This window comes from Microtus pennsylvanicus, chromosome 2 (assembly GCF_037038515.1).
Source record: "Microtus pennsylvanicus isolate mMicPen1 chromosome 2, mMicPen1.hap1, whole genome shotgun sequence".
NCBI classification, from domain to species: Eukaryota; Metazoa; Chordata; class Mammalia; order Rodentia; family Cricetidae; genus Microtus; species Microtus pennsylvanicus.
This window is the reverse complement of record NC_134580.1, coordinates 81,229,457-81,492,241: the sequence shown is the minus strand read 5'-3', so window position 1 is coordinate 81,492,241 and position 262,785 is coordinate 81,229,457. Positions and strand designations below refer to the sequence as shown.

At 40.4% G+C, this 262,785-nt stretch overlaps 7 protein-coding genes and 4 pseudogenes across 12 annotated transcripts; 10 read left to right on the top strand and 1 right to left on the bottom strand.

Annotated features, from left to right (window-relative positions):
• The first annotated feature begins 6,226 nt into the window (after positions 1–6,226).
• On the top strand, positions 6,227–7,189 carry LOC142844900 (olfactory receptor 4F3/4F16/4F29-like; annotated as a pseudogene).
• A 13,116-nt stretch (positions 7,190–20,305) lies between these two features.
• LOC142844899 (olfactory receptor 4F3/4F16/4F29-like) lies at positions 20,306–23,314 on the top strand. 2 transcript variants are annotated; one of them, XM_075963680.1, is made up of 2 exons: positions 20,306–20,323; positions 22,394–23,314. In XM_075963680.1, the coding sequence occupies exons 1-2, from the start codon at positions 20,306–20,308 to the stop codon at positions 23,312–23,314; spliced, it is 939 nt and encodes a 312-aa protein (XP_075819795.1). The 2 variants fall into 2 exon arrangements, with proteins under 2 accessions (XP_075819795.1, XP_075819794.1); XM_075963679.1 differs by lacking the exon at positions 20,306–20,323 and having other exon boundaries at positions 22,376–23,314.
• A 3,871-nt stretch (positions 23,315–27,185) lies between these two features.
• Positions 27,186–28,785, top strand: LOC142843721 (alpha-enolase pseudogene; annotated as a pseudogene).
• An 8,606-nt stretch (positions 28,786–37,391) lies between these two features.
• On the top strand, positions 37,392–38,363 carry LOC142844898 (olfactory receptor 4F21-like). The gene has a single exon (XM_075963677.1). The coding sequence runs from the start codon at positions 37,392–37,394 to the stop codon at positions 38,361–38,363; it is 972 nt and encodes a 323-aa protein (XP_075819792.1).
• Positions 38,364–49,520: 11,157 nt separating this feature from the next.
• On the top strand, positions 49,521–50,459 carry LOC142844897 (olfactory receptor 4F6-like). Its single transcript, XM_075963676.1, has one exon. The coding sequence runs from the start codon at positions 49,521–49,523 to the stop codon at positions 50,457–50,459; it is 939 nt and encodes a 312-aa protein (XP_075819791.1).
• Positions 50,460–62,769: 12,310 nt separating this feature from the next.
• On the top strand, positions 62,770–63,711 carry LOC142845224 (olfactory receptor 4F21-like). The gene has a single exon (XM_075963973.1). It carries the CDS (start codon positions 62,770–62,772, stop codon positions 63,709–63,711), a length of 942 nt encoding a protein of 313 aa, XP_075820088.1.
• Positions 63,712–87,357: 23,646 nt separating this feature from the next.
• Depdc7 (DEP domain containing 7) lies at positions 87,358–109,386 on the top strand. The gene is made up of 9 exons (XM_075961600.1): positions 87,358–87,528; positions 100,885–101,263; positions 102,914–103,041; positions 103,767–103,956; positions 106,639–106,850; positions 107,635–107,777; positions 107,924–108,049; positions 108,136–108,214; positions 109,095–109,386. The coding sequence occupies exons 1-9, from the start codon at positions 87,405–87,407 to the stop codon at positions 109,286–109,288; spliced, it is 1,575 nt and encodes a 524-aa protein (XP_075817715.1). The 5' UTR covers positions 87,358–87,404; the 3' UTR covers positions 109,289–109,386.
• Positions 109,387–117,604: 8,218 nt separating this feature from the next.
• Tcp11l1 (t-complex 11 like 1) lies at positions 117,605–156,753 on the top strand. 5 transcript variants are annotated; one of them, XM_075961594.1, is made up of 10 exons: positions 117,605–117,736; positions 124,077–124,263; positions 134,307–134,439; positions 135,540–135,660; positions 136,404–136,624; positions 141,710–141,846; positions 144,153–144,349; positions 150,424–150,605; positions 152,940–153,112; positions 155,988–156,280. In XM_075961594.1, the coding sequence occupies exons 2-10, from the start codon at positions 124,101–124,103 to the stop codon at positions 156,188–156,190; spliced, it is 1,530 nt and encodes a 509-aa protein (XP_075817709.1). In that variant the 5' UTR covers positions 117,605–117,736; positions 124,077–124,100; the 3' UTR covers positions 156,191–156,280. The 5 variants fall into 5 exon arrangements, with proteins under 5 accessions (XP_075817709.1, XP_075817714.1, XP_075817712.1 ...); XM_075961597.1 differs by having other exon boundaries at positions 117,624–117,736; positions 124,082–124,263; XM_075961595.1 differs by lacking the exon at positions 117,605–117,736 and adding an exon at positions 117,769–119,135 and having other exon boundaries at positions 155,988–156,753.
• Positions 156,754–160,405: 3,652 nt separating this feature from the next.
• On the bottom strand, positions 160,406–246,923 carry Cstf3 (cleavage stimulation factor subunit 3). Its single transcript, XM_075961593.1, has 21 exons — positions 246,698–246,923; positions 227,957–228,058; positions 227,743–227,838; positions 189,816–189,848; positions 187,788–187,885; positions 186,982–187,048; positions 186,813–186,847; positions 186,605–186,731; positions 185,287–185,364; positions 183,941–184,103; positions 181,800–181,909; positions 181,002–181,118; positions 180,621–180,695; positions 171,835–171,978; positions 170,601–170,703; positions 166,570–166,639; positions 165,153–165,348; positions 162,311–162,464; positions 161,619–161,713; positions 161,432–161,492; positions 160,406–161,096 (listed from the first exon to the last, which is right to left on the bottom strand). The coding sequence occupies exons 1-21, from the start codon at positions 246,722–246,724 to the stop codon at positions 160,894–160,896; spliced, it is 2,154 nt and encodes a 717-aa protein (XP_075817708.1). The 5' UTR covers positions 246,725–246,923; the 3' UTR covers positions 160,406–160,893.
• LOC142844896 (nuclear autoantigenic sperm protein pseudogene) lies at positions 218,412–219,182 on the top strand (annotated as a pseudogene).
• Positions 246,924–253,689: 6,766 nt separating the features above from the next.
• LOC142844895 (zona pellucida sperm-binding protein 4-like) lies at positions 253,690–255,361 on the top strand (annotated as a pseudogene).
• The last annotated feature ends 7,424 nt before the right edge of the window (positions 255,362–262,785 follow it).

The window sequence follows — 262,785 nt, the reverse complement described above, 5'->3', positions numbered from 1 at the left end:
TCTCTCTCTCTCTGTGTGTGTGTGTGTGTGTGTGTGTGTGCATACAACTTGCAGTATATTTTCCATAACCCAGAAGAAAACATAAACCTGTATTGTGAATGTATTCACATATATTGGTGGCCTAACTTGGAACTGACCATCCACTGAAAAAAATCTAATACAGAAATCTTTCACTTATATGGTTTTAACTCCATATTACAATGGGGACTGGAAACATGAGACTTAGACTTTAGGGATTGTATTTATATTCTTTTAATAATCTCTGATAAGTGGTTTACATGTGCTGTAAATAAATAATGATACATATAAAATGTGTCACATCAAGGTATATCGCCAATTAAAGTAAAACTATTTTAGTTCTTAAGTAGAGAATACAATATAGTACAAATCCTGATGGAGGATAAGATGATCGGAGGGAAACTGTGCTATTAGAAGAAATCTCATGATAACATGCAGACAGTTATCTTGCAAAGATATAATTACTCATTATATGGCCCAATGCTTCCTTAATTTGATATTATTTTCCCAACTCTGCTCATCCCTCAGATTTAAGAAAACGGAGGGTACAAGTATTTCACCCCTCCAGTTACACCCAGTTTCGGTTTCTCTCCTATTTGGGGATATATTAAGCACCTGTCCAAGCCCTTGACACAGTATGCCATTCCTAGGCGCAGCCATTTCCATTATAATTCACAGTACCTAAACTCTTACTGTGCTGTGATACTTATTGAAAAATAAATCTATTTTTGTCTACATTCATGTTTATTTACCTGTACAACAGTTTATAAGATGTTTTTCTGCTGTCTGTTCTTTGTATAAACTGTAAGTCTTCTTATATAGTCTCAACATACTTTTTAGGGGGTTGTTACGTGTGTGGAACATAGTTTCTTTGTTATTCTTAGTTGACAGAAATTTGAGTTATTTCATTTACTTTTGAGATTTATTTACTGCACTTGATTTCTGTCCAGCTCAATCTATGCACACATCTATAATTATAGGTCACAGTTTTACAGAAAATGAAGACTTCTCGAAAATTCTTCTTTGTTTTAAACTACACTTTAATTAGTACTTTAGTTTGATTTAACTTGGTGATGATAGTTAAACATTGAGCAAATATTTATCAATTATTAAGGAATAATATCAATGAGATTTTTTTTGCTTTGAACAAGATCTCACTATGTAGCTCTAAATGTTCTGAAAGTCACTATGTAAGGCTGGCTTCAAACTCACAGAGATCCACCTGCCTCTGTCTTCTGATTGCTGAGATTAAAGGTGTGTGCCACCATGTTAACTTTCAAATTCACGTAGGTTAATGTTACCATAACAATCCTGGTTTTCTTTTATTCTTCCTTTTAATATCATACTATGAGCTATAGAAATTCTTTGGTCACATAGACCAAACCAAATACTCTAGAGAAAAGAATTTTATAACCACATGATGCTTTTAAATTGCTATGTTTTTTGAGTATATCTTAGTCTGTGGCCTCTTGAGGTACATATAATTAGCTTCTTATCTCCCTAATGGAAGATTCCATGTAGCATTTTATGTTAGGGCACACAGAGAAGCCTGACTCTGCTAAGATGATGTTGTTATCATTCAGGTAAAATGCATGGCTGAAAATAAACTTAACAATGCTTGGGTGGCTAATTCCCAGATGCTGGTTTGTGCTTGGAATTACTATGGATAAGAGTCACATCCTAAAGGGCTTGAGGAAGATGAGCAAAGTAGAGAGCAGTCAGGAAAAGAAATTGAACGCACAGGAGGATAGCTGATAAACAGCAACTGAAGTATTGGCAAAGGCTAAGTAACCGACTGCCTATGAGCTAGACCCACATTGTAAATGGCCTTGAGAAGCCAAACAACCTTGTAACATTTTCTACTAAGTTTGTGTAGCAATATAATGAATCATTCTTTATTCACCAATAATTAATTGAATGCATGATACAATACACCCTACGATCTAATGAGATATTAAAGATGCTTGTAAGTAAAAAGGAAAGATTTGTAATTTTCTCCTCACTGACTTTTAAAAATAGTTTGAGTGTGAACAAGTCACCTTCTACCAAACATTATGTGATTGTTCTGTAAAACAGAAGTAAATTTGGTCAAGATTTTCATGCTTTTCAGGTTGGAAGAGTGTTACGAAAACCTGACCAGAAGTAAATTTTAACATGTGACTAAAAGCCTCAATGTTGCAAACAGATGTTGTGATAAAATGTCATTTTAATTTTAGAACAAAATGGTACTTAAAATATAAAAAGTTGAATTTATTTTCTTGCTTTCAGCTCTGGTATAAAATATAAAGTTGGAATGTTTGTATTAATTTGATTATGATCCGTGATCTGATCAGAAAGACTTTAAAGATGTTGAAGTGACTTTTACCTAATTATATTTTTGAAAAGAATACAGAATTATTTATATCTTACAAACTATTTAATAGATATAGTTATGTTTAAATTAGAAGCATCCAAATTTGGGTAGGAATCCTTAAGTTGAGGAAATGATTTGAAATAATAAGCATAGTGAAAATACAGACAGATTCAACTGAGATAAGTTCATAATTTAAATATTTATGCCTAGTTTATAGTAAGCTTCCTCATTTTTCTATTCCTAATTATATACCAACTTTTCAAATTTTATAGTCTTTCTATGTGCATTCTTCAACAAAGAAAACACAAGTTTTGGGGCACAGTACCTTTTCTAATAGTAGTCAGCACATAGCTGATTAATCAGAGATCCTGAATCAAAAGCTCAGATGTTGTCTGCTGTGCTGTTTCTTCTCTAAATAAAATGAAACCACCAAATAATAAGATAAATCTTTTCATAGAGTTATGATAAAAGGATTATTACAATATTTTTTGTTTTTATGTATGTCCATTTGTAATCCATGTGTCTATAAGTGTTCAGTGGACAGAGGTTGTTCATCATAATATTAATTTTTAGGAATAATACAAAAAATGGGAAAATATATTGACTTAATGTTTCCTTCTGGATATATACCCTTAAGGTGAGAATTTCTATATTCTTTTCTTTTTTATTTATTTTTTCTGTTTATTTATTTATTAAAGATTTCTGTCTATTCCCCGCCACCACCTCCCATTTTCTTCCCCCTCCCCCAATCAAGTTCCCCTCTTTTGTCAGCCCATAGAGCTATCAGGGTTCCCTGCCCTGTGGGAAGTCCAAGGACCACCCACCTCCATCCAGGTCTAGTAAGGTAAGCACCCAAACTGCCTAGGCACCCACAAAGCCAGTACGTGCAGTAGGATCAAAACCCATTGCCATTGTTCTTGAGTTCTCAGTAGTCCTAAGTGTCCACTATGTTCAGCGAGTCCAGTTTTATCCCAGGCTTTTTCAGATCCAGGCCAACTGGCCTTGGTGAGTTCCCGATAGAACATCCCCATTGTCTCAGTGTGTGGGTGCACCTCTCGCGGTCCTGAGTTCCATTCTCGTACTGTCTCTCTTTCTGCTTCTGATTTGGACCTTGAGATTTCTGTCCAGTGCTCCAAAGTGGGTCTCTGTCTCTGTCTCCTTTCATCGCCTGATGAAGGTTAATATTCAGGAGGATGCCTATATATTTTTCTTTGGGTTCTCCTTATTTAGCTTCTCTAGGATCACTAATTATAGGCTCAATGTCCTTTGTTTATGGCTAGAAACCAAATATGAGTGAGTACATCCCATGTTCCTCTTTTTGGGTCTGGCTTACCTCACTCAGGATAGTGTTTTCTATTTCCATCCACTTGTATGCAAAATTCAAGAAGTCCTTGTTTTTTACTGCTGAGTAGTACTCTAATATGTATACATTCCATACTTTGTTCATCCATTCTTCCATTGAAGGGCATCTAGGTTGTTTCCAGGTTCTGACTATTACAAACAATGCTGCTATGAACATAGTAGAGCATACACTTTTGTTGTATGATAAGGCCTCTCTTAGATATATTCCGAAGAGTGGTATTGCTGGGTCCAGGGGTAGGTTGATCCCGAATTTCCTGAGAAACCGCCACACTGCTTTTCAAAGTGGTTGCACAAGTTTGCATTCCCACCAGCAATGGATGAGTGTACCACTTTCTCCACAACCTCTCCAGCAAAGGCTATCATTGGTGTTTTTTATTTTAGCCATTCTGACAGGTGTAAGATGGTATCTTAAAGTTGTCTTGATTTGCATTTCCCTGATCACTAAGGAAGTAGAACATGACCTTAAGTGTCTTTTGGCCATTTGAACTTCTTCTGTTGAGAATTCTCTGTTCAGCTCAGTGCCCCATTTTATAATTGTGTTGATTAGATTTTTACGGTCTAGTTTCTGGAGTTCTTTATATATTTTGGAGATCAGACCTTTGTCAGTTGCGGGGTTGGTGAAGATCTTCTCCCAGTCAGTGGGTTGCCTTTGTGTCTTAGTGACAGTGTCCTTTGCTTTACAGAAACTTCTCAGTCTCAGGAGGTCCCATTTATTCAATGAGGCCCTTAATGTCAGTGCTGCTGGGGTTATACGTAGGAAGTGGTCTCCTATGCCCATGTGTTGTAGAGTACTTCCCACTTTCTCTTCTATCAGGTTCAGTGTGTTCGGACTGATATTGAGGTCTTTAATCCATTTAGACTTGAGTTTTGTGCATGGTGATAGATATGGATCTAGTTTCATTCTTGTACAGGTTGACATCCAGTTTTGCCAGCACAATTTGTTGAAGATGCTCTCTTTTTTCCATTGTATACTTTTAGCTTCTTTATTGAAAATCAGGTGTTCATATGTTTGTGGGTTAATGTCAGGGTCTTCTATTTGATTCCATTGGTCTACTTCTCTGTTTTTATGCCAATACCAAGCTGTTTTTAATACTGTAGCTCTGTAATAGAGTTTGAAGTCAGGGATGGTAATGCCTCCAGAAGTTCCTTTATTGTATAAGATTGTTTTGGCTATCCTGGTTCTTTTTATTTTTCCATATAAAGTTGATTATTGTCTTCTCCAGCTCTGTGAAGAATTTTGATGGGAGTTTGATGGGGATTGCTTTTGGTAGAATTTCCATTTTTACTATGTTGATCCTCCCAATCCAAGAGCAGGGGAGATCCTTACATTTTCTGGTGTCCACTCAATTTCTTTCTTCAAAGACTTAAAGTTCTTGTTATATAGATCTTTCACTTCCTTGGTCAGAGTTACCCCAAGATATTTTATGTTATTTGTGGCTATTGTGAAAGGTGATGCTTCTCTGATTTCCCTCTCTGTTTCCTTATCCTTAGTGTATAGGAAGGCCACTGATTTTTTGGAGTTGATCTTGTATCCTGCCACATTACTTAAGGTGTTTATCAGCTGTAGGAGTTCTTTGGTAGAGTTTTTGGGGTCGCTTATGTATACTATCATATCATCTGCAAATAACGAAAGCTTAACTTCTTCCTTTCCAATACGAATCCCCTTGATCCCCTTATGTTGTCTTATTGCTATTGCTAGAACTTCAAGTCCTATATTGAAGAGGTATGGAGAGAGTGGAGAATTTCTATATTGTATGGTACTTCTCGTTTAATCATTTGCATCTTTTGTGTTCTTTTTTCTACCTTATTTGTCACCACACTTCTCTTTTTGTATTATACTATTACGTATAAAACCAATATAAGGATAAAATTTGTTAGACAAGCACACCTATACTGTGCTGCAAATCTAGTCTCTAGTTTTTGAAAACTTCCCATACTTTTTCCTTTATGGATGTGTTAATTTAAATTGTCATCAACAGTTTATAAAAATATTCTCTTTATAAACATTCATTTAAAAATTACATGTATGTGTCTTTATTATTAATTTTATGATTCATGCTTGAGAAAATCTCATGAAACTAAGAGGTGTCATTAGATTCCCTGGAGCTAGAACTATAGACTATTGTAAGCTACTTGGTATGGATGCTAAGAAAAGAGCAGGGGTCTTTTGAAAGAGTAGCAACTGCTCTTAATGAATGAGCCAGTTCACCTGGCCCTAGTATCCTCATTTAAAGCCCACCAAACCTTACTGTCTTTGAGTTTTTGATGAAAACTTTTGTTACAGGAGTTAAATCCTATTTCCAACTAATTTATAAATTTCAGATTATTGGTTGTGTATAGAACTTACTTGTCTCACACTACTCACTTTAAAGTTAGTTTCAATGTTGCAATAAAATAGATTTTCATTACTAGGAGATTCTTCTATTCTATTTATAAAATTATAATTTATAGTTTCTCACATTTCTTCCTTCAGGTAGCACTGCCAACAGAGCAATGGAAGGAAAGAATCAGTCTGTGGCGTCAGAGTTTGTGTTCCTGGGACTCACCAACTCTTGGGACATCCAATTATTCTTTTTTGTGTTCTCTTCCATGTTTTATGTAGCAAGTATGACAGGAAACTCCCTCATTGTGTTCACTGTCGCATCTGACGCTCACTTACATTCTCCTATGTACTTTCTGTTGGCTAACCTCTCCTTCATTGACTTGGGTGTTTCTTCTGTTGTGTCCCCCTAGATGATTTTTGATCTGTTGAGAAAGCATAAAGTCATCACTTTTAGAGGATGCATCACCCAAATATTCTTCATTCACTTTGTTAGTGGTATAGAAATGGTTTTACTCATAGCCATGGCTTTTGACAGATACGTGGCCATATGTAAACCTCTCCATTATCTGACCATTATGAGTTCAAAGATGTGCATCTTGTTTTCAGTGTCCTCTTGGGTGGTTGGATTTATGCATTCTCTCATTCAATTGGCTTTTGTAGTAAACTTACCATTTTGTGGACCAAATGTTTTGGACAGCTTCTATTGTGACTTTCCTGGGTTCATCAAACTTGCCTGTGTAGATACATACAGACTGAAATTACTGGTCTCTGTCAACACTGGATTCATGTCTGTAGGTTTCTTCTTCATACTGATCATTTCCTATATTGTCATCATATTTACTGTTCAGAAACATTCTTCAAGTGGCTCCTCTAAGGCCCTGTCTACACTTTCAGCTCATGTGACTGTGATGGTCTTATTCTTTGGCCCTGTGATGTTCATCTACACATGGCCTTCTTCTTTCACACACTTGGATAAGTTTCTGTCCATATTTGATGCAGTTGTCACTCCCTTTCTGAACTCTGTGATCTATACATTCAGGAATCAAGAAATGAAAATGGCAATGATGAGAGTATTTAAACAGATAGTGGTTTATAGACAAATAATTAAACACGTGTACACTGATCATTCTTAACTGAGTACAAATGTTCATTGTTAATATCTGAGAAAAATATTTCCTTGCAAATTTGGTCTGTTTATTCATATAAATTAACCATGGGGGTTTGGAGGACTATAGACAGAGAGGAGACAGTAGTAGTAAGGTCCAGGGGGAGAGGATCTCTTTTTGGATGGAGTAATGGTAGAAGTATAAAGCAACTGGTGGCTGCTCCCTGTTTCTCTGGTCTTTCATATTCTAACCTGATAACTGACTCCTGATTATTTTATTTAAAGATATTAATTAGATTAATGCTTTGGAGGAGGGCAGGCTGCAATTGGGATTTATTGCATGAGAAAAAATAAATAAAAGAAGAAAAATGTTTAAAATTCTCAACATCTTTAGCAACTAGGGAACTACAAATTAGAACTAATGGGATTCTATCTCGCTCCGATTCTAATATCTAACAAAATTCATTTCAAACTAAAATCAATCAGAAGAGATGGAGAAGGACACTTTATACTCATAACAGGAACAATTCATCAATATGGCGTCTCAATCCTGAATATCTATGCCCCTAATACAAGAGCACCCATACATGTAAAAGAAACATTACTAAAATTTAATCACACATCAAATCCCACACATTAATAGTAGCAGATTTCAACACTCCTCTCCCACCAATGGACAGGTCAACCAAACAGAAACTTAACAGAGAAATAAGAGAACTAGCAGATGTAATGAATTAAATGGACATAACTGACATCTATAGAACATTCCACCCAAACAGGAAAGAATATACCTTCTTCTCAGCACCTCATGGAACCTTCTCTAAAATTGATCAAATATGGTAACAAAGCAAAATCACAGATAAAAAAATTGGAGTAACCCACTGTGTTGAAATAGGAGCGGCAGGCTGTGTCCCCGGCACCCAGCTGCCCCCACTGCTAGCTTTACCCGAAATAACTACAGGGAAACTGTATTCTTTTAAACACCGCTTGGCCCATTATATATCTGCCTGGAGTGGGAGAACCATGGCGACTCTCTGACTCAGCTTCTTTCTCCCAGCCTTCCATTCTGTTTACTCCACCCACCTAAGGGTGGGCCTATCAAATGGGCCTAGCAGTTTCTTTATTGCTTAACCAATGAAATCAACAGATTGATATATGACACTCCCACATCACTTCCCCTTTTTCTGTTTAAACAAAAAAAGGAAGGCTTTAACTTTAACATAGTAAAATTACATATAACAAAACAGTTATCAGGCAAGAATCACAGTTACAATATTTATATCTATTTTATCTTTTATCATAACAATGGAAAACTATAACTCCCTATCCATTCTTCAACTCCATCAAAGACTCCAGAAGGATATAATATTACCTAAGTAAACAAGAACTAAGAAACTTTAAATGGTAGAAATGACAAAGACATCTCGCTACCTGGACAGTCACCCAAAGTTCTTTTGTACCGTTGGGGCATCCATCTTCAGCCTTCAGGCCCATAGTATCCAGCAGACATTTTCATCAAGCAGGAAATTCCAAATACAGTTTAATCACTTTATGCTGTATCCTGCAGAATGTCTCGCAGACTCTTTCATGAATCAGGAACCACAAAAGATCATCTCATCTTTAGGCAAGTTCATCAGTCCTCTCTGTGGGTTCTTTGTGTCCAGTTTATGCATCAGTCCAGGCAAGAGCAGTTTTTTGCCCAAATGGCTATCAAGCTCCGTAACGAGCCTCTTCAATGTCCATCTTCCTCTTGAAGTAGATTGGTGCCGCCAGGAGCAGACATGTCTCATTGTCATGAAAAGTCCTAAGTTATTAAAATATTTTAAATGCCATATTCTGTAGCCTCTGAGTGATATGAAGAATGCTTATCTGAAATATATCTCTATATATTTAGAAAATCTAACTAACATGACTACAAACTTGACTATTATTTATGACTATCCATCAACAACCTATATTTCCTAATTATACATTACATTTTAAAAATGAACTACACAATCACAACACCTTATTCAAGATCAGAAATACATATACATATAACAAAATTGACCTTAAAATCCACACCAATGCAAATTCTTCATACCTATATCATTTCCCCCCTTTAAATGTAAAAGAACATTTATAAACAATATTTTGGGAACATGGGCGCAGTTTTTTCTCTCCAAACTGCTTCCTGCTGAATGGGGGCGTCGTTAATTAGGTCTTTCATGGTATAACCTGTGTGCTAGTTTCATCTCAGTTGGCAGTTGAGCGAAGCAATTTTCTGAAGATGTTCACAACAACCTTTCAGGAGGGCGTGGTCTATCATACCAAATTGGAATAGAAGAAATCCACAGGGTCTGGTCCTCTGTGAAAACAAAAGAAGACCCTCTCCAAAGCATCATATTCTTAGACCCAAATTTTGAAACCGTAATACCCTTATATCCATTCTGGTTCAGCTTGGCAGCCCATATAATGAAATGTCTCTCTGTACTTAGCTCCTTCACAGTCAAAAATTTTAAAGAAAACACAATGTACATAATCCAGACTCTCTGTGAATTTCCTGTTATTACGTGGCTTGTTTTTCTTTATTTCTTTTAATCTCTTAACTATCTGTAGTCTGTCTCTTTAAAGACTTTACCTTTTTTTTAAAAAACTATTAACTTTATTCTCTATATTCTTTTTCTTCTCTCTCTCAAGTCTACGTACATTCATCCAACAGTGTGGTCTTTTATGTCTGAATCTGTTTTATTGTGAATCTGTAACATTTTTTTACTATCCAGGAGCATTTTTTAGAATGTTAAGCAGTTCTTAAAACTTAAGTTGCACCAAGTAGGGGTAATACAGTACTGCCTGTTTACTGCCAAGCCTAAACCTTAACTGCGCTATTATTATGGTAATTACGGCAGTTCCTGCCTGAGGTCAGCACAGTTCAGCTTGGAGCAGCCACTCCTGCCTCAGATCCATTTGGTGCCCCTGAGCTGAGCACAGTTCCAGGCACACAGCAAGTCCACATTGGCACCACAGTCAGCAGTTTAACTCTGAGACTGAGCGTGCAGCACAGAAACTCTTTTCATCCAAGTTACAGCCAAATCTGACATGCAGAACACTGTGCAGTCTGAAAACATCTCTCTATATGTTGGCAGGAATCCGCCATGTTCTCCCACCTGCCTAAGCCTGATTCTGCCATCTGCCCTGGTGCAAGCGGGGAGTACTGAGAGCCATCAGCATGGTCTCAGAGCACTCTCATTCCGATCCCAAGAGGGAACAGAAACATCCAGTCCCATAAAATCCATTGAAATGCTTTAAAGCCAGAGTTCACGCTTGCAGCACAGCCCCAGGAAGCCGCTCTTTAAAATGATGCAGCGTTTTTTCTGCTGTTGATGCCAAATCAGGATATCTCTCTACAGCACGCCACCAACAAACAGCAAAAATCTGTGTTAAACTCTCTCTCCCTTATTTTTAAGCCTTCTCAGGTTTTACGTGGAGTTCATTAGCACGTTGGGTGCCACTCTGTTGAAATAGGAGCAGCAGGCTGTGTCCCCGGCACCTGGCTGCCCCCACTGCTAGCTTTACCCGAAATAATTACATGGAAACTGTATTCTTTTAAACACCTTGCTTGGCCCATTATATATCTGCCTGGAGTGGGAGAACCATGGCGACTCTCTGACTCAGCTTCTTTCTCCCAGCCTTCCTTTCTGCTTACTCCACCCACCTAAGGGTGGGCCTATCAAAGGGGCCTGGCAGTTTCTTTATTGCTTAACCAATGAAATCAACAGATTGATATATGACACTCCCACATCACCACTGTGTCTTATTGAATCACCAAGGACTAAAGTTAAAATTCAACAACAGTACTACTTCCAGAAAGCCTACAAACTCATGGAAATTGAACAATCAACTAATGAACCACCCTTGGGTCAAGGAAGAAATAAAGAAATTGTATTCTTCCTTGAATTCAATTAAAACGACAGCACAACATATCCAAACCTATGGAACACTATGAAAGCAGTGCTAAGAGGAAAGTTCATAGCACTAAGTTCCCATATAAAAAAATTGGAGCAGGTTCACATTAGCAACCTAACAGCACACCTGAAAGCTCTAGAAAAAAAGAATCAGACTCACCTAGGAGGCATAGAAGATAGGAAATAATCAAAGTGAGGGCTGAAATCAACAAAATAGAAACATAGAAAACCATACAAAGAATCAACGGAAGAAAGAGCTGGATCTTTGAGAAAATCAATAAAATTGACAAACGCTTATCCAAAATAATCAAAAGGCAGAGAGAGAACATCCAAATTAACAAAATCAGAAATGAAAAGGGGAACATAACAACAGACACCGAGGAAATACAAAAAACCATTAGCTCTTACTACAAAAACCTTTACTCTACAAAATTGGAAAATGTAAAAGAAATGGACAATTTTTAAGATAGATACCATATACCAAAATTAAATCAAGAACAGGTGAGCAATTTAAATAGTCTTATAAACCACAAGGAGATAGAAGCTGTTATCAAAAACCTCCCAACCAAAAAAAGCCAGAGCCAGATGATTTTAGTGCTGGATTCTACCAGAACTTTCAAGAAGAGCTAATACCTATACTCCTCAAAGTGTTCCACATAATAGAAACAGAGGGTCATTACCAAACTCTTTTTATGAGGCTACAGTTACTCTGATACGAAACCTGCACAAAGACTCAACCAAGAAAGAGAATTACATATCAGTCTCACTCATGAACATCGAAGCAAAAATTCTCAATAAAATACTGGCAAATCGAATCCAAGAACACATCAATAAAAATCTTCTGTCATGATCAAGTAGGCTTTATTCCAGAGATGCAGGGCTGGTTCAACATATGAAAATCTATCAATGTAATCCATCATATAAACAAACTAAAAGAAAAAAAGACATATGATCATTTCTTTAGATGCTGAAAAAGGATTTGATAAAATTCAACACCCCTACATAATAAAGGTCTTGGAGAGATTAGGGATACAAGGATCATATCTAAATATAATAAAAGCAATATACAGCAAGCTGACAGCTAACATAAAATTAAATAGAGAGAAACTCAAAGGCATTCCACTAAAATCAGGAACAAGACAAGGCTATCCACTCTCTCCGTATCTCTTCAACATAATTCTTGAAGTTTCCGATAGCAATAAGATCACAGAAGGAGATCAAGGGGATTCAAATTGGAGAGGAAGAAGTCAAACTTTTGTTATTTGCAGATGATATGATAGTGTACATAAGTGACCTCAAAAACTCTACCAGCGAACTCCTACAGCTGATAAATACCTTCACTGATGTGGCAGGATACGTGATCAGCTTAAATAAATCAGTAGCCCTCCTATACACAAAGGATAAAGAATCAGAGAGGGAAATCAGAGCTTGAAGTATTGAAATACAGAGCCACAGTATTAAAAACAGCTTGGTATTGGCATAAAAACAGAGACATTGAACAATGGAATTGAATTGAAGTCCTGGATATTAATCCACACACATATGGAACACCTGATTTATGACAAAGATGCTAAAATTATACTATGAAAAAAAAGCATCTTTAACAAAAGGTTCTGGCATAACTGGATGTCAACCTGTAGAAGAATGAAAATAGATCCATATCTATCACCATGTACAAAACTCAAGTCCAAATGAATTAAGGACCTCAATTTAAATATGACCACACTGAACCTGATAGAGGAGAAAGTGGGAAGTAGCCTTCATTGCATGGGCACAGGAGATCACTTCCTAAATATAACCGCAGTAGCACAGATAATAAGATCAACAATAAATAAATGGGACCTCCTGAAACTGAGAAGCCTCTGTAAAGGAAAATACACAGGCAATCAGACAAAAAGACAGCCTACTAAATGGGAAAAATATTCACCAACTCCACATCAGACAAAGGACTGGTCTCCAAAATATATAAAGAACTCAAGAAATTAGGCATTAAAATTCTAAATAACCCAATTAAAAATGGTGTATTGAACTAAACAGAGAATTCTCAACAGAAGAATTTCAAATAATCAGAAGATACTTAAAGACATGTTCAACTTCCTTAGCTATCAGGGAAATGCAAATCAAAACAACTCTGAGATACCATCTTATATCTGTCAGAATGGCTAAGATCAAAACCACTAATGATAGCTTATGCTGTAGAGGATGTGGAGCAAGGGGAACACTCATCCATTGCTGGTGGGAATGCAAACTTGTGCAACCATTTTGGAAAACAGTGTGCCGGTCTCTCAGAAAGCTGAAAATCAACCTACCTCAGGATCCAGCAATACCACTCTTGGGAATATACCCAAGAGATGCCCAATCACACTACAAATCATTTGTTCAACTATGTTCATAGCAGCATAATTTGTAATAGCCAGAACCTGGAAACAATCTAGATGCCCTTCAACTGAAAAATAGATAAAGAAAGTGTGGCACATCTACACATTAGGGTACTACTCAGCAGTAAAAAACAATGACATCTTGAATTTTCATGCAAATGGATGGAATTAGAAAACACTCTTCTGAGTGAGGTAACCTAGACCCCCCAAAATGAGTAAGGTATGTACTCACTCATAAGTGGCTCCTAGCCATAAACAAAGGATATTGAGCCTATAGTTCACGATTCTAGAGAAGCTAAGTAATAACGTGAACCCAAAGAAACACACACACACACACACACACACACACACATATATCCCCCTGGAAATTGGAAAGAGACTAGATCATCTGACATAATTTGGGAGCATGGGGCAGAGGATAGAAGGAGGGGAGAATGGGAGGGTTGAGGAGAACTTGAGGGAATGGGATAGTCGAGATGGAGGAAGGACAGATATGAGAGCAAGGGAAGAGATATCTTTATTGAGGAAGCCCTTATGACGTTAGCAATAAACCTGGATCTAGAAAAATACACATGAATCCACAAGGTTGACCCCAGCTAAGACCCTAAGCAATAGTGGAGAGGGTGACTGAACTGGCCTTGCCCTGTAGTCTGACTGATGATTATTTTAAATATTACCATAGAAACTTCGTTCAACAACAAATGGAAACAAGGAAAGACCCACATTGGAGCACTGGACTGAGCTCCTGAGATCCAGTTGAAGAGTGGAAAGGGTGAGAATATAAACAAGGAAGTCAAGACCATGAGGGGTTCATCCACTGAGACAGTTTGTCTGAGCTAAAGGGAGCTCACCAACTCCAATTGGACTAGGAGTGAACGGGCATGGGAAAAAACTAGTCCCTCTGAATGTGGTTGAAAGTTGGGGAAGACTGTGGGGTCACTGATAGTGACACTGGGATTTGTCTCTACTGAATGTACTGGCATTTTGGGATCCTATTCTCTTTGGATGTATACCTTGCTCAACCTAGATGTAGTAGGGAGGGCCTTGAAGTTTCCCCATTGTGGGGTGCATTGCCCTCTCTTTGGATTAGAGGAAGTGGGGTAGGATGGTGAGTGGAGAGACTGGGAGGAGGGGGGAGTGGGAATTTGGATTGGTATTTTTTAAAGTAATAAAATAAAATAATAAAAAAAATTGTTCCCACCATCAGTGCAGAAGTGTTCCCTTTCCCCCACAACCTCCTTCTGCATTGCTTGTGGGAATGAAAGCTGGTACAACCCCTTTGGATGTCAGTGTGGTGATTTGTCATAAAATTAGGAAACATCCTTCCTCAAGACCCAGTAATACCACTTTTGAGTATCTATCCAAAGGATGCTCAATCATGCCACAAGGACATGTGCTCAACTATGTTCATAGCAGCTTTGTTTGCCATAGCCAGAACTTGGAAAAAAACAAAATGCCCCTGGACTGAAGAATGGATAAGGAAAATGTGGTACATTTACACAATGGAGTACTACACAGCAGAGAAAAATAATGACCTTGAATTTTGCAGGAAAATGGATGGAGCTAGAAAACACTATTTTGAGTGAGGTAACCCAGTCACAGAAAGACCATTATCATATGTACTCATTCATATGTGGTTTTAAAACATAAAACAAAGAAAGCCAGCCTACAAACCACAATCTCAGATAACTTAGAAAAATGATGACTTAGACTAAGAGAGACTTACACATATCTAATCTACATGGGAAGTAGAAAACAGAAACAGACAAGATCTCCTGGGTAAATTGGGAGCTGGACCTTGGGGGAGGATTGAAGCAGGGAGGGGAAAGGGAGGGAAGGGAGGAGAGAAAAATGTAGAGCTCAATAAACATTAATAAAAAAGAAAACAAAGAATTGTTGGTTAGAAAAGTGAAATCCTTAATCATTACTGTTGAGGTGATAGGTGGAGCCACTATGGAAATCAGTGTGGAGGCATCTAAAATATACTGACTAATATTCATAGCACTGAACGGTACTATGAACATTACTGGAGGAGAAAAGTATTAATCAATTTCACCCAGCCACAAACCCTGTAAGTTACAATAGAAACATATCTGCATGATACATGCATTCGTGCAATAGTGACACAAATGCCATGGAACTAACAAACTGTTGTTTGATTGGATTCAAGACATATACAATGATATGAACGCCATATTTGAGACTGCTAATTATGTCAAGAACATGAGACTACATAGGCAAGAGACACTATATAAAATATACTACAATTATTCTGCTAACAAAATGACTCTAAATAACATTACTATACCCATAGATTAGGCAGTTACTCAGTTCTCATCAATGAAAATTCTTGCAGTAGAGGGTAGTTAACACAGAGGCCCACAACTTGTCACCAGGAATAGGATGAGAGACTTCAGACCACTTATCTTTAAATGTGATGACTGTATTACTGCTCCTCCCTCAAGGTTCAGAAATCTATATGGAAGAATAGATAGAAAGATCATAAGAGCCAAAGGTGGTGGATCTTAAACTTTAAGGAAACAACATGGATGTTGGGCAAATGAACTGTCAGAGACTATAATTGCATGCACAATATCCAGCAAGTCCAAAACAGAAAATACCCTATCATGAAGAAAGGGAAATAGGCATAAGTTTCTACTCCAAGAAGCTATTTACAATTGAATGATGTTGGCAAAGTGAAAGTCAGTTTCTTTCAGTGGAGTGACACTGGGTATATGACCCCAGAGAAAGCTATATGCTCAAGAAATACTTGATCAACACAAAACAGACTCTATGATTTTGTTTTTGTTTGTTTGGGTGTTTATTAAAGCTTTTATTTGTTTTTGTGGTTTTTTTTCAGAGAGGGTAAGAATATGAATTTGGAAGAGTAGGGATGTGTTGTGGGGAGGAGTTGAATTTAGGGGAAGGAATATAATCAAATTACATTGTATTAAATTTTTTTCTTTTTATTTTTTATTGAAAAAAAAATCCTGCCTCCTCCCAGCCTTCCATTTCCCTCCCCCTCCTCCCACTCCTCTTCCCCTCCCCCCATTTCTCTTTCCCCCCTCTCCAGTCCAAAGAGCAGTCAGGGTTCCCTGCCCTGTGGAAAGTCCAAGGTCCTCACCCCTCCATCCTGGTCTAGGAAGGTAAACATCCAAACTGGCTAGGCTCCCACAAATCCAGTACATGAAGTAGGATCAAAACCCAGTGCCATTGTCCTTGGCTTCTCATCAGCCCTCATTGTCCGCCATGTTCAGAGATTCCGGTTTTATCTCATGCTTTTTCAGTCCCAGTCCAGCTGGCCTTGGTGAGCTCCCAATAGATTAGCTCCACTGTCTCAGTGGGTGTGGGCACCCCTCACAGTCCTGCCTTCCTTGTATGAAAATATTCAAAAAATTAAGAGAAGAAAAATTTAAAATAGAACTATCATATTACCAGCTATACCAACCATGGTCACATAATAAAGGACCCTGTCTTACTTAATTTTCCATTTATATGAGATAAAACACCATGACCAAAGCAACTGCAAGAAGGAAGAGATTATTTAGATTTATAGTTACATAGACCTAAGCATCTATGATTTCAGAGCAGGAGCATGGTGACAGGAACCAAGAACTTATATACTTGTTATAAACACAAAACAGACTGCACTGGGAGTGCTGCGAGGCTTTGAACCCTCAGAGCCCATCACAGTCACCTACTTCTACCAGGTACTGTGTAGCTCCTAAACCTACCCAAACAGTGCCACCAGCTGGGGACCAAATATTCAAACATTTGAGCATATGGGATATATTCTTATTTGAATGACCACAGGAAATATTCTACTGCAAAGATATTTTTATATTCATGTTTTTGCTTTTCTATTTACAATAGCTAGAGAAAGGAATAAGTCACAGATAATACACACAAAGAAATTTTATTGAGCACAAAACAATGAGTTATGATGTTTAAAATTTTTATAATAAGTATTAGTTTTGTAAAGAAAGATTGTATGGAGTTTGAGTCATCTGTGAGGGGTCAGTTCTCTTCTTCCACATGTTAGCTCCAGAGATTGCACTCAGGTCCTCAAGCATGATAGTAAGTGCCTTTACTCATTGAGCCAACACATTGGTCCAGTATATTTGTAATCCTTTGATTATTTATGTTTAACATTGAGAAAATATTTACCTTGAAGAACGAAGTAATTGCAATAAATAATTAACAGTTATTGGATCTAGGTAGCTTAATGAGACCAAAACAATTCCACTTTCTCTCTATATCTGAGTTTCAGAGTTCTTTGGACACACTGACCAAAACAAATAATTCTCTGGAGAAAAGTTCTGTAACCATGAGCTCCTTCAAAGCTGTCATGCTTTTCCATTGTCCTTGGTCAGAGACTCAAAAGGTGTATATAATTAGCTTCATATATTCCTAATGGAGGATTCTATGTGGCACTTTATCTGAGAGGACACAGGGAAACCTGGCTCTACAAGATGTTGTTATCATTCAGGTAAAATGGAGAGATGGAAATAAACTTATCAGTGTATAAGTGGATTATTCACAGATTTTAGTTTGTGATTAGTGTTGCTGTGGATCTGAGTTGCATCCTAAAGTACTTGAGGAAGTCTAGGGCAAAGTAGAGTACAGGGAAGAAAAGGAATTGAACAACACAGAAGGATGATTGTAACAGTATTCACTGTGTGAAAAGGCTTTGAATTTGATTGGAAAGAGATCAAGGAGGGGTAAATGAAGTGATTTGGAGGGAGAAAAGTGGAGGGAGAAATGATGTAATGAGATTACAGCATAATCACAAAAATAAGAGAAAAATGTCTAGAAAATGTTAGAAAAACCAAAACAATTGACTGCATTTGAGCTAGAATCACATTATATATAGGGGAATATAAATAGGACTAGAAAATGCCAAAAACATTGTAATGTTTTGTGTGAAACTTCTGCATTAATCTGTTATTCTATGCTCAGAAATGATAAAATGATATAATCTCCTACTGAATGACAAATAGCTTGTTAACACATACAAATAAAATGGAAGGATTTGTTGCCTTTTCTTTCAGTTTTTTCCAAAAAGAGGAAAATAAGCATACCATTTTTTATAATATAGTAGCAAATTTTATTAGTAAGTTTGCAAGATGAAAGTGCCTCATGTATTCCTGAATAGGAAATAGTGCTTACCATGTAGAAAATAAGACCCAGTGCTGAAATCATACTATCCCATATAATTTTATTTTTTTCATCATGATAGGTGCAATTTCAGAACACAGTGATTCCTGAGGTGCCAGGAACTATATTTATTTCTTGCTTCATTTTAAAGAACGTAAATTATACTGATAATTTTGTTTCTAAACTATAAGTATAGTGGAGAAGGTTTAAAAATTTTGCCAAACAGATTCAGTAGAATGTGAAAAAAAATCATTAATACAAAGGCATTGCAAAAGCTATTTAGACAAGTGTAATCATTGTAGTTTTGGACTTTCTGTTTATTATCATTTATTTATCCAGCATTCTCTATTCAGTTTTAATAATATCATTTTTCTTCAGTTTTCTCTGTTACTTCAGAACTCTGCCTACACTATCTCAATAAACTATACACCTACATATAGAGTTGTTAATCGATAAATAACATCTTTTCGCATTCTACAGTAAAATATAATGACATTTTGAAATTTTCAGGCAAATGGATGGATCTAGAAAAACCATACTGAATTAGGTAACCCAGACTCAGAAAGACAAGTATAATACACTCACTCATAGTGACTTTCAAACATAAAGAAAAAAATCAGCCTACAGTTCACAATGTCATAGATGCTAGTCAACAAAGAAAATCCTACGAGAGCTTTACGAGGCTTTACTTAGGAGAAAAAAATCAAGATCTCCTGAGTAAATTGGGAGCATGGGAGTCACAGAGAAGATAGAAAGGGAGAGAAGAGGAAGGAAGGGGAGTGAAGAATATGTGTATCTCAGTAAAAGGAATAAAAAAGAACATCTTTTAGCAAATATTTGCTTCTTTATTTTTACAGTTTTTCTGATTTTAAGGTTTGGGACGAGAAGACAGGTAAAAAGATGTAAGACTAAGCCTCATAGGCTGGTGTCTAATGGAGGAGGGTTTAATGAATTATATTTTTGATGAGTAGTAAATACAGACCAACTGTTCTTTGAGAGCAAGTGAACTAAGAATACATTCATTTATTTGCCAGACTATAAACACGAACATTAAAGTATTGTTAAATAAGTGTGCTACTATGTTTTCAATCTGTATTTTTGGTGCTTACTGCTAATGAACATTCACTTTTTAAATTGGTTTATCTGACGTGTTGGGTCCTATTATTGACAAGTGATAGTAACAAAATGATAACATTTATTGAAGACTCACATTTGTATACTTACTTATGGAGTATATGGTTAGGATATTCATTTTAGGCTGGAAGTTAAATATAAATCAATATTTTTATTTGTTCAGTAGGTAAGTAAAACCAATTCACAGATTTTTATACAATTAGCATGGTATTAAACTACCAGTAAAGTATGGCATTAATCTTGGTTTTTGAACCAAACCCTTATCTTAACTAGTATCTATGTTAATTCTTTAAATAGAACAAAACCCTAAATTATAATGTGACAACCCATTTTACAGAGATATGAACATATAGTTACTATTACATTATGTCATCTTGCCAAGGATTCAGTTCATTTGGAATTACTTCAGGGCAGTGACTTCTGTTATTCCCAGTACTTCAAAAACTGATTGTCTCCATGAATGTAGTTTGGATGCTTATCTTGTCACAATGTCAATTGCTAGAAAAATTTCTTGTTTCAAAGAATAAAATTATGTATCAATCTAACTCTGTTTGGTGAGTTAGTCTCATGTCCAGTTAGCTCAATTAAAGTATAGTATTTTAATGTTAATTTGTAAGCAAGACATGGCAAAGGGACACATTTCATAATCTTGATGTTAACTATTTTGCAGTGAAGTTAGAAGTTAGGGAATATATGTCAGAATAAGGTCTGTAGCCTTTGCTATAGATATCAATATGGATAGTTAAAAATGATGAGTAGCTTTTTATTCTGTAATTGAACTGATAACATATTAGTCTTCAAATGAAAGTGTAAAGACCTTGGGGATGAATTTTGATTTTAGTATTTACTAATCTTCCACCTCACGTGGAATAGCTGTGAACTCACTCTAGTTTGCAAGTAGAGGGATATTGAATTTATAAATAGCTCAACATGACCGCATGACTGGCAGCAGCTTCTCTGCATGACTACAAATTCATATTATATGAGCATAATAGGAAACCTTTCTTCCTCTAGTTTTATGAAGGCACAATTAACAAATAGATTTTGTAATATTTATATTGTATAGCGAGATGTTTTATATATGTGAATATATAAAATACAAAATAATATAAAAATCTTAAAATACATGTGCATGTTGTGAGCTAACCAGCTTAGTTGCCACCCATACTGATTAGAAAATGAATGGCGAAGTTCTGCACTTACCAATTTTCATGTAAGTACTACTGTTAGTGACAGTCACCTCACTGTGCCATGAATCTCCAGAAGCTACCCATCCTGTCTAATAGTGCATTTCCCTTTTTACAAATATCTCCATTTTCCCCTTTCTATCCCATCCCATTTGCTCATGATCTGTTGTTATATTTTCTGCTTCTATGAGTTTAGAGTCCCTAGAGTCCATGCCGACTGATACATTTCAGCATTAAACTCTCCATGTTTCTTTAATTCAGTTAGCCCATTGACCTCTAGTCTTATTGTGGTAAAAGAAAAATAGGATTTCTTTGTTTGAAGGAGAACAAAGAATAGTCCATGTGTGTTAGAGTGTCTTTTCATGTGTGTGTTATCCACTCATCTATTATTTATCACATCTTATTTACACATATTGCTTGTCATTTGTGAATGTTACATTTTCTGGATATATATTCTTCACATTAGAATTGCTATATCATATAATATATCTATATTTATTTTAAAAATTAAATTTACTATTATTATTATTACTATTATATTGTATTGTGATTTTATATATATGAGTATGGTCAGTGTATACTGGATGTGTGTGTATACATGTATGTGCATATAAAATAATACAGACTCGTGTACATTGGAGGTCAGAAGACAATGTTCTGGGTCCTGCTTTCTCATTCTCTACTTGATTCCTTTGAAACGGTCTCTCATGCAGAGCCTGGATCTAGTCTGGCAGTCCCCAAGCTCAAGTGAAGTGATCATTTATTTCCAGCTTTCACAACACTGTAGGTACAGACACACACAGTCACAATTAGCTTCTTGTTTGGATGCTGGGATCTGAATACAGGTTATCACAATTACACAGTGAATGCCCTTACCAGTCAAGGTATCTCTCTAGCTTAATATTTCCAGTTTTTAGTCGTTACCATTGCTCTTCAACTGTTTTATTCTCGGCCTACACCTCTTTATCATTTACGGTGTTGAGAAGCTAATATAGGTCCTTATTCATCTGTAATTTTATTTCATTGGGCTACAAACCCAGTCTATATTTTTAACTTTTTGAAGGACCTCCACAAATTATTTGTCTTCCTAAATAAATAGACTAATTCATATTCACATCAATTTTTTTTAAAAACAACCAATATTTGTTTTCTTTAAAAAAATTAAAGCTTTTGAAATATAAATACAATTACCTCATTTCCATTTCCTTTTCTTCCCCAACACTTCCCAAGCACCTTCCCTTGCTATCTTTGGAAACTGTGAGGTGATATTTTGTTATGGTTTGAAGTCATGATCTCCTGATGACTAGTGATGCCCAGCACTGGTTTATATATAAATGCAGGATTTTACCTTAATACAATTATAATTTATCATTTCTCCTGTTTCTTCTCTCAGGTAGCACTGACAAAAAGGTCAATGGAAGGAGTGAATCAGTCCGTGGTGTCAGAGTTTGTGTTCCTGGGACTCACCAATTCTTGGAGTATTCAACTATTGCTCTTTGTGTTCTCCTCCATGTTTTATGTAGCAAGCATGACAGGAAACTCCCTCATCGTGTTTGCTGTGGCTTCTGACCCTCACCTACACTCTCCCATGTACTTCCTGTTGGCTAACCTCTCCTTCATCGACTTGGGTGTTTCTTCTGTTGTGTCCCCCAAGATGATTTATGACTTATTCAGAAAACACAGAGTCATCTCCTTTAGAGGCTGTGTCACTCAAATCTTCTTCATTCATGTCATTGGTGGTGTGGAGATGGTGCTGCTCATAGCCATGGCTTTTGACAGATATGTGGCCATATGTAAGCCTCTCCATTACTTGACCATTATGAGCCCGAGGATGTGCATCTTGTTTTTAGTGGCTGCCTGGGTGGTTGGCCTTATTCACTCTCTGGTTCAACTGGCTTTTGTAGTAGACTTACCTTTCTGTGGGCCAAATGTGTTGGACAGCTTCTACTGTGACCTTCCTCAATTTATCAAACTTGCCTGCATAGACACTTACCAACTGGAATTCATGGTCACAGCCAACAGTGGATTCATCTCTGTGGGCTCCTTCATCATACTGATCATTTCCTATATTGTCATCATAATCACTGTACAAAAACACTCATCAAGTTCTTCCTCTAAGGCTCTGTCCACACTTTCAGCTCATATCTCTGTGGTTGTCTTATTCTTTGGTCCGTTGATATTCTTCTATACCTGGCCTTCTCCTTCAATACACCTGGACAAATTTCTGGCAATTTTTGATGCAGTTGTTACTCCTTTTCTGAATCCTGTGATATACACACTCAGAAATCAGGAAATGAAGGTATCAATGAAGAGAGTATGCAAACAGCTAGTTACTTATAGGAAAACTTCTTAAATTGATGAGCTGAGGACTTCAATGAATGTAGAAGGTTACGGTCCATCAACCTCAGAAAAATATTTGCACACACACACACACACACACACATATATATATATTACACATACACAAATTATGTATATATCTTTATCTTTCTCTATATGTTTACATATTCTTCTGATTAGTCTGGATTAATAATCTCTACTGAAAACAGAGAATCACATTTATTTATAAAGCAAAGATTATAATAATCTTGAACTTACATTCCTAAGGAATAGTGTTTACTTCGACGTAACTGATACTGAAGGCCTTTAGAAAAAGGAAAATTTCTCTCTTACTTCTTTTACACTTGTTTTATTTCTTGAGTATTTCATGTATGAATATTGGCTTCAAAAATTTCCATTCTTCTTTCTCTCCCCTCCTTTTATTTCTGGCCGCTCTTATTTCTTAACTCATTATGACTTCTTAAATTTAAAATATATTCAAATATATATGTTAAAACAATAAGATATAAATAAGATACTGAATCCATTGTGTTGCCCATGTGCATATGTGTTTACTATACATTGTCTCCAATGCAGGAATTTCTGGACAGTTTGCTTATAAAAGCTTATTATACTGAGTCATTTGTCTGTCTTTTGTAGTTAGTTATGTTACTCATTTGGATTTTTTCTGCTGTGGAAGAAAATTCAAATCAGGAGAACACACACAGGGGTGTAATAGATGCTTGTTTTGTGTAGAAGAGTTGAAAACCATTTTGGAATACCAGCAAGGAATTAAGTAAACATGGTTTTTCTGTCAGGTTAACATTATTCTTTTCAAATACTCATATTTCTATTCCTTTATATTTATTACTTTTTTCTTAGTATATTTCTATGTTACAGTAAAACTCAAGAGTAAATTGTATAATATTTGAAAGGAGCAACTGAAGCAACATATATGTTTACTTTGTGAGTTCGTAAACAGGTACTAAGATACTGCATGTGTTGCTACAAGTACTCTGTGATATGGAAGTAAAACCATCCCTGAAGATATTCTGCACTTTTATAGATCTCAAAGTTCAGTTCCTCCAGGTCCCAGTCATTTGCAGGTCATCGCCAATGTAATGACAGTCACCCGGCACATACACGCACCTGCATCATCAAATTTGGTGCACTCAGACAGACACAGCAGAGTTAATCCTTGCTCTTCACTACATGACATTTTCATTTCCATTGTTCTCATTCACTGGCTTGAGGTACAGCATGAGGTTAATTGGGATCAGACTTAACTGCAGTACTGAATGACTTCCATGTTCATAAAGTCTTGTTCACATAAGTAGCCACTGTACGTCCTTATGTTCTTTGTCCTTTACTGAGAAACCTGTGAGTGGTTGGTGTCAACCCTATGATTTCTTAATCAAAAAACATTTTCTAAATTTCCATGTTATTCAAATGATATTTCATCAAGCACAGGACACTTTCATAGCAGATGAAATGTGATAATGAGCTCACAACACATGAAACTCACTAGTCTACCCACATGCTTCATTCCTTATAAGCCAGCGATGGAAAACTTGGGCTAGGAATTGGGCTAATGGTTGTGGCTCCTATGTGGTAGGCACAGAAGTAGCTGTGCCAATCTTGCTAACAGTTCCCAGTTGTTCACTCTGTTCTGTAGTCGTACATTTTACTTGTAGTTTTTTAAGCCTCTATTTTTTTTTTAGCCCTGTTGCCCTTTTATGGTAAGAACTCACTATTCTAGACATCTCTGATTCTTTTATTATCCTTTATTAGTTCTTATATCCCTGCTCAAACTCTAAATATCTTTGCTTACATAAATTCTCTTCCATTATCAGAGTTTGTTATATTTTGTTTCCTGGATCTTGATTTATTCCCTGTTACATCTGTGAAAAAATAAACAGGAAATTGAATTACATTAATTTGCAATGGCAAATATATATAAATGCAAAATACAAGAAAGTTCTGAAAGAACACAAACGACACAATGGTTATCCCAAAAGGAATAGGTAGGGGTTTGTTTTGCCTGAGTTGTGAGATGCCCCCAGCATGACCACCAAGAATCAATGAAATTAAGAGCCTGCATAATACTTATACAAATATTATAGGACAGACCATTTGTATTGGATAGCCAATTAATGTGTTCTTCCTTGGCGAAGATTATTTCTCCTAAAGTCAGCATTCCTAAGCTGTCTGTAGTTCTCTGTGCAGAAATGAGACTCTTGGGCTTTCCCTCATCCATTTTACCATGGATGTTGGCCCTGTACACATCATGTTTAGACAATCATGCTGAGACTTTATGATTACAACTTCTGACATTACTAGAGGTCACAATCTCCTAGCAAACTCCCTGCCCTCTGACTTTTACAATCTTTCTGACCTCTTCTACAATTACTCCTGAACCTGAAGCGTGGGAGTTGTTTTGTTTCAATAATGGTCTTTATCCATTTCAAAGAGGAGCTTCCTTGATGAGGATGATAAGGACATCACTTATCTGTGTGTATAAGGACAAATATTTAGAATGCAGTTAGAGATAACGCTGGCTTAATAAAGTGGCAGTTGTTGGTTTTTCCTCAAGATACATGAATTTCCTTCCCTGAGTAGCAGGCAAGGTTTCCAATTTCACACATAATTATCATTTTGTTGTACAATTCTTTTATTTGTTTGTTATTTGTTCATTTCTTTAGGTTTTTTAAGACAGGGATTTGTAGTGTAACTTTGGCTGTCCTAGAACTCACTCTGTAGACCAGGCTGGCTTGGTGTTCTCAGAGATTTGCCTGCCTCTGCTTTCTGTGTGCTGAGATTAAAGATGTGTGTTGCAACCATCTTGCTTGAGCAAGTTTTAAGAAGTTATGCATTTTTCCTTCTTTAATTTTTTTAATTTAATTTTTTATTCCATCCATAGTTCTCACCTCAAATATCCCTGTCAGATCAAACCCCATCCACTCCTCCCAATGTGTAAGGGTTCCCATGGGAAATTAACAAAGTCTGGCACATTAAGTTGGGGCAGGACTAAGCCCCTCCCCCACACCCTGCATTAAGGCTGAGCATAGCATCCCACCATAGGGAATGTGCTCTAATAAGCTTGCTCATGCACCAGGGATAGATCCTGATCCTACTGCCAGGTGCCTCACATATAGTCCAATTTTCACCCCTGTCTCTGATGTAGGGAGGGCCTAGTTTGATCCCATGTCAGTTACACAGCTTTTGGTCCGGGGTTCATGAATTTCCACGGGCATGGTCGAGATGTCTGTAGATTTCTCTATCATGATCTTGACCTCTCTTGCCCATATATTCCCTCATCCCTCTCTTCAATTGGATTCTCAGAGTTTGGCCTGGTGCGTGGCTGTAGATCTCTCCATCTGGTTCCATCAGTTGCTGGATTGTTGGCGCTTGTTTTTCCTGGCTACCCAGAACTGAAATAATCACACAGAAACTGTCTCATTTAAATCACTGCTTGATCCATTAACTCTAGCTTCTTATTGGCTAAGTCTTAAAACTTAATATAACCCATTGTGTATCGCCACATGGCTGTCGATTACTCAAATGATTCTGGCATTGTCTGTTCCTTGTGGGGCTACATAGCATCTTTGAGAAGCCTCCTTCTTTCTCTCAGCATTCAGTTTAGTTCTCCCTGATATCTTCTTAAATTTCTTTCTTAGAGACTTAAAGTTCTTATCATACAGGCCTTTCACGTATTTACCTAGAGTTAAGCAAAGATATTTTATGTTATTTGTGGGTATTTTAAAGGCTGATGTTTCTCTGATTTCTTTCCTGGCCCATTTATCATTTGTATGTAGTATGGATTCTGATTTTTTTTTTAGAGGTAATCTTGTATCCCTCCACATTACTGAAGTATCAACTATAGGAGTTTCCAGCAGCTCAGCTCCCGGGTCGCAGGCACGACTCTCCTGAATGCTCTCCAGGGTGTGTGCAGGAACCTCTGCGTTCTTCCTCTATGGCACGCCGACTGCCAGAAACAAGTCATGTCTATTCTCAAGGTCCACGCCCGAGAGATCTTTGACTCCCATGGGAGTCCCACTGTTGAGGTTGATCTCTACACCTCAAAAGGTCTCTTCCGGGCTGCAGTGCCCAGCGGTGCCTCCACTGGCATCTATGAGGCCCTGGAACTCCGTGACAATGCTAAGACCCGCTACTTGGGGAAGGGTGTCTCAAAGGCTGTTGAGCACATCAATAAAACTATCGCACCTGCACTGGTTAGCAAGAAACTGAATGTGGGGGAGCAGGAGAAGATCGACAAGCTGATGATCGAGATGGACGGCACCGAGAATAAATCCAAATTCGGTGCCAATGCCATCCTGGGAGTGTCCCTGGCTGTCTGCAAAGCTGGTGCTGCAGTAAAGGAGGTGCCCCTCTACCGCCACATCGCTGACTTGGCTGGCAATGCTGAAGTCATCCTGCCAGTCCCAGCTTTCAATGTCATCAACGGCGGGTCTCACGCTGGCAACAAGCTCGCCATGCAGGAGTTCATGATCCTCCCTGTGGGGGCGTCCAGTTTCCGCGAAGCCATGCGCATTGGGGCAGAGGTTTATCACAACCTGAAGATTGTCATCAAGGAGAAATATGGTAAGGATGCCACCAATGTGGGTGACGAGGGCGGGTTTGCGCCTAACATCCTGGAGAACAAAGAAGCTCTGGAACTGCTGAAGAACGCAATTGGAAAGGCTGGCTACACTGAACAGGTTGTCATCTGCATGGACGTGGCCGCCTCTGAGTTCTTCAGGTACGGGAAGTACGACCTGGACTTCAAGTCTCCTGATGACGCCAGCATCACCCCTGACCAGCTGGCTGACCTGTACAAGTCCTTCATCCGGGAGTATCCAGTGGTGTCCATCGAGGACCCTTTTGACCAGGATGACTGGGAAACCTGGAAGAAGTTCACTGCCAGCTCAGGCATCCAGGTGGTTGGGGACGATCTCACAGTGACCAACCCTAAGAGGGTTGCCAAGGCTGTCAGTGAGAAGTCCTGCAAGTGCCTCCTGCTCAAAGTGAACCAGATTGGCTCCGTGACTGAGTCTCTGTAGGCGTGTAAGCTGGCCCTGTCCAATGGTTGGGGCGTCATGGTGTCCCATCGCTCTGGGGAGACCGAGGATACTTTCATCGCTGACCTGGTAGTGGGGCTCTGCACTGGGCAGATCAAGACTGGTGCCCCTTGCCGATCCGAGCGCCTGGCCAAGTACAACCAGATTCTTAGAATCGAGGAAGAGCTGGGCAGCAAGGCCAAGTTTGCCGGCAGGTGCTTCAGGAACCCCCTGGCTAAGTAAAGTGGATACAGATCCCTGGAGCCACCAGCTGCTTAGTCCCCGTCCCTGATGTCATCAAGGCAGCTCAAGGCCGGCCCAGTGCTTGCCCCTCCCATGCCACTGCTTCCTTAGACTTCTTCAGTACGCCAGACCACCTGGAGCCCTGCTGGAAACCCCAGCTTTGTAATCATGTGACTGGTCCGAATCATTGTCACCTCACTTCCAAGCTAGTGTCTGGAGCCCAGTGTAATCTCTAGGGTGGCCACAGGAAAGACCCCTGCCCCAGCGGTTCTACATGCAGAATAAAAGCCTCAGTGACCTATAAAAACAAAAAAAGGAGTTTCCAGATAGAGTTTTTTGGGTCACTTACATAAACTTATCCTATCTCATCATAGAAAAAGTTTGACTTCTTCCTTTTTAATTTTTATCCTCTTGAATCTCCTTTTGCTGTTTTTGCTCTAGCTAGAACTTCAAGTACTATATTGAATAGAAATGGAGAGCCTTTTCATGTGCCTGATTTTAATGGAATCACTTTGAGTTTCTTTCCATTTAATTTTTCTGTTAATTTTTTGGGTTTTAAATATTGCTTTCATAATGTTTAGATATATTTCTTGTATTCCTGATCTCTCCAAGATCGCTACTATAAGGGGTGTTGAATTTTGTCAAAGGCATTTTTGGCGTCTAATGAGATGATCTTGTGTTTTTTTTTTCTTTCAGTTTCTTGATATGGTTGATTATGTTGATAGATTTTCAGATATTGAGCCAATCCTGCATATCTGGGATGAAGTCTACTTGGTCATTGTGGTCTTTTTTGATGCAGTTTTGGATTCTGTTTGTCTGTTTACTAAGTATTTTTGCATCAATATTTTTTTTAATTTATTTATTTATTAAGGATTTCTGCCTCCTCCCCTCAACCGCCTCCCATTTCCCTCCCCCTCCCCCGATCAAGTCCCCCTCCCTCATCTGCTCGAAAAGCAATCAGGGTTCCCTGACCTGTGGGAAGCCCAAGGACCGCCCACCTCTATCCAGGTCTCCTAAGGTGAGCATCCAAACTGCCCAGGCTCCCCCAAAGCCAGTACGTGCAGTAGGATCAAAAACCCACTGCGATTGTTCTTGAGTTCTCAGTATTCCTCATTGTCCGCTATGTTCAGCTAGTCCGGATTTATCCCATGCTTTTTCAGACCCAGGCCAGCTGCTATATTTGTAAGTGAGAGTGGGCTCTAGTTCTCTATTTTAGGTGCATCTTTGTGTGGTTTGGTTTTAGCAGTAGTAGTGTTTGGGGATGCTTCTTCTGTTCCTATTCCATGGAACAATTTGAAGACTTTTGAAATTAGTCCTTACTCAAAATTTTGGTATAATTCTGTGTTGAAGTCATCTGGTCCTGGGCTTTTTGTGGATGGGAGACTTTTAATGGCTATTTCTATTTCCTTTGGGTTATAGGTTTATTTAAATTGTTTTTCTTGTCTCGATTTAATTTTGGTATACGGAACTTATCATTTTTTAACCCTTTCTTTTAAATTTTCCAATTTTGTTGAGTACAGATTTTTGAAGTGTGATCTGATGAGTCTGAATTTTCTCAGTGTCTGATGTTATGCCCCTCTTCATTTCTGATTTTGTTAATATGTATATTCTTTTTCTGACTTTTCATTAGTTTAGATGAGAGTTTGTCTATTTTATTGACTTTAAAGTGTTTCTTTATTTTGTTGAAACAAGGAGCCAACTCTTTGTTTCATTGAATCTTTATATTGTTCTCTTTGCTTTTATTTTATTGATTTTTGCCTTCAATTTGACTCATAACATCTCACAGTTCCCTTGTTTTTTTTTGTTAATTGTCAGTCTGGCAGACATGTGTATTAGTAAGATGGGGTGTTGAAATCTCCCATTATTAGCTTGTATGGGTTAATGTGCAAATTAAGCTTTTGTAATACTTCTTTTACAAATGTGGGTGCCCTTGTTTCGGTGGCATAAATATTTAGGATTGAGACTTCATCTTAATGGATTTTTCCTGTAATAAATATTAAGTGTCCTTCTTCATTGCTTTTGATTGATCTTAATTTGAAGTCTATCTTGAGATACATTAGCATAGCTGTACCAGCTCGCTTCTTAGGGTCTTTTGCTTGGAAAGTCTTTTTCTAATGCTTTACTCATAGGAAATATGTGTTTTTTCAGTTGAGATGTGTTTCTTGTAAATAGCAGAAGGTTGGGTTCTATTTTCATATCCATTCTGTTAGTCTGTATCTTTTTATAAACAAGTTGAGTCCATTCATATTAAGGAATATTAATCACCAGTGATTGTTAATTCCTTTTACCTTTGGCGGCGGTATGTGCGTGTTTCTCTTCTTTAGGATTTGCTGTTGCCTGTGCTTTCATGGGTAAAGCTAACTTCCTTGGGTTGGAATTTTTCCCTCTAGTACTTTATGTAGGACTGGATTTGTGGATGTGTATTGTTTAAATCTTGTTTTGTCATAGACTATCTTGTTTTCTCCATCTATGGTGATTGAAAGTTTTGCAGGGTATAGTAGTCTGGTTTGGCATCCATGGTTTTTAGTGTCTGTATAATACGTGTCAGGACATTCTAGCTTTCAGAGTCTACATTGATAAGTCAGGTGTTATTTTGATGGGTCTGCCTTTATATATTACTTAGCCTTTCCTTTACAGTTGTTTCTTTATTTTATATATTTTATGTTTTGATTTTTATGTGATGAATGAATTTTTTGGATCCATTCTATTTAGTGTTCTGTATGTTTTTTGTATTTTCATAGGTATTTCCTTCTTGTTGTTGGTACAGTTTTTTTCTATGATTTTGTTGAATATATTTTCTGTGACTTTGAGCTGCTATTCTTCTCCTTCTATAGCTATTATTCTTGTGTTTGGTCTTTTAATGATGTCCCAAAATTCCTGGATTTTTGTGTTATGACATTGTTTCCCTTAATGTTTTCTTTGACTGATAATTGTATTTCTTTTGCTTTTTCTGGCTTTGGATGTCTAGGTTTTCCTTTGTAGGACTACAAGGTTCTGGTGGTACCAGATTGCTCTTTAGGTTGTTGAATATATTCTTGCATTGGTGTTTACCCTTCTCTTAGTCCAATTTGTACAGGCAGTGTCTTTGACTCTTAGTTCAATTTTTGCAGTTGGTGTCTGTGTCTCAGTCATCCTGTCTTGGGCCAATCTGTGCAGCTACTGTTTGTTTTAGGGAGTGGCTCTTGGTTCACTCTGTGTAGTTGCAGTCTGTTTGCTGCTGGTCACTCACTTATGGTCAGTTCTGTGCAATAACAGTCTGTATCTCAGGGGGCTTCTGAGGTCACAGGAGATGAGTAGGCTTGTGATTGAAATGGAACACATAGATTGCAGGACCTGATAGGTAGTGCTTGGGTACCCTGCCTATAGGAGGTTTGCCCTTGTAGCTGAGGTGTGTGTATGGGAAGTGCCCATGTTTTGCCTAGGGCATAGATACTGGGCTGACCAGCTGAAATGTTGGTCACTCACCTCTTGGTTTGTTCTATGCAGTTGTAGTCCATGCCTCATGATGTTGCTGAAGTTGCCTGGGATTTGTGGGTTTGGAGATGAAGTATTACTTGTCAATGCTATGCATTTTATGGTTGCTCTGGAGCAGGAAAGTAATATGTAAATTTTGTAGAATAGAAGATTAAATTGGAGTATAGAGTGTCACAGATTCCTTATCCTGAACACACACACACAAACACACACATACACACGAACAATTTTAGACGGCTTTTCTAAGGAAAAGAAAGAAGGAGATGACATCTATATCTACAAGACATCAGGACAATTTTTCAGGAGAGTCTTCTCCCTAAGGTGATTCTAATTTGTGGCAAATTGACATTAAAACCAATCATAATGTACATATTCTCTCTGTCTCTCTGTCTCTCTGTCTCTCTCTGTCTCTCTGTCTGTCTGTCTGTCTGTCTCTCTCTCTCTCTCTCTTTCTCTCTCTCTCTCTCTCTCTCTCTCTCTCTCTGTGTGTGTGTGTGTGTGTGTGTGTGTGTGTGTGTGTGTGTGTGTGTGTGCATATACAATGCAGTATTTTCCCCATTGTGGAGAAGAAAACATAAACCTGTATTGTGAATGTATACACATACATTGCTGGCCTAACTTGGAAGAGACTGTCCACTGAAAAATATCTAATAAAGAAATCTGCCAATTATGTGGATGCAATTTGGACTCTAATTTAGAGTGGGGACTGGAAACATGAGATTTAGAATTTAGGGATTGTTTTGGTGTTCTTTTAACAATCTCTGATAAGTGATTTTCATACATTGTAAACAAATAATGATACATATAAAATGTATCATGTCAAGATAGATGGTTATTTAAGTGAAACTTTTTTCAGTTTTTAAATAGATAATACTATGTAATACAAATCCTGATGAAGGATAAGATGATCTTACGGAAACTGTGTTATTAGAACAAATCTTATGAAAACATCTGGCAATGACATAACTACTCATTATATGGCCCAATGCTTTCCTAATTTGATATGATTTTCCCAACTCTGTTCATCTCTCAGATTTAAGAAGACAAAAGTTACAAATATTTCACCGCTCCAGTTACACCCATTTTCCTTTTCTCTCGTATTTGTGGATTTATTGAGCAGCAGTCCACACCCTTGATACGAGTACGCCATTCTTTGTTGCAGCCATTTCCTTACAAGTTGTAGAAAATCAAATCACAGTATAGTTCACTGTTCCTACACCCTTACTGTGCTGTGGTACTCATTGGAAATAAATCTATTTTTGTCTACATTCATGTTTATTTACTTGTAAAACAGTTTATTAGATGATGTTCTACCGTCTGTTCTTTGTATAAACTGTGAAACTCTTCTTATATAGTAGCAACATTCTTTCAGGGGGTTGTAGGAATTGACATGTGTGGAGCATTGTTTCTTTGTTATTCTTAGTTAATAGATATTGTGACATTGTAGTTATAGGTCACAGTTTTACTGAAAATGTGGACTTCACACAAATTCTTCTTCTTAAACTACACTATAATTAAAATATTTGTTTGATTTAACTCTGTGATGTTAGGTATACTTTGAGAGAATATTTATCTATTATTAAAGAATAATAGCAGTGAAAATTTTCTACACTGAGCAGGATCCCACTATGTAGCTCTAAATGTTTTGAAAGTCACTATTTAAGGCTGGATTAAAACACACTGAGATCTACCTGATTCTGCCTTATGATTTCTGAGATTAAAGATGTTTGCCACCCTGTTAACTTGTAAACTTTCAAATTCATGTAGTTTAATGATACCATAATAACCCTGGTTTCTTTTGTTCTTCTGCTTAATATTATACTGTGAGCTACAGAAATTCTGTGGTCAAATAGACCAAAACACAATACTCTAGAGAAAAGGATTCTATAACCACATGATGCTTTTAAATTGCTATGTTTTTAGAGTATGCCTTGTCTGTGGCCTCTTGAGGTACATATAATTAGCTTCTTATCTCCCTAATGGAAGATTCCATGTGGCATTTTATGTGAGGGCACATAGAGAATCTTGACTCTGCTAAGATGATGTTGTTATCATTCAGGTAAAATGCATGGCTGGAATTAAACTTAGCAATGTGTGGGTGGCTAATTCTTAGATGCAAATTTGTGCTTGGAATTACTGTGAACAAGAGTCACATCCTAAAGGGCTTGAGGAAGACCAGCAAAGTAGAGAGAAGTAAGGAAAAGGAATTTAACGCACATGAGGATAGCTGATTAACAGCAACTGAAATATTGGCAAAGGCTAAGTTACCGACTGCCTATGAGCTAAAACCACATTGTAAATGGCCTTGAGAAGTCAAACAACCTTGTAACATTTTCTACTAACTTTATGTAGAAATATAATTAATCATTCTTTGTCCGCTTATAACTGGTTGAATGAATGATATAATACCTACAAACTGGTAACTAATGAAATACCAATGATACTTATAATCATTTGCGGTTTTCTGTTTTCTTACTTTTAAAAATAGGTTGAGTGTGAACAACTCACCTTCTACAAAATGTTTGATGGATGGTCTGTAAAACAGATGCAAATTTGTGAGAGATTTTCATGCTTCTCAGATTGGAAGAGTGTTATGAAAACCTGACCAGAAGTAAATTTTAACATGACAGCAAAAGCCTCAATGTTGAAAATATATGTTGTGACAAAATGTCATTTTAATTTCAGAACAAAATGGTATTTAAAATATAAAAGGTTTAATTATTTTCTCGCTTTCATCTGTGGTATAAAATATAAAGTTTGAATGTTTGAATTAATTTCATTCTGATCAGTGTTCTTATTAGGAAGACTAAAGATGTATGAGGTGACTTTTACCTAATTATGTATTTGAATAAGATACAGAGCTATTTATATCTCCCAAACTATTAAATAAATGTAGTCATGTCTTAAATTAGGCCAACCATATTTGAAAAACTTTTTTCAGTTTTTAAATAGATAATACTATGTAATACAAATCTTGATGAAGTATAAGATGATCTTACGGAAACTGTGTTATTAGAAAAAATCTCATGCTTTAGGTTTCTTTGGATTTAGGAATGCTTTGAAAATATAAGCATAGTGAAAATACAGACAGATTCAACTGTGGGGAATAAGTTCATAATTTAAATATTTTTGCCTATTTTACAGTAAGCTTTCTCAATTTTCTATCCCTATTATACACCAACTTTTCAAATTTCATAGTCTTCCTATGAACATTCTACATGACCTAGATTTAGATTTTTTCTTCATTCTTATTTATCCCTTTATTACTGCTTTTTGAAGAGTGAGAATAATTTAGTGTTTGGAAGAAAATTACCCCAGGGAAGACAATTTTTTAAATCTCAGCAGTACTTTAGGGGAGGAAGGAGAGAGAGGGGCAGAAGAAAGATAGAGACTGAGAAAGAAGGTAAGAATGTGAAGGAGAGAAAAAGAGAGAGAGAGAATTAGTTAAGGTGACATGGAAATCAAGTACACGAAGGGAAAAGAACTTTAAAGAAAGAGTAAGGAAGCCCTGAGAACCAGAGGAAGTATGCTTAAGACAGGCTTAGGGCAGAGTTAGAATTCCTAAAGAAAAGATTACAGTCCATTTTCTTTATCATTTCATAATTCTATCCAATCTTTAATATTATATAATCATGTCTATTTTGTAGTTTTAAAAAACATAGAGAATTTTCAAATTTCATCAAATATGTATTTATTTTTTCCTCATTTTCTAGGTTTTCAGAGTCTAAACTTTGGTATGCACTAATGAGAAGACAGATGTAAATTGAGCTGTATAGAGGTTGCTGTTTGAGAAATGAACCAATGAATTCAATTTTTATTGAGTACTAAACATATATATGATGTTATATGAGAGCAAATGCACCAATTTCACATTTGATACGTTGTGTTGTATTCTTGTTGAAATGATGTGAATAATGTAATGTATTCATTAATGGGAGACGAGTAGTACATTTTGAAACATATTTGGTCATGGTAGTGTGATGCCCTCTGCTTATTCATATTCATTAATGTTTTTGAGTAATCTCATGAATTGGTCACTGCTATGAGCAAGAGGAAGAAATGCATTTTTATGTTAGCATTAATTAAATATCCACAAATGTAGCTCTTATCTATTGTGGACATAATAAGATATTTATGGCTGCCTCACTCTGTCCTGCCCACTCCTTACTGAATGCATGAATGTGATCTGTGTTTCATTGCTATAACTTCACTGAAGTAACCATTTTAATTTGTTTAACAAAAAGAAAACTCAAGGTTTAGTGCTCAGCATCTTTTCAAATGGTAGACAGCACATAGCTGATTAATCACAGTTCCTGAATATAAAGAAAAGATGATGTCTGCTATGCTGTTCCTTCTCTAAATAAAATAAAACTACAAATAATACAAATCATTTCACAAAATTATGATAAAAGGATTATTACATTTTTTGTTTTTATATATGTGCCTTTACAATTCACGTGTCTATAAATATTAAATGAACAGAGGTTGTTCATCATAATATTAATTTTTAAGAGTAATAGTACAACAAAATGGGAAACATATTCATATAATGTTTTCTTCTGTTTATATACCCTTAAGGTGAGAATTTTTATATTATATGGTATTTCTCTTTTAATCATTTGCATCTCTTCTCTTGTCTTCTTTTTTATACTTTATACGCCAACCCACTTCTCTTTTTGTATTATACTATTAAGGATAAAGCCAATATAAAGAAATAAATTGTTAGACAAGCACACCTATACTGTGCTGCAAATTTATACTGTAATTCAGTTTTTGAAAACTTTCCATACTTTTTTCCTTAATGAATGTGTTAATTTAAATGTCATCAACAGTTTGTAAAAATATTCTCTTTTTAAAGGTTCATTTAAAAATAACTTGTATGTGTCTTTGTGATTAAGTTCATGTTTCATGTTTGTGGAAATTTATGGAAACCAAGAGGTGTCATTTGACTTTGGGGAGCTAGAACTCTGGGCTATTTTAAGCTACTTGAATGGAGGCTAAGAACAAAACTAAGGTCTTTTGAAATAATAGCAAGTGCTCTTAACTGATGAGTTATCTCTCCAAGCCCTAATATCCCCTTTTAAAACCCATCAAACCTTATTGTCTTTTGAGTTTTGATAAAAACTTTTGCTACAGGTGTTAAGTCATAATTCAAACTAATTTATAAATTTCAGATTATTGATTGTGTATAGAACTTCCTTCTCTCACACTACTTACATTAAAGTCAGTTTCAATGCTGCAGTAAAATAGATTTTCATAAGTAGGAGTTTCTCCTATTCTATTTATAAAATTATAATTTTACATTTCCTCCTTCAGGTAGTACTGCAAACAAAGCCAATGGAAGGAAAGAATCAGTCTGTGGTGTTAGAATTTGTGTTCCTGGGACTCACCAAATCTTGGGACATCCAATTATTCCTTTTTGTGTTCTTCTCCATTTTTTATGTCACAAGCATGACAGGAAACTCCTTCATCGTGTTTGCTGTGGCTTCTGACCCTCACTTACACTCTCCCATGTACTTTCTGTTGGCTAACCTCTCCTTCATCGACCTGGGTGTTTCTTCTGTTGTGTCCCCCAAGATGATTTATGATCTGTTGAGAAAGCATAAAGTCATCACTTTTAGAGGGTGCATCACCCAAATATTCTTCATTCACTTCGTTAGTGGTGTGGAGGTGATTTTACTCATAGCCATGGCTTTTGACAGATATGTTGCCATATGTAAACCTCTCCATTATCTGACCATTATGAGCCCAAAGATATGCATCTTGTTTTCAGTGGCCTCCTGGGTGGCTGGCTTTATCCATTCTCTCATTCAATTGGCTTTTGTAGTAAACTTACCATTTTGTGGACCAAATGTTTTGGACAGCTTCTATTGTGACTTTCCTGTGTTCATCAAACTTGCCTGTGTAGATACATACAGTACATACAGACTGAAATTACTAGTCTCTGTCAACACTGGATTTATGTCTGTAGGTTCCTTCTTCATACTGATCATTTCCTATATTTTCATCATATTTATTGTTCAGAAACATTCTTCAAGTGGCTCCTCTAAGGCCCTGTCTACACTTTCAGCTCATGTGACTGTGGTGGTCTTATTCTTTGGCCCTGTGATGTTCATCTACACACGGCCTTCTTCTTTCACACACTTGGATAAATTTCTGTCCATATTTGAGGCAGTTGTCACTCCCATTCTGAACCCTGTGATCTACACATTCAGGAATCAAGAAATGAAAAAGGCAATGATGAGAGTATTTAAACATATAGTGGGCTGTAGACAAATAATTAAACGCTTGCACTCTGATCATTCTTAATTGCATATAAATGTTCATTGTTAACCAGTATTAAAGAAAAATATTTTTTTGAAAATATTGGTATTCTTAGTCACATTCATATATATTCTACTTTGTCTTATACTTAGTAATCATGGCAATATATCATTTACTTAAATAGTAAAAATGTAACAAATCTAAATTCATATGAAATAATATTTTCTTGAAGAAAGCTCTTAGACACAGCAGAGGGGATGTTGTTTTGAAGTCTGCAGGTAAAGGAATATTTTCGCTCTACTTTTCCAAGGATTATTCTCTTTAATTATGTTTCTTTGTATTCTATATGTGCAAGTGCCTCAAATACTTGTAAGCAGAATTCAAGAAATACCAAATATTATTTGTTAGGACTCATTTAGCTTCATTCATATTTACAAGGGTGGTCCAACATGCTTAAAGTCAATAAATGTGTTTTATCACATGAATAGTCTCAAAGTCAGAGACTGCATGATCACATCTGAAAATGTAGAAAAACAACCTTTAATCCAGTTTGTGATTTCATGATTACAGTCATGAATGAGCTATCATTAGAAGGGAGCTATCTCAAGACAATAAAACTATACTCTATAAATCAACAACTAACAACATGGCAAATGAAGAAAAAGTTTTGTGACACTTTATTTAAAATCAGAAGATAGATATCCTGCTGTTATTCAATAATAGGATTTGATTCTTAACTAGAGCAATAAGACAACAGAAAGTATTAAAATGGTATTGAAACTCTGAAACTGTCAGTGGAGAAAGTACATATGTTTATTAGGTACTTTTGTTGCTGTGACAAATACCATGAACAAAAGCATCTAATGGAAGGGTTTATATTGACTTATGTTTTCAAAGGGAAAGCCCACAATGAAAAGGAAAGCATTGCAGCAGGTGTTGTAGGAGGAAGCATGCTAATCTAGCTACCAATCACACACAGATAGTAGAGAATGAACTAGAAGTGAAATTATAATCTTTCATGACCCCTTGGAAATGCAGCTCCCCAGCAAAATTTGTGTTCTATGAGTTCCATAACCCTCCAAAACAACATTGCTAATACACCAAGTGCTCAAATACACGAGCCTATGAGAGGCACTTCTATTCAAACCCCTATAGTAGTCCACAATGAGAGACAGACTTCCTAAATCGTACCCTGGTTGCTCGAGAAATAAAGCCAACAGTCGGCAAATGAACTTTTTGGAATTTAAAAGCTTCTGTTCAGCAGATAAAATTGTTAATTGAGTGAAGAGGTAGTCTACTACATGGGAGAAAATCTTCCCAACATATATGTCTGACAGAATATTTCTATCTAGACTACATGCAGAACTAAAATCTGTATGAATAAACAACTTAATAAAAATGGGCTACGGAGCTAAACAAAGTTCTCAGAAGAAAAGTTTCAAAAGTTTATGAATATTTTGGATGATATGGAGCCTGACTGTCCTTCTTCTATCACCAGGCTTGGCTCCTAGTGGTGATACTGGGATACTAACCCAGCCACAAAACCTTAGACCCACAACCTTTCCTGCCTGGCACAATGGTGGATCAGAGCTAGTGGTAGTGGCCATCCAATTCTGAGGCCTAAGTCACAAGAGAAAGCACTTCCCTGACACTGCCTGGATGGCCATGAATTGGAACCTGGATGGCTCCAAACTCTGGAAAGAATCAAACATAACTGGGAAAAAGTCAGTAAAATGATTTCTAATATTATTCCGCTATATGCAAAGGTTGGTGTCTAGCCCATTGTCACCAGGGAGGCTTTCTCCAGCAGATGATGGGAGCAAATGCAGAGACCAAGAGCCTGGTGGAGATTGCGAAACTTGCAGAAGAAGAGGATGAATGACTGTAGGATTCAGAGGACACCAGGAGCACAAGACCCATAGAATGAACATAGCAGGGCTCACACAGGCTCACAGATAATAAGTCAACAACCATGGATCCTGGAAATGTTTGCACCCTGTGCATACAAGCTCTGGTTGTTTAACTGGAGGTGTTTATGGGACACATAAAAGTCAGGTTGGGTTATCTCTTTCTCTTTTGCCTCTTTGGGGGATCCTTTTAACCCCTCCTTTTTTGTCTCCAGCCATGCTATGAGGGTTTATGCCTAGTCTTATTGTTTCTTGTTATTCCGCATTATGATATCTTGTTATGATATCCCTGGGAAGCAAGCTCATTGTTGAATAGAAACAGAGTAGTGGATCTGGGGGAAGGCAGGGGAGGTAGGAGCATTTGGAGATTGTTGTGTGATATTTTGATTGTGTTCCCACAAATGAACCTTCCTTCAATTCAGAGGGTGGTGCTCACCAATAGCAGATCTAAATTAACCCTAGGGGTTTGGAGGACTATAGACAGAGAGAAGACTAGAAGTAGCAAGGTCCAGGAGGAGAGGATCTCTTTTTGGATGGAGGAATGGTAGAGGTATGAAGCAACTGGTGGCTGCTCCCTTCTTCTCTGGTCTTTAAGGTTCTAACCACAATACCTACTCCTGGGATTGAAAGAGACAAATTAGATTAATGCATTGGAGGAGGGCAGGCTGCAAATGGGATTTATTGCATGAGAAAAGAATAAATAAATGGAAGAAACACTTATTTATTTATTTATTACTTTATAAATAATAGGAATCAACATTTCCACTTCCTCCTCTCCTCCCACTTCCCTCCCACTTCCCTACTCACCCTTCTTCCCTTGCCCTCCAGTCCTAAGAGAGGGCAGGGTACCTTGTCCTGTGGGAAGTCCAAGTCCCTCCCTCCTCTATCCAGGCTTAGAAAGGTATGCATCCAAATAGAATAGGATCCCACAAAGCCAGTACATTCAGTAGAGACAAATCCCAGTGCCATTATCATTGGCTTCTCAGTCTGCCCCAATGTCAGCAACATTCGAGGCTCCAGTTTGATCCCATGCTCATTCAGTTCATGTCCAGCTGGCTTTCGTGAGCTCCCCTTAGCTCAGGCACACGGTCTCAGTGGGTGGTCCCGACTTCCTTGCTCATCTTCTCCCTCCTTCTGGTCTTCAACTGGACCTTGGGTGCTCAGTCCAGTGCTCCCATGTGTGCCTCTGTCTGTATCTCCATCTGTCACCAGATGAAGTTTCTATGGTGATATTCAAGATAATTATATGGAGTCTGGTTTTATCCCAGGCTTTATCAGACCCAGGCCAGCTGGCCTTGGTGAGTTCCCAATAGAACATCCCCATTGTCTCAGTGTGTGGGTGCACCCCTTGAGGTCCTGAGTTCCTTGCTCGTGCTCTTTCTCCTTCTGCTCCTGATTTGGACCTTGAGATTTCTGTCCGGTGCTCCAATGTGGGTCTCTGTCTCTGTCTCCTTTCATCGCCTGATGAAGGTTAATATTCAGGAGGATGCCTATATGTTTTTCTTTGCGTTCTCCTTATTTAGCTTCTCTAGGATCACTAATTATAGGCTCAATGTCCTTTATTTATGGCTAGAAACCAAATATGAGTGAGTACATCCCATGCTCCATTTTTTGGGTCTGGCTTACCTCACTCAGGATAGTGTTTTCTATTTCCATCCATTTGCATGCAAAATTCAAAGCGAACAATGAGGACTACTGAGAACTCAAGAACAATGGCAATGGGTTTCTGATCCTACTGCACACACTGGCTTTGTGGGAGCCTAGGCAGTTTGGATGCTCAACTTACTAGACCTGGATGGAGGTGGGGGTTCCTTGGACTTCCCACAGGGCAGGGAACCCTGATTGCTCTTTGGGCTGAGGAGGGGGGAACTTAATTGGGGGAGGGGGCGGGAAATGGGAGGCGGTGGCAGGGAAGAGACAGAAATCTTTAATAAATAAATTTAAAAAAAAGATAATTATATGGAACTGGCCTTATGCACAAGGCCAGATCAGGCACCCTCTCCTCCACTACCCAGGGTCCTAGCTGGGGACATCCCTATGGGATCTGGGACCCCCTCTATAGTCAAGCCTCTGGCCAACCCCACAATGCCTCTCTTAATTAAGATATCTTCTTCCCTGCTCCCATACCTGTCCTTCCTCCATCTTAACCATCCCATTCTCCCAAGCTCTCCCTAACTCCCTTCTTCTCCCTTCTCTCACCTATCTCCCCTTCTTCCATCCCCCAGCCCCATACTCCCAACTTTTGTCTGGCAATCTTGTCTGCTTCCAATTTCCAAGAGGATCTATATATTTTTTGGGTGGGAAGAGTTCATCTTATTTTTTATGTTCTCTAAGATCGTGAATGATAGGCGCAATGTTCTTTGTTTATGGCTAGAATCCACTAATGAGCGAGTACATACCATAATCATATTTTTGGGTCTGGGTTATCTCACTCAGAAGAGTGTTTTCTCCTTCAATCCATTTGCATGCAAAATTCAAGATATCGTTGTTTTTTACTGCTGAGTAGTACTCTAATGTGTAGATTTGACATACTTTATCCATTCTTCCATTGAGGGGCATCTAAGTTGCTTCCAGGTTCTGGCTATTACAAATAATGCTGTTATGAACATTATTGAACATTATTGCTTTTGTATTATGATTGGGTATCTCTTGTGTATATTCACAATAGTGGTATTGCTGGATCCTGAGGTACGTTGATTGCCAATTTTCTGAGAAACCACCATGCTGATAGGGAACCTGAAATGACCCTATCCTAGAGCAATACTGACGAATATCTTGCATATCATCGTAGAACCTTCATCTGGTGATGGATGGAGATAGAGACAGAGACCCACACTGGAGCACTGGACTGAACTCCCAAGGTCCCAATGAGGAGCAGAAGGAGGGAGAGCATGAGCAAAGAAGTCGGGACCACGAGGGGTGCACCCACCCACTGAGACAGTGGAGCTGATCTATTCGGAGCTCACCAAGGCCAGCTGGACTGTGACTGAAAAAGCATGGGATAAAACTGGACTCTCTGAACATGGCGAACAATGAGGGCTGATGAGACGCAAAGGACAATGGCACGGGGTTTTGATCCTACTTGATGTGCTGGCTTTGTGGGAGCCTAGCCAGTTTGGATGTTCACCTTCCTAGATATGGACGGAGGGGGGAGGACCTAGGACTTACCACAGGGCAGTGAACCCTGACTGCTCTTTGGACTGGAGAGGGAGGGGGAAAGGAGAGGGGGAGGGGGAGAAGGGTGGGAGGAGGGGGAGAAGGGTGGGAGGAGGGGGAGGGAAATGGGAGGCTGGGAGGAGGTGGAAACTTGGTTTTTTTTTCTCCTTTTCTCAATAAAAAAAAAAAGTAGTTGCAATTTCACCCTGCCACAAATCCTTTAAATTACAATAGCAACATATCTGCATGTTATACCCATTGGCGCAATAGTGACACGAATGCCGTGGAACTGACAAACATAGTGTGATTGGATTCAAGACCTATTCAATGATATGAACCCCATATTTGAGACTGCTAATTATTTCAAGACCCATAGAATACATGGGCCAGAGACGCTATAGAAAATATACTACAATTATTCTACTAACCAAACGACTTTAAATAATGTATTATTATACCCATATATTAGTGAATCACTCAACTCTCATCAAGAAAATTCTTGCAGTAGTGGGTAGTTAACACAGAGACTCACAGCTGGACAGGTGAGAGACTTCAGACCTCCTATCATTAAATGAGATGACTATAGTACTGCTCTCCCCTCATGCTAGAGATCTATATGGAAGAGGAGATAAAAAGACTCTAAGAGCCAAAGGTGTTCAATGACTTTAAGGAAACAGCATGGATGTTGGGCATATGAACTGTCAGAGACTGTAATTGCAAGCCCAATATCCACCAGGCTATTCAAACCAGAAAATAGCCTCTCAAGAAGAAGGTAAAATGGGCGTAAGTTTCTATCCTGAAGAAACTATTTGCAATTAATGTTGGGACAGGGAAAATCAGTTTCACTGATTGACACTGGGTATATGACCCCAGAGAAGGCTAAATGCTCAAGAAATACTTGTTCAACATAAAACAGAAAAAAAATTTGTTGTTTGTTTTGGTGTTTATGAAAACTTTTATTTTTTTTGATTTTGTTAGTTTTTTTTAAAGATAGGGTAAGAATATAAATTTAGAAGAGTAGGGCTGGGGTGTGTGGAGAAGTTGAATTTATGGGAAAGAATGTGATTAAAATATATCGTATTAAAAGTTTAAAACATAAATTAAGAGAAGAAAACATTAAAATAAAGTTATCATATTACCAGCTATACCAGTCATGGCTACATACATAAAGGACCCTGTCTTACTTACTTTTCCATTTATATGAGATAAAACACAATGACCAAAACACCTTCTAGAAGAAATAGTTTATTTAGATTTATAGTTACAGAGAGCTAAGCATCCATGATGGCGGAGGAGAAGCATGATGACAGGAACTAATAACTTACATCCTTGTTGTAAACACAAAACGGACCACACTGGGAGTGCTGCGAGGCTTTGAACCCTCAGAGCCCATCACAGTCACTTACTTAGCAGGTAGTGGATAGCTCCTAAACCTACTCAAACAGTGCCACCAACTGGGGACCAAATATTCGAACATTTGAGCATATGGGAAATACTTTATTCGAATGACCACAGACAATATTTTGCTGCAAGGATATTTGCATATTCATGTTTTTGCTATTCTATTTACAATAGCTAGAGAAAGGAATATGTCACAGATCACCTAATGAATAGATACTACACACAAAGAAATTTTATTCAGCCCAAAACAATGAGTTATGCTGTTTAAAATTTTTATAATTAGTATTAGTTTTGTAAAGAAATATTGTGTGGAGATAGAGTCAACTGTTATTAGTCCATTCTCTTCTTCCACATGTTAGCTGCAGAGATTGAACTCAGGTCCTCAAGCATGATAGTAAGTGCCGTTTTCATTGAGCCAACTCATTTGGCCAGGATATTTCTAATACTTTGTTTATTTCTGTTTAATATTGAGAAGATATTTACCTTGAAGAAAGAAGTAATTGCAATGAGTAATTATCAATTATCGGATCCAAATAGCTTAAGGAGACCAAAACAATTCCACTTTCTCCATAGTATCTGAGTTTCAGAGTTCTTTGGACACACTGACCAAAACAAATAATTCTCTTGAGAAAAATTCTGTAACCATGAGCTCCTTCAAGATGTCATGCTTTTCCTCTATCTCTTGCTCAGATACTCTCAAGATGTATACAATTAACTTCATATATTCCTAATGGAGGATTCTATGTGGCACCTTACCTGAGAGGACACAGGGAAACCTGGCTCTACAAGATGTTGTTATCATTCAGGTAAAATGGAGAGATGGAAATAAACTCAACAGTGTATAAGTTGATCATACACAGATGTTAGTTTGTGAAGTTTGTGGTTAGTATTGCTGTGTACCTGAGTTGTATCCTAAAGTACTTGAGGAAATCTAGGGCAAAGTAGAGCACAGACAAGAAGAAAAATTGAATAACACAAAAGAATGATTGTAACAGAATTCACTGTGTGAAAAGGCTTTGAATTCGATTGGAAAGTGATCAAGGAGGGGTATGTGGAGTGATTCGTAGGGAAGAAAGTGAAGGGAGAAATTATGTAATGAGATTACATCATAATCACAAAAGTAAGGGGAAAATGTCTATAAAAATATTAGAAAAAGCAAAACAACAGACTCAATGAATTAGTAGCTACATGTTTTTCAATAACATTGGTCAAAATGATATATAAATTGTACTGTGTAATAAAATATCAATGTTGGTTTTCTTTAAAAATATTTTACTTTGGTTTCCTTTAGTTTTTCATGAAATACTTACTAAAACAACTAGTATTTTTCTCTTTGATGCAATGGGATTTTGAAGTACAATTCCCATGGTAAATGACCTGGAGACTTAGGTCACCAACCATCAGTTGGTCACAAAATGCTTTTGTCAGCTTGTAGCTAGTTAGAGCATTGGTAAGAAGTATTAAACACACAATATCCAAAAGGAAGACACATTCTAAACGATAAAGTAATAGTGGCAAAACTGCTGTCTAGTATTTGAGGACACCTGGTAAGTAGACTTTAATACCCTACCAGCATTAGCAGTAACTTTCTGTGTACAGCTAATACACAACATCTCTGTAACATGCAGAGTGTTCCATCTTCAATACTATTTTTCTTTCAGATATACTTATTGGGCATCCATTCATGCTGGGATTCCCAAAACAAATTTAGAAGTTGTATTGCGTAACCCTATGTTTCATTTCAATTTTTGGAACAAATTGGAGGTTAACAAGATGTTGAAAATAGTCTTATAAAGGATAAAGAAGATGAAAGCAGGAAAAGGGCCAATACACTGATTCTAAGGACTTGACCATCTCACCCAGAGATAGAAAATCTAAACATGGAGGCTGTTAGGGGTTTCAAACAGCAGATAGGTATTAGAAGACTCAGGAAATATTCATTCATGTGCTACCTTTGATTTTTTTCAGTTTGCTTGTTGTGTGTCTGAGCCTGGTTCCTCTGTCATAGTCTTGGTAGGTCAGTTTGAACATAGCAACAAAATGAGCCATTAAATTTTACTCCAATTTCTTCCATTGTAACCTATATAGTGTTAACTTGCTTTTTTTCTACCTTGTCTACTGTTATCTTTCTTGGTCCATGTCTCTTCTCCCTCATTTCTTCTCCTTTAGCATCAATCAAACAGCTGATCAATGTTAAAATAACTAGCAATGAACTGCTCCCACATGTGAGATTTTTATTGCTGATGAATCTGATGTTGAGAAAACTCTTGTAGAGTGACATATATTTAGGTGAAAATAATTTTTCAATAATTTTAAATACTTATTGTAACATTAAATGCTAGTTTGGATAAATTTGAAACCACTCTATTGAATTTATAGATCTGTTCTTCCTGAATCTAGTATTTTGTATTTACAACTCCACCTTTGGTTAATGTTGATACAAGATTCTTTTAGATTGTTTAAACAACACAGAAATAGAGAATTTATGTAGGGACAGCCACTTACAATTCTATCATTTAGTCCTCACCATTACTGGTGTTATTTGGTGTGTCTTAAAGAATGTTTAAGTTTAAAATGTTCACAAATAGTCATATTACTGTTTTTATACTTTTTCTTGTTTTTTTAGGTAAGTATAAATCTCTCTAGACTTGCCTGTGTAAACCTATTCTGGTGATTTTTAATGTGTCATAATATTTCATTGTATGCTTATATTAAAATTAATAATTCATTCTTTACACTTTTAGACTATAGTCTCTGTGTGAATATATTTGTCACACATTTAATATTCAGTCTTGTAATAATGACTATATTTTAAAATCTATTAAACAGCAATTTGTAGTACATATACAAGGTACAAAATGAGATTTTTATTTAAAGCCTTAAAATGTTCAGGCTCTTTTGCTGATCCATCTCTTCTGCCTTTACAAATCTCTCCTTTTCTCTCCATACTGATTGGCAGAACAGAAAGATTATGACTGGTGATGGATATAGAGAACTATTTGACTTCTTAACTGTGTGTGTTGATCTCATTGTGAGTTTTATGTGCAAGTGGTACTGTTTTTTCCATTCAGACACCTTCCTTGGCAACATGTTGCAATATTATGAGTGTTTATATTCTGAATAAATGATGACTATATTTTTATACTTATGAGTACAATATCATCAGTGAAAAAATGCAAACACTTGGAAGCTATAAACAAGAAAGATAAGAAATAAACCATTTTACGAAAACTCTGTTAGAGCTTGTTTTCTTCAAATCATCCACACAGTAAAATATACTGAATATGTATATATTTTGTATTCCAGAATATCAATATTTTAAATTTGTAGATAGCATTTAATTCCTTTAGAATTTTGATTAGAGGTCCTTTACAAAAGACGTCTCCTCCAGTTGAGCACAGTGTTCTAGTGTACCTGTTCAGTCCTGCTCTATTTCATCTGGTATTTAGAATATAATTTCTCCACTTGTGCCCATACAGCACAGGCTCCTTGCCTCACCACCTCATTGTTTCTCTTTGGTTATGGTACTTATGAGATATTTATAAAGAACAGTGTGTCCAGCCTGACTGCCTCAAGTTGCTCTGAGTTGTAATAAGTTGTAATTTCATTCTTAGAGCAACTTAAGGCAAGGAACCAGGTATGGAGTGAGTGATGACATGAAAATGACCGTACTAAAGAGGCTGAAGGAGAGTTTGCTCGTGTCTGTAAAGTGGGGAATTCAGATGTAGGATAATCAGTTACCCCTTGCTTTGTAACATGCTGACTCACTGAATCTTGATCTTACTATTCCAGGTAAACTGGAGGCTGGTACTCCCAGAACATGCTGTTTCCTTCACTGATATGAGTATGTACCACTTACTCAGCTTTTAAACAGGTGCTAAGTATCTGAACTTAGGTCCTCATGCATACACAGCTAGCACCTTACTTAGTGAGTCATCCCAGCAGCCCTTTTTCTGTTTTATATGTTAATCATCAATTGAGGTCAACTAATGATTATGATAGAAAGCAAATATGGCTTGCACGTTTTATTTGTTACATTTTGGTATGAATAATTCATCCACTCCCTAACCCCATATATTTCTCCGCTGTGCTATGACAGATTATATGATGTTCTTTCTAATTTTGTATATGACCATTTGAAAGTATTAATTATGGTGAAGCTACTGCTTATTAAACTTCACAAACTTATTGTTGGTTTCAGAAAAAAGTTCTAAACATAGATCCAAAATTATGTCTGGCTTGTCCTCCATTCTGATCTCCATCACTCTTCTTGCCTATTCGTCTTCCTGTCTTGGATTCTTTGTGTGAACTAGTTCCAAAGACTATCTCTCATTCTCTTGAGTAGTAACAAGGCTATTATCAATGAGTCATGACCACTATGATAAGTCACATACCTGGGGTACTACACTGTTGTCTTTCTTAAATGTGTTGTCAGTACATGTTGCAATGTATTTAGATCCTGATAAACTAATAATCTATTTTTCACATGATTTTGACTTAGGTCTTGACTTATAGTAAATAACTACAAACTATTAGTTGAACAGATAAATGAGTTAAGGAAATTTTCAAATTACTTTCTAATGACTATAAAATTGTTTGGTTTTAATTCATTCAGAAATATTCTTAATTGTTTTTTCAACTATTTATTTATAATGAATTTTTTTTAAAAAAAAATCCTTTGTTTTCAGTCCCTTAGGTAACAGAAAAAAGAAAAGAAAAAAGAAAGAAAGAAAAGTAAATGTTTAAAACAAATTACACAGAGTTGTCTGAGTTTGTATTTCTGGGACTTTCAACATCTAGACCAATACAGCATTTCTTTCTTGCCTTCTCTATGGTGTTTTACGTAGCCATTGTGCTGGGAAACACCCTTGTTGTGCTTACAGTGACCTTTGACCCACATTTACATTTCCCTATGTACTTTCTTTTGGGAAACCTCTCATTTATTGATTTATGTCTTTCCACCTTAACTGTACCAAAAATGATTTCTGACCTCTCCTCTGGGCACAATACCATCTCATTTCAGGGTTGTGTCTTCCAGATATTTGTCCTTCATGTCCTGGGGGGATCTGAGATGGTACTGCTGATAGCCATGGCCTGGGACAGATATGTGGCCATATGCAAGCCCCTCCACTACCTGACCATCATGAGCCCATGGACGTGCCGTTTGCTCTTGTCTGGTGCTTGGGTTATTGGGTTACTGCATTCTGTTGCCCAATTAGCTTTTGTTGCTCATTTGAATTTTTGTGGTCCTAATAAGATAGATAGCTTTTACTGTGATCTTCCTCAGTTCATCAAACTGGCATGCGCAGAGCCCCACAAAATGCAGTTCATGGTTACTGCCAACAGTGGGTTTATTTCTGTAGGAACCTTCTTCTTATTGATTATTTCCTACATTGTAATCCTTTTCACTGTAAGAAAACATTCAACAGGTGACTTGTCCAAGGCCCTCTCTACTCTTTCTGCTCACATCTCTGTGGTGATTTTGTTCTTTGGACCATGCATCATTGTGTACATGTGGCCATTTCCTACTTTCCCTGTGGATAAGTTTCTTGCCATTCTGGACTTCATGATTACGCCCATCCTGATCCCTGCCATTTACACACTGAGGAATAAAGACATGAAGGTGGCAATGAGGAGAATGATTACTCAACTGCTCAAGATGATCAAAATGTCTTGATCTACAGAAGTACAAAATGCATCTTCTAATTGCCCTCCTATAAGCATAGCTGAAGACTTCTTGGTTGAGAATATTTATTTTCCTTTATCCAACAGTTTAAAAAATGTTGGATACTTTATTTCAAGTTGACTAACATTAATGACATCTTAAGTGGAGTTTATAATTGTTTTGTACTGACTATACTCTTATTATCCATAGAAAAGCTAAAAAGCTAAAATTTCTATCCACATTATTTATTTGCAAAGCTATTTTTATAAGTTGATATCTTCCTGTATCTTATTATACTTATATTTTGGCAATCAAAGCATGTTCATTTTATATGCTGATTGAGAAATAGTTACAATTTTTTTCTTACATCATACTATAAATTTGAAAGGTAGTGAGTTGAATAAATTTTGAAAATATCTTAATTTCTAAGAAATTGAGCTTTTGCTGGACTTCACAGCCTATGTTAATAAAACACCTTTCAGTAACTAAACTTAAGACCTCTAGTCTGTTATATACTCAAACTTTTTAACCTGGCTTTAAGAGAACATTGTAAGAACCATTTTTAGTTGCCTTGTAAATGACTTTTACAACCTAATCGAAAATCTTAAACTGTGTGCTTTCCCAAGCCTCCGGACCAGATACATGTATCATTTGATAAAACCAACAAATACAGAAGTGGAAAATAACTTCATAAAATCAATAATAAATCATAATGTGACCACTTTTGGTTATTGGTTGGTAAACAATGATGTTTTGTTTTCTGGGTGAGCTAGGATCAATTGGAGTCAGTGACTTTATTCCTTGTAACACTCTGTTAAAAAGTACTGTAAACTGCCCAATTGCTTTGCCACGTAATTGATTCTCTGCCATTCATGAATACACAGTGAAGTCTTTATTAGATATGACAATGACATCACACACAGATAGGCATCATTCGCATACATGGCTGAATAAACATACTGGTACACATAGGGGTAGACACACAGACACAGTTGTTGTACCCAGAATCGGGTCTCCCCAAGACCACCAAGGGACCAAATCCGCTGCAAAAAGCAAAGAGTCTATTTTTATTACTATACCAGCATGCTGGGGCCTGATCATTCTTCCCAAAGGCAAGATGGCAATGACCCTGAGAGGATTGTAGCTTTTTTTTAAGCCTTACTGAGGGGAGTGTTGGAGGAAGTTGGGAAATTTTAGATATTATTGGCTTAAGCAATCTTAATCACATTAGTGCAACTTAATTGGCTAGGGCTAGTCAGGGGTTAATCAAGGCTGCAGATTTCCATTTTGGGGCTGGAATTTCCAGGCCCTGTCTTGAACTGCTGTAGAGGGTAGTTCAGTACTGTCCTGTTCTAGTACTGTGTGCACCAGGCCTCCTCCTTGCTGTTAGCAGTGTTATAGATAGATCTTTATTTATGCATGGCTTTTCATCAGAAACTTCTTACTCATTCTCAGGAAATTGCAACTGAAGCCTGATCACTGACAGAAAACTGGGCAGCCTGTTATGGCATTTGCTCGGTCCATTCAACAGGGACAGACAGCCACAAGAAAGCCTTTACACAGGCACAGAATCAGGCTCAAATGACAGACAGACAGAGGACAGAAGACTCAGAGAACAGGCAGTAGAGAAATCAGCTCTGGACCTACTTTTGGTTAAATGATTCCAAAGGAAGTGCTTTTATATTGTTCCTCAATATAAGACAGATGCATTTTCAATAACTCAAATTTAATCACTTATACTTTACAACCCCCACACTGAAGACACCACTGGCCTCCAATAGTCCCTCCATGAGGCCCCTTCCACCATCCTTTATGTGGGTGATGTCAGTTCTGTGCAGGTTTTCTGCAGATAACCACAGCTGCAGTGAGTTAGTGAGTGCAACAGCTGTGCTATGTTCAGAAGATGCCAGTCTCTTTGCTGTACACCTTCCAATCTTCTCTCTTCACTTCTTGTGTCCTCTCTTCTGCCTTTCTCCCTGATCTTTGAAGAGAGACATATGGGTGTTACATAGAGGACTGAGCATTCTAATGCCACTTGTTCGTAGCACGTTAGCCAACTCTATGTTTCTGTGTTAACGTTCGCTGACCCTTATATCCCTCCCCAGAAAACTACAATAAGAAGCTTCTCTGATGAAGGCAGACTGCCACATTAATCTTATATGGTGAATCATAGCTTGAGTATCTTCTCTTAATTGTGATATCTGGTCATAAATTCTTTAAATTCAAAATTTTTTTTCAAATATTTAACTTTGGTTTAATGTTTTCTAGTTGTTTGTCATTTACTTTAATCTGAGTTTTTAAATTTGCTTTTCTGGGGTCTAGAGAGATGGTTGAATGATAAAGAGAACTTGCTGTTCTTACAAACAACAAACAACTGGTTCAATTCCCAGCATCAAGTGGTTCATAGCTGTATGTAACTCCAGCTCAAGGTATACTACTGTTTCTTATGGTTCATGTGAGCTCTGGCTTGTATGTGAACAAAGGCATATCCACATACACATAAATAGATAAATCGTGAGACATGATTGCTCCTGGCAGTACTGATCTATTCCTGAAAGAGTGTAAGGCACTGAAGACACTCCTCTTGGAGCTTATTTTCTGATTGACAAAACTGGCCTTTGAGCAAAGAACTGCCCCTGCCTCAACTACTGACAAAATGCATTATGCCCAACTATATAAGCAAGATACAAGCAAAAATGACTGCCAAACATTGCCAAGACAGGAGTCTACCAGGCACCAGAAGATCCTTTGGGCTAAGGATTCTGTAGGAAGACAAGCCTACCTTGACCTGAGCAGCTAGGCTGTTGATTCTGGTAATTCTGTCCACTGTCTGGAGATCTTCAGTTTAGATGAAAGGCAGTTTTTCCCAGTGGTTGGAACTTGGCAGTTGAAGTGAATTGTGGATGGATGTTGTTTTGTGTTCATCTGTCTTCTGTCTTCTTTGGAAGAAATAGAGTACTGCTGCTAGGAGCCAACCTGTCTTTTTTTGTTATGAAAAGTTTTTTAATAATTAAATATTTAAATGCCATATTCCCTAAAATAAATAAATAAATAAATTTGTCAGGCAGTATATACCCATTGGTGCAACAGTGGCATAGTTGGTATGGGAGTTAAGCACATTCTGTCTCTATCTGCTCCATGGTAATAAATACGTTCTAAAGTTTAAATGACAAGGCATTATCACTTTTTCTCAGCTACAACTTAAACTCTCATATTGTTATTTCTCAGACTGTGTTCTCTTGGACACTGTGTTAACCATTCTATGTTCACCTATGCATTGGAACAGTATTGGCGAGAGACATATCTGATTATGTAATATCTCCCCTATGACAAACAATGGATTGATATAATTAGAGGGCATTTTTAATAATTGTTAAAATACAACTAGGAAATTATCTTTATCCTATTTCAATTATGATGCATATGCAATTTTATTGCATATGATAAATTACTCTTCTATTAATTTCTCATCACTTAGAGCTATGCATAGATTTGCACAATCCAATTTTCAGAATGTCAAAAAATAAAATTCTGAGAAAAATGAGACCCACCTGAATTATAAAAAACAGAAGTTCAGAGTTATGCACATAGTGGAAACATGTCAATGCTACCCTGGCTGTCATTAGCCATATATATTTAACTTGTGATAATCACTTAGTACTGGAATTCACATTTTAGTTCAATTTGCAACATTATACATAGAAAAATTAATGTTGTTCTCTCTTTACAGAGACATTTTTAACCATCATCATTGTGTTTTGAAATAACATTTTTTTATTGCATTTTCCTATCCTAAGTCAAATCTAAGTTTGATGAAGCGTAAGAGTCACATGAGGGCTATATTTAGAGTGAGTATGAGATTTCCCCTGGGAAAATGCTAGGGAAAGTCTTTCAAAGCTTGGGTTCTATTTAAAACCTGCAAAGATTTTCCACAAAGAGGTTTCATAATACATTGTTCTACACCAATGAAGAATCCTCATTAAAGTTCCTAAGTGTAGTAAATGAGCTCACCATCATTTTGGGGTAAAGGCACAAGCTAAAATAACTATTGTCAGATAAGAAAAAACTGATTTTACAGGCAATTCCTGTAGGTAAGTTCATGAAAAACTCTTTTTGATTTAGGGATATCACTTTCCATCTAATTAGGTAATTTCAGAATATTTTTCCCTGTGGCATTTTTTTTACTTTCAAATATAGATCTTCGAGTTCTAAATGTATTATTCATGTGAGTATCAACCACAAATATTATAGATTTTCTCTCAGTGACTCATTTACTGCAATTTCACATACATACATACATACATACATACACACACACAAACACACACACATTCACACACACGCACATAAACACACAGAGAAACCTACAGTCTTACATGTGTTTCTCATGAATTTAACTTGGAGTGCAAAGTCTTTCAAATGAATTGCAAGATCCTTTAATCTTAATATTTTCTATATAGTTTTAATTTTTCCTTTTTTATCACATAATCAAAGCAGTAAATTCAGGTATGCTAACTATTGACATCAACAGGGTAGCCTACACTCCACACTGACGACAAAAATGTTTAAATGCTTTTAATAATAATGTGCACTTCTGTACAACCTCTGTTAATTGTGCATGTGTGTGTCTTCTGAGTCTTCTGTCATCTTTATGACTTAATTTTCTCAAAGTCAAAATTTTTATTAGAAGCCAGATAATACTTAGTATATATATTATAGATCTGCCACTTTCTACTTATATCGAATGAACAAAGAAAAATAGGAAAATAAATTTTAAAAACAACAATTTAAAGTCTAGAGACTATTTTATCTGATACCCATTGAGATTAACATAGATAATACATTTGTGCTTACCTGAGCTTTAAAATAAACATGGAACTTAGTTTTTAATAAAAATTGTCATAGGGGAAAAGTAGCTTGAATGTCCCTCCCAGAATAAAATATTAGGTTTACTCTGTAACTCTATAAATGAAACATTTTTTCTACTTACTATAGATTCAACAATGTACAAACCTATTTTATACAATTAATATCTATTTGACCAGCCAGTATACTTGAGTAATTAGTCTATTTCCGATTACTTTATACTTTCAGAAATACAGTGCTGTAAAATACTGTAAAAATAAATTCTGACATTGGCCATCTCATTTCCTTTAAATATAGACACGTGGAATAGAATAGCAGGGTCAGAGTTAAAAAGGTTTGGTCTTCAGTGATCCCTCTGCCCTGTGGAGTCACTGTGACTCATGTTCCTATCACTGAAGCTGAGAAGTATTTCAGACCACAGCAGCCACGGGATTATCATAGTCTCAGGGAGTATCATAACACAATCTGGAAAAGTTTCTGAAACTGTTGTAGCCTTAAAAATAAATCTTAACCTAAAATTTTAAAATAATTTCCACATCTGGAGAGATGACTCAGTGGTGACTCAGAGATGACTTCTGGTGTGGAAGAGGACAAGAATATGCATCCAAAGTCCTTTCTCTCCTATCCCGTGTGCATCTCTGTATACATGTAGCATACACACAGTCAAACACACAGAAACTCATATGTGTGTGTGTGTGTGTGTGTGTGTGTGTGTCTATCTTTATTGGTATATGTCTAATATGTAAAGTGTCATGAATAAGAAACTTGTAATTGCCCAAAGATTTTTTTAAGACATTTAATAAGATCATCAGAAATCGATGCTCTCAATATTGGCCTGCATTAATAACAACCAGTGATAGCTAGTTATTCATGTTCCAACAAATTTGTAGTAAATGACTTAGCATATTAAATTGAACTCATACCTATCTAATTTTCACTGTGCTCATTCCAGTTTTAATTTTAATTTTAGTTTAATTTGATCAGAGCTTAATTTATATAATTCTAAGATCTCTAGGTCTCAAAAACAATGTGAATTTTCTGATAAGATCACAGGACCCTTTCCCTGAACATGTGTTACATATATACAGTGGTTGGATAGATATTTTACAAATTATTTTTTTATAATTTTCAGTTATCTTTCCCATTACCATGGTTGAATCTCACATTTTGTTCAATTTTCTTTTTTTTATTGATAAAAGGAGAATAAAGAAAAGAAAGAAAAAAAACCAAATTTCCACCTCCTCCCAGCCTCCCATTTCCCTCCCCCTCCTCCCATTCTTCTCCCCCTCCTCCCACCCCTCTCCCTTTCCCCCCACTTTTCTCCCCCTCCCTCTCCAGTCCAAAGAGCAGTCAGGGTTCCCTGCCCTGTGGTAAGTCCTAGGTCCTCCCCCCTCCATCCATATCTAGGAAGGTGAACATCCAAACTGGCTAGGCTCCCACCAAGCCAGTACATTGCGTTGGATCAAAACCGCGTGCCATTGTCCTTGGCGTCTCATCAGCCCTCATTGTTCGTCATGTTCAGAGAGTCCAGTTTTATCCCATGCTTTTTTTGGTAACAGTCCAGCTGGCCTTGGTGAGCTCCCAGTAGATCAGCTCCACTGTCTCAGTGGGTGGGTGCACCCCTCGTGGTCCCGACTTCTTTGCTCATGCTCTCCCTCCTTCTGCTCCTCCTTGGGACCTTGGGAGCTCTATCCAGTGTTCGAGTGTGGGTCTCTGTCTCTATCTCCATCTATCGCCAGATGAAAGTTCTAGGATGATATGCATGATATTCGTCAGTATTGCTCTAGGATAGGGTCATTTCAGGTTCCCTATCCTCAGCTGCCCAAGGAACTAACTGGGGGCCTCAGCTTGGGCACCTGGGAGCCCCTCTAGGGTCAAGTCTCCTGCCCATCCTAAAGTGGGTTCTTTAACTAAGAAATGGGGTTCCGTGCTCCCCTATCCAACCTTCCTTTATCCGGATCCTCCTGTTTCCCCAAGTCCCCCCTCCTTTCCTTTTACCTTTTCTCTCCCCATCTCCCCTTACCCCCATCCCACCCCACCCCCAACATCCCACTTTTCTCCCCAGCAATTTTGTCTACTTCCCTTATCCAAGAGGATAACTATATGTTTTTCCTTGGGTTCACCTTCTTACTTAGCTTCTTTAGATTCGCCTATTGTAGACTCCGTGACCCCTATTTATGGCTAGAAACCAATTATGAGTGAGTACATCCCATGTTCATCTTTTTGGGTCTGGGATACCTCACTCAGGATAGTGTTTTCTATTTCCATCCATTTGCATGCTTTATATGGAAAAACAAAAAACCCAGGATAGCCAAAACAATCCTATACAATAAAGGATCTTCTGGAGGAATTACCATCCCTGACTTCAAACTCTATTACAGAGCTACAGTGATGACAACAGTGTGGTACTGGCATAAAAACAGAGAAGTCGACCAATGGAATCGTATAGAAGACCCGGATTTAATCCCACAAACCTATGAACACCTCATTTTCGATAAAGGAGCTAAAAGTATACAATGGAAGAAAGAAAGCATCTTCAACAAATGGTGCTGGCACAACTGGATGTCAACCTGTAGAAGAATGAAAATAGACCCATATCTATCACCGTGCACAAAACTCAAGTCCAAATGGATTAAAGACCTCAATATCAGCCCGAAAACACTGAACCTGATAGAAGAGAAAGTGGGAAATACCCTACAACAGATGGGCACAGGTGATCGCTTCTTAGGTATAACCCCAGAAGCACAGACATTAAGGGCAACATTGAATAAATGGGACCTACTAAAACTGAGAAGCTTCTGTAAAGCAAAGGACACTGTCACTAAGACACAAAGGCAACCTACTAACTGGGAGAAGATCTTCACCAACCCCACAACAGACAAAGGTCTGATCTCCAAAATATATAGAGAACTCAAGAAACTAGACTTTAAAAGGCTAATTAACCCAATTAAAAAATGGGGCACTGAACTGAACAGAGAATTCTCAACAGAAGAAGTTCAAATGGCCAAAAGACACTTAAGGTCGTGCTCAACTTCCTTAGCAATCAGGGAAATGCAAATCAAAACAACTTTGAGATATCATCTTACACCTGTCAGAATGGCTAAAGTCAAAAACACCAAGGATAGCCTTTGCTGGAGAGGCTGTGGAGGAAGGGGTACCCTCATCCATTGCTGGTGGGAATGCAATCTTGTGCAACCACTGTGGAAGTCAGTGTTTCGGTTTCTCAGGAAAACCTACCCCTGGACCCAGCAATACCACTCTTGGGAATTTACCCAAGAGATGTTCTATCACATGTCAAAAGCATTTGTTCAACTATGTTCATAGCAGTATTATTTGTAATAGCCAGAACCTGGAAACAACCTAGATGCCCTTCAATGGAAGAATGGATGAAGAAAGTATGGAATATATACACATTAGAGTACTACGCTGCGGTAAAAAACAATGACTGTTCAATTTTTAAATATATTTCCGAAGGTTAAATTTTTCAAGTAAATGCATAAACTGTCATTTATTTTCAGAAATTTCATCCTTTTTTTCTGTTTTAATTATATTGTATGTGCTTTTAAGGGACAGTGATAGGTTATATATTTTCCTTTACTTGACTTTAATTTGTTGAGGCAAACACTTTTCTGATCCTCAAATGATTCTTTCTTTGCTACTTTCTTCAAAGGATTATTGCTGAATTAAAAAAAAAACATCTCTACTTACAAAATGTTATTAGACCATAGTGCTGCAAGGATTCCTTCCCTAAAATTTCATGTATAGTTCAAGTATACAAGATTAATATATGGTAATCTTGTTACAGTATTTGAAAAATAATCCTTATTTGTTCATGGTTGGACTGCTATCCAACAATGGTAGAACTCTTGCATCACTTGTTCAAGACTCTATGTTCAATTTATACTCTGTAAAAATAATAAATCTATCAGTTAAATAGTTAATTAATAAAATTTCTGGAAGTCATATCTGAAATCCCATTGTGCTTATAGCTTTTCAGAGTACTATGTGATATATTCGGCTACTTAATTCATCAAGACCCTCAGTTGGAGAGGTAAGCATTGCTATTGGATGCTGATTGGAAACAAAGAAGAACATTGAGGAAAATAATGCAATCACTTTACATTTTTGATGTGGGAAAATATGAATCATGAATATGATGTGGGAAAATAGGAAACCAAAAGAATCATCAACAGGTACAATAACTGAACCGCTGAAATTGATTGATAGTATAACCTGTGCACCTGGAAAATATACGTGAAGAGAAGTCTGTGGTGTGACTATTCTATGTGTCTGGGAGAATGGTAACAATACACATTAACAGATTTGGTTAGCCTATGGGAATATAAATTCATGTTTTACAGATTAACTTGAAACTCTAGAAAGACTTCTTTTCAATATGGCATATTAACTTTGGACGTTGTACTCTGGGATCCAAAATTAAAACTAATGGTAAATAATTTAATAGTAAGATACTAATTAAACTGAGTATCATGATGCTGAAATAAAACAAAACAAGATGGGTCTAGTGTGAGTGAGTCACGCCAAATATTAGGAGTTGAAATAGGAGAAACCATCACTTTATATAAATAAAAACATGGAGAAAGGTTGAAGACAATTTTTCAGAAAACTGCTTGAGAAAATGCCAGACTGAATGTAGTTGCAGTCATCAGAAGGACTTGTTTGCAACGAATCATAAAGAGCAGAGTTCAGTGTTCTCACATCACTAGAAGAAATCTGGAAAAGGACTGATGGCTTTGGTGAAGTTGGTCAACATGCGCACTGAGTGCTGGGCTTTGTTCAAGTTTCCACTGTGCTGCATGTAAGACATGGGCTTTATGCATCATAGCTGCAGCACTCTTAAAAACAACAATAGCATGAACTACAGAAATGAAACAAGGAGCAAAGATACATTTTGTCCATAGGAAGGTCTTTTTCCCTATTTAGAGGAAATGGCTTTCTGGAAAATTACTGATTTGGAATTACATGCCCAAATTTCAATGAAAAATAGAAATTTCACTACATGTTCAAAAATAAACCCAGACTTCCTGTTCCTGGTGTGAGATAAAGCTGTAATCTTTAAAAAGTGGAGTTGGAGATCATTAAAGGACAGGAGAGCAAGTGGTTATGAGAGCTTCATGAAGCCAAGAAGCCAAAGCATTAGAAATATACAAAAACAAATTAATAAAATCAGAACTGAATCCTGGAGAGAAATACAGTAAAGCAGTGAGTAAAAATTTATTGCTATAGAAAATATCCAGAATAGTTTCTTTCAAGGAACATGGTGTCCATGGCAATTATATGATAAGACTGACTGAATGGACACCAAGGATTGCTGAGAAATGTCTGGCAATAGAAAAGAATAGTTACAGTGGACATCACTTCAGAGATTTTTATCTTAATGAGCTTATAATAGCTATAGGATACATAAGCTGGAAGGTGTTTGATTGGAAGGAGTTTGGGATATATTTAAAAGTACCAATCATAATAGCATATTTCTGTAGTCAAAAGAAATGAATATGTTTTCCAAATTTCTAAATGTAAATCCTGAACCTGATACTTTATAGTTCTGTAAATGTGGAGTTTATTTTTTAACATATAAATCTAGAACAAGAATAAAGAATGTATACAGGATTTCACATGGTTTAAGATTTAATGGACTTGCTAAGCATATCTGCACAAGAGAAGTACATAATAAATGTTATATATTGATATATAATTAGACAACTAATAACGTGTACTTTTACATTCACTAAATTTGATGTCTAAGCAGGACCATGATAAAAGTGTCACAAACTAATTTTTTTTTAATCATCTCAATTTGGGTAGTAACATTCATAAAAACTGTATAGAAAAAGGAAAACATACACATGTAAGACATGAATTATTTAAAAATAACCTACAAGAAACATTAATGCAAATATCACATTGGTGTAGGCATATCTTTAGGTAAGATTCCAAAACTACACTACAGTGAAAACAAAAATGATAAATCAGATCTATATAACAAAACAAAAATAAAACTAACCAAAAGGAAGGAATAAAATAGAATAATACGAACATTCATCAGTAATATTAAGAAAGTCAAAATGGTATAAATTCTCCCCTGGGGAAAAAAAACTATTCAATTTGAAAGTCACGGGGCAATGAGAATGAATGTCACTTCAAAAGAAAACAAATACAGATGCCCAAATGACATGTAGAAAAATATTCACTATTGGGGATATTGAGATGGTTCAATAGAAAAGACCATCTGCTGCTTTTAAAGGGGACCCATGTTAAATTCCTATTACCTACAAAGTAATTCATAGCCTGGAATAACTCAGGTATCAGAGGATCAAATGCCGTCTTCTAACTTCATTGGGAATTGCACATACGTGGAGCGATATAGATATGCAGACAAAATAGTCATATGCATAAAAGCAAAAAATAAATATTTTAAATCCTTTGTTAATACCATAAGTCATGAGTGAAACACAAATCAATACTACAATGCAATAACAGTATCATCCACTATCAAATCAAAATTATCCAGTGTTAATCAAGAATAAAGTAAAAGTTTAGTTTTATGCACTTGTGATGAGAATGTTCATGTAGCAGTTGTATTGAATCATAGACATTTCTCAAAAAGATAAAATAGAGCTGCCATATTTATCTACTATTTTACCTTGGGTTGTGTCTTAAGCAAACAAATTGAGCATACCGAATAGATACCTGATTTTACATATTTATGACTCTACTATTTACAATACCTTACACATAGAAATAACTATCATACAATTAAATAATAGTCATACAGAAAGGAATTGTGTCATTTGCAACATGATAGAAAAAAGTGCAAGGCACTGTTTAAAGGAACTGTCAGAGAGAGAAAACATGTCCAACTTCTCATCATTGGTAGAAAATGTTAAAGAAAAAGTAAGACTGTAGAAAAGTAACTAATAGTGATTTGTGAGTGAGAAAATGGGAGAGTTGAAAGACTGAAATGTACAAATGAAATATGTATAAAAATAGCTTTGTACCTCGACCTCCCTTTCACCAGTGAAACAAATTCATGAAAAAAAAAATTTGCAAAATATTACAAGAACACATTCTATGGATATATTTCTGTCATTTGAAGTGAATAGACACCTGAAAACATTTAGAAAAGAGTTCAGGGAACACATTTAGAAATGCTACAAAGCAAACCTACTATAAGAGAATGTCTGGCTGGAGAATAAATAGGAGAAAACCCATTTGCCTCCCTTTATCATATTTATGCTTGTGTTTCCTTAGGGGCACTACCATGAAAGCTTTATTATTTTTTTAGATGCTTATTCTTTTGCTATCCAACTCAAAGTTTTTTCTCCTGATTTTGATATTCAGAGAATCAAGGAGCTTCATAAGTTGGACATATCCTTTAGTAGCTAAGCTACAAATTTTCATCATATGCCTAGCATCAAGTGATTTGAAACTTCCCATGCCAATGGATCAACTAAATGACTCCATAGTTTCTGAGTTTGTGCTTCTAGGACTCTCTGGTTCTTGGAAAACTAGAGTTTTTTTCATGCTGACGTTCTCTACACTCTACTTAGGAATCATTGTTGGAAATCTCTTCATTGTCATTTTGGTCTTTGCTGACTCTTATTTACATTCACCTATGTACTTCCTGTTGGCCAACCTGTCTTTGAATGATGTGTGGGTTTCCTCAACCACCGTTCCAAAGATGATTTTAGATCTTCTGAAAGAACGTAAAATAATTTCTTTCTACAGTTGCATGACTCAGATCTTTTTTATCCACATTATGGGAGCAGGGGAGATGGTGCTGCTCATAGCCATGGCAATTGACAGGTACACAGCCATCTGTAAGCCTCTGCGCTACTTGAGCATCATGAGCCCTAAAATATGCATTTCATTTGTAATTGCTGCCTGGGTCACTGGTGTGGTCCATGCTCTGGTCCAGTTCTCTTTTGTTATAAACCTGCCTTTTTGTGGTCCTAACAAAGTAGACAGCTTTTACTGTGACTTCCCTCGAATCATACAACTTGCATGTACTGATGGAGACAAGTTTGAGTTTGTTGTTGCTGCCAACAGTGGCTTCATGAGCATGGGAACCTTCTTCCTGCTTCTCCTCTCCTATGTCTTCATTTTGGTCACCGTCTGGAAAAGGTCTTCAGGGGATTTGTCAAAGGCACTTGTCACTCTGTCAGCACACATCACTGTGGTTGTTCTTTCTTTTACTCCATGTATGTTTCTCTATGTGTGGCCTTTCCCTACATCATCAATTGATAAATACCTATTTATTGTTGACTTTGCTATCGCACCTGCCCTGAATCCTGTCATCTATACACTGAGGAACAAAGATATATTGGTATCAATCCAAAGATTATACAAAAGAGTTGGTTATGACAATTTTTGCTGAGTTAATCTGGTGTGGGAGCTCTAAAAGCATATGAACAACTGTATAATGTAAGTATCCACTAAGGCATATGTTCCATTACCTTGTAAGCAACACACATCCATTACCACAGACCATTAATGCCTTGCTCCTTTTTCTTTGAAAAATTAGAATACATAAGTATTCTAAAAATGCCGTATGGATAGATAAATTTTTAGTCTGTTCAAACAATCTATAGTGATAAAAAATTAACACCAAATTTGTTTGTGTAAATAAATTAATAATCACAATGAGTAGTTCTCTATAAAGGACTAGTGTTTCTGTAATTTAGTTTGTGTTGTCTCAAAAATGCATACAGAGTTTAAATTTGAAAGTGAATAATTTATTCAGAAGTGTGTCAGAGTCATCAGTGGGAAAGTGAGACATTAGTAGCTTCTACTAGCTCTGCCCTAAAGGTGACTATATAGATGATGCAATTTAGAATTATTTAAATTTAAGATAGAGTATCCAGTGTAGTTCTTTATTTTATAAATGCACATTATTTCTTTGATATGTCCAAACTGCCTCCTAGAAAATTTTCTCTGTGTGCTTTATAAAATCTGGAAAAATGGTCAAGCAGAGTGGATGATTAATACACTAAAAGAATCTAACAATCAAGTAAATTGAAGGTTACAGCTAAAGGCTAAGTATCTTATAAAACTACCCCTTAAATATTTTCAGTTTTATCATGCGACAATAAGTGATACACAGGCATGGAAAATTCTATCCTCTGAAAAATCTGTTATTTCATCCTTTTTTGAGTCTCTAAAGTACTGATGTTGGTGTTCTTTCATTCATATACACAGCCCAGCAAAGAAATGGCCAGTAAAGTAGTCTAAGGAGCAGGGTTAGATACCATCCTTATAAACTGATATCATCTGACTTCTCCAGAGACAAGAATAGACATCTGAGTTGAAATTAAAGTTCTAGGTAAACACAAAATAGTGTCATTATACACACATGAACAAATAAAATAATTCACAGAGTAAAAGAGTAACAAGGGGAACGAGGCATATCTGAGAAAAGGCCACTGGGATTGATCTTCATTTAAGGGTATAAAAGCTATTATCACTGCAAACAATACAGCATGAGTCTGAATGAAGAGGATTTCATCTTACTGGGTAAAGCAAGGATTCTGTTTTGGGTTGTTTCTGTTTTTGTTACTGTTGCTTTTTTTCACTGAATTTTTTAAATTCTATTAAGACTTTTTTCATATCGTTTTCCATCCATCTACTCCCTCCAGTTCTTCTCCACCTCCGCCGCATCTTTCTCATATTAGAAAATGAACAGTCACCTAAAGGATGATAATAAGATAAGATTAAAAAAACATACAAATTGGAATAGGGAAAAACAAACGGAAAAAGAACCCAAGAACAGACATGCAGAGACCACTGATATGTACATTCAAGATTCCCATAAGAGCAGAAATCAGAAAACTATAATATATTCATAAAACCTATAGTGCAAAAAATGGCTGAATAAATAAGTAAAACATAACAGTATAGATCTTTTAAAAAATCACTGAAATGACAAAAGACCTCCAATGATGCAGGTAAGTTCCTTTTCTGTTGACCATTGATTGTGGGGCATGTGACCTATTCTAAAGATAGCATGTTTCTCTAGTGAGACTCCTTTGGAGAAAGGTAATTTTCATTTACAAGTGTTTATCAGTTGGCGATAGCTTCAGGGATAATGATAATGCCTGTGTTCTCTTACAGGCCCCATATAGGCTGCAGATTTCTGATGGGAGAAAAGGCAGTCTAAACCACAAAAAAAGCAGTTCTGGTTAATATGTGATCTGTACTTTGTGCCTACAGCCTCTCTTCCAACATCTGAAATTGTCTTTCTTAATTTTCTGGCTTCAAATACACCACCTGCCAGCTTTGCTGTGTTCGAACTGTCTCTGTTCTGTACTAAAGTTCTGAGGAAAGAAGGAAAAATAATACATGCCCATATTAAAGACTATTAGACATAAAGCAAAGAATAACTAACCTATATCCAAAACCCCATAGAAGCTAGGAAACAAGAAGTGCCCTAAGAGAGGCATACATAGATCCCCTGGGAAGGGGAATTAGACAAGATCTCCTGAAAAAATTGGGAGTGTGTGTGTTTGGGAGGAAGCCCAGAGGGAAAGGGAGGGGAGAAAGGTAGTGAAGAAGAGAGCATGAGGAAATGGGATGTTTGAGATGGGAGAGAAACAGAGAGGAAGAGCAAGGAAAAAGATATCTTGACAGATGCATCCATTATGGGGCTAGTGAGAAGACAGGCAGTAGGGAAATTCTCAGGAATTCACCCACTAAGACCCTAAGCCAGTAATGGAAAGGGTGCCTGAACTGGTCTCCCCTGTAATCAGAACCTTTCTCCAGTAGCTAACGGAAGCAGATGCCGACATCCACAGCTAAATACTGGATCAAGCTTCTGAAGACCAGTCCATGAGAGGGAGGAGCAAAGGGGTCATGACCATAGTGGGAATAACCACAGAATCAGCTGATCTGAGCTAGTGATTGCTCATTGACTCTGGACTTAACAGCATGGAAACTTGTATAGGACCAAATTAGGCCCAATGAATGTGGTGACATTGTGTGGCTTGGGAAGTCTGTATGGCCACTGGCAGTGGGACCAGGATTTAACCTTAAGGCTTGAACTGGCATTTTGGAATCCATTATCTTTGGAGGGATACCTTTCAGGCTAGATATACTGGGAAGAGAGCCTTGTTCCTGCCTCAAAGTGATGTGTCAGACTTTGTTGACTCCACTTGGGAAACCTTACCCTCACTGAGAGGTAGATAGGGAGCTGGGGTCCTGGGATGGTGAGGAGAGCAGATGGAGGGGAGGGAGTGGGAACTGGCTTAGTTATGTAAAATGAGAAAAGATTCTTTTTTATTTATTTATTTTTATAGTTTTTATTGAGCAGTGTGTTTTTCTCCTTCCCCCCTACCTTTCTCCCGTTTCCCCTTCTCCTCTCTCCCATGACTCCCATGTTCCAAATTTACTAAGAAGATATTTTCTTTTTCACTTTTTTATGTAGATCCATGTATGTCTCTCTTAAGGTCCTCTTTGTTGTCTAGTTTCTCTGGAGTTGTGGCCTGTAGGCCTATATATGTATATTTTTTTGCTTTATGTCTAAAAGCTACTTATGAGTGAATATATATTACATTTGTCTTTGGAAGGCAAAGGGATGGATCTAGACAAAAACCATATTGAATGAGGTAATTCAGACTCAAAAAAGACTGTGGTTTGTTTTTTTTTAATAAATTTAATGATAAAAAATACTCTTTAAGGCCATGGACTGCAAAGATGACTTGGTAGTTAAGGAAACCTCAGCACCCAGAATTCACACTGAGTTACTCACAAACACTTTATTTCCAGCTTTAGGGAAATACTTAGGACACCTGCAAACACACACACATACGCACACATACACACATATACACATGTCCATACACACAGATATACACAATACATATACACAAATACACACGTCCATACACATAGACATATACACACATACATACATACATATATACATATCCAGAGACACAGACATACACACACACATATACACATTTATACAAATATATATATACACATATACACGTGGACATACACACTGACACATACATTAAAAATTAAATTAATCTGAAATCCATGTTCTGCCAAGATGATTGCTTGACTTGAACTGCTGTGCGTCTAGAGAGCTATGATGTTAGCAGTCTAGAGCCTACTGTGCTATCATTAGTCCACGTAAGAGCCATTCCTTGACTACCTCAGTTATCTGCCTAAATTCCAGTCATGTGAGTACGAGGTAATTATTTTTAAAATGTACAAAAATATCTTTAACATTTACTATGACAAAATTAAAAGACAATGGATTAGTTAAGGAGTAGAAATATGACCCACCTGATGTTCCCACTAATGTATTTTAACTCTGTCTTGATTATTTGATGGGTCTGCCTTTATATATTACTTAGTTTTTTTTTTCCTTTACAGTTTTTCGTATTCTTTATTCTATATATTTTATGTTTTGATTTTTATGTGATGAAGAAATTTTTTTGGGTCCAATCTATTTAGTGTTCTGTATGTTTCTTGTATTTTCATAGGTATTTCCTTCTTCTTGTTGGTACAGTTTTCTTCTATGAGTTTGTTGAACATATTTTCTGTGCCTTTGAGCTCCTATTCTTCTCCTTTTTCTATCCACATTATTCTTGTGTTTGGTCTTTTCATTGTGTCCCAAATTTCTTGGATTTTTGTGTTATAGCATTGTTACCTCTAATGTTTTCTTTGACTGATAATTCTATTTCTTCTGCTTTTTCTGGCTTTGGATGTCTAGGTTTTTCTATAGTAGGACTATAAGGTTCTGGTGGTACCAGATTGCTCTTTAGGTTGTTGAATATATTCTTGCATTGGTGTTTACCCTTCTGTTAGTCCAATTTGTACAGGCAGTGTCTTTGACTCTTAGTTCAATTTTTGCAGTTGGTGTCTGTGTCTCAGTTATCCTGTCTTGGCCAATCTGTGCAGTTACTGTTTGTTTTAGGGAGTGGCCCTTGGTTCACTCTGTGTAGTTGCAGTCTGTTTGCTGCTGGTCACTCACTTCTGTTCAGTTCTGTGCAATCACAGTCTGTATCTCAGGGGGCTTCTGAGGTCACAGGAGATGAGTAGGCTTGTGATTGAAATGGAACATGTAGATTGCCGGACCTGATCGGTGGTGCTTGGGAACCCTGCCTATAGGAGGTTTGCCCTTGTAGCTGAGGTGTGTGTATGGGAAGTGCCCATGTTTTGCCTAGGGCATAGATACTGGGCTGACCAGCTGAAATGCTGGTCACTCATCTCTTGGTTTGTTCTATGCAGTTATAGTCCATGTCTCATGATGTTGCTGAAGTCGCCTGGGATTTGTGGGTTTGGAGATGAAATGTTACTTGTCAATGCTATGCATTTTATGGTTGCTCTGGAAAATAATATGTAAATTTTGTAGAATAAAAGATTAAATTGCAGTATAGAGTGTCACAGTGTTCTTATCCTGAACATACCCACACACACACACACACTCACACTCACACACACTCACACACACACACACACACACACACACACACACAAACAAACAATTTTAGACAGCTTTTCTAAGTAAAAGAAACGAGGATATGACATGACGTCTATATATACAAAACCTCGGGACAATTTTTCAGGAGAGTTTTCTCCCTACTTAGGTGATTCTAATTTGTGGCCAATTGACATTAAAACCAATCATAATGTACATATTCTCTCTCTCTCTCTCTCTCTCTCTCTCTCTCTCTCTCTCTCTCTCTCTCTCTGTGTGTGTGTGTGTGTGTGTGTGTGTGTGTGTGTGTGTGTGTACATACAATTTGCAGTATTTTCCCTATTATGGAGAAGAAAACATAAACCTGTATTGTGAATGTATACACATACATTGCTGGCCTAACTTGGAAGAGACTGTCCACTGAAAAATATCTAATACAGAAATCTTCCAATTATGTGGGTGCAATTTGGACTCTAATTTAGAGTGGGGACTGGAAACATGCGATTTAGAATTTAGGAATTGTTTTGGTGTTCTTTTAACAATCTCTGGTAAGTGGCTTTCATACATTGTATAATAATGATACATATAAAATGTATCATGTCAAGATAGATGGTTTTTTAAGTGAAACTTTTTTCAGTTTTTAAGTAGAGAATACTATGTAATACAAATCCTGATGAAGGATAAGATGATCTGAGGGAAATCATGTTATTAGAACAAATCTTATGAAAACACACAGACAGTTATCTGGCAATGACATAACTACTCATTATTTGTCCCAATGCTTTTCTAATTTGATATTATTTTCCCAACTCTGTTCATCTCTTAGATATAAGAAAACAAAAAGTACAAATATTTCACCGCTCCAGTTACACCCGGTTTCCTTTTCTTTACTATTTGTGGATATCTTAAACACCAGTCCACACCCTTGACATGAGTATGCCATTCCTAGGTGCAGCCATTTCCTTACAAGTTGTAGAAAATTAAATCACAGTATAATTCACTGTTCCTACACCCTTACTGTGCTGTGGTACTTACTGGAAAATAAATCTATTTTTGTCCACATTCATGTTTATTTACTTGTACAACAGTTTATTAAATGATGTACTGCTGTCAGCTCTTTGTATAAACTGTGTAACTTTTCGTACATAGTCTCAACATTCTTTCAGGGCGTTGTAGGAATTGACATGGGTGGAGCATTGTTTCTTTGTTATTCTTAGTTGATAGATATTTTGGACATCATAGTTATAGGTCACAGTTTTACTGAAAATGAGGACTTCACACAAATTTTTCTTCTTAAACTACACTATAATTAAAATATTAGTTTCATTTAACTCTGTGATGATAGTTAAACTTTGAGAGAATATTTATCTATTATTCAGGAATAATAGCAGTGATATACTTTTGCATTGAGCAGGATCTCACTATGTAGCTCTAAATGTTTTGAAAGTCACTATTTAAGGCTGGATTCAAACTCACAGTGATCCACCTGCCGCTGCCTTCTGATTGCTGAGATTAAAGGTGTGTGCCACCATGTTAACTGTTAAACTTTCAAATGCATGTAGTTAAATGATACCATAATAACCCTGGTTTCTTTTGTTCTTCTCCTTAATATCATACTGTGAGCTACAGAAATTGTTTGGTCACACAGACCAAATCCAAATACTGTAGAGAAAAGAATTCTATAATTAAATGATGCTTCTAAATTGCTATGTTTTTGTAATGTCCCTTCGTCAGTGACCTCTTGAGGTGTATATAATGAGTTTCTTAGCTCCCTAATGGAAGATTCCATGTAGCATTTTATGTGAGGGCACACAGAGAAGCTTGACTCTGCTAAGATGATGTTGTTATCATTCAGGTAAAATGCATGGCCAGAAATAAATTTAGCAATGCTTGGGTGGCTAATTCCCAGATGCTAGTTTGTGCTGGGAATTACTGTGGATAAGAGTCACATCCTAAAGGGCTTGAGGAAGACAAGTAAAGTAGAGAGCAGTCAGGAAAAGGAATTGAACACACAGGAGGATAGCTGATAAACAGTAACTGAAGTATTGGCAAAGGCTAAGTAACTGGCTGCCTATGAGCTAGAACCACATTGTAAATGACCTTGAGAAGTCAAACAACCTTGTAACATCTTCTTCTAAGTTTATGTAAAAATATAATTAATCAATTTTTGCTCATCAATAATTGATTTAATGAATGATATAATATCCTACAAATGGGTAACTAATAAAAACATTAATAATTATAGATAAACGCAAGGAGATTTGTAGTTTTCTTCTCACTGGCTTTTTGAAATAGGTTGAGTGTGAACAACTCACCTTCTAAAAAATGTTTGGTGGATGTTCTCTAAAACAGAAGGAAATTTTGTAAGAGATTTTCATACTTTTCAGGTTGGAAGAGTGTTAAAAAAACCTGACCAGAAGTAAATTTTAACATGAGACCAAAGGCCTCAATGTTGAAAACAGATGTTGTGATACAATGTCATTTTAATTTCAGAACTAAGTGGCATTTAAAATATAAAAAGTTGAAATTATTTTCTTGTTTTCATCTGTGGTGTAAAATATAATGTTGGTATGTTTGAATTAATTTGATTCTGATCAGTGTTTTTATCAGGAAGACTAAAGATGTATGAGGTGACTTTTACCTAATTATGTATTCGAATAAGATACAGAAATACTTATTTCTCCCAAACTATTAAATAAATGTAGCAATGTTCTTAAATTAGGGGCAACTATATTTGGTTAGGTTTACTGGGATTTAAGAAATGCTTTGAAAAAATAAGCATAGTGAAAATACAACAGGTTCAACTGAGGGGGATAAGTTCATAATATAAATATTTATGCCTAATTTACAGTAAGCTTTCTCATTTTTCTATTCTGATTATATACCAACTTTTTAAACTTCATAGTCTGTCTATGAGCATTCTACCTGATGTAGATTTAGATTTTTCCTTCATTCTTATTTATCTCTTTATTACCACTTTTTAAAGCCTGAGAATAATTTTTTAGTGTTTAGAAGAAAATTACCCAAGGGAAGACAATTTTTAAATCTCAGAAGTACTTTATGGGAGGAAGGAGAGAGAGGGACTGAAGAAAGATAGAGACTGAGAAAGAAGGTAAGAATGTGAAGGAGAGACAAAGAGAGAGAGAGAATTAGTTAAGGTGACATGGAAATCAAGTACACGAAGGGAAAAGAACTTTAAAAAAAGAGTAATGAAGCCCTGAGAACCAGAGGAAGTATGCTTAAGACTGGCTTAGGCCAGAGTCAGAATGCTTAAAGAAAAGATTACAGTTCATTTTCTTTATCATTTCATAATTCTATCCAATCTTTAATATTATATAATCATGTATATTTTGTAGTTTTAAAAACATAAATGGAGAATTTTCAGTTTTCACCAAATATGTATTTTTCCTCATTTTCTAGGCTTTCAGAGTCTAGGCTTTGTTATGCACTAATGAGAAGTCATACATAAATTGAGCTGTATAGAGGTTGGTGTTTGAAAAATGAGCCAATTAATTAGTTTTTTTAGTACTAAACATATATATGATGTTTTATGAGAGCAAATGCACCAATTTCACATTTGAAATGTGTTATGGTGTTGTTGAAATGATGTGAATAATGTAATGTGTTAGTTAATGGGAGATGGGTAATGCTTTTGGAACATATTTGGGCACGGTAGTGTGATGCCCTCTGCTTATTCATATTCATTAATAATTTTGAGTAATCTCATGAATTGGTCACTGCTATGAGCAAGAGGAAGAAATGCATGATATTGTTAGCATTAATTAAACATCCACAAATGGAGCTCTTATCTATTGTAGACATGATTGTGTTTATGGCTGCCTCACTCTGTCCTGCCCACACTTTACTGAATGCATGAATGTGATCTGTGTTTCATTGCTATAACTTCACTGAAGTAACCATTTTAATTTGTTTAACAAAAAAACCCTCAAGTTTGAGTGCTCAGCATCTTTTCTAATGGTAGACAGCACATAGCTGATTAATAAAGGTTCCTGAATCTAAAGAAAAGATGATGTCTGCTATGCTGTTCCTTCTCTAAATAAAATAATACTACAAAATAATATAAATCTTTTCATAAGATTATGATAAAAGGATTCTTACATTTTTTGTTTTTATATATGTGCCTTTATAATTCACGTGTCTCTAAATTTTAAATGAACAGAGGTTGTTCATCATAATATTAATTTTTTAAAAATAATAGTACAATAAAAGGGGAAACATATTCATATAATGTTTCTTCTGCTTATATACCCTTAAGGTGAGAAATTTTATATTATATGGTATTTCTCTTTTAATCATTTGCATCTCTTCTCTTGTCTTCTTTTTTATACTTTATACCCCACCCCACTTCTTTTTTGTATTATACTATTAAGGATAAAGCCAATATAAAGAAATAAATTGTTAGACAAGCACACCTATACTGTGCTGCAAATCTAAACTGTACTTCAGTTTTTGAAAACTTTTCATACTTTTTTTAATGAATGTGTTAATTTAAATGTCATCAACAGTTTGTAAAAATATTCTCTTTTTAAAGGTTCATTTAAAAATTACTTGTATGTGTCTTTGTGATTAGGTTCATGTTTCATGTTTGTGGAAATTTATGGAAACCAAGAGGTGTCATTTGACTTTGGGGAGCTAGAACTCTAGGCTATTTTAAGCTACTTGAATGGAGGCTAAGAACAAAACTAGGGTCTTTTGAAATAATAGCAAGTGCTCTTAACTGATGAGTTATGTCTCCAAGCCCTAATATCCTCTTTTAAAACCCACTAAACCTTATTGTCTTTTGAGTTTTTGATATAACTTTTGCTACAGGTGTTAAGTCATAATTCAAACTAATTTATAAATTTCAGATTATTGATTGTTTATAGAACTTCCTTCTCTCAAACTATTTACCTTAAAGTCAGTTTCAATGCTGCAGTAAAATAGATTTTCATAACATGGAGTTTCTCTTATTCTATTTATAAAATTATAATTTACAGTTTCTCACAATTTCTCCTTCAGGTAGTACTACAAACAAAGGCAATGGAAAGAAAGAATCAGTCTGTGGTGTCAGAGTTTGTGTTCCTGGGACTCACCAACTCTTGGGGCATTCAATTATTCCTCTTTGTGTTCTCTTCCGTGTTTGATGTAGCAAGTAAGACAGGAAACTCCTTCATCGTGTTCACTGTGGCATCTGACCCTCACTTACATTCTCCTATGTACTTTCTGTTGGCTAACCTTTCCTTCATTGACTTGGGTGTTTCTTCTGTTGTGTCCCCCAAGATGATTTATGATCTCTTGAGAAAGCATAAAGTCATCACTTTTGGAGGATGCATCACCCAAATATTCTTCATTCACTTTGTTAGTAGTATAGAAATGGTTTTACTCATAGCCATGGCTTTTGACAGATATGTGGCGATATGTAAGCCTCTCCATTATCTGACCATTATGAGTTCAAAGATATGCATCTTGTTTTCAGTGTCCTCTTGGGTGGTTGGATTTATGCATTCTCTCATTCAATTGGCTTTTGTAGTAAACTTACCATTTTGTGGACCAAATGTTTTGGCTAGCTTCTATTGTGACTTTCCTGGATTCATCAAACTTGCCTGTGTAGATACATACAAACTGAAATTATTGGTCTCTGTCAAAACTGGATTCATGTCTGTAGGTTTCTTCTTCAAACTGATCATTTCCTATATTGTCATCATATTTACTGTTCAGAAACATTCTTCAAGTGGCTCCTCTAAGGCCCTGTCTACACTTTCAGCTCATGTGACTGTGGTGGTCTTATTCTTTGGCCCTGTGATGTTCATCTACACACGGCCTTCTTCTTTCACACTCTTGGATAAATTTCTGTCCATATTTGAGGCAGTTGTCACCCCCATTCTGAACCCTGTGATCTACACATTCAGGAATCAAGAAATAAAAAAGGCAATGATGAGAGTATTTAAACATATAGTGGGCTGTAGACAAATAATTAAACCCTTGCACTCTGATCATTCTTAATTGCATATAAATGTTCATTGTTAACCAGTATTAAAGAAAAATATTTCCTTGAAAATTTTGGTATGTTTAGTCACTTTCATATATATTCTACTCTGTTTTATGCTTAGTAAGAAGGACAATATATTATTTACTTAAATAGTGAAAATATAACAAATCTAAATTCATATGAAATAATATTTTCCTCAGAAAGCTCTTAGACATAGTAGAGGCGATGTTGCTTTAAGGTCTTCAGGTAAAGGAATATTTTCATTCTACTTTTCCAAGAATTATGCTCTTTTATTATGTTTCTTTGTATTCTGTATGTGCAAGTGCCTTAAATACTTGTAAGCAGAATTCAAGAAATAGCAAATATTATTTGTTAGGACTCATTTAGCTTCATTCGTATTTACAAGAGTGGTCCAACATGCTTAAAGTCAATAAATGTGTTTTATCACATGAATAGTCTCAAAGTCAGAAACTGCTTGATCACATCTGAAAGTAAGCCATCCCCAATTAAATGTTTGCCTTTGTAAGAGTTGCTGTAGTCATAGTGTCTCTTCACAGCAAAAGAAACCTTAAACAGATGCTATAGAAATGGCTCGGCCATTAAGAGTACCTGTTCTTGAAGGGCACCTAGGTTTGATTCCCAGCACCACCTGGCAGCTCATAGGTATTTACAACTCCAGTTCTAGGGGGTCTGACATCCTCTTATGACCAACACAGGCACCAGGCATGCAAGGTGTACGTATACACACAGATGAACATAGAAATGATATTTAAAAAGTAAACAGTTACCTGCCAAAGCACTGACCCTGTAAATACCTGCTCTGCTCTACTAGCTCTGAAATTGCTATCCATTCTAGTGTTGTCCACACACTACTTTAGAAATGATCGTTCGTGGGCTGGCAAGAGAACTATTTGCTTAAGAGCACTTGATCTTCCCTGTCTCTTTCAGGCGACTCACAAGCACCCTTAACTCCAGCTCCAGATGATCTAACATCCTCTTCTGGCCAACAGCACCAGGCACACATATGCTGTACACACGTACATGCAGGCAATACACTAAAAAACAAAAGTTATGCACATGAATTTAATACCAGCACTTGGGAAAATCTCTGAATTTCAGGCCAGCCTAGTTTACAAAGCATGTTCCAGGACAGACAGTTACACAGAATCCTGAAAGAAAAGAAAGTTACTCAAATGGTCTGTATTGCTAAGCTAAAGGGTAGCTCTCACACTGTGTTGCTTCATTATTGTCTTGTTTTACCTTCTTGGTAAAATGTATTTCACATCTGAATTAGGGGTTTCTGTTGCTGTGAAGAGACACCATTACCACGGCAACTCTTAAGAAGGAAAACATTTAATTGGAATGGCTTACTTACAGTTTGGAGGTTCCGTCCATTTTTATGATGGGAAGCATGGTAGCATGCAGGCAGACGTTGTGCTGAAGAAGTTGCTGAGAGTTCTACATCTTGCATGCCGCAGGAATTGGTCTGAGACACTGAGCACTATCTTACACATCTATAAGACTTGAAAGCCTGCCTCCACAGTGACAAGGCCACACCTTACATTAGTGCCACTCCTTTTGGGGGCCATTGTTTTCAGACCACCTCAGCTTCTCAGAGAAGTTATCTGGTATCAGTTATTGGACCCTGTCCTTGAGATAGTTTTTCTAGGCCTGGGAAGTAGCTGAGCAGGTAAAACATACTCCTTGCAATCTGATGACCCGAATTTGAGCCCTGGAACCCATGTAAAACTGTAAGGAGAGCTGGGTTCTACAGAACTGTCCTCTGTTCTTCACATGTGCTCGTTGGCATGCTTGGATCTTCACCATCATACACAAGATTTAATCAAAAATAATACTTCTAGGGCTGGAGAGATGGCTCAGTGGTTAAGAGCACTGCCTGCTCTTCCAAAGGTCCTGAGTTCAATTCCCAGCAACCACATGGTGGCTCACAACCATCTGTAATGAGATCTGGTACCCTCTTCTGGCCTGTATACTTAATAAATAAATAAATCTTTAAAAAAAATAATAATACTTCTACATTCTTTGTCTTCCAAGTAGAAATATATATATATATATATATATATATATATATATATATATATATATATATATATTTCTAGACAGGGTTTCTCTGTTTTTTTTTTTTTTTTTTTTGGTTTTTCGAGACAGGGTTTCTCTGTGGCTTTGGAGCCTGTCCTGGAACTAGCTCTTGTAGACCAGGCTGGTCTCGAACTCACAGAGATCCACCTGCCTCTGCCTCCCGAGTGCTGGGATTAAATCTCTGTATTTTTTTTTGTGTGTGTCTGTCCTGGAACTAGCTCTTGTAGACCAGGTTGGTCTCGAACTCACAGAGATCCGTCTGCCTCTGCCTCCCAAGTGCTAGGATTAAAGGCGTGCGCCACCACCGCCCGGCCTAGAAATATTTTAAAAGAAAAAAAAGTCTATTCTTTGTTGCTAATGAAAGAAAAAGTTGGTGGTGTATTCTTTGTTGCTGATGAAAGAAAAAGTTGGTGTGGAAAAGAGTAATCTTTTCCTCTATGAAGTTGATAAAGGCCTAAAATGTGCCTTCAAGTCCCAGTATGGGGGAAGTCACAAGGCTTGGCATTATGGATTCCTCTCTTCCACTGTTCAGCTTTAAGTAAATCATTTTCAAAAAGAAGCATGTTAATCAAAATGAGAAGTATATTCCATAAGGTAAAGCTGAGCGAGGTTAGTGATAATTTTTAGTTGTGTATGGATCTTCATCTGTCTGTGCTCAGTGGTTTCAAATGAAAGACGGTACACTTATCTATTGGTCTGTTAAACCTTATCTATTTCCTGAGGTTACTCCGGAGTCAAGAATTTACCTTGTTATGTATTTTACACATAGCTGTGATGGTATGGAGATTATTTAGTTTGGCTTCTAGACGTATTTAGGACATGGAAACAACAAAACTCAGTTAACTTCCCCCTGCCCTCTCACAACACTTCATTGCTTTTGACCACCACCTCTTTTTTTTCAGATGTGTATGAGGGTTTTGTTTGCACGTATGTATGCGTATTTTGTGCAAGATGCCCAAGGAGGCCAGAAGAGCTCTGGATCCCCTGGAACTGGAGTTATAAACTGCCATGTATGTGGTCTATCCGGTTTATAACTGGAGTTACCAGCTACCATGTACGTAGGTGCTGGGAACTGAAACCAGGCAGCATATGATCTTAATCACCGAGCCACCTCTCCAGCCCCCTCCCACCTCTTTTAATACATTTTTAAAGTAGCATACTGTCGTGGAATATTTTTTAAATGTGCTGATGCTGTGGAACATTTGTTCAATGGCACAAAGATATGTTGCATTCTTTTATGTTGCATTTGTTTAACTCTGTGAAGCATTGGCACTTTGTCTAAAACACCTGGTTGGTCTAATAAAGAGCCGAATGGCCAATAGGCAGGCCTGGCAGACACAGAGAATAAATAGGAAGGAGGTGAAATCGGGGAGAGAAAAAAAGGATCAAAGAGCAAGAACAGTCGCTATCTACATGATATATTTTTCTGTGACTTTATTTTCAATGCATTCATTTACTTACTGATGCTGACAGTCCTCACCCTTTCCTGAGGCTTGTGACTGGTTTGTTCACTATACTGCCTGGCTTACTATGGTGAATTATCCATCTTCGCTCCATAGCACTGAGATTCTGATGGCCACTTCTCCAGGATGTGCAGCTGCTGCTGCAGAGGCACAGCAATTCTCTGTGTTCACTTACCTGGGTAACAGACTCGCCTAATTAATGTTCATCAGTGAGACCCAGTGACGCCAATTTTTCTACAAGCTAAACAAATCAAGGTTCATTTAAGGGAAGTTTTTGAAGTCACTGGTATTAGTTTTGATCCCAAGAGGCCTCTTCCCAGTGTTCTAGAAACTGCCCTGCTCACAGGCTGTATCTTGAATCTCCTCCCAGTTCTTCTTGCCGGTTCTCGCCTCTCTTGTGTTGCATGTGAGGTCAGTTCCTGTAGTTATACTTTTCATTAGCCACCAGCTCACAAATAACAGATCTTGTTTCTACCTATTGTTATGACTTAAACTAACCCCTTTATACTAAATCTATGTTCTGCCTTGTGGCATTATCTGTCTTCCATCACTGACTGGCGACTCCACCTGTCTTCATCCTAGAGCCCTCTCTCTCCCAAGAAGTCCCGCCTAACCTCTTGCTGCCTAGCTATTGGCCATTTCATTCTTTATTAAAACGGTCACAGTGACACATCCTCACACGGTGTAAAGGAATATTCTGCGACAAGTTCCTTCCAAGAAGGTTAGAAATGCTCTTCTGATCTGCTTCTCCCTTTAAAAGGATCAAGGAAAGACACGCCTACCTAGCTAGGAACTAAGTGATGGGTGGAGGAGGAGCTGGCCACAGGTCCTCTAGTCTTGCTTTGCTGGCATGGGATCCCTGCTTCAAGGGAGCAGAAATGGCCAGGGCCCCAGGCCTCTCTCAGCATGGAGTAAAGTAGAATGAGCAGGGGTTCAGTAGAAGGAAATACCCACCTCAGCCATCCTGACCTGGAGCTTAGCTACAACAAGCAGCTGGGAAACACTGAGAGTCCACTCCTTCAAGCAATGAAGCTCTTCAGTTGGAAACCGGAATACAGAAGGAGCTCTGGTGTGGAGCCTCTGCCTCCTGAGAGCCAAGGGAAAGTTTGACTTACTTGTTTCAGTAAATGTATCATTTGTTGCTCACCATTATGACAATCTTCGAAGGTTTTAATGGTCAGGTATATTTCTTAGCATTTATTTTTAGTTAAGTGTATGTGGGAGTGTCTCTGTGTGGATTTGTGCACATAGATGTCGGAGATCTAGGAGGCCTGACCCTGGAGTTAGGAGTTTTGAACTGTCTGACATTGTGCTGGAAACTGAACTTGGGTCTGAACTTGTACCCTGGCTGTGCTGGAAGTCACTCAAACTCAGAGATCTGTGGCCTCTGCCTCCAGAGAGCTAGGATTAAAGGTGTGCGCCACTACTGCCTGACACATCTTAGTTTTTATATGCATTGGTTACAGTGTTTTTAAGGCATAAGGCAAAAAGATAATATGTACCATTAAACATACAATAAGTTATTTTTAGTATATTCATAAGGTTTTGCAACCATCACCACTAAATCCAGAAAGCCTCATCAGTCTAGAAAGAAATCCCTTATTATTATTCATTAATCTATTTCTCTCCCGTCAATCCCTAGGAACCAGTTCTCTGCCTTCTCTATAGTCTGTATGTTCTAGAAGATTATACTGATGGCATTACATAGAAGTATGTCCTTTTATGTTTGAGTTCTTTCACTTGACATAACATTTTCAAGATTCATTCATGTGGTATTTTGTATTCTCCATTCAATTCTTGGGCTAAATATTCCTGTGTAGATATGCCACATTTATTTATTCATCAGTTCATGAACATTTGAATTGCTTCTGCTTTTAGCTATTACAAACAGTGCCACCTTCTTTCCATTCATTATCTTGAGCATACACCTTGGTCTGCAATGTCTGAGCCATATTGGTAAATGTAACTGTTCTGAGGAACTCCCAAACTGTTTTACAAAGTGCTTCACTGAGCCTAGCACAATGGTACACATCTGTAACCCCAGCCAGTACTTAGGAGGCTGAGACAGGAACATTTTTAATGGAGGCATTCAGAGCTACATAGCATGACCCTGTCTCACAAAACAAAAGAAGACAAAACAAGACAAGGAACTAGGGAAACAGCTCAATGATTAAAGTGCTTGCTGCACATGCAAAAGGACCAGACCATAGTTTGTACCCCAGGAACTTGTGGAGACGCCAGGAGGGTATGGTGGCTTGCCTGTAATTCCACCCCCAAAAAGTATAGATGTGTGATCCCCTGAACAAGGTGACTGAGCAGATTTGACCTGGCCAAGGCTCTAGATGTAACCATCATACTACTTCAGTAAAAAAGGTGGGAGATAACAAAGGAAGAGTCCCAGCATCAATCCCAGGTCCCAAGTATGTGTGTGTCCACACACATTTGAAAAGGCATGCATATGAAAACAAGGAGAAAAATTAAAAGAGTATGACTTTAGTACTTCATATTGCCACCAGCAATGTTTTAGGGGCTCAATTTTCTCCACATTCTTAGAAACAAGTATTGCTTTATTGCTTTTTTTTCTTTAAAAAAAAAAGTAAATATATTTATAGGTTTTTTTTTCCTTCCTTCCTTCCTTCTTTCCTTCCTTTATTTTCTTTTCTTTTGAGATAAGGTCTCAGTATTTAGCCCCAGTGGGCCTAACACTCACCAGGCAAACCAGGTTGGCCTCAAACTCAGAGATCCACCTGCCTCTGCCTCTGAAATGCTGGAATTAAAGATGCACCACCACACCCAGCATAAATAGACATTTAAAATTGGTTCGTTTTTCTTAATCTTGGGGATCTAGCCTATATGTCACTGCAATACCTACTTCTGAATGCTTTCTCTTAAATCATCTGTTGAATAACAGAAATAAGGAGTTTTCCAAAACTGCCGTCTCGGTGGATCTCTGTCTGCAGAGTGAGATCCTGTCTCAAAACAAAAATCAAACAGAAAGAAAGAAAAGAAAAATACTGTCATCTCTTCCAAACATAAGACAATGCTATAGTAATCAAAGTATTAGGAACAGACCAATGGATCCAAATAGCCCAGAAATAAACCTTTGATTAATGATTTGGGACAGGAATGCCAAAGCTCCACTACAGGTGAATCTCTGTGCGTTCAAGACCAGCCTGGTTTACAGAGCTACACAGAAAAATCCTGTCTTAAAAAAGAAAACAAAAACAAAAAAAAAAACAGCCAGGTGGTGGTGGTACACCCTCTAATCCTAGCAGAGGCAGGTGGATCTCTGTGAGTTCAAGGCCAGCCTGGTCTACAAGAGCTAGCTCCAGTACAGGCTACAAAGCTACAGAGAAACCCCATCTCAAAATACCAAAGCAAACAAACAAACAAACAAACAAAAAAGTCATGGGAAGCCAGGCAACATGACATACATCTTTAATCCCAGCACTTGGTAGATGGAGATAAACAAATCTCTGTGAGTTTAAGGACAGCCTGATTGTCTTAGTTAGGGTTTCTATTGCTGTGAAGAGACACCATGACCACAGTAATTCTTATAAAGGAAAGCAGTTAATTGTGGTTTGCTTACAGTTCAGAGGTTTAGTTCACTATCATGGTAGGCAGATGGTGTGAGATTCCCCTCTGTATGTTATGAATATATTGTATTACCATTGGCTGGAGCTCCAGTGGTGCAATTGGCTAGCACATGGTACTTATTACCATTGGTTAGTAAAGAAGTTTCTTTGGCCTATGGCAGGGCAAAATAAAGCCAGTCGGGAAATCCAAACAGAGACATAGAGAGAGAGGAGGTGGAGTCTAGGAGACACCACGAAGCTGCCAAAGGAGAGTGACACCAGAACCTTACTGGTAGGCCACAGCCTCAGGGTGATACATAGATTCATAGAAAGGAATTAATTTAAGATGTAAGAGCTAGCTAGAAATATGCCTGAGCCATTAGCCAAACAGTATTGTAATTAATATAGTTTCTGTGTGATTACTTGGGTCTGGGCAGCCAGGAAACCAATGCACAATCTCCTTTTACAGGCAGACATGCTACTGGAAAGGTAGTTGAGTGTCCTACATCTTGCAGGCTGAAGAAGTAGCTGAGAAACTTCCAAGTCTGTCTCCGCAGTGATACACTTCCTCCAATAAGGCCACACCTTCTAATAGTGCCACTCCCTTTGGGGGCCATTTTCTTTCAAACCACCACACTGATCTACATAAAGAGTTTAGATCTACATAGAGGTAGGTCCCCATAGACAGCCAGAGCTGTGTAGTGGGACCCTACCTCAAACAAAGAAATAAAAGCATAGGCAAGTTATCCTCAGTTACACAGAGCATTGGAGGCCAGTCTGGGCTGCATGAGATAGGGTGTCAAACACAAACAAAAGCAAACAGCAGACAAGAGGAACATCAGAGTAAACAACAGCAAAGCCAACCCTGTGGGGAGAGTTATAAGCTATGAAATACAGGTGTGAAATAAGGAGCTACAGATATTAGCTCAATCAATTACCTGTGCTTTAATCCCTAGCACTCAGTAGGAAGCTTAACGATCAGAAATTCAAAGTCATCCCTGAGAATACAGTGAGTTCCAAGCCAGCCTGGGCTATGTGAAACTCTGTCTACAAATAAATAAATAAACAAGTGGTGAAAATAATTGCAGATCACAAATCTAATAAAGGGTTAATATTAAAAAGAAATATAACAGGAACATATGTTGTGAGATAGTCTTCTTGTACACTGTGAAAATGTGACACTCTGATTGGTTTAGTAGAAACATAGGCAGGATTTGGGGGTAGAGAGAAATGCTGAGAAGGCCAAGTCATCAGCCAGACACAGAACAAACAGGATGGGCACTATGGGATGAGATGATAAAATACAAGGCAAAAGTTATAAGAGCTAGTTAGAAACAAGCCTAAGCTATTGGCTGAGCCTTGATAATTAGTAATAATTCTCTATGTCATGGGAGCCGATGGTCCTGAAAAAATGTCTGACTATAAACCCAGACTGGAAAAATGGCTTAATTGTTAAGAGCACTGGTTGCTCTTCCAGAGAACCAGGGTTCAATGTCCAGAACCTACATGGTAGCTCACAACCATCTGTAACTTCAGTTCCAGAGGATCCAACACCTTCTGACCTCTGGTTCACAGACATACATGAAGGCAAAAACATCCATACACACACAAAAATTCAATTAAAATTTTTCAAAAGTGAGCTAATTCAAAAATGAGCAAAAGTTACCACAAATGTTTCTCACAAAAGACACAGAAATGGCCAGTAAGCATATGAACTAATTCTCAACATCATGTCTGCAATCCCAGAATGCAAGAAGTTTCAGCAAGAAGATCCCATGTTTGAAGCCAGTTGTGCTACGTGGCAAGATCCTACCTTAAAACAAAACCAAAACAAGACCGGAGATGTAACTTGGTGGCAGAATGCTTGCTTAGCTTGTAGAAGGCTCTAAGTTCCAGCTCCAGCACTGGGAGGAAATGAAAGATTCTCAGAACCACTAAATCATTAAAGACATGGAAATTTTAAAATATCAATCGTGTAGAAAAGTTTGAACTCTGGAACATTGCTTGTGGAGATGTAAAATGACGTGACCATTACTGGAAAAAAAAAGAGAAGTTCTTAAAAAACAAAACTAAACAAGATTACAATGTGCTAGGATGTCTTGCTTCTGGGTACATAGCCAATGATCTGAAGAAGGCTCTCTGAATGTGTATATTTGAGGGAATGGAACTCAGCCTCATACACACCAAGCAAGTGTTCTGTCACGGAACTCTTTATCCAGCTCCAAAAAATGGAATCTTCAAGAGATATTTACACACCCATGTTCAGGGGACCATTATACACAAGCATCAAGAAGTGGAAATAGCCAGACGGTGGTGGTGGTGCATGCCTTTAATCCTGGCACTCGGGAGGCAGAGGCAGGCCAGGGCTACACAAAGAAACACTGTCTCAACAAACAAACAAAAAGATGGGGAAACAGTTGGAATGCCCACTGATAGATGAATGGATAAGGAATATGTGACACATGGATGACAAAAAAAGAAGCAATGAAACCCCAGCCCCCAAATAAGCATTTTTCAGACACAGCAGGTAGATGCGCATATGAAGTTACAGTGACTATGCCACATATAAAACCTACCCAAGCTCAAGCCAACAAAAATCCCTGCATGGAGGAGGGAAATGTGGGCACAGTCCCACCTCTAGCTGAGATGCTATTGGTGTTTGAGAGCTCCTGGGAGAGAGCTTTCTTAAAGGTATACCCCTGCTGTATGACCCACACTCTAGGGCAGACCCTATCCCAACACAAACTGAGCTTGATAGATTTAAGAGACAGAGAGCAAGTGCACCCACAAGAGCATGCATTCAAGCATACACAAAGTTGGGTGGGTGGGGAGATGGAGGTGGATCTGGGATGGAGCATAGGAATGAATAGAACATGTGATATAATGGAGTATTATTCTGTCTTAAAAGAAAAAAAGGTTCTTGTCTTAGGGTTTCTGTTGCTGTGATGAGGCACCGTGAACAAAAGCAACTTGAGGAGGAAAGAGTTTATTTCATCCTAAATCCCATCACCCAAAAGAAATCAAGGCAGGAGCCATGAGACAGGAGCTAGTGCAGAGGCTACGGAGTGCTCAAGAGACTGTGGAAGAGTGTTCAAGGTGGCAAGCACCAGTAGTCCCAGCTAGTCAGGAGACTGAGGCAGGAGGATTGCTTAAACCCAGGAATTCAAGGCCAATTTACACCTGCCCCTTAATCCCAGCACTCAGGAGACAGGCAGATCTCTGTGAGTTGGAGGCTCACCTGGTCTACATGAAATTTCTAAGCCATCCAGAGCTACATTATGAGACCCAGTCAATAAAGCAAATAAAGTAGCTGGGAGATAGCGGTGCTAATCCCAGCATTTGGGAGGCAGAGGCACGTGGACCTCTGAGTTCAAGGTCAGTCTAGTCTACAAAGTGAGTTCCAGGACAGCCAGAGCTGTTACACAGAAACAACAGCAACAAAACCAACAACAACGAACCAGAAAACCTTTATGTTGAAAAAGAAATGATAATATAATAAAACCTGCCTGAGGCTAGAGGTGTGGCTCAGTGGCATATAACTGTTAGCATGTGAGTTCCAGGGCTGGAGCCCTAGCTTTGCAAAAACTACAGAAGAACCCCCTCCCCCGCCATCATCATCATCACCGGTTTACATTGCTGGAGATATTTTTTGGGGGGGTGGTATTTATTTTTATTACATTCCAAATGCAGTTCCCTCTCCTTCCGGCCCCTCCCCTTCAAGATTCCTTTTTTTATATTTGTGCCAGAACAGAATAGATTATGAATCATAAAGTTTCTGTTCTGTTTTCTACCTCCTGACTGGTTCAGGCAAGTTTGTTCTTAGACCAGTTTATAGCAAGTGAAGTTCTTCCCATGGGCTAGACAATACCGATTGGCTTGAGAAAGAGCTAATGATGAAAGTGATTTTCAAGTATTCTGTACAAGGAATAAAAACACTGTTCATGAGCCAGCCCTGGGTGGATTGTACCTATAATCCTAGCACTTGGGAGGCTGCGGCAGAGCTGTCATAGGTTTGAAGCTAGCTTAAGCTCCACACACAGTGAGTGCCGAGCCACTGTGGGTTACAGAGCAAAACCCTACCTCAGAAAAAAATCTACAAGTGGAGGCTGAATAATTATGCGTTTAATAACTACTACAAATGGAGGGGGAAGTCTGTGAAGGTGGGAAGAAGGGTAGGTCTCCCTGAGTACATACAATATAGAAAAAAAACCCCGCCAGTATTCTAATTAGGAGTGACAAGACAACATAAACTCGTGGGGACAAAATGCCTCTGAATGACATAAAATACCAAAAATCATCATTAGGCTAGCCTGCCTTTTTCAAAAGATCCAATATTAATATTTGTCAAGATTTGTTTTTCCAGGGTACCTCAGTTAGAACTTACTGTACAGCCATGACCATGAAGATTTGAGTTCACAGAGGTCAGAAGAGGGCATCAGAAACCCTGGAGCTGGAATTACTGACAAGTGGTTGTGAGCCGGTATATGGGTACTGGGAACCGAACTCTAATCCTGTGTTAGTGCAGCAAGAGCTCTTCTTACTGACTGAGTCATCTTTCTAGCCCCCTAAAGAGGGAGGGAGCTAAGGAAAGGGCGAGCAACGTAGGCGCAAGCCTTTATTCCCAGCACTCGGGAGACGCAGGCAGCCAGAAATTCTCAAGTTCGTGGCCAGTTTGGTCTACAGAACGTATTCAGTCAGTTAGGGCATAAAGACCCTGTCTTTCTTCAAAAGAAGAAAGGAAAGGAAAAAATAAAAATAAATGGGCATGCATCCGTCAGCTGGGTTAATGATCTACACCATTCAGCCTTCGGGACTTACCCCAGCATTGGGCCTCTGGTTTCCCTGCCTCAACTACCCAAGAAACCAAGGTGCTTCCAACAGCCCTCTCCCTTCTCCTCCTCCTCCAGCTTGCTCTCCCACTCTCCCCTTCCCGCAGCATGCCCCATGCTCACCACCCGGGGTTAATTTAGAATCATCACAGATTTCCTTGGCAGGCAGCCCCGTGATCTTTCGTAGCAGCGGTCCTCTGACCTCTGGACATTGCTCTCCTGGGCCAGATAAGGCTGTTTGCTCCTTTAGAGGGACGGGATCTATGGGGGAAAAAAAAACTCGAAGCATTTATTATCGTGACACACTTGGAAGCATTTATGACCCAAATACTAAACGCTGAACGTTGATTCAGGTAATCCTCATTAAAAGGCCCAGCCAACCTGGTCCTAAAACTCGCAGGTGAGGGCACTGAGACCTGGAGCAGTGGGGCTTTGGCTGGGGCGAGGGTAGACTCCCGAGGGCTCTAGCCTCGGGCTACTGCCGAGGAACCCTCGAAAGGCCGCGCCTGGAGAAGAACTTTTTACCTGGGCACTACCCACCTTGAGTGGCCTGAGGCGTTTTAGAGCGCCAGGACCTCAGCCTTGGAGCGGACCGGCAAGACACGTGACCCTTCGGGGGCGGAGCCCCTGGAGCCCCGCCCCCAGCCTGGCCAGTTAACCCGAGGCTCGAGCGCGGGCGCGCAGTATGCGGAGCGGCGGCGGCGGAGCGGACGGCGGTGTTTCTCCCGCCGCGGTCATGGCCACGGTTCGGGAGAAGGCGGCGGCGTTGGACTTGTCGGCTCTGCACAGCCCCGCGCAGAGGCCTCCGGGTGGGTCGGAGGGCAGCGCGGGGCGGGCGCGGGCTGTGGGCGGGCGGCGCGCACCGCGGGCTGGGCGACCGCGAGGATCCGCTTTCTCCCACGGGTGGGCAGCGAGCCACCGACCCCGCCGCAGCCAGATCCCGGCATTTTAGGAACTTTCCCGAACTTAGTTCGTAGTGGGGCCCCGGGTGAGGCTCCACAGCCTGACTTGTGACAAGCGCGGAGTTTTGAATCGCTTCCTGTCCAGCGTCTGGAGCACGAACTCTGACTTCATGGTAGGACCAGAGGTCGGTGGCTCCCCAGATTCGGAAGATGAAATATATATATATGTGTGTGTGTGTGTGTCTGTGAATTTAACCCTTTTTGAACAAGCAGTGTTTCCGTGAATCCGTTTTATCCCTTCTCTTTTCCTTCTTTGATAGTTACATGACTTTGGGAGGGAGAGATTTTATTGAATCACTGAGGGCGGGTTTAAGGTCTTTGAACCGAATCAGCTAATCTGTTCTAAAATTCCAACCCTATCATATCTCATTCTGCACATGGGGTGAGTCGGGTGACTTGGGATGTTTGGCTTCGTCTGGATGAAGTGCCACTTTCCCCCTTTCTGAAGCTGGAGAAATTGGCTCTCTACCAAAGCTTTTCATTTGTAAAATGCCCGTTTGTGAAACAGTGATTCCTTCCTCTTGGTCAGATGAGTGTATCTCAGTGGCCCCACTATTGTGTTTGACTTACTGATTAATGCTTCATTAATTAGTAACATTAACATTTGGACCAATTTTGCTAGAGAACTACTTGTCTTTGGTGCTTTCTCAGTACAGATTATAAAACGGTCCGTATACGCCAGCTGTAGTGGCTGGTGCAAGCCCTTAGTCCCAGCACTGGAGAGGCAGAGGCAGGCAGTTCTCTGAATTCCAAGTCAGCCTGGTCAACACAGCAAGTTACAAGATGAGACTGTCTCAAAAATCAAAGCAAACGAAAAACTGAACATATTCTGCTTTCATCGAAAAGGCTTCGATCATTCCGACACTTGAAGTGATATCTTTAAAATTAGATCGTAATCCTGTCACTTGAAATGTTATCTTTAGGCCCTCTGGTAAATGACATTTCCAAATTTACCAACTTAAACGCAACAGTCTTTTCTCTCAGCGGCAGTGTCAGTTCTGGACTTTGGACACTTGTGAACACCTTTTTAGATGGTGAGAGGGAATAAAAGTTAAAACTCTGTAGAAGACTCACAGAGGGAAGAATGGACCTGTGGGCCAGCACATTTTTATTAAAGGAAAAGGCTGCTTCCTGTCCTCTGCACAAGGTACAGTGTGCTGAGGGTCTGCTGCGGGCTCTCATTGGCCTTCCAGCCACAACTCCTGTTTGTTAATGTTTATTCCTCATCACCTTGAGTTGCTTTGTCCCAGTCCTCATGAGCAAGGTAATGGGAGCCCAGGGTTTTGGTTCCTTGCCATTCCTGTGCTGTGTGCTCTGGCAGGCAGCTTTGTACTTTTCCCTCTCCAGGGCTTAGTAACTCTTTCATACCATCAGCGGGCTATAAGCACAAGCAGGAACTTGACTGATGAGGAAGAAAAAGAGTTTTATGCTAATCTGCGGCCAGAACTTAAGACACCTGTCTTAATACAGACCCAGAAGAAAGCGGTGTGTTATCTTGTTATCCCTTTATACTGTAACCCAAGTCTTCGAATTTGCCTGGTGTCACTTTTCCAGGGAGCTCAGAACACTCCCCATATGCTTTCTCATTAATCTCTGAATTAAGTGGGGGCCGGTCCCTGCTTTTGGTGATGCTTGTCTTAGGCCATGTTAAAAGCATTCTTGTCAGCAGACTTGTTTTCTACCAGCAGCCAGCCTTTCCCAAGGCAGCTCAGAGTCAGCCTCTCTCTGATGCCGAATAGGAAAACAAACTTGGGACTGTCAAAGGCAATATCCAGTAAAAGTGTTGCAGTATCAGTTTCTGCACTATAGGAAAGTTTCCCACTTGGCCTCAGCTCCCTGGGTGTAATAGAAGCCTCTATACTCTTTGTTTTCGTGACGTTCCACTAAGCATTTCTCTGAGTAATATTTATTTATTTATTTATTTATTGGTTTTTTCGAGACAGGGTTTCTCTGTGGTTTTGGAGCCTGTCCTGGAACTAGCTCTTGTAGACCAGGCTAGTCTCAAACTCACAGAGATCCGCCTGCCTCTGCCTCCCAAGTGCTGGGATTAAAGGCGTGCGCCACCACCGCCCGGCTTTCTCTGAGTAATCTTAAACATACTTTTTAGATATTTTTATTTTATGTGTTATCAGTGTTTTTCTCGCATGTATGTTTGTGTACCACAGATGTGACTGGTGCCTTCAGAGATCGAAAGAGGGCATTGGATCACCTGGAACAGGTGTTGCAGACAGCTGGGAGCTGCCATGTGGGTGCTAGGAATTGAACCAGGATCCTCTGGGAGAGCAGTCAGTGCTCTTAACCCCTGAGCCATCTCTCCAGCCTTGAGTAATTTTTTTTTGGATTAATTTATTTCACTTTTTTAAGTGTATACGTGTTTTGCCTGCCTATCTGTATGTACTCCATGTGTGTGCCTGGTGCACAGGATCCTCGGGAACTGGAGTTACAGATGGTTGTAGCCACCATGTGGGTGCCAGGAACTGAAACTGGGTTCTCTGCAAGAGCAGCAAGTGTCCTTAACCATCGAGCATCTCTCTAGCCTGAGTAATGTTTTTAGAACTGCTATCAAGGGGTTGGAGAGGTGACTCAGCCGTGAAGAGGACTTAGCTTGACTCAGCGCCCTCATAAAGTGTTACAGCTGTCTGGAGCTCCAGCTCCACGGACTCCGACCTCCTCTTCTGGCCTCTGCTGGCACCAAGCATGCATGTGGTGCTCAGACATATATTAAGGCAAATACTTATGCACATAAAATAATGAAACAAAATTGAAAAAAGAAAACTACTATGGGAAATAATTTTTCTGTGCTGGGGATCAAACTCAGGCCTTTATCCATGCTAGACAAATGTTCTTTTACTGAATGGCACCCAAATTTTCAATGTTGTTGTTGTTGAACTGTTTATGTGTGTGTGATGAGCACAGAGACCAGAGGAGGGCCCCAGATCTTCTGGATCTGAATTTATAGGTGGTTGTGAGCTGCCAGCTGTGGGTATTAGCAGCTGGATTCAGGTCCTGAAAGAGCAGCAAGTGTTCTTAACGTCTGAGCCATCTCTCCAGTCTTCCAGCTTTTTCTTTCTTTATGGAGACAGGGTTTTCTGTTGTAGCTCAATCTTGCCTCCAGCTGGCCATCCTCTTCCCCCAGCCTTCTGAGCTTGCGGAGATTACAGGCATGTGCTGCCATGTGTGGTGGATGGTATTTCTTAAAATTCTCTTAACTCCTAAATAGTGTAATGGTGGTGCAAAGGTTCATTCTTAGCCCTGGTTTTATCATCTTTTGAATGGTCTTTGACTGGACTTTCTTTTGGAACTTGACATCACTCTCCACATGGAATATCTTCCGTGAATATGGTCCTTCTGAGCAAGCAAATAAATAATAGATGACTGTTAACTAAAAAGCTCCTCATTTACCCAGATTTCTTTAGTGTGTTCTTTGTCCCTTTTCTCTTCAATGAGCCTATGCAGGATATTATAGTCATTTTGCATTAAGTTGTCTTGTCTCCTTGGGCTCCTCTAGACACTGATAGTTTCCCAGTCTCTGCCAGCATCCCTCGCTTGAACTGGCCATCTGGTTATTGTTGTACACAGCCACATTAACATATGTGATTGCAACAGAAGAGGTAGGTAGTTTGCCCAGGGTCATATTTTAGTAAAGGGTGGACCCAAGAGTGACACACAGGTCACTGGGACTCCCCAATCCTCGCTGCCTTACTCTGCATCTGTAGCAGGTGACTGTGTCATACACAGTCACCGGTTCCCACACCTGAACAGTGTGTCATCGGCCCAGGCTCTGCTGACCCCGTCTGTGTTGCAGGAGCCATCCTGTGGATTGTAGGACTTTAGCAACGTTTCTAGATGTCAGTAGCCCCTTCCATCCCATTGTGATAAATGAAAAATGCCTCCTAAGATGAGGGTGTAAAATAATCCACCGAGAACCCATTGGGTTAACCTTTACAAATGGCTTTTAGTAGTTAGCAGTCATCAACAAGTAACAAGTGTTCATCAACCAGTGTGGAAGCAATGTTGGGTGAGACAGCCCAAAAACCTGCTAAGTAATTTAACCTCTATAAGGAAACTTGAAACATATGCACTAGCTCTATTTCTTAAAGCTTAAGAGGAAAAAAAAAAGAGTCATTTCAACGACTTTAAAAGTTGAGTCCAAAGCTTTGAAATGAAAATGTAGTCGCACATCTATTTAGAAGTAATTCATTTTTCACGGGCGCCGGCAGTGACAGAGACACCACCCAGCATCATCCCAGCACGTAGGAGGCCAAGGCAAGCGATTTCCACGAGTTCCAGGGCAGCAGAAACTAAACAAAGAAATAGCATGTTTTCCGCAGTTCCGTGTGCATGTCTGTTTTAGAATGTGCGTGTTGATCTGCTGAGGAGTCTGCGTGATGGGAGTTGCTTTCCCTTAACCAAGCTTTCCCAGTAAGGTGACCTGATGTGTTCATGGTTGGTCCGAGTGTTCCCTGTAACCTTTGAGTAGATGTTCTGTCCCACCATCGCTGATGTATGAGTTGGCTTTAAAGGAATTATTGACTAATAACTGTATTAATTACTGTGTATTATTAAAAATGGTGATGATCAGTGTTTCAAATAAAGGTCAGAATTACCTTGAATATGTAACGCATTGTTAATAAACTTTTGAGGCAAGACAAGAGCTCACATATCCATGAAAGACAAGTCTTGCCAAAGAGCTATTCTTGTTTTCCAGCAAATAAAAAAATGGTGTACTTGCCTAGATTTAATCTAGCACTTACGATTGCAACCCGGGCGTGGTAGTTCATGCCTGCACTTCACTCTAGAGGGGGACCCAGGAAGATCAGGAATTCGAGCTTGCCCCAGCTATATAGGAAGGTTGAGGCCAACCTGGGCTTCATAAACCAGCATCTCAGCAAAACAAGAAAAGGAGACTAAAATGCTGGAGACATAGTTTAAAGTGGTTTCTGAGCCTCTGCTTAGGCCACATCTGAGGTTTGTACCCATGCTTCAGTGTGTTCCCGTGTTTTATTTCTTTCCTATGGAACTGTCATTCTGTTTGATATTCAGTGTTTGAATCTAAATTAAGGAAATGCAACTTCTATCTTTTAAATTCTTTTTTTTTCTTTTTCTGTTTTGTTTTTTTCAAGGCAGGATTGATTTCCTTGTGTAGCTTTGGAACCTGCCCTGGAACTTGCTTCATAGACCAGGCTGGCCTTGAACTCACAGAGATCCACCTGCTTCTGTCTCAAGTGCTGGGATTAAAGTTCTTTAAATTCTTACAGTTAGCAGAGTAGACCTGAAACCAAGCTTAAATGCATTATTCAGCTATTGAGTTGGTTGGTGAAGGGTCTCACCTACAGAGCTTAAATCTCTTGACCAGAGCTACTGAAGCCTGTTTTTAGATTCTTAGATTCTTTTGGTCATGATGTTTTAAAATTTTTAAGTTAATTTTTATTTTGTATGTATGGGTGTTTTACCTGCATGTAAGCCTGCATCATGTGTGTGTGTGAGTCCGTAAAGGATGTCGGGTCTCCTGGAGCTGGAGTTGTGGATGGTTGTGAGCTGCCCTGGAGGTGCTGCCTCTTGAACCCAGGACCTCTGGAGGAGCAACCAGTGCACTTAACCACTGAGCCATCTCTCCAGCCCCAGTCATGATGTTTTAGAACACAACTGACCAAATGTTAAAAAGCTTCAAGATTTTTACTGAAGAAAGCTTCAATAAAAGTAGAATTTTATTTATTTTCATTTCGTTTGAGACAGGATCCCACTGTAGCTCTGGCTCTCCTGGAGCTTAGAGATCAGCCTGCCTCAGCCTACCGAGGACTAGGATCAAAGGTGTTCACAGTGCCTAACTCAAGATGTAAAACCAAACAAAAACACTGGGAGGCAGAGGCAGGTGGAGCTCTTTGAGTTTGAGGCCAGCCTCATTCGGTCTACAAAGAGTTCCACGATAGCCAGGGCTACATAGAGAAAGAAATCCTGTCTCAAAAAAAAAAAAGTGTGTAGAATTTTTGTGAGTTGTCCAACTCCTGTGTAGCGAGGCCTGAGGAAAGCTTCGTTGTAACTGTTCAACTTACAAAACCATCCCTGTGTGTGTTCTCGTCCCTTGACTCTGCTAGACATTACAGCGAGTCAGTTTTACTCTGCCGACATCCATGTCAGGTGTGGGTGGGTGACAAGCCCTTTCCTACCCGGCACTGGGGGATCTCTAGTCCACGGGGGAAGCCACCACTTAAGAAAACTGGTTATCCTGGTATGAGTTTTGGCACAATGACTTGTCAGGTCCAAGGTACATTATGTATCGCTGTATCTGTATGAACTCGAGCCTGGGGTCTGTGGGTGGCGATGCTCGAGGGGAAATATCCCGGAACGCGGCGTTTGGGAATTGATGGTCAGTGAGAACAGAGGACTTGAGAGGACGGACTCTGATCATGCGTGGAGGACTCTGGGAACATTATGTGGCACACAGGTGCCAACTGCCCTGCTCTAACCTGTTCTTTAATCTTTCCTGCAGTCTTATCCAACCTGTAAAACTTCCTGATTTCCCACACGTTAGTAGCAGGCTAATATGGGGAAGCTTATTCCTTGCTTCTTACTTAACTCCCGGGCAAGCATTAGCTTTCTCCATGCTGTCCGGCCGTACACCCCTCTCTGTCGGCATCCTTCAATTGTTTTATTAATTTAAAACTAGTGCCTCCAACTTACTTTTTAGGATTTGGGTACTAACCTACTTTGTGGCTCAAATGTTTTAACTTCTTTTTTTTTTTTTTTTTTTTTTTTTTGGTTTTTCGAGACAGGGTTTCTCTGTGGCTTTGGAGCCTGTCCTGGAACTAGCTCTGTAGACCAGGCTGGCCTCGAACTCACAGAGATCCGCCTGCCTCTGCCTCCCAAGTGCTGGGATTAAAGGCGTGCGCCACCACCGCCCGGCATGTTTTAACTTCTGTGTTCTGAACGCTAGCACTAGCCCAGCAGGGTGAGAGAACAGTACTTTTACACCAGTTACTTGGGTCACAGGGATCTCTTGAACACTGGAGTACTGGACCAACCTGGGAAATATATTGAGAGTTTGTCTTTAAAAAGGAAAGAAAATTACTGGCCCTAAAGTCTGTTTCACTTAACACGAAAGACAATCTGATCTCTCTAGGTTTGCCTAACTTGCTTTCCTGTCTTATGCCTCTGTATAGTATATATTATAGAATTCACAATACTCTTTATTTTAGGAGTACTGGTTACCAAGTGTTTGTAAATACTTCTTAAAACCATTGGATTTTTCTTCCAATCTCTTGGTTCTCTCATTGTTTTCTTTATTTGGAATCTCCAAAGAAAGATTTTTTTTTTTTTTGGTTTGGTTTGGTTTTTCAAGACAGGGTTTTTTCTGTGTTGCTTTGGAGCCTGTCTTGGAACTAGCTTTTGTAGACCAGGCTGGCCTTGAACTCACAGAGACCTGCCTCTGCCTCCCAAGTGCTGGGATTAAAGTGGTGGGATTACACCACCACTGCCCAGCGAAAGATGAATTCTAATCCTGTCTAGTAACTGGCTTCTCTTGACACAGTCAAGAGCCCAGGTTGTCCGTAAACCCTAGGCACGTCCAAGGTTGACCTTGGTTTTGATCCTGTCAGTCTGTGGACTGACAGGCCACTGTGTGACACCAATGCATTAGGATTACTTCCAGGGGTGTGGGTGGATCACGTGAAGGAGCTAGGATGGAAGCAGCTGCAGCCCCCAGAAGTCCACCGCAGCTCACAAAAGCTGAAGTCTGGAGCTCACTGTACACTTGACCCAGCTTAGATGGTCTCTGCCTCCTTATAAAACTGAGGGGACGGAAGAAGAACCTGGTGGGTCTGACCAGGTTCCGGGACTTCCCGAAGCCCCTGACTTGTGTACTTCCTCAGTCCTTTTTTGTTTGTTTTGCTTTTTGAGACAGGGTTTCTCTGTGTAGCCTTGGCTTTCCTGGAACTCGTTCTGAAGACTAGGCTGGCTTCAGACTCAGAGTGCTAGGATTATAGCCGCGCCGGCCAGCTACTTCCTCAGTTTTAAGGAGCCCTTCTCAACCTGCAAGTTTCAGCCCCTTTGGCAACTTGCCTCCAAAAAATTCACGTTACAATTCGTAACTGGAGCAAAATTACACTTGTAAAGCAGCAGCAAAAATAATTGGAGTCAGCACAGCATGAGGCTAGGAAGGTGAGAAGCACTAGAACTGAAGGGCTCTGGGCGTAGGTCTGCACCAACAGGCTGCTGGGCAGCCAGCACCCCGCCAACTGAGCCGCGGTCCCATAACCTAATAACTCATTTATAATAAGTAGTAAGTATTAGGAAAAGCTGGGATGAGTTTAGTACACTGAACCTGAGTTTTCTGATAATAGGATGATTAGTAACTTTCACAGAGACGTGGGTCAGGGTTAAATTAGAGAAGACAGTTTGTCATTGTACGTATTCAAATGGTAGGTAGTATTGATAATGGTGCAGTGAAGACTGAAACCCACCTGCAGTCTCAGACCCTGAGAGGCAGAGGCAGGAGGACCATCAGTTCAAGGCCATCAGCTCTACTGCACAGAGCCAGGCCAGCCTGGGCTACAGAAGACTTTGATTAAAGGAGTGTGTCAGTCTAAATCTGACTTCTGAGTCTGTGTTGGCAAATAGAATGGTAGCGACTTAGTTAAGACCTACCTTTGCTAGCTGCAGCCTAGCCACTCCCACCCGGCCAAGGGCTGACCCGCAGTGGGCTGACTTCAAGGCCAAGGCTGACTTCTAGACAAAACAGTGGTAGTTAGTTGAAATATCAGTGGATTCAGGTGCAGTCCCTAAACTGCTAGAAAAACAATAAAGCTCCAGCACCCTCCAAGAATTACTTAAATAGTAAAAACTAAATTAAATCAAAAATTCAAGCAATAAATGAAACAATGAACTGAACAGATAGGATATATGGCCATCCATATATGAAAAAAATGTTCAAAATCCTTAGCCATCAAGGAAATGCAAATTAAAACTACACCGAGACACTGTCTCACCAGTCAGAATAGCTGCTACCATAAAGAAAATAAACAAGCCAAGTGTGGTTGTGTGCACCTCTAATCCCAGTACTTGGTAGTCTGAAGTTTTAAAAAGGTTGTGGGCTGGCCTGGGTGACAGTGAGTTCCAGTCCAGACCCTGTCTCAATGAACTAGAAGAGACAGGGGAAAGGGGGTGGGGGGAGGGAGGGAGACACACAGACACAGAAAACACATGAACAGGATCACATGGAAGGATTTAGAATGGGAGTTAGGAACTCTGCACACTGATGCCTGCTACTGGGAATGTAATTAGTGTTAATACGGGCCAAGCGGTGGTGGCACATGCCTTTAATCCTTCCCAGCACTCCGGAGGCAGAGGAAGGTGGATCTCTGTGAGTTCGAGGCCAGCCTGGTCTATACGAGCTAGTTCCAGATGGGTTCCAAAGCTACAGAGAAACCCTGTCTCAAAAAAAAAAAATTAGTGTTAATACAACCACTGAAAAATCAAGACTGAGGTTCCTCAAAATACAAGAGTAAAAACCTCCATGAATGTAAAACTTGGATCCTATGATCTACTATGCCGTCCCCAGGTATCTGTCTGAAGATACCTCAGTCAGTACGTAACAGGTGTCAGATTCGTGACTGCTGTAGCGCTGCTCACAATGGCCAAGCCATGGAACCAGAGCAGCTGTTCATCAAGACCGGACAGATGGTGGGAGGTGGTGGCGCACGCCTTTGATCACAACACTCAGAGGTAGGCGGATCTCCCGAGTGTGAGGTCTGCCTGGTCAATAGAGTTAGTTCCTGGACAGCCAGGGCCACATAGGGAGACCCTGCCCACCCACCCCGTCTCCCCCAAAAGAAGGAAGGGGCTGACAGGAGCAACTATTGGCTGCTAACAATTTTTGCTCATGTGGCTGTGGATAGTGCAACTAATGCTGGGGTCTGGGTACCAATTCTGAGATTCCCCTGCCTCTGCCTCCAGAGTGCTGGCATTAAAGGCATGCACCACCATGCCTGGCTATCTTCATTCTTAAAATACAATTTTGAAAATAGAAAATAATCTCAGTGATTGTTTTGAACTAACATAATAACGGGTAGGTAATAAATTACTTGTCTTTTGGTATTGAAAACCTGCAAATAAACAACAGGGATTTTTATGTGTGTGATTAATTTTCACAGTAAGAACTGTTACAGTTGCTAGCAGTTACCCTAGGGTAGATTTGATGGCAAAGCGAATGCTGAGCTTGCACTGTGGCACTCAAGTCAATCCCAGTGCAGAAGAAACAGTGGGAAAAGCACTGTCTCCCTAGAGTTACGAGGAGTTTTAAGGAGAGAGATGGCTCAGCCAGTAAAGCTGCTTGCCGCAAGCCGACGGCCTGAGTTCTAGCCCAGGAACCACACTTTGAGAAGAGAGCCAAGAGTTTTAAGGTTGTCTTCCTCCCTCCATATACAAGCCTTGGCATGCACATGCCCACACACAAAATGTTAAGAACAAAACAAAACTTTAGCAAAGTTTTAACGTTCTTCAAGAGCTTGCCTTCTGTTTTCATCCCGTGTTAAAAACGTAGAAGAGGGGCTGGAGCAATGACTGCCCAGTCGTGAGGACTGCACTCTGGATCCCAGCAGGCACACGGCAAGCTGGGCATCCTGTACCCTGCCTCTGTGCCTCTGCATGCACACACACACACACACACACACACACACACACACACACACGTTTCCTTCCTCTCCAGGCAGTGGTTCCTTTAATGGTCAGTCTCCTCATTCCTTTTAAATTCTGAAAGGAAGTAGCAGTAACTCTGCTGCTTCTCTGCCAAGAGAACCTGACATAAATGAAGCAGTATATTTAAGAGAAGCAGGGCTGAATTAGGACTGCGGAATCCTCCAAGAGAGCACACTGACTGTGTAGAGAAGGGCGTGGGGGGAGAGGGGAAGAGTGCTAACAACTGAGTGACTAGGATCAGGTCCGTCGGCTTACTAAAACCCAAGGCCATTTTCTTTCCCTTCAGCTTTCCTTTTCTTCTGTGTGCCTCTGCCAAATAATATTTTATTTAAGGAAAAATATCATGGGAAATTTTCTCAAAATTTAGTTTACTTTGTGTGTGTGTGTGTGTGTGTGTGTGTGTGTGTGTGTGTGTGTGTGTGTATGGAGGTCAGAGGACAGTTTGTGGTAGTCATTCTGTTCTTCTACCACGTGGGTTCTGGGGACTCAGTACTCGGGCTTGGAGAAACAACCTTTACCTGCTGAGTCATCTTGCTGGCTTGGAAAATTTTTTCTTTTACAATAAAAACAAAACTTTAAAAAAATAAATTTGTGCATGTGGAGGGCGGAGGACAGCCCTCCAGAGTCAGTTTTCTTGTTCCACCGTGCTGGTTCCAGGTTTCAGCTCTGGCTACTACTTCAGCAGCCACTGTCTCTACCCTCTGAGCCATCTCACCAGTCCAATAGGAAAGCTTTCAAAGCTAGTTTTTCCTTTTTGTGTTGGGCAAACATCTTGCTTTGTTTCTGTGTTCACCCTTATCTTTTTTTTCTCCCATGTAATTTTTTTTGTTTTTACATCCTAACCAAAGTTCCCCCCTTCCCGCTTCCCAGGTCGTCCGCCTCCCCCTTATCTTTTGCAGTAGTTAATAAACTCCTATTGTTACTTTCCTGTGCTTACTAAGTATTTAAGTTAGAAGCCTGCTAAACAGGAAGCTTTAGAAATATTAGTTTGTTCTTGCAGTGTGTGTGTGTGTGTGTGTGCGCGCGCGCATAACCATGAGTCAATTTCAGAATGATTCAGTATGCTTAGAAGTGGAACGTGACCTGTGAATAAATTTTGCATCCCAAACTCGAGGTTTGCTGTTGAAGACTGGATAATTGGATAGAAGACTGGATAATTGGATAGTCTTGCGTGTGCTGGTGGTACCTCTGCCCTCCTTGATCTCACTTCCTGCTAGCTGAGTGTATGCCCCTGGGCCTTGGATTTTCTGTTCTCTGTTCTTTGCCCTGGTGTCTGTACAGCTCACTTCCTGGTTTTACTCCAGTCCATATTAGACATAACAGTTGGAAAAGTGACCCTGGTTTTTCAGCCTTGGTCTTTGTGAATTTTGTGTCTACAGAGTTGGGAACTGAACCCAGGGTCTTTCACATGCTAGGCAAACTCTACTACTGAGCTAAATCCTCAACCCTAGAAGAGTCTTCCTGACACTCTATTTAAAATAGTGTTTTCAGCTAGCTGGTGGTGAAAATTAAAATTAAATACCTTTAGTCCTAGACTTGGGAGGCTGAGGCAGGCTGATCTCTGCGTGCAAGGTGACCCTGACCTACAGAGTGAGTTCCAGGACAGCCAGCACTGTATAGTGAGACCATGTTGATAAACAAAACAAAAGTTTCTCATGGGAAAGAAATGGCTCAGTGGCTAAGAGCTTTTCCAGAGGACTCAGATTCAGTCCCGGCAACCACATGCAGCTGCCAGTCACCTGTAACTGCAGTTCCAGAGGATCAGCACCCACGTCTAGCCTCCTCAGACACTAGCAGAACACTCGTGCACAAAATCAAACAGAAGTAGCAGTCTCAGGCCATCACGCCAGCTCAGCATGTAGAGGCACTGCTGCCAAGCCAGATGGCGTGAGTTCGATCTCCAGGGCCCACGTAGTGGAAGGAGAGAACGTGATCCGGTACATTGTTCTCTGACCTCCTCATGAGTGCGGTGACACACATGTGTCCACTTGCAACCCCCACACACGTGTGTGCACACACACAATCAATACACCTAACAAAATAGCATTCTCTTACTCAGCTGTTGCTGCTCTCCATCCACATCTGTGTGTCTGTCTCTTTCTTTCTTGACCTGGTCTCACTATGAAGCCCAGGTTGGCCCCAAACTTTTGATCCTTCTGCCACAGCCTCAGCTGAGTGTCGGTGTCACAGGTGAGCTCCACGCCCAAAAGCTATTTTCTTTTCAGCACTGACTGATTGAGCACATACAGAATGTTTGGATCCGCCCATGGTGTCTTTAAATATGAAGACAGACTTTACTTTTCTAACTACCGTAGGACAGCATAGGTGTATAGCAGACACTCAATTTATAAATAAATTGCCACTGATGACAACATTTCGATAACCTGCCTTTCTAATTCACCTTGTTATGGCTTTTGGAAATTGCTGCCTTCTTCCTGGGAGCTGCTTAGACCTCATCGTAAATAAACAAGCGCTAATGCGCCGCTTCTCGGATTATTTCTCTCCTTTTAGGTTTCAGTGTGGCCCAAAAGCCATTTGGAGCCACGTATGTGTGGAGTAGCATTATAAATACCCTGCAAACCCAAGTGGAAGTGAAGAGACGGCGGCACCACTTAAAGCGGCACAATGACTGCTTCGTCGGCTCAGAAGCTGTGGACGTCATTTACTCTCACTTAACTCAAAATAAGTTCTTTGGTGATGTCGATATTCCTCGGGCCAAAGTGGTGAGAGTATGCCAGGCTCTCATGGACTACAAAGTATTTGAAGCCATTCCAACCAGGGTCTTCGGAAAGGACAGAAAGCCTGCATTTGAGGACAGCAGTTGCAGCCTTTACAGGTTCACAACAATCCCTACCCAGAGCCACGAGAACAGCGCATACTCACCTTCCAGGTGAGCCCTGGGGTCAGGTTAGCATGGGCGTATTAGTGGAGTTTTTCCTACTTTTTTAAAATATCATAAGTGATAGTTTTGGCTAAAATCCAAATCCTGGTAAATTTAATAAAAGATAGCAAAATGTTGGATGTAGCAGGCGTATCCTAGACCTGATTTGTTCAGACCGGTATTCTGCAGGAACAGTCACCAAACTTTGCTTTCCTGTCTTAAGTTAGAGTAACAGTGTAAAAAAATGGAAATTCATGTACAAAGTGGGGTGAGAACAGAGAGAAAGGAAAGGCAGGCAGAGACACCCCGCTCTCTTAGGGCATCACCAGGATCCGAGAGTGGCGGGTATGGCGTGTGAATGCTGAAGGAGGGCTACAATACCCACAGCCTGGTGTGACATATCACAGCCTTGTTCATTCTTGAGACAAGGTCTCCCTGAATGTCTCAGGCATTAATGGATTCCTAGGCTCAAGCCATCCATCTACCCTACAGGTGTGTGCCGCTGACCTGGAATGGTAAGGAACTTGGGACTTGGTCATATAGGTGTTGGGAAGGCCACAAAAGATGTTCTGCAGGATCGGACTGTGTTTTAGAAAGGTTATTAGGTGCCAGAAACGGTGCTGGGTAGCTGGTGAGAACCAGGTAAGCAGTGTTGAAGGCTAGGGAAGACGGGGCTAATGACATGTGGGGGAGGAGAGAGGGGGTCCAGTGAGACAGGGTGGGGACCAGTGACCGGAAGGTAGGTGAGGAGCGCATAATGAGTCTGTGGAGTAAACTGTAGAGACCGTCTTCTGGTGCTCTGGTTCAGCTCTGGCCTGGATCAGGGGCTTAGGGTATTGGCTGTCAAATATTTTTGACTCTCTCAATAGAATTTACATCCGTAGACACAGCAGAGGAAATAAGAGGGTAAAGTAGAATTTGGTCCACACTCTCAAGTGCATCTCCATGCTTCGTTTGAAACCACCGAGACCCAAAATGTCTAATAATTTGCAAGTATGGCGATTTCAAAAAGAACATTTAGTGCATGAATATCATACAGCACTGCCACAGTCTTCAGCACTGGTAATGAAGCATATTAATGTTTCTGTGACAAAGGAATATTCATACCAATGGTGAGACAGTTTCAAGATTTTTGTTTTTGCTTTTGTTTTTCTTTGGTGTTTGTTGAGACAGGGTCTCCCTGTGGAGCCCAAGCTGACACATAGCTTGCTATAACCAGCAAGCCAAGCTCACAATAAACTCAATTCTCTTGCTTCTGCCTCTGGAATTGAAAGTTTTACCATCGGGCCTGGCTCATTTTTCTTAGGCTTTAAAATTGGTGATAATATTGCGGTCACTGAGTTACATCTAAAGAAAGGTCCACAGGCGAGTCTATTTAGAGTATCTGCAGTAGAGCAGAGTGTACCTGTCGTATTCCCTGGATCTGGGGTGTGGACGCCAGAGGACAGGAGTGTAAGCCAGCTCCAGCTCATAGTGAGTTTGATATCACTTGGACTGCAAGAGACCCTGACCCCAAACAAGCAGAGAGACTGAGTGTATGTTTGGGTTGAGTAAGACTTTGAGAAGAATTTGCATTTGTCCTGTTCTGGTTTTGAAACGTGAGCTCTCTAGACACCTGCGGCATTCTAATCATTTTGTGACATACTAACCTTATTTTAGGTACTCAGATACATTATTTAAGTCACCTGATATCAAGTCGGACAGTTTGGAGGACCTGTGGGAAAATCTGAGTTTAAAGCCTGCCAACTCCCCTCGTATAAATACCTCTACCAGGCTGCCTCCTCAAGGTAAACCAATGATGCAAAGAGAGACACAGTTGTTGACTGTGTTTTCCCCCAGCCTTTATTTGAATTTTAATATTGAAGCAGAGAAAGCGTACGCTGTGCTAAAGCTGGTTATGTTCAGTGTCAACAGAAGTCTATTATCTTGAACAACACATCAGTGTTACAGCTCTTGAACACTGACTTTTGTCCATCAGCTGGCAGAGGTTCAGCGCTGAAATGTTTTGCATGCAGATTCTTACTCAATATATTCTCTCAAATAGTGCTTTTCCTACGATTTTATTAGGTTGCACGAAAAATTAAAAATCATATTTAAAGTATCAACAGAATTCTTATGTTCTTCCTTGTGGCCATGGAATGCAGCCTGATGATTTTGATTTCCACCCCTCCTCCCCCATCCTGGTTGTGTGGAAAACCCGAGTGGAGTATTCTGCAGCCAGGAGATTCAAATGAGCCTTGAGATTGAATGAACCATTCTTTCTTCTGAAGCCCTTATTAACATTGTTGTATGGCTTGATCTCTCTTCTCTGACATATTGCTTTATATAGTACAAAGAATGACAAGAATCCCTGTGGTCCACAGCCTGTTCTCCTACACTTTAAACAAATCTTGGATTGTATTGATCTAAGAAAGCCCTCTATGATAAGGATGGCCTGGTCCCCCCTTCTGCCACATACCGCGGTGATCACGGAGTAACTCGATCATTTCTTCCCACTTTGTCCTCCGTGTAGTTATTAACGAGGTATGGAAAGAGGAGACAATTGGACGTCTTCTACAACTTGTCGACCTTCCCTTTCTGGACTCCTTACTCAAGCAGCAAGAGGATGTACCTAAAGTCCCTCAGCCTAAGAGACAACCTGACATGGTCAACACCAGTAACTATCTGGACCGAGGGATTCTCAGGGCCTATGGTGACTCTCAGTATGTGTAAATAACATAATTATTTCAATATTTACGTGTTTGCCCAGTGTGCACAGAGCTCTGGCTGGGTTCCAGCCTCGCACTGGTTAAAATTAGGTGTAGTGGCAAACACCTGTTATCCTAGCGCTTAGGCGGTAGAGGGAGAAGGGTCAGCACTTTAAGGTTACCTTCAGCTACACAGCTAGTTTGAGATCAGCTTGGGTTACATGATACCTCCCAACACCAAGCAGCTCTGTCAGTCAGGGCCTCATACATACTGAGACTATGTCTCAAAGAAACGGTGTGTGTAAACTGGGCAGTGGTGGTGCACACTTGGGAGGCAGAGGCAGGTGAATCTCTGAGTTCAAGACCAGCCTGGTCTACAGAGTGAGTTCCAGGACAGGCTACAAAGCTCAAAGAACCAAAAAAAAAAAGTGTGTGTATAAATCTTAAGGTCTGAAGTGTTAGGGTGAAGAGCAGACTGTTTTAGCTTAAGAGTTCCATGTTCCTCATAACTTGAAATATTCTTCTCCTGAGTAAAATTATAAAAGGTTAAAATAGCTTCTGTAATTTTAGTTGATTTAATCTTTAATTATTTTGCCTCAGTAGATAGTGTTCAAATCCAGTTAAGGAGTATTAAAGAGCTGGGTGTGGTAGCCAACCCCAGCACTCAGGAGGCAGAGGCAGCCAGATTTCTGTGTCTAAGATCAGCCACAGAGTGAGTTCCATGACAACCAGGGCTACATAGAGAGACCCTGTCTAAAAAAGCAAAAAATTAAAATTTAAGGCTTAAAGCTTTATATGAAAGTGTTGATCTGAACTGTTAAATTCTGCATATAGAATAGGAAGTTCATTCTATATGTTTACATTTCTATAACCTAAAGTAATGTGGAAAAATATATATAATTTTATTGTTTTGTTTTTCAAGACAGGGTTTCTTTGGCTGTCCTAGAACTAGCTTGTTGACCAGACTGGCCTTGATCTCAGAGATCTGCCTGTGTCTGCCTCCTGAGTGTTGGAATTAAAGGAATGCATTCTAACCACTTGGTGGAATTTTTTTTTTTTGGTTTGGTTTTGGTTTTTTGAGACAGGGTTTCTTGTGTAGCCCTGGCTGTCCTGGAAGTAGCTCTGTAGCTCAGGCTGGCCTCAAACTTTGAGAGATACACCTGCCTCTGCCTCCCAAGTGCTGGGATTAAAGGCATGCACCACCACCACCCGAGAAATATTTTTGTAATTACCTAAATAGTCAGAATTTCTGCTAGAAATAACCTTAACGATAATCTAGCTTCACCTTTTTATAAACCCTGGCTGTCTCAAGTCTGTGGCAGTAGAAGATTTATAACAAATTTATTGAAACACATTTTCTGATGTAGATCACTTGGTAGAAGAGTGTTTGCATCCCAAATATGAAGCCCTGGATTTAATCTCCAACATCACAAAGGCCCTGTAGTCAGGCATCAGGAACATCGAAAGTTCACGGTCATCCTCCCCTGCACAGGGAACTGAAGACTAGCCTGGGCCACAGAGACCTAATCTCAGCAAGAACAGTTTACTCACAAAATACTCAGTTCAGTATTTTGAAATGTCATCTTTTATCTTATTGTATTTTGTCCTAGCTAAAGCTAGAAATAACATATCATACAGGTTACATGAAGTTAGCAACATTGTCTGGTAGAATTACAGCTTTCCTTTCTTTCTTTCTTTCTTTCTTTCTTTCTTTCTTTCTTTCTTTCTTTCTTTCTTTCTTTCTTTCTTTCTTTCGCTTTTTTGAAACTGAGTTTCTCTATGTAACAGTCCTAGCTGTCCTGGACCAGGCTGGCCTCTGCCTCCACCTCCCAAGTGCTGAGATTAAAGGCATGCACCACCACTGTCCAGCTAGAATTACAGTTTTAAGAGTCAGTCTAGCCGGGTGGTGGTGGCGCACGCCTTTAATCCCAGCACTCGGGAGGCAGAGGTAGGTGGATCTCTGAGTTTGAGGCCAGCCTGGTCTACAAAGGGAGTTCCAGGACAGGCTCCAAAGCTACAGAGAAACCCTGTCTCAAAAAACCAAAACCAAAAAAAAAAAAAAAGTCAGTCTGAAAACAGATGTGGGTGATATCACACATCTGTAAACTTAGCACTAGGGAGAATCAGGATTGGGCACTGTCAGATTTTCTTTGGGGACGGTTAGTCCACAATAATGACACAGATTTATTAATTACAAAAGCTTGACCTTAACTTAGGCTTGCTCCCAACTAGGTCTTACAACTTACATTAGCCTGCTTCTATTAATCTGCATTCTGCCACGTGGCCTTTTACCTCTCCTCATTCTATATGTCCGCCTCCCTCCATATCTCGCTGGTGTCTCCTACCATGCTATATTCTGAGTTCCTCTCTCTGCCTGGAAGTCCTGCCTGTTCTCTCCTGCCTAATTTTTGTCCATTCAGCTCTATGTTAAACCAATCAGGTGCCTTAGGCGGACAAATATCCCACAACAACTGGGAGTCCAGGTCAGGCTTTGATGACCTTCACATACGGCAGTAGATGACATTTTTACACATGAGGAAAATGCAACTTAGCTAATTTCTTTGACCCATCATACACAATTTAGATCTATAATAAATGATTTTACTGTATTTGAGGCATGAAATAACTTGGGAATTAGATGCTGTGTGTCTGTCTGTTCCCTTTGTGTTTTCAAATAGCCCTTCTCCCTTGCTCTAGGGCAGATGAGTGGGTCTCTGCGGCCATTGACTGCTTGGAGTATCTTCCCGACCAGATGGTTGTGGACATAAGCAGAAATTTTCCCGAGCAACCAGACAGAACAGACTTAGTGAAGGAACTTTTGTTCAACGCTCTCAGCAAATATTATAGTACCAGGGAGCCCCTGCTAAACCACCTGGGTGATGTTCACAATGGAATAGCGGAACTCCTAGGTAAGTGAGCTCTTCCGCACTGGTACCAGACAGAGTTCATCTTTGGAGGGAAAAAAGTTAATTGTCCTCAAAGTGAACCAAAATAATGCTCGGTAAAGCTGGGGGGGGGGGGAGGGATCTATCTGGTCTAGTCAGTAGAAAGTATATTTATTTTAGCACATCTAGGATTCCCTTGAGACCTGAGCAGCTCTGGAGTTAAGTAGGAGCATTGCTGTCAGTGTTGCAGGCTTAGGCAGGAGTGGCGGTTCCCTGCTTTAGAGTAGTCGCCAGGCAGCGTGACCCTGCAGCCCCCTCAGAAGGGCAGCACTCTGCTCCCCGATCTACGTGATCACACCGTTTCACGTGGATTTTGAAAATAAATTGAGAGAACCTCTTCTCTTTCTCTCAGGTACAGTTATCAGCATTATATACACAGTATACTTCCATAGTGTGTTAGTAGGAAACAGTAAGAATTTATGAAGCCCAGAGTTATTTAACACCCTAAGACAGTATATGGCAAGGGCCTACAATATCAGTTGCTGATTTGAGTTGCTGTCTTTATGATGTTGGTCATCCATTGTAATTTTATTTATTTGTGAGTGTGTGTGCACATGTGTGCGTGCATGCCATTGCTATTGCACGTATGTGGAGGTTAGCGAACAACTTGCTGGAGTTGGTCCTGTCCTGTTTTTATTCCCGCTTTGTCTTTGAAGAGGTGTACTACTTAGCATAAAGTGTAACAAGTTTTGTTCATTTTAATATAGTTTTATTTGATCAATTAAGCATTTTTTTCTTTTGGCTAAAGTAAATGGGAAGACAGAAATAGCATTAGAAGCTACTCAGCTGTTTCTGAAGCTTCTGGATTCCCAAAATAGAGAAGAATTTAGAAGACTGCTTTACTTCATGGCTGTGGCAGCACATCCTTCTGAATTTAAATTACAGGAAGAAGTAAGTCTGTTGCTAAATGTTAATCAACTCAGTGTCTGCAGCATCCAGCGTGCTGTAGTGGACGGCAGCTGTTCATGCTTGACATCTGCTTCACACTGACCTTAGCCTTTTCAATGTGTACCATAGGGCATTTTTTATTCTTGCAGAGTGACAACCGGATGGTTGTGAAAAGGGTATTCTCAAAAGCTATTGTCAACAATAAAAACTTATCCAAAGGTAAAACCGATCTTCTTGTACTCTTCTTAATGGATCACCAAAAAGATGTTTTCAAGGTAAGACTCTAACAATAATCAGTCATGTTTATTTGTAACAGATTTAAGTGCACTTTGAATAATGTCCTGTGTTCCTTCTTTCTAAGATTCCTGGGACTCTACATAAAATTGTTAGTGTTAAACTTCTGGCCATACAAAAAGGAAGCGATCCTAATAAAGACACAGGTAATTTAAGAGAATTAGCTGCATGGTCTTTTTTTAAAGGCATGAACTCATTGTATTCCAGGCTGGCCACGACTATGTAATCAAAAATGACCTTGACGTCCTGGTCCTCTTGCCTCCACCTTCCAAGTACTGGGATTACAGGTGTTTGAAGCCACTCCCAGTTTAATGTTTCATATCTTTGAAAGACAAGTCCATAGTGCTGGTTTGAAAGTATTTTGCTATGATTAGTTTGAACTAAATAATTTGAAACATTCCCCTCAGTTTTTTAGGCTTAGCAGAGTTCTTCCTGGGTTAAAACAACTTCAGATTCTCTTTTCTTGTGTGTTTTAAAACCTTTAAAAGTCACATTTGTTTAATCTCTCTCTCTCTCTCTCTCTCTCTCTCTCTCTCTCTCTCTCTCTCTCTCTCTCTCTCTCTCTGTGTGTGTGTGGGGGGGGGGGGGGGGTCAGAAGACAACTTTCAGGAGTTGATTCTCTGCTTCCAGCAGAAGGATCACAAGGATTGAACTCAGGCTCAGAGGGACGTGCCTTTCCCATGAGCCCTCTCATTGGCTAGGTTAAAACGTCTTGATTGACAGTCAGTGTTGGTGCCACCTTTAATCCCAGCACTTGGGAGGCAGCCACAGGTGGGTCTCAGTGAGTTCAAAGCCAATCCGGTCTACAAGAGATAGTTCCAGGACAGCCAGGGCTACAAACCCTGTCTTAAAAACAAAAACAAAATAACAACAACAAAAAACTTGATCAGGGGTGTCCTTATCATCTTCTTTAACGCATTTTATAGAATGTCAAAGTGGGGAGAAAAAACTACTGCATGATTTTTTTCCTAGTTAAATGTGGGGAATAGAGTCATTAACTGGAACTTTTTGCATTTAAATCTTAAGGCTATATTTATTGCCAGAGAATTGAGGAACGTGACTATGCTAGCAGTACACAGAAGAAAACCAAAGACGAACTCTTGAACTTACTAAAGACTATTAATGAGGACTCACAACTCTCTGCCAAGGAGAGAAAGAAGCTGCTAGGCCAGTTCCGCAAGTGTCATCCAGATATCTTCATTGAGTATTTTGGAGACTGAGTTTCTAATGTCTGTATATATATTCACTGTTTATTTTAAGAGCAAAAAGTTTGGATGTCTATATATAAAGTTGTACTTAATAAAAATTTTATACCCTATATGTCAAAAACCATTGCTCAGCTGGTGTATTAATGCTAAGGACTAGGTGAGTTGGTTTATGATTGTGTTCATTTTATATAGAAAATCATAGGCATTTAGAGGATATAGGAGTAATATATTTATGTAAGAAAGTACTGGGACTGGAGAAATGACTCAGCAGTTAAGAGTTAAGAGCACTTGTTGACCTGGGTTAGGTTCCTGCAACTACATCGTGGCTTACAACCATATGTAACTCCAGTCTCAGGGGATCCAACGCCCTCTTCTGACCTGTGGGCAATGTACACAATGTACACATCTGTATACTCATTCATATACAATAAATACACCTAATAATAAAAGTACTTAACAGGAAGTCTACATATTTAGTAAGGATATGTTTTTGGTTTTCGTTAGCTTTGTTTTCATTTTTTTGAGATAGAATATGGTGGTAGAAAATGGCCCCCAAAGGGAGTGGCACTATTCAGAAGTGTGGCTTTATGAAGAAGGTATGCCCTGTGGAAGCAGGCTTTGACGTCTCAAGGCTCAAGCTTTGTTCAGTGTGATACTCAGTCCACTTCCTGTTGCCTGCAAATTGTAGGACTCTCAGCTACTTCTCCAGCACCACGTCTCCCTGCACACATAGGTGGGACTCCTATGTCCCACCATGATGTTATGGGCTTAACCTCTGAACTGTCAGCAAGACATCCCAATTAAATGTGTTCTTTTTAAGAGTTGCTGTGGCTCAGTGGGTAAAGACACCTGCCACCAAGCCTAAGGAACTGAGTTCTATTGTATGATGTTTTGTTCTTTTTGCTTTTTGAGGGGCCTGCCACCCAGCTCCCAAATAAATCACACACAGAGGCTTATTCTTAGTTATACCTGGCCTTCGCTTGACTTGTTTCTAGACAGCTTTTCTTAACTTAAATAATTAACCTGACTACCTTTTGCCTCTGGGCTTTTATCTTTCTCTATTTCGGTATCCCTTTCTGTACTTCTGTTTCATGATTTGCTGTGTGGCAGGCCCCTGGTGTCCTCCTCTCCTTGGTCTCCCGTAGCTCCTGTTTATACCCTCTGCCTGCTAACTCTGACTATCCTTGCTCCTGCCTCGCTATTGGTCACTCAGCTCTTTATTAGGACCATCAGGTGTTTTAGACAGGCGCAGGAACACAGCTTCACAGAGTTAAACAAATGCAGCAGAAACAATAGTCACACACCTGAAAATAATATTCCCCAACAGAGTTTGATCCTTGGGACCCACATAGTAGAAGGAGAGAACCAATTTCCATAAATTTCCCTCTGACCACATATGTGCCGTGGCACAGGTGCCCACACACATAACACACATACCCACCCACACATACAAAGTCAGTATAATAGGAAAATTTTTTAAAGTGGTAGGGAAGACTTTTAGAATGCCCCAATCCTCTGGCATACCATGAGTGATTTCTTATTTTTTTGACATAACTAATATCAGCTACCCTTCAAACAGAAGGCTGAGAGCTAAAATATATATGGTACCAGTTATCTTAGAAAAGCCAGGTCTTTGGCACATTTAATAAAAAGGCAGCTTTAAAAGAGGTGAAAAGAGATGATGGCTTAAGCGGGAGAGGAGGTTTGCGGAAGGAGCCTACACTGGTGAGGTCCACATAGTCATCAGAGCAGCTGTACACTGTCTGAGCTGCAGTCTTTGTTCTGCACATAACTAAAGCACGACTCTTTGGCTACCAGAACTAACACTTCAGGAAAAGACAGGAACATTCAGTTTCTAACTGCTACCATTGCTCGTGTCTTTTGTTGTTCTTTTAAGATAGGGTGTGTAGCCCTGGCTATCCGGGAACTCACTCTGTAGACCAGGCTGGCCTCGAACTCAGAGATCCCATCTGCGGCTGCCTCCCAAGTGCTGGTATTAAAGACTTTCACCACCATGTCTGGCTTGTTCTTGTGGTTTTTTGTTTGTTGTCTGCTTGCTTATTCTGTGTGCATGTCTATGTACAATGTGTGTGTGTGGTACCTACCAAGGTCATAAGAGGGACTCAAATCCCCCGGAACTGGAGTTATATGCAGTTGTGAACTGCCATGCGGTAGCTAGACATCAAACCCAGGTCTTGTAGAAGAACAACCAGTGCTCTTAACTGCTGATCCATGGCTCCAGCACCTGGTAGAATCAACATTCTAACAGAATGTTAATTTCATAGAAAACATCAAATAAAATCACAGCTTAAAGCCAGCTGTGATGGCCATTGTAATCCCAATACTTGAGAGGCTGAAGCAAGAAGATTGAGTTGCAGGTTAGCCCGAACTACACTGCATGATCTTGTCTGGGGTGGGGATGAGGTAGCTTGCCACAAAGTACTTAAAAGTACTTCTTTCTTCTCTCTTCTTCTTCTTCTTCTTCTTCTTCTTCTTTCTTCTTCTTCTTCTTCTTCTTCTTCTTCTTCTTCTTCTCTTCCTCCTCCTCCTCCTCCTCCTCCTCTCCTCCTCCTCCTCCTCTCCTCCTCCTCCTCCTCCTCTTCTTCCTTTCTCCTCCTTCCTCCTCCTCCTTTCTCCTCCTCCTCCTCACAATTTCTTTATTGAATATTTGGGAATTTCACATCATGCATCTCCTAATTCTGCTCACCTCCCAGGCCCAGGCCCTCTGTATTCTCCCCTTATCCCTTCAGTGCCCCGGAAAAGAAAACACAGAACAAAGACAAAACAAGCAAACAAAAAGAAAAAAACTACTTCACTCCCGCATCTTTCTGCCCCTCCAACACCTCTTCACATCCTGGTGGCATTGGAGCCTCAGTGTAGCACAACTTTTGTGAAGTTGATTGCAATTAAGTCTGGTTCAAGACCGCTGGTCTCTGGTTCACCATCATCACTGGATCCTCACTGAAACTCCTCTCGGATGTCCCATGGCCACCCCGGTCATGGAGATCCTGCAGGTATCTTTCCAAAGGACCAGTCCCTTTATGAGCTCCAGCAGGTCCTAGATGGGGTAGATGTAAGAGTAGGCCAACCCCAAGCCTGGCTGTGGGCCTGCGTGATAGTCAGGTTGGTTAGTCTAGGCCACTGGAACCACTTCCCTCAGCAAGGGGCAGACCCAACTAGCTCCTCTACACCCATGCCATAGGGTCAGTTTTCCCTCACCTATGGTGAGGGATGGGCCAGCTATCCCAGGACCAGCAAAGGGCAGGTCAGCTCAGCATGGCCCTCTGATTTCATCTCACATGGTTCCCGTGTTCCCCTGAGGTGAGATGGGACATCAACACAGACCCCAGCTGATGCAGAGCCACAGATCCAGACTTGGTCCTAGGCAGCAGCTTGGGCTCCGATGACATTCTGACTCTGAGAGGAAGCACAGTCCCTAGATACCAACATGGCCACTGATTGCAGCCCTGACACCAAACTTCCATGTAATCTTTAGTGGCAACGTGGGCCTTGGACTTCAACACAGACCCTGACTGCAGTAGAACCATGAACCCAGACATGGTCCTCGACAGCCCAGGTCTGGATATCACCATGGCCCCAGGTGACAGCATAGGCCATCCAGACTAGATGGCAGTGTGGCCCCTGGACTCCAACCTGGTCCCAGGTGGTGACCCAGACCCTGGGAATCTGTATGGCACTTGTGGCAACCAGAGCCATGTATGTCAGCACACCCTGGCTACAGCCTGGGTCTGGATGTCACCAGGCGGTGGTGCAGGCCACCCAGATCAGCATGGCACCAACATGGCCCCAGGTGGCAGCTGAGATCCCAGGAATCCATATAGCCTTCATGGCAACAGGAGTCACAAACATCAGCACAGACCTTGGCTGCAGTAAGGCCACATACCTCAAACTTAATAAGAATTTAAAAAATATTGTGTTTGCTTATGCATGTGTGTGCGTGCGTGCGTGCACTCAAGTATTCATGTCAAGATCAGTACAACTTGGAAGAGGAGTTTTCTTCCATCATGTGAGCCTGGGGTCAGATTCAGGCTATCAGATTCGGCAGCAATCACCTTTACCTTTGAACCAGCTGGTCCAAGAATAGGCTATTTGGGGGCTGGTGAGATGTCTTAGTAGTTAAGAGCACTGACTGCTTCCAGAGGTCTTGAGTTCAATTGCCATCAACCACCTGGTGGCTCATAACCATCTCTAGTGGGATCTGATGCCAGATTCTGGCACAAAGTCGTACATGCAGATAGAGCACTCATGTACATAAAATAGATCTTTAATAAGGAAAAGGATATTTTAAGGGATAGTCACACTGAACCCCGAGTTTGTGTTTGTGTTAATTAAATAAAATCAAGCCTCTCTGATCTAGCAGATTTTCACCCCCACACTTGATTTCTAAGTCTTTGTTGGTAAATAGAACAACAGAGACGGTTTTAACCTACATATCAAGACTGAGGCAGAGCCAGGCTGCAGGACTGGAAGACCCTCCAGGCCATGGCCTGGGTGGCTATTAGGGTGCTGTGGGCCCAAGGGGCCATAGACGATAATTAAAATATCAGTAGATTCATGTGCAGCCACTAAACCTACAGAAAAACATCAGTAAATCATCATTTTCTAAAGACATCATAAACTTCAAGCCCTAGGGCCAGTGCGACTCTTGGGGAACTTCGCTGGCTTACTAGAACCGTCCTTACTGTCAACTGGGTGCTCTCAGTCATTCAGCCTCGAAGCCTTCTACAGGGCCTATCCCCACGTGTGTGCTCAATGCTTAGGTGACTGTGAGCTTGGCCTCTACTCTGCAGAGGAGACTGAGGCCAAGTGCCTCATCCAAAGGCAGCCTCCTGTAGAGACAGGAGACAGGCTTTATGCAAAAGTCATCCTGACTGGCCAAATTCTACCCAGGCAAATCTAAGTCACAAGGGAGCAGCACCAAGACAGAAACAGGGAGCAGGTAGAGAGATCCTGCAGGGGGCTTTCCTGTGGGTAAGTTGCTACAGTCAGCCCCCTGCAGTCCCTTTCTCCTTCCAGACCGCAGCCTGGCATTGAACTCCCTTTATCTCAAGGTTAGTTTGAGTTTCCAGTTCTTACTGCCAAAGGTCAGACTGGCACATGTGTGAATGTTTATAGTGCTTAAAGGAACATTTTTCAGTATTAAGAGGTTAAAGGTGAATCATCCCAAATTAGAATGGAATGGTTTTGGTATAGTCTTATCCTTTCCAAGGGACACTTTGTTGGAGAAACTTTCTTCAAGGAAGGCAGATGTCTCTCAGGGTATTTCTGCGTCCCTCTGGCTGCGTGGTGGAATCACCTGGGAAATGTTTCATTCTTCTTGCCGGCGTCGCCTGTATAGTTTTCAGATGACACAGTTTTGGAATTTCTGCTCCTGTTGGTTGACAAGCCTTTAATCTCAGCACTTGGGAAGCAGAGGCGAGTGGATCTCTGTGAATTTAAGACTAGCCTGGTCTACATAGGGGGTCCCAGGCCAGCCAACAGCTACATAGTGAGAGGTCTCTCAAAAAACAAAAGAAACAAAAGCAATGACATTATGAAACTTTCAGGCTGGATGGAATTTGGATGGAATTAAAAACCATCCTGAGTGAGGTAACCAGACCCAGTATATACTCAGTCATATGTGGATATTAGATATAAAGCAAAGGGTACCCAGACTACAGTCCACAGCTCCAGAGAAGCTAGAACCTTCTTCCAGTAACTGATGGAGCAGAGACAAAACCACACACCAGGCCGAGCTCTGGAAATCCAGTCAGAGAGGGAGGAGGGAATACATGAACGAGAGAGATCGAGATCATGATCTCCAGAGACAGCTGAACCAAGCTCATGGAAACGCAAGAGCGAGCTTGTTAGAACCCATTCCCTATGAGGGGATGCCATGCTCAGACTTAATGCAGAGGGGAGGGGCATGGTCCTACTCCATCTTAATGTGCCAAACTGTGCTGACTCCCCATAGGAGCCCTTACTTGTCGGGAGGAGTTGATAGGGGATGGGATGAGTAAGGGGCAAGAGGTGGGGTAGGAGAGAGAACTTTGTTTGGAATGTAAGATGAAATTAAAAATAAAATACATTTAAAAAAACAAATCTCACAAACTAGGTATGGGCACATTAGTCTGAATTCAGATAGGAGAACTTGTTGCAGAATATTTGAGCAAACTGTAAAGATGTGTCGCTGTTTTACCTTGCCTGCCTAAGGCACCTGATTGGTTTAATAAAGAGATGAATGGCCAATAGCTAGGCAGGAGAGGTTAGGCAGGACTTCCAAACAGAGAGAGGAACTCGGGATGATTCTAGGTGCTCAAGAGATGCCAGCGAGACAAGAAGGGAGTCAGACATACAGAACAGAGGAGAGGTAAAAAGTCACGTGGCAGAATGTAGATTAATAGAAACAGGTTAAGTTACAGATCTAGTTGGAAACAAGCCTAAGTTAAAGGCCAAGTTTTCATAATTAATAAGTCTCCGTGTCCTTATGTGGGGGCTGGAGGTCCCAAAAGAAAGTCCTACCAAGAAAGACCTATTACAAGAACTGAATGTTCAATTAGTTGACTATCTTTCTTTAGCTGTATCCTCCTAAAGTGAATCATCTGAGAACTGTGGTATTTTTAATCGGTGTGGGCACACTGTGTGTGAACACACCAGCCACGGCTCACGTGGAGGTCAGGCGACAACGCTGTGAAGGCTCTTTCGGCCTTGATGTGGGTTCTGGGAGTCAGCTCCGACTGCCAGGCTTGCTTGTCAAATGCTTGCGGAGCCATCTCCCCCTCAGCATCGCAGGACTGCTTGTTTAGGTATTTACAGTTAGTGTGCGGGTGAGCCCATTCTCAAGGGTCGAAGCCCATAAGTGGAGGTCAGGGGACAACTTCCAGACCTCTGTTGTGTCCTTCCATGTGGGTCCCAGAAATTATGATGGAAAAAAAAAAAGCAACAGGCTTGGTGTCAGGCCACTTTACCCACTGAGCCATCTCACTAGCGCCGTTTTTAAAGATTTTTATTTATGTGAGCTTTTGTGTGTGCCCAGCCGCATGCATGCTCGTACGCTGAGATGAAAACGCATGGGATCTCCTGGAGCTGGAGTTACATTACATGCAGTTGTGAGCCACACACCATGTGCACCCAGCTCTGGCCCTCCGGAGGAGCAGCAAGCCCATCTGTTATAACAGAAAAACAATGTGCCTCCTGGTAAATGGTTTGAGAGCGCTACACTGCACTATACCCAGGCTTAAATATCTTAGTAATAATTACATGGGCTTTAACGGAGTTTGAAAGCATTGATCCCATTTGTCCTAGTTATTTAAATAAACCCACATTTTATAGGCTACAGGTAGAGGACTTGCAGCTCTGCTTTAAGAACTGCATAATTTATGGGCTGTTATAAAGCGTTAAAAACAGTTAAGTCACATGTCTTTTATTATTTAAGATCGAGGCCGATAACAAAGTATTTGTTGGTGTAGTTAGTCTGGTATTTTAGCGCTGCAGGGTTGAAGGTGTGTGGGAGGTAGTTTTCTTGGTGCAGCAATGATCAGGACGGGCCCCCACTTCATGGACCTAAGGAGATGAACTCCAAGTGGGCTTGTCCTGACGTGCTGTTTAGAGGAAATGATCTTCCTTTTAGGAACGCAACTGCTCTGAGCGCTCGTCTAGTTTATGAAGAGACCCAGCGGAGCTAGGGAACCGCAGTGCCTACCCCCTCGTCCCACCCCCACTTTCATCGCCTCAGCTGAAGCCTCGGTCACCTACACACACTCGGCTCGGAATCCAAACGGCGTCTGTGTCATTGAGAAGCAATTAAGTATGCGGGCGAGGGTGGTGGTGCCAATATGAGGGCAAGGGAGTGAAGTTGGAGTAGATGATAAAAAACTCAACTTTCAAAGTCCTGGCAAGGAAGGTGGCTTCTCAGGCGCCTTTACCTTTCGCTTCCCTTGACTAACTGCGCGCCCCCGCTCCACTTTTCTCCCGCTCCTCTGGCGGCGCGCCTCAGCCTTCCAGTACGGCAACATGGCGCCTCTCTGTGCGGCGTGAGCGACTTCGAGCCGCCCTTCCCCGAGGCCCGAGGCCCACACCAGACCCCGCTCCACACCCCGCGCTCGTTCATTTCCACACACAAACACAGTGCGGCTCAGCTCCGAGCCACCCAGAGCCCCTTCGTGACAGAGGCAGTGATGCCGTACAGGAACATGGCGGCGCCCTACGCTGGGCAGGCGCGTCCCGGCTCACACCCGCCTCCTGTGCACAGCCAGGCACTGAGGACCGGTCACCGTGGCGGCTGCCCCCCGCAGCGGGGCTGAGAGGACTGCCGGCAGCCCGACGAGCCAGGCAGTCCGGACCGGAGGGGTCCCTGCCCAGGCGCCCGGCCCGCCGCGCATCGCTCCCGCCCCTTCGCGGCGCCAGCCCGCGGGATTCGCAGCGGGAGCGACCGCAGGGAGATCGCCGACGCCGCGGCAGGTGAGTGGGGCGGCCGCGCGGGCCAGCGGGCCAGCCCGGGGGGGCGCGAGGCGAAAGCACCGGCGTTTCTTGGCCTCTCCCGGCCGGTCGGGTTCCGGGGATGCCGGGTGGAGACGAGGAGGAGACAGGGGCGGGCGGAGGCCCACCCTCCACGCCGTCCTCCCGCCGCGCCTCTGCCGCTCCCTCGCCCGCCTAAACAGCTGTTTACAACGGAATGTGGACGCGGTTTCCGCGCCGAAGGCCAGAGATCTTTCTTTCCCTGAGAGATCCTTTCTGGAGGATTCTTTTGTGCTCAGCTTGGGCCCGCGTGCAGCTCCGACAGATGTGTGTCCCCGTGCCAGGATCCTCCTCTCCTCGGTTTCCTGGTTAGGTACCGGGAGGATTTTATTGTGGTTGAGCGAATGAATGGGAGCAGTTAAGTAGCCCCGGGATGCTACAGCTCTTTAACTAGAGTTGCTGGTCGTGAAAGGGTGGTTGTGTGCCAGCCTGTGGTCGCTGTGTAGGTAATCTTAGCGTTAAATGAGGAGGTACGCAACTCCATAGAAAGCTGAAGTCGCACTCTAAAGAGCCAGAATCGGATCTCAGAAGTGACGAAGAATAGGATATTTTATTAAAAATTGATCACTTTTACTAAAGATATTGTAAGTGGCAAACCACAGGTACAGTGTTACCCTAAACACCTTGGGCAACCTCTCCCAAATACAGTGACATCACAACAGTGACACGGGGATTTATGTCTATCAACAGATGGGTATCTGCCGGGGTTGGGGGTGGTGCAGATATACGAACAGAATCTTTGTGGAGAATATGGCTCTTGATCTAGGCGAAGGGTTTCGTTTTGTTTTTTAAGTACCAATTAGCACTTTCCCCATCTGACTCCCAGCCCCTCTTTTCTGTCTTCCCTACCTGTCCCGTTTCCATTTCAGTTGCCATGGCTTCTGCCAGAGGAATGAAATACCCCATTTTCTATCCCCCCTTCACCCTCCAACTTTATAATGGGGTGAAATTCTACTCCTTTCAAAGATAGGTCACGTGTCATCTTTTCTGGGAAGGCTTTCTCAGCTCCCTCCTGCTATTCAGAATAGCAAAGTCATGCCACTGTGTTTTATTGTAGCTCCCTGCAAACATGTCTGTCTCTCTCTGGCTAGATTGTTTTCATCTTTTATCCCTCTTTAAATAACCATATTTTGGCTGGAATTTAAGGCAGGGATAGGTGCCAGCGGTCTAGCCACCAGCCCTGCAGGACTTTGGAGAAAAGTGTAAACACAGGGCTGAAGGGCGTGCCCTGGGAGGAAACCTGCACGGTCTTGGGGGCAGTCTGCTGAGTTCAAAGGAGTCTTGCTTTTCTCCTTTCTGCACCCTCTTCATCGTCTGGGCAGCTTCTCCACATGTGAAGAGGGTAAGTTAGGTGTGTTTTTGTTTCTTATGAAATCTGTAGGTGATGTTGTACATTGGGTCTGTTGCACTTCCAAACTCTAGTAGGATTTAGGAGTGTGAAGAGATGAGTTTTGGAAGGAAAGATTGGGTAGGTGTGGTGGTACATGCCTTTGTCCCAGAACTCAGGAGTAAGGCCAGATGTGGTGAAACACGCATTTATCCCAGAACTTAGGAGTAAGGGCAGGTGGAGCTATCCGAGTTCAGGACCATCCTAGTTAACTTAGTAACTTTCTATGTGGCTTAAGACCCTTTCTCCAAAGGGGAGGGGGCCATGGATTAGAAAGGTGAGATGCCACTAGACATGGTGGTAGCCCTTAATCCCAGCCATTGAGAGGAAAGGCAGGCAGATCTCTGTGAGGTGACAGCCTGTTCTCTCTATAGAGTTGCAGGTCAGCCAGGCTTGTGAGACCCTGCCTCCAAAAATAAATAAACGAATCAACAAAAAGATGACAAAAGCTACTTCGGCACTTATTTTGGCTCACAGTCCAGGGCTATTGTCTGCCATTTAGCGGAAGTCCCTGCAGCTGAAGCATGAGGCACTGGTCACATCATATTCTGTCAAGAAACACAGCAGCAAATGCTTGTGTACAGTCCCCTCTCCTTTTGTTAGAGCAGAACCCAGCTCAGGAAATGGTGCTGCCCACATGCCGGAGAGGCTCCCCATCTCAGCATAATTGATCTCTCACAGGCATTCCCGTGAGCCAGCCTGATCTAGACAGTTCTCATAGAAGGTCCTGTTGGGGAAAATTATTTAAAGTACGTGTGTCTTTTGTTTATGCTGCGTTTGTTTAACTCTGTGAAGGTGTGATTCTTTGCCTTTCTAAAACACCTGCCGGTCCCAATAAAGAGCTGAATGGCCAGTAGTGAGGCAGGAGCAAGGATAGTCAGGGTTAGGAGGCAGAGAGGATAAACAGGAGCTAAGGGAGGCCAAGGAGAAGACACCAGGGGTCAGCCACCCAGCTACACAGCAAGCCACAGAGAAAGAAGTAAAGTAAGGAATACAGAGACAGAGAAAGAGGCAAAAGGTAGTGTGACAATCTAAGACAAACTGGCCAGAAACAAGTCAAGCTGAGGCTGGGCATTCCTAAGAATAAACCTCCCTGTGTGATTTATTTGGAACCAGGTGGCGGGCCTCCCAAAAAGCCAAAAGAGTAAAACATCAGCCAGGTGGTGGTGATGCACGCCCTTAATCCCAGCACTTGGGAAGCAGAAGCAAGCGGCTCTCTGTGAGTTCGAGGCCAGTCTGGTCTACAAGAGCTAGTTCCAGGACAGGCTACAAAACAAAACAAAACAAAACAAAAAAGCAAAACATCATACAATACACAACAGCGTCTTTTGTAGCATGAATTCTCTTTGGTCTTAATAATAAAAACTCAGAGTCAGCATCAGAGGGTGAAAGCTGAAGGATCAGAGAAGCAGAGCAGCCACTAGAGAGTTCTAACCTCTACCGATGCTCAGACCCAAGGGGCGGTCCTGTTCTCAGACTCTCTCCTCAGACTGCATCCTCAGACTGACTGATTGAGACTGACTGCACTGAGCTCCTGTCTCCTCCCATTTTATACTCCTCTCTCCACCTAGCCATACCACTCCTGTATCCACCTCCCTAGTGCTGGAATTAAAGGCATGAGGTCCCAAGTGCTGGATCACCCTGTGTGAGCTCTGTTTCTTTTTATTTTAGACTGGATCAATTTTTTTTTTTTTTGATTTTTCGAGACAGGGTTTCTCTGTAGTTTTTTTTGGTTCCTGTCCTGGAACTAGCTCTTGTAGACCAGGCTGGCCTCGAGCTCACAGAGATCCACCTGCCTCTGCCTCCCGAGTGCTGGGATTAAAGGCGTGCACCACCACCACCTGGCTGGATCAATTTTTTGTAGCCCGGGGTGGCCTTGAACTAACAGAGATCCACCTGCTTCTGTCTCTGAGTCCTGGAATTAAAGGTGTATGCCACTACTGCTTGGCCTCTGTGGCTAGCTAGTGTGGCTAGCTCTGTACTCTGATCTTCAGGCAAGCTTTATTTGTTAGATCATAAACAAAATACCACCACAGTCCTTTCCAAGGTGAAGAAGCTACATATCACCATGTTGACAATTGAGACTGGCCATCACAACAGGCCTGAAAATTTCAATTCCAGTAACTTTATTCTATGTAATAGAAGTCTCTTGAGATTTTAGATAATTGAACCAAGCTATTCTTCTCTCTCTAATTGCTGAAGAAAAGTATGCAAAAATCTCCTTAAAATGGCCAACATTTCTTTAGATTCTCGATTACCTTCCAAGTGTGTAATTTGACTGAATTAGTTTTTATGACAATAGTTTGTCATTTTCTGGATATAATTACTTTCAATGTTGTAAATGTTGTCTTTCTTAACTAGAAATGTCCTAAGAATAGAGAAGGGTGGGGAGGACTTAAGAAACTTTAATGTAATTAAAAGGTTCCTCCTTTATGGAGCTGGAGAGATGGCTCAGCTGTCAGGAACACTGGCTGCTTTCGCAGAGGACTCAGGATCAGCTCCCAGCACACAGTAGGTAGCTCACAACCACCTGTTAGCTCCTATTCCAGGGGATCTGATGCCCTCTTCTGGTTCCTGTGAGCACTACACACACATAGTCCACATATGTGCAGGCAAACCCTCATATACCCTCATACACATAAAACAAAAATAAACAAATCTTGGGCTGGAGAACTGGCTCAGCAGTTATGAGACCTGACTGCTCTTCCAGATGTTGAAGGTTTGATTCTCAGCATCCACCTGTTGTCTTTTTTTTTTTTTTTTTTTTTTTGGTGTTTCAAGACAGAATTTCTCGGTGTAATAGTTCTAGCTGTCCTGGAACTAGCTAGCTCTTGTAGACCAGATTGGCCTCCAACTCACAGAGATCTGCCTCTCGAGTGCTGGGATTAAAGGTGTATGCCGCCACCACCACCTGGCCCCCACCTGTTGTCCTACAACCATCTGTAACTCTAGTTTTAGGGGTCTATTACCTTCCAGCCAACTCAGGTACACATGCAATGCACAGGCACACATGCAGGCAAAACCACTCACACACATAAAATAACTCCTTTGAAAAATGCCTTTATTGACTGGTCTGATGGAGGAAGGTCATTGGTTAAATAAAAAGAAACTGCTTGGCCCTCATTGGTCAGAAGATAGGTGGGAGGAGTAAACAGAACAGAACGCTGGGAGGAAGAGGAAGTGAGCTCAGACTCCACAGCTCTCGTCTCAGGAGCAGACGCCTCAGAGAGACGCCATGCTCCCAGGCAGACGCACACGATGAAGCTCCGACCCAGGATGGACATAGGCTAGAATCTTCCCGGTAAGCGCACCTAGGGGCGCTACACAGATGATTAGAAATGGGCTAAATTAATATGTGAGAATTAGAAGAGGCTAGATAGAAATGGGCCAAGCAGTGATTAAATGAATACAGTTTGTGTGTTGTTATTTCGGGCATAAGCTAGCAGGCAGCTGGGGTGCTGGGGACGCAGCCCCACCGCTCTTATTACTACACTGGTCCAGACTGGAGTGTCAGGTAATATTCCTGTTCTTCTCAGCAGCTGATTCAATGGAAACCCAGTCACATTTATTGTGATTGCTGGTGCTTCCTGCTGTACTCATATGCTCTTTCTGTTGATTAGCAACTATTTAAAAATACATGCCAGGCAGTGGTGGTGCACATCTTTAATCCCAGCACTTGGGAGGCAGAGCCAGACAGATCTCTGAGTTTGAGGTCAGCCTGATCTACAGAGTTAGTTCCAGGACAATCAGAACTGTTACACAGAGAAACCTCTCTGGAAACACACACACACATATATATATATACACACATATATACCCCATATATATGTATGTTTGTATATATATATATATGCATATATATGTCCCAGGCATTTCTCTTAAATACTTTATAGAGTCTAGAAAGTACTACTTGTCACTCCCTTTTATTTATTTATTATCTGATTTGTTTAGTTTTTGAGACAGGGTCTCATCATGTAGCTTGGGCTGTTCTAGAACTCTTACTATAAAGATGAGACTGAACTCAAACTCAGAGATCTGCCTGTCTCTCCCAGTTATTCTTTTAGAATCTAGGGGAAGGGTTGTGCATGAGTACTCCCCTGTGCATGGAAGCCAGAGAGATCAACTCTGAGTATCTTACAGGCATGTTTGTGTGCCTGGCTTCAGTGGGTTCTAAGGATCTGAATTCAGGTCCTCAAGCTTTTATAACAAGCACCTTACCTACTGAGCCATCTCCTCCACCCCCATTCCCAGGTCTTTTTTTCCACACAAAGACTAGAAGCCATCCATCTCCTCAGCACAGTATTGAAAGTGGCCAGAAGCGTTGTTTCCAATGAGTTGCATTTTGGTGCTGTTCGTTTTTACTTAAGTGACCCTGGTCCTGAAGTTGCTCTGTCCTTCACCTCCCAAGTGCTGGGATTACAAAGAGTGCACAACCAGGCCAGCTTTCCAAGGGCTTTTCCTGTTAGCTCCTAGCCATGAAGGTAAAGAGTGTTAGTTTCAGGTGGGTATGGTGGTACACGTCTGTAGTTCCAGCATCTATGAATTGGAGGCAGGAAGGTCATGAGTTCAAGGCCAGACTGGGTGAGGCAGAGAGCTAAAGGTCAGTAGAGACTATGTATGGAAACACTGTCTCTGAATACAGACTTAAGATGGAATCACCACTCCCTTTGATGGACCCGAAGCAGGCAGTGTAAGTCTTCTGTCGGTGTAAGCCCCCTTCCTCCTTGTGACATGGTATTCAGGAGTGGAATACAAATATTCCAGCTCTTCTCGAAGCCTTCCAGGTGTCGATGGTTAAGTTTCTTTATCACTGAGATAGAGTATAAATGAAAGGGTTTGCTCATTCGGCTAGTGATATGGTCTGAACCCATTTGGCTCATCGTCTTTCTTTCCTAGGGCAGCGAATAGACCTCACTGAGGATGTCTGAAAACCTCGACAAGTCCCACAGAAACAAAGCAGGAGAGTCGAAGCCGAGTGACTCTGAGCAAGGCCTGGGAGGTGCTCCGGAACGTTCTGATGAAGCCTTGCAGAAAGAAGTAAAGTCAGACGCACCTAGTCCCCAGAGAGTGGGAAGACCTCACTGTAAGCAGACGACTTGGACTGAAAGCTGTGTGTGCTGTTTGTGCCTGTGGCTCCGAACTAAGTTCTCCTAGTGTGACAAGACTGCCAATAATTAGCAGCCTAGCTCCTTGTGGGTTTGCAATTGCATGAGAAGTTCAAGTTTTAGAATAGTAGCAGAATGTTCCTGTCTCTCTCCAGCCTCAGTGGCATTCCGTTTTCTCTTTCGTAGTCTGAGAAACGGGGATAGAGGGAAACTACAGCTTTGATTAAAGGAATGCAAAGTCTGAGGCTCCTCCGAGCCAGGACTGTGCTTACACGGTTGAAGGAGAGAAAACTAGTGCTTGGCCACACCCTAAGTTCATTCCCCAGGGCTTGGTCGCCACAGGCAGAGGGGATGCTGTTTGCTGAGTGAAGGAATCTTTTTTTTTAGGCCCCAGCAGGGAGTCAGCCTCCTAGATGAAAGGAGTAGCCTATAGTTGCCCGGCTCAGGTCTTTTCTTAAGAACCCTAAACCTTTTGAAGCGAATCCAGAAATGCAGATCTTAAGAAGGAGTGTCATAGTCTAAGAATGTTGGTGCTGATGTTATCAAGGTGTAAACCAAGTTGTTCTGCAGACTGGGAGGAAGGACACAGATTTGGGAATTTTGAGGTATGTTTCCAAAATAATTAAAGCCATTCCCGAATAATTATCAGTCAACAGAGTGTTCTTATACCTACAAGTGGGCCTGTTTTCTTAGTTTATGGTCACATAGTCTGATGAAAGTAGCCCACATTGGTGTGCGCGCATGAGTTCCTGTCAGTAGGAAGGTAGGAAGGTGGTTCTGCGTTCATCTTGAGGCACTCTGTCTCCTAGGGCAGTGGTGAACATCAGCCGAGTTCCTGTAAGGCATTACAGATAGTGCTTAGACGCACGCCGTAAGTGCTCAGTGAGGTCGGAGGTTGTCACTACCAGTGTGATGTCATCTGCTGCAGTTCTAACGGGGGCTGAGTGCTGTAGTATGGACGCTGTGTCCTGAGTCTGAAATGCTCTCCATAGCCCCTGTGTTAAAAGCTGGGGTCCAGCTGTGACACTGTGAGGAGAAACTTTAGGAGGGAGGGCCTCTGGGAACTGCCCTGCGAGGGACTTTTGGGGCCCAACCACTTCTTCATCCTCCTTTTGCTGCCATCATGTGCAGGATGGATCTCCTAGATCGAGGCTGGAACTACCAAACTGTATGCCAACCCCCAACCCAAATGTTTGAGATCCAGACTCCCATAGCCCAGGCTGGACTCAGATTCTCTCTGTAGCTAAGGATAACCTTGATCCTCCTGTCTCCATTTCCAAAGTGCTGGTTACAGACTTGTACTACCGTGCTGGGCTCTCAGCTTTTATGTGTGATGTATGTATGTACGTACGTATGTATGTATGAATGCACTACGTACATATGTATGTATGTATGAATGCCCTACGTATGTGTGTGTATGTATGTATGTATGTATGTATGTGTGTATGTATGTGTGTGTATGCATGTATGTGAGTTAAGGTCTCACTCTGCAGACGAGGCTTCCCTGGAACTCACTTTGGAGTTGGCCTCAGACTCATGTGGCCTAACCTCAGCCTCTGAGTGCTGGGATTGCAGGAGTAAGCTCCCACACTCAACAGCTCTCTCTTAAGGGGTTGGTTTATCCACTACTCCCTACAGCAGCAAAAAACTGACTAACGAGACATAGACTGCACACGTGGTTTCTAATAAAGAAGGGGTTTTGGTTTATCTTTTCAGTTATTCTGTGAAGGACAGACTTGCTTCTTAGCATTCTGTCAATGATGGCATGGCTCTAAATTAATGTAAAGTTAGTATTAGGCTACATTATTTGAAAATACAGGTGGTTATGTCTAAGGCAAGAGTATTTAGGGAGCCAGAAGCTGTTAAAAGAAAAAAAACAAAAAAGACCCAGGTTGGGTGATTCACAGCTGTTAGGGAATCCAATTTTGTTTTTTTACCCTTCTTTGGGTACCAGTGCTCACATTCATATAGATACATATAGTTTTTTAAAAATAATTTTTAAAATCTATGTTTGTGTGAGGCAGTGGTGCCACATACCTCTAATCCCAGGACTCGGGAGTCAAAGGCAGGCAGATCTCTCAGTTCAAGGCCAGACTGGTCTACAGAATGTGTTCCAGGACAGCCAGGAGTATACAGAGAAACCCTGTCTTGTTGTAAGGAGCTGCGGGCCTGCTTTTTGTCCTGCCCGGCTCCTAACCGCCTGCTAGCTTTACCCGAAACAACAACACACAAATTGTATTCATTTAAACACTCCTTGGCCCATTATATCTAGCCTCTTCTCGGCTAACTCTCGCACCTGGACTAGCCCATTTCTAATAATCTGTGTAGCCCATGAGGTGGCTTACGGGGGTAGGGGTGGGGGTGTGGGGGTGGGGGGATTCAGCATGTCTGACCTGGCGGCTTGCTTCATCGCGTCTGGCTCTGAGAGGAGCTGCATGATTTCTGAGCTCACTTCCTCTTCCTCCGAGCATCTGTTCTGTTTACTCCGCCTATCTAAATTCTGCCCTATGAGGCCAAGCAGTTTCTTTATTACTTAACCAATGGAATCAACAGATTGATATATGACACTCCCACATCACTGTCTTGAAAAACCAAAACAATAAAACAAACAAACAAAACTGATGTTAAAAATGATGCTCATTAAAAAAAATAATTAAAATTTGGGTTAGGACAAAATTTCTAACAATTTCTTAAAGGACCCTAATGTGTTTCTGCCATTTTTAACACATATATAAAGCAATGTTTTTAGTATAAACAATTACAAAGTCATGATGTTGATCAACTTTAAAAAGCATTAAAGATGCTATACTTCAGTATCAACTATTCAGCCAAGATTTAACTAATTATATAAATATTTTTATAAGCATATCTATTAGTATGCAAATTTTCTTTGATGTTTAATAAATTGATAAAATTATATTATATGTCTACCAAAGTATTGTTTTGTGTGTGTTTTTCTTAAGATTTAAAAAATTAGTGGGGTGGTGATGGCTCACACCTTTAATCCCAGTACTCAGGAGGCAGGGTCAGGAGGACCTCTGAGTGTGAGGCCAGCGTAGTCTACAGAGCGAGTTCAAGAACAGCCAGAGCTGTTACACAGAGAAACCCTGTCTATAAAAACAAACAAGCAGGGCTGGAGAGATGGCTCAGAGGTTAAGAGCATCACCTGCTCTTCCAAAGGTCCTGAGTTCAATTCCCAGCAACCACATGGTGGCTCACAACCATCTGTAATGAAGTCTGGTGCCCTCTTCTGGTCTGCAGGCATACACACAGACAGAATATTGTATACATAATAAATAAATAAATATTTTAAAAAAAACAAACAAGCAAAAAATATGTGTGTGTATATTTACACACACACACACACAAATATAGCTTAAATCTTTGAGTGTCTTAGAACTTTACAAATGGAGTGCACAACAGCCTTTGTAACTGCTCACAACCTTGGGCTGCTGGGATATCATCATCACTCCCAGAATCTTCTGGTACACTCGGTAGCAAACCGCTCTGTCCGTCATAGCCTTGGTAATTATTGATCTGCTTTCTGTATAGTCTTACTGTTTGTATGACTTTATATGGATGGCGTTTATATCCATCTGATATAAACCCAGCTGCTGCGGTGGGTCAGTGGGGAAAGGTTGCTCCCTGCCAAGCCTCATGACGTGAGTTCAGTCTTTGGGATTCACATTAGGAAAAGAGAACCATCTCCCACAACTTGTCCTGTAGTTTCCACACGTGTGGTGGCATGCACATGTGTACACATACAATGCACTTGTATTAATTTTAAAATATTTTTAAAACTGGAATTCTAGTGACAATGGTTACTTGTATCTGACGTTGTCAATAGAGAGAGTTCATCTGAAATTTGTGGTTTTGCATTTAACAGTAGTTCCTTTTTATTGCCAAGTAGCATCCCATTTGTGGTGATATACAGCTTCTTTATCTTTCTATAATTGAGAGACATTGGGATTTATCAAGGTTTTATGAATAAGATTATTTATATATGAGTACAAGTCTTTATATGACCCTACTGTCTGTTTTCTTGGGTAGTGGATTAGGAGTGGGGTTTCTGGGACGTGGTAATCGTATGTTTTGCTTTATAAGAAACTACAAGGAGGCCCGAGGAGATAGATAACTGGTAGTGTTTGTCCAAGGTTAAGGACCTGAACTTGAATCCCATAAGCCACATAAAACAGTTAGGTATAGTGAAACATTCCACCAGAGACAGCCAGAGCTGTAGAGTTTGCTGGCCCCCTGTTATGCTTGGTAATTTTCAAGTTCCAGAACCTTGCTCAAAAAACAAGCTGGATGGTTCCCGGGAAATGACATCCAGGATTGACCTCTCGCCCCAAGTCACACACACACATGCACACACAGAGAAACCACATTGGCTGTTGCTTTATATCACACTCCACATATAAGTCCAGACACTCTACCTTTGTGCCAGTGTTCAGCATATTTGGTATGGTCAGTCTTCCTGCTTCTGGCCAGAGCTAATAGATGTGTAATTGTAGCTCACACTGGATTTATTGCATTTCTCTAATGGCAATGAGTATCTTTCCATGTACTTTGTAGGCATTTGTACGTCTTCTTTGAATAAGTGTGTGTTTGACTCTTTTGCCCACTCTTGTTGTTAATTGTTTATTACTGAGTTGTGGGATCTTACAGAGCTGTGTGCTCTGTCGAGTGCTTTACCTGTGTTTTCTCTCGTGACACACCTTCCATGTTATTTTGTTGTTGTTGTTGTTGTTGTTTTTCTAGATGGGTTCTCTGTGTAAGAGTCCTGGCTGTCCTGTGGGCAGAATTTTTGTCAGCACCACCAACCAGCTCTCAAATAACCATACAGAGACATAATATTAATTATCAATACTGGGCTAATAGCTTAGGCTTATTACTAACTAGCTCTTACAACTTTAATTAACCATATTTCTATATATGTTCTACCGTGTGGCTCAGTACCTAATCTCAGTATGGCATGTTTATCTCCTCCTTCTTCTGCATCTTGCTTGGGACCCTCAGACTTTGCACTTCTTCCCAGCCTTCTCCTAGTCTGGCTGTCCCACCCAGTCTCTTCCTCCTGGCTACAGGCCAGTCAACTCTGGCCTATATAACCCATGAGAGTGATACATACTTAAGTGTACAAAGACTATCCCACAACATTTTTTCCTTTTCCATCTGGATCTGTCTTCTCTAAGCATCTGTATTGTTTTTTGATTGCATGAGACAAACCTTTTTTTTTTTTTTAAGTTTTTCGAGACAGGGTTTCTCTGTAGCTTTGGAGCCTGTCATGGCACTAGCTCTTGTAGACCAGGCTGGCCTAGAACTCGCAGAGATCCACCTGCCTCTGCCTTCCGAGTGCTGGGATTAAAGGCGTGCACCACCACCGCCTGGCGAGACAAATCTTAAATTGCTATGTTAGCTGCTGGCACTGTTCAGTTGATGTGTGGTGCTAGCGCATGGTGGTTGGCAGTTGGCTCCATCCTGCAGGCAGCTGCCAAGAGACAAGTCTCTGTACTGTGGCCAGCATGAGAGACATGAGACTAGGAAGCTGCATTTGGCTCAATTTTTGTTTGTTTAGAACCTTTTTAAAGCTTTCTCAGATCTTTCGTGGATGTAGGTATCCCACATGAGAATGCCATTTGTAAGCAGAGTGTTTTTGTTGGCACTGCTGGCCAACTCCCAAATAACCACACAGACACTTAATATTAATTATAAATGCTTGTCACATAGCTTAGGCTTATTACTAACTAGCTCTTACAACTTTAACTAACCCATATTTATCTATTCTCTGACAATGCTTCTCTCTGTATCTCACCACTCCTGAGACTCCCTTCTTCCTTGCATTCCCTTTTTGTCTGCAAGTCCTGCCTAACTTCTACCTGTCCAGCTCTTTATTTTTATTTTATTTTTTTTGGTTTTTTTGAGACAGGGTTTCTCTGTGGTTTTGGAGCCTGTCCTGGAACTAGCTCTTGTAGACCAGGCTGGTCTCGAACTCACAGAGATCCGCCTGCCTCTGCCTCCCAAGTGCTGGGATTAAAGGCGTGCGCCACCACCGCCCGGCTGTCCAGCTCTTTATTAACCAGTGAGAGTAATACATATTACAGTGTACAAAGATTGTTCCACAGCAGTCCTGAAACTTGCTTTGTAGACCAGGGTGGCCATGGATTCATAATGATCCATCTGCCTCTCACTCCTTAGTGCTAAGATTAAAGGCATCAGATACCTTGCCTGGTACACTTTCCATGTTTCCCAATAGCATCTTTCACAGAGTACAAGTTTTAGAAAGAAGTCTAATTTATCCTTTCCTCTTTATAGTTTGAGGTTTTTTTGTATCATAAAAAATCACTTAATATAAAATCAGAAAGATTTTCTGTCATCTTATAAAAGTTTTATCATGTTAGCTGTTCCATCTGTTTTTAACTCACATTGAATTAGTTCTTTGTCATGGAGGAAAGAATTGGGTCTTTTTTTAAAAAAAAAATTATATCATTGTTGTTCTTGTTTTTGTTTTGAGACAGGGTCTCTGTGCAACCCAGGCTGTCCTGGATCTCAGTGAGTACACCAGGCTAGCTTTGAACCTACATTGATTTGCCAGCCTCTGCCTCCCTAGTCCTGGGGTTGAAGATGTGTACCACAGCACCTGGCAAAGTGTTGGTTTGTTTTCCTTTCTTTTTTGTTTTGTTTGTTTGTTTTGTCTTGTTTAGTCATTGAAGACAAGATTTTTTTCTTTTTTTAAAAAATATTTATTTATTTATTATGTATACAATATTCTGTCTGTGTATATGCCTGCAGGTCAGAAGAGGGCACCAGGCCCCATTACAGATGGTTGTGAGCCGGTTGTTGGGAATTGAACTCAAGATCTTTGGAAGAACAAGCAATGCTCTTAACCTCTGAGCCATCTCTCCAGCCCCCAAGACAAGATTTTTCTATGTATTCCTGGCTGTCCTGAAACTCATTCTATAGACCAGGCTGGCCTTGAACTCAAAGATCCTTGGAGATCTGTCTGCTTTTGCCTCTTGAATGCTGGGTAAAGGCATGCGCCATCATTGCCTGGCTGTCATTTTTTTTATATGGGAATTTAATTGTTTTAGAAATATTTTTATTGGGGCTGGAGAGATGGCTCAGAGGTTAAGAGCATTGCCTGCTCTTCCAAAGGTCCTGAGTTCAATTCCCAGCAACCACATGGTGGCTCACAACCATCTGTAATGGGGTCTGGTGCCCTCTTCTGGCCTGAAGGCATACACACAGACAGAATATTGTATACATAATAAATAAACAAAATAAATAAAAATTAAAAAAAGATAAGATCTTTCTTAAAAAAAAAAAAAGCCGGGCGGTGGTGGCACACACCTTTAATCCCAGCACTCGGGAGGCAGAGGCAGGCGGATCTCTGGGAGTTCGAGGCCAGCCTGGTCTACAAGAGCTAGTTCCGGGATGGGCACCAAAGCTACAGAGAAACCCTGTCTCGAAAAACCAAAAAAAAAAAAAAAAAAAGAAATATTTTTATTAAAAATACTATGCTTGTTACTATGCTTGTCCTCTGACTACACACACACACACACACACACACACACACACACACACGTGAGTGTGTCAGCGTATTTCTCTCTCTTCCTATACTTGAGTCTGTTTTTGTATTCTCTGTCAGTTATTTGTCTGTATGCAAAACCCTATAGTCTTGATGATTGTAGTAGTTTCACAGAAAGTCTTGAAATCAGCATAAGTCTTCTTGGTGCTCTGGATCTTTTGCATTTCCATATAAATTTTAAAATCAATTGGGAAATTTCAAAAAGGCCTGTTGGGGTTTTGGTTAGAATATATTTAGTCAATAGATTTAGAGAAAATTGACATCTTCATAATATCAAAAATTGAAAAAATATTATCTAGGCTTTATTTGGGACATTTTTATATTTTACTAATATGCATGACATTAATTTTACTTTTATTTTGTATTTTTATGAATATTTTCTGGAAATGCTAAGAATTTTGTGAGGAAGGATTATCAATAGTTCCACAACTTCCCCATGTGCAATTTAATAAAGATTTGTTTCTTAACCAAACAGGATATGGCCAGCTCTTAGAGTTGCTTCATTTTTCAGGAGGCATTGGGGAGCAAAAGGAAAGAATATAGTTAGAAGAAAATTTATTTTTCTCTAACCTAAGAGTTTTTCATCTGTTAAACCCTGGGCAGCCCAGCAGCATTGTTTATCATTATCTTATTCCCATCTCAGGAGACTAAGAAGTCTCTAGCTCAGAGCTCCCAACTGACAGCATCAGCGTGAGATCCTGTCCAAGTAAAATTCTTCTGTCCTGCCAGACACTAAAGCCAGCAGCCAGCCTCCCTCACTTCTCTAGTTTAAATCTGGAGAACCATGGCCTCTGGCTCCCCAGGAGTAAACTTACCCCTTATTCCTTGGTTTAGAACACTAGGGGAGAATCTTCTTAGAACTTGGGATGTGGAAGGTAAATCTCAGGCTGTATTGAGAGGACTGAGAGCAGCTCCGAGGCTTTGCAGTCCACACAGGAACAAAACCTACAGGACTTGCGTGCGAGAGCCGTGAGGGAGGGGAAAATCCTGGAGACTTCTTCAGGTTTTGATTTAGCAGGTCTGTATACTATAGAATTCTAATATCCCCTACCTTTGACCTCTTTGTTGGCAAGCATTAGAGATCTTATAGTCTGTCTATTCTGTACTAGGTTTTGATATTGAGACATTATCATATGGAACTCAGACTGGTTTGAACTTGTTACATAGCTGAGACTGGCCTTGAACTCCTGATTCTCCTGCCTCTACTTCTTAAGTTCTGGAATTGCAGGACATGCACCACCAAGTCCTGGTTAACTTTTTCTTTTTAAAAATTTTACTAGTGTGTGTGTGTGTGTATAGTGTCTGTGTGTAGGTTAGAAGGCAGCTGTGGGTCCCAGGGATTTCACTCAGGCTGTCAGGCTTGTGATCCAGGACATTGCTTGCTGAATCATTTCATGAATCCCAGGGTATGGATTTTAAGCTTGTTTAAGACTTAATGCAAGTTTAATTTTGAAAATATCAGTGTTAATGCCAAAGTAAGTTGTTTATGGAAGCAAAAAGAAATCTTTTTAAAATTTGTGTTTACATGTGAGTGCTTATGGCCATACATGCCACAATACACGCGTGGAGGTCAGGGGGACCACATGCAGGATTCAGTTCTGTCTGTCTACCATGTGGGTTTCAGGGATGGGACTCAAATCAACAGATTTGACAGCTGAAGCACAAATAATAAAAACCCAGAGACAGAAATTGGGGCTCAACCTGAAAACCAGAAAAACAAAGCAGCGAACTCACTAGAGAAGTCTTTCCTCTACCAAGGTTGGGCGACCACAAACTAAGCAGCCAAGCCTCTCTCCTCCCATTTTATGTTCACTCTAGTATAGGGATTAAAGATGTGTGACTTCCTTGGACTGGGATTAAAAGTGTGAGCCATCACCACATGGATTCGTTTCTGTGTTGAATTTGTATAGCCTAGGGTGGCGTTGAACTCGAAGAGATCCACCTGTCTTCCAAACCCTGGGATTAAAGGTGTGTGCCACCATTGCCTGACCTCTAGTGGCTTTAGCTTTGCTTCTGGTCTTCAGGCAAGATTTATCCAAATACAAATAATATGCCACTATAGGTAGCAGACCCCTTTACTCATTGAATCATCTCACTGACACCTGAAAAGATTGTAAATCTGTATATTTTTCTTTTTGAAAGAAAGGAATTAGCAGAGGCAGAACATAAACCTTTAGCTTACTGAGACAGTGAAAACCTGCAATTTAAGTTTTCATCCCAATTTATTGTGCTATTTTCTATTGAGCAGTCTTAGTGGGAATATGTTTTGTGATTATATTAGTAGTCGTTACTTTTTAGCATTCTACGTAAAAAGAAAAAGCTAAACCTATTGTTTGAAATGTTGGGGTCCAGGGATTGTTGTAGGAGAAGCCCAGCCCAATTCTGTCGCAGGCCTTAGCTTAACAAACTTCTTAAACTGGGTTTCTGTTACAGCTAGTCCTCCTCGGCTTGTCACTGTAGAGGAGCTTCTAGAAACAGCGAAAGGAGTCACCAACATGGCTCTGGCCCATGAAATTGTGGTAAATGGAGACTTCCGGATTAACACTGTTGAATTAGCAGAAGGCAGGTACGTGTGTGGACTTGTTTACCAGAGCATGTCCAGTCCTGGGAATGGCTTCCCATTCAGTGCCAGTGTGATCAAGACATTCTTCCTTTTGTACATCAGTGCTAAAAATATTCCTAGGTTAGGAACATGTGAACATGTTTCATAGCCATGGATGCTTCAGGATACAAGGAAAGGGTCTGGAATCTGTGGAAGCTTTCGTGCCTGCTTTTCCCCCGTGAGGGCACAGCCATTCCTTTGTTTGCTGCATGTGTCTCATCCATTTCCTTGTGACTGTCACTGCATTGCAGCTCTAACTGGCATCCCTTGCCAGATTGACTGTGTGAAGATAAGGAAGCCAGGGGAGGTGGCACATGCCTGTAATCCCAGCTCTAGGAAGTGGAGGCAGGAGGGTCAGTTACAGGTCATCCTCAACTATGTAGCAATTCAGAAGCCAGCCAGGGCTATATGAGTCCCTATCTCAAAAATCAAAAACCAAACAAGATAATAATAGTAATAATAAAAAGGCTGGAGAAAAGGCTCAGTGGTTAAGTGTACGAACTGCTCTATGTGGGCACCTCTATTCACATGTATGTATCGCAGGAACTTGCCAAGGTCAGAGAAAATAAAATTAGCAACTCTAAAATTTCCAGTTTTTAAGAAATTTAAAATTTTTAAATTTTATGTGGTTTTTCCTGCATGTATATATGTGCACCATGTGCATGCCTGGTACCCACTGGGTCAGAAGAGTGTTGGATCCTGGAACTGAAGTTATGTATAGATGGTTATGAGCCATCATGTGGGGGTGGGGGTGGGGGCTGAGAAGTAAATCCGCATCCTTTGCCTGCAAGAACACAAATGCTCTTTGCTGCTGAGCCATCTCTCCAGCCTCTGATTGTCTCTCCTTATGGCACTGTTACACGCTATTCACTGGATTCAGTTGCCCACTCTTAAGAGGGAAAGTAGCTACTGTCGTCAGCTTATGTCTGGGACGACTTTCCTTGGTTCCTATGGTTTTGAAGATTTGTTACCCTACAGCCATAGAATTTATGACTTTGAAAATGATTTAGATTCATATATATATATAATATCGCATTTGTCTTTTTATTTTTCCTTGTCTTCAGCTTGGAGAAGAGAGTAAAGGAGATTGTACATAAAGCTTTCTGGGATTGCCTGAGTGTCCAGCTAAGTGAAGACCCCCCAACATATGACCATGCCATCAAACTTGTAGGAGAGATCAAAGAGGTGAGGCAAAGAGTGACTCGTGCCTAGGGAGTGTTCATCCAGCCTGTGTTACTATTCCAGAAGACTCTAAAGAGATTGAGGTCACAAAGTCATTTGAAGGAATTTGGATTGAGTACTTTTGACTTAGCACCGCTGCCCCTCTAAAAAAATTTTCAGCCAAACTGTGATAACCCAAAGACACTACTTTTGTACAAAAAAAAATGTTCATATTGCTTAGAGACAACAAAACTTACATTATGAAATATAGAGTATTTATAAATTTTACTAGATATGGACACATTCAGTTTATGTTGACCAAAAGGTAATTGCGCCTTGGGATAGGATCGAGAGGGCTGTACGTGGAAGGGCTTTTTCTGCAGTGGCTTTACCATTCACACTGAAGACCTGTTATCTGGAAAAATGGGAGTCAGTAGTTGGCCCACAGGCTTCCTTAGCAATCATATTTTTCTTTGCTTATCACTAGTCATTCTTATCCACACATGGCAATACATACCCATGATCCCAGCACTTGGTTAGCTTAGGCAGATGGTCTCCAGCTTGTAGCCAGGTTGTACCACACTCACAGCAAGACCTTCCTTAAAGAGCAAACACAAACCAACCAACTAACTTCTAGTTTTTTCTTGTATCCAGGCAATTGCTAGAATATAAACAAGGCTTAAATAGCTATTCTAAATGATTCATCCTTTTGTGCATAAGCTGATGCCTAAGAGACACTGTCTGAGCTTAGCTGTGCTCTCTTGTAGACTCTGCTGTCTTTCCTGCTGCCTGGTCACACTAGATTAAGAAACCAGATAACCGAGGTCTTGGATCTGGAACTGATAAAACAGGAAGCAGAGAATGGGGCCCTAGACATTTCCAAGCTGGCAGAATTCATTATTGGCATGATGGGGACATTGTGTGCACCTGCTCGAGATGAGGAAGTGAAGAAACTAAAGGACATTAAGGAAATAGTGCCTCTTTTCAGGTATGGAAATGTCCATCACAGCACACCTTGTTGAAAACCTATTTGCAGATTTACACTTCAAGTCTAGGGACTTGGTCATTTCAAAAATGTTTGTAAAACAAACATCTAAAACCCAGAAATGTAGAAATCCTGCCACTCACAGCCACTGCTTTTCTAGTACTAAGGGACTAACGTCGGGAGATCTGTTTGGTTGGTTGGTTGTTTTGTTTGATACAGGGTTTCTCTGTGTAGCTTTGGTGCCTGTACTGGAACTAGCTCTTATAGAGCAGCCTGGCCTCGAACTCACAGAGATCCACCTGCCTCTGCATCCTGAGTGCTGGGATTAAAGGCATGCATCACCACCACTTGGTTGTTTTTTTTTTGTTTTTCAAGAAAGGCTTACTCTGTGCAGCCCTGACTATCCTGAAACTAGCTGTGTAGACCAGGCTGGTCTTGAACTCACAGAGCTCTGCCTGCCTCTGCCTCTTGAGTTCTGGGATTAAAGATGTGCACCACCACCACCTGGATTTTTTTTTAAGATTTACTTATTATACATACAGCAGATCTCATTATAGATGATGGTGAGCCACCATGTGGTTGCTGGGAATTGAACTCAGGACCTTTGGAAAAGAGACAGTGCTTTTGACCTCTGGGCCTTCTCTCCAGCCCCCGGTTTTTGAAAGCACTGTATGAGCATGTTTGGGATTACTGTAAGTCAGCAGCTGCACATGGGCAGGTTTCTGATGGTTTTTGCTTCCCTGTGGGTGGCCTTAAGAGTCTGATTGGAGTGTTTCCAGTAGAGATGACATGCCTCTCAGGACAAGTGGACTGGTGTGGATTTGTGAGCTGAAAGGGGAGGACTCCAAATGCATCCTTTCCTGCACATGAGCCTGGAGAGGAAGGCTGTGCTTCTGAAGGGCCATGGACCTGGAGCACATTTGATCCTAGTCCTGCTTCTGTGCAGGGCCACATCTGCACGTGAACCTTGGGGTTTTTTGTTTTGTTTGTTTTGCAGCAGGATTTCTCTGTGTAGTCCTGGAACTTACCTTGTTGATCAGTCTGGCCTCAAACTTACAGAGATCCAAGTGCTTCTGCTTCCTGAATGCTAGGATTAATTAAAGTTGTGCACCACCATACCCAACAAGCCTTGTTTTTTTGCTTTTTGTTATTTTGATATGCATTGGTGTTTTGCCAGCATGAGGGTATCAGATCCCTGGACTGGAGTTAAAGATAGCTGTGAGCGGCCATGTAGGTGCTGGGATTTGAACCTGGAAGAACAGCCAGAGCTCCTAACTGCTGAGCCATCTCTCCAGCCCTGAGCCTTGGGTTCTTGACTGTCTCCTGAGCTGGGCACTTAGCTATCCTTAGTCATGGTGTAGGTCAGGCAGAATGGAAGGCGTTCTCAGAGCAGGTCAGAAGTTTGTCCTTTGGGTACAGAGTGAATTGGCAATTATACCACTGAACTAGAGCATAAAATACCTCTTAAAACACAGAAACTGGGGAAAGAGGAAGGAAGAAAGGAGAAAGTTAATTTTTGTTCTTTTGTTCAGAGTCTCTCTATGTAGTTCTGGCTTTTCTGGAACTTGATATGTAGACCAGGTTGGCCTCAAATTTACAGAGATCCTCTGCCTCTGCTTCAGAGGGCTGGGATTAAAGGTGTGCACCACCTCACCTGGCTAATTTTCATTCTCTGCTTAGAAAATGAATCGATCTGTGTAAGCACAAATACCAAGGAGCTTCAGCTCAGGTTAAGATCCCTGTATTTCCTCAGGCCTCCAGGAGCTGGCCCAGAGCCAAGGAACCTGCTCTGGGCTGGAAAGGCAGCATCAAGTGTGACGATCAGAGGGGGAGGGAAAGGGAGTTAAAAGCACCTTAAATTTTTGCAGCTTTTTGTTTTGTTTTTGAGGTAGGATTTCTCTATGTATCCCTAGCTGTCCTGGAACTTGCTGTGTAGACCAGGCTGGCTTAAACTCACAGAGATCGTCTGCCTCTCCCTCTGGAGCCCTGGGATTAATGGTGTGTGCCACCACTGCTAGGCAAATTTTACACTCTTTCAAGCCATTAGTTATGTGTTTGTTTTCCAAATTTGTATTACTTTTTAGAAAGGATTGTTATCTTTTTAAAATTATATATATGCCTGTCAAGGGAATACGCACGTCAGTGCAGATACCTGAGGAAGCCAGAAAGCTCCCCAGCATATGTACTGGAATATGAAACTAAGGTCCCGCTCTAGTGATTCTAGCTTGTGTCAAATTGACATAAAACTAGCCAGCACAGCTGACCCGTGGTCAGCTTGACACACAAACATTATTTTTCAATTTGAACCTTTCTTTCTTATGTATCCTCAATATGGCACAATAATATTAACATTACAATATAAAATGTAATAACTTTAAAAGTCCCATGGTCTTTGCAAATTCAAACGCCTTCAGAGTTCAGTTTCATCAGGCAAGCAGTGATGGGTGATGCACTCCTTTGATCCCAGCACTCGGGAGGCAGAGCCATGTGGATTTCTGTGAGTTCGAGGCCAGCCTGGTCTACAGAGTGAGTTCTAGGACAGCCAGGGCTACCCAGAGAAACCCTGCTTCATAAAAACAAAGCAAGCAAACAAAAAAAGTTCAGTCTCTTTAAAATATGCAGCCTCTTAGCCATTTACATGTGCTAGGCATCTTGACGCGTGTCTCCGCAAAGGTTAGTCTCCTGGAGCAGAGGTCTGCCAAGGGTCAAGGAGGGAGAATGAGTCTCCGGGGTCACTCCCAGGGTTGCTGACAGCAATTAGCCCCCACTAATGGCTGCTTGGTGAAAAAAAATACCCAGCCTCTAAAAATCCAAAATCTTTCAAAAACTCAGTCTGTTAACTGTGCACTCTTGTAAAAGTCAGAGTTAAGTTAAATGCTTTCACTTCAAGAGGGAAGAACCAGACACACAGTCATCAACAGATGGAAGTAAATCTTTCAGTGCCCGTGGACTCACTCCTGATGTCTTGGGCTCCCACAGAGAGCCTGGGACCTTCCCAGGCTCTGCCCCCTGCTGCATTCACAGCTTGTCTTCTAGGCTCAGGCTGGCTGCACTCCACCATGGTACTGCTGTTCTTGGCGGTTGCCCCATGGTATAGGCATCTCCAAAACACTGGGTTCTGCTCAGCTGGGCTGCCCTTGCCATCAGTAGCCTTTCCTGGGCTCTCTTCAAGGTGCAAAGCCTCAACTTCTCCGCATGACTCCTTCACTCCTGGGGCTTCCACTGCAATTCTGACTCCACCTTCGCCTGTGGCTTCTCCTGGCCTCTCACAGAGCCAAGCTCCACCTCCTCTCCCTGACTCCTTCCTGCCTTCAAAACCAGAACCACCTGGGTGACTCTTACACTACCAAGTTCAGCTGCCAGTGAAGGGACCACCTTGGCCACTCTGGACCTCAGCGTCTGTGTACTGACTGAGGAAACACTTCCCAGAGGACTTCACCTCAGTGATGCTGGTCTCTTCTCAATCACCACTAATTGTCCGGCATCAGTTGTCCTAGCGGAGCAAAGGTTTTCCATCAGTGGTTCTGGTCTCTTATGAGTCACCGCTGATTCTTCTGCCCCAGCTAACCAGAACCACAGATTGTCAACTCAAAATAGCCACCAGCCCTGATAGAGTCTTTAAGTGGCTCTCAGACTTCCCTCTGGAGCGTCCAAGCCAGGCCTTCATCATCTGCTCTGCTCTCAACATTCTCATTCCTAGCGCCTATAGGAAAGGTCACTAGGCTTTGAGCACTCAAGGACTTTTCTAGCCCACAGTTCCAAAGTTCTCCACAATCCCCCAAAAACAACATGGCCAGGCCTGTTACAGCAGTATCCCTTGATCCTGGCAACACTTTGTCTTAGGGCTATTATTGCTGTGATGTAACACCATGACCAAAAGCAGCTTGGGGAGGAAAGGGTTTATTTCACTTACCGTCCCATCAAAAACAGTGAAGACAGAAATTCAAGCAGGGCAGGAACCTGGAGGCCACAGAGGAATGTTGCTTGCTGCTTGCTTCCCCTGGCTTGTTTAGCCTGCTTTCTTATAGACCCAGGACTACCATCCCAGGGGTGGCCCCACCCACAACAGGCAGAGCCCTCCCACATCAACACTTATTAAGAAAATGCCCTACAGGCTTCCCTAAAGCCTCATCTTGGTGGAATATTCTTTTACACTGTGTGAAGATGTATCACTGTGATTGGTTTGCTAAAGAGCCAATAGCTAGGTAGGAGGTAGAGGCAGGACTTCTGGACAGAGAGCTCTGGGAAGAAGAAACAGGATGAGCAAAATGGAGATGAGGTAGCAAGCACGTGGCAGAACATAGATTTAAAAATACGGGCTAATTTAAGTCATAAGAGCTAATTAGAAACAGCATAAACTAAGGCTGAGATTTCATAATTAATAGTAAGTCTCTGTGTCATTTTTTATGAGCTGGCAGCTCAAAGAGTAATTTGTCCACACATCTTAATGAAGTCATTTTTTTTCAACCAAGGCTCCCTCTTCTCTGATGACTCTAGCTTGTGTCAGATTGACATAAAATTGGTCAGCACAGGTCCCCTGGAAGAGCAGGCAGTGCTCTTAACCCCTGAACCATCTCCCAGTCCCCCAAATTCATTTTCTTTCTTTCTTTCTTTCTTTCTTTCTTTCTTTCTTTCTTTCTTTCTATCTATCTATTTACTTATGTATGTATGTATGTATTATGTAGACAGTATTCTGTCTGTCTGTATGCTTGCTGGCCAGAAGAAGACACCAAATCTCATTACAGATGGCTGTGAGTTGCTGGGAATTGAACTCAGGACCTCTAGAAGAGCAGTCAGTGCTCTTAACTTAACCTCTGAGCCATCTCTCCAGCCCCCCAAATTCATTTTCTTAATTTTTGTTTTGTTTTGTTTTTTCAAGACAGTGGTTTCTCTGTGGAACAGTCCTGACTGTCCTGGAACTCGCTTTGTAAACCAGGCTGGCCTCCAACTCACAGAGATCCGCCTGCCTCTGCCTCTCATCACATGGCTCTTTTGCGGCCCTTTCTGGGATGAAACATACATCTCTTTTCCTTTAAACTGGGCTTATGTCACTACTGCCTGCTTCTAAATCTTCTATTTTTTTTTCAGGGCAATCTTTTCTGTGTTGGACCTAATGAAAGTAGACATGGCCAACTTTGCTATCACTAGCATTAGGCCGCACCTCATGCAGCAGTCTGTTGAGTATGAGAGGAAGAAGTTTCAGGAGGTCTTGGAGAAGCAGCCAAGTAAGTGGAATGCTGGTGGTGCCTTCCATTGTTGGCTTTGTGTCGCACTCTAGCTGCTGTGGCTTCTCATGACTGAGCTGGACAGTGGCATACATATGCCTTTGAAAGTTCCTGACTTCATAAGCCTCTCAGTAATCCAAATCAGACCAAATCAAACTGAATTAGAAAAAACCCAGGTTGAATCGATAGAAATGCTTTCCAGTCCCCAGAGAGGAGGCAGAAAAGGAAGACTGGAAACCACGTTTGTTCTCTGGAGGGGGCAGTTTAAATACCCTGCGGGAGTGGTCTTGAGCACCTCTGGGGAAGGGTCATCGTTTGGCAGGCTTTCTCAGGGGTGTTTGACTTGGGATGGAGCATCCACCCGAACATTCCAGAGTCTTGGGACGTAAGGATGCCAGGGGTTGGGGTGACGCTTCTATGCAAACAGCCTTTAATCCCAGCACTTGGGAGGCAGAGGCACACAGATCTGAGTTCAAGGTCAGCCTTATGTACAGAGTGAATTTCAGGACAGCCAGAGCTACACAGAGAAACTCTGTCTTGAAAAAAAACGGGGGGGGGGGGAGCAAAAAACAAACTAAAATTTAAAAAAATTAATAATTAAAAAAATAAAATAAAATGAGGGTGGTTTAACTTGAAGGAAAAGCATGGAAAGCTGTTAAAGCCTCGAAAACAGCTGCTTTGCTGCTTTTCTAGCGCCGGGTTTAAAGGCCACACCACCACACCTGGCTTTGTTTCTGTTTTGTTTTGTCCTGCTCTGCAGCCCAGGCTGGCCTGGTGCTCTGCTCTGCAGCCCAGGCTGGCCTGGTGCTCTCTGTGAAGTCCAGGACAACTGCAGGAGAACACTTGACTGAGGAGTCTAGACTGGCTGTGTTCTCAGGTGCAGCGTGCTTGAATGTCACGTAGCCCAACTTTGCTGATGAGGAGATGGAAATGGCTGTCTCTGAATAGATCTTCTTGCGTGACCAGGTTTCTTAACTCAGTGGCCCCAAAAGTTAGTTCCTGCAGCCTCGGGTGGATGCTTGGGGCCAGGGGTGGAAAGACAGACTAGAAGTGGTGGAAGGAGATTGACTGACACACCATTCCGTCTCTCTGGAGGCATCTGGGGACACGGTCCATAGGCCCCAGGAGCTCAGCTGCAGTGAATTGCTGAACAGGAGCCTGCGTAGACCTCTCCCTGGTCATCAGAGTTTAGTACTTGTCCACCGAGGTTTCCAAAGTCTGGAGCCACAGAGAAAGGCTGTCTCTAGAAGGCTAAAGGCAGCGTGAGGCTCCATGGCTCAGCAGTCAGGACCAAAGGAAGTACTTTGTGCAGGACATCTTGTACCTGGGAAGAACTGACAGCCTCTGTAGCCCCAGCCGCCTGTGTGCTCTGAGGGAGGCCTCCACCAGGGTGCAGCTCTCCCAAGAGGCACTTTTTACTCCGAACTGTGTTCTTATGGGGGACCTGCTGTGTTACTCGGCTAAAGAAAGCCCCGGAAGCCGGGTGGTGGTGGCACACGCCTTTAATCCCAGCACTTGGGAGGCAGAGGCAGGCGGATCTCTGAGAGTTCGAGGCCAGCCTGGTCTTCAAGAGCAAGTTCCGGGACAGGCACCAAAGCTACAGAGAAACCCTGTCTCAAAAAATCAAAAAAAAAAAAAAAAAAGAAGAAAGAAAGAAAGAAAGAAAGAAAGAAAGAAAGAAAGAAAGAAAGAAAGCAAGCAAGCAAGCAAGCCCTGGAGACCACTGAGGGCCCCATTGGCAGTGCTCCCCATATGGTGAGTTACACAGCAGATACCACCAGGCTGTGAGCAATCCTGACTGATACAGCCGTCAGTGCAAGTGTACACAGGGGCTCCAGCTGGTGTCTGTCCTGTTTGTCTGGGGACCATCCCTCAGAGCTGCAGTCATCTGATGCAGTGGTCAGAACCAGAGAAGACAGGAAGGAGGAAGGGGCAGACCTGGCTCTTGAGCTCCACCAGCCTGTGAAGTCGGTGACATACTTGTTGTGTTGTGGTTTCTCAGTACAGGGTTTCTCTGTATAACAGGCTGGCCTCATAGTCATAGAGATCCGCCTGCCTGCCTGCCTGCCTGCCTCAGCCTCCTGAGTGCTGGGGTTAAAGGCGTGCGCCACCTCCTTCTATTCAGAGAGACTTGTCTGAGGTCGTGAAGCTAGCGCTGAGCAATGCTGTGATCTGGATTGAGTTCTGTGGGTTCCAAAGTTCATTCTCCATCCTGAATTTCACTGTCGGGCTGCTCTTCCTTAAGGTAATTCCAAGAAGTGCCCTTGCAAGTGTCAGAGTGATGAACACAGCCCTGTTTTCCACAGATTCCCTGGACTTTGTCACCCAGTGGCTGGAGGAGGCTTCAAATGACCTTCTGACTCAGAAGTACAAACATGCCCTGCCGGCTGGGGGAGGGGCTGCTGGCTCAGGGGATGCTCCGGTGCTGACCCCTGTTTCTGTCCAGAATTATGCCTACCTGAAGCTGCTGAAATGGGACCACTTCCGGAGACCTTTCCCCGAGGTAGGTGCTGCTGGCACTTAACCGTTCAGACTTTGTCTCACACAGCGCAGCTTTTCTGAAAGAATCATGGTATTCTGATATAAGCCACAGACCAAAACGTCTTCTTTTCATTTGGAATTGTAATAACGTCTTTATGAATGTTTCCGTGTACAGTGGGTTTCATTGTGACGTTCTCATATGTATTACTGCACTTTGCTCACATTCATCTCTATTTCCCTGTAATCCCCTGCTGTGTGTATTTGTATCTGTGTACATTCTGCACACGAGAAAACTTGCAGTATGGTCTCTTCCCCTTCCCCCTTTATTCTCTCTTGTTCCCCTCACTACCCCACTTCTCTCTTCATGGCAGGGTCTCTCTCTGCGTACACTTAGCTGGCTTGGAACTTGCTCTGTAAACCAGCCTGGCCTCGAACTCTCAGAAATCTGCCTGTCTCTGCCTCCTAGTGCTGAGATCGAAGATTACGTACCATGCCCAGCTTTCTCTCTCCTCTTAAGTTCCTTCTTCCTTCAACACACACACATACCTCAGTGTAGATCATGCCTATGAGAGAGAAGAGTGGTTACTTCTGAGTCTCTCTCCACACACATACAGAGGTTCTTACTATGTAGCACTGGGTGGCCTGGAATTCACTGCAGTCCAGTGGCTTTGGACTCACAGAGATTCCCCTGCTGATGCTTCCTGAATGCTGAGATTACAGGTGTGCGTCACATGCCAGGCTGACTTGATTCTTCTTTATGGCTGAATGAAATGTCCTTGTGGGGGCTGGAGGGATGGCTCAGAGGTTAAGAGCATGGACTGCTCTTCTGGAGGTCCTGAGTTCAATTCCCAGCAACCACATGGTGGCTCACAACCATCTGTAATGAGATCTGGTGCCCTCTTCTGGCCTGCAGGCATGGAGGCTGAACACTTTGTACATAATAAATAAATAAACCTTAAAAAAAAAAGAAAGAAATGTCCTTGTGTATATGAAACACATTTTCATCCCCTCCGCTGCTGATGGACATCTAGGCTGGCTCCATATTTGGTTGTTGTGAGTGATGCTACAATGACCGTGGATCTAATCCCCCCTTAGTTTATGGAGCTCAGTGGCTTCTGGTGTATTTCAGGCTCAGGCAGTGCTACCTTCGCAGGCATCGGCAATCAGCATACTTTTCTCCTCCTTCCAGTTCTGCTTTGGTCTCTGTACTTGTCTGCTCTGATAGTTCCTATAAATGCAGTGTTCAGCTTGGGCCTTTTGTGTCTGGCTTCTCTGGGGAACATAATGGAGACACTTGATGGCATGGACCAGTACTTAATCATCTTATTTTTCATTGTAGCAAGAATTACTTGTTCTTACATTTGTTTGTGCTATTGTGGGAGGTGTGTGGGGTGTGTGGTCAAAGAACAGCTTTCAGAAATTGTTCTCTTCTTCCACCATTGCCTTGTGGCTCAAACTTGGTGCCTTTACCTGCTGAGCCATCCTGAAGGCCCCATTGTGCTTTTATACCACGTTTACCATTTCTTTCTTTCTCTGATAGCCCTAGAGCAAACTCTATAGACCAGGTTGGCCTTGAACTCACAGAGGTCTGTCTGCCAAGTGCTGGGTGGGATTAAAGGTGTGCGCCACTACACCTGGCTCACCATTTTTTTTTTTTTTACCATTTCTGAGTATACAGTTGAGTGGCAATTAAAAGCACACACCATTGTGCAAACATTCTCATTGCAGAATGTTTCCATCCCCACAGACGATGAGACTACCCATCAGTCAATGTGTGGGTTTGAATGAAAATGACCCCCATAGGTTCATATGTTTTATGAACTGTTTGGAAAGGATTAGAAGGTATAGCTTTGTTTGAGGAGGTATGTCACAGGGAAGTGAGCTGTGAGGTTGCCTTTTTTCATTTTAAGATTTATTATTTCATAATTATGTGTGCCTGTGTCTGTGTGGGTTTATGCATGTGAGTGCAATACCCACAGAGGTAAGAAGAGAGCATTCCATCCCCTGGAGCTAGAGTTATAAGTGGTTGTGAGCCACCATGTGAGTGATGGGAATCAAACCCAAGTCAAAAGCAGCCAATTCTCTTAACCACTGAGTGCAGTTAGACCTTTTCATCAAGAGCGTCAACTCCCCAATAATGACATGCAGACTTATTAATTATGAAAGTTCAGCCAATAACTTAGACTTGTTTTAGCTAGCTCACATAACTTAGATTAACCCATTTCTATTAATTTACTTTCTGCCTTGTGACTTTATTACCTTATCACTGTATTTTCCACCCTGCTTGTTCTGTATCTCCTGGTGTCTCTCTCCTTCTTTCATGCATCCTCTGTGCCTGGAAATCTCACCAAGCTATTGACTGGTCAGCTTTTTATTAACCAATCAGAGTGACATCTTCACAGTGTGCAAAAAGACTATTCTACAACATTTCCCCTTTTTTGTCTAAACAAAAAAAGAAAGATTTTTAACTATAATATAGTAAAGTTATATACAGTAACAACAATTATCAAGTAAGAATTACATCCACAGTGTCCAGTCCATTTGCGTTTTGCAGACTTGGAGAAAGCACTGTATCTATCTATCGTCTAAACCAGCTATGATAGTAGGAAGAGAATTACTCTTCTGGTAAGAGTCGTGAATCTGCAGAGTTTTTAGTCTCCACGACTGAGGTTACCACCTCTTTTAAGCCTTTTAGCTCCTTTTGGATTTGGTCATCATGTCCCTGTCCCTCAGCATTGCTGGTTATTACCCAGCGAGGTGAAGACCCCTCGTTATAGTTCTCTCAGTCATTAGGCTCTGGCTGATTGTAACCACTCAGTTTCATAAATTCATCTAGCAACTCCCCCAGTGGCGTGGAGGGTATCGTCCCCCTTCTAACTGGCTCAGAGGGAAGTATCTCCTGCTGTTTGGGATTTAAGTCCAACCTTTTCTGTATTAGCATCCAGAAACAAAGCATATCTGCAGAGATGCTGTCTGGTCCATAACTATAATAACGTTATTGAATCTTTATCCCGACTTCTTTCCATGTCACAGCATCTAAAGTCCTGTGCTCGGAAAACCGAGGGCATAGCTGCTCTGTAAATTTAAATAATTTTTGTATCTGATGCTGCTGTACTCAGGCTCCCTTGTCCTTTAATATATCTCCAGTCAGTTGTATAACCATTTGATTCTTCTTCTTTGTCCCATAGTTCTATTTATTATGTACAAATTTTTACTTTAGACTTATTTCCTGCTTCTCTCTCTTTTAAAATTTTACTACTTATTTTTTAATATTTACTTATTTATTATGTATACAATATTCTGTCTGTGTGTATGTCTGCAGGCAAGAAAAAGGCGCCATTACAGATGGTTGTGAGCCACCATGTGGTTGCTGGGAATTGAACTCAGGACCTTTGGAAGAGCAGGCAATGCTCTTAACCTCTGAGCCATCTCTCCAGCCCCCTACTACTTATTTTTGAACACTCATTAGTCACCGATCCACCTGTGGTGTAATTTTCTTGCGGTTTCCTCACATTCTCTGGTTTCCTCATGCTCTCCTCCATACATCTGGTCACTCTTCCATGGTTTTCAGTGGTCACCTATCAGCCCCATGTTGGGCACCATTATGTCAGGGACTAGCCCAGACATAAATTATCTCTCATACCAGAGTGGAGGAAATAAATGAAGACACAATTTACACAACAGTATCGGGAGGGAGTTTTGGTGATCATTTAAATTTTGAAATCACCTGTGTTTATTTTCCAAGCAGCTTTTATATCAAGGTAAACTGAGGGGGCAGGTAACACAAACGTTATTGGCATTGTTTCCTAGGTAGCAGGGGATGACTGAGGTCACGTCTGTACCTACTTTGTCGTGTCAATGCCTATTGTCAGGTAGACTGAAAATATCTCTTTCCCAGGCAGCCTCCTAATTTACAATAGAAGGAGCATGTCAGTATCGCGCTGTGTGCACTGCGTTTCCTTCAGGGCTCATCCACGCGGTCATGTCAGTATCGCTCTGTGTGCACTGCGTTCCCTTCAGGGCTCATCCACGCGGTCATGTCAGTATTGCGCTGTGTGCACACACTGCGTTTCCTTCAGGGCTCATCCACGCGGTCATGTCAGTATTGCGCTGTGTGCACACACTGCGTTTCCTTCAGGGCTCATCCACGCGGTCACGTCAGTATTGCGCTGTGTGCACAGACCGCGTTTCCTTCTCAGACAAGTGCTGTGACTGTTTCCACTCTGGCTGTTGTGCACTCTGCTTCTTTCCGCACTGCATCTTGTGCACACTGTGGCTTCGGCTCTCTGGGCCGGACCCAGGGCCTTTCTGAGTACTTGTAGCTGCAGCAGTCATGCCAGGGGGTGAGTGAGGAGGGAGTCTCCGTTTTTCTGGCATAACTAATCTGGTGTGTGGCTTCCTCAGTCTTCTTTGAAGCCCCTGTTCCTATTTCTAGCTTTAGCTCCTGCAGCTTCTATAAATCTTTCCTTTCAGAAGTGTAAACTTTCCTCTTGCCTCTGGTTGCCCTGCGGTACATGAGAGGCCCTCAAGGTGCTGCTGGCTTGTTGGAAAGCATGGCTCTGGGAGCAGCAGGAAAGCTTCTGGTGGTTTTCCCTGGGACTGCTTCTGTTCTTGGCATTTAGTCATGGAGAGCTTTTGCATCCTTAAGTCAGGTCCTGCCAAAGTCAAGTGGTATCACGGTCACAGTCACGTTAGCAGTGAGACAGAAAGAGGCCGCTGGAAAGTCTGTTATAGCAAAGCTGTTCATGACGGAGGCCTTGCGGTCTTCAGAGATAGTTCATCTTCTAAGAAGTTTGGGCTCTGACTCCATTTTGTTTTGTTTTTGTTTTCAACACTGCAGCCTAGGCTAGCCCCAAACTCTAGTTGGTCCTCCTGACTCAGCCTTCCCAATGCCAGGGTTACAAGCATAGCCCACTCCATCTGGTTTGACCCTAAATTGCTAATATCTTGGATTTAGCTTCTTACAGCAAAGCAGGTTTCTAAAGCTTGCTTGATTAGCCTGTAAAACTCAGATCTAAGGCAGGTGTAGGCGCTGCTCATTTTTAATCCCAGGCTTTGGAGGCTGAGGCAGGTGGATCTTTCTGCGTCCAGGGCCAGCCTGGTCTACAAAGTAAGCTCCAGGACAGCCAGAGCTACATGGTGAGACCCTGTCTCCATACCCCCCTAATCCTCCAAAAGAAAAGAAAACAATCAAAAACCTCTTAACTGAATCAATCAACATCCACTCAGCCTTCCTGCTGCTCTTCTCTCAGCCCTCACCGTCTCCAGTAGCTGGGATCTGGGCTCTTTAACTGTGGTGTCTCTGGCAGGAAAAGACTGTTCTTTAATGCGAGAGGCAGTCCACCTTCAGGGGCGGTGGACCTCAGCTCTGCTCACTGTCATTTTTTATTGTTTTCTTTATCTCCCTAACTGAGGTGCTTGTTGTTATTGTTTGTTTGTGGTCCTGAGACAGGGTCTCTCTTCGCATCCCAGGCTGGCCTTCGACTCAGCAATTCTCCTGACTCAGCCTTCTGGTGTGTTAGTGGGGGCGGAGGGTGGAGTTCAGAGGCGGAGCCACCATGCCCAGCTTGCCCAGTGAGAATCTCCTTTGTGATGTGTGTACTAAGGCTCTGCTTCAAGGAACTCCTCCCTTGTATCGGCACAGGGGACTTCCTGGTTTGTGGGGACAAAGATAGGGTCACAGGATTTGGATGTTTCCCTTTCAATTCTGGGACCATCGGTCCGGACACGTGGGACGGTATTGGCCACTCTAGCTCCATCTCACCCTTCCCTTCCTACCACTGTACCTTCTACTGAAATTGTGGCTCTCAGCCACGCCCCTGCCTGTCGGGTTTCTTCTTTCAAGGAGTTGTACAAAGAGAACCCCACTTTTGCATAGCCTCAGAGAGTAAAGGACGCTTCCCTGAGGTCACACTGCTGTGAAGGAGTAGTCAGGATTTGTCTCCAGGCCCGCCTGAGCTGATGCTTAGAGCTCTGCCGTCCCCGAAAGGAATGCCGGGTGAAAGGGCACCACAGAGCAGGCGGAGGTGTGGCGCCACTGCCATCTGCTGGCCAGCCTGAGTCTCTGCTCAGCAGTGATGTGTGTGTTCATTGCAGACCCTTTTGATGGACCAGTCTCGTTTCCAAGAGCTCCAACTGCAGCTGGAGCAGCTGGCCGTCCTGGGAGCAGTGCTGCTCGTCACATTCAGCACCGCTGCACCTGGAATCTCTGGCCACGCTGACTTTGCTGAGAAACTCAAGATAACGGTGAAGATTCTGCTAATGGACATGCATCTGCCGTAAGTGGCTGGGACCCTTCAGTGGATGGAATTGTAGTGCACCATGGGAGTTTCCCAGTGCAAGGCCTTGAGGAGCTTAGAAAAGGTTTTGCCTACCTGCAGTTCAGTCATGGCTGTCATGCCCCAAGTTTCAGGGAGCGGTAGATTTAACAAGACTCTTAGGGATTGTGGTTCTAGATGTCTGTGCTCAGGACCCACAGTGAGCAATTCAGTTTCCGAATCCTGTACATTCTCACACACGGAATTGAGTAGCTGTCTCCCAAGGTGGAGCTTACCCTGTGTTAACCTCTTTCTTTCTAACCTAGTCTTGTTTACCAAACAGTAAACAAAACCCCCCACCGACTTCCACCCACTGAATTGCTTTTACTACCAACCCTTACAAAACCAGTGTAACCTATGCCTCGGCCCCAGGACAGCCAGTTGGTCCAGTGTGGCTCTTGGGAGAGAAAGATCACAGAAGAAACAAACTTTACCCTCCAGGGCACACCCATAGCCTGATCTCCCTGCCCTTTGCACACACCTCCTAGGAGTCTTGTGCCCGCCATGAGAATGTGTCATTTGATCATGTCTCAAACTTCACATTGTAAAATCTCTAGGAGGTGCTCCCTGAACATAGCTAGACGTGACTCCCATGTTGACAGCACAGTTGTAGCTTTGAATACTTCCAGAAAGCCCTGGGTTTGAGAAGGCCTCATGCAGAGACTCTAAGAGGGACCCCAGCCCTGACCTCCTTGGCTCTCTGAGTCAGGGTTCTACTGCTGTGAAGAGACACGACTCTTACAAAGAAAAACATTTAGTTGGGGCTGGCTTACAGTTGAGAGGTTCTGTCCCCTGTCATCATGGGAGGTGTGGGGTATCATGGTAGCATGTAAGCAGACGTGGTGCTGGAGAAAGAGCCAGGAGTTCTACATCTAGATCCACAGGCAGCAGGAAGAGAGGAGCTACTGGTTTTGTTTTTGTTCTTTGTTGTATTTTTTTTATTATTTTGGTTTTTCGAGGCAGGGTTTCTCTGTAGCTTTGGAGCCTGTCCTGGGACTAGCTCTTGTAACCCAGGCTGGCCTCGAACTCACAGAGATCCTCCTGCCTCTGCCTCCCGAGTGCTGGGATTGAAGTTATGAGCCACACTGGCTCATCCTTACAAAAGGAAGGATTGTACTACTGAGTTTGTACAGTGTGTAGGTGTGGTCAGTGCCGCGTGGGCCATATTCAGACGTCGTGATAGGTGGTTGACTCAGCCAAGGACACTGCTGATCTGAGGCCTAAGCTGATGCTGCCCCAGGTTCAGCCTTTGCTGTCCCCTCCATTTCCTGCCAGAGCAGATTCCTTGGGAGCACTGGCTGCTCGGGCTGTATGGAGCAGCAGCAGCAGCGAGTCCTGAGCCTGCCCCCTACTTCCAGAAGTCCAGAGACTGCTGCTCTGCAACCGCAGACAGCTGAGAGTCCGCAGCTGGGAAGAGAACACCCCCAGGGGCAGCAGCAGGAGCCCGTCCTGTCTCACAGCTCCTCCAAGGAGACAAGGATGTTTGCTTTTCTCTTCTGGATTGTTTCTTCTAAAAATGTCTAATGTCAGCTGGTCATGGTGGCAAATACTGTGATCCTGGCACCTAAAAGGTAAAACAAGAGGACCAGGAATTCATGGCTAGCCTTGGCTACCTGTGAGCCTGTCTCAAAAACCAAACCAAAGCAGGTGCAGAGGGTTGGAGATATACAGTTGGCAAAGTGCTTATCATCAATGAGGTTTTGGGCTTGATCTCCACGTGGGAAAAGGAAACCAAGATGCAAAGGAGTGACTCAATGAAAGGGTTTATCCCTACTCTTGTCCCATAGCTACCGAATTTCTGGTTTCTGTGTGTTCCTCTAAGGTGTTGGAAGATATAAGTCGGTCCCAAGCTTACTTTGTCACATTGGCATGAGCAAGACCCTATGCTCAGGCCTGGGGATGTAGCTCTGTTGGTGAGTGCACGTCTAACATGTATGTGTGTAACATGCACATAGCCCTCATCCCCAGTGCTATAAAACCTGGTGTGGTAGCTCACAGCTGTAATCCCGGCACTTGGGGAGTAGAGGCAGGAACATCCAAAGTTCAAGGTTATCCTCGGCTATATAGTAAGTTGTAGACGAACTGAGCTACATGAGACCCTGTCAACAGACAGACAAAACCCACCGTGGTATGATTAGCCAGGGATGCACAGTCTCGGAGGTGAAGGCGCAGGGAAGAAAGCCACGAGTCCCCACAAAACTCGGTGCTGTCCCCCTTGCCAGGACGGGGCAAGTGACTAGCACGTTGTATCATGGGGCTTTGTTTTCCTGGCTCCCTTTCCCTTCTCTGTTCTAGTTCCTTCCATCTGGAGGATGCTCTGACGTCCATTGGGGAGAAAGTGTGTCTGGAGGTGAGAAGCTGCCTCTCCCTATGTGGATCCTCCCCATTCTCCACCAATAAGGAGACTGTGCTCAAGGGCCAGGTTCAGGCCCTGGCCAGTCCTGACGACCCCATTCGCAGGATCGTGGGTACGTTTGGGGGACAGTCACTCGGAGGGTGTCTTAGTTCCTTTCTATTGATGTGATGAATACCATGACCAAAAGCCTCTTGGGGAAGAAGAGGATTTAGTTCATCTTAGAATTGTCAGGTCCCACTCCATCATTGAGGGAAGGCAGGACAGAAACTCGGGGCAGGGACTTAGAGGCAGGACCTAAAGCAAGAGCCATGGAGGAATGCTGTTTACTGGCTTGTGCTACATGGCTTGCTCAGCCTGCTTTCTTATACAGCCAAAGACTACCTCTCAGGGAGGCACCAACCACAGTTTTCTGGGGTATCCCACGTTAATCATTAACCGAGAAATGGCCAGGGTTGATGGTGCACCTTTAATCCTAGGACTGGGGAGCAGAGGCATGTGGTCTCTGAGTTTGTGGTTAGCTTCATACGGAGAGCCCCAGGACAGCCAGGACTGCACTGAGAAACCCCGTCTTGAGGAGAGAAAGAGAGACAGAGACAGAGGCACCCACAGAGAGAAACAAATGCTCCACAGACCTGCCTGCAGGAAATCTGATGGAGGCATTTTCTCAGTTGAGGTTCCTCTTCCAAGAAGATCTTAGCTTGTGTTGACCCCCCCCCCCAAATGGGGGAGGGTGGATGGGGAGAAGGGAGGAAAAAAGGGGAGTGAGGGGAAATGTATAGCTCAATTAAAAACAAAAATTTAAAAAAGATAACAATAACAAAAACATCAGAAGAGGGGCTGGAAGACAGGCCCTCAGAAGAAAACTGAGAGGACTAGATATTTGGTACAGGCCTTTAACCCAGCACTCAGGAGTTCAAGGCCAGCCTGCTCTACACAGTAAGTTGTAGGCCAACCCCACAATGAGACTCTGCCTCAAAACAGCCAACAAGGGCCAGGTGGTGGTAGCGCATGCCTTTCATTCCAGCACTCGGGAGGCAGAAGCAGGTGTATCTTTGTGAGTTCGAGACAAGCCTGGTCTACAGAGCAAGTTCCAGGACAGCTAGGATCCCTGTCTCAAAAACAAACAAAAAAATAAAAATAAAAAAAAAACCCAACCAAATAACAGCTATAGCAACAAACTCAGTGAGGGTTTGATGGATTGTGCTATTGAGTGCTGCTGACTTAGGAGAGGGTCAGTTCATCACCAGTGTGGTAGGCTACCCAGAAGGACAGGCAAGGACCAGAATCACAGGATTCTGACTTTAGTGTTACAGGCCTTGACTTAGATCCTTGTTACTAAGTAATATTTCATACAAAATGAATAATGTGAATTTTTTTAAAATGAAGGCAGTTCTTGTCAAGCCTGCTTTCTCCACAGTTTAATCTGTGGGTTGCTGAGGAGAAGGCTTCTGCAAATCATGAAGCTTTGTACTCAAGCAGGGAAGGCCCAACCTGAAGCCACCACGCTGCCCTTGTCTCTCCATCTTCCATGTTTCCTGACAGCAGCACCAGCTACAGACACGATCCTGGTGGCCATGACACCTGCCTCTGCAGCAGGCACCAACCAGCTCCTAACTCGTGACAGGGAGACTTGTCATCAGCTGTGAATGCTTGGCCTCATCTCGTACTTTAACCTGTTTCATTTTCATTTACATTTTGCCTTAGAGCTTTTTTCCTTTCTTTCGTTCTGTACATCTGTCTGGTGGCTGCCTGACTGGCCCCGGAAGTCTCCCTCTCATTCCCCTTCATTCTCTCCATCCTAGATTCCTCCTCCTACTCTCTGCCCCCCAGCCCTGCCTATCCCTCTACTGCCTAGCTATTGGCCATTCAGCTTTTTATTAGACCAATCAGGTGCCTTAGGCAGGCAAAACAACACATCTTCGTACATTAAACAAATGCAGCATAAACAAGTGAAACACATCTTCTCTTTACCTAGCTAAAGTAATTACTATTCCACAGCAGACCTCCACTTCCAGACGGGCTTTCCGGCTCTGGAGCCTTGGATACCTAGATCCCTTTAGGAGTGAGGAGGACTCATACCCAGTTGCCAGTGTTGGTGTGGGTTCCTACTTGAGAGCATAGCCCAGTTCAGAAGGCAGGCAGTTTGAAAAATCTGTTTATGTCTAGAATGGTTAAAAAGTATCCGCTAGATCACTTGTGTGGTCTTCCACTGTGAGCCTCACAGAAGGAAGCAGTGCTGGGCGGAAGACAGCGGGAGTTAGTGGGGCAGGATTCATCTTCCTCCATCCTCCTCTCTCTTCCTCCTCTTTCCTTCTAACCTTCTCGGCTGTGGAAATTGAGCCCAAGGTCATGCACTCTACCATGGGGCTGCATATTAAGATTCTGTTTATTGAGGCAAGGTCTCTGTAGGCCTAGCTGGTCTTTAACTCACAGAGATCCATCTACCTCTGCTGGGTTTAAAGGTTGTGCTGCCATGCTCAGTTTAGATTTGTGTGTGTGGGGGGGTGGTGTGTGTGTTCAAAGGCCAGTGCTCTTAGGGCTGAGCCGTCTCTCCAGCCCCAGATTTGAACTTGTTCCTGCTTTACTTTTCTTTCTGTGTGTGCCCTGTGGCCATGGCCAGTTGTTGGCCTTAGTGTTCTGCTCCTCTTAAGAGCAGAGCCTGGGGCTGGAGAGATGGCTCAGAGGTTAAGAGCATTGCCTGCTCTTCCAAAGGTCCTGAGTTCAATTCCCAGCAACCACATGGTGGCTCACAACCATCTGTAAAGAGGTCTGGCGCCCTCTTCTGGCCTTCAGGCTTACACACAGACAGAATATTGTATACATAATACAGTATTCTGTGCCTATGTGTTCTTCCCACTGAAATGCAAAGTTCTGCAGATCTGATCTAGAGGTGACTGGAAAGACTGCCCCTAGGAGGTGATAAGTCAGTTAACTAAAACCTAGTCAGACTTGTCTAACACCCCTGATCACTCTTCTTTCCACCACAGAGTCCCGAATTTTGACCTTCTTGGAGACATATCTTGCCTCTGGTCATCAGAAGCTACTGCCTACAGTGCCAGGGGGCTTGGGTCCCATTCAGAAAGAGCTGGAAGAAATTGCAGTGAAATTTGTGCGCCTGGTCAACTATAACAAGATGGTGTTCTGTCCTTACTATGACACAATCCTCAGTAAGCTCCTTCTCCGCCCCTGAGGCGCACGGCGGCTGCAGCACCCCTCCCGTCCTCAGAAGCCCGCTGTCGCAGTGCCCTGCTCTGGAGAATGGCATGGGGTACGCTCCTGTGTAACACACGAAGACCATAGTGTGTCGCTGAAGGACTCACGGAAGGGCGCACTGAGCTCTGGTCTGTATTTACTAGTGCAAGTTTACAAGCTCAAGAAGCTTTTGTTCTCTGGAGTGTGTAGGTAGCTTCTAGCTGGTATCAGTTGACTGCCACTGTCTCTGCTCCCGCTGCATCGGCTTGGAGGAGCCAGCTCTCCAAGGAGCCTGGGACCTTTCTTGTGGGTCGTTCCTTCTCAGATACCCCAGGCTGGCACATAAGCCATGACTTGTTCCCTTGCCCCCCTACAGCATTCCTCCCGGTATTCTTCCCCGGGACCGTTTTAGGGCTTTTTCCTTCTTTTTTCAAGACAAAGTTTCTCCATGTAGCCCTAGCTGTGGAACTAGCTCTGTAGTCCCGGCTGGCCTAAACTCACAGAGATCTGCCTGCCTCTGCCTCTGCCTCCCCAGTGCTGGTATTAAAGGTGTGCACCATTAATGCCTGCCCCTTGTTGGTGTTTTATGACCAGGCTGTCTATAGCCTTACAGTGTCCTGTTCCACCCCTTCCCCACCTCCATCCGTTTATTGCTTCTTAGGTCCTGTCTAGCCAGTGCTCCGAGCCCTTTTGTTCTTCAGCAGAGTTACTTGATAATATATTTTGTCTAATTTTTTTATTATTATTATTTTTGAAACAGCATCTCTCTCTCACACACACTGGCCTGGAACTTGCTAGGTAGAACAAGCTGACTCAAAACTTGTATGAATCCTCCTGCCTCTACTTCACACATGCCAGGGTTACAGGCCTTTGCCACCATACCCGTTGGATAGAACTTGATTTTGAAAAGCTTGTTTTGTTGGTTGGGATGTAGTACAGTGGTTAGTGATTGTCTAGTATGCACAAGGCCCTGGGATCCATTTCTTGCATCTAAACAATGAAAAACACACACACACACACACACACACACACACACACACACACACACACACACACACACACTAGGCATTAAGAAGTCATAAGCCCCTGTAGCTTCAGTTACTTGAAAGGTAGGAAGACTGTTTTTGCCCAAGAATTAAGCAGCCTGGGTAATGAAGAGTCCATCTTTTTGTTTTGTTTTGTTTTTTGAGACAGGGTTTCTCTGTAGCTTTGGAGCTCAATGTGACACGAGGAGCTACTGCCCTAAATGGAGTTTGCTTTAGGGTAGAAAGATTTAATTTTTGTATGTGTGTGCACACGAGTGTCCTCGGAGACCAGAAAAAGGTATGAGGTCCCTGGAGCTAGAGTTAGGGTGGTTATGCACCACCTGTTGTGTGTGCTGGGAACTGAATTTGAGCCTTCTGGAAAAACAGTCTGTGCTCTTAACCACGGAGCCACCTCTCCAACCTCAGAAATACCTTTTTAAAACAGAATCAATGATTTACTACTTTGTAAGTGAACTCTGGGCATTTACACACTAACCACAGTCCTGTAGATAGATATGCTGGCAAAAGTAGGGTTTTGGTTTTTGGTGACATTCTGTAGCTTGCTTGGTCTAACATGGAGCCTATTGTGTAGCTCAGGCTGGCCCCTCTCTAGACATTCTCTAGTCTCTGTGGGATTACAGAGGTTTGATTTTTTGTTTCACGTTTTTTCAGTCTTACTTTGCTAAGGTTGGCCATACATTAGTGGCATCTTGTTTCAAAAATGGCAGTAAAAGATACAATTTGAAGCTGAATTTTAAGCACAGGATAATGTAATCACACCTGAATTAAAATTATAAATGGTTTGAGTTGTATTCTCAGTATACGAGTTTCTTTAACATCGCAGCTCCATCATGCTCTGGCCTTTGTCTTTGTAATTTTTTGTGTGTTACTCTCTTCCTTCCTGGGCTTGATCTAAGAAGCTTTTCTGGAGATGAGGCAGGAGGAGGTTTGTTTCCTTGCTAGTAACCAAGGAACAAAATTTAGTTCTTCTGAGTTTTTCCTCACTGTAATTTGGTTTTTTGGTTCTTTTTTTTTTCTTTTTGACAGGGTTTCTCTGTGTGGCTGTTTTATAACTCACTCAGTAAACCAGGCTAGCTTCACAGAGATCCACCTGCCTCTGCTTTTTCCTGAGTGCTGGATTAAAGGCCTGACTGGGTAATTAACTTTAGTCTCTTAAATGATCTCGAGCTCATGAGAAAATGTACGTTAAGTATTTTTTGAAATACATTTCAACAGAGGATGAGACAGGGAGTCTTTGAAATGAAAGAGCCTGGCTCAGTGGCGCACACCTTTAATGCCAGCACTCGGGAGGCAGAGGCAGGTGGATCTGTGTGAGTTCAAGACCAGCCTTGTCTGCATAGTGAGCTCCAGGACAACCAGAACTATATATACCCTGCCTGAAAAAAACAAAGATGAAGTAGGGATTGGAGAGATGGCGGTTCAGGGCACTTCTTGCTCTTGCAGAGGACCAGAGTTCACATTACCCATATAATTCTAGTCCCAGGGATCTGACACCCTCTTCTGGTGTTTATGGGTACTGCATACATACAGCATATGTACACACAAAAATAAGTCACTAAAAAGAGGAGGCTAGAAAAATGGCTCAGTGGCTCAGAGCCCTTGGTGCTTTGCAAAGGACCAATGTCAGTTCCCAGCCCTCACATCCAGTGGCTCCTAACCACACCTGACTCCAGTTCCACAGGATCTAACACCCTTTTCTGGCCTCTGTGGGAGCCACCACATATGTGGCACAATACATAAGAATAAAAATTTTTTTAAGTAAAAAATACCTCAATTGACAGAGGGTCTTTTTTTTTTCTGTGTGTCTACTACATGTGTTTCTTCTCCCCCAATAAATCCCTTTCTTCAACTGCAAAAATAACAAAATCCCAAAACCAAAAAAAGCAAAAAACAAAAACAATTTCCCTCAGAGTTGGGGAAATGGCATTCACATTTTAATATTTATAAAATGCTTACTTTGTCCCCATTTTTGTTGTTTTGTTCTCTGAGATGGGGTCTCTCTGTAGCCCAGACTGCTTTGCAGGCCCATGCTTGCTCCACCCTAATCCCCATCAGCCCAGGACAACTTTGTCGTTCATACAGGATGATCTTTAGCTCTTGGTCCTCCCACCTCCACCTCCCACATGCTAGATTACAGACATGTTAGCCAAGTACTCAAACTCCAGAACTACATCCCCAGCCCTTAATTAATCCCAGCAACCACATGGTGGCTCACAACCATCTGTAATGAGATCTGGCGCAGGCAGAACACTGTATGCATAATAGTCTTAAAAAAAGTATCAAAAAACCAGAACAGGAAAGTACATATGTCTGAATACACAGAAAATGACTTTTCTCCCTTCCTTCCTTCCTTCCTTCCTTTCCTTTCTTCCTTCCTTTCATTTTGTTTGTTTCGAGACAGGGTTTCTCTGTAGCTTTGGAGCCTGTCCTGGAATTCTGTAGACCAGGTTGGCCTCTGCCTCCCAAGGCGTGCGCCACCACCACCTGGCTAGAAAATGAGTTTTCAGTGTTCTGTTAGCATTTAATGCAAATGGCATTAGATGAATAATATAGTATCCATAGCTATGATCATAAAATCAGAAGAAGAAATATCGGGGAGATGGCCAGTGGCCTGAGGCCCTGAGCTTGGATCCCTAGTGCCCAGATAAAAAGCTAGGCATGCCTCTGCTTGCCTGTAACCCCAACACTGGCAGACCCTAGGAACAAAAAGGTATGCTTCAGGTTCAGGGAGAACCTGTCTCAGGGAAGACAGCTGACGTCCTTCACTGGTTTCTGCATGTGCTCATGTGGGCTCTCCCCATATTCAAAGGAATGCACACACACACACACACGCGGGCTCTCCCCATATTCAAACGAATGCTCACACACACACACACACACACACACACATGTGGGCTCTCCCCATATTCAAATGAATGCACACACACACACACACACACGCGGGCTCTCCCCATATTCAAATGAATGCACACACACACATGTGGGCTCTCCCCATATTCAAAGGAATGCACACACACACACACACACGTGGGCTCTCCCCATATTCAAACGAATGCTCACACACACACACACACACACACACACACACACACACATGTGGGCTCTCCCCATATTCAAATGAATGCACACACACACACACACACACACACACAAAGAAACAGGAGGCATGTTTTTGAGGTCCTTTATTTTTTCAGGGGACCTTTTTAAAAATTGTCAAACTACAAAACAGATGCCATATATTCTGCCATAAATAAAAACAAACAGGCAGGACTATGTAAGCAAACTGAGAACAACTGTTTTTCAGAAAATGTGAAAATATTCTGCAATCATAAGTCATCCAGTTTTTAAAATAAAACTGTGGAAAACTCACAAATTTTAAGCGGCACATACAAGCCACCCTTGAAGAGGAACACGTTGTGTAAATTAGGTAAAGCCCGCCCTTTCTTGGAGGACAGGTCTTTCCGTATTCAAAATCCACACAGGCTTCGTTTCTGTTTCTCAAGAACCATATGATAGAGGCACCAATGACAATACAACTTTGTTTCCAAAAACATTGTAACAAAGCTTTGTTTCTTTAAAACATGACTTAAGAGGCAAAAAAGGAATCCTGGGTAAGAGTCTTTTCTCTCAGAGGCAGGTAGGTTTTGAAACTGTCTCATCGTATCCGCTTCTGCTGCCGTGCTCTGTAAATGTCGTGAACAGGGGGAACTACAGCCCCCTTTTCTTCGTCTTCGTCTGAGTCCTCATTGGGTCTTTTAACAGCCTTGGTGAGCACAGCGCTGCTTTCCACTGGGCCGTTGCCTTCCACAGCCAGCTCCGGGGCCCCTCCAGTGATGATCCTCACGGCTTCCTCAACAGCTATTGGGATGGACAAAAAGGACAGGGCTGGGTGCTCGCAGTGATGCTGCTGTAGAAGAGGGCTCTGCTCGTTCGCTGGCCTATCAGCAAGCTTCGACTGTTTGACTGCTACCACACAAGGTGTGTTAAAACTAAGACAGACCAGACAGTGCGCACCACAGCTAGGACTCCGTGACATTCTATCAGAATGTGCCCACACCACAGAAGGCTCAGTTTACTTCAGGTGTCACCGCACTTCTGCAGACTAGATAATTGGCTTTAGAGACCTCAGTAGAAGAGAACGATCCCTCCTCCTTGGGAAACCCCATACTGAAAATGGAGCTCCTATTACTCACTGTTTGGTATCTTGCATCTTCGGAAAATTTCCATCAGTTCATCCACTTGTACAAAAGGACCCTATTATGACATGAAGAAATTTAGTCTCAGTTATCCGATGAATTGACTATTTTGTACTCCCATTAAACAAGAGAAAAAGCATAGAATTACTGTGGCCCACAGAACCAGTGTGCACAGTGAACAAACCTGGAAGCAGATAGGAGGGGGGAGCAGTTTCATTAGAACAACAGCTGCCGGAGGCACTGGGAACACTCCACCGGGGACCGGGTGTAAGCCTGGAGCTGAGAGAGAAGGCAGGCATGAAACAAGTGGCTGCAGTTTCTGCAGGAGAAAGCTGAAACCAAGAGACCTGCACACCTCCCTTGTCCCCGCTGCTTTCTTCTGAACACTTAAAAAGGGTTCTGGTGCTTTCCCCTACGACCAATTGAACTGGGCCAGCCAGGAAATGCAGGGGAGACAGGCGGCTTCAGGTAAAGCAGGCCAGGGCTGGACTGAAGGACATTTTTGAGTTACACATTGCTTAAGGCCAGTTATTCAATAGCACATCGAATCCAAAGGGTCTTGTTCAAAGAGGGCCACTAACCATCATTTACAACTACGGTAGAATAGCACGGCTGCAGGGTTTCCAGTCGGCAAGCAATCTGCACACTGCAGCGTTTCTGAGAGCTGCGCTGGCACTGGGCTACTGGAGTCCGCAGCACTCGGAGCTTGGTGAGTTTTTAAATTCTTAGCTCATCTGGCTCAACTATTACTGTCAAGTCACTTGTCACTGTGACCCTAGGTCTAATAATTAACCTACAGTGGAAAAGTTCAGGTCACCCCCCCCACCCCCATTCAATTTAAATTAAACAAACCGAGGTCTCAGTACTGAGTCTTACGTGCTAAATGCCGTGGCTGAAACGGGATCATCTGCTGAGTGTCTGGCTTAGGGTACTCTGGTTTTCTGTCCACTTCATCTTTGAGAACAGGCACTATAGAAGGAGCTACAACTGGGTCTGGAATTATAGCTGCTAGCTTAGCACGGGAGACGTCCTGGAAATGCAGAGCAGAGGAACCCTGAACCTGAAAAGGGTCTTACAGAGGATTGTGCAACTCTGTCATCTCAGGCTACAGCAAAAAAAAACCCAGGCTCTAAACACAGGAAGTGTGGAGAAGGATAAGCAGGAAATCTCAGGATGATACAGACTGTTCAGTACTCAACAAGGGAGTCACTGGCTTTGAAGGTTGCACTTTAAAAAGTTTAACTTTAACCCAGCAAAGAATCACTGGACTGTCTCCAGGCAAAGTCCTCGCAGAATAGAGATAAACCTTTGTGGGAAGAGTTGTGGGAATGGGCACCAAGGAGAGGGTAGAATAATTTGGAGGAAAAGATTTATATATATATTTATTTACTTGAGACACAGTCTCAATATGTGGCGCTGGCTGTCCTGGAACTCACTCTGTAGACCAGGCTGACCTCAAATTTATAGATATGCACCTGGTTTGCCTCCTAAGTGCTGGGATTAAAGGTGTGCGCCACCACTGCCCAACAAGATTTAGATTTTTGATACCTCCCTTCTATTGGAATTGATCAACATTTCAGTTAAGAAGCCTGGATTAAGTGAAGTCTTGCTTCAGGAAAGCCAAGAGAAGGATTATCTGCACCTATACTGGCTAGTAACGCCCTGGGCATCCAGGCCAGGGAAGCTGTAACCCCTCTTTTATGACTGGCCAACAACATGACCTAACAGGGGCTGAGAAGCCAGGCCCTGTTGAGCATGACCACTGAAGCTATACCACAAGTAGCACTTTGCTAATGCAGTGAACTCTCTTCTAAGAGCAGAGGAGAAAAGAAGGTAACTAGCAGCTCCATTTGTCAGATTAACTAGACTGTATTTACTCTCTGAGGGCATCGGTAACACTCATGCCATGGACTCAAACTCAGAAGGGATCACATAGCCAACAGGCAGTGGGAGAGGACTGGGAGCCCACCCTCTGACCGTTCCAATATTAGCAGGACCTTCTCTAAGGTCTAAGGTAGTTTAGAGGAGCCGTACAGTCACCTATTAACAGGTTCTATCAATTTCAGTCCTTCAAATCTGCTGACACAGTTGGTGACGTGGCTTTTATGTGAGCAAATCTAAATGAGAAGGCACAGAGAAATTGCTCACAACTTACTGTACCAAATACTACATGGCAAAGTGCTCTAGTTCTTCCCAAATATACGTAGAAATGAAAATACAGGCTGCAAAGTTCATGATAAAAAGTAGTTCTAGTTGGAAAATTTCTTCTTCTTCTTTTTTTGGACAGGATTTCATGTATCTCTGGCAGGCTGTCCTTGAATTTACAGAAATAAGAGAGAGACACACTGCCTATGTCTCTGGAATGTTGGAATAAAGCTATGCACCATCAAGCCTGGCAATTATTTGTCTGCCCCCAACATTGTTTTAAATTATATTTGTGCATGTGTATCATACATATAGGTGTACATGTGTTTGTCAGAGTTTAACTTGGAGGGGTTGGTTCTCTTTCCATCACTTGGGCTCCAGGGATTGAACTCAGGTCCTAGGCTCCATTACCCACTGACCACCATCTTGCTGTGTCTCTTTATTTTCATTAAATTACTGAAAACCACTTTTATCCTAGAGAAAAACTGGTCTTTTCTAATAATTTTTAAAATGTTTTTTTTTTCCACTGAAAAGTAAAGTAAAGGTAGGAGTTCTCTTTTTTTAACAGTGAAATGCAGGTTATTAGAAATCCTTTGATTCAGAATAGAATTATGGGGCTGGTGCAGAACTGGAGCTTTCATTTAGACTATTAGAAAAGGTCTAAAGCTAAATTATGTATAATTTTTCTCAACGTTTTTAGTCTGGTTCAGACTGAGAGTGAGACTCAGGCCAAAAGGGCGGTGAGGAAAAGAAGGATGGCTATGGACATCCTATTGCTAGCTGATGTAAAGGGACCAGCCTCAGACTCACGGACAGACAGCTTTCCTGGGAGTTCCTTCCTTGACCTTTGTTCATGCCAAGGGCACAGAAAGACCAAGAACGAAGAATCAATGGTGTTTTGTACAAGGGCTATTTCTGAGGCTTCAAAAACATTTGGGTCCAGGACTAAATTAGTTTTCTTATGGGTCAGTCATCTACGTAGATGAGGACCACTTTTAGAAAAGCCAGTTCCCCCAGAGGCTGCTGTAGAAAGAAAGCTCAGGTCTCTCAAGGAACGTTGTACATTTAGCAAGCTGTGGTTTTGCTTTGTTTGGATGGCCTAGACTGACCTCAAATTTATAACCCTCCACTTTCCCATCCCAAATCCTTCCTAGGCTTGCGGTTATGAGTGCATGACCATGCTTGGCCATGTCCCTTCACGGTGTCTTGACAACATATGCAACAGCAAATACATCTAGTTGACGATCCATCAAAAATATTCATCAGGTGATAAGAATTCTTCAAAAAACAGACAGTGCTAACAGTCACATTAAGACTTTTCTCCATTACCCATCAGACATAAGGCACGGACAGTTCCAGACACACAATGAGAGCATTTACTCTTTTTATCTCAAACATTTAATTTTCAATTTTGTTATATTTGATATTCATAAACAACAAAATCATTGGGTTTTTTTGTCTTATTAAGTACCATAGTAAAGAACTGATCCCAGAATGAAAATAATCTACGAACTCTTAAAAAAAACATTAGGCAAGTGGAGATATCAAATATATCTTGAAGCTTAGTACATACCTTATAGCCCAGTGCTTTGAGCTCACTTGCAGAACAAGGGTATAGATCCATGAACTTGTATCTGTCTACGAGTAAGGCTGTTTCTTTGCCTTCATACTCTTCTCTGAATGCGGTAAACCGTCTCTTTTCCACTTTGAGTATACTAGCTAAATCACCAATATTACTTTCAAAAGCTAGAAATCGAGCCCAGATTTCTCTGTAAGAAAGTAAATATAACCAATATTTAGTCATAAAGTTTGTTTTAAAATAAAGATTTCCTAATAATAGAAAAATAGGATAAGTCAATGAATACTTGTCTTCATTACGCTTAATAGTTGTTACTCCCACGCCATTTGTTTTAACTTTAATTTTGCCTGAGTATTTGAAAGTCAAGTATAGACATAGTACTTTACTAAACTAAATATTTGGACATTCATGCCCACACACACACACACACACAATCTTAATTGAGGTAAAAAAGATATTACAGAGAGGATAAATTGTTGGTAGAAAAAGAACCTAGACAGAGTTCGATAACTTTTTCCTGTATAATGTGGCTTCATTATTTTACTTAGTGGCATAAATTATGTTGTAGAAGATTTTCTTCATCTAATGTATGAATAAACATATATTCCAAAATCTACTATGAGTCTATGATCGATTCACCGAGGACAAACTGTGTACATTGCTGTTTTAATGTGCTCAGATTACTTTAATGCCACAGGCACCTAAAGTAAGATACTGGGTACCTATAATGTAAGAGGAACTACAGAACTTCCACACTGCTAGACATGTTTGTGATTCAGTAAGAAAATGAGGATTAGTAAGGTGCAATTTCCCCTGTCCCGGTGCTGAGTCAAGATGCAAATCCTATTGTGTTGGCTGAGCCAATAGATCATGCTGCTTCCCACAGTCAGAGCCACAGGAGGGATGGAACATGGAAAACTAGCTGTTGCAGGATATTTGATCACACTTAAACTCCCAGACTGTTAGAGTTAACCTTAATCGGGGGTGGAGTCAGCAATAGCAGACAGGAATTAGCCATAGAGAATCCAAAAATATAGATGGAGACGCATAGGAAAGAGAAAGGGAGACTTGGATTTTTCATGGTCTTTTTGATCTGGGAAGTGTGGAGAGAGGGTCAGCTAGTCATTCCTCCACTGCTTTCTTGATCAATCAGGTATTTATACCAATATCTGAGTTTGTATTGGTAATAGGACAACTTAGATAAACACATCAATACAGAGGAGTCTTTGCTTTCCACTAAGGAGATACATTCCAGAATGCCAATATAGAAAGTTTTAGAAATACTAAAACAGAAAGATATATATAGTAAAATATTTAATAAATTAACTAGACAGAAAAGAAATTTCTCCTGAAATGCACACTCAAGCGCACAGTCCCACAGACAGAAGCTCACACATTTTGCAGGACTTACCCAGACTTCTCAGGAGGGAGACTTCCAGATGTTAAAACTCGTTCAAACAAAACTCGGGTGTTATTGTCCTCTAGGATATTTAAAAAAAATTAATGTTAAATCAAAGAAAGTTTTACAATTCAACAATTTTTTAAAAGCAAAACAAACGCCAGGCTTTATCTCAGCTAATCCTCACAAAAATCCCATGCAGAGAAACAACTTGTGACAACTGACTTACAAAAGGAAATGTGGAGGTTCAGAATCACCGAGTTTGAGAGACTGGTAGAGAAAACCCTTATTTAATTCCACCACTCAGGAGGCAGAGGTGGACTGATCTCTGTAGGTTCTAGGCCAGCCTGGTCTACACTGAGTTCAGGCCAGCCAAAGATATGTATTGAGACCCGTCTCAGACAAACAAACACCAACTATACCCAAGGAGTTGGACTCGGCTCACTGTTGTGGAGTAACAAGGCTGTTACCAGAAGCAAGATCTTTCCACCTGAAACAGAGCCCCGGTTTGCACAACAGTGCAATGCAAACTGTGATGTAGGAACCAGAGGTCCCATTTGTCTTTCAAAATTAATGAGAATTACGTATCTGTTGACATAACAGATAGTATGAAGGATGGCAAATTTAGACACAATTTAGTTTCCTATTAGTTATTTCATCTCCTCATAGTAGGGCAATAATATTTAGGTTGGGAGGTAAACATGTAAATAGTAAATGAATTAAAGAATTGTTGTTAGAAGCGGATTAAATTGTAAGTATCAGGAGTTCCTTGGTAAATTGAAAGCAGGACTTTTCTTGTAAATTCAAGGTCTATTTTTTTAAAAATTTAAGAATCTAGCAGAATTTAACAACTGAATTGCACACTTAAAATGAGTACATTCATTGTATCTAAATGATAATTCAATAATTTTTAAATCCAGTAGCATGATCAATTGTTAATGTCTTAGCATAGCCACTTGATTTACTATCTGTCCATATGAAAGATAAGTCCATAAAAGATTAAATATATTCATCCAAAGAAGATGGCATCAGGTCATATTCATGACTTCAAGGAGCATAGTGTATTTTTAATTTTTTTTATTTTTATTTTATGTGTGAGTACTTCTCCTGCATTTATGTCTGCACCCCACCTACACTCAATCCCCCTGGAAGCCAGGAAAGAGCGTTGGGTCCCTAAGACTGAGGCTGTCAGCCTCCACTGCCGAGTCTCACCGGGTGCTGAGACTGCAGGTCCTCTGCGAGAGCAGCCTGTGCTCTCAGCTGCTGAGCCATCTTTCCAGCCCCATATCTTTAAAAATCGTATTAAATCTTACATTTTATCCTTGTTTTAATCCAAGCTTTGTTCCAAACAACCCTTTTACTACCCCAACAACCTCCTCCCTGCTCACTACTTGCTGTGTTGTCTGGCTGCAAAGATGCTTTCTCTTCTCTTCATCTGGCTAACCATTGTTCATCTTCAAGACCCAGCTCACATGGCCGGGCAGTGGTGGAGCACGCTTTTAATCCCAGCTCTATGGAGGCAGAGGCAGGTGGATCTCTGAGTTTGAGGCCAGCCTGGTCTACAAGTGCTAGTTCCAGGACAGGCTCCAAAGCTACAGAGAAACCCTGCCTCAAAAAAACCAAAAAAAACAAAACAAAAAAAACCCAAAAAAACAAAAAAAAGACCCAGCTCACATACTTCCTGTGAACCCTCGGGATAGCGCTGTCCACACAGTGGAATGCAGTGGAATGTCATTTAAACTTCTGCTAGCCATACTAGCCAGAATAAGAGGGTAAGATTTATCTTAAGTCTTTTCAACATGTAAACAATATGAAAATCACAATATTTTACATTCTTCTTCTTTATTTTTTTGTTTGAATTAAGTCTTGGAATCTGGCACACATATCCTGCTTGGCTCAGGTACACTTCACCTGCTCAGTAACTTCAAACCACTCACAACAACTCTAGAGCTGGAACTGTCATCTTCATGCCCCGCAGTGCATCATTCAGACTCTGCTTCCCATATTCCACATGTAAATCAAATACATGCAAGAACTTACTTGATCCTCTCAGTTTTATGAAAGGCATTCATTATTATAACCACGTTGTCAATGGAAAAACTAGTTTTAAGTTTACATACCTAACCTCATATACAAGTAAATATAAGTTTTCTTAAAACAACTTTTATACAAGGTCAGTATTTTTATTTTTTAGATTTCTTTTGTGTGTATGACAGTTTTGCCTGTAAACATGTATATATACCATGTACATGCCTTTTAGATCCCCTAGTGCTAGAGTTACAGACAGCTACAAGCCACCATGTGGTTGCTAGGAATCAAACCCAGGTCCTTCTCAAGAATAACAAATACTCTTAACTGCCAAGCCATTTCTCCAGCTGGCCTAGTTGTTGTTTTTCTTTTTCAAGAAGTTATATGTCCTGAATTGTCAATAATTTTTATAGAGACACACATGAGAGAGCTCAGTTGGTAGAATGCTTGATGTGATGGCTATTCTTGGTTGTCAACTTGATTACAAACCCAAGTGGCTGGGTGTACCCATTAGAAATTCTTTCTTTCTTTCTTTCTTTCTTTCTTTCTTTCTTTCTTTCCTTCCTTCCTTCCTTCCTTCCTTCCTTCCTTCTTTCTTTCTTTCTTTTCTTCTTGTTCTTGTTCTTCTTCTCTCTCTCTCTCCTTTTTTTTTAGATATTTCAAGACAGAGTTTCTCTGTAGCTTTGGAGCCTGTCCTGGAACTAGCTCTTGTAGACTAGGCTGGCCTTGAACTCACAGAGATCCACCTGCCTCTGCTCCAGAATGCGCCACCTAGAAATACTTTCTTTAAGTGGGAAGACCTACTTTTAATTCAGATCTTTGAGGAAGATCCATCTTTAATCTGGGCCACATTTTATGGTGGCAGACTATATTAAGGGCATGGAAGAAGGAAGCTTTCACTCCTTGCCTGCTTGTTCTTGCTGTTGTTGGATAGTCCATTCCTTTGCTGACATCAGAGCCTACTTCTTCAGGATTCTGGCATATACAGTAGACTAGCTTAGACATCCAGTCACATGAATTTAACAATTACTGGATTATTGGACCTTCCCTTGGTAGACAGGATCACAGTCTATAAATCATTCTAATCTCTCTCTCTCTCTCCTCTCTCTCTCTCTCTCTCTCTCTCTCTCTCTCTCTCTCTCTCTCTCTCTCTCACACACACACACATGTACATGCTCCTTCTATAGTAGTTCTGTTCCTCTAGAGAACCCTGACTAATATATATATACATTTGCCTATCATGCCGAAGACACTGGGCTCAATGCCAGTACCATAAATTAGGTATGGTAACAAACATGTAGGCACGTTGGATTTCTGTTAGCTCAAAGCTAAACTGGTCTACATATCAAGTTTAAGGCCAACCAGTGTTATATAGTAAGACCCTGTCTAAAAACTAAACTATTGAATTCATGAATATTTCCTAGATGTCTACCAAGTAGCTGTTTCTGGTGTAATGTTGGAATTATAACACTTTAAGAAGAAAATAAACCAACCCAAACCCAAGGTACATAATTTCAGATTGTTTAATATTAAAAAACCATGGTAGGGACTAGAGAGATAGCTCAGGGGCAAAGAAAACTGGCTGCTCTTTCAAAGGACCTGGGTTTGGTTCCCAGCACCTACATGGCAGCTGACATCAGTCTGTAACTTCAGTTTTAGAGAATCCAATGCCCTCTTCTGACCTCTGAGGGCAATAGAGACCTGGGTACACAGACATAATGATGAAGAAAGACGCTTAAAAGAAATCCCACATTAGCTCAGACATAACATGCAGGCAAAACACAAAATAACATAAGTGAATCTTTTTTTTTTTTTTTTTTTTTTTTTTTTTGGTTTTTCGAGACAGGGTTTCTCTGTGGCTTTGGAGCCTGTCCTGGAACTAGCTCTGTAGACCAGGCTGGTCTCGAACTCACAGAGATCCGCCTGTCTCTGCCTCCTGAATGCTGGGATTAAAGGCGTGCGCCACCATCGCCCAGCCATAAGTGAATCTTGAAAAGATTCTAGAATCAACTTACCATTGAGGTGAGAAAGATAGTCAATATAAGCCAAGACATATTCTGGAATGTCTCCATATTTCTTCAGTCCCAATTCAAAAATCTTAAAGGCAACAGATTTGTCCTAGAAGTAAAAACAATACTGGTTTCCATGAAATGACAATGTATTAAAAAGAATATTAAGGCTACAGAATCTAATAGTTATAGTAGTGCACACCTATAATCCCAGCAGGAAAGACTAAGAGGCAGGAGAATTACCACACGTTCAAAGTCAGTGTAGTTTACATAGCAAGACATTTTCTCAAAATAAAAAACAAAACAAAAAACCTCTCACAATATTTAAATACGACAAGATACAGAAGAGCTAAGATGGAAATTAAACTCATGCTATATAAAAATTCCTGAGCTAAATAAAAACCAAATAAGCGGTTAAGTTCAAGGTCAGTCTAGGGAATAAAGCAAGAATCTGTCCCTTTAAAAGGAGAAAAGAGAGAGAGAGAAATGAGAAAAGAAAGAGAGCTGGGTGGTAGAGCATTTGTCTAGAATGCGCAGAGGCCTGAATTCAGCCCTCAGCACCACTATAAACAAAATAAAACAGCTAAGTAGCCAATGTCGGCATATTGTGTAAGACATATTCCAAGGCTAGCTGCCAGGTTGCATTGCGTGTAATCCCAGCACTGTGGAATTGGAAGCTGGAGGATCAAGAGTTTGAGACCAGCTTAAGATACTTAGTGATATGTGCCTCAAAAGAAAACAAAATCCAATAAATAAACCGAAACAACCAAGGGTGAGCTGGGAGGGGATCAGTGGTAGAATACTTGCTTGTCATGTATCAATTCTTGAGTTCATTCTCCAGCAGGGACCCCCAGTTGCCCCCTCCCCACCCTCCACCCTCCAATTCTAGGTATAGAACTTATCTAGGATGCATGAGGCCTTCTAGAATATAAACAATCAATAAAGAAACAAAGAAATTAAAAATGTGGAGTTTAATAAGGCCCAAATTAGCAAGCAATTGAGCTGGATAATATCCCGCATAATTTAACACAGATAAACTTAAGACCTCCTTTAAAAAACAAAGCAATTAAGCTTAATTACTTAAAGTGGGACTTTTAGAGGTGGGGTCTTTGCTATGTAAATGTGGCAGGCCTGGAACTCATTAAGACTGGCCTGCCTCCACTACAGTGCTGGGATTAAAGAAAGGTGCCCATCAGGACTTTTCTTTCATGAATGTGTACAGAAGGTCTAGCACATTCACCTTACTACAGTAATACTCCATGAGTGCCGCAGTAACGTAGACATGATGGCGAGTTCTGGCATCCTCTCTTGCTTTTTTAAATATCATTCTTCCAGATTTGATACCTTCTGCTCTCCTCGCAAATTTCATATATTGGATATATACCTATGAGAAAAAAATTATTTGTATTCTACACATTAGGCAGAATATGGCCCTCATAGCATCTAGTACCAGAGAACTGAGTTCTATGCTGTTTCTAGTATATAAGAAACTACAGGGTAGAATTGTAAGTTACTTTTCCACAGGCATTGGGGATACATGCTAATTTTTATTGAGACATAATCTACATGAAACAAAATTATTCTATTTTTTTTAAATTTGTTTTTCAAGACAGGGCTTCTCTGTATAGTCCTGGCTGTCCTAGAACTAGTTCTATAGACCAGGCTGGCCTATAACTCACAGATCTGCCTGCTTCTGCCTCCTGAGCACTGGGATGAAAGGTGTGTGCCACCACCACCTGGCATGGTATCTGTTTTGTTTTTTTTGTTTTTTTTCAAGACAGGGTTTCTATGTATATCCCTGGCTGTTCTGGAACTCGATCTGTAGATCACACTGGCCTCAAATTCAGAGATCCTCCCGTTTTTGCCTCCCGCGTGCTGGGATTAAAAGTGTGTGCCACCACTGCCCAGCTTGTTTTTTCTTATATCATCAGATGGTCATACAATAATACTACTAATTCTAGACTATATGAATTAAAGGGGAATTCAACCCCTATCAATAACAAAACAAGTAAACAATCAAACAAGGGCTGAGGGTATGGCTCAGTGGTAAAGGGGTTGCCTAGGTTTGACCACTAGCACCACAAAAAGAAAAAAAAATAAAATTTGGGATCTGGGAAAATGACTCAGTGGTAAGTGTACTTGCTGGACAAAGATGAGGACCTGAGTTAGAATCCCCAGAACTCACATAAAACCTAGGAATTGCTATACATGCCTGTAACCCAGTGTTGAGGGAAGGAACAGATGAACCCAGGAGCTTGCTGGCTAGTCAGCCAGCCTGACTCAAAAGGGGGGTTTCAGGTTCACTGACTGTCTCATAAGGATGAGGTGGAAGTCTAAGGAGGAACATACCTGATGCCAGCTTCTGGCCTCCACTCACACGAATATACACATATACCACATAGCCCCCACCCTGCCCCAATTTCATAGTAGAGATCCCTTGGTTAGGTATAGTCCCAGGTATTTTTTTTTTTAATTGAGGCACCTGTGAGTGTCCATATTTCCCAGATTTCTTCCTCAGCATATCTGTTACTGGTATATAGGAAGGCTATTATTTTTGTATGTTAATTTTGTATCCTTCCACTTTGTTTTTTTAAAAATATTTATTTATTGTACATACAATATTCTGTCTGTGTATACCTGCAGGCCAGAGAGGGCACCAGACCCCGTTACAGATGGCTGTGAGCCACCATGTGGTTGCTGGGAATTGAACTCAGGACCTTTGGAAGAGCAGGCAATGCTCTTAACCTCTGAGCCATCTCTCCAGCCCCCTTCCACTTTGTTAAAAGTGTATCAGTTCTAAGTGTTTCTGGAGTCTCTAGGTCTCTTATGTATAGAATCATACATAAGATTCTGCAGGTAAGGACACTTTAACTTCTTCCTTTGTTAGTCTCAACCTTTTATTTGCTTCTTTTGTTTTGTTGCTCTAGCTAAGGCATCAAACACTATATTGAATAAAAGTGGAAAAAGTAGATACTCTTGTCTGTTCTGTGACTGTAGTGGAAATGCTTTAAGTACTTCCCTATCTATTATGATGTTTGTCATATATATGTTTGCTACATTAACATGTTTCTGGGGTTGCAAAGATGGCTCAGTGGTTAAGGTGTCTGCCTCTCTTTCAGGACCTGAGTATGGGTCTCAACACCACACTGGGTATCTCACAATCACTTTAACTTCAACTCAAAGGGATCCAGTGCCCTCTTCTTGCCTCCCAGGTACCTACACTCGTGTGTGTGTGTGTGTGTGTGTGTGTGTGTGTTTACACAAATATTTAAAATATCTAAGCAAAAATGTTTCTTAAATTCCCAGTTTCTTAGGACTTTTACAATAAAGGACACTTGCTTTGCTTCCTTTTTAAGGAAGTACTTATTTATTAGTCTGCATATGCAGACACATGCATGTGTGGAGGTCAGAGAACAACTGTGGGAGCCGACTCTCTCCTGACACTGCAGGGCCAGGGGTCACAAGCTGTATGGCTTGGTGACAAGTGTCTGCACTCTCTGAGCCACCACCTCACTGGCTGACCCTGATCTCGCCTGCTCTTATCCACGCATTTTTCTTCTAATTTGTACTTTACTCTCACTTTGCTTCCTCAGTCACCATATAAATATTGACACTTTTACCTCTAGAACACTATAAACTACATCTCCTCAATCAGTTCCCCAGGACCACTCTGTCCTAACAGGGAACAGACCGTCTTTCTAATGCTGGTTCATACCAGGACTCTTAACCTGTTACTAAAGCTAGGGCATAAACTGCAGTGGACCTGAGTAAAATTAAACAAAAAGGGGGAAAAATAAGGAATAAAAATTGGAGGACACAATTGTGTGGTGATGGCACATGTTTTTAATCTCAGCCCTCGGGAGGCAGAGGCAGGTGGATCTCTGTGAAGCCAGCCTGGTCTACAGAGCAAGTTCCAGGACAGCCAGAGCTACATAATAAAACACTGTCTCAAAAAAACCCAATAATAATAATAATAATAATAATTAGAGGACACGGGTAGGGCATAGTGACATATACTTTTAAGCTTAACCCCCCAGAGTCAAAGGCAAGCAGATCTCTGGAATTTGTGGGCAGCCTGGGTTACATAGCACATTCAGGTCAACAAAGCATTCACAGTAAGATATTATCTCTGGGGGAGGGGAGATATATCCACCAACCAATGAGCAAAACACATAAAAAAAAAATACAAAACCAAAGTGCTGAATATAAAATGAGACATCTATAGTAAGTAACTCTTATCCCCCAAGACTCAGAGAACATTATGGAAGAGGGGCAGAAAGAATATAAAAGTTGAGGGACATAGAAGCCAGGCTAGTGGCACATACCTTTAATCCCAGCATTTGGGAAGCAGAGGCAGGCAGATGTTCAAGATTAACCTAGTCTACATATTGAGTTCCAGGACAGCCAGGGATACATAGTAAGACCCTGCCTCAAAAAAAAAAAAAAAAAGTAGGGGGGGAATGCTGCCTATAATTACCATTACCAGTACAGGATCAAATAAACACAAGCAGTCAGCATTTCAACAGGCAGCACCAACTGGACACAATGGGTTATTAATGTTACTAACAACAAAGAAGCCAGGTGCTGGTGCACACCTTTAATCCCAGCACTCGGGAGGCAGAGGCAGGTGGATCTCCGTGAGTTTGAGGCCAACCTGGTCTACAGTGTGAGTTCTAGGACAGGCTCCAAAGCTACAGAGAAACCCTGTCTCAAAAAACCAAAACAACAACAATAACAAAGAAAGAGAGGAGAGACAGACAGAAGGGAAGGAGGAACAGGAAGGAAGGAAAAGGAAAGGAGAAGACACAAAAGACAATAAGAAGCTGTGTTGGGGGTGCCTGGTGGGAGTGAGCGGGGAGTCGAGGTACATATGGTCAAGATGCATCGATTGCATGTATGAGAGTGCCAAAGAATAGAAGATAGTCTACATCTTTAAAACACAATGAGACAAGTCACTGTGATCATCCACAACCTCACATTTCATCAACACCACACTAAAATCAATGAGATAGCTAAATGCCAAGATTCCAGAGTCCCACTTTTTAAAAGGATCAACACCCACATAGAAGGTGTGATGAAGTAAGCAGATGAATGAAGTAAGGAATCAATTCAGATCCTAGACAAGAAACTTAGTAAAGTGGATAGAATATCAATGATTTGGAAGAGAATTGAAAACATGGAGGATAAACTCAGCAAGGAAATTAAGATTCTGAAAAGAAACAAACAGAAAAGCTGAAAATTAAAACAATCAATCAATCAATGAAGCAAAAAATATCATCAACAGATAAGAAAAGCAGCTGGGTGTAGTGGCCCACATTCTAATCCCAGCACTCAGGAGGCAGAGGCAGGCAGATCTCTGAGTTTGACAGCCTGGTCTACAAACAGGGTTCCAGGACAACCAGGGCTGTTACACAGAGAAACCCTAACTCAATATATATATATATATATATATATATATATATATATATATATATATATATATATATATATAAAATCAACACACACACATTATATATATATAAATAATTGAGAGAAAGAGAGAGAGGGAGAAAGAGAGAAAAGCAGAAAAAAATTCTGGGATGAAGGATAGTATCAAGACAGAAGTAAATAAAATAGAAACTAAAAGAAAAATATATATAATCAAATAAGCAGATTTTTTTCTTTTACACTTCTTTATTTTATGTGCATGGTGTTCAGCCTGCAAGTATGGAGGTGGACAACATGTATGTCTGGTGCCTGTAGAGGCCAGAAAAGGGTATCAGGTCCCCTAGAACTGAAGTTCTAGGTGATTATGAGCCTCCATGTGGGTTCTGGAAATCAAAGCTGGGTCCTCTACAAGGGCAGCCAGTGCATGTAACTGATGAGCTGTGTCTGCAGCCACAAAGAGCTAGTTCTTGAAAATAAAAGTAAACTAATAAATCCCTACCCAAACTAGCCCAAAATGAAAAAGTTCTAAATTAATAAAATTAGATAAGAAAAATGAGATGCTATTGAATAGATTACATACAAGATAGACAATCATTAGGAAATATTTTGAAAACATACCAAAAAAAAAAAAAGAAAGAAAAAAAAAGAACAGGGCAGTGGTGGTGCATGCCTTTAATCCCAGCACTCGGGAGGCAGTTCCAGGACAGGCTCCAAAACTACAGAGAAACCTTGTTTCGAAAAACCAAAAGAAAGAAAAAAAGAAAGAAAGGAAGAAAGAAAGAAAATTCCAGAAGAAATTACTAAAAACCTAGACACATAAGACCTATGAAAATTAAGAACATATGAACAATAAACTGATTCATAATAGTCAGTGAGGCTGAAGGAAGAATAAAGTCTCCTAACCAAGAAAAGTTCAGGTTTAGATAGATTTACTGCTGAATGTTCCCAAACCTTTAAAGAACTGAAAGCAAGATTCTTCAACCTATTCCACAGAGCCAACGAGGAAAGAACCCTGAAATCAAAAATATAAGGCACAACAGAAAAAAAATCAAAACCAAAAACCAACCCTACAGATATAGAACAAATTTCTTGATGAACACACTGCAAAAATTCTTAATAAAATTCTTGCAAGTCAAATTCAAAAACACATAAAATCCCTTTCTATACTATGAATATAAATTACTCTTATTGGTTAATAAAAAGCTGACAGGCTAGTATCTGGGCAGGAAGTTAGGTGGAAAAACCAAACTTAGAATGATGGGAAGAAAGAGGATGAAGTCAAGAGAGATGCCAGCCAGTTGCCAAGCAAGCAGGATGTATAAAATATGAGCTAACAAGCCATGAGCCATGTGGCAAATCATAAATAGAAATATGGGTTAATTTAAATGTAAGAGCTTGCTAGTGACAAGTCTGAGCTACCGTCCAGCATTTATATAATTCATAGCCTCTGAGTTGGTTATTTGGGACCAGGCGGTTAGGACGAAATGTCTGTTCACACACAATGATCAAGTTGACTTTATTCTAGAGATGAAAGTTTGGTTCATCATATGTCAACCAGTTAGTGTAATCCAACACCTAAGTACATTTAATGACAAAAAGGACACGATTATCTCAATAGATATAGAAAAGCCTTTGACAAGGTATAAAACTCGTCATCATGAAAACCCTGAAGAAAGCAGGAGTCGAATGCATATATCTCAACACAATGGCTATATGCAAGAAACCTAGAGCCAACATTATCGTAAAGGGGGAAAAGAAGGAGTTTCTCTAAAATCGCGAACAAGATTCAGTACTCACTTTCTCCAATGATCAGTCAATATAGTACCTGAAGTCTTAGCTAGAGCAGAAACACAAACAAAAGAAATAGATTTTAAAAAGGAAAAGTCAAATTATCCCTTACTTGCTGGGTGTGGTGACACATGCCTTTAATCCCATCACTCGGGAGGCAGAAGCAGGCGGATCTCTGTGAGTTCGAGGACAGCCTGATCTACAGAGCTAGTTCCAGGACAGGCACCAAAACTACACAGAGAAACCCTGTCTCAAAAAACAAAATAAAACAAAACAGAAACAAACAAACAGACTAAATATTCCATCAGAAAACTATTGGATCTGATAAATATTTTCATCAAACTATCAGAATATAAAAACCAACATAAAAATCTGTACACTAGCAAAATCTTGCTAAGAGATTAGGAACACTAGCCTATTCACAACCACTTTTTAAAAAACAATACAAAATACTTAGGAAGAAACTTAACCAAGGAGGTGAAAGGCTTCTATTATGAAAACTTTTGAAAAAAACTGATGACACACATTGAAGACACACAAACAGATGGATAAATGTGTATGTTCATGGATAGGCAGAATGATGGTCTGAAGATAATGGTATTACTGAAAACAATCTACGGAGTCAACACAAATGCCATAAAAATTCCAGTATCTTAAGGTTGGGACATGGTTTATGAAGGAAGCTATGTGAGGAAAATTCTGAGAGCTTGTAAGAAAATTCCAAGGGGGAAAGAAAAAAAAAATCAAGAGTCTTATTTGTTCATAATGGGATATTCTTGGAATGTGCTTTCGTGTCCCTCCAGGTGTAGCAGATAGGATGGGTTTACTCATCATCTACTATTATTATTCAGATGATGCGTCCAAGCATGAGTTGTCCTCATGATAGTGTATAGCCTAAGCAAGTATGAACTTTGCTTATATGAGCATGCTTAGCCCTCAGAATACCCTCAGAATTGAGGTTATACCAATAAATTGTCTGATGCTCTTAATAAGTTGGCTATTTCATGGGACTTTAGTCTGCCTCTTTTTAAGGCTCCACTCTCCCAGGTTCATGCCACCAGCTAGAGCAGTAACACCTTAATATAGGACCTTAGTTGAAATTTCTAGAAAAGTTGGCTGGAGAGATGGCTCAGAGGTTAAGATCCATCAGAGGTCCTGAGTTCAATTCCCAGCAACCACATGGTGGTTCACAACCATCTGTACTGAGACCTGGTCTGCAGGCAGAACATGGTATGCATAACTAAACTAAAAAAAGAAAAAAAAAAAAAAGGAACATCCTAGGCTACACTAGATCCTGTCACAATACCCACAATCCCCATAGCCAAAAAGAAAAAAATGGTGGTATATATACACATAACAAAATTTTATTCAGCCATAAATAAAAAATATAATTGTGACATTTTCAAGAAAATAGATGGAACTGGAAAGTATTATCTTAAGCTAGACTAAAGGACAATTCTACATGTTTTCTGTCATATGTAGACCCTAAACTTCTATTGTTATGTATGTGTACATATGTATATATAAGAGAAAAGGTGTATTAGTTAGGGTTTTTATTGCTGTGAAGACACACCATGACCACGGCAATGCTTACAAAAAAAAAAAAAACAACAAAAAACAAAAACCAAAACCAAAACATTTAACTGCAGTGGCTTGCTTACAGAAATTCAGTCCATTATCACCATGGTAGGGAGCATGGCAGCGTACAGGGAGACATGATATGGGAGAGATAGCTGAGAGTCCTACATCTTGCAGGCAACAGGAAGTGAACCCAGAAGGTAATCCCAAGCATAGCAAACCTCAAAGCTCACCCCCACAAAGACCTGTTTTCTCCAACAAGGTCACACCTACTCTAAGAAAGCCACACCTCCCAACAGTGCCATGCCCTATGAGATAATTACAGCCAATTGTTCAAACTCCTACAGATGGACAACGAAACTATAAACTCAACCATGAGAAAAGAGATCGTTAGGGTAGAAGGTAAGAGACATAGAATATATGTGACATAAAGGCAGAAGGGAGGTTTCTGGAATTGGAAAGGCACCAGCTAAGGGGGAAAAGGAGATGAGATGGGGGAGTAGGAAGACAAAGCATGCATGAAAATACTGTAATGAAACCCCTACTTTGAAGCCGGGCGGTGGTGGCGCACGCCTTTAATCCCAGCACTCGGGAGGCAGAGGCAGGCGGATCTCTGTGAGTTCGAGACCAGCCTGGTCTACAGAGCTAGTTCCAGGACAGGCTCCAAAGCCACAGAGAAACCCTGTCTCGAAAAAAAACAAAAAACAAAAACAAACAAAACAAAAAAAAAAAAGAAACCCCTACTTTGTATGCCTATCTTAAGATTATTTTAAAAATATGATCTTATTTTGTTAAAAGAACCTTTTGTGTAGCTATTTCACACTGATGCAGTAAAAACAAAATCAATCCAACAGAGTGGAGCTCACCAACTCTTAGGGCCTGGGGAAGAGTGAAGGGTTGACTACAAAGGGTCACAGAAGGGGATTTTTCAGGGGTGATGGAAGTGCTCTGTTTTTTTATTTGGTTTTTGAGACAGAACCTTATATAATGCAGGCTATCCTTAAACTCACTATGTAGTCAAAGATAACCCTGAACTCCTGATCCTTCTGTCTCCACTTCCCAAAACTGAGATTACAAGTGTGTGAGCCATGATGCCCAGCAGTGTTTTGTATAGAGGGTCCCATGATCTATTAAGATATAAGACCAACAAATCTTATTGTATATGAATTAAATTTTTGTTGAATTAAGTCAGAGTATGGGATGGTGGGGAAAACAGACTTAGAGGTTACTCACCAAGGTGGGGTCAATATCCTCAATTGCCAGAAGTCTGTTATATATACTGTGGACCTTCTCATACTTCATGCGACTCTAAGGTGGCAGAGAAGTAAATATAATAAACATATACTCACTAATGAGCAGATCTGAGCTTTAGGAGCCGAAGACTATACTCCTATTCCCATAACACACACAATGACACCTATATTGCACATAAACTTTTATGAACTTGAGACTAACAACTGTTTATGGTTATCATTTCTGGCCACAAAAGCAAAAGAAGCTAGAATAAAAAAAAATTTTAGTCGTGCAGTAAAATTGTAAGCACTAGATGTAATCCCAGTATTATATATATATTATAATCGCGCGCATAGTTCCAAACCTTCTGACTCTTCTCACCTCTTCATAATCTGCATATGCAAAATAAAGGAGCATGTTCTTCTTTAATAAAGTGCTTATGGCTCTTTCATATATATTAGCAGCTTCATCACTAAATAATTTGGCATTGTTCATATCCTAAGAGGAAAAACAAAGTACATCCTCAAAAACTTTAATGTAGTTGAAAGTAAAAATGAGACAGTATCCACTTTATAATGTACTTACTAAACAAACAAACAAACAAACCCAAATATACATCTGCATTTAAGAAAAAAATATCAAGTATTCTTCCTGCTCTGGTCAATGAAGAGTTTCTAGGGCTTGAGCCCAGGAGCCTCTACTACCCAGTCATGCATTCCAGCCCCCATCACTCTAAACTATAGGAGAACCATTCAAGTTCTTTAAATGATACAGCACTTTGAACAGTTTTAAAAGCAAGCATATTTTACTAAAGTTCATATTGATATAAGATTAAAATTTTCACCATATACTTTTTATATATAAACTTTTAATAAATTTAGCAAATAGAATGAGTTTTATTATGACATTTTCATTTATATAGACACACACACACACACACACATCCACCACTGTATTTTCCTGAGAGTATACCACTATCTCGTCTAGTCTCTCCTCCCCACTTCCCAAATAGCTCCCCTTCTGCTATTTAATGTTATGCATGGTGTATGTGTATGTATGTTTGTTTAAACCTAGACAAAATTTATACTTTATTACTAAAATTGGTGTTATAATTTTTCCAGTAGATCTTATTGCTAGAGCAAAGAAACAAAAGGAAGGAGGGTGGGGAAGGATACGCACCCCTTTTTCCGCAAGCAGCTTACTTGACTGCTCCAGATACTGGGCAGCTTCGTACCAAATATCAGGGTGATGGCCCAGAACAAGCAGGCACTGTTCATAAGCAAACATAACTAAGGGAAGACAAGCACAAAAAACTCAATTAAGATAAAAAGAACTAACAACAATATCACTACAAGCACACATGAGACTATTAGACTCAGACGTGGTCTTTAACAATGAATGATGATTTGAAATAAAGCAGTAACCTCCAGGGCTGATTTGTCCACTTCTCCTGGGACAACTAGATGCTGGAAGGAGAGAAAGGCACCAGCAGTGCAAAAGTGAACAAAACTTCCAACAGTCAAGAAGGACAAAGGCTATGGTACCAGGTGGCACATGCCTTTAATTTCAGCACTCAGGAGGCAGAGCTAGGCAGAGTTCTGTGAGTTTGAGGCCAGTCTGGTCTACAAGAGCTAATTCTAGGACAGCTAGGACTGATACACAGAGTATGTCCTGCCCAGTTCTGCAGCCATTTAGTCCCAAAGAAACACACAGAGATCTACATTAATTATAAACTGGCTGGCCTAGCAGCTCAGGCTTTCTTATTACCTAATTCTTACATCTTACAGTAACCCAAAATTCTTGTCTGTGTTAGCCACATGGCTTGGTACCTTTATCAGCGAGGCATTCTCATGTTGCTTCCTCTGCAGACTCAGCCTTTCCTCTTCCCAGAATTCTCCTGTTCTGGTTGCCCCGCCTATACTTCCTGCCTGGCTACTGGCCAATCAGCATTTTATTAAACCAATACAACAGACAAATCTTTACAGGGTACAAGATCATTTGTCCCACAGCAAAACTGTCTCAAAAAACCACTCCTCTGACTGTCATACATGTACACACACACACACACACACACACACACACACACACACAAAGAAAGAAAGCTAAGTGACTTTACTGAGTGACTGGCATCTGGAGACCAAAGGGGCAGAGCTGGTCAGTGAGAAGTAACTGGGACAGAGGAGAGGGTGGGTAGACATTGGCAGAGGTTACCAAGGATGTGACTCTGGTAAAGTTCTTGTCTGCCATGCATGTGGTTCTAGGTTTATCCCCGCTGCCCCAAAATAGATGTAAACAAAGAAACAGTATTTAAAAAGCCCTGCAGGTGAATGAGCCTACAAAATTGAAGAATTCAGTGAAATTGCAAGCCAGTAGTAACAGTAGTTAGTAGAAGTCTAACGCTTCTGAAATTAAAAATTGTAAACTGAAGACAGAAGTTCTATTTCTGTGATAGAGCATATGCTAAGCATGTACAAATGCACAAGGCCTTGGGTTCAATCCCTGCTACTTCTTTATCTCCATGTGTGCATGTTGTCATATACATATGTTATATAAGTAAAGTAAAATAAAACACCCCTGCAAAAAAAACAGCAAAAAACTGAACATTAAGTTGTACTTCAGAATAAAGTTGTACTGCAGAAATTAAAGTAGATTGGGTAAGGGGCAACAGTGAGATCCATAGTGTCCAAATGAACAATAAGTAATACACACAAGCAAAAATTAAAACACACACACACACACACACTTAGAAATACACTGTAACACATAAATTGTAACAGAAAAATTAAAATTATAAAAAATTTTAGCCAGGTAGTGGTGGTGTCCGCCTTTAAGCCCAGCACTTGGAAAGCAGAAGCAGGCGAATCTCTTTGAGTTTGAGGATCTACAGAGCAAGTTACAGGACTGGCTTCATAGCTACTGGGAAACTGTCTTGAAAAACTAAAATTAAAAAAAACTAAAATTAAAAAAAAAATTAAATGGAAATTCATAGAACTAAAATTTATAGTACATAAAATGAATAATTTGCTATATCAACTCAACAGCAGATTAGATATAATAAAACAAGGGGTAGGTGAACATGAAAATAGATCTATAGACATGATTTTGAATGAAAAACCACAAGTGGAAAAACAAAGATTTAGGAATAAAAAGCAAAGCCTCATTAGGGCATGGTCGTACCTGTGACTCAGAAAGCTAAGATAGTAAGAGCCTGAAGTGGTGGATAGGAGAAGCAGGAGTAGGGTTTGAGGCAATCCATGAGGTTAAAATCAAACAGTCCAAGATACATGTAGTAGGAGGCCCACGAGGGTTACTCTTGTTACCTCTTTTTGTTATAAGGGTCTGGTCCTCAGTACGGAGGGGGTTACTCTTCTCCCACTGGATGTACTTCTTCCACATGTCTACTTGCTGAGCTTCTTGAGGGGTGTTCTGAGGAGGCACTGACGGAGCATTGCGATCTAAGCCTTTCATTACTGTCTCATATTCCTAAGCAAACATTTACAGATTTTTGATGAGCCTAGAACAACTCAGATATATGAGGGGCAGTCTAAAATACTTTGTTTAAAATGTTTACTCTCCTATATCTAATATCACTTAGTTAATATGATTTTAGAATTCAAGGTTATCTTCAGATACATAGTGAGTTTGAAGCCAACCTGGACTACATGAGACACTGTCTCAAAAGGCAGAAATCAAACAACATCCAAAAACAACAAAACAAAAGCCCAAAGTAAGGAAAGACATAACAGAGTGTTAGCAACCGAAACCAGATTCCTAGGAATGGTGAATAGAACACCCAGGGGCTATCTCTACAGGCAATGTAGGAGGGTCCCTCTGCAGGATGGATGGGGTAAGATATAACACAAGTGGAGGTTCGGGAGTATTGTTATTGCCACCTTTGGAGAAGCTAATAGTTTGTACTATTTGGCTATTTTTCCAATGAACAGAAAGGTATGATGTACACAGCACAAAATCTGTCCCAGAGAGCTATGTTATTTTATAACCACACTCTGAATACAGAGTAACACAATATTCAGATAAGCAAATATGGAGGAAGGATATCAACTAATTCAATAATTCTATGTAAAACTTCTCTGCTTTGAAAAATATTTCTGCCTAGGCCTGGAAGCTCCAGTCTATAATTGTAGCACTTGGGAAGATGATACAGAAAGAATGCCACTAATTTGAGGGCAGCTGAGCTATATAGTATCAGGTCAATCAGAACTATATAGCTAGACTCTATTTCAGAAACAAACACAAAAAAAGAACTTTTATGACTGGGATGTAACTCAGTATTAGAACACTTCTGTGAATCCCCAGGTTGGATGATGCCCTGTAACAAATACACACACTGGGTTAGTGATGCCCAGTAACACCCCCCAACAAACAAAGGTAAAAAAATTCTTCCAAATATAACATGTTATTTCAATTTAACTATATCATTTTGCCAAGCCTTTAATTCTAACACTCAAGAGACAGAGGCAAATTGATTCCTTTAAGTATGAGGCCAGCCTGGTTTGCTTAATGAGTTCCAGGACAGCCATTGCTATAGATCCTATCTCCAAAAAGACAAAATTGAAAATATCAAGAGTAACATCAGATAGGAAAACTTGCTAATTATTTTCATGATTTAGAACATTAAATTAAGTAGCCTGATAGAATTTCATACCTTTGCTACACGTCGAGCATTCATGTAGTCTCTACTCCGATCTTCAATCATTTTTTTAGCTAAATGAATATTGATACCCTGAAGAAAAAAATTATTATTATTAATTGCTTTTTCTTTTCTTTCCTTTTTTTTTCCTTAACAGTTCTGCAGACTAAACCCATAGTCTCCTGCATACAAGGCAACTAGACAAACACTCTATCACTAAACTATATATTAGGCCTAGGGGAAAAAATTTGACCAGCACGCATGATGGCTTTAGTAGCTAAAAACACTTGGGTTTGATTCCCAACACCCACATGGTAGCTCATAACTATCTGTAACTCCAGTTCCAGAGAATCCAATGCTTCTTCAGGTCTCTTGGAGCACCAGACATATAAGCAGTGTATAAGACATTCATGTAGTCAAAATATCGATACATACACAAGCAAAAATTAAAACACACATACACACACACTCAGAAATACACTGTAACATAAATCACAACAGGAAAATTAAAATTATAAAAAATTTTTAGCCGGTGGTGGTGTTCGCTTTTAATCCCAGTACTTGGAAAGCAGAGACAGGCAAATCTCTTTGAATTTGAGACAGCCTGATCTACTGTAGCTCTGTAGTAGACATGAAATCATGAGATTCTATCTTATCTAGTCAAAGCAGTCATTAAGCAAACAAATCATAACTGCTCTCAAGGATGTGGACAAAAGGAACAATTATACACTACTGGTGGGAGCATAAATTAATTCAAATGTTAATACAGAGATTTCTTTAAAAAACTGCAAATAGACCTACCCAGCTGTACCTTTCTTGGTAGGGATCAAAAGGATTTGAAACCAATATATCACAGAAATACTTGCACATTAATGTTACTGCAGAACTATAAAAATATAAATTATTTATTGGAATCAACATAAAACAATGTGTCTAGGAGTATATAGCTCCATCATAGGGCAATTCCCTCAGATGAATAAAACTCAGGGTTTAATCCATAGTGCAGCAAAATAAATCCAAATAGCAGGAGGACACACTGTGTAACACTAACATTCAGGCACCGGACTAGAAGGCTACATTCCCTAAATTTAATTAAAATGACCAGTTTGAGCTGGGCAGTGGTGGCACATGCCTTTAATCCCAGCACTAGGGAGGCAGGGGCAGGCGGATCTCTGTGAGTTCAAGGACAGCCTGGTCTACAGAGGGTGTTCCAGGATAGTGAAGGCTGTTATGGAGAGAAACCCTCTCTCAAAAACAAACCAAAACCAACCAAACAAACAAACAAACAAAAAAGGAAAATGTTGAGTTTGTAATAAACTCCGGCTTTATTTACCTCTTCGTACTTGTTGTAGTCTCTCCAAAGTTGTTCAATGTTGATCATTGGATTAACACAACCTCGTTGATAAACTCTTCGGACTGCAGTTATTCTCTGGTTTTCTGCGTAAGACCCGACAGCTTCCCTGAAGTTGGGTAAGAAATACCATTAATTGTATTATAGCCAAATCAATTGTTTATATATTAAAAATGAAAGCAATACTTACACGCCTTTTAAGAAATTGATGTAATCCACCCAAATCTAAGAAATAAAACAAAACATTAATATATTTTTGATTATTTTCACATTTTAGCACATACCCACGTCTCCTGCACACCGCGTAAGTACTCTACCTCTGAACTATATTTCCATATATTTAAAACTATGAACTCTACCTGATAAGACATAATTTCCATTCCAATTTTATCCAGTGCAAAGTCATAAGCTTGAGCCATTTTTTCTCTGAAATGAAAATAAAAGATAGTTTTAAAAACTTGTTATCAGCTGGGTATGGTGGTTCATGACTTCCCAAGAAGTTATTGACACAGGAAGCTGAGGCAGGAGCATTACCCTAAAGGCCAGTCTGGGCAACAGCAAATTCAAGGCCAGCCTAGGCTATATAGTACCCCTACTACTCGAGCTACAAAGAAAAAAATCAAAAACCAAAACCAAACCTAAACTGTTGTCAAAATGCATCAGAGAACATCAGGTTGGAGTTGGTGAAGATAGGCAGGCAGGAGTCATAGTGGGCAACTAACTACCAAGCAGCTGCCTTGGACATCTTAAGTGGTACACATAACTTATACCATATAACTTGCCAAGAATGGTGCTGGGACAAGCATTAAGAAGTTTCTTGCACTTTTCCTGATTTCTTGGAGAATTCTGACTTTTCAAATACTTAGGTTTCTTCCCATCTGTCACTCAGAGACAAGAGATAGTATGAGTCATGTAAAAATGTGTGTCTAGAGACAACATCCAACCCCCAACACGCTCGCGCGCGCGCGCGTGCACACACACACACACACACACACACTACAGTTTTTCTGTGTAACCCTGCCTGTCCTGAAACTCAATCTGTAGACTAGGCTGGCCTCAAACTCCCAGAGATCCACTTGCCTCGGTTTCCTGGCACTCGGATAAAAGGTGTGCACCACCACCACCTGGCTTCCACATGCATTCTGAAGACCATGATTTTACTTACTTGTAACTTGGCAGTTTACCCTTGGTTTCTCTGACGTATGAAAGATAACACTTCCATAAATCAATGTGCAAAACCTTCATAAGGCATCTTTGAAATAGCTTTAAATGTAAGAAAATAGTATCAGCATCCAGTTAAATCAATTTCATATTTGCATAAATGAAATAGCATATTAAAAAACAAAGTCAGGTCTTTTCAGAAATTACTTTTCTTATAAATAGAGAGATGGCTCTGTGGTTAAGAGCACTGACTGAGGGCCTAGGTTTGCTCATAACCTTTGTAACTCTAGTTCCAGGGTTCAGATGCCCACTTCTGTGGGCACCAGACATGCATATGGTGTACAAATGTGTGTATATAGTATGTACACACACGCAGGCAAAAACACTTATGCACATAGAATAAAAGGCTCTTTAAAATTTTTGTAAAAGGCAAATGCAATCCCCTCCTTTCAGTTTAGACAATTAAAATTATGCTTATGAATTTGTCAAGTATAGTCATTTTCTTCTCCTCAGAACCATAAGTAAATAAGTAAACAAATATAATCATTTTTCTTTTCTAAACTTTTCTTCAGTTTAAATTAGCATATGAAAGGAATTTCATTGAGGCATTTTCATATTTTGCTATTGTTGACACTGGTCCCTCATCCCTCCCCATCTCCCGGTATTCCTGTTGGTTCCCTTCCTCTCAATAGCTCCCCTCTGCTCTCATGGCCAGTGGATGCCACACACTTACTTTTCTTTTTCCTTTTTCCTTTCTCTCGGCCCCTTTCTAATTCTCCCTTTCTCATACACACCTGCCCACACAACCATATCTAGAATCCCCATGAAAGAAAAATGAGTCTGGTTTATTTTTTTTAACATGTGATATCTAGTTTCATCTACTTTCTTGCAAATGTAATGATTTCGCTATGTATATGTACTGTATTTTCTTTATTCATTCATCTGTTGATGGACATCTAAGCTGGTTCCACTTTTTCTGCTGTGAACAGTACAGCAATAAACATGGATGTGCATATGTCTTTATTGTAGGATTCAGAGTCCTTTGAGTATATGCCCAAATGTGATATAGCTGGGTCACATAATAGATATTTATTTGTTTCTGAGTCAGAGTCTCACTATGTATCCCTGGCTGTTCAGGAACTCCCTATGTAGAATAGGTTAGCCTCAAACTCAGAGACCCACATGATAAGATTAAAACTTATATACTACATACCTTGCTGCTGTTTGAGATCATGTTACCCAGGCTATGTACTAACAAATGACTTTCTGATTCTGCTTCCACTTCCCAAAGGCTGGGATTGCAGGTGTGCATTACAATGTCTGTTTTTTTGTTTTTTCGAGACAGGCTTTCTTGGTGTAGTTTTGGAGCCTGTCCTGGAACTCTCTCTATAGACCTCAAACTCACAGAGATCCATTTGCTTCTGCCACCATCGCCCAGTTCAGTGTCTGGCTTTTATATGCACTGCTGGAGACTGATCAGCAGTCCTGGCTCCTGCTTCTCATTCTTTGAGAAACCTCCATACTGATTTCCACAGGGCTGCACTACTTTACACCCCACTAACAATGGTACTTAACAATTCTCTTTTCTCATTTTCTAATTATTTATTTATTTTTAAAGATTTATTTATTATATAGACAACTTTATGCCTCCATTTATACCCACACACCAGAGGAGGGCACCAGATCTCTTTACAGATGGTTTGGAGCCACCATGTGGTTGCTGGGAATTGAACTCAGGACCTCTGGAAGAGCAGACAGTGCTCTTAACCATTGAGCCATCTCTCCAGCCCCTCTTTTTCTCATTTTCAACAGGATTTATTGACATCTTTTTCTTGGTGTTAGCCATCTGACAGGAATGAATTAGAATTTCAAAGTAGCTTTAATTTATATTTCCTGAAAGCTAAGGAATAGTTAAGTTTCTAAGTGAAGCTTATAACTGGAGTCAATAACTTAAAATTGTTTTACTATATTTATTTACCATATTAGTCATATAGAAACTCTTATATTTCAAAATATATTTAAGAGAACTTACCTTTTCAACCTTGTCATAATTTTTAGCTTTAATCTGAAGAGAAACAAAGGAAAACATAGAGTTAATGTTACTTCTTTTAACAGTATCAACATACCATTTTTTTTTTTACTAATTTGACCATTGTTTTAACCAATCTTACAAATTTTTCCTTCAAAAAAACCAAATAAGTCAAATAGAGTGGTGCACACATGTGATCTAGAACTTTCAGTTGAGAACTGGTTTCCAAGTAATCACTTATTACCCGTCAATTACTATTATCACTACCACTAATTTCTGCTTAAAATTAAGCATGCCCCAACCTTCTTTTTTTTTTGAGATAAGTTTTCCCTATGTAGAGCTGGCTGTCCTGGAACCTGCTCTGTAGCCCAGGCTAGCCTCAGACTCTTAAATCTGCCTACCTCTGCCTCCCAGCCCAGTGCTGGGATTAAAGGTATGTGTCACCACCACATACTCTTTAAACTTGTAATTCTTTAGAATTTATTCTTTGAGAATTTCATACTGTATATATACATATACATAATTACATCATTTCTTCCCTTCTCTTTTATATCTCCAAACCCTTCTGTATATACTTTCTTGCTTTCAAATTCATGGCCTCTTTTTCATTATTGTTATACACATACATATATTACATGTATTCCTAATACATAAACACAACTTGCTCAGTCTGTATGATGAAACTTGTATGTTTTCAGGACTGACCATTTGATACTGGATAACCAATTGGTGTGCTCCTCCCTGGGGAAGACTATCTGCCTGCTCTCAGTGTTCCTTGGTTGTCTGCAGTTCTTTGTGTAAGGCTGAGGCCTCCTGAGTGGTCTCCTTTCCACATTAGCATATCTACTGGTATACTCCCCGTTAGCTGCTGTTGGTGAGACTTAATGGGTGTGGTTTCTGACTTTCCTAAGAGACACATTTTACAGCAAAACACCCTATTCCTCTGGCTTTTACAATCTTTCCATCCTTTCTTCCACAATTACCCCTGAGTCTAAGGTACTGGAGATGTACCAGTTGGGACTGAGCTTCACATTTGATTGGTTATAGTTTTCTGTAATGCAAAGAGAATTTTCCTTGACAAGGGGCAAGGACTGCACTTCTCTGTGGCTTTATGGACAAAACTTTAGAATGTAGTTAGGGATTGATTATGCTGGTTTAGTAAAGTAGAGGCTATAGGTTCTCCTCCAGGATCCATGAATTCACTAGCCCGATGTACTGGCTAGGTTTCCAATACCAGGTATAATTTCCGTATTGTTGAATACGGAAAGTCCAATTAGAGAGCTGTTAGTTACTGCCAATGTTTGCATGCCACTACTGTATCATTAGGGTTATTGTGCCATGCTGGTCATGGTTGTGGTTCATAAGCATCACAGCTGGGTAGCAGTGTTGGTTGTTCCCTCCTCTGGAAGCTTACATGGCACCCAATACCATGAAAGATAGTCCTAGGGAAACAGATTTTAGGTTATATCCAGCTCAGGGTACTTTGGGCCCTGTGCCTGAAGTGCATGGTGTTTTAAACAATAGCCTATATTTTGGGAGTCTCTTGGACAATCAAACATAAACCCCCAAACAGGCATGAGAAGCCCTCTTTTGAGCTGTTGATCAGGACTGTGCAAAAAACTCCTAGAATATTATCTTTTTTTGAGACACAGTCTCACTATATAGCTCCAGCTTTCCTGGAACACTGCATAGATTGGCCAGTTTTGAACTCACAGAAATTCACCTGCCTCTGCCTTCAGGGGTCTGGGACTAAAGGCGTGGGCCTTATTCTTTCCCATCTCCAAACTCTTCCAGTATCCTCCCTACCATCCTTTCCCAAACTTCCTATTTTCTCTCTTAAAAACAAACAAACAAACAAACAAACAAAAAGCCACTGAAAACCAAGGAGCCTGATTGTGCTGGCCAATTACTCCTGACTATGGGGCTTGCCCTGAAGTGTGGTTGATACACCTACATCGTCACCCCTCTCCCAGCACCTATCATTTGCAAACAGCTTCTTAGTTTGGGATGGGACTTTGTGCCCACTTCTCCTGTGCTGGGATTTTGTCAGGCTTGAGCTTTTGTAGGCTTATCTTTGTGAGATCATATGTGCATTTGCACTGCTGTGTCTGAAAAATGATGTTTCCTTAAAATCATCCAGCACTCCAGCTCTTACAACCTTCTGCCCCTTCTTCCATTTGGATCCCTGAGCTTTGAGGGAAGAGGTCCAATAAAGACATCCCATTCAGGACTGGGCATTCCAAAATCTCTCCAGGTATGGTAACTTCTCTGGTGTAGGTTGAGTGATGCTCTGCTCTATGTAGATAGCAGTGTGTCATTTGGAATCATTTTATTGCTATGTTCATTAGAAGAATAATTTTAGTAGGTTTCTTCCAGAGGCCCATGACCCATCTACTCAGGTTCTTTGCCTGGTATGGGCTTCATCTCATAAAGTGGGTGTTAACTCTAACTCAAAAGTGGTTGTGAACCTGTAAATTTAAGGTTTTTTTTTTCACTCAAATTTCTTTTCTTTTTGGGTTGGGCATGGTGGCGCACATCTTTAATTCCAGCACTTGGGAGGCAGAGAAAGGTAGATCTCTGAGTTTGAGGTCAACCTGGTCTACAGAGCAAGTTCCAGGACAGCCAGGGCTACATAGTGAAATCCTGTCAAAAAGCAAAAGCAAAAACAAAAAAATGACAAAACAATAACTTTTAAAATTATGGTCTGTTTTCCATTGTTCCTTTTTCTTTCTACACTTAGGGTCTTCTGGTTATAGGCTCAAAACATTTTTTTTACTTTTTTTACTTAAAGTTTATCTGCTAGATTTTCCAGGTAATTAAGTCTGTGCATGACCATTCTACTTCAATTTAAGTAATGATACTGTATTTGGTTAACAAATTAATGATTTCTGGCACCAGGTTTGCACCAATCAATAATGCATTTTGAATCTTGTGTTAAACTTATTTTTCCCAACTCTCCTCTTCTAGTAGCTGTTTGGTTGGGAGCCTGTGTCAGTTTTAGTTTATATTCTCCCTGTTGCTACACTTTGGTTGTTTTCTGCTTCATAGACCTGTGCTGGCAGAGAAGCTGACTCCTCTGACTATGGAGGAGCAGATAGAGACAGCAAGCAGGCTGTTAGTTCTTTACCAAGCAACCAAGAATGCAGGCTTTGGTAGGAAGGACTTAGTCTGCCTTTTTGGTTCAGGTTTGCTTTTGTTTCTTAAAGGCCAATGTACGCAGCAGCAGTTGAAGGCAATTACTGCTCTTGCAGAGAACTTGTCCCAGCACCCACAAGACAGCCCACAGTAACTCTAGTGCCAGAGGATCTGACACCTTCTGTCCTCCATGGACACTGTTTCCAGACAGTTAATAGATATATTAAGGCAAAATACCCATAAACATAAAACGAAAATTAATCTTAAAAAAAAAAAAAGAAGGCAAGCTGGTGTTAACTTTCTTCTGGGGTAGAAAAGCAATGAACAGCTTCTTGGTCTTTTTCCCTATCCTCTATGCAAATACTCTTTGACATCCATGAAACCGGAGGACACACATCTGATCACTGGAGAGTGGGGTTGCAGGTGAGTGTGAAGAGGGGAAGTTTAACTCACCAGCTCCCTATATGCAGATGAAATTACTTACAGGTCTTCCAAGTGGTCAGAAAAACCAAATTACTCATTGTCCAAACTACCCAAGAAGATGAACATATAACTCCCAACAGACGCAAAGTTAAAAACCATAAGGCAGTATGTACAAACTTCCAAGTGAGAAAGATAAACCAAGAGCCTACATATCAATTTACATTCACCAGAATGGTAAAACTTTAAAAGAGTATGAAGCAGTGCTTGGTGGTGTGCACCTTAAATCCCAGCACTCAGAAGGCAGAGACTGAAGGATCTCTGTGAGTTGGAGGTCAGCCTGACCTATATAATGAGCTCCAGGACAGCCAGGGCTACGTAGACAGATCCTGTCTCAAAAAACAAACAAAAATAAAACAAGCAAACGAAAATAGAAAAAAGGGGTTAATACTATCAAAGACATACAAGGAAAAATTATACACTAGTGGACCAAGCAAGACATACCCTTTATGGAAAAAACACTGGTAACAGCCATTAAAAGAAAAACAATACAAGACCTAAGTTGTTCATAGCTCAGTTGGTAGAGTGCTTGACTAGCAGTAGTATGAAGCCCTGGGTTTGATTCTCAACACCACATAAATCAGATATGGTGGCTCATGCTTGTCACCTCAGCATGTTTTTTTTTTTTGTTTTTAGTTTTTCGAGACAGGGTTTCTCTGTAGCTTTGGAGCCTGTCCTGGCACTAGCTCTTGTAGACCAGGCTGGCCTAGAACTCAGAGAGATTCTCCTGCCTCTGCCTCCCGAATGCTGGGATTAATGGCGTGTGCCACCACCGCCCTGCACACCTCAGCATTTGACAAGTGTAGGCAGGGTGATCAGAAATTTAAAGCTATCCTTGGCCACATGGCAAGTTTGAACCCAGCTTGGGACACACGAGACTCTAGCTCAATTAAAAGAAAAGAGACTCAACAATTCCAGTCCTAAGATCCATCCCAAAGAAACAAAAGTAGCAGGGTACACAAAGTGTTTGTACAGGGCTATTGTAAACATAAATAAGTGCAAAATAAATGCCCACAATTTAAATAGTATAATAAATTATGATGCCTCATAGCATGGATTATGTGCACCCATATAAAATGAACTAGCTACACTAGCTAATTAAGAGGGATTTCCATCAGATCATGATAAATGGGTGTCAGTACTGTATGTAACATAATTCATCTTTATGAAACCATGATCAAAAATAATAAGGTGGTTAAACAGTTGTCATAGCACTCAGTAATAAAGGATTTTGTCCTCAAAAGGCCCATACATAATTTATGTAGTTTCCCTACAAAAATTGGTCCTATCTCCTGAATTCTTTCTTTCCCCAAGACAGTGTGTCTCTGTGTAACCTGGCTGTCCTGGAACACAGAGATCTACCTACCTCTGTCTCCCCAGTGCTGGGATTAAAGGTGTGTGCCACCACTGCTAGTTGATTATTTCTTTAATTGGTATTACCATAACAAATATATGCATAAAAATATACTTTTGATTAATGTAAAATTAATCATAGTCACTGTCAATCATAATTCAACAAACGAATATTGAGAATTCCTCTAATAAACCAATCTTGACAAAAACACCATAACAGATATACTCTCATTATTTATTTGTATATGAGAACATATTCGTGTGTGTGTGTATGCGCATGTGGAGGTCAGAGAATAACTTGTGGGAGTCTCTCCTCTCCTTCCACCCCTACTTTCTTGGACCACCAACCCCCAAATCATGACATGGGGAATTATTATTACAAATGCTTGGCTTTAGTTTAGGCTTGTCCCACTAGCTCTTAAAACTTATATTACCCATTTATTTTAATTTAGATTATGTTACATGGCATTACCTCTCTTTCATTTTGCACTTCCTGTTTCTTACCTGTCTGGTGACTCTGCCCTCTCTGTCCCCAAAAGTCTTGCTTAACCTCTTTCTAGCTATTGGCCCTTCAGCTTACTTTTTAAACCAATATACAAATGTATCACAGCAATGCATTTTCACGCAGCGTACTAATATCCACAACAATGAGGTCAAACTCAGATCATCAGGCTTGACAACAAAGCACTTTTTCTTTCTTTCTTTCTTTTTTTTTTTACTGTGCCACTACCCACTTCAGTGTCAGTAGCCTACAGGCAGAGGCCAGGCAATGGGGCTGCCTGCAGGTTGCTCTAGCACACCGTCCTGGTTTTGACCCTGTTCTTAGAGCTCACTGATTAGCTCCAGGGATCTATCACCCGTCTTTGCTTAGGATTATAGATAGGATGTACTCAGCTTTTATGTGGTTATTGGGGATCTAAACTAACACTCTCTCTCTCTCTCTCTCTCTCTCTCTCTCTCTCTCTCTCTCTCTCTCTCTCTTGGGGATCTAAACTAACTCTCTCTCTCTCTCTCTCTCTCTCTCACACACACACACACACACACACACACACACACACGGTGAATGTATGTGTTTCTGTGTACATGACCAAGGAAGTCAGAGGTGTTGAGTCCTTAAGACTGGAGTTCCAGGCAGTTGTGAGCTTCCTGTTGCGAGTGCTGGGAATCAAACTCAAGTCCTGTACAAGAATAAATAAATACCCTTAACCACTGAGCCATTTCTTTAGCCCTAAACTCAGATCTTTACGCTTGCAAAGCAAACACTTTACCAACTGAACCAAATTCCCACCCTAATTTTCTCATTATTTTAAAAGTATTTAAAGGCCAGGCAGTAGTGGCACAAGCCTTTAATCCTAGCACTCAGGAGAAAAAGGCAGGCGGATCTCTGTGAGTTCGAAACCAGCCTGGTCTACAAGAGCTAGTTCCAGGACAGGCTCCAAAGCTACAGAGAAACCCTGTTTCAAATAAATAAAAATAAAAGGAACAAAAGTATTTTTTTCAAGTAATTTTTTATGTGCATAGGTATTTGGCATGTATGTCTACGCACCATGTGTATAGAATACCCTCAGAGGCCAAACGAAAGAGTCAGATATCCTGGAACTGGAACTACATTTGATTGTGAGTTATCAATGTGGATGCTACACCCCAACTCAAGCCCTCTGGAAGAGCAGACAGTGCTCAACTGCTGAGTCATTTTTCTAGCCCCTTAAAAATATTCTTTAGTGGGGCTGTGGTGGCACACACCTTTCATCCCAGCACTTGTGAAGCAGAGGCAGGTGGATCTCTGTGAGTTTGAGGCCATCCTGGTCTACAGAGCAAGTCCCAGGACAGGTTCCAAAGCTACAAAGAAACCCTGTCTCAAAACCCTACACCCCCCCCCAAAATCTTTAAAATAATTGAGAAATTATTCTTAATTTACTTTGGGAGTAAAATTTCCATTGTAATAAAATGAAAAGAACATGATCAATTTGTATTAACTATTTAACATTGCCAGCGTCAGCTTTGCCGTTTACACTATAGGAATGGTAATGTCTGCTTCAAAAGGCATTCAAAGGATTGGAGCTGTAAACCATCTGAAAGGGTCACGTGCTGGAAAATCCTACTAACAATCAAAAAAGTATAAACTTGGGGTAAGAAACATCTTATTTACAATTACACATAAATAAATATTCTTATTCACAAGCTGGGCAGCATCTAGGGTGTGTGGGGGGGGGGGGGGCAAATCAGAGGCATGTCTACATAGTAATTTCCAGCCCAACCAGAAATACAGTAAAGACCTTGTCTGAAAAAATAAAAATTCTTAGTCACATTCATAATCTTATTTCATTTCATACCCTTCTGTAAAATAATTATATATTTGTAAAATAATTATAGATGGTGATCTGGGCTGGAGAGATGGATTCGAGGTTAAGAGCACTGGCTGCTCTTCCAGAGGTCCTGAGTTCAATTCCCAGGTAACTGTTTGTAATGACCTCTTCTGGCTTGCTTGCACGCATACATGCAGGCAGAACACTATAATACAAATAAATAAATCTTAAAAAATAATTCTAGGTGGTGATCTAACACCTCTGGTCTCTATAGAAATCTGCATTCATGTACCCAGAATTATATGACAAAGTACAAGGCAAGTGGCTACATAACAAGAACCCATCCTTTGTCACAAAATACCTAAGCAAAACAATCTCAAATGTCTATATATTTTGTTGGGGTTTTCACAAATTCACTATCTGGAACAAGTCAAAATAGGTTTTTTGACAGTACTGAGCAAAACGAGTAAGGATTTCTTATGGCAGCTGTTTACACTAAATGATAAACAGAAGAATTGCGGACCTGTACTTCCAACTTGTTCTCACAGTCTTTTCCACTCTGAAGTGCAATCCACACACTTTATGGGTCTTAGGACTAATGTGAGTATGAGGGTCAAGGACGTCAAATTCTAATTATGAAAAGTAGCTTAGGCTGGACAGTGGTGGCACACGCCTTTAGACCCAACGCTTGGGAGGTAGAGGCAGGAGGATCTCTGAGTCCTAGGCCAGCCTAGTCTACAGTGGTAGTTTCAGGACAGCCAGGGTTACACAGAAAAGCTCTGTCTCTAAAAACCAACCAACCAAATAAATAAATGGAAGGAATAAAGAAAAAGTGAGCTTAGCTCTAATCCTGAAATCTCAAAACAAACAAAATCCTAAATTATCCCCTTTCCTCCCCCTCAGACAGGTTTCTCTACGTAGCTTTGAAGTCTGCCCTTGCTATGTAGACCCGGCTGGCCTTGAACTCATGGAAATTCACCTGTCTCTACCACCCGAGTGCTAGGATTAAAGACACGTGTCACCACTGTCCAGCCTAAATTCTTAGTTTGAACACTTTTCCACTACAATTTGGCTTTTCAATCCCCTAATACAGTGAAAATTATAGGAAGATTACAGAATATAAACAAAACAATAACTATAAATGGGCCAGGCATTGTGGTATACACTTGTGATCCCAGCACTCAGAAGGCAGAGGCAGTAAGAGCACACATTTTGAGGCCAGCCTTGTCTACAAAGTGAGTTCCAGGACAACTAAGGTTGCATACGGAGAATCTACTTTAAAAACCTACTCAAATACATTTTCAAGTTGTTTAAGTGGTTGTGACAGTTCTTTGTGCCTCACTCAAAAGTTTTACGATAAAGTTGTCTAGGAATTGCAGCTCAAGTGGTATCTGTATATTAATCAATTTTTATTCAGCAGGCAATTATATGAACACCATATAGCAAGTCTTTCTCCCCTTTTGAGCACTGATGGACAAAACTGAGCTTTAACTCAGGGAGTCCTATTTTAATTGTTGTGCAGACAATTCAACAACTGAAGAAAAAAGACAATTTCCAAGTTTTGCCAGTTTCTATTTCTTAGTTTTTCCAATAATAATATTTATTGCTTAAGTAAGCTATAATTTCTCCATTAATTATAGATATAAATGTAGCTAAGGGTATGGCATGGCTCAGTGGTAAAGAGCTCACACTGTAAAAAGAAACAATAAGAAAATTAAAGTATAAATATAGTTGGATCACTATAATGCTGTACACACCAAGACTTAGTAGGTTGGCCACACTCAAAGATGCCACATCTGCTTTAAGGACTTCACTATCATAAAATTAACAACTTGTCAATTATAACCAGATATTCTAGACCCCTGTGAATTATTATAACTATAATTAAATGTGTTAAAATTATTCTCTTTTATAAAATTATGCCTACACTAAACTTCCTTCCCTCTGGGCTGTTTGTACTGATCGCCGAGTAGTACTAATCCTTTTTGCTTTCCTGAGTCTGAGGGCTAGGAGGTACAGCTCAAGTGGTGGCACATGTTTCCCACGCACAAGGTTCTAGATTTGATTCCTAACACCTCTCAACAAAGTGTTTATCATGTGTTCCTGTTATTTTTTTTTTACCAAGTGGATATACTATAACTGAATTCTCCATCTTATAACTTAATTGGAAACATAAGACCAAATACAAAAATGAATTTAAAATATTTTTGCTCTGTATATGCTGTATATCCTAAGAAATTCAGGAAAGGGGGAATGAAAAGTAGATATTGTAAAAGATTTTAATGAGAGGGAATCCTGGCCACCATGACAAGCAGGGTTTATATAACCCAATGAAATGAGACACTCAGGTATTCTGTAGAACAGTGAAGATATCCATGTTAAGTAAGAATACATAGTGAAAAAACAGGTTGGCTAATTGTAGTAGATCCACCACAGAGGGAAAAAAGAACCAAGCAGAGTTAAAATTGATACACAAAACACCTAGATGTCATTGTGTGGTGGGTAATGGCTACATTATTGTGATTCTTCTGGCTGGTGATAATGATGATGTAAGCGGGAGGAGAGATGGTTCATCAGAAAAAAATGGCGGTGGTAGTGTTTAGAGATCAGCGAGAACACTGTATTAGTTACAAGGATAGCTATTATTTGTAGGTCAGGGAATATTGGTTTGAGCCAGTAATACACAGAGGAACAATAAACAGTTCTCCATGGAACAAACATGAAAACTGTTGAGGGCTTTTGCATAGTAAAGTTTATTTTATATTAGACAGACCATTTTCAAATAAGATAGTATGATTTATTACAAACATGAAAAAATAACACATGACAAAAATACACCCAGACTCCCCTTCTTTTGTTTTTGTGTTTTGGAACAAAGTCTCCTTTATGTAGCCTGACTGTCTTGAAATTTCGCCATTTCAAGTGACCAGGCTGGCCTTGAACTCACAAGAGATCTGCCTGCCTCGGCCTCCTGAGATTAAAGTTTGTTCCACAAGCTTGGCCAGGACTCTTACTATCTATTCCTAGACAAAGAAAAGGAAAATCCACAGAGTACTTGAGATAAGAGAAACAGGAGAAAAAAATTATCAAAAAAGTCAGAGAATACAAAACAAAAACAGTGAATGGTGGAAAATGCCACCAATCAAAAAAAAAAAAGTACACAAAAAACAAGTAGATCTAGGAATAAAAAGGTTATGGTTTATTTATTACAATTCAACTTCTTAGGACTTAAAATCACTAACAAAATCCTGGTAACACTATCAGCATTTATCGCATATATTCAACAACTAACTTAGTACATTAACTAATTCACTGTTAGAAAAAACTTCCGGTCTGAGGCTGATGAGTTAACCCACTTAAATTCAATCCATTGGACATGGTGGAGGAAGATAGTTGAGACTAGATATTACATTATTTGTTATCCAGTTTTCACATGCATGCCATGGTACACGTGTACACACACACACACACACACACACACACACCACACACACACACACACACACACCACACACACTAGCATACACGTGCACAAGCTCACATACACATACCAAAAAAGAAAAGAAAAAATAATTAAGTTTAAGGAAGAAGAAAATGAGGTACAGGGATGTTTAGACTTCTCCAAAACCACACCACTGAGGATTGTTACTATGTAGCCCAGAATAGCTTCAATTCATGATCCTCCTGTCTCAAAGTATCCCCTCCCCCAATGCATTTTATGGACGTATGATCTGGAGAGATGTGTCAATGGTTAAGAGCACTTGTTCTTGCATAAGACCTCATTTTGATTCCTAGTACCCACATGGCAGCTCACAATTGTCTGTAAACTTTAGTCCCTGGAGATATGATGTCCTCTTCTGGGTTCCACACAGGCGCTAGGAACACATACTGTGCACAGACATACACGAAGACAAAACAATCATATACATAAAAGAAAAGTAAACAAAGAACAAATATGCACATTTAGAATAGAGAATAGCAAGTGCTGGGTATGTACCTCAGTTTGCAGAGTGTTTGCCTAGCATTCACTAAGTCCTTGGATTCAATTTCCAGCACCACATAAAATGGGCTACAGGCATTACTTAAGTTATTTTCCAATCTTTTGTTCTCTTGAAATTAGTTAAAAAACCACTTGAGTAGGACACACATGTGCTCGCAGAACCAAGGATGTGGAGGCAGGGAGAACAGCTGAGGCCAGTCTATACACAGTCCCTGCTCTAACAAACACACACAGTAAAAGAGTAGACTACCCAGATGCAATGATACACACCTGTAATCTCAGCCACTTGAGAGGCTGAGGCAGGAGGGTCACTTGAGCCTAGAAGACTTGAGACCAGTCTGGATAACATAATAGCCCTCACAAACAAAACAAAGCAAGCAAACAAAATCATTAAGAACGGAAATATCCATATTATTTTAAATGCAAACTTAATGTTGAAGCATTCTTCAAGAGCCTGACATGGAGGATTGCTTGAGCCCAGGCCTTCAAAGCTATTCTGGGCAAAATCATATGACCTTCTTTTAAAAATAATATACTAAATTTGTATACACATTTGATATCTATATCTGTACTACAGTGCTAGAGATAACAATACAGGAAGAATGTATTCAGAACTGCAGACCGAACTTCATACAGGGAAGGCTGAGACAATTACTGTTACAGTTATATATTTTTTCTAATATTTTATTTCCATACAAATTTTACAATAATCAAGAGTTGGGTTGTTTTGATCAAACTGATCTTCAGCAGATCCTCTTGAACTATCACTGGCATTTTTCCATGCATAGAAATATCCCCACTGTAAACCTAATTTTAGTGCTCTCAGATTTTTATCCAGGCTAAGAAAGTCAAATAACTGCTAAGTATACTGATCTCAACCAAGACTGTGAAACACAAAGCTTGGGCCTAAATTTAATTTTGCACTATCTACCAGTGAACATTTACATTCAGCCTTATTTTAGCTAACAAAATGAAGTAGTTTGTCATCACCAATCCATTATTACTTTTCAAAGCATAATCAACCTTCAGTGTTTATTTTTTAGAAAAATAGTGTCAAGGCTGGTCTTCAGCTCAAGATTATCTTGCATCTATTTCCCCAGTGCTAGGGGTTTGTCATGTTTTGTGGTTTGTGCATACTATTCAACCAAACTGAGTTGTCTTCAGACTTTATATTCCTCTATTTTTTAAAGCAACTTTGTCACCCTCCCAGAATTTACTTGTCACCAAAGATCTGCACTATGAAATAAACCTTACACTTAATTCAATAACTTAGTGTTTCCATACTCTAAAATATTCCATATTTGAGAAAAATAAAATGAATACTTGAGCATTCTTAAGCAAACCAACTGCATTATGATCCAATACCCATTTTCTCAATCCTATATTCATAGTTTCCCAATTTTATTAATGAAATGACTCAATTACAAATACCTTCAAAATGCTTATCAAATAATGCAATCATCGTCTGCGCCAAAATGATGTATTTTTTCAATCCCATCCCCTGTACCCAAACTACTCATTAGCTACTCTTTTTACAAATCTGAAGTGCAGCTGCGTAGTGGTGGTTCATGCCTTTAATCCCAGCACTGAGAGGCAAAAGTAGGAGAATCTTCCAGAGTAGCTTTTAAAAATCTAACGGCTAATTTGAAAGATCCTACCAGCAATCTTTGATAATGAATACAAATTCTAAAAGGTAGTCCTAAAGAAACATCGTGAATGTATAAATATTGAAAATCAAATACTGGAAATAACAAGTGCTGGGATTAAAAGCATGCACCACCACTGCCCAGCTACAAGTGAGTTTTAAAAAATACAGAACGCTACCATTTCTAGGGCTGAGCTGTGTGGGTACAGCAGTTGCTTAGCATGTGAGGTCCTATGAACAGTTCCCAGCATCAGAACAATACTCTACCATGTGAAAAATATAAGCTGCCAAAAAAGCATTAAGGGGTTAGAGAGTCCAATCAGGAGTTAAGAGCATTTGCATCTGCTCTTCCAGAGGACCTGAGTTCAAATCCTACCAGCCACGTTAGGTAGTTTACAACTGTATTTAATTCCAGCTCTGGGGAAAACAACACCTCCTCTGGTCTCTAGGGATACCTGTACACATATATGATACACATGTAAATACAAATAATAATTTCAAATATTTATTTTATGTGTCTGAATATTTTGCCTACATGCAAGTGCAAATGTATGTGTCCATTGGATGCACTGGAACTGGAATTATGGATGGTTGTGAGCCACCATGGGTGCTGGAAAATGACCCCTGGTCCTCTGCAAGACAAGTACTCTTAGCCCAGCGATGGTGGCACACACCTTTAATCCTAGCACTCGGGAGGTAGAGACTAGTGGATCTGTGTGAGTTCGAGGCCAGGCTAGTCCACAGAGCGAGTTCTAGGAAGGCTCCAAAACTACAGAAAAACCCTTGACTCGTGGAAAAGAACACCCCCCCCAAAAGAAAACAAACAGAAAAATCAAGTACTCTTAATTACCAGGCCAACCCTCCAGTCCTAATATTTAAAAAAGCATGAGGGAGAGCATATGCCTTTAATTCCATCCAGTGCTTGGGAGGAAGAGGTAAGCAGATCTCTGAGTTTGAAGCCAGCATGGTCTACAGAGTGAATTCCAGGACAGCCAGGGCTACACTTGGAGAAACCTGTCTCAAAAAAGCAAAAAACAAATACAAAATACAGATAGGGAACTAAAAGCAGGAATAAACATTGCCCCTTTATACTCATAATTTTACTACAAAAACAAATTATGCTTTTAGATAAAAATGTTGTTTCAACAATCAAAAAAACGGTCTGTGTTTTCCCTCCAATCTCCCTTTTACTTGGAACCATTCATTGTGTTTGCCTTTTAAAATTATCTTTGATTCTAAAATTATTTGTACATGTACTTAGCTTCCATAATAAGTGCTAACGAAAGCCTGTGACAATCATCTTTTCACTAGGATTATTCTGCTCGCTCATCAGAAAACAAGATTCAACATAGTTTTCTTTTTCTTTTGATATAGGGTCTCATAGGTCTTGTTGACCTTGAGCTCACAAAACTCCATCCTCTTCCTGAGTACTAGGATTAAATGTGTGCACACACAGCTCAACATAATTATCAAAATACCTTGAGTGCCAAGGAAATGGCCCAGCAGGTAGAAGTCCTGACTATGAAAGCCCAGCACACAAGTTTAAACTTGGAACTCACATAAAAGTCAATGACACACATGTGTAATTCTGGCACTGAAACAGTGATAGGAGAGTCCACTTGAAGCTAGTGCAACAGAAACAACACTACCTCAACAATATGGATGGCAAAAACTCATTCTTGAAAGCTCCCTTCCGACTTGCACACCCCCCGCCCTTTAAAATTCCTTGAGTTTTTTTGGGGACTAAAGAGATGGCTCAGTGGTTAAGAGCACTGGCTGCCCTTCCAGAGGACCAGGGTTCAATTCCCAGCAACCACATGGCAGTTCACAATTGTCTGTAACACCAGATCCAGGGGTCTGACACTCTTATACCAGCATACATAGAATAAATTAAAAAAAAACAAAACAGAAAAATTTCTTGAGTTTTCTCATAACATTCAGAACAGTATTTGACATACACCAGTACTAAATTAATGTAGGTAAAACCTATATTGATTTGAATTCTCTAAATATGAATATTCATATTTATGCATTGTGGTCAAAATTACTTATAAAACATACTATTTTTATTTGTTTTTTGAGAAAGAGTCTGAATATGCAGTCCAGGGTGGCCTCAAACTCAAAATATGCCAGTCTGGGATTAGAAGCATATCACCATGCAAGCCATAAAATACTATCTTAAGTATAATGGGAATCTAAAATGTATAAAATCCTATAAACTCATAAGGTCTGTAATGCTTAAGATGGTAGCTTTAAAAAGTCCAGTTTATTTTCCTGGTGTATTTTGTGCATATACACGTGCAATGATAACTTGCAGGTGTCAGTTCTTTCCTTCCTCCATGAGGGCGCCAAGGATTTAACTCCATTGTCAGGGTTGGTGAAAGGCACCTGTATCTGCTGAGCCTCATTACAGGCTCTGAAATGGAGTTTTAAATTTGGTAGATCTTTACATGAGTATAATAAAATCAATGCTACTTCCCAATGATTCTACTAAAGACAAACAAGGTTTTTAGTTCTAGAATCATCTCTTAGATGTGAAAATGAGAAATTAGAACCTGAATGTGTAAGTATAAGGAAGCAGATATAACCAAAAAACTGACCTTATAAGAACAAACAAACAAACAAAAAAAACAGAAAAAAAACCTATATTCTACAAATATAAACCCTTTCTTTGTGAAAAAATAAAACTCAAAAACTGACATCTGGCTATTTCTAATTTAGCAGCTCATTACATTGAACTGTCAAATTTCAATAGATAGGCTAAAAAGATAGGAAAATAAATTACAGTGCCAAGGTGAACTGAGCAGCCCCTTTTCAGTCACTACGTAAATCTGAATGAGGACAAAACCAACATTCTCTTTCATCCCTATCCCCCACTGTTCAACCACAAGTACACAAAGTATTAAAGACAAATACTCACATTTGTATAGGTAAGATTTCCATCGGATAGAATGGATTATATTTTTGAAAACCAGATTCCATCATTATTCAGTATTTGATTATATCACCAATAGGAAAACCAGAACAGAAATGTTTAATGTTAGTAAAGTAGAATATAATGATTGTATATAATACTGATTTCAAAAGACCTCTAATTATTGAAAGATTTCATTATGACTTTAATGTCATTTTCCATAAAATGACCCAATACAAGTCTCGCAAGAAAGAAGTCAAGGTCTTTCTCACAAACTTCTTTTGCAGGGTGTGTGGGGAGGGCATTCAAGGATAATTTTATTCCAGATTAAAAAAAAAAAAACCCTAGGGCAAGTAAGGTATAAATCTTGGCAGCTAGGTGGAATGGAGAGGATTAAGGAAGAAAAAAAGCCATGCCACTTCAGTTAAGCTTGGAGGTCAGCCACATGGCAGATAAACAAGTCACATGGCAAGAGGAGGGAGGCTACCCAAAAGAGAAGCAAGCCCAAAGTGATAGGCAAACCATATTTAGGTTCTGGAGCAACTGACTCTAACTTATATTTTATAAGTAAATGATCAGAAAATAAATACAACCAGTAAAGATATTCCCTTGTGAAACTACTTTCACAAGAACACCCAAACCTTCTCTTGCTTGATGTTGAATTGTAAAAATAAAAAAGCTTACAAGGTATATAATAAAAATATGCATAGATTGGCCAGATGGCTCAGCAAGAAGATAAAGCACTTGCTATTTATACCTGATGCCAAATTCAATCCCTGAAACAACTTAAAGGTAGGAAAGAACTGACTCACCAAAGTTGTCCTATAATCTCCACACTTATGCCATCCTACATTCGCCTATCATGTGTGGTGTGTGTGCACAAATTATACGCCTTGCCGGGCAGTAAGTAGCAGTGCACGCCTTTAATCCCAGCACTCGGGAGGCAGAGGCAGGCGGATCTCTGTAAATTTGAGGCCAGCCTGGTCTAGAAGAGCTAGTTCCAGGACAGGGTCCAAAGCTACAGAGATACCCAAAAAAGTAAGTCTTAGAAGTTAAGGGTTTTACCAACAGAAATCTATATACAAAACATGTAGCTGAAAAATACGGAAATATTGGATCCTTTATCTTAAACTATATTGATCACCCCAACTGACATTAGAAAAACAAGCAAAGGCAATACACACAGTAACATACTGATGATTTAAATATTGCCAGAAGTATTTGAACTTGTAAGACAAGCATGGCAGCACATGCCTGCAAAGTTAGAAACTGGGAAGTAGAAGCAGGACTACCCAGAATTCAGGATCACCTTCTTCCCATGCAGGGAATTCTAGATCAGCTTGAACTAAGACCATTTCAACCCTCTGTCACCTCTATCTCCAAAAAAAAAAAAAAAAAAAAAACCTTGAAATTATAAATAGCAAATTGCACTAAAGTTAAAAGTTCCCTTTCACTTAACCAATGTTTTTGAGCAAATATGTGGGAAAAGATACGGAAAATAAAGTAAGATAAATTAGCTATTAGAAATTTAAAGGACTCCGAACATATGAAAATATGCTCAATCTTCTTCATAAAAGAAATGCAAATCAAAAATTTCCTGAAATGACCTTCAAAGTAATTTACCAGGCTTATTCTGACAGTTTCATATGTGAAATAAATTTTTTTAACCCAAAAGTACTGACAAAAGTAATCTTCCCAAAAAATGACTTAGGAAACAAAGATTATCAATAGAGTTGGAATTTAAAATTTCAACAGCCTAAATGGAAGACTTCTTGGATTTGAGAAGTTCTGACAAATCTTCTGGATTCTTTGATAGAGCAATTCTACTTCTAGTAATTAAAAAAAAATATGTATTTGTGCATCACATGCATGCTAAGGCCAGAAGAGCGTGTCAAAACCCCTGGAAATAGGGTGACACATGGCTGTGAGCCACCATGTGGGTGTTGGAGATCAAATTCAGGTCTTAAGCAAAATTAGCCAAGTTTTAAGAGCTGAGCCATCCTTTAGCCCCATACTTCTAGGAACTTAATCTACAAATATTCAGTACAACTGGAGGTGATGTATAAATAATTAATCACTGCAGTAGTATCTGTAAAATAAAACAAAAACAAAAAAAGTTGAACCAGTGGTGGCGAATGCTTTTAATCATCCCAGCACTCTGGAGGCAGGGGCAGGTGGATCTCAGTGAGTTCGTGGCCAGCCTGGTCCAAAAAGTGAGTTCCAGGACAGTTATAGAGAAATCCTGTCCTGAAAAACAAAAACACACAAACAAAACAAAACCTCAAAAAAAAACCCAAATGACAAAAACCAAACAACATAAAATCAAGTTGGGAAAGCATTTAATGTCCTGAAATACAGAAGAGAGTAAACAAAAGACAGTATATTGTGTGCTAATAAAAAAATCCACATTTGGGGCTAGAGAGATACCTCAGTACTTAAGAGCACTGACTTTTCTTCCAGATAATCTGGGCTCAATTCCCAGCACCAACATGTCAACTCATAGTAACTACAATTCCATGAAAACTAATGCCTTCTTATAGCCTCCAAAAGCACCAATGATACAAATATGCATGCAGAAATAAGAAAGCATGTACATTAACACATTAGATATCTTAAAACTCCTGAGAAAATGAACAGTGTTACTGACGGAAGGCTTTGTGCTTCAGTGCTCCAAGTACCTTCTTAATTTCCTGATCTTCGACTTTTATTGACATGCATTTTTTTTTTTTTTTTTTTTTTTGGTTTTTCGAGACAGGGTTTCTCTGTGGCTTTGGAGCCTGTCCTGGAACTAGCTCTGTAGACCAGGCTGGTCTCGAACTCACAGAGATCCGCCTACCTCTGCCTCCCGAGTGCTGGGATTAAAGGCGTGCGCCACCATCGCCCGGCTTGACATGCATTTTAAAGCTTTTCTTCAGAAGATGCATACCCTTTAGGGCTTCTATTATTTATTTATTTATTTACTTACTTACTTACTTACTTACTATTTATTTATTTGTGGTCCTTGGGATTGAACTTGCTAGGCAAACACTCCACCAAGTAGAGCGAGGTACATTTCCCACCCTTTATGACTTTTATTTTGTCTAGCTAAATTGTCTAGCCTGACCTTGAACTTGCTATGTAGCTCAAGTAGGATTTGAAGTGGGGTTCTTCTAGTCAGCCTCTGAAGCAGATTTTACAGGTATGTACTACCATGCCTAGTTGTCTTTTATGTTAATATATTAAATGTACTGTCAACCAGTTCTCAAAACAGTTACAAAAACTTTTGAGAATGTACAAAAGAAATAAAACATACATTATACATATTAAAATTCAAAGTATAAAATAGTTCAATTATGTTAACATACATATTAGTGTGTTCCTATAGAGGTCACCTTGAGACAGGGTCTTTTGTTTGTCACTGCTTAGGTAGCTAACCCATACTTCTGGGAATTCTCTTTGTCTTCACCCCCCATTACACAGTAGCAGGGCTCAGATATGTGCCACTGTATCTGCATTAGATGAGTTCTGGGGATCCAAACTTAGGTCCTCATGCTTGCATTAAAAACACTTCAACTCTGTAGACATTTCTCCAGCCCCTAGTGGTATTTATTTTAGGGAAAGATTATTCTTAGCCTCTAAACATATATTGGAATTGAAACTAGGCATAGTAACATATGCCTATATTTTCAGTACTTGGATGCCTGATTCAGGGGAATCAGAGTTCAAGGCCAGTAGAATTACAAAAACAAATTCACGGGCAGCTTGGGGTTTACACTGTCTTAAAAATAAATGAAATTTTAGTCAACATCTTTAAGAAACTGCTTGCTTGTTGCCACAAATCACAAACTTTCGGGAATTAAACCAATCAAGTAAAATTTACAGAGACCATAAGATGACTGGATGGGTATGGGTGTTTGCTGCCAAAGCCTGAAGAACTGAGTTCAATTCCTGTAATCCACATGGTAGAAGACAATTGTCTTTTCCAAGCTGCTTGCTTTTGACCTCCAGATACAGCACTGATACACTGTATGCACATACACATATACTTAAATAAATAAATCAGATTTACAAAATATTTATAATCTTCCATTAAAAATAAAAGTCCAAGGTTGGGCTGGGGAAATGGTTCAGTTATTAATACTTTCTTGCAGAAGATCAGAGTTCCGTTCCCAGCACACACATATGGCCCTAGGTCAGACAATCTCTGGTCTCCACAGCCACCCATACACATGTGGCACATACATACATAAACATAAATAAAAAATTAAAGCCATGGGGTTGGAGAGATGAGTAGAAATTGCTTTTGTAAGGGTCAAAGTTTGGGTTTCTAGCACCCACAGTCTCTAACCCTGATCTGATAGCCTTTTCTGTACTTCATAGGTACCTGACTTATAAGCACATACACCTATTGATATATATATCAAATATATAATATATATATATACACACACACATACATAAATAACTTAAGAACAAAAAAAAATGCTTTATAAAAATCAAGCAGGAACCAGGTAGTGGTGGTTCACACCCTTGATCCCAGCACTCAGGAGGCAGATACAGGCCAATCAAGGGTAGTCTCCTCTACAGAGTGAGTTCCAAGACAGCCAGGGCTACACAGAAAAACTGTCTTGTAAAAATAGCTAAGTTAGTAAAATCCATGTCTAACATGCCCAAAGGCCTGGGTTCAATTCCAGCATCATATAAAATGGTTATGCTGTTACAAGTTTGTTAATCCAATCCAAGCACGTGTGAGATATAAGCAGAAGATCAAGGTCATCCTTAACTACACAGTGAATATGAAGCCAGCCTGGGTGACAGAGTAAAAGACATCAAAAACCTGAAATTAGTAAATTGTGTTTTGAAAAGAAAAATGGAATTTAAAGTGTACTAGCTGAGAATATTAATATTTAAGTGATAGTGTACACACCTGGCACGTACAAGGCTCAGAATTCAATCCCCAGCACAAAGCAACCCACAAATGTGATAACCCAATGAGTTACTAAATGGTCTCATATATACGTATGCAAAACACACATTGCTTTTAGTTTGTTAAATACTAAAATACTATTGGGGATGTCCAAAAATACATTTTAACTGGTTATTTTATTAACCTTGAAAAGAAATCTACTCCATCTCATAATTCAGTTCCTGAATACTGTTAACTGACCAGCTGTCTTCTTTCAGCAAATTGAAGAGGCAGTTCCACGGTGTTATTGCTTCCTCTGTTGCTGTGAGGTGTCAAGCTAACTGCCATCAGTTTGAGGGTCAAGGATACCCTGTATTCATTCACTCTTGGTGGCTTCATGTTGCTGTTAACCTTTGTTCTCATACATCTGTGGGTAGCTCTCTTCTACCCTCAATCCTTCCTGGGATTCAAGAACTATCATGAATCTGAGTCTAGAATCTTAGAAAATTCTTCCAATTCTGCTTTGCCTTTGAGCCTTTCTTCTACTTCTAGATTGTCAAGAAATGTTTTGAGTCTATTAGAGCTCCAAACTGGATTCCTTTGATTCTCCTTTATCCTTTTGCCGGTGTATGATCCGAACCTAACTCAATTTAGCTTCTGAAATTTTTGGAGGTCTGTAGCTACAAGTAGTTTCTTTCCATGCTTAGCTTTAAACAACCAAAATGTTTCAAGTCTCAACATTTGTAAGGTTAATCTTTGAGGCCTTGTATGAAGGTGTACTCCTCCAGAAGTTTGAATAAATGATCACCAAACATCAGTGTCATAATTTAGGCTGAATCCCCTTAAGCAGATGGTTGAAATATTTTTCTCCATACTTAACCTATGTAACACTGTTACATGGTTTTTAAAATGGTCTCATTGTTACATTGCAGGATTTCCCCTATTCCATTCTTCGGACCAAAGAAACTCTCATCCTATCCAGTTTGTAAAGTGGCATAAACTCAATCCTGGTTCATCGTTGTCATTCTAAGTGTAGCCTTTTAGCACAGACCTCTAAGAGAAGAGACATCCCATCGAACTTCCAACACACACAGGTCTTGAGCTTCACTAGAGTGTAGAAGATTTCCAATTGCAGCTGAGATTCTCCCAGTCTGGCAAGTTTTCTCAAGACAAAGTTTAATCATTCCTATCTTTGAGCTTCTTTTCCATTTTCCTCCCAGCAAGGCTGTGGTCTTTGGAATTCTTTGTTGTACTGACAAGTCTTCAACACTTTAAAGATGAGTAATCTTAACTCTTACCCAATACTCTTCTGTGGTACACATTGTTAACATCAATTACCCTCAAATTACAGCAAACTGACTTGTAAAGCAAACACCACTGCATGCAACAGTAAAATTTCAAAGGTAAAATACTAAGGTTGAACAAAACTCAACCAAGTATATTTTTCCTCTAAAATACTTTCATAAAACCATTATTTTGGTATCTTTAATGTTTAGTATAACTGAGAGGTTTAGATCAAAAGCTTTTACTTAGAAACAAAGTGACTAAAAAGCTACTCTTTGTTTTTTTGAAATCTAAATGCTAAATTTAAGTTAAAACAAGAATATATATGAGTCTGGGGACTTGAACCATGGTATGAGGTCAGAGAATAACAATGAATATTGGCTCTCTTTCTACCTTGTAGGTTCCTAGGTCTTAAATCAAATTATCATACTAAGTGACAAGCATTGTGATCTGCTTAGTCCTGCAGATCCATTTTATTTTTGTTTTTTGAGACAGGGTCTCTCTATGTAGTTCTGGCTATCCTAGACAGTTATGTTGATCAGGTTGGTCTCAAACTCACAGAAATCTGCCTGCATCTGCCTCCTGGGTGCTGAGATTAGAGGTGTGTGCTACCATGCCTGGTTTAGGACCATGTTTTCCATATTTTTTGAAAATATAAATGACCCCAACAATTTTTTCACTCATGAGTCACATATTGGCATAATTGAAATAAGCAGTTTTAATCATACCAGTCAAAGGAATGGGAAAAGTTAAAATGGCTATCCTGTAATTCAGCAAATCAACCCATGGAACTTGACAACACAGGAACTCAAGTTTTTATAATAAGTACATATGCAAATACCTCAGACTTTTAACTTCAATGTAGATAAATTTTATTGTACCCAGTAAGGAGTATCATCTCCTTAAAATCAGTTTTTGGAATTTTAGGTTAGTATAAATGTATAATCATACAAAATGTACCCCCATGTACACTTTTTAGAAATGTTATATCGAGATAGTCAGGTAAATGCCTCCCCCAAAAATTAAATAAAAAAAAAAACCAAAACTCGAGGAACTAAGGTTATCCCGCTCCAGGACAGCATTGCAAGCGAGTATAATAAGAGGAAGAGAAGAGGTAAGGGGATGAGACTGAATAAGGGTGAGACAAATAATTCTAAAATCTTTTGCTCAAATTAAATGTTAGGGATATTAGACAACTAAAAAGAATAGCTAAAAAGAAATGCCCCTCGACTGGAGAATGGATAAGGAAAATGTGGTACATTTACACAATGGAATACTACACAACAGAAAAAAATAACGACACCTTGAATTTTGCAGGAAAATGGAGCTAGAAAACATTATTATTATTATTATTATTATTATTGGTTTTTCAAGACAGGGTTTCTCTGTGGCTTTGGAGCCTGTCCTGGAACTAGCTGTAGACCAGGCTGGTCTCAAACTCACAGAGATCCGCCTGCCTCTGCCTCCCAAGTGCTGGGATTAAAGGCGTGCGCCACCACCGCCCGGCTTAGAAAACATTATTTTGAGTGAGGTAACCCAGACACAGAATGACAATTATCACATGTACTCACTCATAGGTGGTTTTTAAACATAAAGCAAACTAGCCTACAAACCACAATCCCAGAGAACTTAGACAACAATGCGTACACTAGGAGAGACTTATATAGATCTATTCTACATGGGAAGTAGAAAGTAGAAAGACAAGATCTCCTGAGTAAATTGGGAGCATGGGGACCTTGGGGGAGGGTTGAAAGGGGGAGAGGAGAGGTAGGGAGGAGAGCAGAGAAAAATGTAGAGCTCAGTAAATACCAATAAAAAAAAAGAATAGCTTTTGGAGGCCCAGTATGCTCTGGCATTCATTTGCTTATGAGTGTGCACAAAGCACCTTTTTAAAGTTTCTTTAATGCTTAAGTATTAGACAGATGTTTTTATATGTAGGTTATCATATATATATATATATATGTAATCATACCAATATGTAGATTATCATATCTGTAAAAATACCAGCCATATAAAGTGTTATAATAGTAAAAGTGAAACTTTGTTATAAACTGTTATATTCTAATTTTTAAAAATTACAATTTATGACTGGAGCCAGAAAGGTGCTCACAAGTTAAGAACAAACACTTGCTCTTCTTGCAGAGGACCAGAGTTTGGCTCTCAGAACCTATATATATAAAATCTTATCTGAAATTTCAGTTCCAGTAATCTGATGCCTTCTTTTGACTTCCATGAGTACCAGGCAGATATGTAGTACACATATATCTATGTAGGCAAAACACCCATATACACAATTTAAGAAATAAAATTCAGGATTTGGAGGCATGCTAATTATCCAGCAAAGATCTCCACTCCATCTTCCTAAGGCAGGGTTTTACCTAAGGCAAGCTCAAAATCAAAACCCTTCCTACCTTTACAATTTCTACATACTTGGAATATAATCCTGGGTATGTTTTTGATATTCTAGAAAGTAAATAAATGTGATTAAGTGCCAGTACTCATGCCAGTATGGTGGTGAACACCTTTAAGAGGCAAGCAGGTCTTTGTAGGATAGCCAAGGCTACAAAGAGAGTCAATGTCACAAAAATAATTGACACTCATGAATTCAGAGATCAAATTCCCTTCCTCACTCTACTACCTTAAATAATAACATAGTTCTCTTTCTAAAAACTATGTAACACAGACATGGTGGCACATACCTTTAAGGCAGAGGCAGAAGGATAATTCAAGCTCAAGATTAGTTTGGTTTCAATTCAAGCTAGTCAGATATATAGTGAGACCCTATCCCAAAATAAATAAATAAATAAATAAAACATTACAATGCCTGTACAATTCTTATTATCATCTTCCCCATCAATAATGTTAAGACAACCTTTCTCAAAATCTTCTAATGCTATAAAGCCATAAAATATTATTTCCTACACATACAACAGTCTTCAGTGTATAAAACTTCCTTTAGGAAGATTTCCTTGACTAGACCTCTCCATATCTTCTATGTCTTTAACACCAAAGATGTGCATAGCAGCTAACAATACCTAGCATGTTTTTATTCAGTAGATAATGAAGTTAATATGCTTTGTAACTTACAATTTTCATCCTTTCTTGACAAATAATGAAAGTAAAAATTTTAAATGCTCTATCATTCACTATATACCTACAGCTATGTAAAACCTTTGAAAATATACAGAAGATGAAAGGCTTGAAAAACACAGATGTCCTAACAATCTTTGGCTCCAACAGTAAACCATACTATTGGAAATTATTTTAAAGACTACAGATAATTTTATCTGACTACAACTAACACCAACAATGAGAAAGCACTTGAAGCACCGGTTTCATTCTACTAAAAACCCCACCTTATTAGGGTTCTTTTAAGGACTAGGCTTTCACGTAAACAAGCAAGTCAAAAAACCGAGTGTTTGTAAAACACAACTCAGTGCTGTCTTACTACCTAGTTCTGGACATCCTAGAAATCACTATATAGAACAGGACTATACTCAACAGACCTTCTGCCTTCCAGTGCTGGGATTAAAGGTTATGTGCGGTGGCACAGGCCCTGCCCAGCCACACAATTTTCTGAAAAGTTACAAAATTACTACGTAGTTTTCTCTGCCTATTTTCTTTCTTCAAGACAGGGCCTCTCTGTGTAACAGCTCTGGCTGTCCTGGAATTTGTTTTGTAGATCAACCGGGATTAAAGGCATACGCCACCATTGCCCAGCTCATTTTCTATCCATAAAAGTTTTGGAATGAACATCACTAAATTTAATAAAAGAAAATGATACAGTTCAAATTTGGAAAACAGAACTGAAAGTTGTTTTATGGGTAAACAACGTATAAATTTATTGTATCATAATGGCCTTCTAGAATCTTGAAGAAGTAAATGTCTAAAGAAAACATGGAAACAATATAATCCCAGAAGTAGCCACTATTATCACTTGGGGGGGCGGGTTATAGAATACTTTCTTGTGTTAGAAATAAGTATATTAAGTCTTTAATCCTAGCATTTGGGAGGTAGAGGCAGGCAAATCTCTATATGTGAGGCCAGTCTAGTCTACACAAAGTGTTCCAGGACAGCTAGGAATATACAGAGAAACCTATCTCAAAAAAATAAACAAAAAGGGAGACTATGAGAGAAGTATGCTTACTCTGAGAAAAATAATAATAATCTTCATTTGAAAAAAGTACATGGAGCCCAAGAGTGTTTATCTATTCCCCAAAATCAAATATTTATAATAAAGATGTCAGAGGTGGGGTTGAGAGTAAGCAAAACACTACAAAGAATTCCTGAGATAAGACATTATATAAAGCAAGTCGGATATAATGATTCATATTTGTAATCCTAGCATTTGGGAGGCTGAGGCCAGAATGCTGTACAACAATAAAATCTTCTAATATAAAGCATGATTTGAGGTTGCATATAAATTACTGTACTCTGAAATCTGTTAACTGGCACAATGGCCTATGTCCTTAAGTATTATGTGGTTGAACAATTTACTCTTTAAGTGTACTCCAAAATTCTGGCTTACATGAACACAGCTAATAAAAGAAATTCTAGCAAAACTGAGAGTAGACAATCGGCATAGAGGAATTAGAAATAAAATTTAAACCCCCAGCTTTTCTTAAACTAAGTATCTCAAAAAATTATGTATCTATACACCAAAAAGCAGAGTAATGACTAACCATAGTAACACATAACACACAAGAACTTTCATTTTTGAAACAGGTCTCTATATATAGTCCTGGCTCACCTCAAAAATCAGAGACACACCTGCTTCTGCCTGATGAGTTCTAGAACTAAGGGTATGGGCCACTATGCTTCACGTTTGGAATTAAAACCAAGGGTAGAGAAGGACACCATCACTAAACTACACCCCCAGCTCACTTCATCCTTTCTGAGACATGGTCTCACAAAATTGCCCAGACTGGCCTTGGATTCACTCTGTAGGCCAGGCAATATCCTCCTGTCTTGGCCTCTCAGATTGTAGGATCCTCTAAATGTGTAGATTTTGCACTTGTAACCAAAGATTGAAAATATTCAAAAGACAAACTGCATGGATACTGAATAGATTCTTTCTCCTTATCATCATTACATAACATTTCCACAGCAATTGCTGGGAGGTGGTGGTGCACATCTTTAATCCCAGTACTCAGGAGGCAGAGGCAGGTGGATCGTGAGTTTGAAGCTAGTCTGGTCTACAGTAGAGCTTAGTTCCAGGACAGCCAGGGCTAGAGAGTAACCCTGTCTCAGAAAAAAACCAAAAGAACAACAAACAAAAACTGGCCAACCAAGGCAAAGAATATGTTGGGGGAGTGTTGGGCATGTTCATCCAATTAAAGATTCATTAATTTTAAAATAAGTTTAAAAATAAGACTATAAAAACAGCTTCCATTTTTGAGCCATGAGTTCCACAACTATAATCCTAGAACTTTAAAAGCTGAGGTAGGAGACCCACAATTTTAAAAGCTGTCTGAAGAAAATAGATAGTGCCCATTAATTTTAAAAGTACAAACATTAATCATTTTATGCTACAAAAGCTTTGTGATCATTATATAATCTGGACTGTCAACTTTAAGTACTTATAATCTAATGTTCTTAAGCACTTGTCACCTACAAGGTTCCACAATATCCAAATACTTTTATTTCATATGCATGGGTGCTTTGCCGGCATAATGTCTGTGCATCACCTGTGTATGTCTGGAGCCATTGGAGGCTGGCCTGAAGATCCCCTAGAATAGCACTTAAGATTGTGAACAGTCACGTGGGCACTGGGAATCGAGCAACCAGTGTTCTTAACTGCTGAGCTGGGCGTTGGTGGAGCACGCCTTCAAACCCAGCACTCAGGAGACAAGAGGCAGGTGGAGCTATAAGTTTGAGGCCAACCTGGTTTACAAGAGCTAATTCCAGGACAGCTAGGGCTGTTACACTGAGAAACTCATCTCAAAAAACAAAACAAAACACACACACACACACAAAACCCAAACAACAACAACAAAAACCCAAACGAAACAAATAAAAACTGCTAACATCTCAAAATTTTCTTAATTGCAATCCAAAACCAAAACTGATGACCAATGCTACTGGTAGACAAAGTAGTTACAGGAATATTATCTAAGAAATTTAAAATATTAAGATTCGGTACTGTATAGGTTACTTACTGAAAAAATGCTGTCACTAATTTTCTCCAGCTTAAGTGATTCTCAAATAAAACATGACACTTCCTTAAAGCTTGACAGATTCTTCAGAATTTGATACTGATGTTATGCTGGCCTTTTGAAATTGATGGGTTTTAATTCACGTACCATGGCATGTTTGTGGAAATCAGAGGACAACTGGGGCCATCAGTTTTCTTATTCCACAGGGCCCTGGATACTGAACTCAGATCTTCAGGTGGCAAGTACCTTAGCCTGGATGAGCCTTCTCCATGACTATTTGGGGAATGGGGTGGAGGGGTACCATAGATAAGGGCAGTGTTTGGCCTTCAACTCATTTTCCTGTCTCTTTATCCTAAGTGCTGGGATTCTGGTAAACAGCACAATTTCCAGCCAAGGTTTTTAAAAAAGGTTATGGAAAACCTAGAGTTTGCCTGAATGAGATATGCTGGATTTAGCAAAGATCATTTTTAAAAGGCAAGAAACAAAAGCGCAGCTTTATGCTGCACAAACCCATCTTAAACTTGGAGAAGTTAGTGTTCAATCTGAGAATTATATTCAAGCTGTGGAAGAGTTCCAGGCTTGCTTAAGCCTCCAAGAATATTTGGAAGCCCATGACCATCTCCTTGCAGAGACTCACTACAGTTGGATTTGGCCTATGGTTACAACTCTCAGTATGATGAGGCAGTGGCAAATCTACTAAAGTTATTGAGAATGGCTGTACTAAATGAGCAGATGAAGGAGGCTGAAGGATCATTTACTGAATATGAGAAAGAAATTGAGGAGCTAAAAGAACTGCTACCTGAAATTAGAGAAAAGATAGAAGATGCAAAGGAGTCTTAGCATAGTGGGAATGTAGCTGAACTGGCCTTGAAAGCTACCCTGGTAGAGAGCTCTTCAGGTATCACTGCTAGTGGAACAGGCACCTCAGTCTCCGTGATTGCCAATAGAAAACCAACACATGGGGTGCTTCCTCGTCAGATTGTATAACTGGCATTTCCCATCTTGTCGGAAAGAGGAAACCAGAAGAAAGCCCCCAGAACGATAATGCAAAGAAAGCCAAGCAGGAGCCAGAGCTGAATAGAGGCAGTGGGGATGCTGTCCCCAGTGGACACGAAGTTTCAGAAACATGGAGGCCGAGAATCAGGCTAAAAGCCCAGCAACAGCAGAGGGGACAGTGGAGTCTGCAGCTACAGTTGAAGGCACTGCATGTTAAGAGGGAACGGAACCTTTCTCCCAAAGGAAAGTGGTTTTGTACATAATGTATTTTTTCACTTTTGGGGACTCTTTTTGTATAACTTTAATAAAGATTGTAGGTAACAAAAAAGAAAAAGGTTATGGAACAAAGGTTCTTGGTTAAGAACATTCACTGCTCCTTTATGTTGGGAAACTGGTTCAGGTGGACTGAAATCTCAAGGTCCAAATCAGGAGCAGAAGGAGAGAGAGCATGAGCATGGAACTCAGGACCGCGAGGGGTGCACCCACAACACACTGAAACAATGGGGATGTTCTATTGGGAACTCACCAAGGCCAGCTGGCCTGGGTCTGGAAAAGCCTGGGATAAAACCGGACTTTCTGAACATAGCGGACAATGAGGACTACTGAGAACTCAAGAACAATGGCAATGGGTTTCTGATCCTACTGCACGCACTGGCTTTGTGGGAGCCTAGGCAGGTTGGATGCTCAACTTACTAGACCTGGATGGAGGTGGGGGTTCCCAGGACTTCCCACAGGACAGGGAACCCTGATTGCTTTTCGGGCTGGGGGGAGACTTAATTGGGGGAGGGGGAAGGAAATGGGAGGCGGTGGCGGGGAAGAGACAGAAATCTTTAATAAATAAATAAATTAAAAAAAAAAAAGAACATTCACTGCTCTGCTGCAGAGTTCCTTACTCTGCACCATATCTGCCTGTAACTCAGTTCTAGGGGATCCAACACCATCTTCTGGCTTTAGCCAGGCACTACATTCATTATGTGCAAAACCACACACAAAAATATTTTTAAACAATAAATTTACTAAGTAAAAAATTGTCACAGGAGCCAGGCAGTGGTGGCACACGCCTTTAATCCCAGCACTCAAGAGGCATAGATCTCTGTGAGTTCAAGGCCAGTCTGATCTACAGAGAAAGTTGCAGGAAAATTAGGGCTACATAGAGAAACCCTACATAGAGAAATTCCCCCGCCAAAAAGTTACCCTAGCTCCTAACTGTGAAGTATATAAGTTGCCCAGACTATATTAGTCCTATAGAAAAACAAAGTGTGGTAATGGTGAAAAATAACTCACATATTCCCACTCGACTGATGTAATAAACAGCTACGATATTACCAAACACCCAGTAACACACCTCAGAGCACCTCTTGACTATGTAAGAACAAACATAATTATCTTCTTAAAGAGCAGGGAATGTTCAGTTAGACAATAATAAAATTTGACTACTGCCCTCTAAGGCCTCAACTTCCCAAAGTGGCAGGTAATCACTTTACCATGTATTCATTGTTAGAACATCAAATCACAGTACTGGGGCACACTAACTCAGGCTCATGTGTAAGCTTTTGCTCCAAAGGGCAGCAACTTGAAAAGAAATTTATCTTTTCACTTTATAGTTGATAACTGAAACAATATCCTTTGCTTTAAATGTGAATGCTCAAGCATTTAATGTGTTGAGTGGAAGAAAATTAAAAACCATTATCAACGAATGGTCAGCACTGTTTCTTCAAATCCATAAGGCCGCAGAAATTACCATCATAAAAAGGGCCATCTCCCATGTGTTAATTTTAAGATAAAGGAAAACAATGTCATACATTACTTAAAAAAGGTAATTTTCTAACTACAATGTCTACAACTGAACATATTTTAGGAATACCTAAATTTGAGATAAAAAATATTATCTTTAGGATTTTGTTAACTTTCAGTATCACATTATTTCAGAAGTACATTTCAACCTTTGCATTTGGCAGATATTTTAAGAACTATTGATTAACACCACCAAACAGAAAATTTTTCTTTAGAAATCAACAGGCACACAAAATAGCATCTTACCCACATTAAGCTTCCCTGGGCCTAAGAAAAGCAGGTAAGTTTTTCAAGGTGTAGTCAAGGCAAATATTCACTATCTTTGTTCAGATGGGGGAGCATGCATAGACTTCAACTTACTATACTAACCAAATACTTCTTTCCTGCTAGAAATTTTCTAGAGATAAATAGTTCAGTAATAAGTTAATACACTGTTGCTCACACTGATTTTAAGAAAGCAGCTTATCTGGAAATAGAGGAATCTATGTCAGCTCTTGGGAGGTTGAGGTAGGATTGCTGTGCATATGAGATGAGCCTGGGTTACACAGTGATGCTGTCTCAACAGAACAGGGCAAGACATTAGAGCAAAAAAAAAGTGCTTGCCACACAAGCATGACAACCCAAGTTTAATCCCCGAAACCCTCAGTGAGGAACAGAACCAATCCCAAGTTTTCTGATCTCTGCATGCTGTTATATTCCCACATATAGCAAACTAATCCACCTCATGTGGTACAACATGCCTATAATTCCAGCTGTTGGGAAGTAGAGTTAGGGGAATGAGAAGGAATTTAGGGTCATTCTTTATAAACAGCTAAGCATGAAGAATTAAATCACACCCTGTGCCAAACAAAAAAGTAATCAAACCAACAAAACCAAATCAAACCCACTCACCGAAAACTGAAGTGTAGTTTATAAAAACTAATATTTACTTTTGTGGGTGTGGAGGTCATTGGGAAGCTTGGAGTTGGTTTTCTCCTTTTTAAGGACCCAGGATTGAACTCAAGTTGGCAAGTTTGTTTGAGTGCCTATATCCCACCAGCCCAAAATTCAATTTTTTATGTTTCTTTTTTCTTCTTCTTTTTTTTTGGTTCTGGTTTTCTGAGACAGGGTTTCTCTGTGTAGCCTTGGCTGTCCTGGAACTCACTCTGTAGAACAGGCTGGCTTGGAGCTCACAAAGATTCACCTGCTTCTGCCTCCCAAATCCTGGGATTAAAGGCTAGGATGACCATGGTCCAGCAAGCTCAAGCTTTAAAAGGATACGTTTGAGCCAGACAGTTGTGGTGCACACCTTTATTCCCAGAACTTGGGAGGCAGAGACGGTGGATCTCTGAGTTTGAGGCCAGCCTGGTCTACATAGTGAGTACTAGGACAGGTTCCAAAGCTATAGACACCCTGTCTCAAAAGCAAAATCAACACATTCAAAACAAGGTGGCACCTAATCCTAGCACCCAAGAGTCTGAGATAGGATAATTAAAATTTGGAAAGAAGAGACATCATGTCTTCAAGGGGGGGAGGGGAGGAGAGAAGGGGAATTCTCTAAGATTTTTTTTTTTTTAAAAAATAAAGTCAAGTGCCACACGTTCAAAGTCAGGGACCATGAAAAGTCTTTTCTGTGATAAAATTATTTCTATCCCCAAATATGGAAGTTGAATATATATTATTGTGAAGCATTTGAGCATTCTGTTTACTCACGAATACCATATATTGGGGTGTATCTTCACCTCTTGGGATGAAACTCATATACCAAAATTACCTTCTTATGATTAAAAAAATGAATAAAACCATACACTCTGGTTCACAGGGTGGCTTACAAATATCTGTAACTCTATCTCCAGGGAGTATGATGACCTCTTCTGACCTTTGTGAACACCAGGCATGCATGTGATGCACATATATACAAACAAGCAAAACATTCATAACACATCTAAATTTCTTGAATTATTTAAGATTGATTTATTTTCATTATGCATGTCTGATTGGGGATTTGTGCATGACTGCAATTGCAACTAGAGTCCAAAAGAGATCTTTGGATCCCTTGGGGCTGGTATACAGGCAGTTGTAAGCCTCTTCTCTTCATGTGAGTGCTGGAAACCAAGCTCCTCTATCAGAGAAGTATTTCGTATTAATTTTAATTACTGAGACATCTCAAAAACCCTAGCCTCTATGACCTTAATGTCTATACTAACAAGTTGAAAAAAGTACTATACTATTCCACAAAGGAAATTCAGCCTAAAACACTATTCTCAGGAAAACTTCAAAATGCACGATCTGATTCTAGTTCACAATTAATTTTAGAATGTACAGACATCATAAATCTATTTAGTCCTTTCCTACATTTCAGACTCCTTTTGAATTTTTGACATAAGCCTCTTTCACTATAGCCCAGTCTGCTACAACCCACCAGGCTCCAACCTCTCCAGGGCTGTGATCACAGGTATGAGTCACCACCCAGCACTATAATTCTGATTTACAAGTTGAGAAATCCAGGACTACTGAGATGGCACAGGGGGTAAACTTGGTTACGTTGCCACCAAGTGTGACAATCTGAGCCTGATTGCTGGTCCCCATATTGTACAAAGGGAGGAACTATCCAATGACCTCTATTGACAAGTGATGGCACAGTGTAAGCATGTATACACACAAATAAACAATATGAAATTAAAGTTGAAAAATTTAAAGAATTTTAGTTCATTAGTAGAGTATTTTACAAAAAATAGAAACCAAAACAAACAAACAAAAAACCCAACAAAAACAAATGGCCAAATGTTAGAAGAATAAATTTTCTAGAAGATATAAACCATAGGTTTTATTTAAAGGAACTTTAGAAGTAACTATGTTGCCAGGTGGTGGTGGTGCACAGCTTTAATCCCAGCACTCGGGAGGCAGAGGCGGATGAATCTCTGTGACTTCGAGGCTAGCCTGGTTTACAAGAGCTAATCCAGGACAGGCTCCAAAGCTACAGAGAAACCCTGTCTAGAAAAACAAAACAAAACAAACAAAAGAAACAGCTATGTCTTTTGCAAATAGTTCAATATGAAAGGCTTGAATCACAAGAGAAAAAAACCTATAAACTACTACTAACAATGACAATGCTTAACTATCAGTGCTACATAAATGGGTGGGGAAGGAAACTTAAAAATAATTTACTATTTGTAACAATAAGTATGAAAATACTACTTTCGTTTATAAAACAGTACTATAATTATTCAAATCAATTGTGGTTGTAAGTAATTCTTAGTATTTTTTATATTTATGCATTTAAGAAACAGTAGATTAAGAAGAAGAGTTTTAGAGTAAAATCTGAATAATCACACAGACATGGACCAACATTTATTACAAACAGGAAAAGTAGATCTAAGAAGAGTACAGATTTTTCAATAAAGGGCTATAAAGCTGAAATGTAAAAATTTCCATGTTCTACATATTTTATCTGCATTTTAAATACATTGCTTAGTATGTACAAAACACTGTTAATACAGTAATTTAAACTGCTTTGTGGAGGCATTAAAACAGAATCAAGAATGGAGAAGTTTATTTCAATTTAAGTCACTCATGTTCCATCTTGAGTTCACTTTCATATTCCAAGAAAGGTTATTTTGAGAAAAGTAAAAATTGTATTTTACAACCTACTATGTATAAGGAAAGAAAAAACAGTATAGAGCAAAGAATTCATGTTTAAATTGTTAAATGAAAAGCCATCAACCCTCTACAAGCTTTATTAAATCGCAGCTTTCACAGGCGGCAAGATGCACCATTGCTGTTACCAGCAGCATAACTTCTTCCTCCTTCAGCTACCCATGAGAACATCCTTCCGTTCGTAAAGTCTCATGAATGTGGCTCAATTCAAGACAAATTACTTGGGAACAATAAAATATTGTACCTTACATGTTGTCAGTGTTCACTTAATTATATAAAAAGCTACAGAAACCACAAAAAGAAAGAGAAACTTAGGGGAATATAGCAGAATTGTGTAATGTTCAATTCTGTGGTAACTTAGTGACCCATTAAATCCCTGTGAAAAAGCTCTGTAGAGAGAGCTGAGGTTGACTATGACTAGAATACCATAATATTAAGAAAAAGTTCTATTTGTTAAGCTAAAAAAAACCCTTAGAATTCACTTAAGACATTATATGAATTCAATGAAGCTGTAGATACACTAAAATATTTCTTTTGCATAAAAACTAGACAGTCAGATTTAGACATTATTCTGATAACAACACTCTATCATGTTATTGCCTGCTTTCTTATTAACTCTTCTGCATAAGTTACTGAATACAAGAAAAGCAATGCATTTTAAGGTCCTGAGACAAAAACGATCTTTAATAGTATATATAATGGTAAGTATGTTGGCCGAATTTTCAAAGTTTATAAAAATATACAATTTGATTCTAAATGTTCATCATTAGGAGAATGTTATCTCCAATATTTTTAAACTGTAGCAAAAAGAAAAACAAAACAGGAAAAAGAACACCTAACTAACAAATTTAGGGTCCCATTTTAAAGCATGTATTTTACACAGGAAAATTTACACAACGCTGCCAATGATTGAAGAAAAGCTAGCTTTTTTTCTAAATTTAACTGCTTTATTCTAATTTTTAACTCATATTTCCAATTAAAAATAATTTAAAAAAACCTATTCTTTTGTTCCTTCTGTAGTGAAACAGCATTAAGTAAAATTTATAATATATTTCCCTGGGGAGGTATTTCTCCCCTTTACTGAAGATGTTTCTTCTAGTAAAAAAAAAAAAAACCTAATGTATTTAGCTACACAATAGTTTAGCTGAATTAAATGTAGTATCATCATAAATGCCCCACCATGAAGTACTGATTTACAACAATGTGTTAACAAAGCTTTATTTTCTTGAGTGTGCACACAGGATGTTACCAAACAATTAGTATAGTATTATAGTATTGTAAATAGGTTGTCTTCATGACACACTGAGTGACATGATCAAAGGAAATTTTAGCTTCTTATGAGTCAAAAGATAAGTGTGAAAATAAAAATTAGGAATAAACCAGGAAAGAGAGACAGTTTAGGTGTGTATTTCTGAAACCAGCATTTAATTTAACATTGTAATTCCTAAACCAGAAATATAAAAAAATTAAACACACATATATTTGGTATCATTTTTTGTCAACAGTTGATACATATACATGTTTCTGTTTGTGCTTTATACATACATATATATTTGTGTGTGCGAATGTGAGTGTGTGTATAAAGTAGCTGCAAACATTACCACTAAACAAACCAAACAACTCCTAGCAGCTCTGAACTGCTACATGAAACAAATCTGTTATTTAAACAACTTTCAACCCCTTGGAATAACACCTACTCTTATATGCAATTCTTTTTTTAGAATACAGTTTGTATCTTATACTTAGGGAGGGAAATGTGGAAGAAATAAAACAAAAACCCTTGTTTATGTTTATAATTACAGAATTAGAACCTTGTTGCCAATTTCAGTTAAAAGTCAGTATCTGAATTTTAGAAAAAGAATTTAACTCAGAAGGTACTATTTTGTTTTCCAAAAATAATTATATTTCAATCTTATTTGTTTCTAGTGAGGTGTTTGTACAGTCAGACTAGAGAGTAAAAGGGGTGCAGGTGATCCTGGTTATTTGTTATCAAGTTATAGGAAACAGTATTGTCTTTAGCTACATGAGACAGACCTGTTTTGAGTTTCAAGCCCATCTACCTTGATGACTTAAAAAATACAGAGGAACGGAATGATTTCAGGAGAGGTGATGAAACTTTAAAGATATGGTTATGGGTCAAATTACCAGACTCCACATAACTTATAATCTCATTCACACATACAAACACAAACATGCAAATCAAACACACACACACACTCACAAACACACAATGTTCCTGTTATTATTGTCCTGTAATTTTCCTTCCCTACAAAATAATACAACCTAAACTATAGCACAGATTCAATCAAGCACACTGCAGCCTCTGTTTAAATATGTTGCTGGTTGGGACTATGCTGAGGATGCATCACAGGTGATACTACAGTCTATTAATACCACTGATGGTTAAGTCCTTGCAGAGGTCCAAAAGAGGTTCACAGATCACCAAATTTCAGCAATAGCTGAGACCGCAGAGTACTTACGTTGAGAATTTATATTATAAAATATTAGAAGTACTGCATAAGTAGTATAAATAAAAAAATGGTTATCGTTTTCAGCTTAATGTGGATATTCTATTTCCATCTCTCACAACACATTTATTAATTTATATTGTGTTTACTTAGTGCCAGTTGATATTGGCACATTAACATTTTATTACAGATCTGACTGTTAATTCCAGTCTTAAGGGTTTTTTTGTTGTTTTTTTTTAAATCATAAAGAATGGGACCTTAAACATGCCTGACTGCAAGTTAAGACAAACAGAAAGAAAAATCAAAATATCACTGGGGTAAATTATAATTAAAAATTTTGAGTCATATTAGCTTATTCCTATATAATGTAAGCTTTATCATATGGCAGAATAACTTTAAATCATTGCTTAAACTGACAAACCATGCATTCTTCATAAAATTAAAATGTGAAATAATTATTCTCCAAAATGTTTCATTTCACCAGACATTTAAAATACTCTAGTAAACTAAGCCAACATTTCTGTATTTTCGGATTAGTTTGTTATAGGAATAAAAGAAAAATGAGTTCTAAATAAATGACACAGGAGGCAATAAATTGACACATGACAAGTAAATAAAAGGCTAAAGCACTCCAACACCATTGAAACTGTTTTAATGTTGTTGCAACTCCAAAATGCAACAATCATGAGCTTGCGAAAGACCCAAATTTCAAAATTCATTTTAATTACTCCTTCATATCTATTTTACAAAATTAAGGCAGAGACATTTAAATCCTCCTTGTCTTGATTATACTATGCTCCTAATTTCTTTTCTATCACTATAATGTAAGCTGTAATTCCCACCAGATGGTATATAAGAAAAAATAAATAAAATATTAACCTCTGCTTCAATGTACAGTTTCCAGAATCTGCCAGAACTGGGGAACTGGGCAACAAGGCGCTCGTAAGTCTTCCGTGCTTTGTCTATAGGTTGATTCTAAAATTGAAAACCAATAAACAGCATTTACAATGTTAGGACTATTAAAATATTACTGCAGAATCAAGTAGTGTGATTGGACCCATAGAGAAGGAAATGTAATCCTATATCACTAAACCTGTGCCTCTCGAATGAGAATGCTCCAAGCATCAAGGTCATATGGATTCTCTTCTAATTTCTTTTCCGCTTTCTTCACCTTCTCTGGGACATACTCAGCTGCCTGAATAAGGAAAAAAAAAAACAAAAACAACAAACTGAAGTTATTGTTTTAAAAATATCATGCCCAATTAATTCAAGAACAACACATCTATCCCTAGATCCAATGTCAATACACAGATTCAATGTCTATACAAAGTATTAAAACATAATTTTAAGAAGAAGCAGTATCTGGATTAGGGGAAGTACATACTTTATCAGAAGTTATAGCTGGACATGGTGGTGCATGTCTTTAATCCCAGCACTGGAAAGGCAGACATGGGAGGTAGACTAGCCTGGTCTATGTAGCAAGTTCAAGGATAGCAAGGACTTCATAAAAAGGGTGAGTGATCACTTTTGTCCAATAAAAATGGACTTTATTTTTATGTAAGACACTTCAGACACAGTATGTAGTTTGTATATACAGCATAATGAAAACTCTACATGCAAAGAGTAGGATGTAACTTTATTGTTAGTGTCTGTCTAGCATACATGAAGTCTCAGACAACACACACACAGTGGTGTTTCATTATTAGTAATTCTAGTACTCAAAAGGTAAAAACAGGAAAATGAGACACAGTAGGCTATCCTCACTTACATATGAACTCTATGCCATCTATTCTACATGACACCTTGTCTCAATTAAAAAAAAAAAAGCCTGAGTGGTGGTAGTGCATGCCTTTAATTTCAACACCCTGGAAGCAAAGACAGGCAGATCTCTGTCAGCTACAGACGGAGTTGCAGGACAGGCTCCAAAGCTACAGAGAAACCCTGTCTCAAAAAGAAAAAGAAATTTTATCTATCTATCTATATATGAAGACACACACACATACATACACACACATACACACACACACACTGACCAACCAACCCCAGGCATTGGAGTATTTGGAGAGTATAAAGTTTTAAAGATTTACTTGTTATGTCGGGTGGTGGTGACTCATGCCTTTAATCCCAGCACTTGGGAGGCAGAGGCAGGTGGATCTCTGTGAATTCAAGGCCAGCCTGGTCTACAGAGTGAGTTCTGGAACAGCCAGAACTGTTACTTAGAGAAACCCTGTCTCTAAAAGACAAAAGGGAGGGGAGGCTTCTACATAAAGATGAAAGAAGGGGGGGGGGTTCCACATGAAGATAAATGCAATGAATAGAGAACTTAAACATACTAAACCAGGCATGGCTACATACATCTATAAATTCTAGCACTTAAGAGGTTGAATATAGAAGAGCATGAACTCCAAGCCAGCCGGTATTCAGTTTGTCTTAAAAAAGAAATCAAGATCTTACAATGGTCACATTTATTAGATGGTGGGTAACAGAGAACCAAGCCAGGCATGGTGGTATATACCTTTGGTCTTAGGAACGTGGGCCGAAGGGAGTTCTCTTCAAAAACAAAACAAGAAGCAGAAATAGATCCGTAGTTAAGATTGTATGCTGCTCTTTCAGAGAACTTAAGTTCAGATCCCAGAACCCAGATAAAATAACTTACAACTATTTATAACTCAAGTTTCAGGAGACTGGAAGCCCTCTGAGTTCTTGAATGTACACGATACATATAAACCCGTGCAGATACACACACAGACACCCAACAAGTGTCAGGCAGATCTTCTGAGTTCAAGGTCAGCCTGGTCTACACAGTGAGACCCAGGACAGCCAGAGATGTTATAAAGAGAAAACCTGTGTCGAGAAAAAAAAGAATTTTGGGGGGGGGGGTATAGAAGGGGGATGCACATTTCAAGACAGGGTTTCTCTGTGTAACAGCCCTGGTTGTCCTGGAACTAGCTCTTGTAGACCAGGCTAGCCTCGAACTCACAGAGACACGCCTGTCTCTGCTTCCTGAGTGCTGAGATTAAAGGCATGTGCCACCACTGCCTGGCATAACAAGTAAATCTTTAAAACTTTGTACTCTCCAAATACTCCGATGCTTTAATAACCAGGTCCTAGGCACATGGTTAGAAAAGTGCTCTATCAGTCTTTTAATAAGGTTGTTTTAGTCTTATTGCAGAATTTTTTTCTTGGAGCTTGGGGTATAGTTTACTGGTACTGGTAGAAAGCTGCCAGATGTGAGGCCCTAGGTTCAAGTCCTAGCATTGTACATGTACATGCAATAGCATCGCACATGTACATGCAAACACACACACACACGAAAAGAAAGGCACAAGGCGCTAGAGTGATTATCTTGGCAGTTAAGAACACTTGCTATCCTTCCAGAGGACCCGGGTTCAGTTCCTGGCACATAAATAACAGCTCACCACAGTCTGTAACTCTGGTTCTCATGTTCTGTCCTCAATGGGCACAAGGTACATACATTGTGCACATACTTACATGCAGGCAAAACAGTCATACACATAGAAAAACTAAAGATATTTAAAAACTGAAAGAAAAAAAGCAGCACCCAGTACCAACAGCGTAAACACAAGTATTAACTTCTAAAATTGTTTAGAATATTCCTGCATATCAGAATGAAAAGTGATACTCAAAGGATATTTACAAATACTGACACACTAAGTAAGTTTTACCCCTCTCCAACACTACCTGTCTCAACATCCTGAGGTCTGCGATCACAGGTATTTGCCATCATCATACTCCACTTAACCATCACCACTCCTGTTTTTAGACAGGGGCTCACTATGTAACTGATGTTCTAGTCTGATGACTAGTCTGGCTTTGAACTCACAGAGACCACCACCTGTCTCTGCCAGGACTAAAGTGTTGGTTTTAAAAGCATGTGCCACCATACCTGGCACCACCCCTTTTATAGATGAGTTATTAAGGAGCAATTCAGTCAAACACCCATCTAAGGAAAGTTCTAAAAGTCATCTCTTTAGAATAAAATTGCCTGGGAAATGTAAACTCTTTTTGTAAAAATAAATTAGCTTTAACTACTGAAAGATATGAATTTATTTAGGAAGAATTATTTTTTGTTTTTTTTTTTTGAATCAGGGTCCCATTATGTAGTCAGGCTGGATTTCAATACTGGTGAACCTCCTGTCTCAGCCTCCAAAGCACTAGAATTACAGGTATAAGCCACCCCACTGGCTTGAACATGTTCTAAGACTGTAGCAATCTAACTTAAAATTACCCCTTACTAATAAATATAAGAGCTTTATGATTAGTGTAAGGAACTAAGGAAGAAAAGCTCATAAAAATGACTACTAGCACACCCACATATTAAAGCATCTAAAATTTGGTAATGGTAAAAATCAATACAGCTCAAAACAGCAATGTATAAAAATACACTAAATAATAAAAGTAACATTTTATATCAGAATGGTGAATTTCTGGCAAATGTAATAACTGAAATCAATTTTATCAAGATAAAACCAAATTCTCACTTTTTGTTTACCAAAGAATCGTTAAAACACACACACACACACACACACACACACACCACAAGGGCTTAAAATATTGTTCATGGTAAAAGTGCATATTTAGCATTTATTTGCAAGGCTTTGGGGGGTCCAATTTTTAGTGTACATACACAAAAAGAGCTAAATAGACAATATTCTGAGATGTATCTTAAGTTTTCAACCCTGTCTCCAAAGTGTGTGTGTGTGTGTGTGTGTGTGTGTGTGTGTGTGTGTGTGTGTGTGTGACAGAGACAGACAGACAGACAGACAGAGACAGATGAAAGGTCAGTAGTAGCCATTAAGCTTACTAGCATAAAGTCCAGTCAATAAAAAGGAGCACATAACGTTTTACTCAAAAGAAATAAAATGTATCCCATGGGATAGAAATAAAATGTTCTATAATTAACACTGACATCCTCAGTGAGGTGAGGGGAAGTAGGAAGAAATACTACCAAAATTTAATATGAATAACTGATACTGAGCATCATTTCTAGTAACTTATACTACTACACAAAAGAGTAGACGAAAACAGTCAACTACTGGCCTGTTGTGTAAGACTGGTAATAATTTAAATAGCCATGTCTGAAAGAACCAGTTAAATTATGACTTGCTTAAGAGTTGGTTCAGTGGTTAGGAGCACTTGCATCTCTTATTTCCAGCACCCATATTAAGCATCAAAACCACATGTAAGCCTAGTTCCAGTAGCTCTAATGTCTTCTAGTCTCCTCAGGCATGAGGTAAGAGATACATACACCCAGGCAAAACACCATACCTTATGGTCAGTAAAAATCCATACACAATTTAAAAAAAACAAAAAAACCTTAAAATTAAATAGGAAATAATTATTAAAGAGGTTAGCAAGATTGTCCAGAGAGCAAAGGCACTTCCCATGCAAACCTGATAACCTATATTTGATAACTGGAACCCAGAAAGTATCCTCTGACACCTCCATACACCCACAGACACATCATGCATGAGCAGCACACACCGTGCACACACTTTAAAAAAAATAATAATAAAAGATTGATTAAACGAAGGAGGGCCTGTAGATTTGGCTCAAAGTTAAGCCCTGCTTTGCATTCAATGAGGACGGGAGTAAGATCCCAGCACTCACCTCAAAGGAACAGGCAGAGAATTATATTTAGCATTCCACAGGCAACACAGGCGCAGGCACACAGCCACCTGATGGCCTGAGTTAGATCATCAGGACCCTCGTAGTGGAAGAAGTGACACTTCCAAGTTGCCCTGACGTCCATAAAGCACCCACCCACCCATATACATAAATAAAAAATTAAATGTAACAAACTTTAGAAATTACATTTAAAAAATAGATACAAGATATGGACTTTTAACCTTTCAGTAGCATAGTTCATGTACATAATAAACCCAATAATATAGTAAATTTGTTACTAAAAATTAGGATAATCCTTTTATCTCCCAGTTCTAAGATCTATGCCCTTTCAAGGAAAAATGACTGTTGATAAAACAAACAAACAAAACACACACACACAATCAACAAACAAGCAAAACCAAAAAACACCGCCAAGGTTTTCTGTTGCAATTTTTTTTTAAAACTCCGTGTGGTGGTTTGATTGAGAATGGCCCCCAGAGGCACATGTTTGAAGACTTGGTCCCCAGATGGTGAACCTGTTTGGTAAGGATTAGGCAGTGGAGCCTTGATGGAGGTAGGCTTTTAGGTTTCAGTGTACTCTCTCTGCTTCCCATTTGTGGATCAAGACGTGAGTTCTCAAATGTTCCTGCCACCAAACATCTGCTTTGGACTCTTAACACCCTGAACGTATTTAAGTCCACTAAACTTTCTTTTGGTTTTTCAAGACAGGGCTTATCTGTATAGCCCTGGTTGTCCTCAAACTCAGAGATCCTCCTGCCTCTGCATCCCAAGTGTTGGGAGCAAAGGTGTGCACCACTATGCTTCACCACTATCCGGCTTAAACTTTATTTTTCAAGTTACCTTGTTCATGATGTTTGGTCATAGCAACAGAAAAGTAACTAAGTGTAAGGATGATTAATTTTGTTCTGTGAGAACTATTTGAAGTGCCTAACAGTATGAGAACTACCTAGAGCTCCAGATCTGCTCAACAGAAAATTAACCCCTCAAATTAACAATCATATACTATAAAATATATAAAATAGAGCATCAATATTTGGTCAACATATGCAATGTAGATACTAAGAAAACTATGGTAAGAGGATTGCTATGAGTTTGAGATTAGTCTGAGATGCAGGGTAAGACGTTTTAAATCAATTTTTCTGACCAAACTTAATTAATCCTAGCAATACACACACACATTAAATAGAATAAGCTATCCTTTTAACAAATCTCAATTATATAGCCCAAACTGGGCTCAAACTCCTGGAGTGTATAGGGGTGTACCACCACATCCAGATAAAACCAAAGTTATATATTGTAAGATATAATGAGTACATCAAAAATGTTCTAGTGGTTAGTTCAATGCAAGCTATTCTAATTATTTATGTCAAAGCCACAGGTGATGTAGCTATTATAGCTAACACTATTACTCTAGGTTCTGGTCTATATTAATAATACAAGAAAGGGCTGGGGAGATTGAGTAGACAGTTCAGTGCTGAGCAAGTTTTGAGGAGCTGAGGTCAGATTTTCAGAACCCACATAAGGCCAGAAATTATAATACCAGCACTCCTATGGCAAGATGGGAAATAAAGATCTGATAATTCAACAAAATCTCCAGTGCCAGTCGCAAACAAACAAACAAAAGACCTTGGGCTAAGATGCTAGACAGGAGAGATGATGGCTCGGCACAGCGATTTAGGGTTTACTGCTCTATGAAAGCACCAAAATTTGGGTCACAACACCCACAACGGGCACCTCATGAATATCTATAACTCTAGTTTCAGATGATCTGACTACCTTTTCTGGCTTCCATAGGCACCAGCATATACACACACAGCTTGGCGGGGGGCAGATAAATAAAATGTTAAAAGAAAATGCTCAGAGATTAGTTTTAAAAAAAAGAAAAACATAATTTCATTAAAGCCTGAAAATTTTATACACAAGCAACTGTAGGAACAGCTGCAATTCTACTTTCCTCTGTCCGATGATGAAGTGAAATGTTTGTAAAGTAATCTATATAGATAATTCTTAACTGTATTAACAACAGAAGGTAAAATATTTCAGGTCTGTTGCTGAGGGGCGAGCTAGATGTCACTGCAGGGCCTTGAGTGTCCTGAATTACTAGGTTAGTGAAGATTCCACATGTAAATTCTTTGAGATTATCCTCATCAGTCCCTTCCATAAAGGTTATCAGTAGAAAGCCTGACACTAAGCAATCAGAAAACCAGCACAGGGAGATTTATGGGCTGACAATCAGCAGGAGCAAAAGTCGTGGCCAAGTTCCACAAGCTCGCACACTCTCCAGCTCCAGCATTAACAGTAACAGCGTCGCTTGTGAAATTCACATCCAATAAACAACTCAGGGCAGTCAAACAAACACACCAGCCACAGTGAAAGCTATCCAAAATGGTTACAAGTGCATGCCCTGCTTACTAGTTATGGCCACATTCAAAGCCCACAACAAAAACCTTTTCTTCAGTTATGAGCCCATAGGTAGCCAAAGTTAAAAGCTACTTTTTTTTTGAAACAGGGTTTCTCTAGGTGGCCTTGAACTCTGAGATCCACCTCCAAGTGCTGGGATTAAAGGCACAAGTCACCATAACCTAGCATCAGCTAATCTTAAAATTAGAAAAAGACAACCAGACAGTGTGTGCCTCATAACTTAATTCGATATGAGACTTACAAAGTCATCTATGAAACACACTTGGGGAAAAAAAAACTGAGGTGAATTTGACCAAATTTCAAATCCAATTAGTGATTTCCAGAAATTATATTCTAGAACAGAGAAACAAGTTAAAGCACAATCAGCAAAATACAGTAAGAAAAAAGCTGTGGTTTTTGTTTTTCTTGTTTTGCCACCACCCAGCTAAGAGCTACATTTCTGTCTTCTGTCCTACTATAGAACCAAAAAAAAGCCCTTGTTTCCTAAGATATGGAAAAAAAGAGACATGTTAATATAAATCTGGTCAAAAAGACTATGACAAGGTCACAGGTCTTAGTGAGGAAGCTACAATTATTTTGTTACGTGGCCATGATGTACCTGCCAAAATGCCTTCTAAATAATTATGTTTATGTCCATATATTAGTACTGCTGGCAGGTTTTGTCAGAAAAGCTTGTTTACAGTAAGTGGCAGTCAATTATCAGACTCAAGATTGGTCAAAGTGGTTAAGAATAAGTGACTGTTGAATGTTGAGTTTTTTGTTTGTTTGTTTGTTTTTTGGTTTTTCCAGACAGGGTTTCTCTGTGGCTTTGGAGCCTGTCCTGGAACTAGCTCTGTAGACCAGGCTTGTCTCAACTCACAGAGATCCGCCTGCCTCTGACTCCCGAGTGCGCCACCACTGCCCGGCGAATGTTGAGTTTTAAATTGGTCATCTACATCACCTTCCCAGCAAGGTTCCCAGAATACTTCAGAAGAGGGAGTGGCAGAGCACTTGCCTGTACTTGTAAGGTTCTATGTTCAAACTCAGCACAAAGAAAACACCTTAAACATCAATATCTGTTTTGGAAATGTACTTTATAAAAAAAGAAAAAGAGGGCTGTGCCTGTTTTCTGCAAAGGGTAATCAAACTTAGGCATTGTGCTTGCTGTTCAAGAACTCTACTACAGAGCTGCATTCCCTGACTAATGGTTGCACATTTGGATAATCTTTTATTAATTAATTTATTTATTATGTATACAATATTCTGTCTGTGTGCATACCTGCAGGCCAGAAGAGGGCACTAGACCCTATTACAGATGGTTGTGAGCCACCATGTGGTTGCTGGGAATTGAACTCAGGACCTCTGGAAGAGCAGTCAGTGCTCTTAACCTCTGAGCCATCTCTCCAGCCCTTGGATAATCTTTTAAAGCATCTAGCTGAGGGGCTGGAGAGATGACTCAGGTAAGAGCCCTGGCTGCTCTTCCAGAAGACCTGGGTTCAGTTCCCAGCATTCACATGGTGGCTCCCAATCATTTCTTCACTCCAGTTCCAGGGGATCAAGCCTATGCCTTCAGGCCTCCAGAGGTACCAGGCACAGGCATGGCACCAATCTACATGCAGACAAAACATAAAACAAAATAAAAATTTCTTTTGTAAGAAGAGATATGGGTATTTTGACTCAACAATAGACCATTTGTCTAGCAAGCTTGAGCCTCAGATATCAAGTAAAATATAAGTATTCTTTAATTCCTTAGATTTTTTTTTATGTGTATAGATATTTCCCCTGCATGTATGTCTGGGTACTATATGCATGCAGTGCCCACAGAGGCAAGATGAGGACACTGGATCCTATATAACTAAAGATTTCGGTTTTAAACATTGATTGATTGATTATACAGTGTTCGGCCTGCATGGCTTGCAGGCCAGAAGAGGGCACCAGGTCTCATTGTAGATGGTTATGAGCCACCATGTGGTTGCTGGGATTGAACTCAGGACCTCTGGAAAAGCAGCTAGTGCTCTTAACCTCTGAGCCATCTCTCTAACTTCTACAACTGAACCCAGGTCCTCTGCAAAAGCAACAAGTGTTCTTAACTGCCAAGTTGTCTCACCAACTCCAACAGATAATATTTTTTAAAAAGAATAATGAAGGCTTGGGTATATCTGAGTGCTAAAGTATTTGCCTAGCCATGAATGAGGCCCTGAGTTTAATTCCCAGCACTGATGGAGGAGAGTCATCTGTCTATGTGTTACTTTCATTGGTTAATAAAGAAACTGCCTTGGCCCTTTGATAGGACAGAAAATTAGGTAGGCGGAGAAAACAGAACAGAATGCTGGGAGGAAGAATGCAATGAGGCAGACACCTCAGGCAGATGCCATAGAGCGAGCTGCCAGGCCAGACATGCTGAATCTTCCCCGGTAAGCCACCACCTCGTGGTGTTACACAGATTATTAGAAATGGGTTAATCAAGATGTGAGAATTAGCCAATAAGAGGCTGAAACTAATGGGCCAGGCAGTGTTTAAAATACAGTTTCTGTTTAATTATTTGGGGTGTAAAGCTAGCCGGGTGACGAGACACAGCCTGCCACTCTTTCTACACAGCACCATAAAAACAAAAATAAATAAGAACACAAGAAAAATATACAATTCTTTCTGTTTCTACTAAAGAGGTAAAAAAGACTGGAGGACATAGCCTTCCCCAAATATTTTTCCCCAAATAAATTCAGGGTAAACCGGAGTGGTGTTACATAGGAAATTCAAAGTAAAATTGAAATAAAAATTAGCTTAGGCAGACAAACTGTCGCAAATTCAAAAGCCAGCCAAGACTACATGAAGAGTTATAGGAAACCCTGGGCTGTGCACATACATACAATTAAAGAGATTGACTTTATCTAAGCGCTACACATCAAAAATATGGGGGAGGAACTGTAGAGATGGCTCAGTGGTAAAAGCACTTACCATCCTTTCCGTAAGTACCAAGTCCAATTCCCAGAACCCACATCAGGCAGCTTGCAACCACCTGCAACTCCAGCTCTAGAGGGATCTGGGGCCTCTGAGCTCCAAGTGCACTTGCACTCATATGCACAAACACAATGGACATACACATAACTAAAAATAATTTAAAATCAAAGCTTTAATATGAACAAACCAGGTATGGTGACAGAGGCAGGTAGATCTCCAGGTTTTAGGCCAAACCTGGTCTACACTGTGTGTTCCAGGATAGGATAGATAAGACTACATAGACACACTGTCTTAAAATAAACAAATATACATATGAATTAAGGGGGAAAGGATATCATAACAAAAGATAGGAAATTAAGAGGAATTAAATCTATGCTTGGATAATAAGTCTTGCCTGTGACCAACTGAACAAGCACAGATAAGCCTCGATTCCCATTTTAAAGTACGTATTTTCTATTATTGACTGTACTAACTATAGTTGGGGAGAATTAAGGAAGAAAATCAGTAAGATATTCTCATATTCTGCAGTTTTACCACTTATTTTTATCAAATATATGTATTTAAAAGCAACTTATAGCTGGGATGATGGTTCACCCTTGTAATCCCAGCACTTGGGAAATTGAAGCTGGAAGACTGAATTCAAGGTCTGTACTATGAGACTATCAGGGAAATGAATTTAAAGACATTTATCTGCTTCCCCATAATTCTAAGGTTTATCTTTCATTTTTTAAAATTCACCAAGTACATGTTATTTCCTTTTTTAGTAAGTGTTTTAAATGAAGATTCTCAGTTCACTAACAGAATCAGAAACAGCAACCTGAAATTATGGCAGACATCTATTATTTTCTTTTCTTTTTTTAAAAGATTTATTTATTATATATATATATATATAGTATTCTGTCTGCATGTATACCCCTGCAGGCCAGAAGAGGGCACCAGATCTTATTATAGATGGTTGTGAGCCATCATGTGGTTGCTGGGAATTGAACTCAGGACCTGTGGAAGAGCAGCCAGTGCTCTTAACCTCTGAGCCATCTCTCCAGCTCCAACATCTATTATTTTCATAAAGGACCTAAATAATTATGACAAAATGGGTCCTAAACTCTACTATGAGAAGCAATAAATGATACATCTTAGTCAATATATTTTAGTCAATGTGGTATGCTACATACCAAATAGAACTATAATGGTGTTGAAAAATTCCACATTTAAGTTTAGTGACTTGTTTTTTTTTTGGGGGGGGGGGGCGTGAGACAGGGTTTCTGTATAGTCCTGGCTATCCTGGAACTCACTCTGTAGGCCAGGCTAGTCTAGAACTCAAGCAACCCTTGCCTCTGCCTCCCAGGTGCTGGGATTAATGGCGTGCACCACCACTGCCAGGGCTGATTAGTGACATCTTGACCACCAATTTCAATGCATTACTGGTGTTGGAAGTGATGCTGGCTAGTGTAAACAAAGGTCTAGCACATATAATTACACACAGTACATAACACTTTATAATAACTGGGTTGTTCCTGAAATAGTTACAAAACATTTTTAATTTATTTTTATTTCACGTGCATTTATGTTGTCTGTATGTATGTCTGTTTGAAGGTATTGGATCCCCTGAAACTGGAGTTACAGGCAGTTATAAGCTGCCACATGGCTACTGGGAATTGAACCTGGGTCTCTGGAAGAACAGACAGTGCTCTTAACCACCAGTCCCACTCACTCACTCTCAGATCTCTCCCCGTCCCTCCCTCTATATATACACACACACATATATATAACAATAAAATATATACATTTTAAAAATATTTATTACGTATATAGTGTTATGCTGCATGTATGCCTACAGGATAGAAGAGGACACTAGAACTCATTACAGATGGTTGTGAGCCACCATGTGGTTGCTAGGAATTGAACTCAGGACCTTTGGAAAAGCAGTCAATGCTCTTAACCTCTGAGCCGTCATCTCTCCAGCACTACAATATGTTTTTAATCAAAATATACAACATAGAATAACACATACTCATTATTTTTCAGTGATAAAAAACTTAAAAAGTGCCAGTGGCAGCAGCGCATGCCTTTAACCCCAGCACTTGGGGCAGTCTGGCTGGGGTAGGGGGTGGGGAAAAAGGATGAACAACTTAAAAAGTAAGGTGTAGCCAGGCATGGTGGCACATGCTCAGGTGGCAGAAGGTGGGTCACTGAGTTTGAGGTCTATGTGATGAGTTCCAGGCCAGCCAGAGCTACAAAGTGAGACCCTGCCTTGAACAACAAAACAGTAAGATGTGTTGCATACCTTTGATTCAAACACTAGAAAGGCAGAGGCAGGTAGACCTCTGTGAGTTCCAAGTCTGTTGGGACTACAGAGTTAAACCCTGTCTTGCTCAGGAAAATTTAATGCCCTATGCACACCAGGGAAGAACCCTACCATGCTCTCACAGCAATGCTCCTCACTGCACCACTTCCTCTTGCACTTTATTTTTATTTTACATTGTTTTGTTCAATGTGTCTCTTAGAGCAGCAGATTAATAGGATTCTGCCATAACTTAGACCAATGAACTTACAGGCTATAAATAACTCCAGGCTGTAACATAGTTTAAGTATGATCACTGTACAATTTTGTTGTTTGACACAACAAAAATCACTTAAGAATACAATGAGGGGCTGGAGAGATGGCTCAGTGGTTAAGAGCATTGCCTGCTCTTCCAAAGGTCCTGAGTTCAATTCCCAGCAACCACATGGTGGCTCACAACCATCTGTAATAAGGTCTGGTGCCCTCTTCTGGCCTGCAGGCATACACACAGATAGACTATTGTATACATAACAAATAAATATTTTAAAAAAAGAATACAATGAAACATGACTATTATCTAAATCTATCTATTCTAAATACATTTTCCAAATATCATGTATCCATGAAATGTAAGTTGGTACCAAACCCAAATGATCCTAACTTAATTTTTTGCTAAAATACTAAGAAAACTGCATATAGTATCTAAGTTTTTTCTCTCTGCAACCTTCTTCTAAAAATAAAAATAGGCCCAACAGGGTAGTGTACACTTTCAATCCCAGCACTTGGGAGACAGAGGCAAGTAGATCTCTATAGACTTTGAGGTGAGCTTATTTCTATATAGTGAGTTCCACGCTAATCAGGAATATATAGTGAGACCCTACCTCAAAAAAAATAAAAATAAAAATAGGCACACCTTTAATCCTAGCACTCGGGAGGCAGAGGCAGGTGGATCTTTGTGAATTAGAGGCCAGCTTGGTCTACAAGAAGTAGTTCCAGGCCAGGCTCTAAAACTACAGTGAAACCCTCTCTCAAAAACACAAAACAAAACAAAAAAGGGAAGGAAAACACAAATACAAAAAACAACCTTTAGAATTTGACCAACAAGGCTCATCCAAAAGTAGCCAAGATATTGGCTCACTAGATTAAGTGGTACATTAAAAAAAAGAATAAAGAACATAGTTTTTGTGATTCTAATTTCATTCAATATTTACAGAATTAAATTATCTATCAATAGTTTAAATAGCTGGGTAAGTAAGTATACACTTAGAATCCCAGTACTCAATGCTCATGAATTCCAAGCCATCCTAGATTATAAAGGCACTCTACCACTAAATAAATAAAAATCCTTACTGATTTGAATCCTTTTTTAGATCTCTTTTCATACTATTGCCAACAGTCACAACAAAATGACCCAGATTTACAATTGGATTTTGTTTAAAGAGAAATGCAGATATGGGATATGGTGGAAAAGTTTAAAACCATGAACAGTTTTTGGCAATAGTAATGAACAGATACAAACACATGAATAGACTTTGCCATTCCACCTGAGATATACATTCTTTTTTATGACCAGAAACAACCTAACGCTCAACAAATACAATCTCTAACAATTCCTTTCAAAAGAAAAAAAATCCAAAAGGACAGATCTAGTACCCTTAGGAACAATTCTTGCCAAATAAAGAGGAGGAAGTCCATTTTTCCCAAGAAATATTAAAATCAAAACTATTTACTTACTCAAAATTGTCTTATATTAAATATAATTTAAAACAGAAGAGAACATAGAAAAGGCTACAGCAGAGAAATTTTATTAAACACATAAAAATAACTGGGTTAAAAAAGACATTGTCCAACATATTTGGTTATCCTGCTTTCTTCCCAATCTACCTTGACTTTTAAATTATTTGGTTGACTCAGTGGTGGTGGCGCACGCCTTTAATTTCAGTACTCAGGAGGCAGAGACAGGTGGATCTCTGTGAGTTCAAGGCTAGCCTGGTCTGCGGAGCAAGTTCCAGGACAGGCTCCAAAAAAAAGCTACAGAGAAAACCTGTCTCAAAAAACAAAAGAAAATAAAATCCACAAAATAACTACAAAAGGATGATTTTCTTATTCTTTCTTTGTGTTTCTTTCTGAGCAAGACTTGCTATATATAGTTCAGACTAGACTCTACTCAAGATCCTCCTACTTCAGTCTTTTGAATGCTGGGGTGCCAACATGATTGTCTCTTAATAGTTTTCAGTTCTGTTTAGGCTTTCTTACCAATACTTAAGGATCTTTTTTTTTTTTTTAAAGATTTCATTTTTTGCCAGGCTGTGGTGGCACATACCTTTAATCCCAGCAGAGGCAGGCGGATCTCTGTGAGTTCAAGGCCTCCTGGTCTACAAGAGCTAATTCCAGGACAGGCTCCAAAGCTTTAGAGAACAGAAAAACCCTGTCTCAAAAAAATAAAACAAAACAAAAAAAAGATTTCATTTTCAGTTATGTGCGTGAGATGTGGACAAGTACCTAAGAAGGCCAAAAGAGGGCATCAGATCCCCTGAAGCTCAAGTTATAGGTGCTTGTGAGCCTCTTACAAGAACAGAAAGCAAGAAAAAAAAAAGAACAGAAAGCATTCTTACTTTCTCCAGATTTAAACTGGCCATTGTCTCAAACAGTTAAGAACTGTGCAGCCAATTCACATTTTAAATCCTCTCGTACTTTTAAAGTATAATTTAATTACTACATTAGCTAAAGCAACTGAGATTTACTTCAAAGCAATAAGGCAAAGGAAAAAAAGCAGCTCTGTGATACATACGTCACATTTAATATTTCTTTTGTTACTTGCTTGAAAAGTACCACTCAACGTGTAAAAGCCATTGGGGGAGGGGGTGGAGTATGACTCAGTGGTATGGAGCCTGACTGACTTATTTGCTGCTCTTGCAAAGGACCCAGGTTCCATCACCCAGACGGCAACTTAAAACTGTAACTCCATTTCCAGATCAAAGACCCCCTTCTGACCTTCTTGGGTGCCAAGCAAACCACTCATACACTTAAAAAATTAAAAGCCAGGGTCAGAAGATGATGTTGCATACTTTTAGTCCCAACATGTAGGAGGCAAGAAACAGGCAAAATCTCTGAGTTCTAGGCCAGCATGGTCTACAGACTAAGTTCCAGGACAGCCAAGGCAGTTACACAGAGTAGATAGATACCTGTCTCAAACACCAAAAAAGTGCTTTGGGGACCAACAAGATAATAGTGCCTGCCAATAAGCTTTAGTTCAATCTCCAGGACCTAGAGGATAGGCGAGAACTGACTTTTAAATTTAAAGATTGCCCTCTGACTTCCACCAAGACCACTGATGCACATACACATATGTATTTATTAAAGATGTGGTTAAGTTTCTCTGTGTAATAGTCCTGGTTGTTCTAGAACTCACTGTGTAGACCAGGCTGGCCAGAAATCTGCCTGCCTCTGCCTCCAGGGTACTGGGATTAAAGGAGTGCACCACCACCATCCGGCTAATGTATTCTACTTTATGAAAGATATTTAACTTCAAAATTATCAAGACTCAGAATAGATATAACTATAAATTCTCCAAGAGTAAAAGATCTATTAAATGACACCACCAAAAACTCCCCAAACAAAATCTCAGAAAATGATAAAATAACTCTTTTCAAACAGATAATGTAGGTGAGGAAGGTGCAGGCTAATAGGAAGAATGTTTACGAGATAAGCAAATTCATAAATACAGGATTCAGTGTTTTACTTAAATTTTGATTTGTTTGGTCGGTTTTTAAGTTTTGTTTTGGGTTTTTGTTGTTATTGTTGCTGTTGTTTTGAGACAAAGTCTCTTATAGCCCAGGCTGCCTTTAAACTATGTCACCAACAATGACTCAACTCCTGAGTACTGGGATTACGCATCTTCACTACAAAACCTGGCTTAGGCAGTGCTCAGGATCTACCCTGGGTTGGATTCCAGAGCCTTGGATTACACAGCCACTCTTACCAACTGTGAACATTCCCAGTCCTATAAATCACATTCTTGGGGCAACGACAAATCTGAATATAGATTATGTGTTAGATGTACACCATTATTGAGCCAGAGGCACTGGAGAGAACCTAGGATCCTAATTTAAGGTCATCATCAGCTACAAACTGAGTTTGAAGCCAGCCTGTCCTCAAATTTGTACAAGACCCTATCTCGAAAAAATAAAACAGATATGGTATAACTAGATTTTGAGTGGGTTAATGGTATGGTAGTTATGTAACATATTAATGTCACTATACAATAGAATATTGAAATAGTGTGAATGGAAGTGTGATGTCAACTTTCAGAGAAATATGATGGAGAAAGAAAATGTCAAGGTTAGAGGTATACATCTGTAGTGGAGGGTTTGCCTAGCATGAGCAAGATCCTTGATTTGAGCCACAGAACTATCACATACAAAAAAATACATGTGTAAACACTCAAAAACATACCCACACATATATAATACATAAGTATGACAAAACCTGTAATCATTGCTGGGTTCAATGAAAATTATAATAGGTGCTCATGAATTTTTCCTTTAACTTTTTTTGTTGTTGCTGTAAACTGTACAATAAAATTCAAAGGAGACAAGCCTGGTGTGGTGGCCTCATACATATAATCTCAGCACTCAGAATTCTGAGGCAAAGGGACTAAAGTGAGTTCAAGGTCAGCCTGAGTTAGAGTGTATTCCCAAATTTTAAAAAAAGGCTGCTTGGTGCACCATCTTTATCCTACCATTCAACAAGGCAGAGCCAGGTTATCTCCATTAATTTGAAGTCAGCCTGATCTACATAGCAAGTTCCATGCCAGCCATGTCTACATAGTGACACCGTCAAAATACAAGTGGGTTGGAGGATAAAGTTTTATAAGTTTGAGGCTATAACTCTGCGGTTGAGGGCTTCCCTGAATGCACCAGGCCCTGGGTTTAATCTGCTGGGGTGGAACAGGATTAACACAAAACAAAAAGCCCACAGTTCTATAAACAAAATCATGACAATACTTTTGTCTTTATAATTTTATATAAATTTCAGACATCCAATATTTGCTTCACTTTCAGAAAACAAAAAAACTAGCCCAGAAAAAGAGTAAAGAAACCGTTTTGGTAAGAGTTCAAAAGAAATTGTAAAGTTGGGCATCCCAACTTTAGATAAAATGCAAAAGTACTGCCAAGATTTCAGGGATGAATTTGGCCCTCAAGCAAACTTGAGTTTTGCTCACTTTGCCAAAGTAATTTATAGCTTACCCACACTTCATTAACCAACAGTCTTATTTATTGTCATCCATTAACCTCCATTTAGTTTCCACATTATAAACTGGAGACTTGAAAAAGAGAAAATATGTGTATTTCGTTGCTACAGCAACAGAAAATTTAGGACTTTGCAAGACTAACTTTCTTTTAAAAAATAAACTGGGAAGCCAGGCGGTGGTGGCGCACTCCTTTAAGCCCAGCACTCGGGAGGCAGAGGCAGGCGGATCTCTGTGAGTTCGAGGCCAGCCTGGTCTACAAGAGCTAGTTCCAGGACAGGCTCCAAAGCTACAGAGAAACCCTGTCTCGAAAAACAACACTAGGATCAAGATCTAAAAACACCTCTTTCATAAAATCAGGTTTCTTTTTTCATTACAATAATAGGCAAATACTATCCTACGAAATTCCGGCTATAAAAGAGTAAAAGAACCCGACGTAGAGGACGTTAAGTATTCCCAGCCAATTCTAGCACTGAGGAGGCAAAGAAAGCAAGACTGTCACTGTAAAACTCTGTTTATAAAATGAAGACAGCAAAGGGGGGGGTGTCCTCATATCAAAATATCTGATTTTTGTTTATTTTTCGAGACAGGGCTTCTCTGTAGCTTTGGAGACTGTCCTGGAACTAGCTTTTGTAGACCAGGCTGGCTTCGAACTCAGAGATCCGCCTGCCTCTGCCTCCCAAGTGCTGGGCTTAAAGGTGTGCGCCACCACTAAAAATCTCGTTTTTAAAACACGTTAACTATCACTCATATCTACCATTCAAACAGCTGGTGCTTACAAGGTCCAAAGCACATTTCCTGTTTTCAATTTCTCAAATCCTGCAATGTTTGCGTAGTCGCAAAAGCAAAAATAAAGTGTTCCTAGACGAGAGGGAAAAAAGGGGCGAGAGAAAATCCACAGATTTCCCCCCAAAGCTCGGCACAGCCATGCTCTGCTCCTGGACCGCTGCTTTTTCACCCTCGCTCTCTCGGGGGCCTAGTTTTCCAGAATACTTTCGTTTCTATTTCTGGGGGCAGCAGATCGGGAAGCAAAAGTGGGAAATCTTGCCGTGGCAGGTAGTACACACGCCAAGATGGTTTCAACTCAACCGTCCAGGCCGAAGCAACCTCAAGCTATTGTCTGAGTCAAATGCTTGTTTATATGAACGCCACGGAGAAGCCAAGACTGGGGAACCCCACGGGTGCTCCCAGCCCGCCAGAGCTCTTGCTCACGCGAACCCGGCTGGGGGGTCCGCACGCACAGGGCCCGAGAGAGAAAGAGGTCGGCACGAGGCCCCGCCGCTCCCGCTCCTCACCTGCTCCGCGGCTGCGTCGCCTGACATGGCCTCGGGGGACGACAACGGACACACTGGCCGGCAACGGGAAGCTAGAAAGGAAAAATAAAACTAACAAAAACCCCCCGAAAGCCAGCAACAATACCCCTGCCCCGCAGAGTCGCAGCCGCCACGGGAATCGCCACCGCCCACTCAGATATGAATTAAAATGGCTGCGCCCCAGCCGGCTGAGGGGTAGGAGGAGCTTGCGTATTCACTTCCGGGACAATGGGCGGGGCTAGAGAACGACACCCGGATTCTTAGAGGCGCGCATGCGCAGAGCGATCCCAGGGGGCGGGCTCAAGACGTAAACAATCATCACGGCCCGGAACTGATGACGCCGCGGTCCAGATTTCCGAGGGAAGCCGGAAAGATGCCGCCTATTGGTCTGGGCTCTCCCGCGCTTCTTGGAATTTAATTCCCGAGTTTCAGAGTCGGGCTCCTCCCTGTGGAAACCTGACTGCCAATCAGTTCAGTTCAGACGAACTGACCATTTTAGGGAACAGCGGGGAGAGTCGGTGAAATGCCTGGCGTGTTTAGGGGATAAGGAGTCTATTAAAGCGTTCTGTGGTCTCGGCTAATGCTCTTTCTTTTCTTGGGGAAAAGAACAAATCAAGTCCGTATTAACTTTTGCTGTCACGGGTCCTGTAAGACCCGGGGTTTTAGCTTAGCACGTCACCACCGTTTCTTGTCTGCAAATCTGTGGTTTAGCGCAGAATGGATGTTGTTTTGAATCCAGACTTCTCACTAGAGGAGTTACCTGGGAAATTTGCATTCTCTGTGTCACAGTTTCCGTGTCTATAGATAGGAATAAAAACAGCGGCTGACTACATTCTAATCATTTGACTTTATTGTAAATCCCAGTCTCTGGCCTCCATCTTTGCAAGCCCCTCTCCAGTGCCCCTGGAACCTAGACCCCGGGGTGAAGGTGGCCCGCTAAACCTTGACCCCTCCCCAAGGAAGGTCAAGACCACTTCCACACTCTATTTAAACTGCTCCTCAGACAATAAACACGTGTTTATTTTTTATTTTTTTTTATTTTTTTCTTCTTCTCTCCGGTGGTTGCGTTGGCGACTTCCCGTTCCCCTCGGAGCCATGGGGGGGAGGGGGGTGTCAGGTGTCTAATTAAACCTGGATATCTTTCAGTCTGGTCTGATTTGATTTGATTGGGATCATTTTGCGTTGGCAGAGAGCTCACGATAGAAAATATTCCTAACATCTTGGAGATCCCACCGAGTGAGCGGGTTTTCCCACAGATAAGTGTGGTCCTCACCCCTCATCACGAAAACTTCTCGGGCTGGAGAGATGGCTCAGCGGTTAAGAGCAAAGACTGTTCTTCCAGAGGTCCTGAGTTCAATTCCCAGAAACCACATGGTGGCTCACAACCATCTGTAATGAGATCTGGCGCCCTCTGGTCTGCAGGCATACATGGAAGCAGACTTTCTATACATAATAAATAAATAAAATCTTTAAAAAAAAAAAAGAAAAAGAAAGAAAACTCTTTGCCACAGAGACCATTACCAAAAGACACAACCTATAAATATTCAGTTGTGGAGTCCAATCCCAACTGATGCATCTACAATATAAGTTCTGAACCTAAAGCTAAGGGGTTATTGTGCAAGAGAAAGATTCTTTTAAGTGACAGAGGAATACAGAGTGTGCGCCTCATAGGAATGTCAGAAGCCACACCCAGAAGTCTCAGCAACACGATTGCCTAAACATGAGCTGGACAACAATAACAACAGTAGACAAACTAAAGTGGTTGGGGGGGGCGCTCAAAAAGCCTCAGTCCTACACAAAGAACTACAAGCAACCAAGAAATGCTGGGACTGGGAGAAAATGTCTTCCTCAGAGAAGAGCATACTAATTATCCAATAGCAGATGGTCAGCCCTGAAAGCACACATACAAGTAACATACAGAGGACACAGATTATACTTATGTATTTAGGAATATATATGTTTATACATACATTATATAACAAAAATTAATGAAAAAAGACGACATGAAATTTTTTTAATTTTCTTTTTGAGACAGGGTCTCACTATGTAGCCTTGGCTGTCCTGGAACTCACTATGTAAACCAGACTGCCCTCGAACTCACAGAGATCCACGTGCCTCTGTCTCTGGAGAGCTGGGAGCAAAGGAATGTGACACCAGTGTGCCCCTCTGACGTAATGAAATTAAAAGAGACGCTGGGCAGTGGTGGCACACACCTTTAATCCCAGCACTCGGGAGGCAGAGGCAGGCGGATCTCTGTGAGTTCAAGACCAGCCTAATCTACAAGAGCTAGTTTCAGGACAGGCTCCAAAGCTACAGAGAAACCCAGTTTCAAAAAAACAAAAGCAAATAAATAAATATAAAGAAATTAAAACAGAGTATGAAGGGGTATATGTTGTGTGGAGCTGCGGGCCACTTCCCTGCCGCCCCAGCTCCCGGCCACCAGCCAGCTTTACCCAAAATAATTACCCAAAATGTATTCTTTTAAACACTGCTTGGCCCATTAGTTTTAACCTCTTATTGGCTAGCTCTTACATATTAATCTAACCCATTTCTAATATTCTGTGTAGCACCACGAGCTGGTTTACCAGGAAAGATCTTAACCTGCGTCTGTCTGGAGTGGGAGAATCATGGCGACTGCCTGACTCGGCTTCTTTCTCCCAGCATTCTGTTCTGTTTACTCCACCTACCTAATTTTCTGTCCTATTAAAGGCCAAGCAGTTTCCTTTATTAATTAGCCAATGAAACAACAGATAGAAAGATGACCCTCCTCCCATCAGGTATATATGATGGTTTGGTTGGGGGAATGGGAAGAGAGAAATGATGTTATTAAATTATAATAATCTCAAAAGATAAAAGGAATAATCCAAAACAACAATTTATTTATTCTGAGCATTCCATATAAATGCGCTTATACTTCAAAAAAATAGAAAATATTATTTATGCACTAAATTTTTTTTTAAAAATTATTTTTCCCTTAATGAATTCATATAAGAAAAGCAGGGGTGGAGCTGGAGAGATGACTCAGTGGTTAAGAGCACCAGTTGCTCTTCCAGAGCACTCGGGTTCAATTTCCAGTATCCACATGGCTACTCATAGTTGTTTATGACTCCAGGTCCAGGGCATCTGACACCCTCATACAGATATACATGCAGACAAACACCAATGCACATTAGTAAAATAAAAATAAAATTTATTTTAAAAAAAAGAAAAGCAGGCAACTGAAAGTAATGGCATATATCTTTAATCCCAATGATAAGTTTTCTGTATGTTGTTTATAGATTTCTCTGCCTGATGCAGTAAGCCAGATCAGGCCAAATAAAGAGGTAAAAGACCAGGTGTATTTGAGCAAAGCAACATCTAGGTGAGTCCTCCAGCCCCCAGAGACTGAAGTGGGGGAAGGCACAGGAGAATGGATGATCTTAAAGAGGGAGTTTAAATACCCTGTAGGCAGGGAGGGGTGATGACAGACCCTCCGAAAGCTGGGCTTGTGCCCAATCATAAGCTTTGGGTGGTGACTTGAGACATTGCAGTCTCAGAAAAGGAGCCACAGCTTGGTGGTTTTTCTGAGAGGGCAGGGTTTGGAGAGGAAAGGATGGTCTGAGCAAGCAGCAGTGAGCTGAAGATTCCAGACAAACACCCAACACTTGGGAGGCAGAGACAGGTGGATCTCCAAGTTTGACACTAGCCTCTAGGTCTGCAGAAAGAGTTCCAGGAGAGCCAGGGCCACACAGAGAAACCCTGTCTTGAAAAACCAAAAAATGAGCCAGGCGGTGGTGGCACACACCTTTAATCCCAGCACTTGGGAGGCAGAGGCAGGAGGATCTCTGTGAGTTCGAGGCCAGCCTGGTCTAGAAGAGCTAGTTCCAGGACAGGCTCCAAAGCTAGAGAGAAAAACCCTGTCTTGAAAAAAAAATGAAAAGAGAAAGAGAAGAAAGATCTTAAAACATAAAATGCCGTATTCACATTGTATTTAAAATTCCATTTCTCATTTTTTTGTTTTGTTTTGTTTTAATGAAAAACTTCAGAGATAAAAGTTCAAAAAATAGGGCTGGGTTATAGTTCACTCTGCAGAGTGCTTGCCTAGCATTCATAAGTCCTTCGTTGATCCCCAGTCCCACATAAACCCACATACCAGTAATTGTAAAACTCTGGAGGTCATTCTTTACTATAATTTAGAAGCCTGCCTAGCACATATGAGACCCTGTCTCAAAAAAAAACTGTGTGTGTGTGTGTGTGTGTGTGTGTGTGTGTGTGTGTGTGTGTGTTCAGAGCCAGTGAAATGGCTCAGGGGGTTAAGGTATTTGCTGCCAAGCCTGGTGATTCAAATTTAATACTCAGAAATTACATAGTAAAAGGAATGAACCAACTCCTGCAAATTGTCCTCTGACCTCCACAGTTGAGCTATGACACATATGCACCGACACCCCCATACCCTTCCCCCCCACTAACACACTAAAATATATAGGCACTACTTTGATCTGGGGATTAACACTTTTGACTTGTTTGCTTTATATGCATGTGTTTACAGAGATTTGTGTTTCTGTTTGTTTGTTTTGGTTTGGTTGTTTGCTCTTTGGGACAAAATGTCACTATGCCATCTTGGATGGTGGAGTATAGGACTACCATCTTTAAGATTTCTCCTGTGCCTACTGCAGAAGACCATCAGAACTAGGCCAGTTGACTTCCCTTCCCTGGGAGAGGAGGATTTGGGAAGAGCCTTGGAACCCTCATCTGAGTATTCTACCACTCCTCCCAAACAATTGAATGCAATTCTGCCATAACTGTCTGTGCCCTCCGGGTCTCGGGAGAGGAATTAGAGGAGATAACTGGGGAAAGGGTTTTCTATCTGTGTGGATAGAAACCATCATTCCTGCTGGGTGCTGCCCTTCCAGTGCGACTGTCCTAACCCTTCCAGTGCGACTGTCCTAACCCTTCCAGTGTGACTGTCCTAACCCTTCCAGTGCGACTGTCCTAACCCTTCCGTGCGACTGTCCTAACCCTTCCAGTGCGACTGTCCTAACCCTTCCAGTGCGACTGTCCTAACCCTTCCAGTGTGACTGTCCTAACCCTTCCAGTGCGACTGTCCTAACCCTTCCGTGCGACTGTCCTAACCCTTCCAGTGCGACTGTCCTAACCCTTCCAGTGTGACTGTCCTAACCCTTCCAGTGCGACTGTCCTAACCCTTCCAGTGTGACTGTCCTAACCCTTCCAGTGCGACTGTCCTAACCCTTCCAGTGTGACTGTCCTAACCCCGCCCCCATTGCTCCATAGGTAAGCCTAATAAACTCATTGGGTCCCACATGTGAACCCTTGTGGGACCTTCCTCAGCTGTGTTTCCCTCTCTCCCAGGGAGGGAATCTTAGCAGCATTTGTCTCATATTGTGAGGACATTCCTGCCTCCATTCATCAGTGCTGCTACACACGGCAGTCTGTGGTTTGCTGCAAAACAGTTTAAAAATAAATTATATTCATCCCTCAAATAAGTCAGCTTGTGTTTCCTGAGAATAAGGACATTTTCCTTCATCTTTACAAGAGCATCTATCACATCCAAGAAAGCATTCAATTATTTCCTGACATTATTATCTAGTCCACATCCAAATTTTCACATTTGTTTTAACAGTGTCCTTTTTAAGAAAAAGAGGGGGGAGGAAGAACGGAGAATGAGAAAAAATGCATAGCTCCGCAACAACAATGAAAGGAAATGAGGACAGGAACTCAAACAGGGCCTGAGGAGCTTGATGCAGAGGCCATGGAAGGTCACTGCTCATTGGCTAGCGCCCCCTGGCTTCTTTCTTTTACTTGCTTATAGAACCTAGAACCACCAGCCCAGGAGTGGGCCCATGCGCAATAGACTGCCCCCTCCCCATCAATCACTAATTAAGAACACGCCTTACAAACTCGTATGTAATACTATCTTACAGAGGCATTTTCTTAATATAGAGGTTCTCTCCTCTCCATTGACTTTAGGTTGTGATGACATAAAATTATCCAGGACAAGGATCTCCACCTCAACCCCGCAGAGTCTCTGTGTAACTCTAGCTGTCCTGGAACTCAATCTGTAGACCAGGCTGGCCTCGAATTTAGAGATCCACCTGCCTCTGCCTCCTGCTGGGATTAAAGGTGTGTGCCACTACCAGCAGAAAGGGTCTTAAACATTCCCATAGTGAGACACAATAACTTCTGGATCCTTCTATACTGCTTGTCGTGCTGGGGATTGTATCTCAACCTCTCTAGTGTAAATGTTTGCTGTGTCAATGAGCTACCCTTGAAGCCCCACAACTACCTTAATAACTGTGCCACTAATACTGACTCAGCACCCAGAAGTCTTTATTTAATTAAAGTGTGACTGTTAAAAGAATTTCTAGAACTCGTGGGGCTGAGGCCAGAGGAAATCTGAGATTTCTGAAACCAGCTTGAAATACTTAGTGAGACTTTTTGGGGAAGAAGGGCAGAGAACAGAAAGAAAAAGGTACTTGCAATGATTCTGTGAAACCCCCAGATGGCAGCAAACACAATTTACAGCTAATGACTTAACAATGGTGGTAATCCCACTAATCTATCTAACTATCTATCTATTTATCTACCTACCTACCTTTATCTACCTATCTTCCAGATTCAATTAGGGACTAGCATTGTGGTACCAGCTGCTGTTCTGATGAGCGTTTCATTGTCCAGGTTTTGGAGTCGTAAGGAAGACAACTCAAGATAAGTGTCTCATATACTTGTAATGTTGTTGTTAGGTCTCTTGCTGACCAAACCTTTCCTAGTGCCTGGAATGCAGCCCTCACTATCCCTATCCTCCTCTTGACGCCTGAAATAATTCCCACCTTTGAACTGAGGTTTCTTCCCAGATAGACAGCAGCTGAATGTGTTTGAGATGGCGTGCCTCAGGAGGATCACGTATCACGTGAAGAGATAGGGCGCGCAAGGATGACGTTAAGAAACCTCTCCAGTGAGCTAGTGAAGCAGAAAGAATGGTCAAGCAGGCTCTAAGTTGCACTCTGTGGCTTCCGCCAGGCATCTTACTGTGTTTCCCATTCTGTCCTCCTTTGAGTGGGCAGCACGTGACTGAGTTGCCAGCTGTGCTCCACTGCGGGCTACCTCAGCCTGGAGGCAGCGAGTCCTGGAGGTGGAGGCTGCTGCACAGGCTAAAGAATAACTCAGACTGTGACACACGGGTGACGGACGGTCTGGATGGCTCTCCGGTGTTGGAAGCTACCTACAGTGGTACTCTGAGGGGCTCCCACTATGTCATGGCAGTTGGAGTGCAGGGGTGGATGTAGCTGGACTTAAGGCAGGGGCAAGGAAGAGACTGCTTAAGTATCCTTTGGATCTTCTAGCCCCAGATACTCTGAGTACTGAAGTGTGAAATCCTGTGTCACTAAAGGAAAGGCTGCCCTGTGCTCCCTCGCCCTTCTCTCTAGGAGATGGTAAACAGCTGGGCTGCTGCTACAGCTCTGAAGTGCAAGAGGCAGGCTCCTGTTACTATGGAAACCCAATGACCTCCCAGTGTACCAGAGAGGGCCACTTCTTCGTTGTGTCTAGGAACGTGACCTTGCCACCCTTGCACTGGGTTCACTACACTTGATCTTCGGGCGTGACAGTGGATGCAATCCGGTGATGGCAACACTCACCTTTGTCCTGTTCCACTTTTCATTTACTTCCTGTGGGACCATAAGGCAGATCACTGGAGACCAGGTCATGTATGAAAATGAGCTAGTGGGCCTGGTCTACAAGAGCTAGTTCCAGGACAGGCTCCAAAGCCACAGAGAAACCCTGTCTCGAAAAACCAAAAAAAAAAAAAAAAGAGAGAGAGAGAAAATGAGCTAGTGGCCACTCAGGATGTGAGAGTCTGGGGCAGTGACTGTATTACTCAAGACAACACATATTCAGGTTCAGAGTCAGCTGCAGCTACTCCATTCTCTGCAACACGTCCCCAATTAACATGCTAACATGCAAGAGCTGACACTCTGACCATGCCTTCCTAAGACCCAGCCTGGGCCCCACCCTCTGGAGCGTCAGATTGTCAAGTTTTCCTTCTTACCATGGTGCTGATGACTACCCGCTGGTGAAATTTCTCCAGGATCCTATTTATGTTGAGGTCTCCATCCTTCACAGAACAGACCCTTTTAGGAGGTTACTGCTAGAACAGTTTTGGGCCACACCTGGCCCTAAGCCTTCTCATCAACCACAATGGCCCATCCTGGTGATTGGATGCCCATATGCAGGAGACAACTATCAGACCAAGAGAATCGCTGTCCAGAAGGCACCAACCCTGTTTCCTTTTTATCACCAATGCTTCAGCATCCCTACCTTCAGCTTTATGGATGCTGTAAGGGAGGAGCAGGTCCTTAGTGGACAGGTATACCTACACTGCAGGGCATTGGTCTACCAGCCTGCTGGGACACCATCCTGCATGGTAAACTGTCCAGCTTCCAGAAGAAGAAGAAATATGAGTTTTATTTTGAAAACAACACTGCCAGGATATCTAGCAAGAGCTTTATGATCCTCCTCCCAGTCACTAAAGACCCTACAGATGTGCTTCATAGATACTCAAGCAGCCCCATGAATTCCCCTGCTCTGTGGATCGTGATCATCATTGGAGTCTTATTAGTTTTCTACTTGGACATCAGAAAACTGAGATGAATTGCCCAGTTGTCTCAATAAAACAGACTAAATTCAGAAGGAGGAGGAGGAGAAGGAGAAGGAGAAGGAGAAGGAGAAGGAGAAGGAGAAGAAGAAGAGAAACATCTCCATCTACAGAAAGAAGTAAATTAAACTACAGGATACGGCAGTGGCACTTGAGATACTTTGGTCATGTTATGAGAATGAATGACAGAAGATACCCAAAGATAGCTCTGCTTGGAGGAGTGCACGGGATAAGGCAAAGAGGACGGCTCAGAAAGTGCTGGATAGACAGCATACAGGAAGACTGTGGAACCTTGGGAATGACAATAACACAGCTTCTAGGACTGCCCAGGATAGGAACTGGAGAACCGCCATAAACGGGCTGCCCACGCGTGCTTAAATATTGCCGGGGATAAATGATGATAACGTGATGATTGTGGTATCAACTGTAATTAATCCCAGCATAAGAAGGTGCAGGAGGGTCAGAAATCCAAGGTTAGCTTTGGCTTCTTGTGAGGCCAGTATAAGCTATAAGAAACTTAGTCTCTAAAAAAAAAAAAGAAGAAGAAGAAAACAAATGAGAGAAAGAAAAGAAAGAAAATCAATTAGAATTTTTTAATCCTGGCCATAGTGTCACACTCCTTAATTCTAGCACTGGGGGAGGAGGGGTGGAGACAGGTGGATCTCTGTGAGTTCAAAGGCCAGCCTGGACTATACAGTGAAGATCCAGAAGAGACAAAGTGACAGAGCTACACAGAGGAACCCTGTCTTGACAAAAAAAAAAAAAAAAAAAGAAAGAAAGAAAAAAGAAATGAAAGAAAATTTAATCAGAAATCTAAAGTAATAGCTAGGCGTAGGTTGGTGGCTGGGTGGCCGGTGTATGGTACAGACTTGGATGTTTTAAGTTAAAATGCCCGATGAGCTACAGGTGGTAGCAAACACCTCCCAGCGCTGAGGTGGCAGGGGCAGATCTCCATGAGTTTGATGCCAGCCTGGACTACATCAAGAATTTCAGGACAACTGGTCTATATAGAGAAACCATGTCTCAAAGCAACAAAATCAAAAAGAAAAGAAACAAAAACGAGGAAACAAAGAAAGGAAACCCCTGGTTAACTTGATCACCACAGGCTGGCCATAAATCACATTGGCCACACAGGCTTTTCTCTAAATGCACGAGTAGAGCCAACCTCTACCACGCGGCTACATTCTTTCCATTTCTGTCCTTTGATATTTTGATTTATTTTAGAGAAAAGGTTGACAAGCCCTTGACTTCAGCTATGTAGAGGGATGGGTGACTATTTCAAAAGTCTGTGTGAGAGAGACAGAGATATATCTGGGATTTTATTTTTAAAGTGTGTGTAGCATTCTCAAGAAACAATTTCTCAAAATACATGACGGAACTGACAAGAATGATTGCTGACTTATCTTGAATCGGAATGCTGACTGAACACATTTTCATCATTAAAATTTAATCTGACTCTCTTAGTTGAATTTAAAATATTTAAAAATTGAACTAATGTTAGGGAATCAGTTTAAAAGCATCTAGGTAGTCAATCATATTTATCATTATTAAAGATCTATTTATTTACTTAGACTATTAGTCTCACTATGTATAGCTCTGGATGGCCTAGAATTCACAGAAATCTACCTGTCTCTGCCTCCTGAGTGCTATGATAAGGGCAGGGGCCCCATACCTAGCAAAAGTTATTTACTTTTTATGTGTATGACTGTTTTGCTTGCATGCATGTATGGGCAAGGACCAGGGAAGGAAGGAAGGGAGGGTAATTTTCTATTTCCTATCATCTCTTTGCATATTCAAACATATGCATACACTTCCCCCACTGTAGGATATATTAAACAAATACAAATTTAATTATGTGGATGGTTATTTGTAGTTTTAAAAGATGTGAGATCTTAGCTGGGCAGTGGTGGTACACACCTTTAATCCATGCACTTGGAGGGAGATGAAGGCAGATGGAAGCAGATCTCTGTGAGTTCAAGGCCAGCCTGTTGTACAGAGTTAGTTCTAGGATAGCCAGGACTACACAGAGAAACCCTGTGAGGTCTCTGGTGCTGAAGATACTACAAACCTCTTACAAGATGTAGAGAAATGAGGCTGGAATGCAGTTGGAAGCTTCTTCCCTGCCAGCTGTCTTTGATGGTTCAAGGAGGTGCTATACAGGTTGCTGGGGAGAAAATGCATCCACATTTTTTAGAAAACTGTGACTCCTACAAACTGCAATTGTTTCCTGTTTTTTTTTTTTTTGTTTCCTCACTTTTTAAAAATAGATTTATTTATTATGTAGACAGTGTTCTGTCTGCATGTAAGCCTGCAGGCCAGAAGAGGGCACCAGATCTCATTAAAGATGGTTGTGAGCCACCATGTGGTTGCTGGAAATTGAACAAGGAACTTTGGAAGAACAGCCAGTGTTCTTAACTGCTGAGCCATCTATCCAGCCCTGTTTCCTCATTTTTTAAATGATTCATTTAAAATAGAAATAAGTTTGTTGTTTAGTTTAATTTGCATGTGTGTTCAAGTGTGTGTGTGTGTGTGTGTGTGTGTGTGTCTATAGAGAACAGCTATAGAGAGTCAGTTCTATCCTTCCACTATGCAGAAGTCACGGAGCTTGGTGGCAAGAGCCTTTACCAGGTAGCAAGTTTGCTGGCTTTGTCAGTGTTTTGAGACGGTGTCTCCTTTAGTCCAGGATGGCCTTGAATCTTAAACAGTGCTGACCTTGAACTCCCAATCCTCAGGCTTCCTCCTCCCTAATGCTCACTCTAGAGTTGGGCACCACCACACAAATAGTCATTACCAACTCTCAAAATGACTCAGTGGTGTTTAAAAATAAGGAGCACCTTAGGACTTTTCTTTGACAAGCTTCATTGTTGTCCAGTGTCGTGAGAGCTGCACAAGGGCTGTATTCATTTCCTGGGAGGAAAGAGGTTATCTGCAATCTCCATGCATTTACATGATTTCAAATGCAGGCCTGTTGTCAGCACGGGCATTTGGCCCACAAAGAGCTCTCGGGTGGGGATGTGTGCCTCAAATCTTGCAGCAATGGTACTTGTCACACACTCCCCACTCTTGTCCCTCTCATGTGGTTTCCACCCAAAGACGCTTCTGCATTCATTGCACGAGGCCCCAAACACTTTGACTATCTGATGGTCATTTCATTATTTACTAGTTATAGCACACAGAGATTGGAATGTGTTCTCCTGGCACAAAGCGTTCTACTGGAAGTTTAGAGAATGAAGTGTCTCCGTACTTCAGTGACTAAGGAGAAAACACTTGTGGAAGAGGGAGAAAGCAAGTTCCAAGAAGTATCGACGTATTATCTCTGGGTCAGTTCCTCGGAACTCTCTGTCAGTGAGGTCATGCATTTTGTCCCAGTTGTGGCTCATTTGTCTCTGCTAGCTTCCTTAATTATACCTCGCACCACAGCTCTGGCCAGCTGTTCAACAAATGTCTTTTCTTGAGCAAAAGGAAACCTAAAAAGAATTTTTACAAATCCGTGCAGGCCTGAGGAAAAGGCTCCCTTGGTAGAGACTTTGCATGAAGCCTTAAACTTGATCCCCATGATCCCCAGTACCACTTAAATTGACCAGGTATAATGATACATATCTTCAATCCTCCCTCCAATCCAATAGGGAAGTAGAGGCAGGAGCATCAAAAGTTCAAGGTTATTCTAAGCTACCTAGAGAATTCAAGACCAGCTTTTGATGTACAAGAACCTAATTCAACAATTACAATGACAAAAAAATCCCATATACAAATTTATCACTATAATTAGAAACAACAATGAACCCTCTTATTTAATTGACAGTTAATTAGAAGAGCTATTTTCTTTTTCTTTTAAGACAGGTCTCATGTTCCCCTGGCAGGACTGGGCAGGAACTCGAATTAGCAAAGGTCTGCCTGCTTCTGCCTCCCAAGTGCTGAGATTAAAGAGCGCCACCACACCTAGCAAGTTAACGTTTTCATCTAGATACTGCTTAGGAACGTATACAAAGACACTGTCCACATTACACAGACAAATCAATCCTTAAGTGAATCTAGATGGACAATTAATTAAGGTGTGCTAATGTTGGTAATTCTCCAAATTTATTTTATGGTGTCTGGATCAATATACAGGTACAGCCTACTTAAGTTAAAAGACCTGTAGCTGGGGTTGTAGCTCAGTGAATGAGGTCTGTGATCAAAACCCAGCACATCTCTCTCTCTTTCTCTCTCACACTACACAAATGCACACACACACACACAAATACACACACACACACAAATACACACAAAAATATTTTATGTAAAATTATCGCCACTTGTGTTTCAAATAAGAATCATTTCTTTGAAGGACATTAAATCTAATAGGAACCGAAAAAACAATCAAGACCGACTTAATTTGGCTCAGATGAAAAGACTCAGGGGCTACTTCCTACTTCCTTCCAAGCACCAAATTTTCATCCCTTTGGCTCTCTTGGTCACATGATTTATCACAAACTAATTTAGTGCCATCTGTGCATCAGAAAGAACATGACATGTCCCTTAGCATCTAACGTGGAAGTACAATCACTTGAAAGTTGGTTAATGCGGCTGATGTAGGGCTGCCCAGGGGTAAACATGTGGGTTTTTAGTAAAGATAACTTTCAGTGACCAGATTAAGGAACACAGAGCAACCTGGAAAGCATTGTTTTGAAAGTGTTTCCAGAGAAGGTTAGCACGTGAGCCCGAGAGGACTAGAAGGCACGTCTTCGATGTGGCTGACACTGTCCAGCAGAATAGGACTAGGGGAGAACAAGCACAGCCCAATTGGTTGTTGTAGTAATAAGAGCAGCGGGGCTGCGTCCCCAGCACCCTGGCCGCCTGGCTAGCTTTGCCCTGAAATAATTACACGGACACTGTATTCTTTTAAACACTGCTTGGCCCATTTCTATCTAGCCTCTTCTCGGCTAACTCTCGCACCTGGACTAGCCCATTTCTAGTGTAGCCTACGAGGTGGCTTACCAGGGAGATTCTAGCCTACGTTCATCCTGGGTCAGAGCTTCATCGCGTGTGCCTCAGAGAGCAGAACTATCCCCGCATCCGCCCAGGAGCCGGGAGCATGGCGTCTCTGAGCTCACTTCCTCTTCCTCCCAGCATTCTGTTCTGTTTACTCCTCCCACCTATGTTTTAACCTATGAGGGCCAGCCAAGCAGTTTCTTTATTGCTTAGCCAATGAAATCAACAGATTGATATATGACACTCCCACATCAGGTTGTTCCCTCTAAGAGCCGGGACATGTTTATCTCCTGTCTAGGATACCAAAAATCCAGGCCCGTGGGCCTTTACACTCCAAGACCTAAACCAGTGATAATATCTGGGGGACCTCAGGCTTTGATATCCAGCTATCAGTTGTAGCTTTGGGTTTCTTTGGTCTGAAGTTCTCAGCTTTGAACTTAGTTACAGCATCAGCACCATAGGGCTGCTACTTCAGGAGCCAAATCTGTAAACAATCTTCTCATATATTAATATCTACTGGTGTTGGAATACACTGCTGACTGGTTAGAGGTCGCAGCCTGCCACAGCCTAGCAGGTTCCTCAAGCTCGACAAATGGAACCCCCTTCTTCCCGCAGCAAAGATTCCTGCTCTCTACCTAACCTTATCTTAAGGATGTGTCTGAGCTTGGAGGACTGAATGACCTTATCTGAAGCTGTCTCTAAACCAGATGCCTGTCTCTAGAACCTTATGCCTGACTTAGCTTTAGCTTGAACTCCAACACAGATCCCTGCTGGAAGGTTCCCTTGCTGCACGTATCTGGAGCTTTATGATAGGAGCGTGCCTCTTAATGCAAATTAGGTGATGCTCCTGCCCCTGTCCCCAGCCTTTATATTCCCCTTACTTCCTGGAATAAAGTGGAGTTGTAACACTTAACTGTCTTCCCATTTCCCCCAACAAGCTTGGGAACCCTGTTCACACAATTCGGCTCCTTCCCTACTCGTGAACTCCCTGAGGCAAGCCTGATGACCTAAATTTGATCCCACTGTTGTGATAAAATTCTTTAAAAAAAAAAAAGAAAAGTAAGCCAGGCAGTGGTAGTGCATGCCTTTAATCCCAGCACTTGGGAGGCAGAGGCAGGCAGATCTCTGTGAGTTCAAAGCCAGCTTGGTCTACAAGAGCTAGTTCCAGGATGGGCCCTAAAGCTACAAAGAAAGACTGTCTTGGGAAGTGGGGAAGCAGGGTTTAGTTTGGCTCACAATTCAAGAGTATAGAGTGTCATTCGGAAGCAGGAGCTTGAGGCGGTGTTCACATTGCATCCACACTCAAGACACAGAGAGTGAGAAACATCTGGGCTCAGCTATTACCTTTCTCCTTTTTATGAGGTATAGGACCTGAGCCCAGGGAATGGTGCCTTCCACTTTCAGGGTCAGTGTTACCACCTCTATTAACCTTATCAAGACAAACCTTCACAGACAGAGTCAGAGACCAACCTAATCTAGATAAGCCCTCACAGATGTTCCTGAGGCTTGCCTCTTAGGTGATTGTACATCCTGCCTAGTTAATGATCAATATTAACTATCTCAGTCAGAAAGCAAGACAATACTGAAGATTTGATGGCAGTAGGTGTGGTGGGACTTGCCTATAGTCCATGCTCTTGGGAGGCTGAGGCAGGAGGAAATGACAATAAAACTTTGATTGAGGACATGGGATCTAGCTTGAAGAGGACCCATTGGTCCTGTGTTGCCAAATTAGAGCATCAAAATAGCAGTAACTGGAATGGATCACAATTCAGTAACTTCAAAAAGAATCTACAAACCCATGCTATTGCATATAAAAAAGAAAATTATTTTTATAGTCTCTAAAGTAGTAACTGAGCCATAAAATATCATCAATTAAATGATGTGAGATTCCTCTCTGTATGCATGAATACTATTGGTTAATAAAGAATCTTCTTTGGCCTGTGATAGGGTAGAGTAGAGTTATGTGTGTGTGGGAGGGGGGAACTAAACTGAATGCTGGGAGAAAGAAGGCAGAGTTAGACGCCATGTAACCACCAGAGGGGAAAGATGTGAGCTGCCAGGTGGAACCTTGCTGGTAGGCCACAAACCTTGTAGTAAAATATAAAATAATAGAAATGGATTAATTTAATATGTAAGAGCTTGCTAGGAATATGCTATAGTGATTGGCTAGGCAGTGATTTAATTAGTACTGTTTCTGTGGTTATTTCAGGAGTCTCGGCAGCTGGGAAATGAACAATCAACCTACTACAATAAATGGTGCCAACATGGACAACTGAATCCACATAAAACCTGAGAGAGCTTGGGAAGTAATTCTAGATACAAAAGAACAGACCTAAGCATGACTTCTTGGTAGCAGCATTTCCTCGGGTGTTATCTGTTTGCTAGAGGCAAGTGTGTCCCATTTAAGAGAGGCTTCCTGACTCAGCTTTAGCTGCAAAAACCTTGCAGC

Coding starts and splice junctions, on each gene's coding strand:
- LOC142844898 (XM_075963677.1), top strand. CDS start 37,392: ATGGAAGGAAAGAATCAGTCTGTGGTGTTAGAATTTGTGTTCCTGGGA.
- LOC142844897 (XM_075963676.1), top strand. CDS start 49,521: ATGTTTAAAACAAATTACACAGAGTTGTCTGAGTTTGTATTTCTGGGA.
- LOC142845224 (XM_075963973.1), top strand. CDS start 62,770: ATGCCAATGGATCAACTAAATGACTCCATAGTTTCTGAGTTTGTGCTT.
- Depdc7 (XM_075961600.1), top strand. CDS start 87,405: ATGCGGAGCGGCGGCGGCGGAGCGGACGGCGGTGTTTCTCCCGCCGCG. Junction 101,264..102,913: donor AGCGCATACTCACCTTCCAG/GTGAGCCCTGGG, acceptor ACCTTATTTTAG/GTACTCAGATACATTATTTA. Junction 103,042..103,766: donor TACCAGGCTGCCTCCTCAAG/GTAAACCAATGA, acceptor TCCTCCGTGTAG/TTATTAACGAGGTATGGAAA.
- Tcp11l1 (XM_075961595.1), top strand. CDS start 124,101: ATGTCTGAAAACCTCGACAAGTCCCACAGAAACAAAGCAGGAGAGTCG. Junction 124,264..134,306: donor GAGAGTGGGAAGACCTCACT/GTAAGCAGACGA, acceptor TTTCTGTTACAG/CTAGTCCTCCTCGGCTTGTC. Junction 135,661..136,403: donor TTGTAGGAGAGATCAAAGAG/GTGAGGCAAAGA, acceptor GCTCTCTTGTAG/ACTCTGCTGTCTTTCCTGCT.
- Cstf3 (XM_075961593.1), bottom strand. CDS start 246,724: ATGTCAGGCGACGCAGCCGCGGAGCAG. Junction 186,732..186,812: donor ATCAATTTCTTAAAAGGCGT/GTAAGTATTGCT, acceptor ACCCAACTTCAG/GGAAGCTGTCGGGTCTTACG. Junction 181,910..183,940: donor GACCCTTATAACAAAAAGAG/GTAACAAGAGTA, acceptor GTCTTCCCTTAG/TTATGTTTGCTTATGAACAG.